Here is a 245,675-nt window from a genome sequence, read left to right on the forward strand (position 1 = left end):
CTCTGCCGCTGCCGTCCGCCACGCCCGCCCCGCGCCTGGGCCGCCTTAGCTTCGCCCACCAGCGGCGCCAGCAGCCAGGGATCGCCCAGCCTGCGCGGCCGCCCTGGAGGCCCGGCCCATCGCCGTGCCGCGACGTGCTCGGCCCATCGCCGGGCCCCGCCTCGTGGCCGGGCTCCGGCGGCTTCGGCTCCTGGCCCGGCTGCGGCTCGTCGCCGGGCTCCGGCGGCTTCGGCTCCTGGCCCGGCTGCGGCTCGTCGCCGGGCTCCGGCGGCTTCGGCTCCTGGCCCGGCTGCGGCTCGTGGCCGGGCTCCGGCGGCTTCGGCTCCTGGCCCGGCTGCGGCTCGTGGCCGGGCTCCGGCGGCTTCGGCTCCTGGCCCGGCTGCGGCTCGTGGCCGGGCTCCGGCGGCTTCGGCTCCTGGCCCGGCTGCGGCTCGTCGCCGGGCTCCGGCGGCTTCGGCTCCTGGCCCGGCTGCGGCTCGTCGCCGGGCTCCGGCGGCTTCGGCTCCTGGCCCGGCTGCGGCTCGTCGCCGGGCTCCGGCGGCTTCGGCTCCTGGCCCGGCTGCGGCTCGTCGCCGGGCTCCGGCGGCTTCGGCTCCTGGCCCGGCTGCGGCTCGTGGCCGGGCTCCGGCGGCTTCGGCTCCTGGCCCGGCTGCGGCTCGTCGCCGGGCTCCGGCGGCTTCGGCTCCTGGCCCGGCTGCGGCGGCTCGATCTCGTCGCCGGGCTCCGGCCCATCTCCGTGCCCCGCCGGGTCCGGCAGGTCTGCTTTTCCCTCCTTCTCCTCAGGAGCAGGTGCCACCTTGCAGTGCCTGCTCCCCATGTTGGAGCCCGCACCGCCCGCTGCTCGGTGACAGCCCGCACTGCCCGCTGCTCGGGTGACACCTGGCTGCCCGGCGTGCCCCACCCAGAGCTCACCTGCAGCTTCCCGGAGACGTTTGTTCCCCGGCGCTGACGGCACAGTGGGCCCTGTCGCTGGGAGACTCCACTTCCCAGCGTGCCCCGCGGCGCGCCCGCGCGCACCCGGCCGGCCCGGCGGGAGGCGGCAGCCCTGGCCGAGCGGGTCCCGCAGAGCGCGGCTCGCAGCCCGGGCCGCCCCGGCGAATGAAGAGACGGGACGCAGCTTGATGCAAGCAAACGTCAATTTATTGTACAGAAGCACGAGTTTTTATACACTTTCAGAAGCTGCGCGTTTTAAACAGATTGGTTCTTGAAGCTAAGCATTGCATACTAGGCAATCCCTGATTGGTGGTTAACTACCAGCAATTAACAGCAAGGTGTTACCTTTACTTGGCGCCATCCGTCTCCCAGTCCCCTGTGCTCTGCAAACATGCCCCATCATGTTAATTGTTGTCTAGACAAGCTCGAGCACATTCCCCTCAGCTAACTGATTGCCACGCGTGGTCCTAGTTTGCAGCCCGCTCCTGCAGGCCGCTCCGGCGAGCCCGCCCGCCCCGCCGCGGCCTGGGCCTGATTTAAAGAACGTAATCAAAATTTCTTATAGACTAAGTATCCTTTATTGGCAGCGCTGGATGCACGGGGGATCCTTCCACCTAAGGTGCATGTCTAAATTAACTAACTATTTTATATTTATACCATAAAACAATGACTATTCAATTAACGTCTATACATAGTCATTACCTAAACCTGCCTTTTCTCGCTTCGTGTGTTAATTAGCTTATCAGTCTTTTGTGCTTTGATGTGAGTAAGCTTTAAATAATATAGTCAAGTTTGTATTCATAAACGAGTATTCATTTTAATGTGAATCAGTGAGCCTGTAATTGTGTAGCAACAAAGGGGTTAAAATGTCTGAAAGATTATATAGACTATTTTGGCGAGGAAATTGCGAAATGTCTGCAAAGCAAGCTGTCCTCCTTATCTGCAAAGCAAGCTGTTCTACCAAGGAGATAACGGGACCTCTTCAAAACAGGATGTCCTTGAGTAGAATTATGAGGGATAATGTAAAAACACTGGGAAAGATTTCAACAAGTCTGCCAACTCATCACTTTTGAGACCTAAGGTGAAAAGTACACCATGAGGAAGACCTTCGGCCTTCCTTCCACAGACCACTGCCCACATTCTAAAGACCCCGGCCCACAATTTTCGGAAGAATCTGCACAAGCGTAAAAGACTGATAAGCTAATTAGCATACGAAGCAAGAGTAGGCGGGTTCAAGTAATGAATATGTATAGGCGTTAATTGTATATTCATTGCTTTATTATATAAATACAAGGTAATCTGCCCCTCCGGGTGTGTACGATCTCCGTACACCCGGCGCTGCCAATAAAGAATATTTAGTCACTACAAATCTGGTTTTGACCTGTGAATCAGCTTGTGCAAATTCTTCCAAGAGTTGTGGGCAGGGGTCCTCGGGACGTGGGAGTTGGTCTTTGGGAGGAAGGCCTTAGCTCTTCCTCAGGGTGTACCTTTCACGTTTTACCAGAAAATGCTGAGCTGGCCCAGTTTGCTGTTTTCCAAACCTGCAGAACCAGTTTCAACCAATTCTCGCTTTATTTGTCTTTCCCCCCACTGGGGTATTTTAGCTTAAGTTTGAACATAACAGAAGGACAACAGATAACAGGTTGTTAGCTTAGGTTTCAACAAAGGTAGAAGGATAACAGGATAGCATTACAAGAATACACTGGAGGATGTCATATATATTATATTCATTACGTTTTAACTACAAGATTTATTCTATCCTACAGCGAATTCATACAATATCAGCACAGGTGTAGGTGAGCTCAACCAGAATGTGAATATGGAGCCTTCTGACAAGGACGTGCTAACTGCAAAACGAAAAATAAACACCAACAAAAAAACCCCACCAAACTGCTGAAGAAGTAAGACTCAAGGGTACTAGGGTATGAGGTAATCGTGGTAGTGGGAGATCGCGACCTCCTACTGAAACGGCCCCCCCCGAGGGAGGCGGATCCCCGCTCGGGGAGCTGTACCTTTAAACCGAAGTGAGAAAGAAACTAACCAGTAACCCGTCAGGAGGTGCAGACTGGGCGGAGCAAACCAGCCGAGCTTTATAAATGTGCGCTGAGAGAGGCGTGCGCGTTAGGAGGGGTGCTGCCCCTTGCACGCGGCGCTGCAGCAAACATCCCTGCTGTGTAACCTTCCACGGGTGGCGAGGTTTGATTCCGTCGCTTTGGCACCTCAGGTGGGACCTTTTCTGTCCGGCTGTGGGACCTGCTGAGCACGGGGCTTTTCTGGGCGCCCCCGAGATTTCTCGGGAGGACTCCCCTGGGCACCCAGATCACCGCAGGGACCATCGGCGGGCCGGGTGTGTTGCAGTTGGGTTGGGGATAGCTGTAAGCCGTGAGGAGATGTCCTAGGCGAGGTAGAGCGCTGGTGCTGGCCCCTGGAGAGGCTGGGGATGGGAGTTTGGGCACTCTCCTCGCTGCGGTAGAGGGAGGGGGCCCGAGGGGTAACGGGTTTTTTCCGGAGCGGTGCGGTTTGGCCATTTTGTCATCCGTTGTAAGACTTGGTCCCATACGTGGCATTCTGATTCACGTTGATCACGTTAAAAGACCTCTGGCGAACGGTTAATGGTTTATGATTTCTGTAAGTGACTCGAAGTCGGTATTTTGGAACGGGTGAATGAATGGCCGAAACGGCCCTTTGTGTGAGTGGCTGAGACGTGCGGCTGCTAGCGACGCGAGTGCGGAGTCGCGATCCGCGGTTGTTACCCCCGCCGGGACAGGGACAAGGTGAGGCTGCTGCGGGCGGTGAGTAGGTGCGGGCGGTGAGTAGGTGAGGCGCAGCCCCGCGGAGCGGGTGTGCAGCTCCGACCCGCCGTCTCGGGTCCTCCACGGGGAGAGCGGCCGAGACGAGCGAAGCGTGTGACAGACCCCGGAACAGCGTTAACGTGAATCAAACACCGCTTTTTGGTGTTCTAGACGTGGTCCTCGAGACTTTTCGTGTAACCCGGTGTTTGCTTTTGGCTGTTTTAATTGTAAACCAAGATGTTTGGGTAGAATTTGGGAAGGATTTTTGGTATATGCGATGTCAGGGAAACTGCTCTGACTGGGATAGCGAGCGCTCGGGCGAGCTTGAGCAGCTGATGTGGGGCATTTAGGAAGTGTAAAGAACCGGTAGGAAAGTGCGGAGGGAGTGCAGGGCAGGCATAGCGCAGCCCCTCCGCTGGAACACACACGGCGCTTGCCCGGTTTGTCACCACTGTTGTCTGTCTGTTCCTGCTAAGTGCGTAAAAATGGTGTAAGTACGTTATTTCTCCAAACGGGAGGCAGGAGTTTTATCTTGGGAATTGTCTCGAATTCAGGTACGTTTGCTGTGGGGCGAGCACGCCACCTCCTGCCTTGGATAAGGCGCTGTGGTCGGTTTAATTGAGCCGTCCCCTTTAATTAGCCAAGGCGACGAAGAAAGGAAGTTTTGCAGGGCACGACAAAGACGGTAATTTCCAAACAACTATTATGGGAGGTAAACAGAGCCGTGGAATAGTGAAAAAGAGCCCTTTGGGCTGCGTTCTAGCACATTGGAAGGAAATAGGAGGACCATCAGATGGGAGTGTGAATAAGAAAACTTTGATAAAGTATTGTAATCATTGGTGGCCTTTATACAAACTGGATGATGGAGAAAAATGGTCCTTTAACGGGACACTGAATTATAATACCTTAGTACAATTAATGTTGTTTTTAAGGAGGGAGGAAAAGTGGGATGAAGTAGCATATGCTGACATGTTCTTTACTGTCCGAAATCACCCTGAATACCAAATAAACTGTGGACTAATAACACCACAGGACCCAATGGTCTTTGCTTCAGAGAAAGAGAGTAAGAAAGGTGGAAAAGAAAAGTTGAGATGTTGTTCGGCTTGTAGCATAGGGCACAGGTGTACAAAGTTGGAGAAAACAAAGAATCCCGGGGTGGAAGACCTGCCAGAGTGTTATAAACTGCCAGTACAGGCACAACAGAGAGAAAGTGATGACTCTGATTTGGGTATCCCTCCGAATAGGCCAGTATCCTCTCACACCAAAAGTAAAAGAGAACATGTGGCGACACAAACACCCTTAGGAGAAGCAGTGGGACCATATAGGCGTCCCATCTTGATAAGGGTTCCCTTATCTTTGTCTGATCTTACAGTATGGGAAAAGATGGCAGAAAACTACCGAAATGATCCTGTAGGTGTGAGTAAATGTTTGAACTTTCTGATAAAACAGCATGATCTTGATTGGAATGATATTCAATTATTACTACACTGTATGACAGAAACTGAGAGGCAGCTAATATTAAAAAAGGCTGAAGACCTGGCCAGTGGTCAACTTAAGAGCAGGGGAGAGGATGTAAAAGAACACTTTCCCTTACAAGATCCACATTGGGACTGCAACAACAGGGACCACAGAGAATTGCTAAATGCCTACAGAGACTGGGTCGTAAAGGGAATGGAGCAGGCTATCCCAAAAACAATTAATTGGTTAGCCTTGCATGCAGTTAAACAAGGTCCGGAGGAAACCCCCTCGGAATTCTTAGACAGATTACGGGATGCTATGAGGAATACTTCTCTAGACCCGTGGTCAGAGATAGGAATTCAACAGCTAGTGTCTCTATTTGTTGCACAGTCAGCAACCGATATCCAGAGAAACTTTAAAAAACTGGGGCCAGCAAAAAGTAGAGATTTGGAAACTTTACTAGAGGAGGCATGGAGAACATTTAACAATAGGGAAAAGCAGGACCAAATAAAAACAGTGCAAATGTGGAGAGCAGTGTTACAGGAAATCAAAGGGGTTAGGGAATTTAGGAAACCTTTGGAAAGGGACCAATGTGCGTGGTGTAAACGGAGGGGACATTGGAAAAACGAGTGTCCAGAGAGATGGAAAGGGAGAGGAAGGATACAGACATAGGTTAAAGAAGATTGATGGAGACCTGGGGAATCTATCCTAGTGGTTCAACTGGTCATATTAGAGCTAGGGAGACAGCAACAACATGTAGAGTTTTTAGTTGACGCTGGAACAATGTTTTTTGTTTTAAATCAAGCAATGACACCTGTAGATGATGACCTTGTAATGGTAAGGGGAGCTACTGGCCACAGTGAAAAGGCATACTTTTTAAAACCTCTTCAGTTTAAACGAGGGAAACAATTGGGGATACACAAATTCTTATATATGCCTAATTTGCCAAGGCCTCTATTGGGACGAGACCTATTAAAGCAATTAGAGACAGAAATACAGTTCAAAAAAGGAAAAGTGGAACTCTGGGTGGGAGATGACCAATTAATTGAAATCTTAAGGCTGGCCCTCATAAATATTCCTGCTAGCTTGGGAGTGCTTGAGGAGGTCCAGAATCAAATATATCCAGGGCTATGGGCCTCAGAAATACTGGGAAAAGCGAAAAATGCCACTCTGATAACAGTTAAACAAGGGACAATACCTGTGAAGATTAAACAATATCCCCTTAGAATGGAACATAGGGAAGTCTGACCAATAATTGAACGGTTCGTTAAATATGGGCTATTAATGGAATGTGAATCGGAATAAAACACTGCCATTTTACCAGTCAAGAAGTTGGATGATAGTTATCGAAATCCTTAAACTTCTGGAAGCAGTGCAGCTGCCGGAAAAGGTAGCTATTATGTGCTGTAAGGCTTACCAGAAAGGGAACACCGCTTAAGAACTGGGCAACACTATGGCAGACTGGGAAGCCAAGAGAGCAGCTGAGAGAAGTAATTTGGAAGTGCAGTCTTTAGTCCTAGATGGTAAAATACAAATTGATTGTGAACCCAGGTATGCTAATGAAGATTGGAAATCAATAGAAGACTTAGGGGGAAAAATACAGGAAGGTAAATTGAGTAAGAACACCACAATGTAAAATAATAATACCATTGACATTGTTATGGGCTGTAGTTACAGCAGAACACAGAAAATCCCACTGGGGAACAGAAGCCTTGTATAAGTATTTGAGCTGGCTAATGGTTGCTAGAAACTTATATACCACTATTAAGCAGGTAACACAGCAACATGGGGTTGTTTACAAAACAGTCCCAAGGCAGGACCTAAAGCCCAGCCTGGACAGACAGGGAAAGGGAATTATCCTGGGCAGCAGTGGCGAACGGATTTTTCAGAACTTCTCAGAAAAGGGTTTTTTTGATACCTGTTGGTCTTGACAGATGCCTTTCCAGAATGGCCACAAGCATTCCCCTGCTGGATGAATAAATCCAGGGAAGTGACATTGGTACAAGAAATTATACCCGTATTTGGGATCCCAGCAGTTGTGTCCTCAGACTGAAGACTGCATTTTGTGGCAAAGGTCAGTCAACAAGTTAGGAGATTTCTGGGAACAGATTGGCCATTACATACTCCTTACAGGCCACAGGCAAGTGGCCAAGTAGAAAAAATGAACCGCTTCCTTAAACTGCAAACTGTAAAATTAGGGCAGGAAGCTGGATTGACCTGGCCTCAGTTGCTACCTCTGGCTCTTCTGAGAACTGGAACTGATATGAAGAAATAGTACAGAATAGGGATAATAAGTTAATTGTAATTATATATATTTACTCAAAGAATATAGGTATAGTAATTAGTCATGTAACCATATAGTTTGAAGGAAATAACTAATGGAAGGAGTCTGTTTTTCTTTCTCTGACAAAGGGCCTATTTAAAAAAGGATGAGAAACATTCCAATGTTATCTAGAGGGAGAGACTATAAGGAACAAGAATGAGAAACAAATGGTCAACAAGGACATAAATTAGCTCAGACCGATAAGAACACTGCAAACTTGCAAGACCATCGCATTCCAGGCAAAGGGTGAAAAGTACACCATGAGGAAGACCTATGGCCTTCCTCCCAGAGACCACTGCCCATGTCCCAGAGACCCCTGCCCACAATTCTTGGAAGGATTTGCACAGATGGAAAGGACTGATAAGCTAATTAGCATATGAAGCGAGAGTAGGTGGGTTTAGGTAATGAATATATATAGGTGTTAATTGAATATTCATTGTTTTATTGTATAAATATGAAATAGTTTGTCACTTTGGGCATGCACGCCTGTGGTGGAGCGATTCCCTGTGCATCTGCGTGCGATAAACATACCTACTTTATAACTTCTGAGTTATAGAGTCTAATTCCGTACGTCAGAACCAAGCCCAAAGCTGAGTCCTTTTGAAATAGTGCATGGAAGACCTTATATGGTGCAGGCAGGGACATCGCAGGTCGGTACAGAGACCTTAACCAACTATGTAATAAGTTTACAAAAACAACTCCAAGAGTTAGAAAAGTTGATCCTAGGTACTTGTGCTCGAGGACTTGATGGACTAGTTTATAATATTGTACTGGGTTATTACGTGTATGTCAGATCTCTTCCAGGCTCACCTCTAGAACCGAAGTGGGAAGGCCTGTTCCAGGTATTGCTGACATTCCGTACAGTGATCAAAATAAAAGAAGTCTCTTCTTGGATTCACCATACAAGAGTTAAAACAGCACCAAGACAGCAATGGGAATCCAGACAGACGGGCCCTCTGAAGTTTCATCTACAACAAAAAGACTGCTGATCATCTATACCCTACTGGGACTTTTATAGCAAAAACTTATTCCTGGAGCCGAAACATATACCTACAGTTAACTTTAATATTTCAAGGCTTTCTAGTTTGTCTGATTTTTAGGTATGTGCAGCTCTTCCCAGAGGTGATTTAATAACACCCCTATATGGGGTAGTGGCCCAAAACTGGAACTATATTAATGAATCAAGTCCAGTCTGGCCGGAATTTTAGAAAAAGCCAGGTAACAAGGGTGGCTATTGCCAGTATGATAATGACACTTCTAGATTGGGACCTAGAGTTGATTTACGAATGCTCAATTCGGATACCGTAGCATTTTTTGGTAAGCAATAACAACTGTAGTTGGAAAGCTCTGAGCAAGACTGTAGGATTCTGTCCTGGTCAACTCTGGCTGTTCATTGTTCCCAAAGTGATGGGTGGAATGATTTTTGGATAGATAAGACTACCAATCCTGTGGAAAAATGGGATTTGACAAATGTGACAATAATAGATTTTTACAATAGCTTATTTACAGAGCTATTGAGGGAAGGGATTAGAGAAATTTTAGTATATCTAATTGCTTAACAATTACCTATATTGTTATTGATAAATAATGCTTTGTTTTACTAACCATTGTGTAAATTAACTGAAGCAAGGAGTCTGCAGTTCCTCCTGAAGGAGAGTTGACAAGAACTAGCCAAAACCAACTCTATAGTTTGGACAAAGACAAAGGAACAACTGAGTCTGTGTGAAGAGAGAAGGTAAAAAGTTCAGAGCGAGGGAGAGTACCAAGCCTTCATCCTCAGGACCACCACCAAGAGGCACCACACCATGCAAGTGCAGTTGGGAGGGACTTATGGAAATGACTTCTCTGAACTAATTTTAACATGAAGGGGGGGGGGGAGAATAGGTCATGAATATGTATAGATGTATTTGGAAACCTTATGTATATGTAACATTTGATTACATTGAGGCAAGTTCGTGCCCCAGGCACACACTGCTTTGGTGGGACTAACACCGGCACCTGCCCTTCCCATGCTGCCCAGCACTGAACAAGTGATAAGATTGTGGGGTCTGATTCTGATTCTGCACGTCAGGTTTGGTGAGCCAGGCAGGAGGATCTCTGCTCAGCTGCAGGTTCAACTGTGGAGTGGATGACCCTGAGCGCACCCTGAGCACTTTCCTTAGAGGAGCCTCAGCTACCAGTTGCTCATCGCGGGGGGGGACAACCTCCTGAAGCTGCAGAAGAAAACAGTATGTTTTAGTAGAGGGGGCCTGTAAGTCACGCATGGCCGGGTCAGCTGGTAAATCGTGCAGAGATGTCTGGCGTGCAGCTCAGCCCCTGTATGGGAGGAGGGTACTCTGCATGGTAAGGAAGGGATTTGCTGACTGATGGGTCGGCTGCTAGTGATCTTGAGGGCAGATCGAGCAAATCTGAGGTTGCTGGTGCATCCCAATGTTGGGAGCCAGGATGGACCTGCTAAAGACTGGTATATAAGAGGCAGGAGAAGGGTAAGCAGACCTCTTGCAACTGCAATAAAATCACTTTGTATTAATCACTGCATTATTTGCAGCTGCTAGATGGACGCTAACTGTATGGTTTGAATACCCAGGAATTTTGTTAATAGTCTTTGTTTTGTATGAGTGTACCATGTTTTTAATACTGTATGTATGAATGAATATCTCTTGGGTTTGTCCTGTCCTGTTATCAACATAAAAACTCCTCCGGTGGTTTGGGTTGGAACGCTGGGAATGTTTAAACGAGGGGGAGGACATTGGATAAATAGGGGAAACAAAAAATATTATTTAAAAGGAGCTGTGATTCCCTGTCTGGTCTGCAGTAATATAAGAAGCTATGATAATAGGTACAGTGGTTGGCACCCAGCCTGGGTCTTACTGAAGTGCTATTTTTGTGAAAGGCCCTGGTATTGTGCTCTAAAAGGCAGACAGCAGAGTGCCTGAAGTGCTCTGGGTATCATCACCCCACCCTACCACCGGTCCTACAAAACTCCAAAATAAGTTAGTGTGTGGAAGAGAAAATTTGATTCTGGAAACTTGGGATGTTTGGGAAAAGGATTGGGAGAAAACTATAAAGAAGTGTAAAAAGCGGTTTGTGTGGAAACTTACTAGAAGAGTAGCTGGAATCACAGTAAAAAATTAATGAAAGGTTACAACATGGGTAACGCTCAAGGGGGAATTCTGAAAAAAAAAAAATAATTGCCTTGCTCATTGGAAAGATATTGTTGGGACTGGAGGTACAGAAAGTAAAAAGTTGTTAAATATTATTGCAATCAGTGGTGGCCCTTATATAAATTGGAAAATGAAACTAAATGGCCACTTAACAGGTCAATGGATTATAATACCCTTTTACAACTAATGCTGTTTTTAAGGAGGGAAGGAAAATGGGATGAAGTCTTGTATGTAGACATGTTTTTCATCCTCTGAAACTATCCAGGGTGGCAGAGGAACTGTGGGATGGTACCACCACAGGACCCCATGGTATTTGCACCTGAACAAGAAAATAAAGATCTTAAGGGTCAACTAAAGCGGTGCTGCTCGGTATGTAGTATTGGGCAAAGGTGCACTAAAGCTGACAAAATTCACCAGGTACCAGAAAAAGATCTAACTGTTTGTTTAAGCCTCCCCCTCAACTACAGGAACAAGATGTGGACTCAGATGGAACTCCTACTTTCCCTGATAGCCCTATATCTTCCCATACTAGGAAGAAATCATTTGGTTTTAATTAAGCCTTGGTGCCCCTGGAGGGTGACTACATCATGGTAAAAGGGGTAACTGGCCAAAATGAAAAGGCTTATTTTTGTAAACCTCTGAAATATAAATTAGGAAAACAACGGGGTATCCATAAATTCCTGTATATGCCCAACTCCCCAAAGGCACTTTTGGGGAAGGATTTGTTGGAACAGTTGGGTGCAAAAATTACATTTGAAAAAGGACAAATTACTCTGGAAGCAAAAGATCAACAGTACATTCAGATATTGAGTATATCTTTAACCAGCTTCTCTGCAGAAAGAAAAATTAGCAAAGAAATTTTAAACCAGATATACTGGTCACCAGTGTACCTGGAAGGGTGAAGAATGCTCTACCTGTTGAAATTGGACTCAAAGAAGGCTGGCATCTGGTAAGAGTTAAGCAGTATCTCCTAAAAAAAGAAGATAGATAAGGGATCTGGCCAGTGATAGAAAATTTCCTACAATTGGGATTATTGAAAGAATGTGAATCAGATTTTAACACTCCCATATCACCTGTTTGCAAACCTGACAGGTCATACTGGGTGGTGCAGGATTTGCGGGCTGTAAACAAAGTAACCAAAGATCTCTATCCAGTAGGAGCAAATCCATTTATCTTGTTGACTGTATTGACTGCCAAATTAACATGATTTACTGTTTTAGACCTGAAGGATGCCTTCTTTTGCCTCCCTCTCCATGAAGCCAGCCAGAAGTTATTTGCATTTGAATGGAAACCCCCCCCAAAAAGGCTGTAAAACCCAGCTCGCTTGGATGGTGTTGCCACAAGGATTTAAGAAGAGCCCTACCATCTTGGGCAATCAGCTTGCAAAGGACTTGGAATCCTGGGAGCTCCCATCTGAAGATGGGAAATTGCTGCAATATGTGGATGATATCCTGATAGCCACCAAGACAGAAGACAGTTGTATGATCTGGATGGTGAGCCTACTGAATTTCCTAGGGCTCCAAGGGTACCGAGTGTCTAAAAAGAAGGCCCAAGTAATGCAGCGAAAAGTGATTTATTTGGGCTATGTAATTAGTGCCGGGCAAAGGACTTTGGGACAGGCCTGCAAAGAGGCAATATGCCAAACTCTGAGACCTCAGACAGTGAAAGAGTTATGAACTTTTTGGGGAATGACTGGCTGGTGTTGACTGTGGATATGTATTTGGACTGTGGATCTATAATTATGGACTGCTTGTTAAACCACTATATGCACTAACAACCACTAAGCAGAAACGCCTTGAATGGAATAAGGAAGCCATGCAGGCTTTGAATAGCTGAAAAAGGCCCTGATGTCAGCCCCGGCTTTAGGGCTATGAGATGTAAGCAGGTTTTCCTCTCCTACCATGAAAAACAGGGAATTGCCTTGGGAATATTAGAACGAGGTCTGGGTCCTTATTGATGAGCAGTTGCCTACTCCAAGCAGCTGGATGCAGCTGCTAAGGGTTGGCCTGGATGCCTGTGAGTGGTTGCAGCTGTAATACTAAATATCCAAGAAGCTTGAAAATTTACCCTGGGCCAGAAAACTACTGATTTGGTGTCCCATACAGTATCCGCGGTGCTGGAAGGAAAAGACGGACACTGGCTTTCTCCACAGAGATTCCTGAGATACCAGGCCATACTGGTAGAATAGGACTATGTGGAAGTTACCGTTACTAACATTGTCAACCCAGCTTCTTTCCTTAGGGGAACACAAGAGAACCAGTACATCATGACTGCCTGTAGACCATTGAAGCAATGTATGTGAGTCACCCAGACTTGAAAGACAGTCCTATGGAGAAAACTGGTTCACCGATGGAAGCAGTTATGTCCTGAGTGGTAAGAGACATGCAGGATATGCCATTAACACCAGTCAAGATATAAGAGTCAGGGTCTTTGCCCATGAACACCTCTGCACAGAAGGCAGAAATAATTGCTCTAACATGCCTTGGAATTGGCCCAAGGCAAAGTTGTGAATGTTCACACAGACTCAAGATAAGCTTTTGGGGTTGTACACGTGCACAGAGCAATCTGGAAAGAAAAAGGATTATTGAACTCTCAAGGGAAAAACATCAAGCATGAGGCAGTCCAGCTTCCCAAGGGAGTGGCAATCATGCACATTAAGGCACACCAGAAAGTGAGCTTGCAATTGGAAAAAGGAAATGAGCTGGTGGACAGAGAGGCAAAATGAATGGCTAAAACAGGGTGCAAACAGAAGGGGCTTTGATCCCTGACGGGCAAATCTCCCTAGAAGGTAAGCCAGAGCATAACAAGGAAGATTAAAAGCCTATTACAGACTTAGAAGGATCATATAATAAAGAAGGGTAGGCTCACACCCCACAGGATAAATTAATTAGTCCCTCCTGCCTAATATGGTATTTAAGAGAGGAACATCAAAAAAGGCACTGGGGGGCAGAGGCTTTGTATAAAGAGTTAATTAGAGAAACTGTGGCCAGAAATTTATATACCACAGTGAGACAGGTGACTCAACAGTGTGATCTTTGCCTCCAGACTAATTCCAAGAATAATCCCAGGCCAGAGATGGGCCAAATTGGAAAAGGCAGTGGACCTGGACAGCAATGGCAGATTGATTTTACAATCTCCCAAGAAAAAGGGCGTTTCTATATTTATTACTATTAACTGATACTTTTTCAGGTTGGCCAGAAGCATTCCTGACCAGAACAGCCAGGGCTCGGGAGGTAACCAAAATATTGGTACAAGAGAGAATACCATGTTTTGGGGTTCCTGCAACCATATCCTCTGACAGGACCATACTTTATCACAAAGGTGGTATAGCAAATTAGCCAACATTTGGGTATAGATTGACAACTTCATACCTCCTATCTCCCTTGTTCCCCATCTTGGGTGTGGCAGACCTTGAGCAGGCTATAGTTAATATTTCTGTCACCAAAATCAGGAATCAAACCTCTAAATACCAACGTAGTATGAAGAAGCAGGCACTCCTTTATTGCAGCGCTGGGTGCTTGGTGGCATCTCCACAAATCGAGCACACCTGTGCACATCTTACCGTTACACTTATACACAAAATGACAAGGTCGTACACTCCCAGTTACAATGATTGGTTAGTAATTTGCATATAACTGTATTATTTGCGGTGTCATCCTTTTCTGTTACTATGCTTGCGCAGGGGAAGGGTCATCTTTACCTGTGGGCATGATTTTTAGTATTACAAAGAAGGTAGTCCACTTCAGGACACCTTAAAAGTAAGTTTTGTATAAATTTTGTTGCCAAGTTGGACAGCTGGATATCAGCCTTGCCAAGCTGTCCAATAACTCATCCTATACACAATAGAATCTGGGTGCTCTGGTTATGGTCTAGAGAATAAGGACTAAGGGTGTTATGGTCTATATAGCATAGGGACTTCAAGTAACAGTCTGGGATAACAAGCAGCACAGCAATTCATATGTCATTTGTTAATAAGTGTGAACATAATTCTATCATGGAGGTTAATTCCTTAAAATCAAAATGCTTTTATAAACACAAAATATAGAAAAAATCAGTTAAATCAAGATAATCTGCAGCATTTCAGCAGAAATGGAATAGTAGCAAACTGTTGATGCCCTCTGTAGTTTAGACCGAGAGGTAAAATGCTTGCAGGAGATAGTCCTTCAGAATAGGATGGCCCTGGATATAATGACGGCTGACATGGGAGGAGTATGTACCATTGATATGGAGAAATAGTGTGAAATAGGGACAATGGACATCGATTGTGATTGTACATGTCTGCTCAAGGAATGTGGGTATGGTGACTGGTCATGGGTGCGGTGTCTGGTCACATAGCCACGCAGCTTTGAGGAGACGCCTGCCCTTCTTCCTCTAACAAAGGGGCTATTTATAAAAAGGATGAGAAAAGGATGAGAGACATTCCAATATTATCTAGAGGGAGTGCTAAGTCTCCTTGCTGGAGAAGATCGGATGATCACAAGGACATGAATCACCTACAAACCTGCAAGACCACCACATTCCAGGCAAAGGACTGATAAGCTAATTAACATACGAAGCAAGAGTAAGCGGGTTTAGGTAACGAATATGTATAGGCGTTAATTGAATATTCATTTGTTTTATTGTATAAATGTGAGATGGTTTGTCACTTCGGGCATGCATGCTTGTGGTGGAGCGATCCCCCGTGCATCTGCGTCAATAAACATACCTACTTTATAACTTTCGAGTTACAGTGATATGGAGAAATAGTGTGAAACGGGGACAATGGACACAGACTGTGATTGTATATGTCTGGCCAGGAATGTGGGTATGGTGACTAGTCATGGGTGCGATATCTGGTCACGTAGGCACACAGCTTTGAGGAGACGCTGCCCTTCTTCCTCTAACAAAGGGGCTATTTAAAAAAAGAATGAGAAAAGGATGAGAGATATTCCAATGCTATCTAGAGGGAGGGAGTGCTAAGTCTCCTTGCTGGAGAAGACAGCTCCTTGCTGGAGACACAAGGAGACGATCGGATGGTCACAAGAACATGAATCACCTACAAACCTGCAAGACCACCACATTCCAGGCAACGGACTGATAAGCTAATTAACATACGAAGCGAGAGTAAGCGGGTTTAGGTAATGAATATGTATAGGCGTTAATTGAATATTAATTTGTTTTATTGTATAAATGTGAGATGGTTCTTCACTTCGGGTATGCACACTTGCAGAGGAGCGATCCCCCGTGCATCTGCGCGCAATAAACATACCTACTTTATAACTTCTGAGTTATAGAGTCTAATTCCATACGTCAACAGAGTTTAATTCCGTACGTCACCTTGATTAATACTAGCTGTTGCACTTATGTGCATGAATCAGGTAAAGTAGAAACTGTCATTCAGAAAATTTGGGATCATGCAAAAGTCTTACATCAGGTATCCCTAGATGATGCTTTGTTTGGGTTTTTTGACCTCTGGGAAAAGCTCACTTCTTGGCTACCTAATTTTACATGGCTGAAACAGCTCTTTGTTCTAGTTATCATGATTATTAGCATAATTGGTTTGGTGTATGTTGCAATAGTTTATTTGGATGTGTAAATAGACTGGGAATACCTATGAGAAATGGAAGAAACATAGGTTACGGCAAAACATCAAAAATGGCAAATATTTTGCCAAACCCCTACCCCTTACAGGAAACGACATCGTGTAACAAAAGAATTTGCAAAGGAGAAGGAAAAGGGGGGACTTGATACAGAAGATAATATAGCAAGAAACCTAAAACTCTGCCGCAGGCTTGAATGACATAGATAATCGGAACCATCAATACGCAAGCAGGAGCGCCATTGTCCAAGCAGGGGGCTGTTAGCACTGATGCAAACGAGCTCAACAGGAACGCAGATGAGGAGCCTTCTGACAAAGACGTGCTAACTGTGAAAAGAAACAAACTGTTGGAAGAGGTAAGACTCATGGATCCTAGAAATTTGAGCAAAAGCAGGTGTAAAGGTAATTGTGGTAGTGGGGGATCGCGAGCTCCTACTCAAACGCCCCCCCCCCCCCCCGAGGGAAGCGGATCCCCGCTCGGGGAGCTGTACCTTTAAACCGAAGTGAGAAAGAAACTAACCAGTAACCCGTCAGGAGGCGCAGACTGGGCGGAACAAACCAGCCGAGCTTTATAAATGTGCGCTGTGGGCTGAGAGAGGCGTGCGCGTTAGGAGGGGTGCTGCCCGTTGGACGGGGCGCTGCAACAAACATCCCTGCTGTGTAACACGGGTTGTGAAATGTCAAGAGCACACCAGGTGCAAAATGAAATACTCCAGCACCTGCATGCCCACAGGTGTGTATACGACCCGCGCAGGTGTGTTTCTGATACGGGCCCCACTGGGGGTAAGTTTCTGTGGCCGATTTCAGCTCAACACTGAGGAGCGGGTGGGGCGAAGGGCTGCGCTCAGGATCGGCGGAACGCAGCCTCGGGGCTGTTTTCCTTTCCCTGTGGAGAGAAGCCAACCCTGCGACCTCAAGTATCTCCCACGCCGTCCTCACTATGTTCTTCACTAGTTAATTTTCTTCTCAGCACGGAAACCAAGGCTGCCCGCCCCACCCCCGGGGCTGTCCCTTCGCAGCCCCCTTCCCTCTCCTCAGGGCGAGCTGCCGCGCCCCCGCCCCGCCGCGCCTGGGCCCCAGGCGGCAGCACGGGAGACGAACGAAACGCGCCCATCACCGCAGAACGGGTTTCCAGAGAGGGTGGGTGTCCCGCGGCGGCCGGAGCTGCCAGGCGCCGGGCGGGCACCCCCGCCGCGGTGCCGGGGGTCCCAGCCCGCCCAGGCTGCCTCAGAGGCCTCCGCCGCCCAATCGCAAGCGCCGGGCGGGCACCGGCCCTGCCGACACCCGCGTCCCGCCTTCCAGCCCGGCCAATGGCAGAGAGGCGTTTGGTACCGCCCTCAGCACCAGGACCAATGGAAACTGGGAGGGGGCGGGGCGTCGTCGTCTATAGGCCGAGGTGAGGGCGGCCGTGAAGGTGACGGGGGGCGGCCGTCGGGAGCATGGCGGCGGCGGTGGTGGCTGTGATGCTGGGCTGGCGGCGCCCGGCCGCGGAGCTGCTGCTGGTGAGGCGGGTGGCGCGGGTCCCGGCCCTTCCCCTCTCCCTCCCTGCGCAGCCGCCGCGGGGCCCGGAAAGTCTTGGCCAAGGTCGCGCCCACCTCTGCGGCGGGGAAGCTGCGCCCCCCTCGCCTCCCCTCTGCGGCGCGGCGGGAGGGAGCGGGCCCCGGCCCGGGAGGGAGCTGAGGGGAGGGAGCGGGCCCCGGCCCGGGAGGGAGCTGAGGGGAGGGAGCTGAGGGGAGGGAGCGGGCCCCGGCCCGGGAGGGAGCTGAGGGGAGGGAGCGGGCCCCGGCCCGGGAGGGAGCTGAGGGGAGGGAGCTGAGGGGAGGGGGGCGGGCCCCGGTCTCTGCCGCGGCCTGCGGGACTGAGCGGGCGGCGCCGTCCCGGAGCCACCCGGTGGGTGACGGGCAGCCCCCCGCGCCGCGGCAGCCCCCGCCAGGTACCGCGCCGAGTCCGGCGGGACCTTCAGCCACGATTTTGCGAGCGGCTTTTTCCGCTGCCTCATGGCCGGCCAGGCGTGCGGCGGGTTGGCACGGGGCCTCGCCCGGCTCTTCAGCTCCTTCCTCCGTAACGCGTTGCCCGACAGAGCCCCTGTAGCCGTCTGTTAGCTGCCTCAGCGATAAGCATGTGTAGCATCTGTGAAGGGCTTTCTCTAGCCAGGGTCAGGAGCAGAATCGGGTAGGCAAATATAGTGCTTTGATCCGCTTGAGGTAGGTTCCTCAGAAGGGCAGCTGGAGGTGAGGCACCGAGTGCTCCTGCCCCAAAAGCCCCTGTGCGTGGTTGTATTGGGGTGCCTGGCATGTCTGGAGTGCTGGGGACCCTGTCACTGGGATGGTGCGCAGCTCTGGGAAGAAAAGGGCAGATAAAGCAACTGCGATGCACTGCATGTGTATTGCCATGTGCAAAACTGAAGGTTGCATTTTACCAGCTGTAGAAGTGTTTTGTTTTTTTAGAAAAAGTCTGTAGTTGACACAGAGCATGAACACTACTCGCAGTTGCCGGTTAATGCTTAGAAGTCTGCTTTGTCAAGTTTACTACAGAGGTAAAGTTCAGGTGGTGTCCTGTAAGGGTGTGTTACTTTGGTAGGGTTTTTTTTGACACTAATTCTTGAAAGCCCTGTTATTAAAGCCCTGCAGGGGCATTGTTAATTTTCAGGGAGAATTTTAATTTAAAACTTTCTGCTGGCTATTATAACCCGAGCTGAAGAAAAAACCCCAAAACCAACCCAAATTGGAAAACAGTAGGGGGAAAAAAAATAAATCTATCTTCTGTTAGTTGAAGGTTGTCAAATGAAAGAAACACTAAACTTTCATATTGTGGTCACAAGAACAGAAGGCATTCTTTGATTTATAAAAGTGATGGTATTTTTGTGGTGTCCTTAAGTAGTTATTTTTAATTAGTATTTATTGAGCTGTAATTCAGTAATGACCAGAAGTCTTCAGTGTGCTGAAATGTTGTCTAAGGAAACAGCTAAGAAAGTGGCTTAAACTACTAATTGAAAGATCATTCTCTTCATATATGAAACAACATCTACCGATGCCTTTTTGTATCTTTACACCACATAACTAGATGAAGCTACTAGCTGGTGAATTAGCCTGCTCAGGACATATCCTTTTTCTTGGTTTTGTTTTGTTATCTTTTGTTGTAGCATTCTGAATTTATTATCTTCATTTTTGTTCATGAAATGAAGCTGTAGGTGCAAACTTCGCACTGTTTAAAAAGCAGTGAAGTTATTGATAGGAATGAATGAACCGAAGTCCAGAGAAGCGGACAGAGGGACTAATAAAATTCTTCAAGATAGCACCACTCCCTCCCTGGTTTAGACATGTTTTATGTATTTACATAATGTTCTTGGCCAAAATGAATTGGTGTTTGTTTTTAAAGGAGTATCTGTGTAACTTTTCAGAAAATATCACAGGTGTTATGCTGAGACTGTGTATAGATTACACTTTTTTTTTAAAAGGCATGTTATAATTTTTAACTTAATACCTAAGAAACACTAGAAAAAACATTAATTTTTAAAGTAATGACATCTATGATGTTTCAGTAACGTACCATTTTCATGGCATTAGCTTTCTTGATATGAAATTCTGAGAGCTTCCTTATTTTCAGGCTTTGAAGTACACAAGCCGTGGCTATGCATCACAGCGTACTTTAAATGTAAGTATAAAGCACTATCTGACTGCAGTAAGTAATTGTTTTAAATTTGTTTCTTAATTACTGAAGGTTTTTAAAATCTGCATTGAAGATTAAGATCACAGAAAATCTGCATTGGAAGATTTAGGCGTTGTGTCCAAGTCACACTTCACTGCAAAATCTGGAATCAAAGTCAGAGTTCCGTCTTTATTTTGGTTTGCTAATTCTTAGGTAGTGTGGGACAAAATGGGTTAGAAGTAATTCAGCTCACTTAAGCTTAATGCAACCATCTACCAAATACAGCTGATGCCAAATAATCCCTTGAGGTTGGTTGTATGTTATCCTGCAACTTGCTGTTACATAGTTGTCCTCCTCTTTTACATAGTTACTTTCACTGAATTCAATCGTGGTGATGCAGGGTTTACAGGAACAGACCTCCTTAGTTTTAAATAGGTATTTGTCGTCTTTTTGTTTAATTTTTTGTAGTGTTTTACTTTTTTGCCTGTCTCTCTAAATAAAGAACTCATGGTGAGACCCTGTAAAGCTTTGTGTCTAACTTCCACTGAAACCAGCGTAGTTGGAGGTGTTCATCACTTCTTTATAGATGTCCAGGGTGGCCAGAGACCTGAAATGTGCATCTCTGGTGTCAGGTCCTCATGCTACTCACAGGGTTAACAGGTAGTCATGTTGATGTAGCACTAAAGCTAAGAGGCAAAATAAGAGTAAATATGCTTTGAGGGGCCACTAGGTATAAAGCTGAATGTCTTACCATGTCTTAAACTACGGCTTACATGTTACACTGAGATCTGGCCTTTTGAATATCTCCAAGGATGGAGTCTTCACAACCTCTCTGGGCAACCTATTCCAGTGTTCAGTCACACTCGCAGTGAAAAAGTCTTTCCTGATGTTAAGAGGAAACCTGTGTATCAAGTTTGTGCCTGTTGCCTCTGATCCTGTTACTGGGTGCCACTGAAAAGACTCTGGCTCTGTCCCCTTTGTGCCTTCCTTTTAGGTACTGATACACATAAATGAGGTATCCCTGAGCCTTCCCTTTTCCAGGCTAAACAGTCACAGCTCTGACTTTTTCTCATGTCAGATGTTCCAGTCCTTTCATAATCTTCATGGCCCCTTCATTGGATTCTCTCCAGTATGTCCATGTCTCTTGTACTGGGGAGCCCAGAACTGGACACAGCACTCCAGGTGGTCTCACCAGTGCTGAGCAGAGGGGAAGTAATTATCCCTTGACCAGCTGGAAATACTAATAATGCAGCCTAGGGTATCCATCAGCCTTCCACCTGCATGTCCTAGTGCCTGGAGTTGTTCCTCCCCAGGTGCAGGACTTTGCACTGCTCCTTGATAAACTCATGAGGTTCCTGTCCCCCTGTTTGTCTAGCCTGTTGAGGTCTCTGGATAGCAGCATGACCCTCCGGTGTATCAGCCACTCCTCTCAGTTTGGTGTCACCAGCAAACCTGCCGAGGGTACAACCTACCTGCCTCATCCCGATCATTAATGAAGATCTTAAACAGGACTGGATCCAGTTTTGATCCATGGAGAACACTGCTTGTTACTGGCCTCCAACCAGACTTTGTACCACTGATCACCACTGTCTGGGCCTGGCCGTTCACCCAGTTTCCAGTCCACCTTACTGTCTGCTTATCCAGACTGTACTTCATGGGCTCCTGTATGAGGATCTTGTGGTTGACACTGATGAAAGCCTTACTGTGGTCTAGACTGACAATGTCCACTGTTGTCCCTTCGTTTACCAAGTCAGTCCTTTTGCTGTAGAAGGTTATCGGGTTGTTTGAGCCTGACTTACCCTTGGTGAATCCATGCTGATGACTCCTGATTATTTTCTTCATGCTCCTGGAAGTGGTTTCCAGAATTAGTTGTTTCATCACCTTCCCAGGGATTGAGGTGGGGCTGACCAGCCTGTAGTTCCCTTGGTCCTCCTTCTTTAAGATAGGAGTGATACTTGCTTTTCGCTACATCTCTGGCACCTCTTACAATTGTGACCGTGCCAGGATTATTGAGAGTGACTTCACAAAGACATCAACCAGCTCCCTCAGCACTTGTGGGTGCATCTGAGCAGCACGCATGTATTCATGTATGTCCAGTTAGCGTAAATATTCCCTGACTTGATCTTCCACCAAGGGTACATCTTCCTTGCTTCAGCCTTCCCCATGGTCTCGGGGGCCCGGGATTCCTGAAAGCTGGTCTTACTAAGTAAGACTGAGACAAAGAAGGTGTTCAGTACCTCAGCCTTTTCCATGTACTGTGTCACCAGGTCCCACTGCCCCATTCAGCAGCAGGCCCGTATTTTACCTGGACTTTCTTTTGCTTCCTGGGTGCTTATGGAAGCCCTTCTTGTTGCTTTTGACATGCCTTGCCAGATACAATTCCAGCTGGCCCTTGGCTTTTGTAACCTTGTCTCTACATGTTCAGGTGGTGTCTGCCAGGTTCCCTGTCCCTCCTTCCAACTTCTGTATGCTTTCTTTTTGTGTATGAGTTTTGGTCATCCATGCAGACCTCCTGGCATTTTTACCTGACTTACTGCTTGTTGAAATGGACTACTCTTCTGCTTGGAGGGGTAATCCTTGAATAGTCCCCAGAGTTCTTTGACCCTCCTTTTGCACCAGGATCTTTGAGTCTTTTGCAAGCATCATCCATCCCAAGGCTGAGCTCAGTGCGCTCCAGCTGTTCTGTCACATAGCACTCTAGCCATGGGAATCACCCCACCATGGGCCTGTGATCCCAAGGTTGTAGTCCTGCAGCTGCACACTGATTTCCTTATGCTTATTCCCCATGCTGCATGCATAAATAAAGATTATTTTAGTGCTCTAAAACACTTGCAGGTTAAAAGGCAAACTGTGACATCAAAGAGTAAAAGTGAATAAATTTTAAAAAATACTGGTATATGTAATAGAGACTGTGACTTTTACTCCATGCTTCTCTTCTTAGGAGGTGGTGATAGCAAGTGCTGTAAGGACACCGATGGGATCTTTCCAAGGATCTCTTTCGTCACTGCCAGCCACTAAACTTGGTTCCGTTGCAATTAAGGGAGCAATTGACAGAGCAGGTATATGTAAATATTTTTTTTCTGTGACAAAGAAAAGAAAACCTTAAGTGGCTCAGAACAGTGTCAGTCTGTGTCTTTTAAATTGCTTGGTAAACAGAAGGTCCTGGGTGTTTTTCTCCTGTGGCACTCTTAAGTCTTTATCCACAAATGGTATTTAAGTAAAGTTGGCTGTTGGGCTTTGTTTCAATTTGAATTAAGTGCTGCTTCTAGGAGCAGAATGTTACTTAGGGGTGTGGGTGCTAACCCAAATCTGATTGAACATGCTAATTGTATTTTTGGTGTGGGCTTTTATGACACATTTAAGTTGATGCAAAGGCTACTTGTTGCTGAAACTAGTGGCACTTCCTTTCCCTGCCCATTTTTTACATAGGCACTTAGGTTTGTAGGACACCCTTGTGAGCCTATTGATGGATCCAAATTAGCAAAAAAGACTTTTTGGGGCAGAGGAGGGTTAATTTTCTACAAATTTGGCTTCATGAAACAGCATATGACAAGAACATGAACACGAGGGCTGTTGCAAGAGATCCAATGGGAGGGCAGGCCTGTTCTGTCTGGTGGCAGCTAGCTGTGCCCTTGGCTCAGCCCTGTTAAGCAAACAAACAAACCTTTCTTCAGACATAGTTGTGGCCGGTAGAAAGTTTTATGCATTGAACCATCCATGGAAGTTGAGCTTCCATGTGATGGTGACTAGTGAGTCTTGGAAGTATTTGCTTTGGTTAGCTAACTGTAGCTTGTTCTGCAGAGTAACAAGGGACTTCTTTTCCGTGGGGGTCACCCATTCACTATGTTCCATGAATATGAGGGTAGAAATCTGGGATGCACCCAACAGGGAGAGGGGTCTGTGTGCTGTTAGCACACGGGTTGGGCATGGCACCTTTCATCAGTCTTGGATAGAAAACTTCAGTGGGAGGGTTGGTAAAAGGGAGTTACATCTTCCATTCAAAAAATCCTGAATCAATTTTATTTTATAGGTATCCCTGCAGCAGAAGTGAAAGAAGTGTATATGGGTAATGTCTTGCAGGCTGGACAAGGACAAGCTCCAGCAAGACAAGCAGTCTTGGGTGCAGGTATTGAACCTGTTGATACTGGGGTTGAAGGTTTTCTCTATGTGGAACAGTCTAGGTTGCTGAGCTATGGGTTGAAGCAGAGTGGTGCGCAGCCTTTTGTCAAGACAGTCTGTGTCTGCTTTTTTCTCCATGGTGGGTGAAAGGTATATGTTGTACTTGTGTTGTGGGCCTAATTGTGCATCCTCAGGAATCAATTTTCATATGCACAATGATGTTACTGCCTATGGTGTTTGCAGAAGCTGGAGAAGATGATATTGGAGACCAGACTGCTGCTCCCAGAGCACTTCACACTAATGGTGGATACTGTTCTTTGAATCTTTCATGAAACAAGACTGTTTTTTTTCTTCCCTGTATCATTACTCTTAAGCCTTACTAGATAAAGGGTCAGTGCGTTTCCTTGAACTGCAGATAAGAGTATGCCATTACACTAATCTTCCCATCGAGTCTGGAGCTGTCGCTGGAAGGATTCACTCTATAATGTTAACTGCAGCACAGATGTTATGGGGTGCAGGAATTATTTTCTTTTCCCTTTTGCTGTGGGGATGGGATGCCATACCTTAGCATGACTCTAGGAAAGTCTGTGGGTCAGGGGAGAACTGGGTGCTTTCTTGGCTCTGGACCTGTACTTTTCTGAAAGATGTTTCCATGTGAGGCAAAGGGATGAATACAGCTTTTTTTCTTTCCCCTGGCTAGCTTCCCTATCTCACTGCTGATATGGAGGTGATGTGCTGGTAGCAGTCTCGTAATGCTAGAGAGCAAGCCTAGGGTAGAGGCAGTGGTGCAACAGTCTTGAGCCAAGCTGCACACAGCAGAGCCCAAAGCTGTTGCAATGAGCACTCGGTAACAATAGTAACTCAGTGATACCAATGTGAATGATGCTGACACCCAGCACTTCTGGTCTCGTTCAGCACTGTGTGTGTTTAGAGTCCCTATATTTCTGGAGTCTGTCTTTTTGCCAGTTGCCAAGTTCTGCAGCTTGCTTATGCCTTTTCAGTCTTGAATGCTTCTTAGAGGCAGGGATTGGCGTTTCAGGAGAAGGAATATTTCTGGAGTCACTTCCTTGATCTTCTGTCTCTGATTCTTCACTTGCTTGCTCCTTTATCGTGAGTCTGTTGTTGGAAGGGGAGAAACAAGAGTCTCCAAGGATAGTAACTAGAAGTGGGGGTAGATAAATTGCCCTGGCAGACTAAAGTCCTGGCAAGCTGGACACCCTGGGCTTAGATAAAAATTGGTCCCATATGAAATATTGCTGAAACACCAATGAAGTATTAGCCTACCCTTTAAATAATGCAGTTGTTTGTGTAATTTCTTTGACTCAGGTCTACCAATCTGCACTCCTACCACAACTGTCAATAAAGTCTGTGCTTCAGGAATGAAATCGATCATGATGGCAGCACAAAGCCTGATGTGTGGGAGTCAGGTATGTGAATTTCGGTGCCGTGCTAAGGAAAAACCACACAACTAATGTTGTAGAACCTGTCCTACTAATGACTGCACATAATTCGGGACTGTGTTTTGGCTTAGGCTAATAAACCTAACTAGCAAGGTTTTGTTTTGCTTATGCAACCTTAATTTTATAGTCATTTAACCGTGTTTTGGCTTAAAACAGAAAAAAGAAAGAGTCAGTATTACAATTAGGAAATTGTCAAATGTATTGTTATAGTTGAGCAAATGAGGTGGATTTGGGGGGGGGGGGGGGGGGGGGGAGGTATTTACATCTTCTCCCTGCTGTTCTTCCCCTAGCCCACATCCCACCTCAATCCCCAAAAAATAATTAAGGGAACCCTCAGGCTTTCTGATTTGAAAAATTGAAGAAATTTTTATAGACTTAAGTTTTTGCCAAAACATTTAATCTTGACTTTCAGGCACTTTTAACAGTTACATAAATTAAATATACAAATTAAAGCCATGTTGTTTCCAAGTACATTAAAGATGTTTCAGGCTTTTTTACTGTTTTAGAAGAAGCGGAATCTATTGTTGCTGTGTAAGTGTTTTCATTGAAGAGCTTGATGGAAGGGATTGCTCATCTCTGTCAACTGTGTTCTAAGATTCTCTATATGATGGGGAGCAACAGTGTCACTTAATGGGAGAATACATCATCTTCAGCAAGCCATTAAATGCTGTGTAGCAAAGAATGTGGGAGAAGTGTGAATATGAAGACAGACACTTCAGTTTTGTTTTTAATTCCATACTCACAGCATTTTGCAACATCTACCTATCTCTGAAGAGAAAGCATTGTCAGCTGAATATAGAGTTTTGGTTTCCAAAGTGGTTCATAAGAGAAATGTACTCACTGTTCTTTTTTTTCTGTTTTGTTTAGAACAAAAGTGCAATATTTAAGCTTTTTTGTTTTTTTCTGTGAAAATAACAGTACAGCTGAGTTAAGCAACTACTTACTGCTTTAGCCTTGCTCTGCAGGGAACGGCACTTTTCCCAGTGCCTAATGAAGCAGGTGGAAGTCTTGTCACTGGACTTTGAATGAGGCCCAGCATGTCTGTATGAACAGCTACATTTGGGTTTAGTAATCCACATCCAATGACTTCTTGAGAGTGGTTGTGCATTTGTTTGGTTTGACAGGTGCAGACCACAAGCTCTGAAGAGAAATGGAGTTTTCAGCTAAGCTAACTGTACATGCTATGTAGCCAGTCTGAGCAAAAGCAGAGACTTGGCCAGTTATTATTCTCTTAGAGCTATAAATTATGGGGGTTGGGGGTGTGTGTTGCTATTTGTCCTGGCTGTGGACTGTGAGCTATCTGTGGTATGAAAGTCAGGATGGTTCCCAGTGGCTTGAGTCAGTGTACATTGTTGTGTAAACAATTGCAGTAACTCTATCTCCCAGGTCTTTCGTTTTATGGAATTGAAATCCTAGGGACTCTCGTTCCTCTGATCTATTGCTGCTTCCATATCTCAGCTGCCTTTTTGATTTAGCTCCCTTTCTGGTTTGCCTTCAGCTGTCTTTTTTTTTTTCTTTATCTCTTCATTTCATAGTTCCTGGATCTAGTTTATAATCTATTCTGAACCAAGCCATTATATCTCTGAGTCTTAATTTAAAGAAACGAAAAAATCTTTTTCTTACTGCTGTTTTGATGTAAAATCTTTCTGAATTTATATTAACAGCACTATTGAACTCTCAAAGACTCACTCTGCTGTGTGTATGTTTTTCTTACATTTATCCGCATTTCAAGTATGCCATTAAGCACAACTGTGTGTATTCTTCACATCCCAAGATCCTAGGGGTTTTGGGGATATAGCCTGATGAACACCAGGTATACTTACAGTCCTGATAGCTTCGCTGTTTGTAGGTTTTCTGCTTGTTTTGTCTCAGCTTGAAAAGTATACTCATTTATAAGTACCCATAATGATTCAGCTTAATTCAAGTTCAGTAATTATTAGCATATTTTTTTTTCTTTCTGGCCTTTTCAGATGATAAGACCATAGCATAAGTCATCTCTCTTTACATAGCGAGATGAAACAATATTGTGTGAAACTGCAGGTACTTGTAAACCTGTGTCTCTTCTTACTTGTCTTATAGGCTCTGACTGTTGGTTGTTTCATAGGGATATGGATCTGTGAATGAAGAAAAAAAATGAGATATTTACAGGAAAAGAAACTGCTTAAAGTTTGTAATTTTATCTTGGAAGCTTTTGAAGTAAAAGTGCAAGAGGCTGACATAGCTCTTGCTGCTTCCTAAAACTGCATATAAGACAAAAGTCCAGTTGTTTTGCCAGGGTGGATTAACTATCTTCAGCTGCTGTTTGGGCTGTTGGCGTTTTAAGTGCATAATTTTTTTCCCCATTTGTCTCAGAAATATAAAGCACCTGTCCTTAAGTTTTTACTTATATTTGTTCCTACAAGAAGTCATAGAGAACACACTGCATGATTAATAATTTTAACTTGTTTCCTTTGAGCAGGATGTAATGGTTGCTGGTGGAATGGAGAGCATGTCTAATGTTCCGTATACAATGAGCAGAGGATCAACGCCTTATGGAGGAGTAAAGCTGGAAGACCTGATAGTAAAAGATGGGCTGACAGATGCTTATAACCATATCCATATGGTAAATATTGCTGCACAGCACTAAAGTATCAACCATAGACCTGATGCAGCTTTGAAGAGCTTGCTTATAATTATTATGAAACTGCTTCATCTAGCAAACCTAGAAATAAGGAATGACATTAACAGAGGAGGAAGTAGTCTTCCATTTCTAGGCTTCCTGTAGTAACTGTAATGGAGGGGCAAGACAGAAGACCAAAACAGAATAGCAAATTGTGTTTTAATGTTTATCTGTCTCTGAAGTCTGAATAGCCTAGAGCAGGGACTTAAAAAAAAAAAAAAAAAAAAAAAAAAAAAGTAAAATTTCTGCTAATGATAGATTGCTGTTGCTGTGTCTGTAGGAGAGAGCAATCAAGTTACTTGATGTCTTTGAGGGTTCGGCAAGCTCTCATGGTTTTTCCCCTCCCCCAATGTACATATTTCCTATCTCCTGTTGGAAGGTTTGAGTCAGCTAATACGCTTGCTCATCAGCATGGCAACTTAAATTTGACAAGACAACTGCAAACATAGGATGGGTTTGGAAAACAACTGATAAGAAGATAGTGAAGAACAAGCACCAGGGAAGAACAGTTTGAAGAGAGAATGACTAGTTTCAGTCCATGAGTATTTCTCACCTTTGCCACAGTAGGCATCACAATTGTAGGGCATTATTGATTGATCAGTGTTCTTGCTGGCGTACCAGGAAGTCGTGTCATGAGTATTCTACTGCGATCCATATATTTGATACAGACTTCACTGCTTCTGTGTGTGATTTATTCTTTTTGCAGTATAGCACATTCTGCTTAGGCTATTGGTTGAAAACCACTTCCACGTTCCAGCTAAAATGGATTTTGATTATGAGGATTTTTATAGGACTGTAAATAGTGAACAGCCAGTTCCTGTATGTGGGCAAAAACTCTAGGAGTTGATAATAATACACAAAGTGTTAATAGATTGGGACAGTATTTCAGAACCTTTTGTCTTCATTATAGCAGCTGTAAGTTGCCTGGAAAACCTTAACAGTCTGTGTGAGAATATACAGGAAGATTATGCAGTTAAGATTTTATGATCAACATCATAGGGATGAGCTGTAAGCAACATGAAATGTTCCAAACAGGGTGTTTTGCTGCTTTTTAATTTTTTTTCAGCCCCTGAAGGCTGAAATATACAGGAAGGCCCATCCAATGGCTTTAGGAACTTACTTATCTGTTTTGGCAATAGAGTAAGTTGCTGGTGCTATGAAGGCTTTAAATTCTTTAACTGTACAGAAGTGAACTTGCTTGTCGGAAGAACTGGAGGAACACAGTACTAAAGGGTTTTGTGTTGATTCATTAAGCTTTTGACAGAAATGAGAGGTGGAACAAAATCTGTTTAAGAACAGATTTTCAGGTTGACTACATGAGTATTTTTTTTTTTTTTTTTGTCACCAGGTATTTAGACAGTGTTGGTAATGAATCATGATTATATAATTATGATTGACCTCTATATAAATTGTTTCATACTACTTATTTCATTCTAGTCGCTACACAAAAGGTATACATACTTCCATTTGTACAGTTTTTAGAGTAGCGGATCCTGAAGGCTAAGCAAGCCCTGTTGACCAGTTCTTGTAAGATTTGGAACAGGCAAGCTAATAATGGAATGAAAATGCTAGTAAGATGACGTGAACATACTGTTCTGTGGCTGCACAATGATCTTGAGTCTCTGAAGATGTCAGCCATAAGCACTTTAAAACTACATCTGCATGCAGTTTTTTAACATAAAAAAAAGCCTTGTAAGGAAAGTTTCTCCGTGGCTTTAATGATCTGAATTCAGAAAACATCTGCTGAATCTGAAGATCATATTCCAAACCCAAAAGATACTGTTTGAGCATGACTCTGTAAATTTGAAACGGACACAAAATATTAGTCACATTTAATTCTGGAAATCTGCGGGTTGAGTGTTTTTCAGTTACATTTCTAGTTTGCATCTCCAGAAATACCAAACCTAACATGCCTTGTTTTCTTCAAGGGCAACTGTGCTGAGAATACTGCGAAGAAGTTCACTATTTCACGAGAGGAACAAGACACTTATGCCATAGGCTCTTACACCAAGAGCAAAACAGCCTGGGATTCAGGAATATTAAAAAATGAAATAGTTCCTGTTACTATTTCAAAAAAAGGTATTATGGAAATGTGTGATAAAATTTAATTGTTTCTCATTGAAAGCCGTAACATTGTCTGTGTTCAGTGCAAATTGTGTTGTTTAAACATGTGGCTCTCAGTAACACTGATTTTAGATTAGCTAAGAATTCCTCTTATGCAGACCTTCTGGTGAAGTCAGTGGTGATCCAGTTTTGGTTTTTAATTTTTCTTCAATGTTATATACAATATCTTCTTCCTTTTTTCCATAAGTGGAAGACTAGGTATTGAATGTAGTTAATATGGCTTAAGGATACCTGTGTTTTAATTTCCTTACTAATTACCTTAAAGATACATTCTTTGTCCCTTTCATTCAGCCACCAGGAAGTATAAATGGATTTCCTGTGAATAAATTGCATTAAGGAATGATTTTTTTTTTCAGTTTTCATACACACATTTCTTGATATGCATTTATGTTTTTCTACTACCAAAACAAGTTGTTTAAATAAGAAAGCATTTAATCAAAGTATTGTGTTAGAATGTCTTAAGAACGGGCTGTTCTATAAAATACTAAACCAAATCTGAATTTCAGGAAAGCCAGATACAGAAGTGAAAGAAGATGAAGAATACAAACGTGTTGATTTTAGTAAAGTTCCAAAGCTGAAAGCTGTTTTCCAAAAAGAAAATGGTAAATATTATTAAATTAGCTGCTTAATTTTCTACCAAGTGCAAGAATACTTTGTTATAGTGAAGAGTACTGTTCACAAGAGCTTGAATGCCCAACAGTAGTTGATTAACTTTTAAATGTCTGCTAAGATAAACATGCTTCACAACAGCATCAACTGGCTTGCATTAAAAGATGGTCCAAGAACCTACACCAGTGAAAACCTCTGTTTTGGACACGTACTTTAAAAAGAGTGAAACAGATTTGGTTTCAGTTTAGCTGTTGCTTTGGCCTCCACAGTTTGTAAGCTCTTGTTTCAGTGGGAGCTTGCAGTGCCTTTATGTAGTTGCTTGTAACTTCCCCGAATCTGTAATGGATAAATCTTTCTGGCTAAATCGAAGTTGCCCCTCATTCACAGCCCTTTTTGAGCTGGAGTTCTGTGTTAATGCTAGCAATGCAGCTGACATGGAAGGCATGATCTAACCTCCTACTTGGATAAAGATACAAATACAGGTGATTGTACTGATTTAAAGAAACAACTAAGTTCTAGTTTATTCGGTGCAGCAGATTCACTAATTGTTGAGCCCTTATGTTCAAGGGCCCAAGGGGGGAAAAAAAAATCTCTTAATGGGATATACATGAGTTACATCATACTTTCCCTTTTATTTAAACTGTGCTTTACCTTTTCTAGGAACAGTTACAGCTGCTAACGCCAGTACTCTGAATGATGGAGCAGCTGCTTTGGTGCTGATGACTACAGAGGCGGCCAAGAGACTGAAAGTCAAGCCATTGGCAAGGATAGTGGGTAAGATTTTTCTTTTCTTATCTTTGAGCGCAGTCCTGGAAAGTATTCCCATAGTGTGCTCTCAGACTGGGAGTCCTGTCTGGCCTGTTATCTGATGTTCATGGGACAGAAAAAGTGAGCCTGTAGGCATTATATGGCTGCATCTTCTCAGTACAGTCCTTGAAATTTCAAGTGTTGCAGCAGCAGGCTTTTGATCCTGAACAGTTTTCTATATGGAATAACATAAAAAATTGGAAAATGTATTATCTGTTTCACTTAAAGCACTGAACTTCAGATGCATCTATTTCATGGATAGTTGTATTCAGTTTTTCTGTCTTGCCCAGGTTTGCTGCTTGCATAAATAAAAATAATGTATGATAAAAGCAAGGTCTTTAAACAGCTTTTGTAATTTTTACAGCTTTTGCAGATGCTGCTGTTGATCCTATTGACTTCCCAATTGCACCTGCATATGCTGTTCCCAAGGTAGGAATAAAACTGAATGTTTCGTTGGTTTTTTTTGAAAAACAACAAATTTCCCTAGCACTGGATCGTTGGTTCATCCCTCAGTGGATCTTCCTGTAATTAGGATCAAAATTGTAATTACGTCATAAATACAAAGAACACGTTTTTCAGAGGATCAAGGCTAGAATGCAGATCGTCAGAGTAATAAATTTCTCATGCCTGTTTTGAAAGAGAATATTGTTTTGTGCTGCTTTCATGAACTTTGGGCTTGTTTACACATTTGAAGCTTTGCAGCTAGTATGGCTAAAGGGCAAAATACATACAGAAGTATAGACTAGTTCAAAAAGGAACTGAAGACAAGCCTATAGCATGAGGCAACACTGTATCAGTTTAAGTGTACTTACTGTGGCAGCAGTCTTAGTATGATGAAAACATATTCTTGCATAGGGTACTCTCCATTTCTTCTTTTGTGAAAACTCAAGTTTGTGCTTCAGTACCTCAGATTTGCATTTTCCCATCTGACAAAGAGGTTCTGAGTTGTGAACCTGATCAGGCTACGGGCAGCCTGAATCACCGAGTTCAAAATAGACCTAATTATTTCTATAACTCGCTTCTTCATTTTTCTCATTAGTAATTCTTTTCATTATTATTTCTAGATTCTAAGTGAGACAGGCCTGAAAAAAGAAGATATTGCAATGTGGGAAATCAATGAAGCATTCAGTGTTGTGGTGCTGGCCAATATTAAAATGCTGGGTATTGATCCACAAAAAGTAAATATTAACGGAGGTGCCGTCTCTCTCGGACATCCAATAGGGTAGGTAAAATAAGCAGTGGTTCTTGTTCTGCACAGGGGCATTGTTTTCTAGACACAGTGCTGACACATTTACTTTTGTTCTCAAATTTAATGGGAGGAGGAAGCGTAACAGAAACTGGCTCTGAAGTACGTAGTGACTTAGGTGTTAAATTTCAGGGTACCTTGAAAAGAGCAGTCCCATTTTTCTCTGTACAGTTAGTTATGAAAAGCTTGTTTGTTACCATAGCTGTATGGATTTATGAAGTACTGAAACCAAATCACCATTAACATGACAGAATAAACAATTAATCAAGTAGTTAAGCTAATAAAATTTACAGGTAAACTTAAGACATTAGCGAAGGATATGATACAGGGGCTTTTATTCTTAAGTGAGGCAAAGTGAAATTCCAGACCTATTCAAAACATTTTTGGTGGTGAATCCAAAAGTCTCCAAGCACCGAATGCCACAGACAGGCATAGTCTGGGGGCTGTTGGTGGGTCTTTTGAAGTTCTGTCATCTGGTTAGAGGAGTCAGATCACCTGTGTGTTCCCCAGCAGCAGTAACTTACTCATGACTTAAGTATAACCCATTAATCCTCCCTAAGAGTGATCATGCTGCATGGTCCAGGTCTATGAGGAAACCTCTTAAGTAAATACAGATGTGAAGTAACCACACTGTACATCAGGAACAAGCAGAAGTACTTCACGGCTCACAAAAAGCTCTAATCAAGGCATAATCCCACAAGACATACTGACATCTCCTTTGCAGTATCAGCTTCCTATTTCAACAGCCTAATGACAGAATTTAAATGTCTGATTTTGCACATTAGCTGGATCAAAGTAACATTCTGGAGTACATCAAGTTGCAAACAAATAAAAACCTGTTTGAAATTATTAGTATTGGTTTGGTTTTTGTGGTAGATTAGTTACCTTCTTTGAAAGAGCTTTGCTACATGTAGAGATACTTTGCAATACACAGACTGACTTAGAGGTGATTTCGAGAAGAAACTTTATACAAACATGGATGTTTTGTTTGTTTACGTATAAGAATCTTTCTCTTCGTTACGTACTGTAGCTAGAGAAAAACCACTTGTATCGCACCTAAATGTAGACGAAAGGGTTTGCTTGGTCTTTTTGTTGGTGGCTTTTTCCCCTCCCGTGAATCAGTACTGTATTCTGCCAGTCATCCTACGCGGGTCAAATTAAAGAAAATTCTTAAACTAATTAATTTTTTTCCTTTCATTTAGAATGTCTGGAGCAAGAATTGTTGTTCACATGGCCCATGCATTAAAACAAGGACAATATGGTCTTGCAGGAATTTGCAATGGAGGAGGAGGTGCTTCTGCAATATTGATAGAGAAGTTGTAGGCCCAAATAGCATCAGGAAGAGCACCTCAAATGCTCTGATCAAAATCATGAGTGGTACTGGTTACATCTTATTTACCAATAAGTAAGTGGATTAATTCCTTAACTGCCATTCTGAAATTTCTTAAAATATCATTGATTATTGATACAGGCAACTGCGCTTTCATTACTTTGACTCAGAGCAAGTTTTTACACAGTACAAATAAAAAATGTCAAATTATGATAATGTCTTCAGACATGACAATAAAGAATGTTTGTTAACTGCGGCTCCTCTGTCTCTGATACATGGTTTTTCAAATGCCACTGAAAAAAACCCTTCCCTTTGTAACACTCACAGTGCTGCCACTAGAAGCTGCTACTTTGTTACAGTTCTGTTTCCTAACTACAAAGTGATTTTTTTTTAATGGAAAAAACTTCACTCGAAGGTTGGTTTCCTACTGTTGTGTACCTTGAAGCCAAGTCAGATGCAAAAAACGAGTCCCTTGTGACAACTGGTATTAGACCTTGGTGTTTAATAGCCGGTTTTGAAGACAAAAAGAGTTCACCATCGTGACTTTTCTATACAACATCTGCAAGGCTGCTTAGTGGACTTGATATTTTTATAAGCAAGACACACAATTTCTTAAAAACAAATATATTTATTCAAGCTGTAAATGCTATGCAGTATTTAGTTATTTGGTGGGTTTAATATAAACATCTACTGCATAATAGTGGTTCCTTAGGAATCCTTGTATAATCTGAAACATTGCCCTGTTGCTGTACAGATCTCTTAAAAGAAAACTTGCATTTTTTAAGACCTTAACAATTTCTGAACAAAGGAGGAATACCTGTAGAGAACATTCAGCACTACTGGAGCAAGGCTTAAGTGTCATTTTCACCCATGCTAATGATTGCTAAAATGTAGGCTTACCTTCTCCTGTGCCTGTTTTGAAGAGTTTGTAGAATAGCTATGACAAATTCTATGTTAAACAAAGATCAGATGCAAATTTTTCCATGTCTGGCTAAAAGCATAAGTGATATTAACAAACACTTATTTTAACTATCATTTGTACTGTTGTGAAATTGACTTCTGTAATAGAACACGCCAAACCTCTTGTCTGGCTATTGCTACAGTTTATTCATACCAGGGCCTAACCCACAGCAAAGGGCATTGTTTGAAAACAGCTTTTGTAGTCGAATGACATCCTGTGCAGCAAATACTGTACACAGATGAGGCCTATCCAAATTAAAAGTTCTTACCTGAATGACTGGTTGGAAAAAACTTCAATAGATGAAAAACAGTTTTGGAGGTTTTATTGGTCTTATGTTTAGTTACTGGTATTTTCATTACCTCATCCAAAGCCTTACAACACAGGTTTGACAGTTAAGAGGGAAGAGAGTGTTAGTATGAGCCAGTTACTTTTGAAGATTAAGTGCCTTTTGGATTCAGCAAGACAATGGGAGTGGCCAAGTAGCTGCCTGTGTCTCAGAACACTGAGCTACAAACACCGCCTTCAAATTCACCTTCTCACACATCGGCTAAGCGGTTCAGATGAGTAAGCAGAGAATGCAGCAGAACACAGACAACGTGGTGTAACAGGAAACGTACAACTTTTTAACATTACATTTATACAAATTTACAATTTTGCAAATTAAATGGCTCTATAATTATGCAAGTGCTTTTTCAAAAATAAACATATACCAACTCAATGATATTTACACTTAGCAACCTGCTTCAGAAACAGAATGATTTTGCTATAAAGTGAAACTTCAGTGCACTGAAAGTGCAACTCACCCTTTAGAATTAACTTCTCTTCCCATGCAAAACCTCAGCACACCACCACCTAGCTTTAGACAGTCACAGTTCAACTTCTTTTTTTTTTCATTCATCATAATGCAAAGACAGCAAGAACTTGTCTACATCCATTCCTGCTGGAAAAGAACTTGGTAGCTTCTTTTTCTGTAGGAGAGGAAAAGAACAGTGGAGTTAAATACTAGGAGCCTCGGGATACTGAAGAACCTGTAAGCATTCTTTTCTTCCTCATCCTTCCATCTACCTTGTAGACATAACAGCACAACGCTAACCCAGAAACCCGACACTGAAATGCACATACACTCAGGTGTACCCCCAGGCCACAAACAGCACGGCCATGGGACAGGGGGAGCTAAGGCCTCTGCTTCAACAGCAGCCCAGCCAGGCTTCAAACAGGCACAGCCTCCCAGCTCTTCTCACATACACAGTACAAAGTATTTTCCAGTTACAGTATTTCAGGAGTATGCTGTAACTAAGTATGGTGAATTATGAAGTTACACTCTGTCTCCTTTTTCCTTACTTACACACGTCACCTTTTCATGTGTTACACCTTTGCTATTTGCCATCAAATCCTCAAGTCAAAGGCTTAGTGCTGGAGACTACAGGGACTGGGAATTCACAAATACGGATTTCTAGTCCTGGTGGTAAACGAGGATGCAGGAATAACTTGAATTCTAGTAAGGCGTAGTTTGAGTGGTGTAATTCCTACATTCCACCTAGAAACCTAGTCTGAGGTTAGAATTTAGAAACTCCTTCATGTTTTAAGAGAAATCATTTGACTTTTGTAGGTATGTGCAGAGAGTCAGTAGGAGTTACTTGTATCTATCTGAAGACTATACTTATGTTCAGAAAACTTTTAGAATACTCTAATAGTATAGTCTTCAGAAGATTACACCAAACTTCAGAAAACTTGAGTAGGCTCATGTAGGACAAGGCCTCAAGGACAAGAGTCCAAGTGCTGATAGCCTGATGAATAGAGACTTGTTAGAACTTGTAGGGCACAAGCCCTGAGAGCAAAGGAACAAGCTAACTGCAGACCCCTGAGCCGTCACAGTTGAGGAGGCAACCAGACGGACAGAGAAACGAGTAGCCAGGTAAGGGAACGGATGGCGCCGATATGTAATCAAGAAAGCCGCGTAGAAAGAAACTCCCTAACCTTGGAATAAAAATTATTGCTAGGTCAAGATAAACTAGTAAGTACCTATTGTTCTAACGGTGTGCCTTAAATATTAACCAATCAGTGTGTAATATGTAGAAGGTAGAAACATATATAATTGTAAGAAAATCACTAATAAAGGGACATTTGCTTGCATCAAGCTGCGTCCCGTCTCTTCATTCGCCGCAAATTGGTGACCCCGACGTGATCCGTTTAAGGATCTAACGTGAAGGGCTCTCGAATCGCCTATCTGAGCGACATGCAGCGAATCCCACAGAACTTTGAATGATCTGCTGAAAGGCAGCAGGAGCCGGCCAGAAATCCCTCCGGAGTTGAGAGGTGAGCTGTGGGAAATCCGTAACGGGGAATCAGGCTTCGTCCCCAGAAAGAGACGTATATGGACTCATGAAGGGTCTTCTAGTCAGATCAGGGAGTCCGTGCCTCAGTCTCCTCAAATGGTGGTGTTCCGAAGCCTTGGAAGAATAAGGACGGAACTGATCGGTAAAAAAAGACAGCTCGTGGAAGAGGGCTGCGTTCCGGAGGAGACGGCTTGGCTGAACGATCGTCTTGCTGTCTGGACCAGGCGGACAACCTAAACCCCGAGGATAACGCCTGTATGCATCGAGACAGGTGAGCAGCCAAGAAACCTTAGAGATTTTAAATATTTGAAGAAATTTTAAGAAGCTTTAGAAACCTGTACTCATTGAGACAGGTGAGCAGTCAAGAAACTAGAGACTTTGAAAGAAATTAAAGTGGTCAGCAGACAATTGTATGATGCTGCCGCAGAGGGGAACTCCGTGTCGGGAATGCATTTAGCACCTTGGTGGCAAATTCTGACTACTCTTTGCCAAGTGTGGGCTAATTCTACTAACAGCGCTAAACCAGGGGAGGCTGTAAATTCCGCCAACAGTGTAAGCACTGAACTAGAGGAAGCTGTAAATTCCACCGACAGCGCGACTTTTCTCAAGACACCGTCAGCGATGGTGATTCCGTCCACACCTCCTCTGCCCCCAAAGCTTCTGTCACTGACTGCAGCGACCCTCACAACACAGGACCAAGCACGGGAACAGGACAACTCGGACAATGATTTTATTGACACTGATAAACCTTTTGATCCAGGTCCTATAGATCTGGAAAAGGAGCTAGACCTTTCCCCCACCCCCTTGTCTCTCCCGATGCATTGATTGTATTTTGGGGGAGGGTGAAAGGGGGTCTGAGGGATTGGTGGCAGGAATGCAAGTGGGAAACACTTCAGTGATGGGTTTTGGGAGTCGCTAGGGCATGTTCAGTATTTTGTCAGCCAAATCAACCTGCAGAGTGGCAGCCTGTGCAATACGAGGCTGTTAAAGAGTTAAGCAAAGCAGTGCGGGAAGGGAGGATTCATAATACATTTGCTGTGTCCCTTCTTGGAGCGATGGCAGAGCCTTATACACTCACACTGCATGATTGGAAGTCACTGCTTTGTATGGTACTAACTGATACAGTATATGATGTGGTTATTTGATTTTTGTGAGCTATGTGTAGTGGCCTTGACTGAAAACCTTAATCGGGGAATTGCTGTTAACTATGAGCAGTTAGCTGGAGCAATTAACTGTGCCGATTCTGTGACTCAGGCAAGGTATCCCAGGGACAACTGTTTGCAAATGAATGAGATGGCTATTAAGGCAGTCAGGATGCGGGAGTCTTGCCACAGTCTTGCAGGGTCCTAGAGAGTCACTAACTTTAATACTAACTTGATTGATTGGCTTCAGAATATTTTGCAACAAGTCAAACATCAGGAAGCTCAAGGGTTGCTTTTAAAACAACTAGCTGTGATAATGTCAATTAAAATTGTAAACGGGCAACTTTCACAATCGCAACCCCAACCTGTGTCAAATGATTGTAACGCAGAACTCACAGCAGACTGTGATTCTCAGGCTGAGTTCTGGAATGCAGAATAACAGATTTTTGCTTCTCTAATCTCTTCTGCAAGAATAGTACACGCTTTTAACTTGCTTAGTAAATTAGGCTGCTAGCTTGCTAAACAAAGTAATACTACAAATACTATTTTTTTTTCTGGCTTATTAACAGATGTTGATTCTGTCCATCATATGTTGCTACAGAACCGAGTTGCTATTGATTTTTATTATTAGCACAGGGACACAAGTGTGAAGACTTTGATAGGATGTGTTACACGAATCTGAGTGACCACTGTGAATTAATTTACAAAAGTATACAAAACTCAAAAGCCTTAAAACAAAGATCTGCAACAGAGGCAGGGGCGGGATGCCTTTGGTCTCTTCTCACGGCTGGGAAACTTTGGGCCATGACTCAAAAGTATTACAGGTTTTATTATAATTATCTTTAACCACCTTATTGATGTTTGCCTTATGTCTCCCATGCTTTTTTTTTTTTCTGTATTCAGTGTTTAGTTGATTGTAACTTAAAGCAGGTCATGGGCACCCAGCTACACACAACCTTTGCCTTGTCGCAATTAACAAGCAAAAAAGAGGAGGATAGAGAATGTCTGAAGAGAGATGTAGGAGAGGAAGCTGGAGAATATTTGACCTAACAAGAGATGAGAGAACAGCTGGGTATTGTGAAGGAGACTAGGAAAGATAAACATGGTTATCTAGTGTTTAATAGGTGTCTGCATGCTTGTAGTGATATATAGCTATGTAACTGCATGAATGATTTCTGCCCTGAGCCTGGTGGAGCATACAGCTGTGGTTTGTGTCCGGGCTCAGAGATGTAAATAGGGGCTTCTCTGTTATGGTAAAAGTGTTTCTCTTTGCATAAAAAAGAGAGGGAATGAAGGGAATGACCCCAGAGGTATGTTCAGAGAAGGCATGCGATGTTTCGAACTTTTTGACTGAACCAGTTCTTGTTTGGTGTGCCCTTCCACCTATGTATAATGTTAATCCAAAAGAAGCTGATATTGTTTACACTTTGAATGTCGATAATTGTCTTTCTGTAGATGCTAATGTAGTAGGAGGCTATGATGGGAACGTGTCGCAGCGGTTCTTCTCTTCTCCAGAGTAACAGCAGGGAAAGCATTTTAGAGTTAAATCACCTTGTTTGGTAGGCAGTTAAGAATGTGAGTCAAAATTGCCACTGCTTTTTGTTGTTGGTTCAGGGACATGGCTGTGAGGATTTTGATGGTATGTGCTGCGTGGATTTTAGGCGCCTCACTGCAGCAACATGTTATCAAAATCTGAGAAAATTTCAGCCTTTTTTGGCATCCATTCACTCAATTGGCAGTATTGTTTGTTTGCTATTACCTTGGTTGCTGTCATGTTTGCAAGGGCCCTGCAGAACATGGCAAACCTGGTACTAGCTGTTCAAAAACAAAAAGGGGAAATTGTAAAATTGTACGGAACAAAGACAGTGGGTTATTTTGACATTGATAATATGTCTTAGTTGGTTTTTTATTTGTTCTATTACTTGTGCCTTGTTTTTGCTCGATTTCAGGGGTTCTTTTTGTGCAACAGGAAGGGGGAGATGTAGGACAAGGCCTCAAGGACAAGAGTCCAAGTGCTGATAGCCTGATGAATAGAGACTTGTTAGAACTTGTAGGGCACAAGCCCTGAGAGCAAAGGAACAAGCTAACTGCAGACCCCTGAGCCGTCACAGTTGAGGAGGCAACCAGACGGACAGAGAAACAAGCAGCCAGATAAGGGAACGGATGGCGCCAATATGTAATCAAGAAAGCCGCGTAGAAAGAAACTCCCTAACCTTGGAATAAAAATTATTGCTAGGTCAAGATAAACTAGTAAGTACCTATTGTTCTAACGGTGTGCCTTAAATATTAACCAATCAGTGTTTTTTACGCTTAAGATTTAACCAATCAGTGTGTAATATGTAGAAGGTAGAAACATATATAATTGTAAGAAAATCACTAATAAAGGGACATTTGCTTGCATCAAGCTGCCTCCCGTCTCTTCATTCGCTGCAGGCTCAAGAGGCAAAGTTAGTAAAACTGACTAATACAAATAGGATGTCATGGCTTTGGACTAGCACCTCTGAACCATCCCATTATAAAGATCTATATATACACACACATGTCTAATATGCGTTTAGAATTTTAAATTAAAAAGTAAATGCCTGTACTTGCCTTTATTTTCTTCTTTCTTGATGGCGTTGGAGGGCTTTGAAGGTCTTTTCTATTTGCAGAACGAGGATTTCTTTCACCCTCATTCAAGTCTTCTAGTTTCCTTTTCTTTACTGTGCTCTTTAAAGATCTGAACTGTTGAGTATTGTCCTTCAGGGGGGTTGCAGTGCTAGTCCTTGCAATAGCTGCCCGTGACAGTATCATCAGCGTGTGAGCAGCCATACTGACGCTATTTTCACTACCTGTTTCACTGGCCGGGCTGCAGGCAGGCAAGTCTGGTGTAGCAGGGGGTACCATTATTCTAGGGGTCGGACTATCCTCGTTGAAGCGCCGACAGGTCGGTGTCCGTACACTATCTGTAGTATCATCTGTATGCCTGTCCCCAAGTCCAGATGGCGTACGGGGTACTGGCAATTCTCCGCTTTCAACCGCTTTACTAGTCGGGCTATGCCACTGAATGTCTTGCAACATTTCCACACATTGTTTAGTGAATGGACTTGACAGGCAAAGGCCTTGGTTGGAAACTTTAGCTGGTTCTCGCTTTGGCTCCTTCGAAGACAAAGAAACAGACACTGAAGATTTGCTGTTCCCATTTGACAGGGACCCTTGCTTTTTGTTCAGCTCTTGCACCGAAGCAACTGTCTTCTCGTTCCATAAACCGACACTTTGTTGGCCATTTGAGAGTTTGGCAGTGTCTTGGTTCTTCTGTTTTTCATCAGTATCCCTTCGTAATTCATTTTCTTTATTTGCTGTAGTCTTGTGGAAGGGATCTAATGGAAGCCCTGCAGCTGCCACCTTCCGCTCAGGCTGTGGCTCCTTTGCAGATGTGCTTCTGTTGCCACCAACTTCTGGCTTACACAGAATTTTAGTCAATGTTTTATCTTTCTCTCTCTTTGCTACCTGTGCCTTAGCAGAGGGTGATGCAGAGTCAGCAGCAAATGAAGTATTTTTGTTTCTTTCTTTTTGAGATAAATTCTTAATGGTCTGATTTTGGGTGTTTCCTCCTGGAGCAGGTAGGACATTATCAAAGCAAAGGACTCTCCTGTGACTTTCACTTTGTCTTGAATTTGAGCTTGTGCTCTCTACTGGTGCCACAGGTAAGTTCTCCTCCACTTTCCTTCCTAGTTCTGCAGCGATAAGCTTGTCCAAATTTCCAGTCCTGAAAAGGCGATGAAACAACTTCAGCAGCATAATTGTTCTTACTAGCCAAGTTCATTTCAGCCGGCTGAAGTCCCCACCCGCCCCGCAAACACCTATTTAAAGCTTTCTCCATTCTCTAAATGAAAATATTTTATCAACACGCCAAGACCAAGGGTAAGGGATGACAACTGCAGAAAGCTCAGAGGTGGCCAAAAAGGATGACAAAAAAGTGCGAAACAGAACAATTAGGTAGACTGGGGCTCTCCAGCCTGGAAAGACATGACTGAGGGGAAACGCAACAGAGCTCTGGGAAAAAAGCCAACCAAAAGGAAATGATTTGCTGTATCTTCCAGCGGATGAAAGGAAACTATTTGCTCCAGCAGACGAACTAGAGGCATCAAATAAAACTAGTAATCAAGTTAAAACAAGGAGATTTCAACACTGCATGTAATTAAGCCCGAGAGCCTTTTTTATCCTGTGGTATCTGTGGATGCTGGTAGTTTGCTTGAGTTCAAAAAGAAACTGAGCATATTGATGACAGGGTAAGTCCATCCCAGAATACTGGTCGTGGCTCTGCAGGTCCTGCCATGCGCGTGCCTTGTACTCTCCCCTATGCGCTTGCTGTAGGTGACAGGATACAGAGCAAGGCAAAAAGCTTTCAGTGGGCATCCGAACAAGAACATACAAACTCGCTAGGGCTTGGTCTCCACCTGACAACCAGCCACATGAGTGTGAAAAAGCCATCACTGCACTGTTGCAATGTCAAAAGAAAAATGCTTCTGCTCTGTTAGCTCATACCACTGTTACGCCTGTGCCCTCTTCCTGGTTATGCTGCATTTCCAAGAGAAGTTTCTCAACATTCATCTATGCCAGTAAGACTCTCCCCATGCAGATTAGCCTTTATGGTGTGTAAGAGGAAAATTCAAATTAACTGTGGGATGGTAAAGAAGGTATGGTAGCAGTGTGTTTTATCTCTGTAAAATTTGAGATGAGACAGAGGGCAGAGAGGAGAAATGAGAAATTACATCTCTCCAGGGAACACTTGCTGTCTTTGCTATGCAAAATATACGTCTGGAGATTGATGAAAATTAACAGAAAGCTGAATTATCAGTAATTTTATTAAAAATCTTGTTTCTGTGGCTTTTGAAAAAAAATACTGATTTTTGCATGCATGTATACTGTATATCTTGGTATCTTTTTTAATAGAAGTTGACTTTGTTATTCCTGTTTTCCTCCACTTTTCCAACACTATAACTGAGTTCTGAATAGGCACTTTTTTAAAAGTATACTTTATTTTCACAATAAAAGAAAGTTCAGTTTAAATATTAGACGTGAAACATATCTCCTCTTACACTCTTTTGCTCAATCCAACATCCCTTTGTTTCTTAAATCCATCAATGGTAAGGACAGCTGCTACTGAAGCCCTGATTTCTTCTCTCTCACTTTCCCAACAGAAAACTAGTACCTATCCCAATTAGCAATTAAATTATATTCATCAGTATAAAGTTAGCAGGCTGTCCTCCTCACCATCTTTCCTTTGACTTTTCACTTTGTAAATGACCAAGCAGCATTCTGAACTGCCAAAACACCCATGCAGAACCCAATCTAACAAGCTTTACTGGATTTGGGCCAGAGCGTGGTAAAGGCAAGGAGACTATACTACAAAACCACGGGTACCGCTCATTCTAACGGGGAAAAAAAAGGGTTTAGTCATTACAATCTTCCAGTAAATGTAACAGGCAACTTTTCCTAGCTTGGGCTCTGCTCAAAGAGTTTTTATATGGCAACTGAGACAGAGGAAAATTAATACAAAGCCATACAAAATTAACACAGGAAAAGTAACAGCAAAATTCTAGCACAGGCTTAACCAGTACTGGCACGCATCTGCATCAATACCCCCAGCAGACAGGAGGAAATAAAGGGCTCCTGCTTATGCCATTGTCAAAAAAAGCTGCTATCCTCTCCACCAATACTGTACCAAGAAATTCATGGCAGGAAAAAGAAAACAAGTTTGAATAACTAGCACTACTGACCTTTGTGTTTGAGAATTTGTATGGTTCAAAGGCTCAGCTACACTTGGTACCAGTTTTCCTGGAACAATAGATGAAGTATTAATAAACTACAATATTCCAAGTAAATCACTTCACAGTTAGTATATCACCTCACATTTCACCTGACAGAGAATCAATAAAGAAAAACCCAGCAACAAAACTCTGCATTTTTTTTGTAATTTTAATGTTTACAGATAAATAGAATAGCACAGCTAGAGTATAAACAAGAAGCTTGCTGCCTACACTGAAGTAATACATAGACCTAGCAAGACAAAACCAACTATGCTGGATTTACAAATGCACAGCAAGGATTTCCAAGTTGAAGGGAAAATAACCACAGGGAACTCTCAGTTACCCATCAGCAAACCAGAATGCAGACTAACTATACAACCCTAGCTTTTTTCTTAATTTTCAACTTCATTCAAAGTAGAAAACACATGTGTAAGCCTATTCTTTTTAAAAAAGGTTGATAAGCTAAAGCACAAGTTTCTTCTAACTTATTTTCCATTTTCAATTATTTTTCTTTACCCCCTTCCAACACTGAAAAATAACTATAACTCCAGTCGTTTCAATGTACTATTTAAAGAAGCAAGGTCTCAATGAAGTGAATATACAGAAGCATATACCTGAAATGTCAAAGAGTAAACAGGTAGCAGAGTGCATTTTTTGTATAAATATGCAACACTTCCATTAATTATTTTCCTTAATAAATGTTTAGAATTGCTGACTCTTCTAATAACTTCTTTGTTACTATGTAGCTTGCTTTCAAACTGTACTTACAACCAAAGAGATGAAAAATAGTCAGAAATACAAAGAAAAGTAAACTTCTAAAACTGCATTAGAGCCTTGAAACATTAAATTTTGGAAATAAGCTTGATCCCAAATCTGGGATATGCTGGGAGTCCTTTGTAAACTGAGCAAATAAGAGTTACTGGCTGCAAGTACAGGCCTGTCACAAAGCCATCCCAGCAGCTACCTGGGAGAGGAGCATTACTATTTATAAAACTTTATTACTCAGAAATGACATGTCTTTAGAATGCCTACTTCTCTTCTGCCCGTTCTCAAGAATGCAAGGCAGGTACCTGTATTAGTCTTGTTTCTTGCTCCAGGAATCTTCTGTGTTTTGGGAGGGATGGGAAGTTTGGGGACACTTCTGTTGCAGACTGGATTAGCCACAGGCATATGCAGAACCTTGAAAGAATCAAAGTATTGCATTACAATTTACCAAAAGACTCCTTATCACTTCAGCTTTAATTTTGAAAAGCTTACTTTGTGATGTGCTACCTGATGGGCAGGTGCTGAGAACATATTTCCATTTTGTCCTACTACTGAGAGAGGTATCATTCCCACCATTCCTTGCAAAACAGGTTGCACCGGAGATGCAATTATAATGGCAGAACCTAAAAGGTATCAAAGTGTTAGAACTGTACAGAAATGAAAAATAACTCCATGAAAAGAAAAGCTTCAAGACAGGATTTCTTAAAATTATGCATGGTCAACCTTGTGGCAAGAAAAGCTCTGACTCTTTAGAAAAACTTCACTGTCCTTAGTTCATCTTACACCACTTACTTCATCTTATTTACATCTTCACATTCACACACTTACATCACTACTAGAAAACAGTTAAGTACCAGTGTTATTTTTAGTTTACATACAATTCTTTAGTTAAAGCCTGTTTTCATGAAATGGTTCAAAATTAAGCTTGAAGTATGAAAAAACTCTGTTAAGGCTTGAACTTTGAATTCAAAGTGATTTATAAAAAAACAGTAGAAGTAACGTCAAATAGCTCATTTTGCTGCTTAGTGAAAACAAGCTATTATTTGCATCCTGTTCTCTACAGTTAGCATGCTCAAACGTCATGAGCAGAATTATTTTTTTTTCTTCCAGTCCACCCATAACACCTTCCCCTTACAAGCACACAACAAGCTGGGAAAAGCTAGCTTTGTATGTATGTATGTATCTATGTATATATGTAATGTATATTTCTGGCTGGTAAGAGGTGTTAAATGTAGTACATGCAAAGATTCTAGTTCATTAGTGAGTTTGAGATTAATTATTTTTAAAAATAAAGCACAGTAAGACTAATACAAAATATTTAAGCCAAAGTTTCCTATTTAACTATTTAAATCATTGTTAAAACTGTTGTTTTAAAACATTTATTCTAACAGGTTGTAAGAGTGTCTGGCTGCCAGACATATGGGAATTATAAACCAGGGAAGCTATCATAGCACATTCATTGAAAAGTGAAAGAAAAATTTATTCTACATAGTTCTTTGGTTACATGAGCACTACCAGAAAAATATCTAATGCAGAAGAATGGGAAAACTTCTACTTTGCTCTCTCTGGGAAAAAAAAAAAAAGAAGAAGATAAAAGTTGCATAAATAAACCCTAACGATGGAAAAGACCAGCTCCTAAGGTCTTGCACATACTGTTGCACTGGCCTCTGACCACAATGAAATGACTACACACAGAAATTCGGAGGTAACTGCAACAGGTTCTTCGTTTTGGAAAGAAATCTAAATGTGTTGATTACAGCTGGTTTATACTTAGGTTTAACATTTTCAAAAGCACTTATTTTTCTTACTGCTGCAGAAATAAAAATGCTTGTACCAAGAGTGATTTTATATTATGGAAAGAAATAACGTTGTACTTTTATATTTGTCTAAATGTATTTCTAGTGTAGAACGGCTTTGTAGAAAATGAAACAAAACAAACCAAGGAAGTAATTTTGGAAGGACTACCTGCATCTAGCCAGTTATCTAAACTATGGATACCTGTAACACATAGTATTGTAGTTATAACAGGCATCTTATTAGAACAAAACCAAAACCCCCTGCTTTATTTAGCCAAAACAATGGAATCTTTTCTAGTGTAAGCCAAAATACGCTTCCTAAATGTATTACTGCTAAAATTATGTAAATTCAGCTTCTGAAATACAGGGCTATTTTTTTCAAAGCAGCCTAGTCAGTGACTCTTTGTAGTTTTTATTTCATTTTTAGTAGCAACTAACATACTCAAAAAATACAAAACCTCCTGGATAGTTTCAAGAGGCAGATAAAAGTAAACAATTTTTAAACACTGCTGTAACGCACTTACAAAAACAAGAATAAAACCACTATATAAACATCACATTTTCAGTCATTTCCTAATAATGAGATTACCTTGTGGGAAGTTTGGGGAGACGGTCTGGTTTGCTGCCAACGTATTGGTGGACCTAGGAGGAGTCCGTAATTGTTGTACAGCTGGAGATTGGGCAGCAAGCGGCATAGAACTGCCAGGCAATACAACCACATTTGATGGTGTTACAGTTGTGCCCAAGGTAGCTGGATCAGTCACACAGGTGGCTATACAAAGGTTGTTTGAATTCCCAAAAGCTGTGCTTGTGGCTGGCATCAGTTGTATAAATCCCCCTTCCTTGGAAAGATTAGTTGTACCTGCGACTGAAAAAACAGTGCAGTCTTCGTTCTGAGTGTTGATTGAGGTGACCACCGGATCTTTAGGTCTAAGCACAAGAAGATTCTGCTCTGCTAAAGCTGAATCCACATTTTTTTCTGTGTCTTCTGAAGTCAGACATTTGGACAGGCCTGAAGTTTTGGCTGGGGATTTGGCTGGAGAAGACAGTATTATAGTTGGCAAATTTTCTCCTGTGATGCTGGAAACAGCATTATTTAACTCCGTGTCTGATGAAATAAATGAATCATCGCTGATGATAATCTTGAGGGACATTATATTAGAAGGATCAACATCCATTGGTTGACTACTAGAAGATACACCGCTTATACTTTTGGCCTCGGTGCCACACTCATCTGTGGAAGATGCAGTTTCTGGGAGAGGAGAGTGGCATATTTCAGATGTATTAAGATTATTTTCAGTGGATACTACAGAAATTTCTGTACACGCATCATCACCAGAAGAGAAATATATATTATCAGCATCTACTTTTGTAGAAGATGAAGGTTCTTGCATTTCCCCTTGTGTTCCCTCTGAGTTTGACAGTCCTGGAGGGACGTTAAAATCTTTCTTACAAGGCTTATCAAGTATATGCTGATCATTTGAGTAAGTTTTGTTAGAAGTATCAACAACTTCAAGCTGCAACTCTGTTTTGTCAAGATCTGAAATCTTCACTGCAGATCTCGCAGTACAGTCTGACTGCGTACTCTGTTCCTGGTGGGTAGAGTGGTGGCCAGAGTTCTGCAAAGCACCAGGTAAGGCAGCTGTATCATCTGTTACAGCCTGTTCTTTTCCTCCATCTGCTGATGGGCTAGAAATTGATGTACTGTTCTTTCTCAGCACTACACTGTGGCCAGGGCTTCCATCAGAAGTGCTTTCAGTAAGTGTTTTTTCAGATAGTGATGTGTCTGGTGATAAGTGACATTTACTTTCAGAACGGGTTTTGTTTTCATTGGCTGTAGTACCTTCCTCCAATGAAATCAAAGAAATGTGTGGACTACCAGAATGGACATATTCTAAATTAGGACTACTTTGAGCACAGTGACTTAGTGGGCCTTTTTCAATTTCCACAGCGTCTTTGCTTTTGGATACTAATGCAGATGACTCTCTTTTATCATAAGAATCTCCACAGTGTTCATTACATATTCTACCAGGACACTCTCTCTTGATAGGTTCAGTCAAACCAGGCACAGAGTCGAAAGTGATTTCAAGGTCTCCAATATGTTCAGGGGTAACAGTCTTAAGCACTTCACTCTGCTTCCTCGGTCTACAATTTCCATGCAGCTGTTCGTTGGATGTACTTTTCTTAGCCATATCATCATCACTAATGCTGGTCTTCAAGGCACGTGATGCTTCTCCTAACTGAAAACCTTTACAGAATAGTGATTCTCTAGAATTATCACCTGTAAAACAGAGAATAAATTAGTTCCATAATTATTAGAACAGATGATCCTTTTACAGAGTTCTAGAAGCAACTTACCACTTCAATGGAAAACTGTTTCACATGAAACTAAGTGGGAATAACAAAGCTGAATGGAAAGTGTATGAAACATGGCTATATACATTAGGCAATCTGGCAAATCAGTTCATAGAAAAACAATAAACATACACATAATAAAGCAAATGGCTCAAGTCACTAAATCAGATTTCCAGAAGCACAAAACCATCTCAGGATAAAGACCTCTTGGCTTTATTTCTCATATACTTTCAATAAATACCTGCTACTGATGGTCTATTGTTAAGAATGGCATAGACATACTACACATACCTTTTGTTCACAGTAAGACTCTTCTTGTGTATTAATGAACCAATACGTTACAGAATGAAAAGATTAATATAGTTAGATGTAAAAACATTATCTTTATGTGTTCCACACTGAATATCGCAAAGTATCTCTGTTTTAAGTGAGAAAACAGATGTGCAGATATTCTGGTTTTACTTAGGAGCTTATCAAGTACAACTTCTAAGTACATTGATGGACTACTGTTAAATTTAATAGACTGAAACTTTCTAACAGACCAGATATATCCAAGCAATATTAATATCAGATTAGATACTACCATTGAAAACAGAAAGATTTTGAAAAGTATAAATTGTCTGAAGTTTTTCAAAATGAAAAGTGAACAGACTAGATGAGATCTTAAGGAAAAAAAACCAACAACCTACATCTACTACTTTCTTCTGTTCCTAAAGAACTTTCAAGTGTTTCCAGGTTATCCTCATCCACAAGGACTGCATTTTCTACTCCACTCTGACCAGAAATACCAGCAGGTAAGTTCTTGTTTACTTTGCTCTTTCCTGTTTTCAAAATAAAACACGATCAAGTATGTCATTTTACACACAAACGTGATTATTATATTTTAAATCAAGCATGGAGATTTCAAATTCAAGAAATGCCAAACTCAAAGAACTATTTGTCTATATTCATTACAATTCCAGAAATAGCATAAAAATGTCCTTATATTTTATGTGAGGATATCCCTGATAAGACATATAGAAAAGTTTTACCACAGCATAGAAAAAAAAAAAAAGAAGTATGAACTATCATCCTTTAGACCAGAAGAGTCTAAAATAATAGCAATAAAACCATCACTGAACCAGCACAAAACCAGGATTTCAGCCACAAGAAAATGCTGTATTTTATCATCATGTATAAATCTATATAAAAATCTAATTCTGAATTGAAGGACACAGATGTCACATAGTCCATTTCTCTTGCAAAAAAGTCCTGCTGAATCACCTTTGCTTCTTCAAGCAATACTTAGGAAAACTCATAATTCATGATGCTTTATAGTAACGATGCAATTCAGTGTAATATGCTTTACCATAATCAAACAAGTCAAAGAGTGCCTGAAAAGCTGGATCTGATTCTGTCTGTTCTAGAATGTCCTGTATAGCCTCTTCTGACATATGAATTTCACCCTGAGAAAAACAAGATATACAGAACTGTTAGACAGTTACTTTCAAAACTCAACAGAAAAACAGGCAAGAATTGTTTTCAGTTCTATTACTTCTGCTCAGCACAGAAATGTAAAGACTAAACATTTCTGCCACAAATTTAACATCTGTTAAAAAGTATTAGTGATTAAAGAAATAAAGTCTCCCAAACATCTTTGTCAGCCATTACATCCTGCAGGTGCATATGGAGGTATTCTTCACATAATGACCAGCGTTGTTTAAGAACTCATCATGGGCTACAGTGGAAGCTTATGCAGATGGTATGAATGCCATGAGCCAACCACTGGTTAAAAAAATACCCAAATTAACCCTAAGTTCTTGGTTTTGTATATATCTAGAAGACAATGCTAAGCAAAGGGAAGTTTTATTTAATTTACCCATTACATGTTCTATAATGTAACTTCCAACTGCTTTTCTGCCGAAGGCAGTTGGAAGGCACAGCTGCATAGGACACTGCTCTAAGGTTCCTGCTTCAAGTTGACTTATTTGGTAGTAGTCAGGAAGAAAATGAGGAGGGCACTCACTCATGTGTGTATTGTACATATTCAAGTGTTTAAGTACAGAGTTTCTCCTGACTTCCTGGAGATCCTCCAAGCACTCTACAACCTTTGATGTGGTGGTTGTAAGGGTGGATATCCAATGTGATATGCTTTGTCTCAGCTACTCTACCTAAACCAAGAAGCTGCTTTGATTTTGTTCTGCTCAGAAAAATGGAATACAGCTTTTCAGCTCTGCATTTGGATAAAAATTAACCTAAAATCACCAAGTGACAGAAGAATAGCTTTTAACAATCAGACGCTTCTACTTCATAACAGGCCGCTGTCTCTACTCTCCTGCCCTCTTCATGAGGGTCACGAAGATTATAATTTCCCTCACTAAAAGCCCTTTATAACTCTGTGATTGCCAGCTCATGGGTTGTACAACGAAGGGAGAACACTAGAAGTTCAGTCTGTAGAAGCAGAACACACATTTCCTCCAAAAGCTAATAGTAAATTTGAAGATAAAGCATCTTTATTCAATCTCCAAAGACAATTTATCTTGCTATACTAGACAATCCATGTTTATCTTCAAGCAGATCAGAAACAGATCACACTAAAACACGTCTGGAGACTGCAAGATATTTTAAATTATTTTTTCTTTATAAGGCTCCCCAGTCAGATCATGGTACCCAATTACTGGTACCAAAGGTCCAGTGGCAAGCAGGCAGCTAGTGACTGTGGGACAGCGTACTTAAATCTCAATCTGAGGATAATGTTAACAGCTAACCACTACTAGAAGTAGTCCCACTCCCTTGGCTTTTAAGCCTGCTGCATGCTTAGGCTGCCTTGTACAGGTACTGGGAACGAATTCAGAGTGCTGAACTAGCTCAAAATTAACTCCCGCAAAATACTAGTATCCTGCCAGTTCAGCTCCTCGAATGCCCACCACCATACAACAAGGTGAGTGGAAGTGAAGCTGTAGAACGGCCCCTGGGCAGAAGCTAGCCATTAGGTAGGCTTAGCTGTATTGTGAAACAAACAAAAAGAAAGAAGAGAAAGTGGAGAGCAAATCTTGACAGTAGACAGAGGTTCAGGATAGTTCCAATAACTGACCATTCTCATGTGGCTGGTCTTAAAAAAAAATGTGAACAGGGCGATCTACACCTACCTGAAGTCCAAGGATTTCATCAATTGAAGTCTCCTGTTCCGTGGGACCACTGTCTATCTGTTTAGGGGTCTGAGCAACACTGCCATCACTGGAACACATTAGTCATTAGTTCAGAACTCAAAAATAAATCAAATAATAGGTATGAGGTTTAAAGGTTCCTTTTATTACCTGCCCAGGATTTTGTTAATGTTCTCAGCAAGCTTCTCCTGAAGAGATTTGTTGCTCAAGATTTTTTCTCTGGCGTTTTCAATAACCAGTTGCTGAAAAACACAGTTCTGAAGTGGTCAGGTTTCTATTTTTATCATCACTAGAAAAGGAGCATGAATTTCTAACTTACTGGAAAAAAAAACAAACCCAACCTAAAAAACCTCAGTTCAACAACTCTTCCTAACAGCCAATCTGTGACTGCATGACATTGCTAGGAAAATCATCCCAAACACTCCTTTACTTCTACTTTTCCTAAAGCACAGCAAGGCTTATTGTGCTTTCCAGTTTTCATTCTCAAAAAAATTACTGTATTCCAACAGCTTAGAGGTATCTTAGCAAAGCCAACAAAGCAAGGACAAAAAAAGTTCTACATAGCCAGGCCATCGTCATTAGTTTAGTACGCAGAAGAGCTACTTCAAATAAAAACCAAAAAAATGTATCTTCTAAAGTTAATTTCTGTAATACCCAAGATCAACAACATGTAAAAGACTAGTCTTTAGTCCGAATTTGTTTCTTAAATGTAAATACCTGCTGTAAGTATATACTCACTGGAAAGTTACCATCTATGAATTCTTCAAGGGGCTCACTTTCTTTTTCCATTATTACTTCATTAGGGTCTTGAGAACTTCTATTTGCTGAAAGAGGTCCAGATGTTGCAATACTCTTCCTCTTCTGAGATTCACTGAAACATTCCAGGAAATTTATGACATATTTTGTGAGAACGTAGAAAACAATAGACCTAAAGGTTAATAAATCAAGCAATCTTCCTTCTTAGCAAATGAGAGATTGCAATCAACAGAAAACTAACTGATTAACTACACGCAGAAAATACAATAAATGCCAATACCTGTTTCATTATGTTGTATACATGTATTGTGTCTGACTTCATAGAAGTTACAAACAAATATACAGACTGTGGGTAAACAGCACAATGGCAAATTGAATTCCATGCCTACTACTTAGAATTTTTCCGCCCTCCAGTACGCATTACTTTAACTGGTAGTACAAGTTCTAATTAACTGCCACTCAAGAAAATAAATTGGGCATCACCACTGAAAATAAAGATCTCTGAAGGAGCAGCTCTTGTCAAAGCATGTTAGGTTGCATAAGAATTTGGATGATGAATAGGAAACGTAATGTTTTTATATGAGAACATGGTGTTGGCTCTCCTGAAGCCATCAATCAGCACTGGCACTAAAATCACTTCTATACAGAAAAAGGCAGGAATAGAAAGGACTTGAAAAAACGTACGAGTAAGGATCCAGAAAAACAATAAGCAAAACCACCAGGTGGGATTTAGTCAGGGATAAAGACAACAAATGGAACACAGAGACCAGTCAACTCATTAAAAACAAAAAGGACACTGGAATAAACGAATAAAAAGTGCAAAACTAGTATAATAAAAGTTTTTTACACCACTTTTAGTGTGAATATGAAAATTTTTGCTGACAAAATTTACTGAAGCAAATAGATTTTCTAAGTTAAAAAAAGACAAAATGCACAATTATATCAGTATTGAGAATTTTCACAATTGATAAGGATATTTTGGAAGGAATACTAAATTTTAGGCTCCAAGATGCCTATGTCTAATACTGGAATAATGTAAAGACTAGCTATATGCAATAGAGAAGCACAACTAGACTCCCATCAGTCTAACATTAAATTCTTCGACTTTCCTTTGCAAAAATCACACACCAGCCACTCTCAGTGGATCTTAAATGTGAAACACTCCAACATGTAGAGAAAATATACAGCAGAGGTTAGAACACCGCATAATCTCTAAACAATCTTTAATAAAAAAACAACACACACAAAAACCTCCCCATGTTTACCTTTTTCGTCTTCCCGGAGGAAGCAAGTTTGAATGAAGCTTTCGTTCTTGTGATGCTGGAACTTGGATGTGTATGAAATCTCCTGCTTCATAAAGGAAAAAAATAATAATATAATGCCAGTACCTTTTCGAGTGATACTGTTAAAGCACTACAGAAATCTACACATTATTTACATTTCAATCAATTCCTGGGAATTCATACAAAATATTTTGGTATTATGAAAACGAGAAAGATTCCTTTTAAATACATCCTGAGAAAAACATCCACTTGATGTGGATCATCCCTATCTGCTAAAACAAGTGTTTTGGTTGAGGGTGAGGACAAAGGATAAAATAATGACAAATGAATGCATTTCTGATCTCTGAACTCACATTAGTAAGCAAGTATGTAAAAGCCATTTCTCTTTTGGGCACTCCTTTTATTTTAATCATCCAAACCAGTTCAGAAGGCTAGGGGAACAAAGCACAAATTTTCTAAAACTTCTTTGTTAGAAGGTGATTAGTCCTGATTTTAGAAAACTTCCATCTACATCCATAGATTTTTCATAGAAAAAAAGGTTTAAATAAGTGGGCAACTTACTGTTGATCTTGTTTTCTTGAGTTTGTGACTGGTGCACAAACAGTGTATTCAGTCTAGCCTGTGACATGCTTTGATTTACTGTTGGCCTGTGAATAACTTGAGGAGATACAACAGAAGAGGAATTTTGCGGCCCTGACTGAGGGATTACTGACAACAGTCCTGGGTTTGCAGGGGCTGATTGCTGAAGCATTCTCTGTCTTTTCATTTCTACAATTCCACTTCTTGTACGTGCTGGAGAAAATAAACACAAGATGAAAATATACGACAAAGGAACTTAAGGTTGCTGATTTTCCAAGACCTAATTAAGGATGCTCCACTAAAACTTCTTTGTGCTTCGACAACGCATTCATGAAACTCAAAATGTAAGCAACACCCATCTTTGTCTTCTGTGCTACAGGTTTCAGGTAAAATAATTTAAGAAGTAGGCAGACGTTGTAACCATGCTTGTATCATTGCTTAAATATTTACAGGAATAAATCATACCAAAATAGTATTTCATTACATAGTATACCACTCATATAACTGACCTTAACTGAAATAGCTAAACCAATGTAAGTTTGCATGTATTTATCAGACTAAATCTGACAAATTTAAACAGAACACCACCTGATTCAGTAAGTCTCAGATCCAAGAACAATCACTACTTATATTTAACATCCACTTGCCTCACACAGGTTACTCAGTAGAAGTACTAGAGAGAGAAAAAATTATTTTTAAGTACAATAACTTTCCTTTTTTGAGAGTTCATTGGGCACTTTTTGTAATTAAAGAAACAGTTCTAGATAGAAGAAGTATCTTTTCATATTTTGCTTAGATCTATGTTTGTATGCATAATAATAATTGTTTCAAGATTGTAATACATTTTTGTATTTCCCTTCTACAGATATGAAACTGCATCGTAAGTAGACTGGTCACGTTTTCAGTTCCTCTGTGAACCACAAATTAAGTCAACAGCTTCAGGACTGAAGCAGCAGTTTTTAAACCTTTTAACCATGTAAGTATCTAAAAAATTTTCAGCAGAGAAGAAAATGCCATATAGAGAACTTAAGCCCCTTGCAAAAAGCTCAGCTTTTCTTACTTTCTTTCGTGACCATTAAAGTAACCCACTGACCACACTGAAGACAACAGACATGCTGAAAAAACCCACTGCAGAAGAGACCTGACAACATTTTAAGAGTAAGGATGTGTTACTGATTGCTGCAGCATTCCCCCTTTTTGCCAAAACAAGTAATTTGAACGTAAAGCCTATTGATCCATGAATTGGCTCAGTTACTTACTCCTTTGATTAGCGGAAAATCCTGTGGAATTCTGCATGCTCCTAAAAAGTGAAGTAGGTGACATAAATAAAAAGGAGCACAATGGAAACCCTCAGCTACACTGTGTGACAATATTTGTATGTTTAATGTCAGTCTAGTCCCAACCACACATTATTTCAGAAAGATTCAATCTACTGATTGTTATTTTCATTCTTGCAATTATCACAGATCCTTCAAACAAAGCCTACTTTTTGATGAAGTAACTACCATCGTATCAGATTCTAAATGAGTCATAGTATATTGTTTTATTACAGGAAGGCCACATACTCAATGCTCTCCCCTTACCTGCTAGTCCCGTCTTAGTATCTTGAAATGTCTACTCAACTATCAACTCTCACACACGTATCTTTTTCACCATCTCTCAAAGGCAATAGAGAGCAAAACCATCCTCATACAATGATAAGGGGAATTGATCAATATAGGGACTCAATCAGAGTGAAATTGTACTTTCTTGATTTCAAAACTGTATTACCTGATCTGAGAAAGTGTATAGTCTAATTTTTTCCACAGAGATGACATCATTGCTGGAACTTCATTTGTTGTTTCTAAAATAAACCATTAAAAAAAAATAGGTGACTATAACAGACATACGGTAAGAAAAAGTAAAATCACAAGCAAAAAGCCCTAGGCATTTCAGACATCATCTAACTTTGGGTGTCTAGTTGCCGCCTTAATATTCTGTTTATTAGAGAGTCCTAACTGCTAATTTAAAAACTTTGATATCAAACACACTCATCAGACACAGTTAACAGTTTTAGAAGCCTAAATGAGACTGAGGCAAGGACATTCACGATGATAATTCTCAATGGAATATGCACATGGTGTTGACTCCTGGGCAAACACATACTAACCTAACTTAATTCACTTCTGGAAATTGTATTTCTATTGCCAAGTCAATCGTATGCTTTTCAAAATTGTAACCTGGCAGACAGGCCTTTAAAAGTAATGTTTTATTTGAAGATGTCACCCGAACAGGTAAAAACACTCTGTATTTTTGAAACACAGTACACTGAAGTATAAATGGAAAGATGTAAACAGACCAATTAATGAAGTTTTTCAAGGTGCCAGGAACAAAGTATTTTGAAGAAAGTATGCTTGTGTCTTAGTTACCATTTCTATTAAACCTAGTGTGAAAAAAAAACCACATTGAGAAATGTTTCAAACATGGTATGTCTTAAATTGCAAATCTTAGAACCAAGCAGCACTAAAATCTGATCATTCATCAACATGTATCAAACCATTCTAAGACTTGGCAACATGCAAAAGCTCAATAACTGCTTTTAAAAACAGAAAATGCTCTAACTTTCTCTCTAATATTCATGTAAAATATTAAGTTATTCTCAAATTATTTTAATTGCTTCTAGTAACAAGACAAGAAACATTTCACACCATAGGACTCTTCCTGGTTATTTCATAGAATCACAGAATATCTCAAGTTGGAAGTGACCCATAAGGATCACCAAGTCCAACCTCCTGCTCCTCACAGGACTACCTAAAACTAAACCATATGACTAAAAGTGCCATCCAGATGCTCCTTGGAATTCTGACAGGCTTGGTGCCATGATCACTTCCCTGGGGACCTTGTTCCAGTGACTGACCACCCCCTCAGTGAACCTTTTCCTAATGTCCAATGTGAACCTCCCCTGATGCAGCCTCATTCCAATTTTGTGTGTCCTCCCTCTCCTATCTGTAGTATAAACAATACACAGTATAAATTTACAGGCATAAACTCATACATTTTTCACACTTCATTATATCTTTGTGCTTTATTACATTAGAAGCTCTGCTCAAATTTGAAGTGAAAATACATGCTGGCAAATCCAAACTAAGATAATAAATTCATTTTGCTCACAAGATGTTGATCTAATTGGCCGTTGTTTGCATAATATGGAAATCTTCGACTTCCAGCACTGATGGAGGATTGCTTTAAGTCTGTACATAGGTGGAGATATTACCTCTTCTTCAAGGAGTTTACAACAGATGAGTAAGAAAAAAAAAAACCCTCATTCTGAAGGCTTACCTTTTGTTTTCATGGCTACATATTCATTAAGAATAGTTGTCAAGTTTTTTCCACACAGGGACTGGAAAAAAAAGCACTGATCTTAGAATTTTTACTAATAACTTACACTTCATCTGCTGTTATCACATTGTATTTAAGCAGCTTTTTAGAAGACTACACCATGCTGACCCTAAACACAAGGAACTGTACTTTATGCTGCTGGTGCCCAGCTGCCTCAAAGCAGGTAGAGAGCAATCTACAGAACAAAATGCCACTATGAACACAAAACCTGAAGTGCTTCATCTCATTGTACAACACTGGTATAGCAGTTAGAGCTGCACGACCCCCACTCACCTTTGTTACTACGGAATAAACCCACAAAAATTACATGATGAACCGCTCTAAGGGAGTAACGAGTATGTAGCATCCTGGAATGCAGCATGCGTTAAGATGCAGACACGAAAAGAACTTCTGTCTAAAGTAAAAGTATTAGCAATTAATCACAGATTTAACTCTGATATCATATTTACTTGTTCTGTTGTTCAGGTGAAACAAAGAGACTATTTTACCACTATCATTTGTTGTTCCTTCTTGTCATCTTTGCTAGCGGGAACTCCACAAGGTATGACAAACGCAGCCCTTTGTTGCAAGTATTTTGAGCTGCAGTGAGAATTTTTTCTTAGACACTACCATATCATCACTTCTGTTATGAAAAACAGGATAAATGTTTCTACTGAGACAAGGAAGATAATTAAAGGCTTTAAGAATTTATTTACATTTGTTTTTTCTAATTTTTGCTGGCCATACCCTGGTTCTCAGTTCCCTATCCCCAAAGTACACATGACCAAATGCTTATAAATGAAGTTCAATGGTCTGTTTTGAATAGATGCATCAAGACCTTGGATCTCAGAAAAGATTTCCACTAATCTTGTATACTGTGGACAAAATCCCAGACCATGTAACTGATATATTAGAAGATGCACATATAAACATTAAAAAGTTTATACATAGCAGTGTCTGAACCCTGTAATTTGCATAGTATATTAAAAATCCCATTTTGTGTATGTAAAAACTGCCTAGTATCTAATTACCCTGTAGCTATATGCACTTATCTACATATGTAGCTACACGCTGCATTTATGCACACCTGAAGTTCCGAATTTCACCTTGGACAAAGTAGATGGTACTGATCAAAGAGGAAGCTAGACTAAACCACAGTTTTTTTTCTGGGGGGGGTGATACCAAACAAGATTTGGCAGCTTTAGATAAAGCTGAGGTACCTTACCTAAATATTTAACATGTACTTGAAACAGAACATCACTGGCTGCCATGCCTAGGATAGGAAAGTGAACTCAAATACATGACAAGAGCAGCCCTGAAATCAATAAAACTCTTGTGACATCCTTCCACAAATCAACCTCAAAGCTATAAAGCAGATCAAATGTAATATGCTGAAAACTATTTGCGTATTTTACACTTAAATGTTTCTTTGTGACATTAAATACTAGAAATGAAATAACTGCTAATACCACAGGATGCAAAATACCAAACAGAAAAAAAACCCCAAAACCCAGAAGGGACAAACTAACTAACATTTTAAGCAGCATTTGAGAAGTAATTGTTACACTGAGAAATCTCAATTTTCTCTTCCATGGATGCAAGACAATTTAACTTTCTGCTTTGCAAATACAAACTCACCAGCAAGCAGGCTGGAATAAACCCATCCTCTGTACAGTGCTCTGCATATTCTTTCAAATCTGAGCTTTCCAAAATAAACTGACGGCAGGTAGCTAGAAGTTTTTCCTGTTGTAAATACCCTGCAACAAATCAGATGGAAAATTTTAGCATTTCATTCATTACTTCTGCTCAATAGGTATCAAAGCATTAACATAAGCAGCTGTATACAGTGTTGAAATAATCAGGTAAAGATTTGTATGTTAGACAAGGAAAGTGAAGTTATTTTGAAAGAATATATATCTTGTGAAGTATTTCTTTAATAGTTAAAACAAGAGCACAAAATATTATTGATATTACATTTACAAACAAGCCAATACTGGAAGTGAGGCAATATGAACAATTTCTGATTGATCTTAGTACAGACAGTACTATACAGACAAGAAAATAAAAGTTCTTGGCTCAGGAGCCTGACAAACTAACTGTCACTGGGACTGAACAACCCCATCTGATAATTAAATGGAATTCTACAATATTTTGTTAATAAAATGCATTGCTATGTAACAATAACTCTCCATGCATCTTCCTGTTTCAAAACATGTAAAACCTGTGCAGCTGTTACAAGTGTGTAAGATTTATTTAAAAAATCGGCATTGTACAAAAATTAGTAACAGAAACATTTTTTTTTTCCCTCTACTTACTGTAATTGTCATTTTGAATAGACATACTAGCTGGAACTTTTGCCCTGTACACACCCCAAGACTCAGCAGTTACCTTAACAGGAAACATACTGAAAAAATTTACTTTTCCAAAATTCCATTCCTCAGCAAATATGTTCAGCTGTAATCAAGCTTTTTAAGCCCTGCTTTAATTTTCAAATACTTTTAAGTATTAAAAGATTGAAATATACCAATCTTAATGAAGGATTCTAGAACAAAGAACCACAAAAGAAAATGTCTCTTCTTTCTTGCTTGTAGCAGAACTGAACATGCAATGTTTTAAAGAAAAGATAAAATATGTGCCTAATTATACAATGCAGGATAGAGATGCATTAGCATATGTATTTCAGTGGACCCCCAAAATGGTCCACCTCGGTTCAGGAATGCCAATGGAAAAACACAGCCTTTAAGTCTGCATGAAGACAAGTATCTTTCATTAGATCGGAACATAGCTGGAGAAAAGAGGTATTTCAGACATATAAGCCCTTGTTCAGGTCTTCAACAAATAAGCAAACTTGAAAGTTAAAAAGAGATTGGGAATAACCACTGTGAGTTTAATAACAATGTATGAGCTGACCTGTTCAAGAGAAAATATTAGTAGTACCTGTGGAAAGGAAAGGGCTGTCCAGTTTGATTTTTCAAATACACAGAAAACTCTCAAGCCACAGGCTGCTGGAAGCTGAAAGTGTGTTTTGGGGAAACACAATCACAGGCCAGTCTTATCCCTATTCATTACACTATCCACTGTTTGCCAGGATGGAAAATGCAGTATTTGATTAGGTGGAGCTTTGATCTGTGCTGATATGGCTGTTCTTACAATAATTTACATTAAAATCTGCAATGTTTCTTTCTTGAACCTACTACTACAGTATTGCAAGGGATGACTGAATGCTTGCATACAGACACACTTGGCACACACACCTATTTTCTGCAAAATAAGGCATTCCAAAGTTTAGAAATGCCTGAAATTAAGGTCTGCCGTGCAACCGAACTACTTACTTGCACATGCAGTATATAATGACATAACAGCCACCAAAACAAAATTAAAGGCACAAAAGGTACGATACATTCTGAACTAGGTATAATTCAATATTTTGTTCTATCTTAAGAAATGTAAAGACACGTCTAACATTCACTCTTACATTAATCAGAAAAAAAAAATTTCTTATGTATTTTCCTATAGGTGAACTCATCATTTTAGTTTTGTTTCTTAAACCAGTATTCATCAACTTTCACAGCACCAGAAAGTTGGGGGAGGCGAGGAGGGGAGATGGAAGAAGAGCTGCACCGAGAAGCCTGTTTATCCACCCAAATTCAGAGATGCCTCGTGGAAGAGGAACCTCTATTAGGACACAGAAATAGCTGCAAGGAATATCCTGTTCTACAACCTTAGGTTGCTCAGAATTAAAGAATATCCTGTTCTACAACCTTAGGTTGCTCAGAATTTTTCTAGACATGATGCATGCACCATGCCACAAGAGACACAAGACAGGACGGTTCATCCTTTGTACACATGACATTGACAAGACTGTATACTACATCTGCAAATCTCTGGTAAGCACATGTGGTAAGCTTTCCACTCAAAAACTTCTAATCTACCCAATATTTTATAGAAAAGTACAGTGAGATATCTCCCTTGCATGATTTTAAATCTTCTTTTACAATGCATGGAATTTCTAAAAATCGTCTGCTACTTCAAAATAATAAAAACATTGCATCTCTTACTAGCCTTGTTTCTCAAGACAGTAACAAGAAACATTTCATGGAGTATTTCAACATAAATTATGCTGGAAGAAAACCGAATAAAAGATTCAGTCTTAACAACTTTGGAATCAAAAACATGTTGGACAACTTGAAAACTGAATCTTACAACTGCCAGGCCATCTTGGCAACCTGTGCCAACAGGTGCTTACGTGTGGGACTTAAACATGTGGGTCATATTTTGACTACCATCCATTCGTTCTTGTCTTCGGTGGTATCCAAAATTCACTGCCTGCTGCCAACGTCCTGAACACACTGCGCTTTCCACAGACACTGAGCAAACCCGAACTCCCGATGCAGCCTCACAGGTGACACAAACAGGGAGAGAAAAAACCCCACCGAAACGGCCGGACCTTAACGTAGCCTCCTCTGGTGTTTTGGATCACCCTTGTGTTCCTCTTGTAATCAAGATACTTTAGTAAACCCCATGCGGCAGGCAGCTGCCCGTGGGCGCGCACCAGGGACCGGCGCACTCCCCTGAGCCCGCGGGGAAGACGAGTTCCAGCGCGGCCCGGCCCGGCCGGCTCCCCCGCGCCCGCGGGGCCTCCACAGGCCCCAAGTCCCTCAAACTCCAGCTGCGCCTGCTTCCCGCCGGAGACCGGGCCGGAGCAGGCGGGGGGGGCAGCCCGGAGACCGCTGGGCCCGGGGCTACGCCTCAGCGACAGAGGCGGCGACAAGCCCAGCCCAGGGGGTTACGAGCGCGACGCGGTCGAGGGTCAACAGCGCGGCCGCTTCGTCCTCCTGCCGCGCCGCAGGCGCTGCCGGCGGCTGCCAGTCCCCAGCAAAGCCTGCCCCGGCAGCCCCCCGCCACGGCAGCCCCCGCCGCACCTCAGGGGCCAGCGGCGACCCCGCCCCGCCCTCACAGGCTCGACTCACCCAGCACCAGCCGGGCCACGTCGGACGGCAGCAGCATAGCCAGAGGCGGCGAGGGGAACGGGCGAAGGAGCGAGTCAGGGGGGCAGCGGCACACAGCTCCCGGAGCCGCAGCGCGACCGCCCCGCCGCTGAGGCGAAGGCGCGGAAACTCCTCCAGCCACGGCCGCGCCCGGCCCTTTCCGCCGGAACCCGCTGTTGCTGCACATCCGCTTCCAGGTCGGCCCCCATCCGCCGCCGAGCGTGCGCGCCGCTCCGCTCCTCTCCGCGCCGCCGGGCGCGCACCGCAGCCGTGAGCGGCACGCGCTCTCCGGTCGGCTCCCGCCGCCCCGCTCGGAGGTGGGCCCGTTCCTGCCCTCCCCTCCCCAGCCGCCGCGGCCCGCCCCTGCTCGAGGCTCCGTGGCCCTAAGGGGCTGCCCGGTTTCCCTTCCTTTCCCTTGGTTCAAGCCCTAGTGGCAGGGCGGGGAGCGGGGCCCTACGCCGCTGCCCCTGGGTGGCTGAGGCGGGCGGCCCCCGAGGGGCTTCAGGCGGGATGTGGGGCGCCAGCGCTGGGGGCGGCCGGGGGCTGCCGGGGGGCAGAGCTCGGCGTGCCGCAGCGGCTGGGGGGCGGCCCTGAGGCGCGGTACCCGGTCCGCTGTGCGGGAGCGCCGCTGCGGCTCCGTAACCAACGCCGCTCCGTGGTTTGCTTCGTGTGTTGGCGTGTGCCTTCCTGGGCCCGTGTAATTTCTATAGGGGGTGAACGTGGTCGTAAGATGGTGGTTGGAGAACTGTGTCGCTAGTGAGAGAAGTAGTAGATGGATTCAGTCTTAGGAATTTTTTGCTTTTGTTACGGCTGTTGAAATACCATGAAGCACAAACGAGAAGGACCGAATTCTTTCCCTTTGATCCCCAGGCCCTACGACATACAACCCATGTTGCCACAGTTCTTGGCCAGCCATTTTTTCGCCCATGGTATATTTTAGACGCTGTTAGCGTCTTTAAAAGTTTGTTCTTCCTGTTTCTTTTTCAGCAAAAGCAGTAAGTTAGTAAAGGTAACACTTCGTTATTTGAATGAGTTCAGTTGTACAGTACAGCCAGCCTTTGTGCTTACAGCATTTTCCTTTTCATACACACCCATCAGTCACTATACCTCTGATCATACTTAGCCCCAGCCTGATCTTGATTGAAGCCAAAGGAAATAAATATACTCTAAGACAGTAGATATGTAAAGTTTTCCTTGTCTAAATGGATGTTTTTATAGTCTCATATAAGGGCTCAAGATGCACTGCAGGACATCGTGAATGCCCATTCACAATTGTTTATTACAACCTCAGAAGCATATGCTCAGATTTTCTTCCTCCTTGTCTGTTTTTTTCCAGTCAGAGTTTCCCATGGGTCTGCTTTAAAGGCATAAAAGGAGAAGCATGGAAGTTGTATACAGTTGCATTGTTGTGATCTGCTTCAGCATAACTTTATGTAAACCAGAAATGCAATATCTAGCTAATTCCAACCTCTGTTGAAGGAAATGAGGAATAATCTTAAGTGGTCACAGATGGAAGAAGTTGTTTCCTCTTATGATTGATACCTGAGCGTTCTTTGACTTGTTGAGTCCAGAGGGATTTGTCAATGTAATAGTGCATACCTATGAAAATGTAGGATGCGAGAGCAGAAGGCAGTTTTGAAAGTGCTGCCTCCTGGCAGCAGCAGGTTAAGACAGCTACTGGTCATAGCTAGCTACTGAAAGTTGGTGGTGTTTGCCTGAATGTGTTCAGCTCTGTCATTTTAATTATATTGTCATTTTATTCCATATTCTCTGACCAGCTCTACTTTGTTGTCAGTCATAAAAAGGGAGGAAATCAGAGTCATATGAAAGAGGTCTCTGCTGTTACACTTTACTACTCTTCCCTGTGGGAATAGGTATATATTCTTGATGTGAGACTTTGCTTCAGTCTTGTGACCAGTAAGACTAACCCAAGACACAAATGAGCTTTTCAGTCAAGTAACGTGGCTTGCTTTGATAGTGAATTTCCAATGTATTGCATTCCCGGTTTTTAGACTGGTTGACTCAGCTCTGTGTTAAATAAAATAATTACAGTTTTATTCTTTTCTTCTGTTTGCAGATACGAATGACTCTTCTGTTAAACTGAACCATGAGTCTTGTGTTACAAGATCTGCTCATTTGTTGTCGTTGCCTTGAAAATGAGAAAGCTGTGGAGCGAAGGGTAACAGTTTTCTTTTGGTGTGTGTGCTTCAATTAGCAATGAAGGGAATCATTAATAATTATTTTTCTTGAAATATATTTTCAGAAGGGAATTGAAAATTTCAAGCGACTTCTTCGTGATTCTGAAACAATTCTCCAGCTGGACCGCAATTCTGATTCCAAACAAGGAAGGCAGCTCAACTGGGATGCTGTATTTAGGTAATTTTTTTTTTTTAATTACTTTGTGAATGGTCACAATTTTCTTACATGGAACATCATTTTTTTATTTATCAGACCTATTTTAATGCTTATCTTTCTGCATATTGATTTAGACTTCTTGTCAGCTTGTAAACAAGAAATTACTTATGTTAGTCTCTAAAGGAAGTAAATTTTAAATAGCTGAAAATGCAACACTTATCATGTACAGAAAACTTAACTGCTAGGAAACTGATTGTTAATTGGGTGGTAGTTTTTCCTTGCAAAAATAATCGTTAATACCTTTATTAAAAATGATCCTCCGCATCTGATTTTCAACATACGGTTCATATGTAGACTACAGATAGTTCATTAGATTTTTTTGTGTTACTGAGTTCTTCAGGACACAATAGAAGGACTGTGGCTTGTGAATTAAAGAAACTGCTGAGGTTTGTAGAGGCCCATCTTTGATAATCTGCTTTAAGTGTACTACAAGATTGGACGGAGTGTGAGTGTGGTGAGTTCTTAGAGCAGCTGGGACCAGCGTTAAGTTTCATGTTAAAAGTGCATCTGAAACATTAGTCTTCATAGGCTGTTGTTTGCTCAGCTTTCCATTATGTTTTTTAATTAGACAACATTGGAACAGCTTTTATTTCATTGCTGTACCGAAAATATTGTAATAAGTATCTGATAAAGTTTTTATGTTGCTTTTGAGATGACAAATAATATATTATACATAGGAGGAATGCAAAAATAGAGACACTAAACTGAATACGGATAGTAGGCCAGAAAATCTATAGTAGTTGCCATTGACAAACCCAGTGAAAAGTTTAATCTATTCTTTGGTCTAAAATCAAATCTATATGTTAATTTTAAATGATGGAGAAATAGGACTTCAAGGTTTCCCACAATAAAACCATGAAGAGTGCTTATTATTTTGTTGTATAATGTTGCAGCATAAATAAAAAGACTTAGCATTGCTTTTTTCCTAATCATAAATTGTATGTTTAACATTATGCAATGTTTAAAGAAAAGTTTGGTGCCAAACCAAGTTGCTTCTGGATTATCTTTACTACCTACAGCTCCTTTTATAGATTATTTCCATCATGCTTAGACTGCAATATACTTCAGTAGGTTTTAGGTTTTGATAATTAGTATTGTGAGAAGAATAAGCACTGACATTCTAGGCAACAACATTTACCTATTTTACTTGGGTCATCAATGTGCATATCCTTGATAAATATCTTTCATTTTTGAAGTGTCTTGCAGAAATATTTCCAGAAAGAAATTAAAAACCTGCAGCAGACAAAACCAAATGCATCTGCTTCAACTCAGACTACCAGACAGAAAAAGATGCAAGAAATTGGAAGTTTGGTCAAGTATTTCATCAGATGTGCTAATAAAAGTCAGTGATACATAATCATATAGAATTATCGTTTTGTTTTGTTTTGGTGCATTGCTTTCAACTTTCAATTTTTACTCTGAATTTACCAGGGTAGGGTTTGTCTTGCTTGCTTCCAAGTGTTTACAATTTAAATATCTTCATGTGAATCAGTCCTTTGTGCTCCTTCTCTGTCCTTGTTGATGTTCACAGTGCCTTTTTCTAATTATTCAATGTGTATTTAACTGATGTATCCTGTCATATGTAATTTCTTCTGTAGAAATGGTTTGTTTAAGAAGATGATTCCTAACAACTGTTTCTGAACTGTAGGTGGTTTTCTTGATCTTTAAGTAAACATTTACAAACAATTAATTTCAGGTTTACTTGGCACACTTTCAGTCTCACATTGTTTCTTCATGTAGGAGGACCCAGACTGAAATGTCAGGAACTCCTGATTTACGTCATGGAAATTATAAGAGATCCAACAATTTGTGCTGCTTACGGATCTGATTGTAGTAGTATACTCCTAAAAGATATCCTTTCAGTAAGGAAATACTGGTGTGAGATATCCCAGCAGCAGTGGTCAGGTAATAATTTTTAAGACTACTTACAATTGTCTTTTCCTATTGTAGAAACATGTTTAGGTGCATTTTAATTTGTTTATGCCCTGGTGTGTGAGGTACTGCACAAAACATGGACTAAAATAGCGTCAGCCTCCAAGGCTTACAATTGTAATAGAACAGCAAAGGTTAGGAATTGGGTTTTTTTCTTTCTGCATACTGTTTGTCATTTTTCTGTTGAAACATACATACTTCTATAGAATCCTGTTATGTGTGCCTGGTCTCCGCAGGATTTAACATGCATGACAAATCCATGGAATGTGTGTACTGGAAATAGCCTCAGCAGAACTGGTGTTGGTGTGCAGTTGTTTGCAAGTTATTAGGTATTGGCTGGTATAGTTATGATACAGTTGTTAATGTATTACTATTAAATTTTATTATCTGAGTTTTCTTGATTTACAAAGTTACTGTTTAATCGCTGTTGTTATATGTACATATTGCATATAAAGAAGAAACTAGAAAGTTTTAATATACAGTATGCAAACGTAATTTTTCAGTTTTCAGAGGATTTGATTTGACTCCAAGACAGTTAACTTACTTAGCATGGGGAGGAACGTTTGTGTATTTTGAATCATCTGACATGTACTAAGCTCTCAACTCATCTGTTTTCATTTGTTGTTGTAATAGAACAGTAGTTTGGAAAAAACCCCCAGTATTACAGGTTTTCGTTTAGTTTGTTGAAGGTTGCATGTGCAATTCTGGAGAAAGTGTAGAAATACTGTCTTTATTTGCATAATGTAGTGCTTTGAAGTCAGAGTTTGGATTTCTGAAAAGCATTTTTTGAGAAAATACTCTGCTTTGTAGCTTGAAGAGAGTTGCTTAACTACAGAATGGAAATAAACCTGCAGAGAACCGAGAAGAGGGGTCCTGGTGATACTGGGAGTGAAAGGGGAGGCAAAAAAACCTGCCAAAGGCTGGCAAAGCAGAATGACTAAAATGGAATGTTTCAGGATGGGAGATGTTATTGGGTAATTAGAGAGCCTGAGGGTAAGATCTCAGAAGTTAAAGAACTTCTGGTTCTTGGTACCGTTTGGCCATGGAGATAGAACTGGAAGTAGAAGATGGAAGGGAAAGCTGGAACTGCATGGGAAGGCTGCCTGAGACTAGGAGCCAGTGAGGGGGACGGAAGCCAAAGAAAGGGCTGTCAGCCTGCAAGTTGGAGCAGAATGCAAAGGCAGGGACTGGCCGGATTGGGAGGCTGGAAGCTGGAGTTCAGAGCAACAAACAGGAAAGGCATCTGAAGAAGAAGTGGGTACTTGGTTAGAACTGTGGGTAGGTGGGTAGGGAATGGGACAAGAAGCCAGGGATGTTGAAGACAGATATTGAAGATGGCAGAGAAGGGAAGCTGAGGCTGGCTGTCACTGGAAGGGTGCTGCATACAGATTGCATGAGGAGCCTATAGGAGTCGCAGTGTGTTCGTTAGGTAGTTTAGGAACATGGAAGTTAGCTGAGTCTGTGTATGGATGGAAGACGGAAGTGTGGCAGAAGAAATTTTGATGCTAGATCATAAGAGTCACAGTGAAATTTAATTACTAAAGTGAGGCAGGACTGAAGGCCATAAATCTAGAGGAAGTCAGACTTAAATCCATTAAATGAAACAAGTTGCTTTTGTTAGATGAGGGATACATAAGTGTTGTAAGGGTTATCACAACCTTTTTTAGCGATTCCACCTTAATGCTTGTTTATAGCATCGAAGTATATATGAAGTACAATGGAGAAGTCTATTTTCTATTTACAAAATCAGTGATCTGCTTGCACGAGTTTAAAGTAGAACATGGATTCCAGCTGTTGCCCCAGAGCAGTTAGATTTGATAGGCAGATGCTGACTCCATGAGGCACTCTTATCTGCTGGAAGTTCTGAGTTTCTGAATGTTAGTAGTCGTACTCTTAAAAATTACGAGGAGCTGTCATATTGGTATATACTGGCTGCATCATCAGAGGAGTCACCTGAGGCTAGTGGAAGCTGTATGTAGTAGAAGCTGAACTCAGTCTTACTAAAGGAAACTGGAAGCCCTTTGAATTGATAATGGGACCATGTGCTTCTTGCATCTTAGGCATTGACTTCTTAATGATTAGATATTTTAGGGACCCATGAGGACATCAGTGGGCATTTTTTGTATTGCCACAGTAGTAATGAATGAGGACACTTCTTTGCTCAACTGCCTGACTCTCTCAAGACGAGGAGGAGTCAAGGCTGCGACAGACTTCACATCAGTTGATTCTGGTTGCAACTCAGTGCACTGGTGACAGTGTTGGACCAGCAGAGATTTATTCTAGTCCTGTACATGGCCTTATCAGAGAACTGGAAAGTTGAGTCATAGTTGCTCAAACTTCACTATTTGACAATCCCATCAGACTTGTGTGAAAATCCATTTGGGGTTGGATATTAATGAGAGGTAATTGGTTTGAATGCGGTAACATCACCCTTGAACAGTGTTCAGTACTAGGTATACTAGAACTACAGTAGGAACTCAAAGCGAAGATACGACCCAGTATATGACCATTCACACAGCTGATGTATTTTTTTTTTCTATTTCCCTGGCCCCTGCGCGTAAACCACAGTTTGTCTTTACCTGGCAAGGAGTACAATATGCCTAGAACTTTCTGCCACAAGGATTGAGGCATAGCCCATCTGTCACGGACTTGTACAGAAGGTTTTGGAAGAGGGCAGTGCCCCAGAACATTCACAGTATATTAATGACATTGTAGTATGGGGAAACACTAAGCGTGAAGTATTTAACAAAAGCAAAGAGATAATTAGAATTTTATTAAATGGAAGATTTGTGCTCAAAAGAGATAAGGTAATAACATGCAAGAAATAGTTTCTTGTTGTCAAATGGCAAGATGGGTGCTGTTGCAGTCCTACTGATGTGATTTGCAGCATCACAGCCATAGCACCACTGATCAATAAAAACAAAGCACAAATTTTTCTTGGAATGGTGAGGTTTTGGCAAATGCACGTCCCTGGATACAGTCTGCTCATGAACTTACTGTACCAAGTCACCAGGAAAATGGGCACACTTGAGCGACAATTTGAGCAATGATAAGATCTGACTGTAAGATACTAGCTATACCCTATCAGAAGAAGAAATAATGGCCATCTATGAAGGAATCTGGGCAGCATTTGAAGTAGTGGCAATGGAATCAAAAATGCTGCTGGCTTCTCATTTGCTGGTACTTCAGTGTTTCCTGAAAGGAGATCTGTCTTTGACTTTCTACACAACAAGTGTGACCTGGAATAAATGGACTCATAAGGGGAAACAGGGATGCCCCAGCATACTGGAGGATCTGATGGATTGGTCCAAAGATTGTGAATTTTGCGGTGTCACCCAAGGTATTACCAGATGCTTAAGAAGCCCTAGAATATGGCAGGCTTTCAAAAAATAAGTAATATGCCCTGTTCACTAATCATTCTTGCCTAATTCTGGGTGGTCTGTGAAGATAGAAAGCTGTCATTTGGAATCCTTACCAGCAGGATTGATGAGGTTGAAGGTGAAGGGCAGCCAAATCAATATGCAGAAATGCAAGTCCTGAGACTGGCCGTTGATGCAGCATTACTGAGGAAACGGCACAGATTTTTTTTTTCCATAAAATGGCATCTTTAGACAAAGCAATTCTCAGTTTCTTGGCCAGAGACAGGTGGAATCTCATCTTAGATGTTTTATGGGTCCATCAGGTTACAAATATGTCCACTCAAGCTGCTGCAATCGGCAAAGTCCTGGACTCGGAATGTAGGGTGATTTGTCTAAAGATGCCATTCTACAAGTAATAAGGGTGTTTGAAATCTGTTCATTAGTGAAAAAAGCTAAACTACAAAAGGTATCAAAGTGTAAAAGCTGTCATTTAAACTATCTCATTGGAGGTGTGTGGTAGCTAGACTACATTGGACCTCTCTGCAGGCCTTGTAGAGACTGTCAGTATGTCCTAGCTGTTTTAAAGAAATGACTGCAAGCTGGCCTGGAGGCTTGCCCAGTAGCTTATGCCACTGCTAAAAGCACTGTATAGGTCTTGAGAAAGAAATTTGTGGAGAAACGGTACACCAGAAATAATTGAGTCTGGTAATGGATCTCACAGTAAAAATGAATGAGATAGTCCATTAGTGCTCCAAGATCTCATCCAGTACTCCCTCAGGCGCTCAAAGCAACAGAAAATTCTTGATCCATCTTGCAGTAAACACCAGCCACCAAAACAAGGAGGAATTCATACTGCTAAGGAAGCCTCTTTCTACTCTTGCTGCTTAATAAATTACACTGCATCTTCCTTAATCTAAATGTCCAAATGTTCTATTTGCTGCACCAACCCCTGGTACTGAAGTGAGCATGTCTTACCGTTTTCAGAGCTGGATTTCACCTTTCTGCTGTAGTAATTAAGGCAGAACTGGATCTATCCTAGTATTAATGCCGCCTGCAGAAACTATCTTGATACCTTAAGAACTGTGGGAAGGATGACAGTAAACAACAGAACCATGCATTGTCGCATATATTCAGGGACCAACAGACTTGCTTTACTGTCTTCTGTATATTCTTCTAAAGAGGAGGATGCCATAGCAGCTTCTTTCCCCTACCTCTTCACTCCTGATCTGATCCCCATGTTGTTGCAGGCATCCCAAAGAGAATGCTGCAGCACCGCCAGGCTGAAGAGGGGGAGGAGATGGAGGGCAGCATGGAAGCTGTGTTTGAAAAGATCATGAGACTTTATAAGCAGGATTAATAGCAAGTCTTAGCTCACTTAGATGAGGCTTAACAGAGACTTGGGAACATGGAAGTCCTGGGGAGGTGCAGGAGTAGCAGTTCCAGCGTGAAAATATAGTAGTAGACCACGTGGTGGTTGGACTTGGAAGCTCAGTCAAGCAGGGGAGGAGTTTTCAACTCTTCCAACAACTTGTGTGTGGGCCTGGTCCACAGAGTCTCTGTTTAGGTGTCTAAATGGAGCATGGAGGATAAGGCGTGACAGCAGGGTTTAGAGACCAGGTTTAGGGCTTTTTTTCTCCATGGAGAAAAGCATTGTGGCTGCTCTTCCGCCAGGTCAACCAGATTTTGTTAGTTTCCAGTAGACCCTGTTGGCCTTCAGAAAAAGGATCATATTGCTGGATGCTATACTTTTCCTATGTTTGGACCCTGGTTTTAAAAAATCATATGCAGTATTTCCCTTTTTCCCTGTTCATCTGTGTATATATTATAGCTGTATTTGTGCTCTCAGGGAATTTGAGACTAGTTCACATTGGAAGGAATCGTCAGGAGATGTCTAGTCCAGTCCCCTGCTTGAAGCAGCCTCAGCTATGAGAGTGGATCAATGGTGTTGTGGGATCAGGTTTTCTTATTTTTTGAATGCTTTTTGTTCACATGCTTGCACTGCTGCTTGTTTTGCTCCTGTTCAGATTCTAGGCTTTGTGTAAAGCTGTGTGCTTTCCTTGCTTGTGTGTTCTTTCAGGGGATGTCAGTGGAGAGCATGGAGAGAGAATGTGAAAAGAGTTCATCCAGTAAGTGCTCTGCAGGTGTGAGCGGGGGTTGTTTCCCAACCTGAGGAGGTCCCAGTATAAGAATCCCCTGCAGGGACAGGGAGCATTGGTTGTGGGCTGTTGCAATTCTGGGCTGCACTGCATTTGCAGTTGTGTGGGGTGCAGTTCTCTGAGGGTGTTGGGAAGTCACTGACGCACATTCCACTTCCAACCTTTATGCAGAACGGACATGGTTAAGCCAGGCTTGGGCACTAGTGTCACAAGGTTAGAGCTTTGTAATACAGGGGGTATGAACTGTCTCTGATTCCCATGACTCAGAGGGTCACATGAGTTCTGCAAATGACCCTATGCCTTATTGGAAAGAAGGTGTGGTATTTCTATTGAATTTGGCACCAGTGTTATGAAAGACTTGGTGAAGGTGGCATTGTGCGTCCTGCTGGAGTCCAAGATGTCCATAAATCTACAAAGGCCTTCACAACAATGAAGCAGTAGCATTTCAACCTATTTATTTATTTATTCATTCATTTATTTATTTATGTATGTATGTATGTATGTATAGTTGTCCTGGGCTGGCTTTTCCACAACACAGGAATCCAGAGCTCAAGGCCCTAGGTGATGCCATCAGTGTCACCTATGCAGAATATTCAAAAGAAGAGAATCTGAGAGAGCGCCTCAGAGGCCTTGATCCTGACTGTCTGTGGAGAGCTTACCCTAAACTGATGAGCTACTGACCATTAGCGTTGAGGGTTGTCAGGCTTTTCTGGGTCATAGTCGCTCTATAGAGCAAAAGTGTAGTATCTGGTCATTCTGCATCCCAAGGACTATACAATACAGCTGCTCTGAGGTCATGTCTGGTTGACTGTGAACAAAGGATTCATAGTGGCTGGGATTCCCAAAAGATCATTCTACCTACATTTTTCCTTAGAAAAAAGAAGGCTTGCGAGGTGGATGTCTAATCATTCAAAGTGTTGTCCCAGAATAGCTGCCGAGGTCATAGGACTGAATCGGTATTTCTTCCCACTGTGGTTCTTTGCAGTGGATATTGTCCATTGGTGGACTGAGGGACAGTATCATGTCACTTGTAGGTGACATAAATGAAATAGCAGCAAGGCTTTTCTGTATGTATTGTGCTAAACTGGTGGTGATGTTTGGGTCAGTAACGTGCTGCCATGATTTCTATGAGGCTGATGAAAGGACAGTGTGGTGATTCCTCAATGGGCCTTCACATAAAGCAAAAGTCTGAGGAAGGGGCATTTCCTTCAGAAAACTTGTGAATGAGTGCAAAGCATGGGCGTGTTGGGCTGCAGGCTGGAGTGAGCTAGCTGAACTGCATGTAATGGAAATAGGGGGAGCATCAGCACCAACTTCCTGATCTGTTTACCTGTTCCTGCTACACCAAATTCTTTGTTAATGTATGTGTGGCTTTTAATTGTTTCTGAGTACTTTTATTCTGTATTCTGCAACAAATGGGGCCCATTGTACTGAGCAATCATTGTAGAGTAGAAGTTGAGTGTGGAAGTAGCTGTGAAAGTTGATCTTGTGGCTATAGCTACTTTGCTCAGTGTAACACAAAGCAGATTGTATCCCAGCTCAGAAAGAATATAACTTTACTTCCAGCGTAGATAAGACCAGATGTTTTATTTTTTTTCCCCAGTTAACTTTGTGAATAATTACATGCAGCTGAATTCAGAATGGTGGTTTCTGTATATTTAATACAGCATTTTGCTTCAAGCATTTTTATGTAATCGTCTGTAGTATATATGTTTTTATATGTATTTGTATATTTGAAACATATATACATACTATATAATTTATTTTTTAATACATTTGCAGAGTTGCTGATCCTGTACAGCCAATTATACCTCGAATCTTCTGGGAAGATTAATAGAGTCTTGGTAGCTAGGATAATTCATACACTTATGAGGGGGTACTGCTTCCAGACTGATGGGTTGAGTTCTGATATGTTTATCTTCTTTTCGAAAGCAATGCAGTGTGCAAGGTATGTTGCAAGTGCTCCTTTTGTATGCTAATACCTACTTTTAAAGAATTCGCTCATTTTAAGTATTTGGGATTAGAATTGAGTAATAGCAGGTAATACTTCTTTAGACGTATTTTGTTCTCTCTTTGAACACCAATTTAATACATTCTTTAAAATATTAATAACTTCTGCATTTGTTAGGCCAATGATATTCTGAATATAGTTACTTGCTAGTATTTACATTTAAACAATTCCTGTGAAAAGACATAGATTATTTCTTCTGGAAGTTTGACTGTTGGGTTTATGTTGCAGGCAGGAGAAGAATACTGCAGGCCTGGATCATATTATTGGGGCAATGAATATCTTCTGCAGTAAGTTTGCTGTCAACTGTCGCATACGGATTTGTAAAATAGGAGAAGAAATTTTGCCTACAGTGCTTTATATATGGACTCAATATAGACCAAAAGATTCCCTGAAGGAATCAATAATTGAATTATTTCGTCTTCAAGTTCGTATTCATCATCCAAAAGGTGCAAAAACTCAAGGAAAAGGTATAATAAAAAGCTCCCTGGTTTTTTTTTTTTCATCACTGTATGTGATGGTTCAAATTATTGTACCAACTTACTGAATTTTGATACTGAGATTTGGGAACATTAATGGGAGTGATGTTTACTTGTCAGTAGTTTTATGCAAGAGGTTAATATGGAGTGAAATGGAAATGAGTTTTCAAGTTACGCTAAGAGGATGTTAATTGTATTAAGTCCTGTGACAGTTGGTTATTTTATTTTTTTTTGTTATCAAAAGGTGACTTTAAAGTACTAAATCAAAACACAAATCTTTGGGGAAGGGAAATAACAGTTTAGAATGAGTTTAGATTGGTACATGTATTCGTATCTTATCAGGTTTTATTTAAGCCCAGAGATTACTGCTATGGTCTAAGCCTGATTTACTGTATAAAACCAGTCAGAGAACATCACTCAGTAGTTGTGTTTGTCTATTTCAGTTATAGTATCATTTTTTTAAAAGTTGTGGGGGTTTTTTTTGGTTGGTGTTTTTACTTTGTCTACAAATGGCAGTTTATAATTAGTCTGAATTTATCTATTGCATTTCATTGTAGTCTTTCCAGTTAGATAAAGAATTGTTTATTAGAAACATTGTTCCTACCCTAATTACTTCTATATGGTGATTAAATTCTCTCATAACTTTTTTCATTTTTTCACTTTAGTCATTCTTTATTATAAGACTAGTTTTGCAGGCTTGCATTTGTTAAGCTTTGTATGCTTTACTCTGATTGTGGCTGTATTTTGCATTGTCTAGGTAGGTTTACATATTATATCAAGTAGGTGGTGCATGTTATCTTTTAATTGTTTTTTGCACTTATAGGTGCATATGACTCAACAAAATGGCAGAGTATCTTACATAACCTATATGATCTGCTGGTGAATGAAATAAATCTCATCAGTAGTAGAGGAAAGTATTCTTCAGGCTCACGTAATATTGCTGTAAAGGAAAACTTGATCGAGTTAATGGCTGATATTTGTCATCAGGTAACATTTTTATTTGAATATAAAGTTGACCTTGTATTTACTATGTGGTATGTTTTGTTTTTTGAATATGGCTTTAGCATTTCCTTAAAATCATGCACTGAAGTATTAGTACCTTTTTTCTGTATTCTGTTGTGTTTAGCTGTTCATTTTTGTGCAGTTTAGAAATGTGTGAACTCCTAACTTATACTATGTTTCACTAGTGTTGCGTATTAGAATATAAACAGAGGTTCTGTTATAGTAAAGAATAATAAATAATAATTCTGATTGACTCTTAAGAGACTTTATGCACAGCAAAAAATGGAACAGTTTAGTTTGACATTTCAGTTTTCCTGTGAATACTACTTTTTTCTATTTGTGTACTTGCTGATTTCTCTTTATAAAAGACTTTTACAGAGGATACCAAAGTTCTGGAAATTACCCAGTCGCATGCTGTTTCACAAAGAGAGTTCAGGGGTGAAACAATACCAGGCAAGCGCAGGAGGATTGAACTAAGTTGGGAGGTAATTCGAGACAACCTGCAAAGATCCCAGAAGGATTTTGATGTCATACCTTGGTAATAACATCTTTACATGAAACAAATATTACTGCAGACATCTTTTTACATTTAGGCGTACTTCTGAATATGTTGTGCTTTCAAAATAGGTGTCTGCACGTGGTGTAATTATATATCTAAGCACTAAGCTTAGATTCTCACAGCATTTGGAAAGTAATGAGCAGTGGTTTTGGCACTCTTGCTTTAAAAGCTTTGTATCTGTGGTTTTCTAAGAAGTAACAAATGAGGTCTGGTAAACTGTGTTGTAGTGTATAAGGTAATACTGACTGATTTTTTTACCTGTCTTTTGTGCTAGATATTACTAGTCTTTGTGTGTTGTGTGTGTGATCCAGTTCATGAGTATTACAGAATCACAGAATGGTCAGGGTTGGAAGGGACTTCTGGAGATCATCTAGTCCAACCCCCTGCTAAAGCAGGTTCTCCTAGGGCAGGCTGTACAGAGTCACATCCAGGTGGGTTTTGAACGTCTCCAGAGAAGGAGACTGCACAGCCTCTGTCTGGGCAACCTATTCCAGTGCTCCATCACCCTCAAAGTAAAGCAGCTCTTCCTCATATTCAGAAGGAACTTCTTGTGTTGCAGTTTGTGCCTGTTGCCCCTTGTCCTGTCATTTGGCAATACAGAAAAGCACCTGGCCCCATCCTCTTGATGCTCACCCTTAAGATATTTATGCATTGATAAGATCCCTCTCAGCCTTCTCTTCCCCAGGCTAACCAGGCCCAGCTCTCTCAGCCTTTCCCCATAAGGGAGATGCTCCAGTCCCCTCATCAGCTTTGTAGCCCTCTGCTGGGCCCTCTCCAGTCCAGAAGAATTAGGAAATTAATGCGAGATTTACTGCTGTCTTAAGCTGGTTGTGTCATAGGACAACAGCCATTAACAGTTTGGCCATTTTGAACTAGTTCACACAGTTTACTGTAATACTTGACCTGGAAACTGTGCCACATCCAACCTAGCCTTGAACGCTGCCAGGGATGGGGCAGCCACAATTTCTTTAGGCAACCTGTACCAGTGCCTCACCACCCTCACAGTAAAGAATTTCTGCCTAATGTATCATCTAAATCTACCCTCTTTCTGTTTAAAGCCATTCCCCCTTGTCCTATCACTACATGCCCGTCCCTCTCCAGCTTTCCTGTAGGCCCCCTTTAGGTACTAGAAGGCAGCTGTAAGGTCTCCCCAGAGCCTCCTCTTCTCCAGGCTGAACAACCCCAACTCTCTCAGCCTGTCTTCATAGGAGAGCTGTTCCAGCCCTTTGATCATCCTCGTGGCCCTTCTCTGGACCTGCTCCAACAGGTCCCATGTCTTTTTTAAGTTGGGAGTCCCAGAGCTGGATGCAGTACTTCAGGTGGGGTCTCAGGAGAGTAGAGGGGGAGAATCACCTTCCTCAACCTGCTGGTCATGCTTCTTTTGATGCAGCCCAGGATTACACTGGATGTTTTTTGCTTTTACTGTTCTGTCTGTCTTCCTGACTTTTCTTGGAAACTGCTGTACAAGATACCAGAACAGTGTAGCTGCTTGTGAACTGAGTCCTGAGCTGAGGCAGCAAGTTTGTGTGTGTGTGTGTGTGTGTTTATCACTTGCAGTATTGAGGCAAAGTGGCTGTTTAGGATCCTGTTGAGAAGTTAATATGCCATTCTGTGTGGAGGTAGCATCTCCAAGAAACACTGCAAGTACTGTTATTTACTAATTTGAGTAGAGTTGCACCCATTGCTATGAGCAAAACCCTTCCAACTTACCATACTTAGCTTAACATCTTGTTCATTAGATAAATTTTATTTGTCTTATCTGCAAAGACGTTGCTGTAATGTTTCCTGCTCATGTAACTTCGCCCTTGAGGTCACTCCATCGGTCAGAGTGAATAACAGGCTAGCCCAGAAGAAGGAGAAAAATAATTTTTTTGCTTGAAATTTTCTTCCCTTGTGGTCAGAAATCAGTGAAGTCAGCTTGTAAATTAGTGATAATAAAGCTAGATGACCAGGCCTCACAAGTAAACCCAGTAGAAATACTGAATCTTTAACCTTTGATAGTAAACAAATAGCTTAATACTGGAAGTAGAAATGTGAAATGACAATCAGAGAACACTTTGTTCATTTACCTATGAAAATGCAGATTTATGTATGTTTGGTATTAATTGCTTCACTTTGTGTTTTCAAGGTTACAGATTACAGCTCGGTTAATATCAAAGTATCCCATGAGTCTTCCAAACAGTGAGCTACCTCCCTTACTTAATGTACTTCACCAGTTACTGCCTCAGCAACGCCGAGGAGAAAGGACCCCGTACGTGCTGAAGTGCCTTACAGAGATAGCTTTGTGTCAAAACCAGAAAACTGATTTGAAGAGCACCCACAAGCTGGAGCTCCAGAGAACCTGGGCAAAGATTTGGTCTCTTACCATTCGTAGCGTAAGTTTCCAGCAAATTGAAGCAGAGAGCTTTGGGCTACTTGGAGCTATGATTCGAGGAAACCTTGTTGTAACAGATAAAGAACTGTGGAAGATATTTTCAGGACCTGCATGCAAGCCTTCAAGGTAAAATGAGAAGCAAGGATAATATTTTTTGTCTGATTCCCATTGCTCTTTACTGTGCAGCCAAACCCACTGTATTATTAAAAATACTGTTATTGTTGTTGCGGCTGTATTTGTAGTTAAAAGCTGCCCACATTCGTGTTTCAAGCATTTGAAATGGACATAATTACCTAAGTCTGAAAGCAGAGGCAGAAGAGGCAAGCATCTTCAAATTTAAAATTGACTAACAGTGTAAAATGGAATAAAAATTAAAATCTGACTGAAAGAGATGTTGATTTTTTGAAGTTAAGAAGTATGTTTCCTTCTAGATTTTGATTCTAAAGTAAGTATTCTGAAACAGTCTTTAAAATAGACTGGGAAAGTCTGTAATAGCCCAAATGTGGCTTTTTGGAAATGCAGATTCTAATAGAGGAGTTTTCTAGTATGTGTGCTTATTAACTTGCTTATGTCCTTGATGCTCCCTGAGCCTGCAGAAATACTGACTTTGCTTTAGAGTGCTGAACAACAAATACCACATTGTTTCTCACAAATGCCCTGTGTTCAATTTTTGTTACAGTTCTGCTGTATGTTGTTTATCATTAGTGATGTCTGCCTATTCAGTGCCAGGAAATTTGGACATAGGAATGGAACAGAATAATTGTGAAAGAAATCTGGATTCTGTGTTAAAGGAGGCAATAATGAAATGGGTACTGTCCTGCTATTTGGAGGAGGAAATGGAAGAATGTGTGGAGTTGCCTCCGGTGCTCTGCAGGTAAAGTCTTTGTGGCATAATTTTATATGTAAGTTCACCCTTTAACATGTGAAATTGCACAGGGGAAAGTGGATTTGCAGAATTGTGTTATGTTAATGCTTTGGTAGAGTTTATAGTGTTTTTAAGTTTACTGTAATTTAGTTATCTGTTCATAAGCATAGCAGATACATGAACTGTGTGTTAGAAATCTTAAGTGAAAACTTAAGCTTCTTTGAAGATAGACTGTTAATCAGGTTGATGTTTGGGTGTGCTTCAGGAATCCTAAGAGCTTGTCTGATTCCAAGAAAATACAAAACAATTCTTTTTTTTACAGCAATTTTCCTCATCTTGTGGTACAAAAAATTCTTGTGAGCCTTACAATGAAGAACTGTAGAGCTGCCATGATTTTTTTCCAAAATGATGCTGAATGGTATGTTTTAAAATCAATTATTACAGATACTTAAGCTTTTATTTGTCATTTTAGCAAGCAGAGATAATGAAATGCGTAATTCCTCAAGCTCTTTCGCATCTTTCTGTAGATCTTTCGGATCCCATAAAAATAATAATGCTTTTTCAAATTGTTAAAGATGCTTTAAGCAGATGTTAAAATAGTCTCTTGCTGACAGAGTCAAAACTTCAGGTCAAAACTTCAGGTAGTGAACAAAATGCTTGTTAAGGAGTATGTGTATCATCTCTGTTCCGCAATACAGCTAAATGTGTGACTCTTTATCCATAAGTACATTAGGTAATTCTAATTCATTACAGTTCTGTTTTTTGAATAATTTGTAACTTTATACAAATACGTATTTGTGCTTTTCAACGTTACCTTCTGTCCTAAGGGAACCATATATCTTAAGAGTTTTCTTGAAGATAGATACTAGGTAGAAGGTTGGCTAGATGCTTACTGTCCATATGTCCTTGTGCCACTCCACCTGTATTTGTGGTTCCAGCCACGTTACTTGAATCTGTTGGAGACACTCTGTGCATACTCTTGCGTCTTTCACTGAGGCATGTATTTAAGCTCTTGGACTATATCCAGTTTCCTCTTAATGAAACTGAAATGTGGATAACTTGTTCTGATGGAAGATAAGACTTCCCTACTAGAAGTTAAAAATACTGGTTTCAGGGATTTTGTGAATTTCTGCTACAATTGTGTAAAGTGGGTTGAGGTCAGCCATCTTAACGCAATACAGATGCGGCCATACAAACTACCGTAGAGCATATGATCTGTGTGCAGGCTTTCCTTGGAGTTTCTTCAGAAAGAGCTAAAATGGTAGTATCCATTCCACAGTGAAAGTCATGCCAGAAATTAAAAGATCGGGCAGGGTTTGGAAGCACAGAAAGATAAAATATTTTATTTTGCTTCTGTTTATTTGTTGTATTTAAATAATAGTTTTAAAGACTTAGAAGTCATATACTGGCTACTCAAGTAAAAATGATGTCTCTTCTTCAAGTGTGCAACACTTGCAAGGGAAAGAAGACGACACTTTCTCTGATGTTGAAGAACTGTACCTGCAGACAACATTTGATGAAATGGATATTTTCATTAACTTCACAGTAAATGTCGCAGATAAAAGTGTGACTACTTCAAGACTTGCCATCAACCAAAATCTTAAGGAAACACTGGAGCACTGTCTTTTAGCAATGTCAGAAAAGCTTTTAAACAGCTATATTTCTAAGGTAAGTTAGAAATTACTGTTACAGCCTTACATTTGTCCTCCCAAACAATGTTTTTTTCAAGGCAAAGCATATAGATTTTCATTCCTTTTGCCACTACAAATGAATCACAAGCATTTTTAAAACTATATTCAATAATACGAAAGAGAAAGATCTGTATTTCTTTATGCAACTGGCAAAATATTCGTAGTTCTCTAAAGTATGTGGGAATGTGTAGAAGCTGCACAGAAGCAGAAGTGTGTGCAAAGTTGCCACGTAAACCACTGTTACCCTGCTTTTTGTGAGTTGGTTTCATCTTCTGTGCCCCTGTAATGCTTTAAGGTCTTGCCGTTTTTCAAGCCAAGACAGCCTGAGACATAGAGATCTCAAATTGTTAGGTTTTATAAAAAGAGGCAGCTGTGTAAAGGAGTAATTGTAAAGAAAGCTGCAAATACAGGCTGTATTAACAAGAGCACAGCCAGTGCTCAAGGGAACTGATTACCTCCCTCTACTTGGTGCCTGCAGACGGCATCTGAAATACTGTATCCTGTTTGGGGCCTCCCGGTACAAGACAGGTATTTAGTGCATTCAGTGGAAGCTACTCAAAATGTGAGGGCTCCAGCACCTGGCCTGTGAGGAGACAGGGGAAACCAGGCTTGTTCAGCCTGGAGCAGAGATGACTTCGGGGGGACCTAACAGGCTTTGGAAAAGCCTGCCAGTGCCTGTAGGTTTGCCTAGAAGACAGAGCCATGCTCTTCACAGTGGTGTATTGCAGGAAGATGAGAGACAGCAGGCAGAGTCAAGAGGAAATCACACTGGATCCAAGAAGAATTTTATCTATGTGAGGACAGTCAGGCAGTGGCACAGCACAGGTTGCCCTACCTGAGAGGTTGTGCAGTCTGCATCCTTGGAGGTTTTCAGGCCCTGATTGGATAAGCCTTGACCTCAGAGTTGGCCCTGCTGTGAGCAGGAGGTTGGACCAGAGACCTGCCAAGATCCCTTCCAGCCTGAATAGTCTTGTGATCCTGTTTGTACCTTTCACTTGTTGAAACACCACAGAATCTCTCCTTTGGAGATAAATCTTGATTTGTAGAGGAAGAGCCACCAGATAATGGTAGAAAGTTTGTGAAAACAAAACCAGCAGGTTTTTTAAACTTTCAGTTCCTTTGACAGGCTAGCTTTGGTTTTAATATAGTGGTGTGCCTTCCTTGCAATTCACTGCTAAGGTGTAATATTTGGTGAGCCAGAAGAGGCAGTACCAAAGTTTGAAACAAAGTACTGGCAACTGGGTGTTATAAAACTTATCCCTGGGTTTGCATCTGTTACAATGGCATGTATGCATAAGTTTTCCCATCTTTTTTTATAGATACCTGCTTTTCAGGAATGTGATAGCAATCCTTTTTGGTCTCCCTTCCTGAGAAAGTAAGACAATTAATTATTTGTCTGCTTTTTTTCTTCCTTTGATCCAAGTAATTTGGACAGGTAAAAAGTGATCTCTGACGTGCTCCTGCACTAAGTACACATGAATTTACAACCGTCTGTGCCATTTGTTGACACAATAGCTGCTAAGGAGCAACTTAATAATTTATTAAGATCAGAAGAGACAGCAGTAGGGATGTGATATAGTCCTGACTAGCTCACACTGTCTCTTGTCCTGGACGGAGGTAAAATGAATAAACAGAGCACTTGGGAAAAGCTGGAAGGATTGCTATGATGGAATCTAAAGGAGAGGGAGAATTTAAAATTTTGTGAAGGAGGGAAACATTAGGGCCATGGAACATACCGGGAATTTTATAACATGGAGTGCCAAAAGGACTTGGTAGGGAGCTGAGGCAACTGCAGTGCAAAACATTAGGATGCAGATCTTTGTTAATTCTGGTGAAACCTGTATATGAAAGTGTTTTTAAAAGACTCTAAAGAATTCTGTATTTTGATGGAAGAGTTTAATGATAAACCACTGGTATTTATACTGTGTATCTGATATAGTCAAAGGTTGTTGCTGCAGAACACCTTGTCCAATGTGTCCGTCTCTTGATTGGTGTTCTTGGTTGCTATTGCTACACTGGTATATTTAAAGAAGAGGATGCCTGTAAATCAGAGTTGTTCCAGAATGCTAAGGTAAGCAGCAATGCATTTGGGAGCTATTAAAAATAAAATAAGTCATTAAATACAAAATAATTTAAAAAAATGTATTCATGTTGACACGTTTTCAGAGCATTAATATTTACTGTGATTTCTGCTTAAAATAAGGCTGTTGGGAGAGGTTTAAATGTGTTACTGCTGCTGACAGAGAAAAGTCCTTGAAATTCTGTCAGTATACCAATGCATCAGTTTTGCAGTGGAGAGAATTCTAAATATTGCTACATTTGAATCACACCTTAAAAAAAATAGTGATGGGTGTGTGGACAAAGGACTACTTAGAGGATAACAAGTCCATTTCAATCCTTTCATGCAGAAATTTGTTAAGATCATTTGATGGTTTAAACCAGTATGAAGACAGCTACTACTATTATTGTTATTGTTATTATTGTTACTACTACTACTACTGCTGCTACTATCTGGGGTGGTTTCTTACTTAAATATGGAAACCCAAAACTTAAAAAATTATGGAGAGAGGCTGTATTTTTCTTTTGCGATGAAAGTATCTGTTTCAGTCAGGTCTAGGCCATCTTTTTATCACCTCTGGAGCAGAATGAGTGAAACAAAAATCAAAGAAAAAAAAAGTCCAAACTTGTTAATGCACACTTTAAGTATCAAAGCTGTATCAATGAGAATGTGCGAATGAGTATGAATGAGAATCATGTCCTTTTGTCTCTGTGTGTGCTGTGTATGTGCCAGTGCATAAAGGAATTTAACTGAGGCATTGTAACTTGCATTTTTACTAGTCTCTCATTCATTATGCCGGAGAAAGCATTTCTCAGTCAAAAAACAAGCTAAATGAAGAGGCCCAGACCAACTCCTTGAGGATCTTGATAATGCAGTGTACAAAATGTTTATGCAATTGTACCAAGGTAAAATTTATAAAGGAATTTTTATTTATTTCTTCATTAATGAGATCACAAAGTTGAATATCATATATATGGTACCTGAAAAAAATGAATTAACCTCTCTGTACATCTTGCTTTCTTACAGAACAGTGCTAATAAGATGCTGTCTAATATATTCCTGCGTTTGTTAACATCAAAATTTATTAATGATCTTGTAGATATTTGCAAAAATCTGGTAAGTATGTTCTATCTGTTTCTAGATGCAGCGCTCCTCTACCAAAGGATTGTTTTTACAGTATAATAATTTGGAGGCACACCAAATGAGATACTTATTACTGAAAAAATAAATCAAAAGACATTGAACTTTGTAAAGAATTCCTAACTGGGAACATTTTTATTTGGCATTTGAATGCAGGTGTAGGGAAAAAATGAGAGCCAATGGATAACATTTGATCAAGGTTAGCATGCCAGCTCACATAAAAAATTCGAGGGTTTTGGAATTTTTGTAATACTGTATTAGAGTAAAAGTATATACAGATTTTATACCACAGAATGTATTTCTGTAACACATAACACTTAACTTTAGTGCACTTGTAAAATTTTTAAAGCTTTTTCTCTTGTAGTTTGATGGGCTTATGTACCTTAAAACACTTTAAAGTTGTTGATTATATGGGTATTAAATCTTCTAGCTGTAAATGACTGTCACTGAGAAAAGTCATAGAGTGCCACATCACTGTGTTTAGCCCAACTCTTAAAACTTCTCTTTTTGGCACAATGTCCTGTAGTCAGGTCAAAGGAGGCAAAATCCTTTATTTTTTCAGGTGAGAAGCAAGAGTCTTACCTTCTGTTGACTTGTAATCTGGTAGGGAAAGCAGTAATTAGTGTGCCCTCAAAAAGATCATATGCCTTCCTTCCATTTCTTTGTAACTATGAAGTATAGCGAGAAGTTTGTGAGTCTTGTAGACAGAATTGTTTTTCAAATACTAACAATCTAAAACACAGAGACTAGCATCTGTCTTAGGAAGCTTGTATCCTAAAGAGAATATTTCAAATCAACAGTTCATGTGTGTAGAAGGCTGGTTTATCACAAAGGAATGGAATTCATCAATTCAATGTAGCCCTTACCGTCTTCACCTGTTCTAGTTCGCTGGGAAACTGTAGTGTCTTTCCTGGTGTTATGCCTGTGGTGTTTCTCCTGTCCTTAAAAACCAACTTGAAAAGGATGTGGTGGTTTCTTTTAGATGACGTTTACTGGAAAACCAAGTGTACTGCGACAAGTGGGTGTAATGGGGAATGATCCTGAGGAGAGTATAATGGAAGTAGATAACCAGGTATCTGATGATCTATTTGATGACCATTCAGTGACTGATGTCAGTGACACAAATGAATCTGGTGAGATGCAAAACGTAACAGGTAAGTCTTCTTTGTGCCCAAAACTACTTGCAATAGCTTGTTTTCACAGATTGCTCTTTGCTTGAAAGACAGATAGAAAGTTGTGCTGCTTTATTAGTATTTGAAGCAGGTAATGGTTGAACCAGGTATTTTCTAAACAGTAATAATTCTTTTGTACCTCATTAGTGTTTTAAAGATGTTAACTGAAGTGTTCTAGCTTATTTGAAAGGATAAATTTGTTTTTTATTTTATAAATAGTAAAATGCAAGCAGAAAAGCTAGCTAACTTGTTCAAAGTCAGTCAGAAGGTTTGGCAAAGAAGGTACTAGAAAAAGTGTCTGTAGCATACCCGTCTCTGTCCTTTGGCTGTGCTTCCTTTTCTTAAAAATAGTCCTATTTAATTTTTCTCCTTTTCCTAATCAGTAATTCTTGACACAGTCAGCTTTCTTATGTCTCTGGACCCGGACAGGAACATGAATCTGTCTGTTTATTCCTATTAGCAGCTATAAGCACTGATGTTCTCTTTTGTTTTAAATTCTTTCTTAAAATTGTGTGTATCTTCATTTTTAACCAGGACTGTGTCTTGTGTTTATTGTTGAATGAAAAGGATATTTATGCCACAAACAGCAGGTGGTCTGTTTTCCCCATCATGTTGAATAAGTGTCTTAAAATAAATAATTCTAATAAAGTTTGCAATCTCAGAAAGTTACAAGGGTTCTAAATGTGACAGGAAAAGGGCATTTGTAACTATTTTGTTTAGGTTGTAATTGAAATTTCAGTGAGGATATTAATATAGTAGTACTGGTCATCATTTCATTTTCTGGAAGTTTTGAATATAGTTTAAAATACATAGCTTAAAATATATTCTTAAGTTATAGTTAACAACACAAAAGAACACAGATGCAGATGGTTCTGGTGAATTCACTGATACCTTGATGGACAAATCAGCCATATGTATGGGCACATAAAATGAAAAGCCTCTGTTTCTGAGAGGGCTGTTGTAGAAGTGGGAAGCACACTCAAGAAGCTGTTACTGATGCAGTAACTGCTCAATAACAAATAAAGGTTGCTAGTACTCTTACCTGTTCTGAGAACCTAAACTAGTTTTGTAAAGACCTAAAATATTAACAACTCTTTATTGTCCTTGGAGAAGGATTTCTTACATGAAGATCTTATTTTCAGGTGCTTTGAGCCCGTTAGCTGAAGAACAGTTGACAAAGCAGGATTTACTTCTCCTTGAAATTCTGAGGTTCCTGTGTATTTGTGTAACTACAGTCCAAATTCAGACAGTGAGCTTCCGAGCCTCTGATGTGCGGAGGAAGCTGTTAATGCTTGCTGATGGCAGTGTCTTTGATAGTGCTAAGCCATTGCATCTGCATGTGGTGAGTGTGAGCTTTTATTACAGCAGACCCACCTCTGTATTTATGCTGGTTTTAAATGTGTATATTCTTGTCTTTTGTCATTGGTCCCCTGAGAAGACATTAAAATGGCTACTTCTAGTGTTTTGAAATGTGCTGTGGTTGGGGTAACAGCAGTTAGAATTTGTAAGCCAGAAACTGAAGAGTTGAGAAGTATAAGCATCTTGCCTTTATCATTAATTATTTGCTAAATAGCTAGAATTAGTCTCTAGTACAATAGGATCTGTGTTTTACTTTAAAAAGGACATGGCTTTAACTGCCCAAACTAAAAATGTCATGAGCTGTATTACAGTGTGATAGTCTTTGCATGAAAAGATGGTCAGTGTAACATGCAGGAGCTAACAATAGGTATCCTTGCTGCATGATTTCATGTAAGAGTTACTGAAAATGTTTTATAGTTTGTAATTTTCTTAAGTATTATTTTCCATTGTTCTTTTTTTTTTTTTTCTTATTTCCCAGTACTTGATCCTGCTGAAAGAGCTCCCTGTTGAAGAACACCTCTTGCCTGAAGATGATGTTCTTATGCTTCTTAGACCTCTTTCGTAAGAGCGAAACTACTCAGCATGTGTTAGAGCTATTTTAGTTCAACAGCTAGAGGATTTGGGGGCTGTTCAGTGTTTCAAGATATTTTTCCTTGCTTTCTTTACAGTGCTGTATGTTCTTTGTACCGTCGAGATCAAGAAGTTTGCAAAGTAATTCTAAATAATTTGCTTCCTATAGCAGTAGGGCTGACCCAGTTCAACACACATGCTGAAGAGACAGGGGATGCCCAAGGACAATTTTTGACAGTTGTTGGAGCCTTTTGGTATGTTTTATCTATTTAATGCAGAAGTCTATTTGGCATAAAGTTTTTAACTTTGCTGTCAGTCTGAAAACTGTAGTGTTGTTGTGTGTCTTGCTGTTGGTATCCTGTGATATCTTTATCCAGCATTTAACTTTCCAGATTTTCTGTCATGTTGTATTTGTAGCAAAGAATCATATCATCCTTAATATAGTATTAGGACAATAAATGCTACATTGTTGTACATTAACAAAGTCTGATTGTACTCCAAATTGCATCAGTAATTCTAAAAAGTGATAACTTCAACAACCAAAAATAAGCATTGCTTACAACTGTAGATTATCAATTCTCCAAAACATGCCTACTGAGCACAAAAGAATGAACTGTGAGCAGCAGAAACTAACTTGTTAGACTTCTTCTCAAAATGGTTGGCAACCTTTTCGTTTATTCAAATCTTCCTTATTTTAGGCATTTAGCTCAAGGAGGGAAATGCACAGCACCAGTAAGAGTGGCCCTTTTAAACTGCATGAAAGCCATGCTTGAGGTAATGCCAGATTTTCTGACATTCATTAGCATGTTAAGTATATACTTAAAGTGTACTTAAAAACAGTATCTGAAGATCTTTTGCTTTCATCAGTGTATATTCCATTGTAGGTCTTCAGTATATTTTAAACCACAATATTAATTTTTTTCAGGCTGATCCTCACTGCAAGTGGGCAATACTTAATGTAATAAATGAAGATCTACCTGTGAATGATGCTTTCCCACGTTTTCTTGCAGATAGTCACCATCAAGTTCGTATGCTTGCTGCAAAGTCAATTACCAGGTGATAATGTAGATCTTCTTTCCATTTGTAAGAATAATGCTTAACTGGGTGTTACTTCTGCTACTGTACAGCTGCTGCTTTCAGTACTTCTGGGGCTTTAATCTTAACAGAAGATAAAAACCTACCAAGTTACTTTGGTTAAGGTGTTCAGACTTTGTCTACATTTTAAGTATTCTGTGATGAGAGAGATATCTGTATCTATATATAGAGAGATAAGCAATATATATTAAAAAACCCTATATGTGATAGCAAATTTTGCACTAAATTTATTATGCAAAACTTGAATAGGAAATAGTTGTTTACCCTCTAGAAATAGGTTAGGTATAATGTGTAGCATAAGAACTTTTTCAATGGATCTTGTGTTTTGAATACTGTGTATAGTTCTTTCTCCATGCATCAAAAAGATGTAATTGAAGTGGAATAGGAGTAGAGGAGGGGTGTTCAAAAGTATGAAACAATTTACACACAGCTATTGGTTGCATAAACTGGAGCCCTTCAGCACAAAAAGTGTTGAATTGCAGGAGGTATAACATAACTCTAGAAAATCTGGTGTGGAACTAAGTGATGATTGGCAGTCTTTTCTTTTTTAAAGACTAGGCAACATCAGGTGAAGCTAACGGGTTCAAAATTCTGATAAAATAGGGTTTGCTTTTTCATAGAACATTCAGTTATCTTGAGTGTTACCCTACTATCTTCAACTGTCTGGATGTTTTCAGGGGTTCAAGAAGCAACAAATTCGTGGAAGAGGAAATCATTGAAGGATACTAAGTACAGTCACCACTTCTAACTCATGATCTGCCTAGGTCACCAGTAGTCAATTGTTAGATTCAAAGAATTATTATGAATACAAGGCAAGCATATGGTGATCTTAGGTGTCTGCTAATAGTCACTTAGAAGTAGCTAGAGTAACATTTGGTCCAATCCACTGTGGTGCTCCCATTTTTATTACAAAGAGCAAAGTGGGTTGGGCCTTTATCTACAAAAAATAAATTCTTTGAGAAACTCTTTTTACATATAATTTGTTCAAGAAATGTATTCCCAAAATGATTTCCAGATATAATTATGCAAATAGTGATATTTTTAGGACAACAACAAAGACTGAGAATCTCATTAAAATTAAGATGCTTATGGCACTAGAATATTTCCATCCTTCACCCTTTATAGGACATGGTATATCTTCCCTATATCATGGTGGATGGTAAGAATGGCTTTTTGTCCGTTCTTCTGGATTCATTTTAGCGATTGATTTGGGTCGTCATGTTGTAACACTTTTCTTAGCAAGTAAGATTCGTCCTGATGGGGTTAGGTAGCAAATTTTGATAAGGTGTGTAGTCCAGTTGTAACTATTGATAGGTTGTAACAGGGGCTGAGTAGTTAAAAGTTGCATCCCATAATTTTGGTAAAATTACAAATACAAATATTAGGGTGATAATGTAACCTCACAGTGGTATTGTCTGCAAGTGTAAAATCACAAAGGGTTCTCATACAGACACATCCATTCCCAGCATATATAAGCACAATTTCAGGGGTTTCATCATAGTGTATTTCAAAATGAGAGAGATTTTGTTCAGTGTCAAGACAAATGTCTTTGGCCTTAATGGTATTACTTTCACAAATAAACGCTTGTTGTTCCCATACAACAGATGCATTAACATCAACAGTTTTGGGGGGGTGACATGAACTACCACAAGAGGAAAGAAAGACTGCTGTACAAGAAAATTAAGAAGAAAATAATGACATTCAGAAAAACCAGAATCTTATTTGATATGCACAATATGCAGTAATTCTGTACCTTAAATGTTATGCTAATAATTATCGTTCTTTTTTTTTGAAGTTTGTTTCAAGATGTGAAACAGAGAGATTCTTCTGGAATGTCAGAACCTCTTCCCTTGAAGCTCCAGCAAAAGGCTTTTGAGAATGTGTATCTCAGAGTTCAGGAAGGAATGAGAAATCTGGTACCAACATCTAGTCATTGTTTTGCCTAGTTTTCATCTTATGACTAAGATGTCTTTTAAAATGATCGTGTTTAGTTTTCAGAGAACATTAATTCTTCTGGGCTTCTGATAATATGCGGTGATGAAACAAGGTGATAGTCAGAAACATCCTTACACATCCAGTTACTGTTTTGTCCACATTAGAAGTTTGTAAACTTTTTCACTGTAGTTCCAGACCACTCTTCTATATCATACTTGTTGTTGTGGGTTTCCATACTGTGATACCTAAGAATCAAAGAAAAATGGAGCCTCAGTATTCTAGACAACATATAAATAGTGAATAAGAGGCAATGTAATTTCAGATTATGTGTTTATTTAAATTTCAGCAAGATCAGGTTTCCAGTGGTATTAGAGCAGTGGTTTTCACAAAACCAAAATTTGCTTAAAAAATAACTATTCAGAAGAAACTTAAAGTGAAGGAAAAGTTTTACTTCAGTGCAGTGACTGGAAATGCAATGATGTATATTGCCATGGAACTTCTTTAACTTAATTTTTCTGTCAGTGTCTTTCACTTTTCCTCCTTCCTTGCTACCACATGAAGTCATCTACATCATCTACATTTTCCACTTTTTTTCTGTCATGCTGTCATCTGTCGGCATGTCATCTATTTTCTCTCTGTTCCCTCTCCCTGCAGTCTTGTGGCTTGGGTTTGCTGCTGAGGCCTCATCTCTGTCATCTTACTGCATCTCTCTGTACTGTCACCTCCAGCTCTTTGTTGTCTTGTCTCATTTCTCTGTTGCCTTGGCTTCCTGTTCTGTCACCGCAGCCTGATGTTGTCTGTTAGCTTCTGACCTTTCATTGCAGTTTCTTGCTACTTTTATCCAAGATTCATCACTTGTCAATGCCATGCTTTAATAGGGGAAGAACTGCATTTGAATTGCATGACAGTTCTTTCCTATATGCGTCAGGGAGGAGCAAAAAGCAGGCTTGTCAATGCTTCCATCATTTCTCTGTTAAGTGCATTGCCTTTTTTTAAACTGCTGATACTATAACATGAACCTGTGGTGTATGAGGTATTGCTGTGTGTGCTGGCATGCTGAGGCAGTAAGGAGTGAGCAGACAGCTGGAAGAAGTAATTTTTAAGCAACCAAAGCAAAATTTTCAGCAGTATTTATGACAATGCCCTTAATTTTAATTATTTATGCTCATTTATTAGTTAGCAGATTGCTTTAACAGAATATTTGTATGAGGAGTTCATTATTTCTTACTGAAGGTCAACGGTGATGCAAGTCCTGAAGATCTTTTGGACAGACAGTGTAATGGAAAAGCAGTTCTGCTGACGCTTATAACCATGGTTCTGTGTTGCAGTCCCATCTGTGAAAAGCAAGCTTTGTTTGCCATTTGCCAGTCTGTGAAAGAGAATGGCTTAGAACCTCACCTTGTGAAAAAGGCAAGTATAAAATTCCATTTTATATTTAGGTTATAAATTAGAATTAGGTTAAAATTGGAACAGTACAAAAGGCTTTTGTCATTATTGAAATTTGTTAAATTTTGTAAAAGTGTGACTAATGTGGCACTTCGATACCTGAATGAATTTGTATTTATATTTAACAACTTCCCTAGAAATGACATCATAAAAGGCAGTTTTAATGGTAAAGCTTGTATGTTAAAAGCACAGATTTGAAATACAAATAAATTTTTGACATTAAAGATTGCAGATCTCAATTAAAAAACCCTTTCTACTCAGTGGAAATAATAAGAGTTTTCCAATGTGGAAAATATGTAAACTAAGTAGTGGAGGATGGTATGTATCTTGTAGACTTTTATGTTGAAGTTCACAAGGGTGTACTGCAATAATTGCTGTTAATACTGCAGCCTTGAATGCCAGTCATTTTTTTAGTGTGCAAGTTCTTTCCTTTTTATCTGTTCTGATTGTTGCCTCTTGTTTTTACACAGTCTCCACCCAGCAAAATGTGTATTGGCTGTCCTTTCTTTGCTTACCCCTCATATGGGGTAGTTTTAGTTCCTTGATTGCAGTCTTTCGAGATAATGGCAATTAAAAAATTGCTTATGCTAAATAGGAGCTGAGTTATATGAATATTGTTTAAAAGGCTGAGGGGTGGGGACATGGAGGTGTAGTACTGTCACTTTGCCATAGTATCATGTAATCTGCATGCTATTTCTACATCTTATTTCATGTACAGGTTTTGAAAAAAGTGTCTGATGTTTTTGGCTATAAAAGTATAGAAGATTTCATGACATCACATTTAGACTATTTGGTGATGGAGTGGCTGAAAATAAAGGACAGTGGATATAGCCTGTCTGCTTTTCCTTATGTTCTTTTGAACTATACTAGCCTTGAGGAATTCTATGGGTAAGTTTGCTGTATGAAAGCAATTTATTTAGGTTTATTTACAATTACGACACAGGTTTTCAAATTTCTAAATGTAGTTATGCATCAGGATTTTGTTGTAAGATAATATATTGACAGCTTGTAAAAATGTGTTCCAGGTATCTTGTCTGTTACATTTATGATGGTGAGATGTTTTTGTATACAGTAGCTAAAAAATAATTGCAAGTTTAGTTAAACAGTAGAGGAGTGATATTTGGTATATTATGCTTGAGATTTTTTAAAAAATCCAATTCAAGGACATTCTGGAAATGTATTTACTATGTGTAGGTCTTGTTACAAAGTTTTGGTTCCACACCTGGTGATAAGAAGTCAATTTGAAGATGTGAAATCACTTGCCAACAAGATTGAAAAAGACTGGAGGCAGGTTCTAGCAGACTGTTTTCCAAAGATACTTGTGAATATCCTCCCATATTTTGCCTATCAAAGCCATGGAAAGGGTGAAGTAGCAGAGCAAAGAGATGTGGCTTCTGAAGTCTACGACATGCTTAAGGATGAAAACTGCTTAGGAAAACAGGTATCGGTTTTAAATCTGTAAATTGAGTTCTATGGCATTTAACAGACCTGGAAGAAACTTTTATATACTCTGTAAAAATGTAAATAGTTTAAGTTTATAGATACAAAATAATTATTTTAATAAAGCCAAACAAGCTAAATTTTTATCCCAAGGTTTTCAGGTATTCAATAGAAACTTTCAGGCAGACAGTTGACTTGAACTATAGCTTTTTTCAGAATGTAATAAAAAATTTTTTTACCATTCAATATACAGCCTGAGTTCCCTGTCATATGTCTAAGTCAGTCATGTTTTCCTCAGTGTTTTGTTAATGCTTTATGAGGAGCCATCTTCTCCAAAAGGCAGTCTGTATTCAGAACTAGTAGTAAAATTAAACAATTTTTTTTTCCTAGGTACTGAGGAAAGTAGATTGTTCTACTGTGACTGCCATAGATAAAACTTAACCAGGCTTAATGTCTGAATGAATTGTATGTCACGGATAACTGAACAAAGAGAGAATCCAGACAGGAAGAAATGGGTTTTCTCATAAGGAAAAGAAATGCTGAATTACTTATGTAAAATATTTTTTTCTTATTAAAACACTATTTCTCTTCTTCTAGCAAATTGACAATCTATCTCATAATAACTTACCAGAGATTGTGGTTGAACTGTTGATGACCTTACATGAACCATCTGATACCATGGTAGAAGAAGAAGCTCATCTAAATAAATATATAAGGTACGTATTTGTAGATATTCTTAATGTTGAGTGCGTTTGTGTAACATTGTGCATTAAAACATACTCCTCAGGCATAAGAAGAGGTGGCCTTGAAATTGAAAATCCAAGGATTTTATTGTCATTAGTAATGATGTATCATAGGCGTGCTTTCTCAGTTATTCCCCAGTATCAGTAAGGAGAACCTCTGTAACGCTTCAGTGAATGAAAGAATGAATGGGTGGGCAAGAGCATGTCTTTGTGTGTTGGTGAGCTGTACTATGGCAATGCCAATTGGAATTAGTTCACATTTGGATGGACTGAGTAAAATTGGTCAGGTTTTAATGTCTAAATTAAAGTGATTGTTTTAAAGATCTTTAAATATTTAGAAGTCATTGAGAAGTGAATTGCACCGTTTCTTAGCAGTTCTTGTAGTGGCAGCTCCTGCCTTTGGTAAGGGGATTGCTTAAGCAATGCCAAATAAACAAATTCCTAACTAATAGAAATATTCTAGCCCCATAAATATCTTAATTTTTATGAGATTTTCAGTCTTTGTTGTTGTCCTAAAAAAAATACTCTTTGCATAATTAGATCTGGAAATAATTCTTCCAGATTTTTGTGCTTAGACGCGGACTATTTGGAAAAACATTACACTTTCCAAAGTTATTGAAGAAGGTATTTTTATTGTAGAAATACAAAGTTGAAAGAAACCAAAGCATTTTTATGAAAATCTGCCAAAAGTTAAATGGCTGAGGATTTCAGAACTTGAAAGAAATTTGTTTCAGCAAGTTTATTAACAAACTGTGGTGTCTGCTTGTAATGAAGGCTTTTCTTTCTAAGAAAGGAATGGTAAGAATAAGAGTGATGAAACTTAGATTTTGCTGTTTTATTACTATCGTGATACATTTCTTTTCTTTTTGAGGTCACAGAAAAGTTGGCTACCCTTTTTTTATAATCGGAAGAGTCATGATTACTTTTTTCTCAACCAAGTTTTCCCCACAATTACAAAATGCAGAAGCTTTACCCATGGCTTGCAATTAGGTTTTCCTGTGTGTTAGTTGAGACAAACGTGTGTGTTTTTAGCAATATGGCCTTTCAAAAAATAATAAAAGAATGTTACGAAAGTACAACTTAGAGAACTGCCATAGAGGGACAACAGACAGTTAAAAGTAAGATTAACGTCATGCCACTGGATGATTTTGCTCCTTCTTACTTACTGAAAGGAGAAGAGATTTCCTAGGAGTTATGTGTTTATTCAGTGAGATTAATTTTAGTTAATAGAGGGGGTTTGATTTTGGGAGGAAAAAACCCAATCTCTTTTTTATTCATTTAGAGAACTGGATCCTGCTCCTAATCCTCCTTATTTTCCTTCTTATGTGATTAAGGCAACGTTGGACTATATTAGCAACTGTCATAAAAGCAAATTAAAAAGTATTGTAGCAGTTCTTTCTAAAAGCCCTGTAAGTATGTAATGATGATTTTATTTTTTTGTAGACTATAATATTTACATTTCTATTAGGGGTACGTTTTGGTTTAATTGGACATTTTTGTCATGTATATATGAGGAAAAAATACAACCTTAGAAACCTTTCTGTTCTTTTGTTTGCCTGCTGAAATTAAAGAAGTCCTAAGTTCAGGGACACAGTAACCTTGCAAAAATTACATGTTTGAACTATTACATGCAAATAACATGTATGAAATAAGATAAGTAGAAAGGATTATTTTAAAGGTTGGGGGAATTTGTATGTACCAGACAGAATTTAGATGCAATTTATTTCTTCGGCATATGTCTAAAGAACATTCTGAAATAATCACTTTTGGACAATTTTATCTAAATACTCTCTACAGTTAAGATACCAAAGTTTCCTTCCCTTACTGACAGTGTGGAATTTTATATTCTGTGATACTTTTAGACATTTTGTTTTCAGTTGTTAAAGGCAAATAAGAAAGCATATAAAAATATGCAGCCCTTGCAATAAATCATAAACATATTGCTATCTTGTAGCATTGTTTCTTAGAAACTTACCTTTTCAAAGGTTATGCTACTTTATTGCATATATTGTCAACAACTTACTTTGCCTATCCATAAACAATTGAAAAATAAGAGAAAAACTTTCTTCTGGATGATGTTTGTCTAAATCTTTTGAGTGTAAAAGTTAATATTGCCAGCCTGTGGAGTAAATTCCTTAAAATGTAATACAACCTGCCTAGAACTTTAAGATAGTTACTTTTTTTTTTTGAAGTTTACAGTTCTAACAGTTACAATCTGTATTGATACATTATATTAAATAATGCCTTTTGTATGTATGAACATTGTGTTTGAAAGGATATAGCTTGAAGCGCTGATATTTTAATGGCTTTTATTTGATGTTTCTCCTGTTGGTGAAAACTGCCACAAATGTTTGCTTTCCTGAAAAATGTATGTAACCTTTCTCATGTGGGTGGGAAAAAAAAAAGAAAATTAGGAGGTATGTGGCTTGTAATCCTGCTTGGAGAATTGGTTTCTATGTAGGTCTTTTGTTTGTTTAGAGTAGTAAAAATAATAAAGGGGTTTTTTTGTCTATGTCCTTTGAAAACAAAAATATATGTCTATCACTTAAGTTTTTTCTTGATATAAAGTATATCTGTATTGGCATTATAAATTTTGGGTTTACTCATAGTTTATTCATTTTTAGGATTCATTCCAGAAAATCCTTCTAGCCCTTTGTAAGCGTGCATCAGGTACAAACAACATTTACAAGAAACACAGAGTTCTTATAATTTATCACTTGTTTGTTGGTCTGTTACTTAAAGAGATAAAAGATGGTTTAGGAGGAGCATGGGCTTTTGTCCTCCGAGATGTGATTTACACCCTGATTCACCACATCAATAGAAGGTAAAGATGGCAATTATCTCTTCATCTTTCTGTCTGTGCTTCCTTGTTCTTGTAACCTTACATTTCAGTATCACTAGATGTTAATTCATTTGTAGAAAGAATTGAAATTTGCTGAAGGAAAAAAATAAATAGCCTTTCTTTGATAATTTCAGAATTTAAATTTAGAACGCTGACTGAAATATGGAATGTTTTGAGCTGTCCCTTGTGTTTAAATGTGTTCTTGTATTCTGCTATACTGCAGAATTTTCTCTATATAATAGGCTATCAAATTGTAGAAATAAGAAATTTTGGGAGATTTTGATGCCAGAAAGGGTGTTTAGGAATTTAAGGATATGAGAGAAAAATTGAAATTGTGGAGTTAAGTGCAAATTAAGTACGTGTCTAATAAAATGTGTTTATTGTGTTAATAGAGAGTATTAATGTTCACATTCTCAACAATAAGGGGCTTAGAAAAATGAGTGAGAATCCGTACATGTCATCTTAGCTGTCTTCCGTTTGAAAATCTGGTACTTCATCGGGCTTAGGATTTAAATAGAGATTCTTGTCTTTCAATCAAGTTTAGAGATACATTCTTACCTGAGGTTTAGCTTTGGGTTTCCAAGACAGTTATTCACCTAAATGTCACTGAGTTTACATGCAAGTTGACAGCTTTCCTTGTTGAAAGTATTTAATACCCTGAAATATCGGAGAGGTGTGGATTCTATGGTAAATACTGTTACTATGAGACTTATTATTGTGATCAACACCGAATGGGGGCAGGGGCAGCTGATGCACTGGAGAGCGATATTGCCATTCAGAGGGACCTCATCTAGTTGTAGGCGTGAGACAAACCGGTACCTTGTGAAGATGAACAAATCCTGAGTCTTTCACTTTGGCTGGAATAACCCCATGCATGAGTACAGGCTTGGGAGCTGACTGGCTAGAAAGTAGCTTTGTAGAGGAGGACCCAGGAGTTTTGGAGGACAGCTGGGTGAGTCAGTAGTGTGCATTTCATCACTGAAGGCTGACTCTACTGAAGTGTGCTGGCAAGAATGTAGCCAGCAAGTTGAGGGAAGCAGTCATTCCCCTCCAAGCTGCAGTAAGACCACTGTGTCCAGTGTGGGGCCGCTCCAGACAGGACATGAGAGATAATGACAAACTGGAATGGTTTGAGTGGAAGACCCCCAAGGGGTAAGAGGAGTTGATCTGTTTTCTGTTCTCCAGTTTCTGGAGGGGCAGATAGCTTGTTGAGACAGTAGAGCAAGATTGTTCCTAGAAGTCCACAGTGAAAGGACAAGAGGTAGCACCTGCCAAGTTGCAACATGGGAAATTCTGGTGAGACATAAAGGAGAATAGTTTTGCAGTGAGAGTAGTCAAATACTGGAGCAGGTTGCTCAGGGAGGCTATTGATTCTCCATCCAAGGAATGTGTCATAATTCAGCTCTAGAAAACCCTGATAATCTGATCTGACTTTGAAGCTGACCTTGCTGCAGGCAGGAAGTTGGACTAGATAATCCTTAGGTGTCCTTTGTAACCTGAATCTTTTTTATTATTATTTAAGGCTGTGTGTGAGAGAGGAGCATTCAGAGAGCGTGTTTTCCATGGATGTTGAGAGCATGTTCTGTTTCCATCAACATTGTTCTGTCAAATAATAATCTAAAAGCCTTTTTGGATTGGGTTTGGATTTTTTTTCCATTTTGGAATATATTTTTCTTTAAGTTTTTTACTCAGTTTTTTAAAGTTATGTATGTGTTTTAGTTTTCCTGTCTCCTGAGCGAAATCCTTCAAGCTGATTGAGTCGATAAATTTTAAAGTTTAGAATCAGTTCCTTCAATGAAGTTTATTTCTGTTTCCCCTTTTCCTCTGTTTCCTGTTGTATAATAGGTTAATACTTGAGACAATGACAATTTGTATTTCTTTAATTTCACTTTTTTGTTTCCTGTGACAGACCTGTTGTTATCAGAGATATATCTATGCGCAGCTTTTCACTCTGTTGTGATCTTCTTCATCATGTTTGCCACACAGCAGTTACGTGTTGCAATGATGCTCTAGAGAGCCACCTTCATGTTATTGTAGGAACTCTAATACCTCTTGCCATGGACCAATCTGAGATTCAGGAACAAGTAGGTGGTTTTGAGTTGCTGCTTATTCTTTACCCGTTAGCTTTTTAGTTCATGTTCACTGTCATTAAAGCTAAATTTGTACTTGTGTTCAGTTTTAATTCCTTTTTTCTATGCTTTGTAGATTTATATAAAAATACATTATTTGGGATGTAACACTGTATCTTTACTTTTTTTTTAAATTAAAGCGTCTTTACTTTTGATACTTCTGTTTTGACAAATACGTCATTCTGTATTCAATTCTTACGGCTTTGATCAGTGATTTAGATGTATTTGTATCATAATTGCTGAGATTACTGTATCATTTACTTTGTAATTGTCTATTTACATTGTCTATAAAAAAAATCAGATTTCTTAAAGAGATTTAATGCTGTTGTAATGTCATTTACCTCTGCTTTGAATTTGTGCACCTTCTTTAGCCAAATCTGAAAGAGGTTTAAAGTGTTCAGGGTAAGTTTCAGAAAAATCATTGCCTTAGTAGAGTAGAAACACCAAATCAGTGGTACCACTAAGGAAAAAGACAGAGAAAACATAGGCATTGTTAAACTGCTGGTAATGGCAAGCTAATTGGTACAAGCACATCAAGTAGCCGAGCAGTTACCTACAAAGCTCTGTGGGTGATTTCACAGGAAATATGATGAAGACCTTTGGAAGAGGAAGGTATCTAGAGGACAAAGAGGAAATAACGTACAAAGAACAGATTTTGGTAGTTCAGCTATTTGTTTAAGAAATTATCTTAAAAAATAAATGCAGCCCATAGGCCTTAAAAGGTAAACGAAGCGCTTTGTTGCGTGACAAGCCTTGTTTTTCTTCTGGTGATTAATGTGTGCATTCTGCTGGGGGTGGAAATAAGATTCAGAGTCTTGCAATTAGTAGCTGAAAGTGGGAAGATTATGCCTGTTACACTGCAGTCCTTATCGTTGCCTCCTGGCTTAATCTGATCCCATGGTACCATATGCACCTTTGTGGTTGCAGTGTAGACCTACATTGTTCTCCTCTTGTACTTCCAGTTCAGCTGGAGGACTATGCTGATGCAGCTGAAAATAACCTGGCATTTGTTTTTCCCAGTTTAATGATCATGATCCTGTTTATAGTGTGTCTGTACAAACAATTGTACATGCACAACTGCAAAGGCAACATGTCAGGGTATCCCTGGGCAAAAATTCCTCTATACTGGAACTAATACCAAATATGAAACCTTCTCATATACTCATGCAAGGAGGTCCTTCCTCTAGTGATCACTGTTCAGTTTCTTCTCATATCTTTCTTCTAGCATTGAGTGAGGCTAGTTAGTAATTTTTAGGTCAATACAAGTGTTTAAATAAAAACCTCATCATTTAGGTTGTAGACTCCTCAAAACTGACTGGATTGAATATCCAATTGCATTGATTTGTAAGTAAAGTATAAAAGCAGTGTTTTTACAAAGAAGGTATGGAGGCCTTTCAGCAAGCATTTATTCAAGTAGATCTGTTGTAAAACAAATTCTGCCAGAGTTCAGTGATTTAGGCAGCAAATTATCGTATTGAGGCATTTGTCTAGGTTTCAAATTACTAGCACTTTAGTTAATAAGAACAATAAAGTCCTAATAACATCAGAAGGACTGCTTGAGTGCAGTTTGTTTCTTAATCATTGCCAATATTGTAATAATTGTATTGGCCAGTATTTGAAATCAGCTTCATCACAAGACAGAATAAAACTGCAGGCTGTGATAATAAAAGTTTTGGTGTCTGTTTGGGAGGGAGAGTAACAGAAGAGCCTCACCATTTTAGAATATATCTGTGATTTCCCCAAGCCTCTAAATATTTTATAGTTTTAATAATTTTATCTTATAATTTTCTAATAGATTTGTCAGTTTAATGGAACTTGGAGAAACACAAACTTTATATTCTCTGTCTTCATTTTTAATTTATGTTTTATATTCAGGTCCTAGGCTTGTTGAAGTATCTGGTGATAGATAATAAGAATAATCAAAGTCTGTACCAAGCAATCAAATGCTTAGATCCTTTTCCTGAATATCCTGCTTTTAAAGATTTGCGAGCAACTCAACAGAAAATAAAATATGGTAAAGGACCATATTCTCTTTTGGAGGTAATTACATTTTAAAACTTAACTCGTGTCATAGTTTTTGTAATGCATACTTTCAAAAGAAAAACAGTTTTCTAGCTATAGAAACAGTTGAGGATTTAAATTAGACATGTGGATTCCTTTTATTGCCAGTTTCAGACACTGAGATATTTGTAGGTCTCCTTTCTTATTTTGCATCTATTAATACCACGTTGTGGACGGCTGAAAGCCACTTCTTTACTTGAAGCCTTTATTTGTATGCTGTACCTGATTAATACAAAATGTTGTTTTGCAGGAAATTACTCACTTTCTCTCAGTTGGTGTTTGTGATTCACTACCCTTAACACGACTTGAAGGACTGTATGATTTACGCAAACAGTTGGGACAATATAAAGATCAGATGAAGGATCTCCTGAAAAATTTCCAAGGTACTGACATCTGATTATGTATTTTATTTCTTTTATATCGGTTTTAGGTGTGTAGTAATGTAACCCTATTCTAATTTGACACTGAATGTTTATTTTGTGTCTCAGATTCTATATGTTTAAGAATGTAACCTTATTATAATTTCACATGCAGAGTAGGATTGCATTTATTATTCATGCAGAATCCGAAGTATCTTTAGCAGAGTGTATTATAAATATTGTATGAGGTGTTTCATGGCAGAGGTGGTAAATTGCCTTTCCAGCTTTTTGCATGGGGTCCTTATGATTGTGAATGACCAGGATAATGTGTAATATGAGTGTATTGCTTTATGGCTGCTTAATGAGTTTTCTTGTATATGAATGTCCCTACTCATGTAAACGTATGAAGCCAGATTTTATTAAAGGCATAGTATGTAGAAAGTGAAGCTCAAAGAAGTTTTAAAATGGAAAATGGTAGGATTTAGTTCAGTTGAACCTTGCCACATCCCAGCATTGTGTTTCAGCCCTCTGTCCAGACCCCGTTCCTTCCTGTTTTGGTTTTCAGATGCTTGTGCCAGACCATTTCACTTTTCTCCTCTACATCAAGTCTTCATCAGCTTGTGTGCGTGACGGGAAGATAAAAAGAGTTGATGTAGTTCATTGTAAATAAGTGCAAAGTAAAATTTGGGGAAGAACAGTAGTCTGTTATAAGGCTGTGGTGTAAGTGCATCATGTCGCCACATCTTGAATATAATTTACAATTTTAGTCTCAAAATTCTACTTGAAAAGAGAGTTAGTATGGACCAACTTTCATCAGAGGAGAGCCTTGTGAGCTTAGAAAAGAGGCTGAACTGGTGAATGGTATGATGAAACTGAGTAGGGAGTACTTAGCACTTCTGTACAGTAGAAGAACAGCTTAAATTATCTGGCAGCAGTTATACAAGAAAAACCAAGTATTTTTTTCCAACAAAATACATACAGCAGAGAACTTACGGGCAGTTGTTGTGGAGATAGAAGTGTAATGGACCTTAAAAGGAGTTAGGCATATCTCGTAGAGATTATTAGGTGTGAGGATCTGCTCAGAAATCCCCAATCTGCTGACTGGCAAAACCTGAGAAGAAATACTCTTGTTCTGTTGGAGGTGTGCTAGCAGGCTTGATGGGCCTCTTGCCTTATACTAGAAGTCTGTTAAGCACTTACAAATAAGTTATTGTTACTATTTTAGGTGTTAAAAAGAAGTACAGTAAAAACCCAGTTATTGATAAAGGCTATAAAACTGTGTGCTGAAAGATAAAATTTAAGAAATAAGTACAGCTGTTCGGCCACATTTGTATTCATCTTTATGAAAATGTCAACAAGCATAAATCCTGATTCCAGGTTTCCATTCCAATCAACAGGGCAGCAGGATATTTTTAAAGAAAATACTGTTTTACTTTTTTTGTATTACACAAATTATCATGTTTTTTCCTAGACTTTGTTCCTGGAAACAGTAAAACCATTTTGTTTGGAATGTTCATTTTAAAAAAAGACCTTAGGCAGGCAGCAAAAAAACATCTTGAGAGTTTATAATTGGGAAAAGTTAATTAGGCAATTGAAAGCTAGTAAAATTGTGTGAAATTCCTGGCAGAAAACCTTATTTTGGGATATTCCTTGGATTCTGATTTAGAACAGAATGATGGTATTAGCTTAAGTGCTGTCAGTGGAGTCACATAGTATGGCTTCACATTTTCAGATAATGTTCTTACACTAACTTATGCTATTAATTAGCATTTCTACATCAAAACACTGAAAATAATAGCATTTGTGTAACTAATTTGGGGAATTCTTTGGCTTAATCAAAGGCATAGAAATTTTTTCAATACATGACAAATAAGAAAAATGAATAATTTTTTGGTACTGTTTAATACCAGCTTGCTTCAGCATTAATAATGCCTGTTGACATTTGTAGATAAAAGATACTAAAGCAGTGTTTTCTTCTAATGTGTTCACATTACAAATACACAATAACATTTTGGGTGTTTTTTTTTAATTTCTGAATGATAGAAAAGCCGGAAGATTCTGTAGTAGTGAAACTGGTGGTGAGCTTATTGCAGCTGTCCAAGATGTCAGTTAACCATACAGGTGAAAAAGCAGTGCTGGGTAAGTTAATTAGTCCCACAGGCATCCTAGGGCTGTCATTGCAAACCCCAGGTTGAAACTGTGGCCGTTCTCAATGTTACTTCTCACTGCTATTTTGCATGTGCTGTCAGAGGTAGCCATCAGGAATGTTAAAATGGGTGATATGTCTTCTTTTCAGACACTGTATTTTACAGCTTTGACTGATAACTTAAATTGTCATCGGTTTAGACCCTGGTCTCTTCTATATTCAATAAAGAGTCGTCTGCTGTTATATGGGTCACTTTATTAACTTGAAAAATAATAAGAAAAATCGAAGAGAACTTACCTGACAGTTTTAAAGGCATGTCTTAGTGGAAATTAAAATAGTTGTTCTCCACCTTAAAGCCTCTTTTATATTGTTAAAATTATTCTCACCATTTACGTTGAGCACCTGATGAATGTTTGATCCAAAGCTAAAATCCAAATCCCCTCTTCCCCAAATGGGGATGAAGTTTACTGAAATTACATGTCTAAACTAGACAGAAACACAATCAATGAGAATATTTGCCTTAATATATTTTTTTGTCTAAAAGACTAATAACTGATAATTACAAATGCTGAGCAATTGAAGCTCACGTTGACTTCAGTATGATATGTTCTTCAGTATCTCTGCAAGCTGTAAGTTTCAGCCTTTTCTGCATTATGTTTCCTTAGATGATTTGTTAAATTCAGTTCAAAACACAACCTGTGTATCTTCAGTCTGTTCTTTATTTGCTCTGGTGGTTAAAACAATGTTGTAGAAAATGGAAACATTTTCAAGACATGTGCAGAGTATGATGGAAAGAGGAGGGAAGCAGGTTTTGTTTTCTTTCTGATGAACATTAACATGAACATTTAAAAAACCCTTTTTAAAAACTATCTTCAAGGTCAGTTTTGTTTTGGTTTTTCTTGTATGTAGTCATGTGCTTTTTATAAAATTTTGTCTGGAAAGCAAATGTGGAACACTGACATAATTTTATGTAAAATGTAGATTAATTTTTACGGAGTTTACTGTTTGTGTTCACAGCCTACTGTTTGTATTTATCATACCCTTAGGGTATGAAAATCAGTGTCTCAGTGGTAGTGATTTTGACCTTTTGCACTTATCTGTTTCTGACACAAGCAAAAATAAAATCCATATCTGATTTAAACTGCAAAATCCAGAGCCATAGGCACTCCTAGAAAATTGAGTTAGAAAGCGTATCACTAATGAGTCTTAAGCTGCAGAGCTTGTTTACATGTAATTTTAATCATAAAGTTCCTCAAGTAATATTTTTATAAATGTTTCAGCTTTTTACCCATAGTAATCTCAGTTCTAGAAGTAGTTTATATTAGTTGCAGCTTTTTTAGGGTGAGACCTTGTTTTAGTGTGAGTAAGACTATAAAATTACGTGCATTTGCAGAGGCTGTTGGAAGCTGCTTGGGAGAAATAGGTCCCATGGATTTCTCCACCATAGCTCTTCAGCGTGCTGAACATGCACTGGATTCTAAAGCAGTGGACTTACTTGAAGATAGAAAACTTCAGTGGGTCTTCATAATGTTATCTCAAATAAATATTGCTTTAACAGATAATTGGTGAGTATACTTACTTAATTTCTTTTGTTCAAAGCTTAATAGGATCCATTAAGTTGTATGTTGTTCAAATCACCTCAGAGCCACACTCTGAAAGTGTTACTAACACCGGTTAATGTCCAGCCATGTACTTGTTCAAGGCTCAGATGACTTACCCAGTCAAGCTTAGATGTTTCCCAGAAATTGTCTAGTTGGAGTTGAGCCAGAGGGTCTCTTCTGTGCTATAGAGGAGCAAATACTGAGGCTTTGCTTTGTAACAAAATATTCAATGGCATATCCTGGTCCAAAATTTTCTGATTTGATGCACATGTTGTTAGACTGTGGAATTTTTTTTTTGGTATGTTTATAAAGGTGATTTTGAAAATAAAGTATCTGAATTAAGTGAGTAATAATGATGTTGTATATATTATTCTTTCAGTATTGATGTTAGAGCTGCAGCTGTCTCCTGTTTGAAAAACATATTAGCCACCAAGTCTGGCAGTGAATTTTGGGAAGTTTATAAAAATAAAGCTGATCCCATGTTAATCTATTTACAGCCGTTCAGAATGTCTAGGAAAAAGGTACTTCTTCTGATATATCTAATTTGTATGGCTTATGGGGTAGAGAAAACATAAAAATACATATTAAAAAAAAAATTAATGTGAAAATATTTTTGAGATTGGCTTTGATGAATGCAGAATTTGGACTTTTCAGCATTCTGATTGCAAATGTGATTGCTTTCATACATCTGTTTCTTCTTTCCTTTCCAGCATTTATAGCTTCTTCAAATCAGAAATGACATTAGAAATCTGTGTACTTAACGTTATTAGACAGGGCCTTTTTGATTACATACTCAGTAAATTAATACATTCATCCTCGGGATTCCAGTATCATTTCATGCAAAAAAATAGTGGAAAATAGGTCAGAAAAGAAAGGTGCATAATCAACCATAGATCAGATATATCCTAATTGTCAAACTTTTGATTTGTAACCTAAACGTGATGTCTAATGTGGCCTTGTTAATGTTATCAGTAAAATTTTTTTTAATACTTTCAGGTTTCCTTGGAAAAAGTTACATTTCCATGAACAAAATTGATATTGTCAATCAATTAAAGCACAGTTAATATTTAATATGTTTTAATCTGCGCATATTGCAGTATGTTTTTTTAACTGTAGAATTTATTTATATTTGCAATATGTGTATTTTCCTTCCAGTTTTTTGTAGTACCTGCTAAAGATACGGAGGCTCCTTTAGACACTTTGGATGACACAAACCTGTGGATTCCTCTGGGCGAAAGTCATGAGACCTGGATCAAGCGCCTAACTAGTTCAATACTGGACAGTGGTGGTGTGCAAAATGAAGTTCTCCAGTTAATGAAGCCGCTATGTGAGGTGAGCTAAATTATATGTATGTATATATATGTATGCACGCTGTGATGCACAGAAATTTGATTACTTGCCTTGGTAGCAAATAGTCATTTCTGCTGTTAGGTTACTACTTCTTCTTAACAGTAATTCAGATCCTTTGTAGTCAGATACTGCAGATACCCATAAAATAAACTCTTGAAATACAAGATTTGAGAGATAATTGTAAACATAGATGAACTTTATATGACTACGTTAACTGAACACCAGCATAGCCCTGTTGAGTGGTTTACTTTTTCCATGCTACATGTTCTTTCTCAAGCATTACTTTGAGTAGTTGTCAGTTTGGTTATAGTGTGAGAAAGAAAAACATGTGGTTTTCTTAAGCAGCTGCTATGCATGATTGTTTTCTAGGTGAAAACAAACTTGTGTCAAACTTTGCTTCCATATCTGATTCATGATATGCTTCTTCATGGCTCGGATGACTCCTGGAGAAATCTTCTGTCAGTTCATATCCAGAAGTTTTTTACAGCCTGTTGCAGATTTGCCTCATCTAGTAGATCTACTACACTTGCAAATTCTGATTCAGGTAACGTTACATATTTTTATTTCAACTGAAAAGTTGTAGAAAAAATGATCTTGTGACATCAAACATGTGACACACACTTGTAGGCAGACAGAATTTTAGAAACTTCTGTCCAATTGTTTGATCTTTTTCAGTGGATATACCAGTAATTTTGAAGGTGTTCATTGGCAGTGTCCAAGTAGTTTCTTCTGTATAGCTTCTTTCCTTATTCACAACTGGATATGTTTATTACTTCCTGAATTTAGATGTGATCCAATGTTGTGTACTGCAAGACCGACTCATGGGCTGTTTCTTAAGATGACGGATAGCAGTTAAATTCCTCTCTTACTCAAACATGAGCAATTAAAGGCAGTTTCCTGGATTTCCCCCTTGGAAAAAAGCCTTGGCCCTTCTGCCTAATGTTGGTAATGGTCTCCCTATACATTCAAAAGACAAAGAAGGAAGGAAAGGAGGAAGGAAGGAAGACGTAGGAAGATGTCTTCCCTGTAGGTTGGCTCTCTGAGGAGAAAAGGCAAAAAGTGTAATTATTAATAGTTCCAACTAAATGGCTCCCAAAGTACACAGGTGACAACAATGCAGAGTACACATACCAGATTAGTTTCATGACCAGCGATTCTATCATATCATAAGCCAGTATTATAAAATACAACACAATGATAACCTTAGCCTAGGCCCACAAGGATGATAAACACCACAGCAGGGAACACATACTGCAAGTAAGGTCTTAGATAATGCAACCGTGATATCATGTGCAGCAACTCTGAGAGCAGATAAATTAACGTTGTGACCAGTGACTATTAAATATAATACATGCTGATAACAAATTCGTTTTAACGTGCTCTGGTCAGATCTGTCATCAAAACCCTTTGAACCCCACACTGGGTGCCAAAACAAGATTGTCATGGTTTAATTCCAGCCAGCAACTAAGTGCCACACAGTTGCTCATTCTCTCTCCGCTGCCCTGTTGGGATAGTGAGGAGAATTGGGAAGAGGTAAAACCCGTAGGCTGAGATAAGAACAGTTTAATAATTGGAATAAAAATAATAAATAATAATAACAACAACAATAATAATTGTAATGAGGAGAGGGAGAGAGAGGAATAAAACCCAAGGGAAAAAACCCAAGTGATGCACAATGCAATTGCTCACCATGCACTGCCCAATGCCCAGCTAGTCCCCAGGGAGCAATCTGCAGCTCCCGGCCAACTTCCCCCAGCATATATACTCAGCATGACATTCTGTGGTATGGAATACCTTTTTGGCTAGTTCATGTCAGCTGTCCTGCTATGCTCCTTCCCAGCTTCTTGTGTACCGCCTCACTGGCAGAGCTTGGGAGACTTGAAAAGCCCTTGACTTAGAGTAAGCACTACTTAGCAGCAACTAAACCATCAGTGTGTTACCGATGTTATTCTCATATTAAATCCAAACCGCAGCACTGTACAGCTACTAAGAAGAAAATTAGCTCCATCCCAGCCAAACCCAGGACATTTCTCCAAGTAATAGAGGAGCCAATGAGGAGAGGTGCTCTGCTGGACCTTGTTCTCATCACCAAGGCAAGGCTTGTGGGGAATGTGAAGCTCAAGGGCAGCCTTGGCTGCAGTGACCATGAAACGGTGCAGTTCAAGATCCTTAGGGCAGCAAGAAGGATGTACAGCAAGCTCACTACCCTTGGCTTCAGGAGAGCACACTTTGGCCTCTTCAGGGACCTGCTTGGTACAGTACCATGGGATAAAGCCCTGGAGGGAAGAAGGGCCTAAGAAACCTTCAATGAGGATCACCTCCTCCAAGCTCAGGAGCAATCCGTCCCAACAAAGAGCAGGTCAGGCAAAAACACCAGGAGGCCTGCATGGATGAACAAGATGCTCCTGGAGAAACTCACACAGAAAGCCTACAGAGGGTGGAAGCAAGGACAGGTAGCCTAGGAGGAATACAGAGAAATTCTCCAAGCAGCCAGGGATCAGGTAAGGAAAGCTAAATCTCTGGTAGAATTAAATCTGGCCAGGGATGTCAAGAGCAAGAAGAAAAGCTTCTATAGGTGCACTGGTGATAAAAGGAAGAGTAGGGAAAACATGGGCCTTCTCTGGAAGGAAATGAGAGACCTGGTTACCTGGGATATGGAGAAGGCTGAGGTACTCAATGACTTTTTTGCCTCAGTCTTCGCTGGCAAGTGCTCCAGCCACACAGACTAAGTTGCAGGAGGCAAAGGCAGGGACTGGGAGAATGGAGAATGACCCACCATAGGAGAAGATCAGGTCTGAGACCATCTAAGGAACCTGAAGGTGTGCAAGTCTGTGACATCTGATGAGATGCATATCTGTGGGTCCTGAGGTAACTGGCAGATGAAGGTTCTAAGCCACTATCCATTGTATTTGAGAAGTCCTGGCAGTCTGGTGAAGTTCCCGCTGACTGGAAAAGGGGAAATGTAACCCCCATTTAAAAAAAGGCAGAAAAGTATGGCTGGCCTGTAGTTCCTGGGTCTGTCTTACCTCTTTGCTTGGCAAGGTCGTGGAGCAGATCCTCCTGGAAACTATGCTAAGGCGTGTTGAGAATACGGAGGTGATTGGTGACAGCCAGCATGGCTTCACTAAGGGCAAATTGTGCTTGACAAGTTTGATGGCCTTCTATGATGGTGTTGTGTTGTTGGATAAGGGAAGAGCAACTGACATCATCTACCTGGACTTGTGCAAAGCATTTGGCACCGTCCCACATGACATTGTGGTCCCAAAACTGAAAAGACATGGATTTGATGGATGGACCACTTGGTGGGTAAGGAATTGGCTGGATGGTCAAACTCAAAGAGTTGAGGTCAATGGCTCAATGTCCAAGTGGAGACTGGTGATGAGCGGCATTCCTCAGGGGTCAGTGTTGGGACTGGTGTTGTTTAACATCTTTGTTGGGGACATGGACAGTGGGATTGAGTGCACCCTCAGCAAGTTTGCTGACAACACCAAGCTCTGTGGTGTAGTTGGCAACATGGTTGGAAGGGGTGGCATCCAGAGGGACCTTAACAGGCTTGAGAGGTGGGCCTGTGTGAACCTCATGAAGTTCAAAAAGACGGAAGTGCAAGGTCCTTCATGTGGGTTGGGGCAATCCCAAGCACAAATACAGGCTGGGCAGAAAATGGATTGAGAGCAGCCCTGAGGGGGAGGAGTTGGGGGTGGTTGTTGACAAGAATCTCAACATGACTTGGCAGTGTGCACTTACAGCCCAGAAAGCCAACTGTATCCTGGGCTGTATCAAAAGAAGCATGGCCAACAGGTCAAGAGAGGTGATTCTCCCCCTCTACTCTGCTCTCCTGAGACCCCACCTGGAGTGCTGCATCCAGCTCTGGGGCTCCCAACTTAAAAAAAGACATGGGACCTGTTGGAGCAGGTCCAGAGAAGAGCCACGAAGATGATCAGAGGGCAGGAGCACCTCTCCTATAAAGACAGGCTGAGAGAGTTGGGGTTGTCCAGCCTGGAGAAGAGGAGGCTCCAGGGAGACCTTACAGCAGCCTGCCAGTACCTAAAGGGACCTACAGGAAAGCTGGAGAGGGACTTTTTACAAGGGCATGTAGTGATAGGACAAGGGGTAATGGCTTTAAACTGAAAGAAGGTAGATTTAGATTAGATATTAGGCAGAAGTTCTTCCCTGTGAGGGCGGTGAGGCACTGGCACAGGCTGCCCAGAGCAGCTGTGGCTGCCCCATCCCTGGCAGTGCTCAAGGCCAGGCTGGATGGGGCTGTGAGCAACCTGGTCTGGTGGGAGGTGCCCCTGCCCGTGGCAGGGGGGTTGGGACTAGATGATATTGAAGTTCCCTTCCAACCCAAACCATTCTATGATTCTATGAACAGCATGCTGACAGTTTATGATTCCAATTATAGTCATTTGGTCTGTTGTTCAACAAGTTGCAAAGAATAACTTTTTTCTTCCAGTTTTCTTGGCCAGTGCCTTTTCTTTCCTGTGATTCGTCAGTATTTTCTGGTACTAAAATATTATTCTTTCAGAAATTTTCAGTTATGCATCTTACCAAATTATGAATGAGGAGGTGGCAATGTCTTTGGGGCATTGACTGTAGAGTGCTAACAGAATGGACCCTGCCTTTGAGACACTGTATCTGCATTTGCAAGTAGTGCAGAGCATGGGGGTGGATCTGGAGAGTAAAACGTCATGGTGCGTTAGGAACTGAGAGTCAGGTGTTCCCACTGTGTGTCTTTTGAAAGTTAAGCACGTGGGAGATGTCTTATAAAGAAGGAGCTGGTGTTCCTCCTGTAAAGTCTTTGGTAGAAGTGGAAATTAAGCAAGCATTATTCATTTCTGTTTGTTGAAACACACAAAATGCCAATATACTTCTTTTTTAAGTGGCTTTTGCTTTAGGGGGAATTTATGGTTCTGCATCTTACTGTAGTGTAGTAGTAATCGAACCTTTGCTTATGCTATCCTTGTGTCTTGCTTCTTGTAATTTATAAAGTAAAAATGTCCAAAAAATGGAAAAAATTATTAACCCAATTACCTGAATACAGCCTGTAGCTATCTGATTTTTTTTTTTAATCCAGAAACAAGGCATAGAAATATAAATCCTTTAAAAGTATGTGTCTGTGTGTGGGTGATAAGTGTTTTTTGTGTAAGCATATGCACTCTATAAAATCTACAATAAAGGTACTAATGAGTATTTCTGTGGCTTTGGAATAACTTTATATGACTCAAGCCTAAGGGAAGAGGTCTGTTGTGGAGCTCTGTGCAACAATATTGGATCATCTCTGAATTCTGTAAGAAGAAATAAAATCCATAAATTATTGCTGCAAAGAAAATTTGATAAAGAAAATTGTGATATAAACTACTGTAATGTCACTAACATCATAGAAGGGGAAGAAATACATTTTGTGACAACTTAATTTTGGAAATGCTGTCCAAGGAAGTTTTTAGTTATTTTATTGAGTACAAAATACACCTTTTTATTTTGTAAATGGATGTGTTATGGTAAAAGTTCATTATATTCTTTCTTTTGAAATACGTATCCCAGAGCAAGAAGCCCATAATTTTAGAAGTTTGGATAAAGTATCTCGACGAGCCATGCTTGCTGTTGTTGATTACTTAAGAAGACAAAAGAGGTGAATTACAGCTTTCCAAAATGTTGCTTTTGTTTAATTATGAATGTTCTAAGATCTGTTGATGCTCTAGGTTAAGGAAGAAGGATGTGGTAGAGAACATGTCAGTTTAACAATGAAGTAGTAGTGACCTTGCATTTGTTACAGAAGTGATACAGGTAGCTTTAAAGTGTTCTATCTATGCTGAAGGAGTTTTCTAAAAATTTGTTGATTAAACTATTTGTGGTATTGGTTTGAGGGGGTCTAAGATAAATTTAGCCTTTGGAAAGCTTTATTGTTAGATTGGATTTATTTTGTTTAATGTTAGAGGGAAGGCCTGTTACAGCAATAATAAAATTCTTATTTAATCAGATCTGTTTCAGGTACGGTTTTTGATGACAGCTTCTGGCTAGATCTGAATTATCTTGAGGTTGCTATAGCAGCACAGTCTTGTGCTGCTCACTTCACAGCCTTGCTCTATGCAGAAATCTACGCAGACAAGATAAATATAGACAAGCAGCAAGAAAGGTACAAGGCTTGAGGAAAGCAGTTTCTTGACATTTTGGGTAAAATGGATCATGTTTTGGGTGTCCCAGTAGTGTTTTGTTACGTGAAAAATCAAGGAAACCTTAAAAGAATTCTTTAGGTGTGTGTATTTACCTGGAAAATATTTCCACCAGTCCTTGAATGTGATCCCAACTTTGCTAATTTGCTAACTGTGACACACTCAAAATAGTGTTGTTTTGACTTCTAACCAGGTTTTCTTAGTAGTGTGTGTTCTGGAGAAACTTCACTAAAGCTAATGCTTCTGGATATTAAACCATAGTGAATCTCCCTTTATAAACTGAACACTTTTCAGATTCTATTTCTCATAATTAATAGTGTGCTAGTGGCTAAATTACAGGCAGAAGTGAATCAAGGGAGGAAAGAAACCAGAGTCATGACCAGAATTGTATGGGTAGAGCTGAACGATCCTTGCAGAAGGAGTTTTCTTCTATAATTGGTACTTAAGCTTGTCTTCTGGTCTAGCAAGATCAAAACATGTAACTAATTTACTAGCTTCATTTTGGCAACAGGTAACTTTAAGGCAGTGAATGTATAGCAAAAGTATGGTTGTAAGCATATATACTATGTAGTTGCTTTTATTCTTTCCCAGAAGAGAGCATTGACCAAAGCAATTTGATTTAATGAAAGATTAGAAATAGACAAGGTGGTTTGGTTTTTTTTCCTCTGAAAAACCACCTTGATGTTGAAATTCCTTGATGCTGATTCTCAGTTCAGCTGATCACTTTGTCATTCTGCGGGAGAGCCGTTTTGAATAATGTGGGGGGGGATACATCCGACCTGATCGTGCATTTGGTGTTTGTGCCCCATACTTCATAAGTGTAGTTTGAGAATTTCTTTACTTCTTTGTATGTAATTTCATTTAACTGTACTGGCTGAAATATTTCCTTTAGGTTGTCTTTTAAAGCAGCCAAGAGTTTGGTGTTTGAAGAAGAAAGTCAAAGAACAATTATTACTACTTTGAATGAAAAAAGTAAAGAAGAAACTGGCATAAGTTTACAGGTACGTGTGTGTGCTTCATAATCCGAAAGCATATATATATATATAATCTCATATAATTGTAGTTAACAGTAGGTTTCATCTGAGCTGAAGGCAGCTATAGTTAGTTGAACTTCAAAAACTGTATTTGAAAGTTCTCCTCATGCTGTGATTCAAAGTGAACTCAATAGCCTTGCTGGACAAGTTAAATTCAGGATCTATTCTCCTGAAACACTAATTAACTGGCAAATTCTAAATTGCAGCAAAGCAGACTTTGTTTCCCTAAAGAACTGACCTCATGGTGGTAACCCGCCAAGTATTTTTCAGTTTGTTTTGTCAGAGCAATATGTTCGAAATCAGCAAATAGTGTAGGAAGTTGTAATAATCCAAACTGAAGTAGTATTATATCCTGCAAGTTTATTTAATACATAAAATCTGATTCAGTAATCTTGTCTAAGTTACTTCTTTCCATAGTTCAGTATTGCAGAACTGTGCTTGCATTGCTTACCTGGTGTGCCTGATACTCATTCAGTACTGCTTACTGCCTTCTGCTTTTCAACCACTTTCAACTTTTCTGCTTTTGTCTGTCTAGGGCCCAGCGCTAGTTTTTTTTAATAATTTGGCAGAGAAGTTAGGTAGTCCTGAACAGTTTTGTTCTAGTACAAAACTTTTCTTCCTGTGATGACAGCAGGTTCAGGTACTGCGTAAAGGAAAACTAAGCAATGATAACATGTTACATGGAAGGACTTGTATTTATAAGCTTACTTGATACATATAAAACTCACTTGAACTGGTTCTGAAAGAGGTACTTCTTCATTTTATGGCTCATGTTCTAGGACCTTCTCATGGACATATATAGAAGCATTGGAGAACCTGACAGTCTCTATGGCTGTGGTGGAGGAAGAATGTTACAGCCATTAGCACGGTATAATTTATTAATGTTCTTATGTTTTTTAAAGTCACTGCTTTCATTTATTAGTAAGGAACTTAAACTGAAAACTTCTTGTTAACTTACAACAGGATAAGAACATACGAGCATGAAGCAGTATGGGAGAAAGCCCTTGTAACATATGACCTTGAAGCAAGCCTCTCTCCATCTACTTGCCAGGCAGGAATAATAGAGGTAATTTTATTTTATAATAGGAAATGACTGTAGGAATTGATATCCGTTGTACTTAGAGTCATTTGTAGTAAATGCAGAATTGTTTTAGGACTAAAAGAGATCTCTTTGGTCAAGTCAAGGCTACTGCCATAAGCATCCAAACTGTATAAGACAACTCAGTATTTGTCATGAAAACATTAAGGCTTCTAGTTCTCTTGTCACTCACCCATAATCCCTGTCTTGGGTAATGAATTTTGTGAAATGCTGCAAAATAAATGTAGTAAATTTTATACAGAATTTGGCCTAAATCCTTAAATGACAGGATATAGAAAGTAATGTAATCAGTTGTTTTTTCCATCTCATTCTTTAAACCTCTCCATTGTGGCAGCTATCTTACTGAAGCTGTGGTATTTCTGATTAAAGAAATAAATAGAATTGATGTCTTATTTTGATCCTGTAAAAATATGTTGCTTTTTTAGCCTAAAAATGTTTACACCAGTTCTGTAATAATAATAGCAGAGGTATATCTGTATTTCCCTTCATTTTCATTTTCCTATGGTACTTTTCCTACCCCAAATTATTTTATATATATAATTTATTCATTTATTTAGATTTAAATATAAATAAAAATATTATATATTTTAATATTTATATGAACACAAATATTAAATAAATATAAATATTTAAATATTTATATGTATATAAATAAATACATATCTATATATAATGGTTAAAATTCCGTTGTGTTTCTCCTTCATAATGCCTGTGCGCATAACCTGGAGACGTTGTCACAACTATAAAGTCATTATGGTCTTCAAACAGATAGGATTTTAGGAGTTGTAGAAAACTTTTTCAAATCCCCACCAAGAAAAACAGGTCAAGAAGTTTAACCAGTTTTGACAGTCTATATAGGAGTGATGGAATGGAGAAATGTGAGCAGATATTTCATTTGTAACACAACATGGAAATTTATTTCAAAGAATGCCAGCCACAGTAGTACTGAAATAATTTTTCTGGGGTTGCAGGTATTGATACTGTGATTAGTAGTTTTACTGAAAAGTTTTTATCTTACATAGTGCTGAGTTTAGAAACACATATGGTTCTGCCTTACCCTCAAAGGCTTTTTTGTTCCTAAAGGTAAAACAAAGCCTTTTAAAATAAACAGTTCAGTTTATTAGAGAAATAATAACCAACTTCAAGTAATTTTGTTAATTCCAGGCTTTGCAGAATTTTGGGCTTTGCCACACCCTTTCCACGTACTTAAAAGGACTGGAACATGAAAACACTGAGTGGTGTGCAGAACTGCAGGAAATACGCTACCAGGCAGCGTGGAGGAATATGCAGTGGGGCCACGTCTCTTCTGTCAAGTAAACCAGCTTACGATTTTCCTAGTTCTTTAAGTGAAAGGCAATGGTTTCAGTTCCAAGCAAAAAGATGACATTAGAATATCATTTCAGTGAAGCAGGTCACCTAATTTATCTTAATCATTGAACTGAAAAAGTTTTTTTTGCTTAGACCTGTCTATTTTGTATGCACAACACTTTTCCTTTTCCTGGGAAACTGTATGCAGTTGATTCTTCTTTTTGATTGTTCATAACTATAAACTGAAATTTTCCATTTTTGAGACAGATAATAGATGTATCTGAAGTACATATGATGGATAGATTTTTTTTAATATTTAGTCTATAATAAAATGGGGAAAATACCACTTGGTAAGCTACAAAAGGTTATCAAGACCTGGATAAGCAGCTACCAGTGCTGATTCATGGCTATTCCCTCAAAAGAAGTAATCTTTTGTGTAATGTCAGATGCCTGGCTTTACTTACTTCATATGACTGGCCAGGATCTAGTGTGAACTCTGTCCCTTTCTAGTACACCTACATCATCACACATTTTAGGAGGAATACAGAATAGATTCACTACATTTTGGTAAAAGCAGAAGTTACATGATGGGGTCTTCAGTAATCCAGTAACTTCAGTAACTTTCAGTAGTCAGGAGGATGGAGGATTTTTCTCCTAAGACTCTTATAGAGAGATGGGTTTGGGGAACATACCCTTGGTGTGTTCATTCTCTTCTCCTGCACTGTCTTAAGATCATTGTTTAGAAGCACCTGGAGGACTTCACAGACAGTATATACCCTTTTGAAGGGCATATGTTGTGCCACAATCAGAACAAACTTCATATGGGTGGGCTTTATTTGTCCCTGGGTTGGGGTCTCTATAAACCTCTTTGGTTGTAAACCTCTTAGGCAACTAGAATATTCAGCTTTAATACAGGAGCAGAAAAGCAACGTGTAAGATGGGAGAGAACTGAGATGGCGGGAAAGAGGAGGGTCAAAGAGAAGCAGAAAGAAAAGTGAAAAGGCAAAGAGAAAATTGGATTGAACACTGTGGGTTTTTTCAGCCTTCCAATTTTCTTTATATTTTCCTTTTTTAAAATATTGCTGAAGTTAAATGTAAAAAAAATGTTAATTCTGAATTGAAGTTGCATATATACTGTAATATGTGTCTTTCAGCATAATACTGAGAAATGGGTTGTATTTAAATTTTTATTGTGCAGTTAGTTCTGTGTTATATTTTTGATAGAAACTGGGATATATTCTCCATGTGCCAAACATTTTGACAATTACTTTTTTTTCTTTGCTTTAAAAGAACAGCATGAATTTATAACATACTCAATTAATTTAAAGCTTACAAAGTTGCATTATTATTTTTTATCATGCAAAACAGCAATCCATCCAACTGCAGAAAGTAAACTACTAAAAAATACTTGTCATAAAGATAAAATTGACTTCTTTGTAGAGAATTATAATTTTCTTTTTATTTTATGTTACTTTTGTTTTATTTGTAAGAGATGAGACAGGAAGACCAGGGTACCATGAATCGTTGTATGATGCTCTTCAGTCTTTACGAGATAAGGAATTCTCTGCTTTCTATGAGAGTCTTAAAGATGCCAGGTAACTGCATGCAAATGCTCATACTCTGCTGTTAGGGAGAAAGAGACCTTGTACTCACAAGTTATGCATGAAAGACTATTATGGGGGTTTATGGGCTTGAATAAAGACTCATGCATAGAATAAAATTAAAAATTATGGACTGCAACTTCATTTCTAAGTTGATTAACTTAAATTTGTCTGTTGTGCATATACAATTTGTTTGCTAATTGAAGATACATTTCCTGTAGTATACATCCCTTACTTTGCAGTTCTTTTAAGTGGATTTAAATGCTGACTGCTCTTCTTTAGCTGAGCCGTCAGATAGGCTTTGGAGTTTATATATGCTTACAGTGTTTTTGATTATTGACAAACTTAATTTTTTGAACTTCAATGGTAATACAAAATATTTCTGAACTGAATAGTGTTGCTGTTTCAATTCTGGTTGCTGTATGGAAATTGTGTTATGGATACTTGGAATTACTTGTGGATATTAAAAAATAATAATTTACTATTTCTCTGTTAAATCCATAGAGTGAATGAAGTAGAAGAGCTGTGTAAAGGCAGTCTGGAGTCTGTTTATTCATTATATCCAACTCTTTGCAGACTACAGCTAATTGGAGAGTTGGAAAATATCGGTCTGCTGTTCTCCAGGTATTTTTTTAAGCTTGTTTCATACTTCTTAGTTTTCAGGATTTTTGGTAATCAAGTCTGGCACAAAAATAAAACCACCTCAACAAATTTTATGCATGAACATCTCAAACTTCATCTTAAAAAATATAACTTAAAAAATAAAAGATTTTAACATTACTATGTGAAGACAAATCTAGATTCCCTATTTCCAGATGGATTTAGTCATGGTCTAGTTTTAATTATTTGATACTGTGCCAATACTGTTTTTTAGATAATTGCTTTCTTTCCTTTGTTTTGAGTTCCCTGCTATAGTCCAAGTTGTCAGTCATATCTCCTAGGCTTTGGTTTACTAAACTGAGTCATTGTCTTCTAGTTTCCATTCTAAAAATGTTTTGCATTTCCTTGATGATACCCATAGATCTATTGAAAATTGTTTCAATTTGAATCACTTTCTTCATGGACCGCTATTACTGTCAGTATTCTACCTCAATTCTTAACATTACTTTTTAATCATAGGAAGGTATTTATCTCTGTGGTGCTATTGATGCTGATTTTTTTCTGCTATAGTTTTATCGGTTTGGTAGCTTATAGCCATCCTACAGCCATCTACCATGCCTGGGATCTATGAACCATTGCTGTTTGCCGATAATGAGTTGCCTAAGAAAATACATGTAACAACATACTACACAGCTACAATATCACAGTTTGGAATTTATTCTTACATTAAGCCATATATGACCTATATAATGGAATAAGAATCTTGGTTTCTAATCTTTTAAGCAGCTCTCTGTTTCAACATGATTCTTTTTGCTGGTGGACCTTTTAACACGACATTGTTGCTAAAAAATGTTTGCAGTGGAGTTGCACACCCTGCTAATGTTGATTTCTAGACCTTCATGTTTGTTAAAACTGGAAGCCTGCCATTTTATTCTGCACATTAGTCATTTTAGAGTTTTATGGACTGTTTCTTGGTTTTGAACTGAACTACCTTGGGAGTTTACTTCTGTTACTTGTCTTGCATTTCACTGATATTTAGTGAGAATTAATAACAGGTCTTTTTTTTTTGGCAACAATTGCAGATCTGTTACTACTCAACAACTGAACGATACTTATTTGAAATGGCAGAGACAGTCCGAGCTTCTCAAGGACAGTGACTTCTGTTTCCAGGAACCTATCATGGCTCTGCGCACTGTAATTTTGGAGATCTTGCTTGAAAAGGAGAATGAAAATAACAAAAGAGAATGTATTAAAGACATCCTGACCAAACACCTAGTGGAGCTCTCTAGACTGGCAAGAACTGCTAAAAATACACAGGTAACAAATTCCAGGAAAGATCAGTGATGGATGTTTAGTTTTTTAGTTCATAAAATAACTTCTTTTTTAACAGTACTAAAGTTAACTGTATTCTAATTTTATTCAATAAATCAATTAGTTGGAGACTTAAACTATGTAGAACCTATTCATAAGTTGTATTTATGGGCACGTGTTCTGAATTTGGTCATAACTAAGCTACTCCGTGAGGTAGATGATATAAAAATGAAATTTTGTTGAAGAATGCTCTTATAACTCTGTTACTTAATTTTGGTGCCCGTTTATATATCCAGCTTTCAATTCCATCATACTGTTGTTAGTATTCCAGACTAAAGAAAGAATGCTGCAAAAAGAACTCCATTGCTCCTGTATATTTAGTGTTTTCAAGGTTTTATACTCTTAAGCATCGTTGCACTGTGGTAAATCCCTGTGAATGAATTAGTGGGATTTGCAGTATCAGTGGTTTCCACAGCTGCTAATGCGTTTAAGGTTCAGAGTCAGCCTTGCCTTGTTCTAGGTAGTGCATCTGAAGGAGCAACTCAACAAGAATTTATAGAGCAACAATATCCTCCAAGAACCTCTGCAGAAAGTAGTTACAGCTAAACATATAACCTGGAAAGATGTTTAAGACTTCTCTTATGAAACTGTATTAAACTTTGATTTCAGGAATGTTCTAACTCTTTTTGTGAATAATTTTGAAATCAGTAGGACAGCTGTCTTTTATGTCATAAATTTGCAAGGTCTACTCAGTGCCTCCAGAATTGTTTGGGAAAATTACTTCAGAATGTTTTTATCTCATGCCTGCTCAGCCACTGCACTGTGGTGATGAGTGTCGTGGAAGAGCCTCAACAGAAGTTAATTTTTTCCCACTTTGATTTTTAGTTACGGAAGAAGATTAAAATTGGGACACCATATTTTGGGAAGATTAGAAGGTTTTGAAAGATTGAGCCAGTGTGTTTCTGAAAAAACTGTTCCAGCCTCTTCAGCGTTGTAGGTCATATGCAACCTTTGGGGCATACTTCTGGGCCTTATCAGTATTTCAAACCATGTGTGGTGGGTTCACTCTGGCTGGACACCAGGTGTCCACCGAGCTGTTTTATCACTCCCCTCCTCAGCAGAACAGGGGGGGGTGGGGAGAAAATAAGATGGAAAAAAAACTTGTGGGTCAAGATAAAGGCAATTTAATGAAACAATAGCAAAAGTTGCATATGTGGAAGCAAAGGAAAACAAAGGTCTACTTCCCATCAGCAGACAATGTTCAGCCACTTCCCGGGAAGCAGGGCTTCAGTACATGAGTGGTTGCTCTGGAAGACAAACGTCACAAATAACAAATACTCCCTCTTCCTCCTCCTTTCTCCTAGCTTTTATATCTGAGCAGACGTTGTGAGGTATGGAACATCCAATTGGTCAGTGTGGGTCAGCTGTCCTGGCTCTGTCCCCTCCCAAGACGTTGCTCACCCCCAGCCTGCTGGTGAGGGGTGGGGGGCAATGTTGGAGAGGCAGCCGTGATGCCGTGCGAGCACTGCTCGGCAGGAGCCAAAACACCGGGGTGTTACCACCACCTTCCCAGCTACCGATACAAGCACAGTAGTACGAGCGCTGCTATGGGGCTCAGCCAGGCCCAGTACACCATGGCATGATAACCCTTTCCTTTTGGCGTGCTGGTAGTTGACAACATTAAGTGTCTGGATGTAGGAAAGATTTTGAGGAAGCACTCTTTACAACTAATAGCTTTTCTTCCTCTTTGGTGCCACTACCATCTGTCAGGAGAAGAAGAGAGTGTCATAGAGAGTCATCACACTGACCACTTATTGAAGTACCCAAACTTACATTGTCATTTACAGGCATTCTTACCTTTTAGTTGTTTACCATGCCTATTTAAAATCTTAATTGATTTGGTTGTTGGTTGGACAGCTTGTGAGAATACACCTTAGCCTCAGTCTTTGCCATTGTTAAAAAGGTAGTTTGCTTTTTGTAGTATCATAGTGATATTAGATTACTAAATAATGAGGACATTACTTCACCAGTGATATGCGTGAAGGGGTGGGCATACAAAAGAATTAGTATATGGTGGTGCCGGTTTCTGTATTATTTTTCTGCCTTCTCTTAGGATATAATATTAATCACTAAGCTAAAATTATAAATCCATTATTTCAGTAGGTACTGATTGTAGAATTTCTGTACTTTATACCTCCAAGTAATTTAAAATGTTAAACATTGATACTTTAGTTTTGAGTTTATGAAGGTTAATTCCATAGTCTATTTTGGTTGCAGATGAGGATTTTCTGCAAGTATATAGAAAAATAACTTCATCTCTTTCCTGCAAATAAATTCTTAGCATTTGATTGGCAGAATATGCCATGGAACTAGAGCAAATGTAGATGGAGTTTAAATACAAAACTTTCTGTGAGATACATATATTTCACTTAAAGAATATTTTATAATGTTTTTTTCAATTTCAGCTTCCAGAAAGAGCTATGTTTCAGATCAAACAACACAATCCAACAGGATACGGAGTTTCTGAATGGCAACTAGAAGAAGCTCAGGTTTTTTGGGCTAAAAAGGAAGAGAGTCTTGCACTGAGTATTCTTAAAAGTCTGATAAAAAAATTAGATGCAGATTGGTTTCAGGTATGTGTTATATATTATATAAACTTATGGGAATTAAATTATTTAAGATCCCATTTCCACTTTCTGAAATTTTCCCTTGGAAGAAAATTAAAAGGCTGTCTGCAATATTATTAAATCTGATTTGTACTCTCAGAATGTCTGAAAGCAGGAAAACCTGTATTAACAAATCTTACCAGGGGTTTTCAAAGTGAGTCTGTAAGAGTAGCAAATGTTAGAATCCATTATTCGTTAATTTGTTTCCAGTGCTACCACTGTGAAATACATAGATTTTTAATATTAGAGGTGATTTCCCTTGATAAAAAAGTAGCTTGTTTTAAACAAAACTGTTACACAGAGATGTATCAACTTATTCTGTGCCAACAGGTAAACAAACTAATAGCCAAGAAGGATTGTTTAGCCATAGAATCATACAGATTGGAAAAGACCTTTAAGATCATCAGGTCCAACCGTTATCCCAGCACTGCCAAATCCACCACTAAACCCTGTCCCTAAGCAGCACATCTCCATGTCTTTTAAATGCCTCCAGGGATGGTGACTCAACCACTTCCCTGGGCAGCCTGTTCCAATGCTTGACCACCCTTTCGGTGAAGAAATTTTTCCTAATATCCAACCTAAACCTCCCCTGGTGCAACTTAAAGCCATTTCCTCCTGTCCTATCACTTGTTGCTTGGAAGAAGAAACCGACCCCCAGCTGCCTACACCCCCCTTTCAGGCAGCTGTAGAGAGCGATAAGGTCTCCCCTCAGCCTCCTCCACTCCAGGCTGAACACCCCCAGCTCCCTCAGCTGCTCCTCATCAGACTTGTGCCCCAGCCCCTTCCCCAGCCCCGCTGCCCTTCCCTGGACACGCTCCAGCCCCTCAACGTCCCTCCTGCAGCGAGGGGCCCAACACTGAACCCAGGGTTCGAGGTGCGGCCTCACCAGTGCCCGGTACAGGGGGCGGTCACTGCCCTGGCCCTGCTGGCCACACCGTTTCTGATACATAGGCTATTAGGAACTGTAATAGCATACATGGCTTTGTTAGGAGAACAGTAGTAATAGTAAAAGATTTTATCTCTGGTCCTTATTGTGTAAAAGAAGACTAATCCAGGGAGACAGTAACAATATATTTTATGCTAAAGGAGCATACCTCTGTTGCAGGCATGCCCGACGTCTGTAGGGAGTCTTTTTGCAAAAGTGGGAGTATGAGTTGAGGCTTCTATTTCAGCAGGCTGAAGCTGTATCACAAAGTGTATAGAAATTCTAGGAAAGTTTTTGACTGATAAATACTCACTACTTCTTTGTCCCTTGAACTAATCCTAAAATGAACTAATAAGGAACACAGATGTGATTTGGGATGCTGTTCCCTGTCTTTGAATCATCCCCTGTGATGTTTTATGTTGTACTCCTGAAAATGGAACCTTACCTCAAACAGTGGAATGTTGTCTCATCAAAATTGACTTCAGCAAGTGCCTCTGGGTCTTAGTTATCTTAGATCTTTTTGTAAACTTTCTGAAAAATTATGTCATTTGATGTGAAGCAAATGCTATATTCCCATCTCCAGTTCAGAATACAAGAACTGAAACAAAAATCCCTCTCTCCCATCTCAGTAATGGGCAATGCGAAGTTCTAAGAAAAAGTGTAAAGAATAGTTGGGCTATATAGCCAGAGTACTCCCCCAGACTGATTCGTAGCACAAGAACTTCCTGAACCAAAGGTAGTTTCTTTGTAGGTAATTCCTTCCAATATATTTTTTTTTATACCATAAATTTGTCCTGTCACTTTTTGAATCTGTAAGCTTTCAATATCCAAAAAATGGCAACAAGGAGTTTCACAGCTTAATTCCCACAGTTTTAAGAGCCGGTTCCTTTTGTTTGTTTTGAACCCCCAACTTCATTTGATGTTAGTTCTGATCTTGGAAAAAAACACTGAATGCATGTTCCCTGTCTCCATTCTCCATAGTGAGGTAACATTTTATAGTTACATTTCCAAACAGGAATATTTTGCAGTCCATCATTGTATACAAGAAGTTTTTTTGCCCCTCTCATACATGACTTAATATTTCATTTTTGCTGGTAATTTCATCAGAATTTTTTTCATTCCATTTATTGTCCTGTATTGTGTGTCTGCAGTTCTTTAGGCTGTCCTTGTTTTTATCATCTTGAATAACTCAAGATCATCACCATATTGCTCATCACCTTCTCAACATTAATGTCTTTTGAACAGGACAATGGCTGGATTTTGGAGGCTTTTCACTAGCGACCGAACTCCACTGGAAAAAGGGGCCTATCTGTTTCTGTTTCTGTTGCATATCTTAGTTATTTATCCCTCCAAGAATCATGGGTTTTATTTCTTGCAACTTAGTTTCTTCAGCAGCCTTTTGTAGAAGAACCATGTCATGTGACTGTTGGAATCTGTTGGAGCAGGCTGAATCAGACATATCTTCTTTTTCTCATTGAGTTCTTCACGAAGTTCAATTGACTTGGGAAACGGGATACATTCGGGGAGGCTAAGAGAGTTGGCTGGCATCATGTCAAAGCCACTTCCATATAATCTCTGAAAGGTCATGGAAATCAGGGGAAGTCCTGATGACTGGAAGAGGACAATCCCACCCATCTACAAAAAGGGCAAAAAGCAAGATCAGAAACTACAGAGCAGTCAGACTCATTTCATTTCCTAGGGAAATTACAGAACAGGTCTTCAGGGAGGCTCTTACCAAGCACATGAAGGAAAACAAGGTGGTTGGGAAAATCCCACAGAAATACACTTATCATGCTTGACCAACCCGATTGTCTTCCTGATGAAACAGTTTGCCCAGTAGACATCAGACATGCTGAAAGTGTCATCTGATGTGATTTTAGCAAGGTATTTGGCCCAGTCTCCCACAGTATCGTTCCTGACAGGCTGGTAAGGTACAGACTGGATAGATGAGACGACAAGACAAGATAGGTGGAAAACTGGCTCAGCTGCTGAGCTCAAAGGGTGGTTGCTGGTGATTCAAAGGCAGCCTGGTAGCCAGTCAGAAGTAGAGTTCCTTATAGTTTGTTATCAGGTCTGACACTACTTTTATGACTGAGGTCTGTAGGACAGGACTGAATTTCCTCACCAATTTTGCAGATAATAGCAAACTGGAAAGAGAGAGATACTAGGGAATGGAAATCCACCAGTCGGAGAGACCTCAATCGTTTGGAAGATTGTACCAACAGGAACTGCATGAGATCAGTAGGAAGTCCTTCACCTGGAATAGAATAATCTTAAGCAGCATTATAGGGAAGAATCTGACTGGCTGGGGTGTAGCTTTGCCAAAAAGGACCTGGGGTCGCAGTGAACAGCAAGCTAAAATGATCAGCAGTGCACTCTTGTAGCAGTGAAGGTGGACCAGGTCCTGGGCTGCACCGCCAAGACTGTAGCCAGTAGATTAAGAAGTGTGATTCTTCTGCTGGTTTTGGCACTTGGCCCACACCTGAAATAACGTGTCCAGTTTTGGTCCACCATTCAGGGGAGACATTGGAAAATTGGAAAGGGTCCCACAGAAGGCCACCACAATGATTAAAGAGTTGAAGAACTTGGCAAAGGAATAGAGGCTGTAGAGACTGGCTTTTTACAGCCTTAAGAAGTGAAGGCTTAGGGGGATTTAGTCACAGTCTTCTGATACCCGAAAGGTAGTTATAGTGCAGATGGAGGCAATTCTGCTTACCAAGATGCACGGTGAAGGGGCAAGAGGCAATGGCACAAGTTTTTTCAAGGGAAATGCCATCTGGATACAGGAAGAAAATTCTTTACCACTAAAGACTGTGAACAGCTTGGCCAAAGAAGTGACGGAATCTCCCTTGCTGGAAATGAGTAGTCAAGACTCAGTTTAGGAGAGTCCTGGAAAACTTAGCCTAAAGCCCTGCTTTCAACAGAAGGTTGGGCCAAATGGTCTGGAGAGGTTCCTTCCAGCTTTGACTTTTCTGTCATTCTGTGATGTCATTTTACAAAAGCTGTTCTGGCATCTCTCCATATTAATCCATCTGTTCTCTTTGTGAGTTGTTTTTTTGGTTTTGGGTTTTTTTTTTCTGATTTGTTCACTTCTGAAAGTCTTACTGACCTGTGCTTCCCTGGAACCTGTTAAAATGTTGGTGTCACACCTGCCACTCCTCTTATATTAAGGCAGTTTTAAGCGAAAGCTTTTATACCTCTTTAAGTAGTTCAGTTATTTAATCTGTGAATTGTAGACCTTTTGGAAAAATACACTTTGATCCTGGTGAACTGAGTTTTCATTTTGTCTGTCTGTTTAGTAGCCTTTGCTGTTGACACTACAGTAGCAGCAACACCTTTGAATTCTTCATAAAGAAAGGCTTTGCAGTGGGACTTTTCATCTCCACAGTGAACACAAATGCAAATAATTTAAAGGTTTTCTGCTTTATCTTCTTAAAGTGCTATTTGTTTTATAACTCTTACTGTCTTTTATCAAAGTGGCCTGTCTGGTCCACTAGTTTACTAGCTAATGGAGCTAGCTGCTCCTAATATGTTCAAAAAAGGCTTTTTTATTATTTGTTGAGTCTTTTTCAAGTTGTTTGGGTTCTTTGGACAGCCTGGTGGGGGTTTTATTTTTTGACAGGATATTTTATGATATCTTTAATATCTTTCACTTGGACAAAAATTCATTTTGTGTAGTTTTGTCCTTACCTTTGTGTTTAGCTATGGTGGCTTTCTTTGAGTATTTTTTGGAGGATAATAAACATCTACTTTGAGTCCATATACGTTATTAAGGTGTATCACACTTCAGAAAAACTGGAGAATTTTGGGCCAAGTTCTCCATGCGTATCAGGGCAAAATCAAGAGTTGCTGCTCCTCTTTTGATTTTCATGATTGCTCCGTGACGAATCAGTTGATGAGGGCCTCTAAAAATTTAGTCCTTCTCTCACCTTCCAGTGTTAAATTTACCCTGTCCACACAAGGAGGTTTTATGTTTTCACATCCTGTGATGTCCTTAGTATTTCACAGTCATCATTGCCATCTTGGTTAGGTGGTCTTTAATATGTACTCTGTACTAAAAGTATTTTGGAAACTTGTCCTACTATACAGTTAAAACTGAGCTTCCAGTCTGGAGGCAAGTCCTTTGGAAACCTTCTCCGTTATCGTCTCAGAGCACTTTTAAACAAGTTTCCATGTAGAGGTCTGTCTGAAAAATGTAATGATCACGCAATTCCTAAACGTTTCCTGTGGAGTGTACTATGATACTTCTAATGGGGATATTAGAAAATACAAGTCTGGAAACATGCCATGAATGTATTTAATTTTTATTACAGTTTGTCATTGTTTTATTCTGTTTCTCATTGTTCAAACTGTTAGGTGTTTAAAAATATGTGCTGTCCTTTAGTCTAAAATAAAATGTGAATGTGATTTATTTAACCTTACTGACTACTGTAGATGTGGATAGCAAATGGCTCTGTAGATATGTGTAATAGGCCTGAGTAATTTAATTATATTTGGGGTTTAAAAGCTTCATAAATTGCCTGCCCGATATGTAAAAGGTATTTTTATTTGATGCCTCCCTCTTACCCTCCTCCCCCTTACTTTCTCAAAGGTTGAGAATGATCCTCATCTGAAATTGATGTATACAGAGTGTCTGAGGCTGTGCGGAACCTGGTTAGCAGAAACATGCTTGGAAAACCCTACAGTCATCATGCAGAAATACTTAGAAAAGGTACATCCAGTCTGTGAGGTAACACTGTGCTAAAATATGGTGTTAAAATGCCAAGTAAATTTTTCAATGCAGGCTTTATTTTTCTGGATCAAAAATACAGCTTCTTATACAATACTATATGAAACTATAATATTTTTATAACACTGTAACCTTATAAAATATTTAGAATACGGCTTTATAGAAGTCACAGTGCAACTTCTGTGTAATACTGGCTTGGACGTGTAGTGATGACAAATACTAGTCCAGTTTCCCTTTCCTATTCCACTCCATCCCCTTCCTTTCCTTCTCAGGACAGATCACCCACTAACCATGTTTTCAGTATGGGCATTGCATTTGTAGCATTCTCTTTCCAAGTGCTGGAAAGTCTTGTTCTAATGTTTCAAAGTACTGTAATTTTTTATAACTCTTAGTCAGTAATACAAACAGTTTTATTAATATTTGTCCACTCTCTATTTCTTTATTCCATACTAATTCATTAAACTCTACATAGCTGCTTTTTTCTGCTACTGTCTATGTGCTTCACTCTGATGATTTTTCTGATGATCTTTCACATATGATTTTCTTTTCTTTTTGGCACTATTTGGACACTCTTCTATTTTTTTCACACCATCTTATGATACAAGGTTGTACAATTATTGTAAAACTTCATGCATAGTTAGTCTGAAAGATAGATAGCTGTAGGAGACTCCTGTATGGTTATTAAAGCTGTTTCATACAGGATAATGTTTTTAACTGTTTGCATTGAAACAGTCCTCAAAGATTAAATTCACTTAGGAGAAAAATATTCAGCCTGGTAGGTTTTATTTTCTATGCGTAGATATTTCATCCCAATCAACACTGAATAACCTGTTGAAGCAGGTGACCCTACTTGAGCAGGGGGGTTGGACAAGATGACCTCCAGAGGTCCCTTCCAACCTCAGCCATTCTATTTTACCGTGGAAGAGTTTAATCAAATATTATGCAGCACTGTTAACCTCATTATCAGTCTTATCATTATTGTAACTTCCCTTTTAGGCTGTGGAAATTGCTGCAAGCCACAGCGGAGACAGCAGTGATGAGCTGAAGAAAGGGAAGATGAAGGCTTTCCTGTCTTTGGCTCGTTTCTCAGATAATCAGTACCAAAGAATTGAGAATTACATGAAATCCTCAGAGTTTGAAAATAAGCAGGCGTTACTGAAGAAGGCCAAGGAGGAGGTTGGCCTCCTTAGGGAGCGCAGAGTTCAGACAAACAGGTGAGCGTGCAAATGGAGAGGCGGTTACTCTGAAGCTATCAAAGGCTCCAGCTTTACTAACTCTTTCGGCGAGTGGTACAGCGTGGGTGGCACCTCTAGAGCTGAATTTTTCTTTCTCCACAAAACAGCGGTGAAATCTGTAGCGCTTGATGTGAATAGTGTGTGAACTGTGCCTGAACAGGGTCTAGGAGTGCTAGATGGGCCAAAAGTGAAGCCCAGGTGTGTTACAGCAGTTAAGCAGTATGGATGATCATGGGCCAGAATTCACATTTATTCCCTGAATCTTTTCAGTTTATTTGGCAGAGAAAATGTTACAGAGTAAAAATAAATGAGTTTGAGATTTTTTTTCCATTACACATCTGGTGAAAAAATAAAATTAATCTAAATACAGAATTCTGAAAGATTTAGTAAGAGCAATCGTAAGTGAGGGGGAAAAATTGAACTTCAGCTGTTGGAAACTGACGTCTTTACACAGATTATTTGTACTGGATATTCACATTTACACCAATATAGAAATTAAATCATTAAAAGGACGCTGACTGAAAATTTACTTACAGTGATGGGTCTGTGTGAACATACACCAAAGGAATAGCTCCCACAGTTTTCAGTTGTTTATTTTACTGTGCTTGTACTTACCAGACAAAGAGAACTAGGGACAGCCTTGCTGTAAGTTCATTAAGAGATAACGTGTTGTTTACAAATAATGTCTGTTTACACAGATACACAGTGAAGGTTCAGCGAGAACTTGAACTGGATGAATTTGCCATACGTGCCCTAACTGAGGATCGTAAACGTTTCTTGGGCAAAGCAGTGGAGAACTATATCAGCTGTTTACTAAGTGGAGAAGAACATGATATGTGGATCTTCCGACTCTGTTCCCTATGGCTTGAAAATTCTGGAGTTGATAGAGTCAATGAAATGATGAAGGTCTGCTGTTGCTTCTCCTTATGGCTTTAACATTAGATTGACCATTTTTCTTCTCCTTCTTCTCCTAGATGAGTTATAGTGCTGTGCAGTATGCTTTCTTATGTATCTCTTTAACTTTTCCCTCAAAACTTGCTTTTTTCAGTCATCATTGCTCATCAGTTGATTTTATATCAGGGAGAGCTGCAATTCTCAGTGCATTTTAATTTCACTTAATTTAGCATTTTGATTTGACAGGTCTGTATGATTAAGCATATCTAATGATCTTTCACTGTTGTCGTCTTGTTCTTTACATACCTTGGATAATCCCATCTTCAGCATCCTTTAGTACATTATTCTCATTTACATTATATATACTTCTAGGTGAAAGGATATGCTTTTAGATTGTCTGTGTAACATCGTAGCCTGGGACCAGTAAATTTCTCATTCCGAGGCTGCTTCTGTCACATCTAGAATCATGCAGGAAATCTGTTAACTCTTACCCGAATGATCTGTTTATAACAGAGATCTGTGTAATTTAAATATTCACTTTGTGTTACAATTAACTTTGAAAAATAGAAGGTGTTGCTTTACTCATATTTTTAACACACAGTTGTTTCTTATCTTAAACTATATTGTAGGGGTTTTTTTATTAGGATTGTCTCTTGCCATTGTCTCTTGCCACAAAGAATCTAGAAATTAATCCTGAATCAATATATTTAAAACTCTGCTGTAATAGACTAGAAAATAGTTGTTTTCTTATGAAGTACTTGTAGCATTTAGGAGACATGGACCAAGATGGTGTGATACTGGATTGCCATTTGATCACATAGCAATGCTTACTCTCAGTTGTGTTTTTTTTTTTAATGCAACATTTCTAGCCTTTACATGATATTATATTTGTTTTACTTTATTTATATATTTGTAATGGCTTTTTTGGTGTTAGTGCAGCTTTGTAATTTAATTTTCTCTGCTACAGAAAAACGCAGAGAAGATCCCTTCATACAAGTTTTTGCCTCTGATGTACCAGCTGGCTGCTCGGATGGGAACCAAGATGATGGGTGGTTTAGGATTTCATGAAGTTCTGAATAATGTAATTTATGCTTTTTTGTCTAACAATATCTTGATTGGCTTAGTAGTACATACTTCTAAACAATATGTAACTTCCATTGAGCAGTTGTAGCTAAATGAGTTATACAGGTGATGAAGGTGTATTGAAAGTGAGTGATGCAAAAATCAGCGTAGTGGGGGGAGAATTTTGGGGACTTTTTTCCTTGCTACTTAATTGCTGTTATTTGTCGTATAAGAGTAGTCTTATGCAGGTATAGGAATATACTTTGAATGTATTTTAGTTGTGGAAATACCATCTAAGAATTACTTTTAATTTCTTACTAGGAGTCTTAGAAGTTCAAAAGAATTAATAATGTTAATTAAGCAAATTTTTTTCATCTGTGCAGTTTTCAATAAGGGGATCTTTTTGGTTTTCTTGACAGTTAATGTCCAGAATTTCACTGGATCATCCACATCATACTTTGTTTGTAATACTCGCTTTGGCAAATGCAAACAAAGATGAACTCCTCACAAAACCAGATGCAATAAGAAGAAATAAGTTAATTAAAAACGCACCAAAAGAAATCTCCCAGCTTGATGTGGTGAGTACATAAAATTCTGTTATATTAATCACATTCAGTCCTTTAATTTTGTTTAAAATTGAAAAAAAAAATTATGTCAAGGGGTATTCTAGTGTAGAGCTCATCAGCTGACATTTGTTAAGAAAGGGTAGGAGGAAAAAAGTACTTTTAATAATTAAAACCCCTTTCTTTTGGTGCATGCATTAGTAGCTATTATGTAAAGAACTAATTATGGGGTTGAACAAAATATGGTTAACATTTCTTGCAACAAATAGACCCAGTTATTGTGAAGAGTTTTGTGATAAATGTCCTTGATGTATGATTCTGTAAAAGGCATTTTAGATGCAACAAAGACTTGAGTGGGCTTATTGTTGAAAGTACATACTGAATTAAGTAATTTTTCTGCTTTGAGTGGTAACATCTGTTCTAAGTATTTAGCCGTTTGCAATATATATTTTGTTCCTTTATATGACCTTTGTACGTTAAAAGCCATGATGATGGGTAATGCTGAACTGCGGCTTCATGTTAATGCTGTTATTGCTTAAATTTTGTTGAAACTTGTCTTTGGAATCATCTCATATTTTATGCCGTTCTCATAGATTAATGCCCCTTCTTTCCCCCATCACTGTAGCCCTGGCATGTTTTTTTGGCATTACCCTCTTAAACCCACACTGATAAAATTTTTCATGACAATTTTATTTGGCCTTTTTTCACCTTTCTGTCATATTTGTAGTTCATCCTACGCTTAGGAGTAGGATTACACTAAACAGCTAGATCTCTTAGTTAGGCACAGAAGGGACAACGTGGTCAGATTTTTGCCTTTTGCATACAGGCTTTTTCTTCAGTTGGGAGGAAATAACACACAGGAAGATGGTGGAAGCACATCCAGAACTGCCTGTCCCTTATTCTATAGAATTTTTCAGGTGTTTTGCTCTTTACCTGGACAGATTTGCTCCCTTTCAACCCGCAATAATATTTTACTTGTTATCTCAGATTGTGCAGCACGGAACTCTTGTTCGGATTAGTTTTGTTCATATCCCAAGGGACTGTCCATTATTGCAACTTTCTCTGTTTTCATAGGATGTATCTCAATTGTACTTACTTAACTGCGTGTTATTCCATTGAGGGTTTTTAGGACAGAATGGAGGCTGCTAGGAATATAGTCAATACTGTAAGAAGAAGGAGAGCGCGTATGGTTCGAGACATTGAAGCACTTTGTGATGCTTACATCACCTTAGCAAATGTAGATGCTACTCCATGGAAATCTCAAAGAAGTAAGTCTTGGAAAAATGATTTTTGTTTTTAATAGTGAAGGTACATTAGGAGATAGTATGGTAGCACTGGGTCCTGTTTTTGATAAACATAGAACTTATTCTGAACTTAAAGTCACAGTAATTACTTGCACTGTAAGGTTCAGACTTTAAGTATGAAACTCTAGAAAACTCCAGTTGTCCTGTAGTCATCTTCATCAGAAGACAGAAGTATGCAGTGAGGTTTTGGGTCCCAAAAGCAGTGTAAGCTCTTTTACTGAACTTTAATCTGTGTTTATAGTTCTGAATTTAAAAGTAAGAATTCTTTTTCATTACAGAAGGAATAAGTATTCCTGCTGACCAGCCAATTCATAAACTGAAGAATTTGGAGGATGTTGTTGTTCCTACCATGGAAGTTAAGGTGACTGAAGTTGAAATAGATACATGCTGTAACATCAGTTTATAGAATCGGCTTCAAATTTTTGTAATAACAATCATGTCATAGATTTCTTCATCGAATTCCCATGTTCTTTCCAGGCCAGCCTACCAGGGGTCCTTTCCTGTCAGGTGGGAGATGCAGGGTGAGATGGTTTCCTTAGGCTGTAGAAGACGTTGACCCCAAGTCTTATATTTGCTAGATAGTGGCTTATTGTGTGAAGACGGCTTTGCCACTGTTACCCCTGACGAGTGTTTCGTTATCAAAAGGGGTGGGTGACGAGCTGCCTGCATCACAGAGAGGACCTGGGAATCTGAATCTCCTGTTTTGTCGGTGCTAGCTTAGAGTTGCAGGAAGAGACTTAATGCCCAGAAAAGTATAAGAATTAATAGGTATGTCTCTTCTGCTGTTCCTAAATGGCCAGCTTGTATTTTTTTTACCATTCAGTGATGGTGAATGATCCATTCCCATTAGCACAAGTTGTTGATTGGATTGATGCATAGGCACCCGTTCTTAGATGCTGCATGCTCTACCTAGGAACCTTGCCAGTTTCAGGAGTGTAGAGCTGCTTTTTGGGCCAGCCACCTAAAATTTAAATGTTTTGAAGCCAAACTTCCCTGTGCTGAAGTCCCTCGGGCTCTGTCTATAAAGCTAAATAAAACAAGCCAAGGGACTGGTTTATGCCATTTGACTTCAGAAGCCAGAAGTTGCCACCATGATAAATAGCCTTTGTTTTTAGGGCTCCTGTTGGCCCCAGGTGTTGCTCCTTTGTACAGCTCAATTGTCCTTTTTGCTTTTCTTCTTCTCCAATGCAAACTGTCTGAAATGGTTGGAGGTCTGTGATGCCAACAGCTTGGTACTTCCTTACAGCTGAGTAGGGTAGCTCTGGGGCACCAGGATATGGAGAATGGCTGAAGATACAGATCCTATAGACGGCAACAGTTTTAGGATTGTAGATTGGGTCCATTTGAGCCTAATGTGAGCCTAATGCTCCCCAGCTGTACCTGAAGGTTTTCTTGCAAGAGTGCTAGTTGGGGCAGGCTAAAGTTGTGTCAGATGTTGTTTAGTGGAAGTCAGCAGCACCACATCCCCTCTACCAATGAGGTGAACAGGGAGGAATCAGACTCACTCCTTTGCTCAGCCTATTTTTGTAGCCTTTGTATTATCCTTGTAGATGATGGAATGCTCATATTAATATTCAGTGTGTATCTGCAACAAGGTCTGCAAACAACTCACTACCACTTTCTCAGAGAGACTTGGAGGTAATACTTGTATTAATTTTAAACTAATTTATAATTTCAGGTGGATCCTACAGGACAATATGAAAATCTAGTGACATTAAGGTCTTTTAAGCCAGAATTTCGCTTAGCAGGAGGCCTGAATCTGCCTAAAATAATAGACTGTGTAGGCTCAGATGGTAAAGAAAGGAGACAGCTGGTTAAGGTAGGTTCTGTCACTTGTAATGACATCGCAGGCTTGGTATGTTGGAATTTTTTTTAATGTCTCTTGTCAGTTTTCTCATGTATCAAGTCTGTTCTGTGAACAGACTTTTCACAGTTCAGTGTCAGTTTTCTCAGTTCAGGAATGCTTTCATAAAGGAAATTACAAAGTAATAATAAGTAATATAACAACAAATAATATAAATAATCATGTAAGTAATAATACTAAGTATTTTTTGTAATTACTTTTCAACAGTGCATGTAAAATACAGTAGCTTACCTGACAACTACCAGACCTGTGACTCGGTCACATCTCAACTAGTGATATGGAGTGTACAGGAAATAAAAGCCATCAGCATTTTGTGTTAAATACCTCCTTTTCTCTTTCTTCCCCATATAAAAAGAATTACAATTCAGAGACAATCAAAAACATACTTATCAAACCCCAAAATCTCTGAAAACAATTTATTTCTCTTTAAACTCTGTTGATTTAATTCCATCTTTGAATGTATGCATTCAGGAGCTGCTGGGAGAATTCTGTTTGGCTGTTAAGTATGGGGTAGTTTTGAAAGTTTTAAAGAGAAGCATGAATCACTAGATCTGCATCCAATAATCAGAACTGCAGTACCAAGTAGTGCTGCTTCAGCTGTGTGCTGGATTGTTAAATATGGTGAACGAAACACCTGCTTTTAGAAAGGATACCGTAAGCCATGTACATTGATTGAAAGCTTAATCAAATAATATTTGCCATAAAAAAGAAGGAAAAGGTGATGATTTAAGTTAGTGATGGTTCTGCTTAAGCAGCTGAGCACTATTAGGAAACCAAATACAGAAAAAAAGCAATCGTTAATTACATTTTATTACAGTTCATTATTGTGGAAAAGTAACTTGTGTTTTATGGAATTATTTTAAATAATTTTTTAAAGCTGCTGAACAAGAAGTTGGATGCTGAAGTGTTCTTGAACTGCCTTTTTCTGTTTATGCTGAAGGGGCGTGATGACCTGAGACAAGATGCTGTTATGCAACAGGTTTTCCAGATGTGCAATTCATTGCTCCAGCAAAACACTGAAACACGAAAGAGAAAATTAACTATCCGAAGGTACAAGGTAATCCTGAACAGCTGCTGCAGCAGAGGAATAAATGCTACCAATACAGCTTATTTCCCCATTCTCCTTTTTTCAATCCAGAGACAATATAAAAGTGTATTTATTTATGTTATTAAAATAGTCACTCCTCCTTAACGAATGGAATAAACAAATAATACAATTTAATTATTACAACAATTATTTTAATTTAATTTTTTCCAAATCCTTAAAAACAAATTCTCATGCCCAAATACTCTTAAAAGCTTTCTTTATATGAACTTAAAATTGAGAAGAAATTAAGACATGGACTGTCCTCGAGTTGTGAATTGCTAGTCATGAAACTTGAGCATACAAGTTTGTTTAATTAATTAATTTAATCTCATTAATTTTAGTCTTGCTATATTCCTTAATTAATTAAAAATTAATTATAGTCTTGCAGTATTCCTTACAATTGAATCCAGAAGTCCCATCTAGTGTTTGTTCTGCAGAACTTGAATTGCAGAACCGTTTTTGTTGAAATAGGGAATACAGCAGTAAATTCTTACTGTGAATGCAGAAAATGTATTTGAACAGAAACTTTCTTTGTCCTCCTCCTCTTTTTCTGTGTGCTTGGGATTATAATTATAGCTGTGAAGGTGACCTCTGAGTAAGTACTCTTTAAATAAAAGTTCTTGTCTTTGACATGAGAAATGCACACTCCAGAATCTCTAGAGGAGCTTACCTGAATTGCTAGCGGAGTTTTAAGAATTCACAGGTGGAGGTAGAGTCACAGTCTTTGAATAATTTTGAATGAAGACTCAGGTTTTTATCTGTGTAAAAATGAATGAGGGCACGGAAAAGAGAATGGAGGTTGCATTATGAGATAAAGCGACTTTCATAAGAAAAGAAAATTGAAGGAAACAGGCAGTAGCTATTTCTCTGCAGACAGATTGTTCATTCTGGCCAGTACTGCCTGCTGCAGCAGCTGAGGTAACTATTACAGCCAGTTAAGAAGTGAGCAATTGTTCCCTGGGGTGGGAGGGAGGCAGACTAAGACAAGCCTAGTATGTTCGTGCAGCTGCCACGTGTTTTCCAGATTTTACTTTTTACGTGCAATTCGCACAAATGCTGCTTTTATCACATTCAAGCATAGCAAGCTGTTGGCAGTCACAGGTCATCTAAGGGTACTGACGCAAGCGTGCAGATTGAGTGGAGTCCTTCGGTTGTACTGAAGTAAGTAGGGGAAGGTTCTTTGGGCTAGGAAAAAAATTGCAAGTATTTGGTAGAAGAACCTTGAGAGCATTTGAGATATGTATACACGTATCTTTAAAACATACATTGTGGTCAGCTGTATGCTTTGGTCTCCTGTCTTTAAGCAAACACAAATAGGCACCCATGCCCTGCAGCATGCGCATTCATGGTTGTGTGTGTGTAACCCTCCCCCTTGCAGCAGTGGTTTTGTTTTTACAGGTGGTTCCCCTTTCTCAGAGAAGCGGGGTTCTTGAGTGGTGCTCAGGAACAACTCCCATCGGGGAGTTTCTTGTGAATGTTGAAGAGGGAGCTCACAAGAGATACAGGCCAAAAGATTACTCCAGTTATGAGTGTCAGAAAATAATGACGGTGAGTCAAAATAACAAAAAAAACCCCAAACAGCTGGCTCATATTCTTTACTGGGAGGGTGGAATTTACGGAGAATTATATACTGTACTTTTATTATATAATAATGAATATGACCGGTGGCATGGAATTAGTAGATATTCAGACTTTTAGTTTAGTTCAGTTTAGTACCATAAACCACCTCACCATACATTTAGAAAATTGCAAATAGGTTTACCTGTTACTTTATATAGCCATGATTGTGCAAGAAATTATTTCCTAAAAAAGTATATTTGATTTTGGTTTTGTGAAGCGTTTGCATGTGAATTGAGTGATAGTGACTTCCTCACAGCGACATGAAGCCATCAGATAAGCAAAGCTACCGGAACAGAGTGCAAGGGGAAGTATCTCCAACAAGATGCATTTACCTGTACATGCGTATAAAATGCCGACACCTGCTGAAGCAAGGAAATAGCAGTGTGTGTTTTTTCCAAGCATCCCATGAGTTGTGTATGAAAATAGAATTGTTTGGTAAAACAGATAGATAGGTGCATTAATGATTGCTGTAAAAAAGACATTAATTCATAGCTCAGAGAGAGAAAGGAGTGAGAACAACATTTGATGGAGGGGAGGGAGTAGAGGAAGGAGGATTGTAGTCAGTCATGTGGAAAATATTTCTGATGTGTTTAAAGGATGCACAGAAGAAACATTCTGAGGAGAAGTGCAGCATCTTCATGGAAGTCTGCAAGAACTTTCAACCTGTGTTTCGTTATTTCTGCATGGAGAAATTCCTGGATCCAGCTGTGTGGTTTGAAAAACGGTTGGCGTACACTCGCAGTGTGGCAACATCCTCTATAGGTATAACTTGCCGTTGGGGTTTTAGACTATATAAACAAAGAGTTTATAGCATTTCAGAGGTAACTGGTAAAATTACATCTGTTCTGCTTTTGTCACGTGTCAGAGTAGGAGGAGTAGGGAGCAAAAAATGCCAGCAAGGACACCAGCATTGCTTTTGTAATTCAGGTTTCTGATTCATACCTCCCTACCCGCTTTCCTGCAGTAGAAAGATAAGAGTAACATTCTTGTTTCTTTGTTTTATATAGCAGTTTGTATTTTGGGGTTCTGGTAGGTTTTTTAAGTTTCTACCTGACTGACTAATCCTGTTACTTTGATTTAACATTTAATCTGTAGCCTCAAATGTTTTAACTTGAGTTGAAAAGCTTGATCTTTTACTTTCTTTGTACTGGCATCAGTAGCCATGGCTGTAATGGTTATTTGAGCTCTGGCATTTTTTCTTTGATTTTTCTGTCTGAATAAGGAAATAGATGTACTTGGATTGTGGATTTTCTTTGGATGACTGAGTTCTTTATTTTATCTCTGTAAGACTTTTGATAGTAGATTGTATACATTGCAGTAGATTCTATTTTAGATGTTAACGTGTTGTTTATATGCTCCCTTTGTGCTGAAAAAAACCCCTGAAGTAAATCTACAGTTTATCAGAATTCAGGTGAAAGATTTTTCTAGGAGATACTACTGCTATCCATGTCCATCAGCTAACAGAAAAACAGTAACAGGTGTAAATTGCAGCAAGGGAGATTTAGTTTGGAGGTTTTCTACATTTAAGGATGGTAAAGCACTGAAATAGGCTTACATGAAAGATCTTACAGTTTTATCACTGGAGATTTTTATAATTGATTTAGACAAGAATCTCTCAGGTGATACATTCAGATATAGTTGAGCTGCCCAATTATAGACTGAATTATGTCTAGTCCTGTTTTCTGGATTATGTGATACTGTGAGTTAAAAGGTTGTCTTAAAGATAGTAATAATAACAAATCCTAATTGTATTATGCACTTGATTTGTATCTTTTTTTTTTTTTTTGAAAGCTGTGAAATAATTTGCCTAACCTATCTATAGAGAGAAATGGGCAAGAATTCTGTGCAGTAGGTAAAAAAATACACATCTGTAGGGGAATAACATTTTTGCAATTGCATTGATAACCTTTTCTTTTTGGATCTGTGGAATGGCATTTGCTCTTTACTGGAATAATATATATACTTGGGGGAAGAATTATTCTCACTTTTAATTTGTCTGCATACACTGAATCTCATAATCTTCTCTGTGTTAATTTGTCCCTGGTTTTTATGGCATACAAATACGGTTTCAGCACTTACCTTTTTGTTTTAGTTGGCTACATTCTTGGACTGGGAGACAGACATGTTCAGAATATCTTGATAGATGAACAAACAGCAGAACTAGTGCATATAGATCTGGGTAAGTGGGACAGGCAAGAGAACCTTACTTTTTTTTTTTTTTTACATTAACATTTTAAAAATCTTTATTTAAAATGTTTATTATCCTTTCATTTAGGGGTGGCTTTTGAGCAAGGTAAAATCCTTCCCACACCAGAGACTGTTCCATTTAGATTAACCAGGGACATTGTGGATGGAATGGGTATTACCGGCGTGGAAGGAGTCTTCAGAAGGTACGTGTTCCTGTATTGGATAGGGGTAAGGAGACAGCAGAGCATTTTCAGCATTTGTGATTGTTACATGTTAAATAGTTTTTCAGACAGTGAAACAGATAACCTCTTTCCTGTAGGGCATATAATCAGTGAACTACCCAGTCTCCTCCTGCTCTTAAATTTCTAAATTTCTCCCTTTCCACCCTCCCCAAAACCAGAAATACCACAGAGATTACTCATATGCTAGAAATTAACTTTTAAGAAAGGTACAAATATCCATCATTTAAATGACAAAAGTACCATTCCATTTAACCAAAAAGAACCTAAAAATACAGTAAAATATTTTCTAGATGCTGTGAGAAGACAATGGCTGTTATGAGAAATTCTCAGGAAGCCTTGCTGACTATTGTAGAGGTAAGCATTCTTCCAGTCTTTCTGACAGCAAGCTGCCAGAATATCTTCGGTTTCTTGTATTTGTTTTCTTAAGCATTACTATACCAAATATTTATGTAGGGATTTTTTGTTGAATTTGAATGTAGTAATGTTGGCCATTATGTGTTAATTCACGTAATCTTCAATGAAATTGTGACCAGTTTGCGTTTTCTGTGGGAACTATTTGTTTCAGGCATACACAGTTTTCCCTCTTCAGTATCTAAAACTAGCCATAGTGCAACATTACTAGCATGAGTAGTGCTGATTGACTTAAATCCTCTTTGCATAAGTCACAAAGAAGAGACGAAGTAATTTTTAAAACCTGTTTATACTACATATTGAAAACTAATTATGATATTTAGTGTCTAGAAGTGTATTAAAAAATGACCTCTTCATTGCTGAGGTGGGACTGAGTCACAAAACCGAGTCAAATATGAACAACACAAACACCTGCAAATGATCGGATGTCGTTTTATTGTTGGATTGTCTACTAAGCAATGTGTAGCCCAGTTCTATTTGATTTAAAAACAACCAACCAAACCACCAGCCTCCTGGTATTGTGGTTAGCATGAGCATTACCAGCTGAGCGTTTCTTTTCCTGCTAGGGCTCTTGACTTAGCTGTAATTAAGTTTTACATTAAATCGAGGTTTATTTACTGTAGGTGCTGCTCTATGACCCTCTTTTCGACTGGACCATGAATCCCTTGAAAGCATTGTATTTGCAGCAGAGACCAGAGGATGAGGCTGACATGAACTCTACACTCAACACTGATCCGGAAGAATGTAAAAGAAAAGCCAGGTGCAAGATCTTTTTCTTAATTCTCTGCCTGTGGCACTGTTGCCTTGCTTTATGGTTTTCTCACTGAATGTTGCTGACGTTCAGGATCCACACCTAGTATACCTGTTTTTCTTTTCTTATTCTGCCAGCAGTGATGACCAGAGTTTTAACAAAGTGGCTGAGCGTGTTCTGATGAGACTTCAGGAGAAGCTGAAAGGTGTTGAGGAGGGAACAGTGCTCAGTGTGGGAGGGCAGGTGAACCTCCTCATCCAGCAGGCCATGGACCCTAAAAATCTGAGCCAGCTCTTTCCTGGATGGAAACCCTGGGTGTGACTTGGAAGGATCCAGCACGTTGTTAGGAGAAACCTATTTTTATGCAGCAAGTGTTCTAACATTTCAAATTGGTATTTCACAATTCAAACTTAGCAGCAGCAACCATGAAGACTTGTATATATTAGTGTTCAGTAGATGTTTTGGGGTTTTTTTCAATAACCTGTTACCAGGAAAACATTTTTTTTTGTCCACTTATGTTCACCATGTGGTATAAAACACCAGCCAGTGTTTTGATGTTCACTGTGACCTGCAAGGACTTTGCTTGGGCAAACTGGGTGCGCTGGAGTCTTAAAGCTTAACGTCCATCACTTTTGTATGTTAAACACCTGGAGTCTTATATCTAGTAATTCTATATGGTAACACGACATGTAGAACGGATGATCCAAAAACCAGGAGTCACAAAATAACTAGCTAAAGTGCATTTCAGAAGGGGGATTATACTTTAGTGATAATGCTACGGTGAATATAAAAGAAGACTAGAGAAACTCATGTTTAATGAACAGAGGGTTCTTGGGGTTGGTGGCTGGTTTTTTTAGCTTAGTTAAATGGACACTGGTTTATATAGCATTACAGACTTTGAGCCAAGTATAATGCAGCTGCTTCTTTTTCCTGTTGTAAATGAAATTATGTTGGTACTTTATAACATTAATAGTTATAAACAATAAAAAAATAGGTAGCGTTTCTAGCTCAGACTTCCTTTATAAAATAGACTGACTATGCAATGAAGCTTAGCATACCAGATACACCTCTAAAGCAAACAGCCATCCGGTATCTGGAAGAAACACCTGTCAGAAACATCAAATTTGTATTCCAAGCACAAAAGTCTCATTCTGATTGCACAGGGTTTTACAGAAGACATTGCTAGTAGGTAAAAAGACCTACTGTAATTGGATAGTCAATGAATATGGACAATAGGAGAATCCACTCAACAGTCTTGCTGGTATATTTAACAAATCTTCTCAAATCATCTTTATATTTAAAAATATGAATAAAATTTGCTGTACTCTCAGATTATCTTAGTTTACTTTATGCATCTTTACAGCGGTTTAAGGGAAGAATTTCTGTCCTAATTAGCATTTCACTGCCTTTTCTTTGTATAGTGTTCCCATAATTTTTGTACTGCATCTTTGTTGTATAAGTCAACATGGAAAGATGAGTCTTTTGTGTTATGCTTTCATGAAGCTACATAAATTTCTGTTGATTCTTGGAACCAAAAGTGCATCCTGGCTTTTCTGTGGGGAAGAATTCTCATCCAGGGACACAGTGATTTGCTCTGAAAATGAAACTTAACTGACAAAGCACGCACTCTGTATGTGAATTTTAAATGACCCTTAGAAAAGGGAGAGGAGTCCTACCAAGCAATTACAGAATGGCAGGTAGGAAAGGACTAAACAAAAAGCACTTAAATAATTTTTATTTTTAAGCACAGACTTAAAAAGATCTGCTGGTATTTCTGGAAATTTTTCTTATGCTTCTTGTAGAGGAAGTTCTTTAGGCATTTGGGAAGTTACTTAATACTAGAATCCTAGCTGTCATATAAATGAATATTGCTTAAAAGCACCTGGCAGATCCTTCAAGAGTTTCTGATGCTTCACTTGAAAAGGTATATTTTCATCATGCTGGGCTGCAGTTGAAGTTTTTTCCTTACAGCAAACAGCAAAACATTAATACAGTTGTCTCAGGAAAGTCAAGCTTCAGAGGAAATCATTATTCCTCTGCAGTGCTGTTAACTTGCAGTTCGGTGCCTAGATTTTGAGCGTCTATGCATTTTCGTTGTTCAAGCTGACTGAAACACAAAAATGCATGTAAATATTGTAAATGTAATTGGAACCTGCTTACATGATTTGTAATGGTAGCAGTGAAATGCCAGTTAACTGACAAACATATGAAAGCTTTGAATTGTTAACAAACTTTAGTCTCCAAAACAGTCAAAATCTATGTGACGCAATCCTGTTACTAAAAGATCTGAGTTCAGCTAATCGAACATACTTGAGATACTTGTCATCTATGTAAAGAAAATCTCATGTAGCCAAACACTAACCATCAGAACTGTGCTTTCTTTTTGTTCCAGTAATGCCTTAATTTTCACAAGTCAAAATTAGAAAGTGAATGGTTTGCAAAAATGTGTCTTCTACAGATACACACTTTCCTTGTGTAAGAACAGAAAAAGAAAACCTGGATGGAAACACTGTTTAATTCTGAAAAATGTTTTTGTCACAAATGCTACTACTGATAGTAAGCTGGATTAGTATTTGAGACCCTCAGATCTGTTTACTGTATTAGTAAGCTAGAAATATGAGACACAAGTCAAGTTGCCCCTTTAGCATTGATTTTTTTTCTTGGAATGCATCTTAGTAAATTAAACATTTCCTTTCAGAAAATATATTGTCTAAGAAAAATGAGCCTGTGATCTGTTACAATGGGGAAAAGGTTTTAAACAGCAACATATTTATTTGAAATTAGCTTTTTCTGGTGAAACATCTGTTAGAGAAATGTCCGTAGGAGTGTGAACTGTGAAGTGTTAGGAGGTGAACCAATTTCAATTACATATACTTTGACTGAACTGTTCCGACAGCAAGGCACTCTGTCCCATGACTAGGAATCAGATTAAACTGGCTACCTGGTGAGGTACATCCAATTTAAATAAAACAAGGATGTCAGTCTTCATGACTTGTTCTTACAGATAAAACCACTATAAAATAATTTTCTCACTAACTGAGTTAATTAGGTCACTATTCTATGTTACTATGAAACTCCAGAGTTTATAAAAAGTATTCACTATTACTAAATGTTTTTGAATGCACTAAAACAGTTAGGCTTCATCTTTCAGGGGATGATGCACACTATTACACATTGTTCTAATTGTGTTCTTCATGAATAAGGTAATTGCATACCAGCACAAAATCTGCCTGGGGAATTTGGCTGCGTGATTGGTGAGTGATGACACCATATGTTTTTACTGCTGTTTTCATCCCTGTGAATTCAAAAGCTAAAGTAAGGCAGTCATGTTGTCTTATGGAACCTGTAGATAGCCTGAAATGGCTCTCGGGGAGAGATTACCTAATACTAGTGTTTAATGATGGCACTGAAATATTAGCATTAAATAAAATTGTTCATTTTGGCAGGTAGGTTGAAGAGTGAAACCACAGTGAAAAAGCTTGGAAGTGTGCAAGGAAGGGTTTAGGTTCTCTTTTCCCACCACATTGCGAAGTCTTGCCTGTATCCTGATTATATGGGAAGACTAATGTGTTGGTCACATAACACATGCTCTCGTCATCTACCCTGCCCATTCGCACCGTAAGTACACCTAGACTTTAGCTTGCAGAGCTGCACAGGGAATAATGTCAGTGCTGTCTTTAAGGGCGCACGCAGCTTCACCCTGCTCCCTCATTCTTTTCTCGCTACTGTGTATCTGTCCACAGAAAATGTGGTGCAAAGTGACTGCACCCTTGCCTACCCTGGAGAGTTCCTGCTGCAGCATCCATAGCTGTTCCTCCCTCTCTCCACACCCTTTTGCCAAACAACACAGCGTACAACAGATTGGAGTTTATTTGCTTGCCTTAGTTGCTGTATACCACCTATGCTGGATGCAAAGCAGAAAGGATTGTAAGAATATGCAACTACCTGTAGAAGATTCCACTTCTTGGATTGATTTGTGAAGAAGTCCTCCACTTTTTTAAAAATGCCTTGGCCATGTTGCACCAAGTCTTCCCCGCAGCTTCGAGGAAGAAGCTGTGTTGCAGTGCGGCTGCTCAGTGGTGACTGCCTGCTTCTTGAAGGCTGTCTGTTAATTGGCACAATTTGACCAAGTACTGTTTTTCTTCACAGACAAGGGCTTTTTTTTCTGTGATTAAAATGGAACTGAAATGGTGCTGGGCATACTCCTCATAGGCTCACACATTGAGAATGGGAGAAGGAAGGGGCGGGAGGAGCGAAGACAGAGACTCCACATGCTTTTCTAACTACTGCAAAATTAAAGTGTTCATGTCTCTAGTCACAGGGCAGATGCTGTTTGACTGTGCCTCGATTATGACTAGCATCCTTAACGGTAGTTATTGCTAAGTCACCTCACTGTTCCCACAGTAGTTCTGCAAGTGCCAGAAAATCTTGCCATAAAGGACACGTATTTGACTTGAAGGAAATTTTTATTACCTTGATCTGTTCACCCAAAGCCTCTGTTTTGCACCCCATGTTTGCTTTCACAAAAGCAGAGACAATTGAGTTTATGGATTAGCAATTTTGTGTTTTGAAAATTAAACAGGTGGCATAGCAGAGATGAGGCACTTTCCTAAAATGTAGTTCTGTACCACAGCTAGAACTTGTTTTATAAGAAGTTGCACAGCTGTAATGCACATAAAGTTCTTCAGCCTGTGATGCCTTGATCAGCATTGTGGAATAGATTTTTCTGGTGGGCAGGATTAATTTCTTAGTATCTGGAAAAATTCCTTCATGCTGTATGAGCTGGCAGCACCTAAAGTGCCAAAATAGCAGTTCCTTAAGCTGAGTGAAGTCCATAGAGTTGTGATTTTGGTGCATCTTTTAACAAGGAATGGGTAAATGTTTTTCCACATCCATCATATAAGCCTATATATGTTATTGACGTATCTACTTAAAATACTTCCATCAGAAAAAAAAGATCTAGTTCCACCAAGAAACTTTAATCTTTTCAGTTCTCACCAGTCCCTCATATGAGCACATAGCATTATGCTTCCCACTTTTTATTAATGATTATAGAAGTTCTAGTGTACAAAAATACAATAAGGGAAGACTAGAGTCCTGCTTTTATGTGGCTTTTTTCCCCCCTTATCTAGATAAGGATCTGTTAGATTCTTACTAAAGGTGTTAAGACTTCCACATGAAAAACAGCCTCCACATGTACTTACCCCAAACTAGCTGCATCCGTGATAGAGTTCTTCAGATTTCCCATAGAGATAGATTTTTATTTCTAGAAGACAAAGTGTTTAGCTAGTTGAAGGTGTTTCTGAGGTCTCTATGGCCACCACAGAGAGAATGATGGCTTTGGAAACTATCCAGAGGTGCTCCACACAGAGTTCAGACTATAGTAAAATAAACAGTTAATATTTAATCTCTCATGACTTACCTGGAATTTCTAGAAACTTTGCAGTCGTTGTACCCCTGAGCTTACCTTTGACTGAACGCTGCTGTTGGATTTTTGCCCATCAATAACTGAATGTGCATACTGTCAGTCAGCCAAAGGACAACCTGAAATTACACAGTTGTACAACGGCCGAAGCTTGTGGTACACACGTTCCACAACATACCTTCCACCCCCACTGCCCTGTTCTTTAAGGGGATTTAACGTCTTACCAGCCAGGTCACAAACCACAGATTTTATCAACACAATCGTTCAATAGGTTGTTACAGTTTCAGTCCTCAAGTCTCCAGCCCTGCTTTCAGCCCCCTAACATGCCACTGAAGTTGTAGATAATGCTTGTCAACAGGAGAGTCTTTGCTTAAATGAGTACTTCCCATGGGCAATTCCCACACCAAATGGTTTTGTGGAGGAGAGACTCTTGGAGTGCTCCTGACCCGTGTCGAAGTGGTTGGCACTTCAGGATAAGACCAGTAGTCCTCTCAAGATTTTCATTCTGTGAAGTTTGCCAAGATATCTGAAATAATTCCTACATTATGCAAATGTTTCATTTTAAAGTAATATTAGCTTACACAATTAAAATGTAAAAATTAAATCAATTACTCTCATCAGACACACACACAAGAAACAAATCTAATCAAACTCATTAGCATCTCTCACTCTGCTTGTCTTCACATGGGGTTGTGTTTCCTTTTTCCAGCAGGAAACTATCTGACTACGCCCACAGACCAAATCCAAGGACGGATCCCTGTCTGGGGCTCTTTTGGGTACCATGTACATTTATTGCCTTAGGAGATTTTTTGGTCAGTTTCTGAAATACCTCTCTGTTGCAGACCAATCTGCAGTTGTTTTTCTAGGATGACGCTGAATCCTGTTGCACAAATGGGGTGTAATGCGAGGTGATCTGGGAGTGTTTGAGGATATAAAGCCTGTTGGGCCAGTGTGTTGTTGGGAGGAGCCAACCTTGTGCAGTGCTATCCATTGTCCCTTTTGGACCCTGCTCCTGGAATAGACTGTTTGCCAAGCTAAAGCCAAGAAATGAGATGATAGTTAAGCAGCAGGGAGAACCAGGGATCCAGCTTGCTTGAGCCATGGCCCTTGAGCATGCTTCCTAGCCTTTTTCTTAATTAGCAGTATAGACAAAGACTTCAGTTAAGCAAAATCCAAGATTAATTTTTTATTTTTGCATACTTTAGGGCTCACAGCTTCAGGGAAGCCCCGTCATTAGGCTTCATCTTCCCTAAATGCAGTACTGACTGCAACAAAATACCCCCTTTTAGCATCCTTCCCTGAGCAGTGCTTTGTGTTCAACCGCCAGAAGTAAAGCAAATGGCCTTGGACAGAGAGAGAGAATAATCACAGTTTACAGGTGGACTACAAAAGGTATTTAAGTAAACGTTTTCATAACAGGTTAAGGATTAAAATTCCTGATGATAAGTGCTAAAAAGAAGTATCGCTTTGTAATAACTTCTCCAGCTTTCAGTTTGTGCATTAATTCAGCAATCTACTGTGCAAAAGGCTTAGGCTGTGCTCTGAAGAAATGCATTCTGAAAAGGGAAATTATTGCAACTGTGATTTAGAGCAGAAGTGGATCACACAGCAGGGTCCACTATAAAGCAGCTGACATTTGCCTTTTCAGTCAGGCAGTGCTTGTTTAGTCAGCTTCACTTGCTGAAATTACAACTTTTACTTCACATCACAATGGACTAGAGCAAAATATAAACAAATATTAGCAAAGTTACCATTTAGGATTTGTATCCATTGGAAAAATGTCTTCCTCAGAGAAAAGGTGAACTTGCTGGTGTTACCTCTGGTCCTGGTATGAGGTCTGATTCTCTTACATGAAAGGGAGTAGGAGTTTCTGTTCTTTCAAGGTTATGGTGTGGAATTGGAGACAATTCATATGGATTGTGCTGTGACTTAAAAAACTGGAAGTCTAAACAAAAGACTGGAAAAGCAAGTAAAGATATAATTTAGATCTTTAAATTCACATTGTCTTTACCAATACCTGCTACAAATTCTTATAACACTAACTTAAAACCAGAAAAAAAAAAAAATCAAAGCCAGATACAGTTCTATTTGTGTTACAGAAATGGAGATAGAATTAACTTTCCCTAAGATTGCATATCTAACAAGCTAGTTTCTGTAATTATGAGATACCTGCTATCAATGCTTTTGTTTTTACTTAGCCATTTCTACTTAATATTGCTCCAGTATTAAAAAAAAATTATTTCTCACAAAATCAATTGGCCAATCTTTTTCCAGACAGCAGTGTAAGTCCTAAATTACATCAAACAATTTCAATTATGTAAGTGTAAATAAGAAGAGAATCTGGCTCTTCATATGATTTTGTTTTGGTTTTTTTGACTTGCCTCACTACTTTAATCTGTCGATAATGTATGTTAACACACCTATACATTGCATAATACATAAGTAGATCACACATGCTAAAAGCCCCTTGGCTATGTCAAAACACAGAAACTGAGGCCTAACTGATGCCCTATCAGCACACAGCAGCCCTACAGGTGTAATTAAAACTAGTTTTATACCAAATTATTTAGGTCTGTGCAAACCTCCATGTGACACACATCTGTTTGTAATTATCTCTTATCTGTTTATCTCAGTTCTGTCATTTACACACAAGGTCTCATAAAGCAATAACAATACATGAGTTATTATGTTAAGGTAGACATTACACACGGAAAGATAAACACAGACCTTTGAGACTGTGGTTCTCCTCAGGATACACAATGATTACTTAAAGCAAAAGTGTCCTGTCATCATGCAGTTCCAAATTACCAGCTTTACTTTACATAAAACATGGAAGTAAGCTCATGGGCTCCCTGTTTGCACTGTTCAGACTGTCCTCAACTTTCCTTCTCACTCCTACACTATTTTTTGAGTCTTGGTTCTAACGGTTTCAAGTATCCTTTTTTTTTTAATTCCAAAAGCTCTTACTGGATGTGGCTTTCAGCCTGTCTCTGTAGCAGGTCACTCATTGTTTCCTGTTTTCATTACAGCATCTGCATTACAGATGTAGCTGAGGGGTCTTTTTATAGATTTGCTGCTGTGAAAGAACTACTCAGCAATTATAGGCATGCTTGAAGCTTTTAAAATTAAATAATGCTTTTAGGAATTGCATGCCTGTAAAATAATTTTAATAAATTAATCTCATGGTACAAAAAGAAAAATTCTTTTTACATTTCTATCCTATTCCATTGTATAATTACTCTTCATTAGAAATGTAAATGTCTCAGTAAGCAAGTGATTCAATTGACTATACATCGAGCAGTTTAATGGATTTCTTAGCTGGAGGAGGAGACTGTTACCACATGTTCTGTATACAAAATAAGTCATTTACTTTAAATGCTGGCTGTCTCAATGCATTTAACATATCCAATTTATGAATAACTAGTTATTTTGATATTGGCCCTCCAAGTCTCTCTAAAAACTAATTAGAATTTACTGACAAATGCTTTATCATCCACCAAAAAGAAAATTAGGGCTTCCTTGTTGCAGAGTGCTCAATTTTTTTATGGTCTGAAAGTTATTTATCCTTGTGGAATAATATGAACCAGCTGTTTTTCTTGAAGAGGAAGATCACTCCCATGTATTGATGCCTGGCCTCTGTCACATTTTATGTGCAAGAAGACACACATTTCCTAATACTGGAATTGCTAAATATAGACAGAAAATGCTGCGAAGAACTGCATTTTCCTTCGAGATAGTCTGTTTCTCTTTAAAAAGTACAGTCAAAACCAAAATAAACTTAATTCTAAAATACATTAAATACACATGAACTTGTATTACAACCTTGATTAATAAAACCATATGCAAACAATAAAACTAGTTAATCCTTAGAGTAATTCAAAAGTATAGATGAAGAATACAGAAATCTTGATGACTGCAACAGTTTTGTATTTCCAACAATGCTTTAATGGACTGTTAAGGCTTTGTGACTCAGCTGACTGATAGCCTTGCTACATATTGCTACAGAGGAGAGATCATGGCAATAATTGCATATGATAAATACTTCACTGTGGAAAGACAGTTTTCTTAGACAATGTCAGCCTACATGGTAAGAATGACTAGTATTTGCTCATTTCCTCAAAGATGAACACCACTTGTGTTGCAGTGATGACCACTGAACTTTAGAAATAAATGCTGAATTGTGATTGACAATGACGAGTCCAGCACAAAATATTGGCCTTTCATAAGTACTTTCACCTGGAGTTCTAACTCACTGCACAGGTGGTACATGTATTTTTTTTCCTCTGAAGAGTTACGAAATGCTTCTCTAATTCCTACATTCATAGTCTTTCCTTACTTCATGCTCTTACTGAAGGGGATCATCTTGTAAAAATAAATTAACTTTTCAGCCTGGCCTCTACACTACAACTTGAACAGAACTCTAAGGAGTGTCTAATGCCTCATTAGCCCAATGTGTAATTAATGTGAGGTATACTAATGATGTTTTGTTCACGAGGCAAAGTTAAAGGAGGTTTGGAACAGAAACCAAATAATTATGGAAGAAAAGCAGAAATTTATGACAGACATAATGACAAAAAATATATGCCAGACAGCCAGGCAATAATTTTGGCAATAAATTAGCTTCCTTCCAGCAATGTCAGGTGTTGTAGCCATAACTCTTAGTTCTTAATTAGATACATTAATAGCATGAGACATTTACATAGAACTATGATACTTCAAGTTATTTAAATACAAAAATAAAAAGGCAAGTATTTTATACATAAATTGAAGCAGATGCATATACCATGGCATTTCAAGTAAAAGAATATTTAAGCATTTTATACCATTTTTCAGATCTCACTGTAGTATTTAAGTCAGAACTCTACACACCATAGGCTCAGTCTGTAGCTACTAGAGCTGGAAAGGTACTTCCCCACAGCAGTTTTACAACAGATATTAGTTGCCATACAGAGATAACAACTTATTCTGTTGACTGCACAAGGACCTTGGAACAGCTGTGCTCTTTTCTGATTTATCTCCACTAAGTGACCAAAGACATAAGTCTGGCCACTAAAAGTCTGCCGCAAAAAACAGGTTCAACTGAAATCAACAGAAAAACTAAGATTGAGATAGAAGCAGCTGTGCTCTTAGTAGGAGCAGATCACCCACAAATCTCCAGGTCAGAAAGACTGACAAGTACTTAGGACTGCAGAGACTGTGGACTTAGGAAGCTAGTTTTATCCACCTTGGCTTGCTTAGCTGAATACATGTAATGTATGCAAATATAATTAATACTTTCATGCAGTAGCAATTTTATGCATCCAGACTGAATACCACAGTGAGTATCACATACTATAAAATGATAGAGGACCTACTCTGAATTTGATGAAAGCGTCTGCTGCAACATGTAGCAACTCCTCCTGCAAGCAGAAAAACAATCAAAAAGAAAAACCTACAAAGCTTCCATCCTAAGTCAGAAACAATATATTACTGTGAAGACTCCATTTAAATTACTTGGTAGTACTTGAAGAAACAGGCTTAGGTCCTTTGCTAGAGAAACTAGAAAACATGCAAAACATAATGAAGTTTCTAGCAAGCAAAGCTGCTTGAAGAATACACCATCTACAGTCTTCAAGGAATAAGAAAAGGAAGTCAACTTGACCTATAAATATTTTTATAATTAACAAACAGCTTTCAAGTGGCTTATAAGAAATGAGTTCCAGTCCAGTATAATTAATTCTAAGAGACAGCTGCCTTCTGTGTGCTTAGTGTCTTCCTTTGTTTCTTCACGTTTGTTTTGTTTGTGTTCACTTTGATGTTCAGCTTTGGTTTCCCTCGAATCATAGTTTCAGTTGTTTTCAACCTCACAGTGCATCCGTAACTGTAGCACCCAGAAAAACTGGGGGCGATCAAAACCAGTTTGATTTATATTACTCTAATGAGCCTTGCTTTAGAGCACTACGCCACAAATAGAAAACAGTGAGACAAGCCACTAGTACAACATAACAAGCCACTAGTAGAACGTTAAGTATCTGACTTTGCACTGTATTGTGTAACTTGTACACCCCTTATCTCCCGAGTGTAAATGCTCTTCACCAGAAAGAGGGAGGATCTGTTCCTCTAAAACTTTTAAGTTCTTTGTTGTATTGCAATTTATGTACATCCTGTAGAAAAGTGCAAATACACCAAAAAAGCCAGAGCCTTTGCATTTTCCAGTTTTGGACAAAAACTGCAAACAGATTTTCCCATGTCCAACCTTACAGAATTTAAGAATCACAGTCTTTGAAATGGTCTAATAAATTATATTGAATACACTGTTAAATAGTTTATTTTGATATTGGAATAAGCTAATAGTGAAAGAGCTTTTAGAGAGAAATACTTACCAGTACAAAGCATAGTCCCACATTCATTATTCAGAAAGGATGTTGCAATAGAGCATCTAGATCCCTCAGTTTATTTGTCCTAAAAAAAAAATATCACTGAGTAAAACTGCTCTTCTTCTCCAGCTTAGATTTACAGACCTACTCCTAAAAATAATGTTTTAAACCTACTCAACTATTTTTTTAAATAAAATCAGATCATCGTATCCAGATCCTTCCTTGAATTCTTTTCCATCCATCAGTAACTAATTGTGACTCCTGAAGAACACTTCCCTCCAACAATACAGCACTGTCCTCCTGATGAGGGCTGTCCCTCTGTACCTGAAGTCCCCATAACAGGTCCTTCACCACACACTATAGACTACAGCAAAAAGAAGGGTATGTGGGTGTAAAGGGTACTGGGGTATAAACCCCACCAATCCATGGGTTGATCTGTGTCTACTGGTAGAAGAGCAGGAATGTTCTGAAACACTGCAGGGCAGCATGTTAAGGTAACTGACCTGAACTTTCAGGTTATATTATTCTCCCCCTTGACACTTGTGAGTTATTAGCAATAGATATGATGCCAAAAACCAATGGTATTTTGTAATTCTGTAAGGACCTTGAGATCTGCCAAGGGAGGGAAAGTAGTTTAAAAACTGAAGCTAAACTCAAAGGTGCTAAGTGAAAGGTAGAGTAGATGATTGCAGACAGTTTTCAGTAGGACATCAGCTCCATGTATTCTGTCTCATAACAACCAATAATCCAAAGACAACAAAGTGAGATTAACACTGCAGACAGAGAATGCAGTTTACTAGGTAATAACAGAGGAATACATGTATAGTTGATGTATTACAGTCACCTGTTGGACAAGCAAGTGTGTAGGACAGGTCCTCCTGAATAACCTCTCCAAGTACATGACCCTGAAGAAAAAACCCAAGGATATACACAAAAATGCACTGAAGGAAGCAAGTAGGGATAATGGAAGGCAAAGCAGGAGCAAGCAGGTCTGTAAGCAGCTTCTCACTAGAGCTGAACCAGAAAACAGACTTAGGTATCATTAGACAGCCAAGAGGAGATGAGAGGTGGACCTGAGGCTGAATAGGATACCCATGGGAGCCGGGAATACTTCTGTGATCATCCTTCAGGTTGGGATACACATGATTTCTTATCCAATGTTAATTCAACCTATTTTATCCTGTATATAATGACATAGTCTTTAATTACATATTACAGACTTCTTTTTTATTTCCACATGAACCCTTATCATCTATAAAATGACAGCACATCTATGTTGTCCTAATGCCTCCTATTCTTGTAACTGTTAGAAGGTGATACAAGGTGAGATAAAAGACCTAATTTTTAAAGGTCAATTGTAATCACAAGCAGATCATTCCCACTGTCATTCACCATGACTACGTGTACAATTAAACTACTTTGGCTGTGCACATGACTTGCAGTTGTAAGTGACTTTGTAAACCACTCCTATGAACCTTTTTTTGGAGATCAAGCTCACACTGAAGAATCCTGCAAGTAAAAAACAACCAAAATATCATGGCTAAAAGAATACAAAATCCTATCACACATTTTCAATGACACTGCAAGCCAGAACCTGGGCAGAATCAAGGAAGACTATAAAGGGGTGCAGGTGAGGTGAGAAATATTGGTGCCTAAGTTATCTTTTCTTCCATTTCACCAGTTAGAGGAAAGGGTGCAGCCAGAAAGAGACATATAACGCAAATCAACTTCTAGCTTTGTGGCTGGTGCTGTTGTGGGGTTTTGGTGTTTATAACAATGGGACATCCTTTGATGACTATAGCCTGTTGGGAGGGATGGGATCCACCTGCCTGGAAGAGGTAAGGGAATCTTTGGCAGCAGGCTGGCCAGCTTGATGCAGCGGACTTAAACAGAAGGACTTGGGAGGTGGGGTCCAAAGCGGCAATGGTCACACCATTGCATCCAACTAGGGAATAAGCCAGGCCATCCAGAGAGAGACACATGTTCCTTAGCTGCCTCGCAAGATGAGAACCGGAAGGCCAGCCACCTCAAGGGTACACATAGCTATGGTGGATCCTCCTGCATCCCTCCTGGGAAACCTGCACACTTGATTCCCTCTCTGAAATGCCCGTACACCAACACACCCAGCGTGGAGAATAAACAGGAAGAATTAGGGATCTGGGTGCAGTCACAGGGCCACGATCTCATCGCAGTTACAGAGATATGGTGGGATAGCTCGCATGACTGAAAGGCTGTCACGGATGGCTATGTACTTTTTAGGAAAGAAAGGCCAGCAAGGCGAGGTGGTGAAGTTACTCTTTATGTGAGGGAGCACCTGGAAGGTATTGAGCCCTGCCTAGGGACAGATGCAGACGGAGTCAAGAGATTATGAGTAAGGATTAAGGGGCAGGCCAATATGAGGGACCCTGTTGTGGGTATTTACTACAGGCCACCTGATCAGGAAAAAGTAGTCAATGAGGCCTTCTACAGATAGCTGGAAGTAGCCTCAAGATCAGAGGCCCTGGTTCTCATGGGGAATTTCAATCACCCTGAAACCTGCTGGAAAGAATACAGCTAGGCACACACAGTCCAGCTGGTTCCTTCAGAGCACTAATGGTAACTATTTTGCATAGGTGGTGGAGGAGCCAACGAAGTGAAGTGTGCTGCTGGACCATGTACTCACAAACAAAGAAGGACGGGTTGGGGATGTGAAGGTTGGGGGCAGCCTTGGCTGCAGTGACCATGAGATGGTGGAGTTCAGGATCCTGTGTGGAGGAAGCAGGGCGGTAAGCAGGATTGCAACCCTGGACTTCAGGAGAGCTAACCTGGCCTCTTCAGGGACCTGCTTGGAGGAATCCCATGGGTCAGGGCTCTAGAAGGTAGTGGGATCCAAGAAAGCTGGTTAATATTCAAGCATCGCTTCCTCCAAGCTCAAGATATGTGCATCCCTATGAGCAAGAAATCCAGCAAAGGGGGCTGAAGGCCTGCATGGATGAGCGAGGAGATTCTGGCAAAATTCAAACAGAAGAAGGAAATTTATGGGGGGTAGAAAAAGGGACAGGCCACGTGAGAGGAACATAGGGGTGTTGTCAAAGTATGCAGGGATGCAATGAGGAAGGCTATGGTCCATTTGGAATTAAATCTGGTGAGGGATGTCAAGGACAACAAGAAGGGCTTCTACAAGTACATCGGCAGCAAAATGAAGAGTAGGAAAAAACATGGGCCTGCTGCTGAATGAGGTGGGTGCCCTGGTGACAAAGGATATAGAGAAGGCAGAATTACTGAATGCCTTCTTTGCTTCAGTCTTTACTGCAAAGGCTGGCCCTCAGGAATCCCAGATCCTGGAGGCAAGACACGAAGTCTGGAGAAAGGAAGACTTTCTCTTGGTTAAGGACAATGAGGTTAGAGATCATTTAGGCAAACCTGACACCCACAGATCCACGGGCCCCAGCGAGGTCCACCTCCAAGTGGTAAGGGAGCTGGCAGATGTTATTGTTAAGCCACCCTTCGTCATCTTTGAAAGGTCATGGAGAACAGGAGAGTTGCCTGAGGACAGAAGAAAAGCCAGTGTCACTCCAGTCTTCAAAAAGGGCAAGTAGGAGGAGCCAGGAAACTACAGGCTGGTCAGCCTCACCTCCATCCCGGGAAAGGTGACAGAACAGCTCACCCTGGAGGTCATCTTGAAGCATGTGGAGGAAAAGAAGGTCATCAGGAACAGTCAACATGGATTCGCCAAGGGGAAGTCATGCCTGACCAACCTGATAGCCTTCTATGATGGAATGACTGGCTGGGTACACGAGGAGAGGGTAGCAGATGTTGTCTATCTTGACCTCAGCAAGGCTTTTGACACTGCCTCCCATAGCATCCTCGTAGGTAAGCTCAGGAAGCATGGACTAGATGAGTGGACAGTGACGCGGATTGAGAACTGGCTGAATAGCAGAGTTCAGAGAGTCGTGATCAATGGCACAGAGTCTCGCTGGAGGCCTGTAGCCAGTGGTGTTCCCCAGGCATCCAGTCCTGTTCATCAGTGACCTGGATGAAGGGACAGAGTGTGCTCTCAGCAAGGTTGCTGATGATGCAGAACTGGGAGGAGTGGCTGATGCACCAGAAGGCTGCGCTGCCATTCAGCGAGACCTGGACAGGCTGGAGAGCTGGGCGGGGAGGGACCTCATGGAGTTCAACAAAGGCAAGTGTAGGGTCCTGCACCCCGGGGGGAACAACCCCATGTACCAGTACAGGCAAGGGGCTGACCTGCTGGAAAACAGTTCTGAAGAGAAGGACCAGGGAGTTCTGGTGGGCAGCAAGTTGCTCATGAGCCAGCATGGGTCCATGTGGCCAAGAAGGCCAATGGGATCCTGCATCAGGAGGAGCATGGCCAGCAGGTGGAGGGAGGTGATCCTCCCCTCTGCTCTGCCCTGGTGAGGCCCCATCTGGAGTGCTGTGCCCAGTGCTGGGCTCCCCAGTTCAAGGGAGACAGAGAACTACTGGAGAGGGCCCAGCGGAGGGCTACAAAGCTGATGAGGGGACTGGAGCATCTCCCTTATGGGGAAAGGCTGAGAGAGCTGGGCCTGGTTAGCCTGGGGAGGAGAAGACTGAAAAGGGATCTTATCCCTGTCTACAAACACTTTAAGAGTGAGTGTCAGGAGGACGGGGCCAGGCTCTCCACAGTGGTACCCAGCGACAGGACAAGGGGTAATGGGCCCAAACTGCAACATGGGCAGTTCCATCTGAATATGAGGAAAAAATTTACTTTGAGGGTGACAGAGTACTGCAACTGGTTGCCCAGAGAGGCTGTGGTGCCTCCTTCCCTGGTGATGTTCAAAGCTTGCCTGGACTTGACTCTGTGCAACCTGCTCCAGGTGACCTTGCTTTAGCAGGGGGCTGGACTAGATGATCACCAGATGTCCCCTCCAATCCTGACCATTCTGTGATTTTTATCAAATCTGACTCGGGACAGAGCTGGACATAGTGCTGCTCCTGCCGGTGGCCTCATTTGATGACTGAGGCCTGTATCACATAAACTAATTAGAGCAGAGTGCACCTTTTCCAAAAAGCAGCAGAAAGTATTCAAATCAACAGAAAGATTTGCAGAATAAAATCTTGGTCTCTTGAAAAGATAAATAGGATACACAATTTTAGTGTAGGGAGGAAAAGACAAAAACTATTGCTGCAAGCAGCAATAAAATTAAGAAGCACAAACAAAACCCACTTAAATTGAAAATAAAGAATAGTTCCTGGAAATACTTAGCACTAGACTGGGGGAAGTATCTAGTAATGAACAAATCTGCATTATCAGTGGCAGAAAAAACATGAGCTAAAGGGACTTTTAGATGTCCAAATACTGTGATTCTGATCCTCATCAAACAGAAAATACTTTCCATTATCTCTGGAGCAATACAAAAGATACACCCTCTGGTTAAAACAAAAAGTTATCAATGTTTCTGCTTCAGCAGGATTAACCACATGCAGCGATTAAATTACTAATCATCTTTTCTCTTTTTGAAGCACAAACTCAATTTCCATTATTGCTCATGAGTTACACATTTTCAGCAAGCAGAGAACAGCCCTGTCAGTGATGATACCTACACAAACCTCATTATTAGAGGGAGGGAAAAAAGAACACGGGTTTATGTGAGGAAAGACAAGATTTTCGACTATGTGTAAACATCTCTGCCACAAACAACCAGAAAATTAAATGCAGAAAATTATCCAAAATGCTAATGACACAGCATGCATGCTGAGTCAATATTTCTTATTGTCCATTACCTATGCTTCAACTTTCTGGCTAAAGACATTGCCTGTCACCATCCACCCAAGTATCCAGCTTTGGGGAATATTTCTAGCCAACAAATTTATTTTACCTTCATACTAATTTTTCTTGTTTCTTTCTTAAAATGTGATCAGAACTCCACCATATAAAAAGATAAAGCCACCTAAAAAACAGCTTACTCTCCAAAACTTGGCTTAAGAAAGCCCTAAGGGGAAAACCGATTGTTTAAGACCCATGGCTCCCACCTCTCCTTTTGGTCTGTTGTTTTCAGTATACAAAAAAGCAGTGCTTTTTAAAGTGGTTGTACTGTATTAAAAGCTCAAAATGTACTGAAAAAATCCCAGGGTTGTCCACTCACTCACCCTTGCTCATCAAGCACGGTACTTCTTCAAAAATCTTAATGGCTTCCACAAAGACCACAGAAAACTGCCTGAAACGATGGTACAACCTCCCTTTGACATTAGAGGATTAATTTCTCTTTCCACAGCGCTCATTTCGCCCCTCAGTCCGACAGACGTGTATTTTCACGAGCAGAAATTAATGCCACTACACGACAAACGTGCTTCCCGCCAGCGCGGTCCTCCGGAGGCCTGTGCCCGCCTCAGGCGCCTCAGCGCGGCGGGGGAAGGCGGGAAGGCGGCCCGGGCGGCAGCGGGGCGAGGGTTGCCCGCAGGCGGAGGCGCCGACAGCCGCGCCGAGCGGGCCGAACCGGGCGTTCTCCGCCGGCGGGGGAGCGCTCCTTGAGGGCTCGCCGCCCCCGGGCCCGCCGGCTCTCGGGAACCGTAGCGGCCCTCCGCTGGTGAGAGGAACGCCGACAGCCTCTCCAGGAAAGGGATGGCTTAAGCAAGTGTTGAAACCCACGGTAAACAAGGCGTGCTGGAGCCACCAGCCCCACTCTCCCGCCGCTGACCGGCAGCCTGTAGGAACAGCTGTTTCCAGCAGAGGAGGTAAGAGCTTTGTTAGTGGGCTCCCAACTGAAGGTCGAGCTTGCTGTAAGGCGGCGGCAGGAGTGGTGTCCCACGGAGCATATGCAGGGAATGTAAGGAGAAGCCTGCCTTTTAAACCCTTGAGGAGCAAGAGCGGAGGAGGGGACGTCTCACTGGGAGCTGCGGCTGCCCCACGGCGCACCCGGCCTGGGCGGCGGGAAGGGGCTGGTGCCGGCCGGCGCGGGGGCCGTGGGCAGGCGAGGGGCGCGGGCAGGCGGGCCCGGCCCGGCCCTGTGGCGGCGACCCCCGCCGGGGCTGCTGCAGGGAGCTCGGCCCCCGCACGCTGCGGCAGCCAGAGGTAGAGGCCGCAGCAGGCTTCTCAAGAGGAGGAAAATTAAAAGACTCGAGAAATTTCTTCACCAAAGACAGCCGCGAGGGCACGGACACAACTGTTTCAGATAACGAATCGCTGTGAAACGCGACCGCTGTGTGTTTGCACCCTTGAAAAGGCAGGCTGCAAAGGCGTGGGTGTCCTGCTGAACGAAGCTGGGTGCAGCAGGGGCAGAACAGACCATTCCCCCTCCCTTGCTGGTGTTTAAACACGTACCAGAGTGAGATCATAGTGTTTAGGGCCTTCAATTACTCTGCTGACTTCTGTCAACAGAAGCAGCAAACAGCTGGTTTTTGTTTGGTTTGTTGTTTACTATTTTCTAATTGGTAATTTTTTAGTATGATACTGCTATTACTGATCAATTTAAGAGTTTATCATTGAATCATGAGCATTCCTTCATTCAGGAGGACTTTGGCAAGTATCCTCCCTGTCAGAATATCTCATTTCTTAAAGAATAACCTAAGAGGAAGGAAATAATACCCACTTTTCAACATGGTAACTATCACTGATTTCAGTGACAGTTGAAGACATGCAATTGAATCTCTCAATCAGTCTCTTTTTAAATGGATATGTAGGTCCGTTTGTATTTTTATGGATGTTGATCACTTTGGTAAGTAAGCAGAATCTCAGTTTCTTCATTTAGAGATCACTAGATAACCTAATCAATCCCTTTATTTCTGGATAGCCTAAATTGTCCCTGGATCAGTAAGATATTGTAGCAGCATGTGTACTGCTTTGATTTTCGTTGTCAATAATGTGAAGACCTAATAGATCACTTTCATATTCACACTGTAGGTCCAGTCTGAGGTAATAGGAGTTTTTAAATTAATCAGAGAAAGAAGACACTTTTATTTCATTTTGATTTATGAATCCTTCTTGTCATGTACCATGTTGCCCTTTATTATTTATCAAGGGCCCAAAATAACTAAAATATTTTAAAATAAGTCTTTTAAGTACAGTTAATGCTGTTAGATCTGCTAGATAGATAAAATCAGATGGATAAATGAGAACAAAAGAATGTCTGTACTGATTAAGCCATGAGATACTGTTTCACCAAAACTTTAGGCTTGTGTGTAACAAGATTCAAAATCCTTGAAGAGCAAGACATAAAAGCTAATGAAGAAACATTTACTGATGGCATTGCAACTTGGTTTCAAAGACAAAGACTTTGAAACAGTGATCAAAAAGCTGTTTAAGTAACATAAATTCTGTTTGAAAATAGGCCCAACTATGCTAACTCACAAGATAGCTTTTAAAAGGTGCTCAGGCCAGTTTTAAGAGCCAGATCTTGCCAGAGGCCTTCATCTTCATCAGTACTCCAAATTAAAATTTATTACAGAAAGTAATTACATGTAATTTCATACTAAATTAAAATGCAAAGCTAAATCCAGACAAGTATTTGTTTGACAATATAGGAAGAATACAAATGTATGTATATTATTATACAAATAGGTAGCTATGAAGATAAATACATGACATTGTTCATTGGAAGAACGGAGAAGACCCTGTAATAAGTGCTAACCTAACTGAAAATACAGGGGTTAGTTTCTCTACTGTAAGTGAATTCTGCTTGGTAACAGGGAAATGCCAGAAGAGGTGTCATGGCTCTCAGATCTTGAGACATTAACCAAGGGAGTATCTATCAGCTCCATGCCAGGAGCAAGTGCTCCTGAGGAGCCGGAGTGCTAATTTTTGCCACTCAGGTTTTGTTTTCTTTGCTTGTTTTCTTTCCCAAAGGAAAGTCAGTCTCAGCAGTCAGTGAACAGTTAATTCTTCATGAATTGATTTTTCAAGAAGGGAAAGAGGAAAAACTTTATAGGTTTTGATTCAATCTACTATACAATGTCTCTTGTGTGAAAAAGAGCTTTAGCTTAGTTCTTTCTGTCCTCTTTTTCAAGTTACTTTAACTCTTTGGAGCTACTAGAATATATTTATTTAATCAGAAAATATTTATTTCCCATTAAATTGCTTACTTAAAGGAAGGGATTTTAACCATGTATTAACTTGGGACAATGTAGCATAGTGATCCACTTCAAAAGGTCCAAAATTAATAAAATGGTTAATTAATAAAGTTTTGCAGTAAAAGCCAAACCATTTTAAGCGAGAAGCCCCAGAAAATGTCTGAATTTATTTACTTACTTATTAAATTGGATTACTTAAGTGACCAGTATCATTACATATTTTCTCTTTTTCTATAGAACTGAGAATTCCTTAGGAACAGACCATTTTGTTCTCAGAAACATGTAGGATACTACAATCTGACAGGAAGTAATTTTCAAGAGCTGATTTTATAAGTTCAGTGAGAGTTGATGTTGTTCCTATTGCCCTGAAAATTAGATAGTTTATCAGCCACATTCATTAGGCTTTTCATATCTGGGCATAGATTGTTAAAATTGTACTTGATGGTGTAACAGTAAGAAATAAACCTAACTGGCAAGCAACAAGAGTTTCTTCTCCATAACTTTGCCAGTTCTGTGTATCATTTCTTACTTGCTTCAGGTTTTTGGCTAGTCTTGACAAATGGAGTGATTCAAGGGAACTGATTTAGGGGACAAGGTGTCAAGCAAGGTATTAAATCCATAGAAATAGGAAACTGCTTGGCTAGTCTTAGAAGATGTCCTGTGTCTCAAACCCAAAGATATTCAAGCTAATTTTTCATTTGCCTACAAACAGTAGGTGCTTTTCCTTTACTTAATTTTTTCACTCGATCAGGTAACCTTCTAGACCTTATCTTTTATTACAAATATGAATGCAATCAGCAAAAATCCTATGCCATTTACTCTAATGGGACCAGAATTTGGCCTTTTTATGTGAATAGAATTTGTATTCCCCATCAGAAGTGATTTTATAATGGCTTCCTCAACAAGATAATCCATCAAGGAGCTGATGACAACTGCACCTAGTAACCTACTTAACAGATCCAGTTTGACAACTATTACACATTAGTGCATGTCATCAAAGCAGGGTGTAACTTAATATTAAATTAATATAGCAACACATTTGATAGTGGACCATAGTTGCTTGAGAAGGTTGAAGGTTTAGAGGCAGAATAATTGGCTTTGAAGTAATACTGTCTTGTAACTGGAATGGAGAAAATACCTGCTGCTTGGGAGGGGAGTTCACTCATCAGATTCAAGTAAATCCTTGAATTTGCTAATGGTACTTTAAAAAAAGAGCTGTATGTTCATGAAGGACTTCCCCAAGATTTCATTTGGTTCATGAACAGGCATATGATAGTATCTGTCCCTAGAGCAGATGTCATGCAAATTGGCATCTTCCAGTGTACAGATTGCCTGTTTTGAGTTGATCTGTTGAAGTTTTACAGGTAAAAGCCAACTTTTCTGTGTCTCAGTTAATTTTGAAATAAAAGATCCAATTGCTAGTGTGTGTTTCTGTGACTGGAATGGAACTGTGATGAGTGAAATATCTTGCAAAAGAGTATATAGCAATAGTCGTGGTCTTAATTCCAGTGAACTATTCACTATACACATAGTATCATTAATAGTCGGGAAAAGTTGTGGTTTTGCTGGGTCCTTGGGAATATTTTTTATTTGATACAACATTTTATCACAGGAAAATTTCTTTTCCTGCAGGTAATCAGAATTTTAAAACTATTTCATAAGACATGCTCGCGATTATTCTGCATCTTATATATGTACTACTTGCATTTAAGAATTGCTGAACATTTACAATATGTTGCAAACAATATGATCTGTACCACCTTTAAATGCCTGGGTTTTTTTAAGAGTTAAAAGATTATTAGGTACAAATCAGGTATTCCAAATTTACACCTGCTTTTCAGGGTCAGTTACAGGAAGTTTTGGATCCGTGTGACTGCTGATTACCTTACAGGTACAGGTCAGTCTTTCAGGGAATAGAGGAAATTCCAAAGTCTATAAATAAGATGAAATGGTTGTAGTGTGAAAAGGCATGCTGGAGTTGGTCAGTAGGGGTTAGTCCACATTAAAGTAGTTTTGTTCATAGGGCAGAAGAAAGCATTTATTGGCAGCAATGCAGCTTCTGAGAGCCACATACATGCCTGATATTCTTTAAATAACTTACCTTATCAAACAGCATAATTAAACTATCGTAAGGACACCTGCCAGAATGAGTAGCGTCTCTGGACAGGATTTTGCTTGATTGGTTATGTCAGACATACAATGTTTTCTTGATTCATCTGTCTCTTATATTTTAGCAGATAAAATCTTACTGTATGATCTTGACTCTTAATTTCACTGCTGTGAATTAGCTAATCTTGGAGTTCACTATTAGCATACAATAATACAGTATAGACTATTCCTCAAGTATTCCTTTAAACTTACTTTGCTTACAAAGTTCATGTTTTGCCTTCACTACAAAGAATACATGAAAGTATCTGTAACAGCTGTCTTCCTGTAAACAAGTAATAACATTTACCAACAGAATGCTTTTTTGGTTTGGTTTGGGATATTATTGTTTGTATTTTTAAAAAAATTCATTAAATGGAATGAACTGTACTGATAAAATTACCTTCTTTCTGAGGTAACAGCTGATGGCTTTGAGCGTAAAAGCAATAACATCATGACTTGGAAGCAAACCCAATTTTTGCTCTAAAACATTTCCACTCTGTCAGCAGATTTCCATGTTAAAATTAATAAAATACTCAAATCTCTTCCTGTTGCAACACTGAAAAATTTGGTGAGAGTAACATGCAAAATAAAATTAAGTGTCAGACCTGCAGGGTGGCAACTTGGTAGGAAGCATTTTGGTTTATCCTGGCTATCAGTCATAAGGTGACGTATCTCTACAGTTGGAATGGTTTAACAGCTTGACTGGACATTTTGGGAGAAAAGGAGTAGCTGGAAGTGTGGTTACTATTGTCCCAAAGCAACAACATCTGCTAATGCTAAACAACCTCTCTGAGTCACATCAGCTCTAGTGGAAATTACAGTCTCACAAGTATAGTTTGAACTGATCAGCTTTTAGACAGGTTCCATTCAGAATAATGTATTCCATGGATTTTCAGCAGGAAGGTAACCATGTGAAGCTCTGTCTTATTTCAGGTGGGTCCTTCTGGTGTTCTGCTGAGCTGTCCTGAGTACCCCTTTGCTACATTACAAATCTGTGGTACAGAGTATGCTGGCATTTAAATGTGTGTATAACTTCTAAAGTATATTCATATTCCCATTGATGCTTAAAATTAATTACTTTGATGGTTCATAACTGTACTCATAATCTTTTGAAATTGTCTCATACATGTAAAGTGTGTATTCAGCTTCTTGAAAGAGTAGGTCTTGGACTTCCAATCAGCATGCAATGCCAAATCAATGTATTCTATTTCTGTTGACTCCTCTGTGTACTTCATGATTATGATTTATTATGATAATATATAGAAATAATCGATAATTTAATAAATAATTTTATAGCACTGTAAGCCAACATTAAAATATCTGCAAAACTTAGCATTATCAAGGGAGACATAAACATGAATAGTGTGAATTGTCAGCACAGAGAGGCTACATGGCCTCTTGGAGACACTCTAGAGCTGGCTGTTTTTATCTTCCTGCTGTGTGGCTAGGTAAGTGCTTGTTGTCTGACCAAAATGTAGTTCATAGAATAATGAACATCTGCAGGTCATGTAGGCCAAGCTTCATCTCCTTGGGGATATCACTGAAGATTTTTTTCCCCTTATCTAATGGGAATTTTGCATGTTGCAGCTTGTGCCTGTTGTTTTGTAGGCCTTCTGCTGTGTAACTGAGAAATCTGGCTTCATCTTTTCTATACCCTCCCTTTAGAGTTCACCAAAGTAATCTTTCCCTTGCCTTCTCTTTTTAAGGCTGACCTAACTCTGCTCCCTCAGCTTCTCCTCATGCTTCATGTGCCCCAACCCCTTTATCATCTTGGTGGTCCTTGGCTGGATCTGCTCCACTATGTCAATGGGAGTCCAAAATTGAACACAGTACTCCAGCTGCAGTCTCACAACTGCCAAACAGAAGGGAAGAAATATATCCCTCAACCTGTTGGCCACACTCCTGGTAATACACCTCTTGCTTATCACCACTCATGTGACAGGACTTAATTACGGTATATGCTACAGATGTCTCAAATATCTTCAGACAGCCATGCAAAATAATCCTTCTCCCCTTATTCTTACAGCAAAATACAAAATTAGTGCCATTAGCTCTCTACAGTATAGATTTTCTTACATTATTAATGACTCAAAAGCCCAGCATTAGTATTCATATAGCCTCATTGAAATGCTATAAAATTTTTCACAGACAAGAAGATTCTAGTGGCTGAATCCTGTGAACTTAAATAATAATACATTTACATAAAATTTTGCACTTCATCACTGTCCTTACAGACAACACTTTTGGAAAACTTAACAGTAAGGGAGCTGATAATGTCCTAGGTTTCTGTAATGCTTCTTTTCCTCATTATCATTTCTTTGCAAGCTTCTCAAACGTGCTCAAACAGGTGATGGAAGTTTTCCCTGTCAGCTCTCCTCCCTAACTAAATAATTTACTTTCTAATGTAATAAATGTCGGGCGTATGCTTCCTAGGATGGATGCTTAAATCTAACATTCCATCAGACAAGCTTTGATTATAGGGTTTTTTTAATTATGAATCTACAAGGCAGACCTGGCACAACACTGTCATGAAACTAGTATATTAGTTAGCTTGAGGTAAATCTCAAAAAATACAGTCTAAAAATGTACTGATTTTATATCTCCTTTATGTTCAACAGATCATGATTTACTAGTTTTCATTTGAAGATTAAATTGAGGTTGGCCAAGTATTTCCAAATGTGAGTGCCTAAATATATTTGGACATATATATGACATAACATAAAAGGGCTAATTTTCTGGAGTGTTCAGTGTAAGAAACTACTGTTAAGGTTAAAGGCATGTGAAAATAAGGACCCTTAAGTAAAGGGTCTGTATGACCAACATTTTTGGAAGTCAGACCACTTCTGTGTAGATTCCTACATTTGAAAATATTGGCCCTGGACTTCAGGACATACTATTTCAAACAAACAAACTTGTCTTCATCATCGGTGGTAAGCTCTACAGTATGTTAAAAATTATCACCGTTGATGAAAACAGGACAGATTTTGTTCTTTATATTAAATCCTATGTTGTGCATTAATAGCTGAAATTACTGTAGCAAAATTCAGTAGTGTGGGAATAGTAACTATTTTTTAAAATTACCACCAAGTGCTAGGTGTACAAGAGACTTAGTTGCTGTTCAGGAACTACTACAGAATAATAGAAACTCTAGTGTATGTATGTTGTTTGAAAATACTGTGTAATGTATGTATTATACTTTACTTGTACAAACAAGTTTTACTGAATATTTAGCAATTCCTGTAACACACCAGGCCAATAAGTGTCATCCTGTCATCAAACTGAAATAGATCTGATGTCTTTTCTGGCCTGGTGGGGCAATTGTTACGATTGCTCTTCATTACAATTTCAATTGCATATAGTACCACCAATGGAAACAAGAGAGGCTTTGCCTTACCTTCTTTTATCTTTGGAAAATCTGTAGTTATAAATTGAACCAGATTTTCTGAAATGACTCAGCGCTTTCAGTGAAACTTCTACCATGTCTCTACTGTTTTTTAATTTTGGCAGGAAGATGCATGTATTCATATTTTTCAGAGTATATCTTGCCTCTGAGCTATAAAAGCATCTGTAAAACACCCTGTGACAAACTAGTCTTTGTTTTGAAGGGATGCTTATTACAAAAGCAAGAAGGGTTTTTTGGCAGATAATTTAGAATAGTTTTTTTCCCTTTTTATGAGGGGAGAAAGGAGGGATGAAATATTCACATTTATTTATTCATGACCATTTAAATTTTATCTGATTCTTCTTCCAGTTTGAAAGACTTCTGTTTCAAGCCAGGCAAGTTTTTTCTACACAGGTATTTCCAAAGAACCCTGAAGTATGCATCATGACTCCCCTCATTCCCTCCTATTTTTTAAAAAATAAACTGATCATTGTTGGACTTTTGGTTTGAAATACATGTGTGAGAGGTGGAAAACTTTGTTGCTTCAACCATCTGGTACACTTAATTGCCTTTGCTGAGCACGCCACTTCCATAAATACTGGTGAATATAAAATGCACATGGTATAATGGATAGTATCACAAAATAACATTATATCATAAAAATGACACTGCACAGAGAATGAAAGAGGAGCACATACTCAGCTTTAAGTGTCAGCTTCAGCAACTGGAACCCTGTTCCTCAATTTTGATGTAGAAAATTTTATGTCAGATGAGCTGAATATGTATTTATAGTCTAAAGTTCTAGGACTGATTATCATGCTAAATAAAAATACAACCAATATTAGTGTTAGAACCAGAACAAAGAGGATGACGGGCAGAGCACTGTGTTCCAGGTTTTTTCTTAACTGGCATAATGTGACTGGCAGACAGTTGCATTAACCTCTTTGAAAACCTGAAGTTCTTTCCATATTTGGCACACCGAAAAATCTGGTTTTTCTCCCTGTTCTGGTGCAGAAATTTTGTCTTATATATTTTATGAGTAACTTGCAGTGTAGAACCAAGAATGAAGCCCGCATGAGGTGTAGAGCACTACACTTTGGGTACCTAAGCAATGAGATGAGTCCACAGTCTTAAAGACGTTTCCATTCCTTTTTTTGTAGGGACAATTTACTATCCATGAAAGATACTGTATGAGTGTAGCTGAGTAGGAAGCTACTCAGACAGGCTATATTAGCCAAGACAACAATGCAGAGGGCAGAAATGGGTGCCTGTGGGCATTGATCTTGGTATTGGCATTGGTGTCTCATTCCAGGACTGTTTATGCATTTCGAAGTAGCCAAACTCAGGTAAAAATCAACCAAGGTACTGGGATACACATCCAGGACTAGGATTTTTCCTCTGCCCCACCCAAAGGCACACTTTGCTGCAATGGTATGACCAGCTCCTTCTGGCCCTGTGAATTTTGTATTGTTAGCTTCATGGCTGCACAATTTCAGTGGAAAACCTCTTCTCCAGCCTGGAGCTAAGGGAGGCCCTGGAAAAAATGGCTTTGAATCAAACCAAGGAGGACAACTGGCTTCCCAATTGCTTAGTATGGTCTCTAAGCCCTGGACTACTACATAGAAAGTGCAGGACAGGTTTTTCTGTCATATGTTTGAACCAAAACAATAAAGTCTGATCTCAGTATAAGGTTAGGTATGATCTAAATTTGGAAAATGGATAAGGTCCTTCTGGGAACTCAGGCACAGGCAAAAGTAGTTCATGAACCCAAGTGAAAAAGGTGGTGGCATCCTTAGCTCTACATAGAAGTTAAACCTAGGCGGTCTTAACACTCTACTAACAAATTTCAGATGTGTGAATACTCAAGTAGCCTAGAATACTGTAGACTGTACTGTTGAACTAGACACTGGTATGTCACCTGGCCTCACCTGAAGTTCCTAAGTCCTTCTGTGGACCTGTTACTATATTCAGAGATACAGTCATAGGCAGGGAGCAGGTCTTCAGAGTGGTGTCTTGGCACTCAAGGCACTGTGTGATAGCTATACAATCTGCTTTAAAGCAGCATTTAATTTTGGTGATTCACAGCCAAGGATGGTGCTTATAAAAATATTATTCTGATCTCTCCCCCTCCTCTCCATTTTCCTCTGAAATTGATAAATATTAGATCATGTTCCCTATTCTGTCATCTGTCATAGACCACAAAATAATCTCAAAGCAACACCAGATCCGATATCTGTAAATCTCAAATATTCATTTTCTTTGTCTAGTTAGAAAATTGTTTTGTATACAAGAAACAATCTAACACTGACGTAAACTTTATGAAGAAATCATAACACTGCTTTAGTATGTTGCAAATGCTTCTTTAGAATAACTTGCACTGACTCATGGAAGATCTTTTGTGGATGACTGGTTCCTCATAAAACTTTGGTAACTAGGTCCCAGCTGGAACACGAGCAGCACTGCACTCTTCTTCCTGATGGTGCAGTACATCAAAAAAAACCCCTAGATGCTCCCCATTACAGGGTCAGTATCTGTCTGGTGGTGGTCACGGAGACAAAATTGTGGGAACCAACGTTGTAGATCAAAGTCAGTGTGTAAAAGGATATGTAAATACAACATGAATACATAACTAAGAATGTTTGCTAGTCCCTAAGTGTCTTAGATTTCACAGCTTAATTCCTATTTAAATTCTTGCATTGTTAAGTGGGTGATTTTCTCCATCCGGTACAGTTATAGATCTTCCCTTAAAGGCTTTTTCCTGTGGCAACTGCATACTGAGTCTCTGTCATCAGGCTGAGGTACAAGTTCCATTCCATCTCGTATTTCAGGTTTGCTGGCTTGGCGTTTGGCATATTGCTGAAATATGTAAACAACACTTAAGAATGCCGTAAGCACTAACATATAATTCATGAAACAGAATTTTCTTCCTCCCTTCCACTCACAAGCTTGCCTTTATCCAGGCTCCTTTTGTCACTGTTTACAACCTGTTTACAAGGTGTTTTTATAACACACCTACTAATAGGCTACACTGCCTCTGAAAACCTCTTTTAATGTTTTCCCCTGACCTATTATTAATGGTAATTTGAATATTGTCATTATTTGTGTCTCTAACCACTTTATGCAGATAATGCTGTCATTTTAGTACAGTTCCAAATTTTGTGTCAACCTATGGCTGCTAAAGCTGAGATCTAACTCTGTACAGCAAAACAGGAAAAATAAATTAGTACTTTCAGAGAACAGAAACTTCTTTCACTAGAGATTTGCAACTCCTAGGGAGGCAATGACTACTTGGCCTGCTTCACCCCGTATCACTCTACTAGCCATACTTCTGGAATTTCTTTTCCATGTATTTATTGTTCTGTAATACAGTGGAGTAACTCATGAGGGGATAAATATGAATGAAAAAAGGAAGAAAACTGTGTACAGATTATCTCCTGTATCTGTTAGAAACTACATACCAAGTGACACTAAACACAGGTCTGACTGTGGGGACGGGGGCAAAAAAAATATCTCTCTCATTCTGTAAAAAAACTATTATGTCAGGTTGCCTCTTTAATGATGAAGCAAGTTTTAGCAAGCTCTTCACACTGATCTCACGTGAATGATATGAACCATGTCTGCTACTGATATAAGTAGGGACTGAATATGAAATTTGTAATGTCAGTAGTAGTTAGGCAAAGTAATACAGTGATCTATTGTACTAACCTGGAGCACTTTGTAGTAGTAGCAGTAAAGCCTGTGAGGCTGAAGTACTTCTCTTGCCATTAATTGTCCTTCTTTAGCAATTTTTCTTGCTTCTTCATCATTTTCCTGGAAAATTGAGACAAAATGAATGAATAATAGAGCAATCAGGTGAGTTACTCAAAGGCTGGCTGGCATTAGAAGTTTTATTAAAGGGGCTATTCAAATCTGCAACTTCATGTGTGACTGCAAAAGCACACTTTGAATTACAGATTTTTTTAAAATACTGAATTGCTTTTATGGTCACAACTGGTACCTTAGGGCTATTAATAAGAACTTTCATGGATAATTATACAATTTTGAAAACTTAGTTGATTACTGCTGTATTGTTCTGTCCAAGCCACAAGCCTCTTCAAAATCAGGTCCGACATCTCCCAGACGTACTCAGCTTTACAGAAGACAAAGCCACAGCTATTGTCCTCTCCTGTGCAATGCAATTCAGTGTCTTCCTTTTAAAAATAACTCTGAATTCATGTACTTACTTTCAAGTTTTTTAGGTCTGTATTTCAAAGCTGTTAGTATTCTCATCTGATTCTTTATGAAGAAGTACAGTACTCTCAGAACAGAACTTTTCTTATGTTTTTTAACATAGTAGCTAAACTTAAAGCACAAATGGCGTTTTCAGTCACATCATTATATCAGTCTGTTTGGTTACAGAATCTCATTCTGACCGTGCTACAGAGCAGCGATTTTTTGTACATTCAAACAGAACATGCAATGACTTCTGTTCTAGTCAGGACCTAAAAAAAGCAATAAATTAATTAATTATCAGTTAGGATTCTGCGTGTTTCTTTGGAAATTACCTGCATTAATCAGTATACTAAGACACTGACTCATTAAACACTTCTGCACATACCTAAAATTAATTCTAAAGTATTTACCTGAATAGAGATGGTTATTTGAATTAAGGCCTTCCCATCTCATACTAACAACAAAATGTACTTCCTTTATTCCAGGATCTCAGTTCATGCAAAGTATGTATGTGGAAATACCAAAAAGAAGAGTGTATTAAGATAAATCGTTTACATGTTTGTTTATCACTTTGAACTTGAATTATTAATGGAACTTACCTTAGCCCATTTTATTTTCTCTAGCAAGTCCTCTAAGTTTCTCTTAACTGGAACATAATGTTTCCAAGGTTTTAATCCAATATAAAAATGTTCATAGTACTGGGAATCTTGCTTCAATACTAGGCTGTCACCCAGCAAGAGGTATGGAAACCTGTAAGCTGCTACAGTGCCATCTACGTTCACTTGGTATTTGTACTACAGTATGAAGACAGAGAAAAAAAGGGGAAACATTTTGAATCAGAACAGGAACACTGACTGTATAAAAGACTATCTTCACAGGCAAGACATAATTGTGTTTATTAATTCTCATCATGCTGTTTTAGTGTTAAGCAGGTGTAGTTTCATGGTATTCTGGGTAACATAATAGAAAAAGGATTTGTTTTCAACCCAAAGCTGACAGTCAAGAACCTTTGTGTCACATGAACTGCCTGATGGGTATTTTATTAAAGTGTCCTGCGACAGAGCAAGGGGTAGAGCTGGGAAGGAAATAAAACTAATCTATACTTAAATTCAAAACAAGTACATTTATTCTGATTTAAAATTATAGTATTATGTAGAATAATCTGAAGCATATATTATTATATAAAATAATCTGAAACATCATACTAAAAGTAACCATGAATGTACTGCTCTGGCAGATGCTCATGGCTTCACAGCATTTCTGATAATATTAATCCTTGGAACAGAACTCCAGTTGCCACACACTATAATGGCTTTTTACAGGCCTCTGTCCCCTTTACTCATTATACCACTGTGCATGTATTTTTTTAACTTGTTACTACAAGGACTTTCTGACATCCATAATGTACTTGCATTGGACACAAGTTCTGCCCATTATTTTCATATTTACTCCAAGTAAAAGAAACCCTGACGGTGAGAAATCAATTTCTCAATCACCTATTAAATTTTTTTTCCCAAGAACTCTCTCTAAGGGACTCCAATGAAAAAAGTATAGGGGCTTTTTTCAGAAGTGTGTATGACGCTTGATTACAGATGGTCTATCTACCCCACGTGGATCAGTGTTCCCAGTGTAGCATGATTGTTCTGTTTACTGAATGGAATTAGCAAAAGTAAGCCTTGTCTTTTCAGTTGGTAAGACCTTGACAGCAAAATTAATCCAAGACTGTAATTTGCTTGCTACCTTAAAGAAGTCAAAGAAGCCCATCAGCTGAACCTTTCCCAGCTCTTTTTCTTTTTCTCTGAAGAAGAAATATCCTGTTATTCCAGCATCTAGAAGTTCTGGATTTTCCTTGGATAACTTGACAAGATGGAGACGTTCTTCTCGGCTGTCTCGACCTCTAAATAAAGCTCGCTCAGTTTTGTTTTCCCAGAGTGGACCTACGAGCATTGCATGATAAGGAAAAAAGCAAACAGTAATGAAACGTTCATGATACGTGTACTGCAAATAAGGAACTTACTATGACAGTGGCATTATACTCAAGAGATGTAGTAAAACAGGCATGATTTCTTATAGTGAATCCATAATCACTTATTAATCACAGAGTTTAAACTCCCAGTTCTGGCTTGAATTTTGTGATGAGAAACTGAACCACTTACAAAAGGAAAAATCAGAGAACTGCTTTTCCACTCAACAATTTTATATTTAAACAACTTGAAAGATTTTGAAAGCTACATAAGGAATTATAATCAAATTATGTAAGTAAATACTGATAATTAAAGTAATTCATCTATAAAGCCTGCCACAATAACCAAAATTTCTTTAGCAAAACCCACTTCTGTTACCCAGCAGTTTAGTTAAGTCTTTGAGGAATCACTGAATGATGACTTAAAAAGGAAAAAAAATGGCTATACTATGTTATCAAGATACTTAGCAAGAGCTTGAAAGACTTCATCACTGCTTACTGTCTGCTTTTAAAAACATTACATACATACTTCCTCATCCTCTGCTGGGAATGTCCTTAAAGGACCTACTGAAGTAGAGTAGGCTCTTATTGTCTCCTAATTGGAAAAGCAGCTGTACTAGATCACTGAACACAGAGTGCTTCAAACTGATCACTTAATTACAATATTTAATTTAGAAACTAATGAAGAAAAGAGAAACTGTGAACTAATCAAATAAAAAGAAATGCCTCTTCACTCAAGTTTTAATCCTTAGGCATTGTTCACGCCATCTGTCTGGCCCTAAGTATTCATTAATTTCCTAGGAGAGGAAGATATCTGTCAGTAAAACTGACTCTTCCTTCAAAGCTAGAAAAACAATTCAGAAGATCCCACTTTGAGGTATTTTTTTGTACAGAGAGTATTTTCTCATTTGAAAGAGGCTGCAGCATAGTACCAGTTTACTTCTTTCAGGATTCAAATTAATTTTTATGTAAACAGAACATTGGGCCACATCACTGTCAGGAAAAGGATTACTGTTTGATTAGAAGGAACATACTCAAGTCCTTCACGGATGAAAAAGGCCTTCTGATTATATTTACTTTTCTTTTGACAAGTCACAGTATCTTCTGGATACCTTTTAAGCTAAAAATCACCATTATTGTAACCTGGACTTCTTAACATCTGTCTCTATTGAAAATTGGCTCATATTAAGCACATGCTTAGTAGCAGTGTTGAAAGCGTTTACGATCTGTGAAGACTAACCTGCTTTTATTAAGAGACCTCCTAAGGCACTTGTGAACTAAGACTTCAACACATTATTTGAATGTAACTTGCTTCTTCGATGGAATTTACAAATTCTTTTTTTAAGTCCATGATCTCTAATTTACCTGTATTTCCTTGAATAGAAAGGAGATCATTTGTGACTCCACGTAGGGTTTCAAGGGTCGAGTGGGTTACATCATATGTTGGAAGGACTATATCTCTTGAATCCACAGAGCCACACCATGAAATGACAGGTATAGGACCAGGTGTATCATTGGCTTTCCGATACTCAACTGGCCAATCTCCAACATTAAGGTAAAACTCCACATCAGGAAGACGAACCTAAATGTGTACCGGAGAAAGGGTAATAACACAAAGATAGAAGCTGTTCGTCACTCCTACATATATTCCTCAGTTCTCTCATGTCATGCAGAAACAATAAACCTACCTAGACAGTTAATAGCTTTAGCTGAGCTTATGGTGTGAATTTCAAGTTTCTGCCCTGCAAGAACATACGAGAGAAACACTCACAGAGACTAGGAAAAAACTTGCAGAATCGGACCTTAGCCCCTGCAGCTTTCCTAGCAATTTCATTACTGTCAATCTCAACCCCCCCACATTATCCCTAAGCTACTCTGTTACCTTAATGAAAAAACAAAAGTCAAATCTTACTTCAGGAATTATAGATCTGAAAATACACCAAAAAATGCAGTATTGCCATACTTAACAGTCTTATATGATAAAACCTGATACCTTTCTTGCCAGTGACAGGAACATTTCATCAGAGAACATTTTGAAGTCTGTATACTTCCCTAAGGAGCGACGGTAGATGTGATTATTGAGAATAGTGTAATGAACAATAGCACCTCTTGTTTGACTGAACTTTGTTGGGATTTCCTTAAGCATTCGCTGAAGGTCAATGGTGGGAAAAGAAATGAAGTCTTTTGTAATCTGAGGTTCTTGGGATGGACAAGACATAATGTCCTGCCAGATCTCAGGGTCTTCTTCAGGACAGTCACAATATTCATGATAAACTGGTCCTACAGAAAACAAAGCACTGAGAGTCTGTATTGCTGATTCTACACCAATCATAATTCAAACACATGGGCATATAAATGCGGACATTACAGTGGCTTCACATTTTTTTGTTCCAAGTATTCTGAAGTTTTCCTGGGAATCATCCTCCCCATAACATTTCTGGGGTTTGGCAGTATAACTGAGAAAACATTCTTCTCTTTTCACAAATCAAAATACTAGACTTTTTGTTATCAGGGTAAAATTCATCTGCAAAATGACATTCCATTATTGTGCTACCTGCCAACCACGTAGGGTATTCAGCATTGTTCTAACTGTCCATAACTACCAAAGCCCAGGTATTACAGCTTCAATTTTAGCCTAGTTCAGAACTTTGATACAGTAGTCTAACTCTGGCATAAGGCATTTTCTTTTATGTATAATCAACTATTCTTTCTGTCCTCTTGAAGCAGAGAGCTTCAGAAGGTATAAGGAAGAGCCTCAGAGTGGGAAAAAAAAGCCCTTATTTCATGGACTTCTAATCAAAACGGGTTCTGTCCTGTGTCATAGTTTCATAGCTGCTGGCAAATGTGCACCAGTAAAAAGAAGGCACACTACTACCTTGAGGAGTCATGACAGTTTCATTTCAGTTTCAAGACATTTCTAAGTTTGTATTGAGGACATTTTTTTTTTTTAAATGACCAAAATCTGGTTAAAAGTAGCAGTGAACTGAAACAAGACTGCAGAGAAGTAACTTTGTATTATCTTTTTCTTTGCTAAACAGCTGTCCATTTGAAAGCAAGAGAAGGAAGTTAACAGAAGCAGATGTGGAATGAGAGAATAATTTGCCTTGTTCTCCCTGCTTTTAAATATTTGTTCCATAGTATAGACCTGCACTCAATTAAACGGGACTAATGGAAAGAAATTTAATATTGTCTGGTTAAAGAAATATTTGTTTTACTGTTAGGAAGGATCACACGTTTTAGAAATCACATACATTTGAATTACAGGGTTGGGAACAACAGAAACTCCTTGTTTTTGCAAGTAGTATTTTCTACTTTAGATAAAAATAACACAATCTTTAAGGGAATACCTGCTTGAAAACAGTAAAAATACAAGCATTGCTCTCTTACTCCCTACAGATCTGAACAGATCCATTTCCTTATGCAAGAGGGAAGAGGAGATGTCCAGACACATCACTTCAATGTTACAAGCCACAATCTACATGCTTTTGCATCTACGTCCTGTAACTTGGCAATGTATAGACTGTCACTGCTCACTTCTCTGTATAAGGAGACTGTTTGTGAGACTATACCAACAAGGGCAAACAAACCTCTAATTTCCCATCTCTTCCTCTAGCACTAAATTAGTGCATAGCATTTCTGTAGCAACCAGCATACATTATGTTAAATCAAAAAAATACCTTTACCTTTCAAAATATAAGGAGATTGAGCTACATGCTGATCACCATAAAGTATCTCAATTTTTAACCCCTTTCTGACACTCCCATACATCCGATACCGCATAAGAAATGTGCCATCATTTCTATCCAAAGGGCGAGGGGTGTGAATTCTGGTGCCTTCTTTTGGAGAAAGTGCTTTAATTACCACTTTAAACTGTGTTCTTCCTGAAAAAAGGGAAATAAAAACAGATAAAAGCACTTTTAAGCTATTAGAATCACATACATGAAATAAAGGTGAGAGCAAACTCTACTGGATTAAGTCCATGGAATTTAATTTAACTGCACTAGAAATTTGTGTATTATACCAAGTTGGTAACATTAATTTCCAGTGATGGAAGCTCATCCTACTAAATTTTCTTGATCATCACATACCTAATAAAGGGAAAACCTGTAGATGGAGATAAAAAGTTAAAAAATGATTACAAGTTAGAAGGAAAGGCTAACAGTATTTTGAAGCAAAGATTAGGTTTAATACTAAGTATTCAAGTTAGTGCTCTGAGGAACAATCATTTCCTCTAGATTAAGAAAGACAGGAAACCAAGTTAAAATAACAGGAGAAAAGAATACTTGCCAGCTTGTGGAAAGGCAGTTGCAGCATGCAGGAGTCAGATACAAATTGTTCACGTTTGGGCTGCAGCTGACTGTCTTGCAAATTTAGAGTCCCAGCTACTGAAAAGCAGGGATAAGAGAATGATAGTAGAGATGTTTCCTGGACATCTGTCTGACCTGTGGCTTAAAGATCACCAGTATTTCATCATTAATGCACCGTGACGTTTTAAGTGGGCATGGAATATTTTGTGGACAATATGAGTATGCATAAACAAATCTGTTCTATTCCCTTGTTTCTGTCACAAATGGTAATCGCCATCTTTATTCTTCAAAATAGAGCGGGACAGATTATTCACAACATGTCTAAGAATCGCAAACCAAAAATGAACATTACCACAAAGTAGTATACAGAAAGAAATTAAACTGAAAAAAACCAGATAAAATTACAACGTTACTAAAATTTGAACGTGTCCCAACAGTACTAAATGACTGAGATGTTACAGTTAATTCTATACAATCCGTATTTTAACATATTTTGTATCCACAAATAAATGCACTGACATGGTAAGTACATCAGTCATTTAATCATCAATCATGTCTCCTTTACTGGATCTTGAAATTGGATTCAACTACTGTGCAAAAGTCTCCAGATTAAATTAGGCAGAACCCTTGTGATTTCAGACATGTGCTTCCTGACATGTCATGCCTCTTCACAGAGAGAACAGTTACCCTGAGTAGCTCAGATTCTTCCAGACATTGTTGTCAAGAGTCAATCCCTCAATCAATAAGCATACGGTCAGTGCGTGTGAGCAGCAGAATCTCTCATGGCTTCAATACACACCCCCTCCTGTGCTTTGTGTTCCAATGTAAGAATATAAAATGTGGATTATTTGTAATCATCCCTCAAATTTTCTTACTATTCAAAGCCCATGCCAGCCAAAGACGCCACAAAGCAAGTCAGAGTACTTTCATTTGCCGACATATTGAAGAAACAAAATGAAGCAAGCATTCATTCCTTCTTGAAATGCCAGTGTGGCAAGCAGCACTCCCACCGCTAAGGAATGCAGAATATTGTTTCCAGTAGCTACCAGATCGACCATGAGAAGCCCTCATTTGATTAAGCGTCAGTCCAAAATGATTTCCAGAAGTGCCCTTCTGACTTTTGAGGAGTCGAGGAATGTTAAGGTTGCTCCAGATATGTGGTACCTCCTTTTCAAAGGAATGATAAGTGGACACCTCCCTGCTTGCTTACATGGTAGGCTGAGGACACACTGGCAGTACAGCTACGCAGTGTTAAATTTCCTTGTGCAAGTATAGGTAGAGCTCAAGCAATGCTAATAGACTTAAAACTCCAAAACAATTTCTATGAATGGTACATTGGTTTAGATCTAAGACTGTCACAGCTTGGGATCTCTACAGTTTGGATCTATGTGGGTAGAACTGATTCAGACTGGCTCCCAGTTTTGAAGCTCCTCAGCTTGTTTTGGTGTATCTGCAAGCACAGTCACCATCACAGAAGAGGCAGGATACAGTTTTGCCCCCTTCATATATTTTTGACATCTAGCTACTGATTACCTTTCAAGATGCCATGAAGTAGAAATAAAATGATAATGTAAGAATGTCTCTATGATCATAGCACTTTAAATTGACTTTTAAACTAAAGGTCCGCTCAGCATCTTGCACCTTACAGTCACTAGCAGAGATGCGCAAGATAGTAAGAGCAAAGAAATTAAAGGACTACCTTTGAAGTTACTGTCCTCTCTGTCTACAAATTTGCAACAAAAAGACTTGAAAAACAACTTGTATGCACATAATTTCAATAGCCTTCAGCGAAGGTTTCCCACACCTGCTTAATCCCCATTTAAACATTCTGGTATTTGTTGCATCAAAAACATCCTAAGGCAGTTCTTTTTCCAAAATGTGATTACACATTTACAGAGAAAAAGTGTGTTTTAAAACTTCTGTCTGATAACACAAGAATTAGAGGCATCAAAGGAAGTTCTGGGAAACAATGAGTTTTAGTTCCTCATTTGTTTTCTTCTCCTTGAATTAGTCTGAATCCTGTAGGCAGTTTCAAAACTGTCCATGAGTCAGATATCCAGAACTATTCAGAGTAGTCAGGTTCCTTCTAAATATATCCTTCAGCTCTTCTTTGCTCTGTGCAAGATTATGTTGTACCACGCAACACTTGGTAATACAAGCATAATGGAGAAACAGGGAATAACGACAATCACAGAACTGTTGCATTTGGAAGTGACCTTGAGACCATCTAGTCCAACCCACCTGCTTGGGTCAGCCAGAGCAAGCTCCCCAGGACCGTGTCCTGTTGAGTTTTGAATACCCCCACAAATGGAGACTCCACAATCTCTCTGGGTATTCTGCTCCAGTGTTGGACCACCTCCACAGTAAAAATAAGTCATCTTGTGTTCAGCCTGAACTTCATGTGACTTCTACCAGTCTTCAGGAACGTCTCCTATTTGCTGTGATCTTTCAAAGATCAAAAGTGGCCTCACAATGATGTCAGCCAGCTCCCTGAGCACTCATGGGTGCATGCCATCAGGCACCCATAGACTTTGGCACATCTAGATTTTAAAGTGTTCCCTAACTTGATCTTCCTCCACCAAGGGCAAGTCTTCCTTGTGCCAGACTTTCCCTCTGGTCTCAGGGACCTGGGATTCCTGAAGGCTGGTCTTAGCCAGCAAAGACTAAGGCAAAGGCAGCACTTCACTACTTTGACCTTTCCTGTGTCATTTGTCACCAGGTCCCCTGCCCCATTCAGCAGCAGGCTCACATTTTCCCTAGGCTCCTATGGCTGTTGAGGTACTTCTAGAATCCTTTCTTGTTGCCCTTCACATCCCTCACCAGATTCAACTCCAGATCAGCTCTGGTTTTCCTAACCCTACACCTGCCCAATCAGACAGCATCTCTGTATTCCTCCCGGGTCACCTGCCCCTGCTTACACCCATCGTATGCTTGCTGCTTCTGTGTTTAGTCAGAAGCTCCTTGTTCATCCCTACATCCCACCATCTTTGATTTCCTGCTGGTAGGGATGGACCATTCTCGAGCTCAGAGAGGCAACCCTTGAATATCAGTCTGCTGAGAAGGCAACAGGGAAAGACCTCCTCTTCAGAAGAAAGTGACTGCTTTAATTTCTGTTCTTCATGATTCTGATGGAACTGGACTTCTGTTGGATTTGGATTACAGAGAAAATGAACAAATGCCAACTAGGATGACACTTCAAATGCTTGAGCCCCTGTGGTTAGGGCTTGGGAAATTTTATTAAACAAGAAGGACAACAAAAGTCTAAGACAGTTGGGACAGCATTTTATTAATTCCCTCTTGTGTGATCCATACTTCTATGACCAAACTATCTGCTTTTCACTTTGTCAGACTGAAGAGACTTCAGAGACTCTGAATCTAGTGCCAGCACAAACACGAGTTTGTAAGGAAGGGCTGAGAAGAAAATATCAAGGAGCTGGTTTCCTCATGAATGGTCTTCTTCATAAGGACAGTGCAGAGCTGTAGTCCAAATAAGAGGAAAACCACATTTCTCCAAAGGTAACAGTTTCTGTTCCTCACTCAACTAAATACCGCCAGAGGTCTTAATGCAGGAGTGAGTCCCCTCCTTTTGAATCTGGCAAAGGATTCCATGCATGACTCTCCCGAAGGAATAAACATCTCTGCTTCTAAATGTCACTCTTGTCACAACCATCTTTTTCAACTCTCTTAAAAGCAGCTGACTTCAGCCAAGCATCCTCTCCCTATGAGTGTCACCTAGTAGTATTTGGAGTAAGAACCCTTTGAATCCAGAGCATGTCATGAGGTAGGATCACAGAGAAAAGAGTTTTCTGTTGGTATTACATCTTTAGCATTTTAACTGGCTATAGAGATTTCCTACCAGAGAAAAAAAAGCTTTCAGTTATCACAAAAATGAGTGAATATTGAGAAATCACAAGTCAAATACTACTGAACTCGATCTCTTTGTCTTCACCCACAGGAAATAACTAAGCAGGTCTTCGTTCCTCGCTGGTTATATACTTACCGCTCTAGAGACATGAGGAGCTCTGGATCTACCCAAAGGATGTGTTAGTTTTAGTTGGTGGCAGTTTAGATGCAGGAAGCGTTTGATAAGGGAGGAGTGACCTGGTAACAAAGCTCTCTGGGAAAAGCTAACCCCACTGAAAGGGAGGGGGAAGAAAAAGGAGACTGAATATTTAACGTAAGTACAAATTATTCACTGGAGGTGACAAGATTTTTGTTTATGATTTACAACGTTCATTCTGTAATGGAGCCAAGGCCTTTAAGCATTTAGTTATAACAGCTTTTTGCTGATTTCTTTTTTAAAAATTGGAGGAAGGTTACCATGGTACTTTCATTCACATTTCTCTGTTTCTCTCAATGCAGAGAAACCATACAAGAAAAATGTGTCCCTGTTGAATCATCACCACTAGTACTTCTGTATTACCCTGAAAACCTGTCTGGGACAGCATTTTAAGTACAAAATAATTTTCCAGTCCTGAAGAGAGACTCAAATTCAGACACAGTCAAAATGGGATACTTTAAGTAATCCAGATGATGAAACTTGCTTTATGCCTTTTTTTTTTTCCCTCTTGCTTACAGAAAAGGGTATTCCATGCATGGATGAAGGACTGAAGAAATGCAGGGATGGAAAGAGAAAAGGCAACAAGGTATTGATTTATGCAAATTGTTAGAGAAGAACAAAAAACTCAGCCACCCTATTTCTAACATGTATACAGAAGAGAAATTAAAATGTCTGAAAAGTTTTTTTTCCCTCAACTGTTTTTTACTGAAATCATTGCTGGTTACTTTTGCAGATGGAAATTGTGAAATCAATAGTGTCAATAACGAGGCAGCTGAACAAAAGAGGTTCACTTAGCAAACTGGACTCCTTTGAATAGTATATACTTCACAACAGGGTCGGCTGCAAGGGCATATATCCAGGAACAAAGAAATACAGGTTGTGTAGGAAGATCTGTGTGACTATCACAAAAGCCCAGGCATCGTGGCCAACAAAAGACCTGAAGGAAGGTCCTACGGTGCTGCAGATATGAAGGTGAGCATAACTGAGAGGCACTCTGTTTAGCTGCACTGAAATGAGGGCTGGCAGAAATGTACCTCTTCTCTTTGGAAGTATTTCGTAAAACCTGCAAGGATACCTGGGAGGCCTTCAAAATAATTCATTAGCAGAGTACATAGATCATCTGAAGAACAGTTAACAGCTGACTTTGTCATGGTCAACTGTGCATAAAGACATGGTGGGCAGTTGTTAAACCTAGGTGAAAACCTAGCAGAAAAGAAGGGTAAGGTGATCCAAGTATCCACAAAAAAAAAATCTATGCAGTTTATATTAAAAGTAAGATCTATATTTTCAGCAGTGATTTTTTATTCTTTGGAATATTTTTTTCTAGGGAACAAGTGAATTCCACATCATTTGTCATCTTCCTAAGATGGGTCAAAGAGTTACAGCCTGTGGTCAAAATTACTGTGTGATGTGCAATACTACACATTAATTCTGCTGATTAGACTTAACACTCAGAAAACTCACCTGGATGTAAAATCTACCAATTATCCTATGTAAGTTTCATACTGGATGCCAGTAAGGACTGACCTACTTGACTGAAATTCTAATGCACACAAAATATGTAACAGATTTGGACAAATTTTACAAACGGGAAGCCTTAACTGCAGCTCTCCCACTCTGATTGCAATATTCTTGTTTGTGCAATGGAGGTGATAATGCGGATTTATTTAACTACCCAGCAGGGATAGTCTGAGATGCGTTTAGTTTATATTGGAAAGGAGAACCTTAATAAATATTAATTGCAATTCGTAAAGACATTTTACAAATAGAATTTGAACATTTGAAATTGTTTGAGAACTGAAATTTATATCCCGTGTCTCTACGAGTACATTAAACAGTGCTCATGCACTGGAATATGATCAATTGTACCGCTAAATTGTTAAAGGATCCTTGGCACTCTCCTAAAGAAGTCTGGGCACGGCTCAGCAATTAGCGCAGGACGAGCCAACAGCTCTTCCCTGCTGGCAGCACGCATGCACCGCCTTGGTTTGGAGGCTGCAGAATGTCATGGAGCACTCCATGCCAGGTGGCATCAGGACCTGGAAACATTCCAAAGACATTGAATTTATTAATATAAATACTAACACACATGAACACACTGAGGTCAAAACGAGGTTCTCAGTAAACCATGTCCTATCAGTTTATCTTGGAGGATTTAAACCAGCACAAGAATCCAGTTGATCTTCACACCTTTTTACCTTTAGCAACCTGTCTGAAGCCAAGGCTCTCCCCGTGGGGCAGACGTCAGCCTCCGCCTCGCTGGCAGCGAGCGTGCAGTTGCATTCTTCAGTGCAATTACAAAACTGCGCTATGATCCAGCACTAAGTTACAACAGCAGCTGGAGACAGGCCAGACCTGAAGTATCTGGGGTTCTGTCAGACTGAAGATAGAACCTGTACGATATAGGCCTACTCTTTAATTTCACAGGCCTCAGCCTTCTAAAGGCAAGACGCGAAGAGGCCATGCCTACTTGGCAGACACCCTCTCGGTACCATCTATGTGAACAGCAAATAATACGGAACCAAGTAAACTAGTTCTGCCCTATATAAATCAGCAATATAGGAGTTCCACTGAGTGGTTATCTCAGGGTTATCATCGTTATGAAATCCACGATGCAAAAGTTACTTTTATTATAAATTAAAATCATTAGTGTCAAGCCTGCGGAAGTAACTTGCAGCAGCGAAGAGCTGACTGGCAGCACAGGGGGACCAGGAGGGCAAACCCCAACTCCCACCCTCAGGAGAAGGGCCATGGGGCGGCCTGTGCCGAGCAAACCGGAGATGAAAACGACAACTCCTTCACGGAGCAGCAGCAGGGTCACGGAGCCCAGCGCCGTGCTTACCCGACAGGCATTTTAAGCAACTGGTGTGTGTGCGGCGTTAAAGAAACCACGTTCGTGCTTCCGAGCAGGGCACGGGGGCTCCCTCACGCCCGCCGCCCCAGCGGCCCCGCTGCCTTCGGAGCGGCCCGGGCTGGCGCTGCGAGCCCCGCGGCGGGCAGGGGCGGGCTGGGCACCGCGCTGCGCCGGGGGGGGCGGGGGGCTGCGGCCGGGCGCTGCGCTCGGGGCCCGGCCCGGGGCACGGCAAGTGCTGCGGAGCGGGGAGCAAGGAAGGGGAAGGAGGGGAAGGAGGGGAAGGGGCCGGGGCGGGCAGCTGCAGCCCCGGGCGGGGTCTCCCTCCCGCCCGCCCGGGCACTCGCACGGTACCTGGCGGGGAGCGGGAGAAGTTGCGTCCGGCCGCGCTGACCGCCTGGATGTAGAAGTACCCGACGGGCAGGGCGAGCCCCGCCTCCAGCCCGGGGCCCCACGCCAGGCTCCGCTCGGCGCTAACGGGCTCCGCCGGCCGCAGCGGGGGCAGCGCGGCGCCCAGCAGCAGCGGCAGCAGCGGCAGCAGCCCGCGGCTCCCCATCGCCCCGCCGCGCTGGCCGCGCCCGCTCGGGGCGGGGGGCCGGGGCCGCCTCTGGGCCTGCGCGGCCCCGCGCCCGCCCCCCGCCCCGCCGCCGCGGCGCCCGCGGGAGGCGAGGGAAGGGCCGGGCTGGCCCCGGGCGGCTGGGACCGGCACCGCCCCTTCCCCCCGCCGGCCGCCACGCCGCGAGTGGCCGGGGCCCGGCTGCCCCGCGGGGCCGGGGCCATGGGGGCTGGGGGCGGGCGCCCCCCGCGGGGCCGGGCTCCCACGGGGCCGGGGCGACGCGGCGGGGCTGGTGTGAGGTGGGGGCGCCCAGCCCGGCCGCCTCAGCCCCTGCGAGGCCCGGCTGCCCCCCGCCCCCCGCAGGCCCGGCCGCGGAGCCGATCCCTCTCCGTGCCCTCCCGCCGGAGCGGTCACCGGTGTGGGGGGACACGGCGCGGCCCGCAGCCGCACAGCTGGCCCGGCATTGACCGAGGGAAAGCCCCGTTTCTTAACTGTGACTGCCGGTGCCGGCTTATGTACAAGCAGAGATTGCTGTAAAAGAAAAAAAAATACATATCATTTACAATTCCTCCTCGCAGTTTTAGGTGTTCCCACCCTCCGTGACTGCTTGAAGCGGAGGACAGAGCCGGTCCCCTGGGACGCAGCAGCACGCGGCTCCCTGCGGCTGGGCTCGCCTCCCAGCACGGGCTCCCACTGCGTTCCCGGGCTGGAGATGTGCTTGGGGCCTGCGGGTGAGGTCCTGCCGGTGGCCCTCATCCCTGCGGGATGCTTGGTGATGGGGAAAGAGGGGCCGTGGTAATGTTCTTGAGAAAGTGTAACAAGAAAGTCATTTAGTGGACTTAAAATGATGGAACGCAAGTCAACAGGGAAAGCCTCCAATGATTTGCCTCCTAAAGTTGCATAATTTTTACCAGAAGTGTTTGCTGCTACTAGGAAATATTTCAGGGTGTTGGTCGGTGGGGTGTGTGCGCGCGCTTACAAGGCTGTAGGAGAATTAACTCGATTTTCTGTGCGAGCCTGGATTTTCACATGCAACACAATGAGAGCCCGACTGAATGCTGCGTGTTTTTGAATAACACGAACTTCAAGTCTCGGTGCATACAGACCATGAAAAACAGGTTCCTTGGAAGTGGAATTATCAAGTCTGGTTTCCTCCTTGCTTTTGTCTGTAGTCTCCTAAACTCCCTCGCTTCATATAACCACAGATCTCCGCTGGCATGCCATGTGTGATACTCCCAACGGGCAAGAGAAAACACGTATGGTCTTAACCTGGAGTTCCAGGCGTGCTTCTTGGGCAGGCTGTAGAGCCCTGGCTGCCGCTCTCAGGGCCCGGATCAGCGAGGGTGGCTTCCCTCGCCCCCTGCGCCGCCTGGGAGGACGTTGGGATTTCCAGTCACCCGCGCAGTCAGCGTGGATAGACCAAGGGCCAGCCGCGCCTGGCCGACCCAGGCGATAAACTGGCTCTGCAGAGGAGGGGAGAGCAGAGAATGTTATTTACCTTGAATTTATCAAGGACGTCAGTGTCTCCCACAACACCCTTGTGTCCAAGTTAGGGTGTTGCGGTCTGGACGGGGAACAACCGGACGGGTAAAAAGCCATCAGGATGGTCGGTTGGGCTTGGAGGGGGGCTGGTGAGTGGGTCGTCTCCACTGGCAGCTGGTAACGAGGGGAGCGCTGCAGGGACCTGGCCTGAGGAGAGGCGAAGGACAGCTCCATCGCCGGATTTGCAGATGATGCCGAACGGGGGGGCTAGTTGGTGTGCGTGAGGGCAGGGCTGCCATCCTGAAGGACCTGGACAGGGTGGAGGAATGGTTCAGCCAAAATTCAGCAAAAAGTCCTGCACTTGGGTGGCCAGTGAGCCACGCGGGCAGGCTGCTCCCTGGGCAATGGGGCTGAGGAGCGCAGCACCACGGCTCGCAGCAGGGCTGCACCCCGCACGTGGCAAACGGCATCTGGGGCAGCCGAGAGGCCACATCGCCCAGCAGGCCTGTGGGGACAGGGCAGGGCTGAGGCCAGGCAGGGACGTCAACCTGCAGATCAGGATCAGGCCCTGTGAGGGGAACCGGGGTCAGGCACAGCTCTAGGATGGCTGCAGGGCCCTGGGGACATCGTGGGGGCCTGTGGCTGGGTGGGCAGGGCTGTGGGGAGATGGAGACCATGTCCTGCAGCATCGCTGGGGCAGGGACTGGTGGCTCCAGTCTGGGCTGAAATGGTGCCCTGGGCCATGTGCAGGGTGGGGAGAGCCCTGGGAAGGGGGTGGGTCAGGCCTGTTGGTGCTTTTGGGGCCCTGTCCCTGGGAAGGAGCCACATCTGCACTGGTGTGGGCTGGACCAGCTGCCAGGAGCAGCTCTGAGGGAATAGCCCTGTGGGTCCCAGTGGACAGCGAGGGGGACGTGGATCATCAGCGAGTCCTGGCAGCAACGACAGCCAACAGCAGCCTGGGCTGTATGAGCAAGAGCTTCTTTTTTTTTTTTTTTCCTTTTAAATTCAAAAATTCCCTCCTTCTCAGAGGTCAAGGGGGTCATCATCTCCCTCCACTCAGTACTTGTTAGACCACATCTAGATACTGCATTCAGCTTTGGGCTCCCCAATACAAGACATCAATAAACCGGACCAGTTCCGGGGAGGCTGCTGAGGTGGCCCTGTGAGGAGAGGCTGGGGCAGCTGGGCTTGCTCAGCCTGGAGCAGAGGTGGCTTCAGGGAGGGGATGGACCCTACAGAAGCCCCCAGGGTCCCTGGGGAGATCATTGAGGAGACGGTGCAGGGTGGAAGGACGAGGGATAACTGGCATAAGTTGAAAGAAGAGAGGCTCAGCCTATAACATGTTTCTCCCGTGAGGACAGTTGGGCAGAGGCACGGGCTGCCCAGAGGGGATGCCCCGTCTCCATCCTCAGATTTTCAAGTCCCAGCTGGATAAAGCCCTGAGCAGCTTGGCCTGACCTCAGAGCCAACCTACCGTGAGCAGGAGGTTGGAGCAGAGACCTCTTGAGGTCCCTTCCCAGCCTGAGTTACCCTGGGATGAAACCATGAGATTTCTGTCCCTTCTTTCAAACGTCACTGAGATATTAGAAAGGTCAAAGGTCATCTGGGGACATGAGTTACCTAATGGGTGGACAGAGATCTAGACAGAAACAACATCTTAGGTCATAAACTGTGTTTCCTTCTGAAACCAGGCTGAGGGACTGCACCACCGAGCTCAGGTACCACATATGCTGGCTGTAGTAATTAAGGTAGAAAGACAGCAGTGAGTCTCACACTGCACGTGGCACTCAAGCTCCACTCGGGCATAATTCCAGCTGAAGTGATTTTCACATGGAGCTCATCACCTTGTAAAACTACTCATCAAATACTACCCTTGGCCCCTACATGGTGTATCAGCTCCTCAAGGCAAGTTGTAGGCATATGGCACACTAAGGTCTTAATACGTCCACTGTAAAGACACCACCACTGATGGAAAACTGTTTATGTACTGGAGACGCATCAGCTGGCAGGAAAGCAGAGGGCAGCACATGGACATTGCTCATCCTTCCTCTGCATGAGGCAAGCCCCAGCCACGCAGCTGGCGTGACCGCTGCCTACAGCTGCGTGAGGGACCGAGGCTGGGTGCCCCATTTTAAATCTATGGCATCATCTGCCATCAGCACCCTGGCAACAACACTAAGATGCTGGACTTGATTATTTTTTTAAATAAACTGTCTACAGTATTCACAGTAAGTGAAAAATAAACACAATGCAAATACAATTTTTCATTTGAATGCAGAATTTATTTCAAACAGATTTTAAATATGAAAATCCTATAAATTATGAACATTTATAGAATATACTTTTGCCAAAGAAAAATCTTGGAAGAGTGACGGTGTCAAAATCTGGCTCTGCTAAACTGAATGAAGCTGATCACTACTCAAAGGGTATTTCTCCTTACGTTTTCATGCAACTGGCTGTTTTACAGAATACCATTATTCAATGCCAGTATTACTTTACAGATCCTCAGTAGGCTTCACTCTTCCACAACTGATTCATGACCAAAAGCAGCTTTTACTTGTTTACATTAAATCAAGCCACCTGGTTTCCTGTACATACATAGCATAGCAAATGAAAAAAAATTCATGCCAACAAGGTGAGAACTTAATCCAACATCTGTTGAACAGGCAGAAAATATTTACAAATAAAAACATTCTAAACCATCCACTTCAAGTCAAGAAAAACTGTATGACCATTTACTTCCCCTGTAAATGGTAATTTTATCATTCTTTACCTTATGTAGGCTGATATTCCCGATTTTTAGATTAACACACTTTGCAGAAATGTACAGCAGCAGAAATTCCTCACCGATACTTAGTTGGTTTTATTGTCTTACTCTACAGAATCCTGTATGTATAGAATACAGCCATTTACAGAAAAACATAACAGCTCCTTAGAATACCACATTTTACAAGATTGCAATTACATGGTAGTCATTTCCTTCCAGCATTGCATATGACAGCGTATGCTTATATCCTTCCAAAACAGGCATGTTGTAGAGAGCAATTCTGACTATAAATACACAGTTTATATTAGTCCTTCTATGTACAACAAAAGACAAATTACCCCAGTATACAGTAATAACACTTCTATATCGCTGCAGATTTGAACGACAGAGCCACTTCTTTAACGAAGTTTACAGTATAAAAAAATAAGGATACCAGTTACCTATTACAACATTTTCATCTTTTAGTTTCTTGCGGAGTAGTCAGTGATACAAGCATTGCTTGCTTTGTGTAAAATATATTATTTTAAAATAGCAGTATAGTGTCCTTCCAGTTACAAAAATATAATTATGTCCTACAGAAATTTTGTTGAATTAAAAAGTATATAAAAATATGGATCATAATTTTAGACCATGTGTGAAATTAGAAATAAAGTAGAAGTAAATCTGTAAGTATTTTTAAATACTATCTCCTGGCTCAGTGAGCCACTTCTGATTTTTCATAAAAAGAGATCAAAGCTTAGTTAGGAATTTAATGGGCAAGGACCAGTTTTGGCTACTGAGTATATAATACTACATTATTAGTGCGGCCAAAGAAGAGCCACTGGAAAATATTTAGGGCTTCAGTTTGAAAGATAAAAAATATTGTGGTGACAGCAGGAACGGTTGAAAAATACCAAAAAGGGATGGTAATTTAGCAAAAGGCAAAGAGCATTTCTTACTGGTTTTATTTACTTTCTATGTAAAAACCTGCCAGACTGTAGGGTACAGTCAAGACCCAGCCAAGTGCCCTCTCAGGCCGCTGCGGGTGGTGCTGCCTTGGAGGAGCCCAGCGGCTGCAGGTGCCTCACCCCGAGACCGGTCGAGCACAGAGGCAGCAGAAGAACTTGGGGACATACCAAGCTCTACTGGTTGTCTTCCCACTATTAGGACAGCTTAGGATTCAATGTATGAGGTTTATATAGGAAATAAATAGGGTAAATCTTTTCACCTTTTGCATGGTTTTAAGGTGTCGGGTTATTAAAGCAAATTAACCTGTTCCTAAGTCCAAGGCAGAAATCTTGCTGTTCGCTCATCTGTGACCAAAGCTGTGCTGGTTATGAACCTCCCATGTCTGAAAAGCAGATTTCCATCCTCAGCCATGTTCCTCAGCATCCTGGGGAATTCTGGTGAGTTTTCCAGTGCTGTGCCCTTGGCTGAGCTGTTTCCCATGCGCTAGCAGCACTTCCCTAACTCACATTGCTCACCGCTCTTACAATGCTCAGGAGAAAAATCCCAGTGTGGAATCCACCTCAACTGCACAGCAGAACAAATGCTACTGGAAACATTGCTGCTACGCTTCCCAGGAATGCAGAAAAAGAACTTTCATACAGAATACGCTATAAAAACTGAACAGGTTTCATTTTTGGGGGCGGTGGGGGGGTGGTGTTTGTTGCATGGGATAGATTGGCTTTATCATGCTTCATCTTGTAAACAAGGAAAACTGGAGAAACAGCAAGTTATTAGCAAAGCAACCCCTTGTTTTTCTGTTCAGTCTTGTACGAAAAAGTAGCTCAAGCTAGAATTTATCCATTCCAGCACTGTGTAGCTGGCAGGAGCCTAAGCCACTGCTTGCTGACTCAGAGGAAAGCCATCTCTGGAGTTACACACTGCCCAAAGCTCCACAGTTGTTTACCTTCTGTTATTCTGGGAAAGGATTTTTTAACACTCTTCCTTCCCTGCTAGGAGAAACAATGCTGAAGCCACACATTTACTATGAAAGTCAAACGCTCAGCTAATGTAACATACTAACTTCTTTAAAACTAATGAAGTTGTACCAATTTATAGCAGCACAAGAACTGGCTCAAAGTATTTGACATGTTTTTGCCTGCCCAGAAACTACCAAGCTATCGTGCTGTCTTAGCACCACAGGCCCTTCATAGCTCCGATTCTTTATCTATCTCATCTAGGTAGTATTCATCATCGGTGGTGGTATCACTGTCTGAGTCCGAATAAGCTGCTGGGTATTCCCGATGGGTATCAGTCAGCTCTTGGGGGGATGAAGCAGCCGATGACATTTTGCTCCCAGCAGAACTTGAGCTCAAAAGCTCAGCCCTATTTATAGAAGGGGTCTCTCCATCTCTGAGAGCACCAGGGTTGTTAAGAAGACATGGTCTCCACAATCGCCCTTCTGTGAGTGACCTTTTGATATTTTCCAGGAAAGCCAACTGCTGTTCTTTGCCAAATATACCAAACTCAATGGAAGGATACATCAAATTTCTTGTGCTGTAACACCTTTCATCATCCGATGCCCAGTTTTCATTTTCATCACAAGGCAACAGCTCTGAGTAAGACTTAAACCTCTTCCCATCTGTACCAACTTCTGGCAGAATATTGCTTCCCGAGGCAAAGGTCTCAGGGGAATCTTGAGCACAAATACTCTCAGAAAGGTGACGCTCACGCTGACTTTTGGCATGACTCTTGCGCAACTGATAGCTATGCAAGTTAGCATTTTTTAAGCTAGCAGACTGAGAGGTATTTTGACACTGACCACGCACTGTCTGGGGAGTCAAGTTTTGCTCTGGACATATGCCTGCCTGCAAGCAGCTATTTACGTATGTGTTCGAGTTTTTGTCAGTTAGAAGTGTCAGGGGAGGACTGCAGGCACGACTGCTAGCTCTTCTTTTCTCATCATCCACTGGGTCCGATGTAGTAGCACTGGGAGAGATGGGCTGGTTTTTGCTTTCTAACCTGAGATCGAGGCTATGGGAATTCTTATTTCTTGTGGTTACTGCTTTATCTGGAAATAGGGTTGTAAGACTTGGTGGATTTTCCACTTTCCCTGTAGATTTTTGGGGACTGATGGCTTCTTTCTGGATGTATGAGCTTGTAAAAGACCTCCACTTGGTGTTATTAACAAGCAAGGAAGGATCATTCTGATTTTCAGTCTTCTTATTCTCAGCTGTTCTTGGTCTGGGCATATTCTTATCAGGGTCCAGACTGTGATTCTGACTTTCATTGTCCAACTGCAGGAATGGCTCACGGCAATCTGTTGAAATCTGTGAGTCAAGGGACACGTCGACCTCTAAAGAAGTGGCACTTCCATCGTTCTGTGAAAAAATGTTACTTATATGTGGTTTGGGGGGTAAATTTTTACTTGAAAATTTTCGACTTGTTTTGTAAACAGCTGCCAGTTTATTTTTAATTGAAGGTCTGTTTTTCCTTTTTTCTATATCTTTGACTTTGTCTCTCGTGCAGTCAGAGAGAAGCTTGTTCTCGTATTCTGCACTCCGTGTTATTTTCTGATCTTGTGTAACCCTGAGGACTTTATCTTTACAGTTAATGTTCAGGCGGCCTTCACTGTCCCTCTCCAATTCCTGCAAACCACTATAATCTTTACCGATTTGAGTACTCTGTGATTTTTGCTCTTTTTTAATTTTTGAATTCTTTAATTCATCTGCATCTGTGCTAACCCCTTCATCTAGCTGAAGTAATGGGTCAGCACTGGAAGCTGTGCTTACCTCAGGTACTTTGTTCCGAGACTCTGAAAGAACTTTGCTACAACACTTTAAATCATTTGCATTTTTTCTTGAACTGTCAGCCCTTAATTGCAGTCCACTACTTTTATTATTACACAGAGGTGTGCTCTGGTGTAGGAAATTTACTTTCTGTTTGACTTCGGTACTACCCCTGTACTTGTCTTCCACAGGAGGAAGCAGCACATCAGCACGCTCTGTGTTACCACTCCTTCCAAGGAAACTCTTCCCTCCTGGGTGGAGGAGTAAATTGTTCAGATTTTTATTGGTGTTCACCTTAGGGGGCTGACAGCAGTTTTCAGAGTTTCCCTTCTGTATAGTATTTTTATTTGTTGAAGTAGAATACAAAGGCTTTTCTAAACACCTGCCTGGCTTGGGAGGGGTTGATAAAGTGGACATTAGTGGTGAAGTTGTTTGTAAAATTTCCTTCTTTTCTTTTAGACTTATTTCTGTATTTTGGCTACTTGCGGGATCAGAAATAGTCTTACCTGACTTAGCCACTACTGCAGTGGATTGTGGACCACCTAAAGAAATTTCTTTTGTCACCATGTCAGAAAGCACATTTTCTGCTAATGGAAGATCTGTTGAACTATCTTTCCTGCTGTGTATCATACTCATTGACTTTGAAGTACTTATCTTCTCAGAGCTAGGAGATAAGTGGGAATTCTCTCCTTCACTATCAACAGCAGTTCCTAAGTTTTGAGGTGTGACCACAGCTGAAGATACTGGGTCGGAAGAATACGAAGGCACCTCTTTTTCCGAAGGGCTGGGGAAAAAAACATTTGCTAAACTCACATAGCCTTCATTTTTCTTGTTTTGTATTCTTGGTGACTGAACATTTTCTTTGGGACAAGGTAAATCTGCATCCTCTGGATTATCTCTAAAGAGGTTACAAAATGTTCTTGAATGCCTCCGTGGTAACGTGTAATAAATTGAAACTAGTTCATGATACTTGACATGATCTTCATCAACACAAACTGTAAATGTGCTTGTAGTTTTATATTTCTGCAAAAAGTTTCCTCTCTCCTTACAATCTGAAAACACAGAGGATTCTCTTCTGCTTAGATGTTTACATCTGTCTGTCAGTTCAACTGATGTACTACTACTTACTGAATCATTAGGACTTTTGGTTAAAGGGCTGGGGCAATCTTTTTCTTTGTTACTTGTAGCAGCACTTAATGATGCTGATGTCAAAAAGGAATGGTTTGAGTCTAAACAAGACACATCTCTTCGATTAGAACAAAAGGCATCAGCTCTACGTGGAGTTTCAGACCTTAAGCGATCATATATTGTTCTACTTTCTCTAGGTAAGGAGATGGGCTTATCTGACATAATACTACCAGCAATGCTAGCTGATTTTCTAGGCAAAGTGTAATAAATAACAAGTGGGTCAGGAGATTTGAGGCTGTTTCGGCTAGGGGAGCCAGTAACGCTGCAGCTACTGGTGTGTCTCAGTAAGCTGTCTTGCTTGTGAAGTCTTTCAGTACAAGGTGAATTACTCCTTTTTTTTCTGCTTTCTTTTTCAAGGCAAAAATAACTTAAACTCTGTTCAGAGGGCTTGGGGTCTCCATCAAAGCTACGCACGTAAGTATTTCCAGAATTTGCGTTTTGTGGAGAACTAGTAGTGCATTGTCCATTACAGTCCTTAGTAACTAAAGTGCTTGTCTTTTGCAGTGTTTTCTCTTTGGTAACACTTATTCTGCTCACTTGACTTGGTTTTCCATCTTCTGCTTGAGATTCAGGAACTGTGCAATTTACTGAAGAGCTAGTTCGTGTTCCTAAGCATTTAGAGTTGTCTTTATGACAAAGTGCTTGTGGAGAGCTTTGTGAGGAGCTAGATGAGCATTCAGGAGGACAGGAGAACATGCCTTGACAGTTTGCTAATTTTTCAGCGGATGGAGCAGAAGCAACATTCAGCAGTGACGACTGTCTCTTCGGAGTAGCTTGGTTCATGGCTTCTGCACTCCAATTATCCTGTGTGATGCTCTCTCTTTTTGCTGCATAATGCAGATTATGTTCCTGTTCTTTCTGACTTGGAAGAAGAAGTTCCTTTCTGCTGTCATCAGCTGGCAAATTACAGGGAGGCTGATTGAACACACTGTTGGGTGGGCAGTAATTTTCCTTCATTTGTATATTTCTTTTATCACCATTTGATGTATATATTTTTGCAATATCTTCTCTGGCAGCGACTTCGGTTTGTCTCTTTGATCTCATTGTATTAAAGAGAGATGCACTGCGTTGCAACGTGGCAGAAGCAGGGCTCTTACAGGGAAAACTCTGGGTGTTGATGCAGCTTGTATCTCCTTGTTGAGAAACTGACTGTAACGGCATGTCTTTGTCTGGCAGTTTCATACCTTCAACTTTTTCTAGTTGTGTGAAGTCTGCCTTAGTACCTCTTTGGGCAACAACAGCTGAATTCCTGTTCAGTCCTATAGGTTTTGTTTGGTCCTTCAAATTAAGGAAGACTGGCTCATCGGTTCTACTATTAGATGAAGAAACTGAAGAGTTACAACCTAGCCAGGGCTGACAGCCCTCTGTGAATTCTGAAAAAGTTCTATTTGCACTTCTTGTTGTCCTTTTGATATTTGTAGTTTCTGGAGGATACATGTGAAAATCGTTCTGGAGGCGCTGTGAACCAAACTTGGCATTCTTTGTGTGTGCCCACTGCTGGTCATTTAAATTAGCCATAATCATTTCAAAACTGGCATCAGGGGAAATAAATGTTTCATCATTGTAGTACTGAGGAATATCAGCCCAAGAAGGATAGCTGTCTTTTTTTCCATATGAAGAATTTTGCTTTGCATACAACTTGCCGTGAGAAGAAGTATCTCTATAGTAGGATCTAGAGAGATTATTTTCTGATTTGTATAATGGATAGTTTTCCCAGTTATCAAAGGGCAATGGAGAAGTAGCCTTGTCAGGGCAACTAACTCTACTAAAGCAATTACTGCTTGAAATCGATCTTCTGTAATGGTGTTTTGAGTGGTAATATGCATATTTCTTGGTTTCTTGCAAACAGCTAGGATATCTACCATGGTCTGTAGCATGAAACTCCATCAGTGATTGGGTTCTAAACATTTTTTCTTGAGCTGATGTTTGTCCAGGAGAGTCTGGTGTGTTGTTCCATACAATAGAAGACAGAGGAATTCTCTTTGGGTTCTGTCGACCAAACCTTGGTAGAAAACCATTGTTGCTCTCCCTTGCCAATGGATGTTGTAAACTAGATGATGATAGTTGGTCAGAAGATACTGATGATGGACATCTCCGAAGGGAACACACAGAGTAACTTCTGCCAGCTGCATCCCTGTTCATGCAGCTCTTGTGCCTAAATCCACTGTTCTGTGTTATGGAAGGAGGATATAAGCTACCTTCTGAAGACCGTCCAAAAGAAACAGAAGACAGCCTGCTGCTCAGCCGATGAGGATTTCCATCAGCTGGATCACCATATTTGTAATCTTCTTGAAAGGCTGCCTGGTGCCAGTTTATATATGCACTGTGTAATTTCCTTGGTCTGATGAAAATTTTGTGTTCATCTTTGGCTCTTATTGTTCTCAGTCCATCTGGGAAAAATGTGCTAGGCATGTCACTCCAGTCATTTCTGTGTTGCCCTCTACTAGCAGTCTGTCTCTTTGAAGTAGGGAATGCATTAATGTATTGGACACTTGATGCACTGCTAGTAGACACTGTCCTGTCCAACGGGTCTTGGGCTTGTTCCTGGGCCAGCTGGTCATCCAGATCATTTAGAACTGCACAGGGAAAAAGATAATTGAGTTTGTTTTCTTTAATAATTTATGACTATTTATGTTAAAAGCTTTCGTGTATTACATTAATAATCAGAACTGGTTTTGAAAGGAGTCAGCTTCTCAGCATTCAAAACCCTTCCCGAACCGCACGTTCTTCATCCATAGGACCTTTCAGCAGTTACCCATTAATGACTGCAAGGAAAAAAACGCACTGCTTTATGACTGATCTTAAAACTGCTCTTTATGTAAATGTTAGTCTTTATGCTATTTAAAAGAAAAACAAAACAATTTGAAGTCTAAATCCTTACTCATGCCCTCTATACATATATGTCTGTGTCTATGTGTGTGTAAACTTTCCAAATCTAGTTTGTAAGCAAAAAATTCCTGAAAAGAATTCACTAGGAAAACATGGACCTTTCTGTGTGTATACAAAGCACAGTTATGATGTGACTGTAAAGAACACAGAATCCTGCAAACCATCAAACAAGCATATTCAGTGGTCTGGCATGTCCACTGTTTGTTTCATTCAGAAAAGAAGTTCTCCACTAAATTGTAGCTTTTAACTTTAAAATGAGCACTGAAAATGGCATTTTCTGGATAAAAAATGGTAATTAAATAGTTAGGAACCTATGATTCATCATGGCAACATAGACAGTCTCAGTCTCATGAACTGGAATTAAACACTGTAACAGCTCAGTTAACCAACATATTCAGTCATAAGACTAAGCCACAGCTATGTATTTAAAATATTTTTATTGGCAAAAACAATTATGCCTTTGCTAATTGTATTATTTTTGTATTTTGAAATATTATGTGTATTAGTACACATAAGATAGAAACACAAATGGGTATGGCTGTTTTGTTACAGCATTTCCTAACCATTTAAATAAAAAAGACTGATCGGTCATTACAGATCTGTGCAAATAGTACAGACTGATTAAGAAAGCATTGCTAGGTACGTATAGGTGGGGTAAAAGGCAGTAACAAAAGTACTAAAATTTTCCATTTTTCTAAGTTTCTTTTCAGCACAGAGGAGATAAGGCTCCTGAGAGAGTCAACTTAGAACAAGGAAAACGATGTGTTGATTCTGAGTCTTCCATTTGGAGGACATCAGCCAAGCTGTGTATAGTCTTTCTCTGTTAGTGGGCAAGTGTGCAGTTACGACTGACACCCAAAAGCAGTGCCAGGCCTGTGAGTTGCAGAAGAACTACCGTCCACCATGCAGGGGTCTCCTCTTCCAGCACTGCTGACTGACCCACTGCCTCCTGATCATGCTTTCAACCTGTGATCACTTGTAATTTTGGGTGGTATAAAGTAATATTCATGGACATATTTTTTTTTTGCATATATCTGAGAAAGTTTATGGAAGAACACCTCTGTAGTCCCATAGGCTGGGTCTGACCTTGCCTCATTTCCCAGCAGTGACAGGAAAAAAAAGGAAGCAGCAGCTTTTGACTGGTGCTATAAGGGCTGCCAGAAAGCTAACTGAATGCCATAATGGCTCTTGCTTCTGTGGTTTGAGGCTTTACAATTCATAAAACCAGGCCCAGTAATTCATCATTATCAAAATTATGCATGCAGGAAACTGGGACGAAATTCTTTCACGTAACTGTATGACTGCACCTAAAGGATGCAATATGGGCTCCTGTCAGAATCAGCAGAGAGCAATGTACGCTTTTAAGGTGCGATTCTTCTGAACTGTATCAGTATGAGATGAAATGCACTCTAAGAGTAATCAATGACACATCTTGAAGTCAATGTCAAGCAGACATTTTGCTGGCAGACAAAGCCTGCAAAAAGTAGCCACTGTGCTAGAAAGTGATGACCCATATTTTTACAGCCTCTCTTTTGCAGAAAATTCTCTGAAATCAGTCACACAGTCACTTCTGGCAAAATAATATTAGAATAAAGTAAGGACACACACTTACCACTGAAAAACTCTTTCTCCAGCTGTTCATTCCATTCCTGTGTACTTTTCTCCATCATTTCATTTTCATTTGCACCAAAAGAATGATCACTTGTTTCAGTCGACATTGGGGAATTACACATTTCAGCCTGTAAAAAATGTGAAGGCAACATGATATTAGCTGTACATGTTGGTTCAAATCATGTTTCACATGTCACACCACAAATAGTGTCACAAGTCACAGAGGTCGGTAAACTCTTTGTGGGTCCGTTAAATGCTGCATTATTAAAATATACAACTGAGGACTGTAAGGTTGCATACATTTTAGAGACTTTTACATATGTAATAAGGAGATTTCCTCATCTTGTCCTCATACCATAGCCTATTTTGGATACATGAGTTATAATGACCTTATAATATAGGGCATCATTTACCTATTTCCTCCATATGCATCCTTACTGCATTGTAGCTCTTAATTTAGTTTTTCCTAATACTTCTTCCTTGACCAGCACATTTTAAAATTCCCACACTGACCTCCCAACAGAGATTCACTGAATCAGTTTTCATATTGCAATACAGTACTTTAGGGGGCTGTGATAGATTACCTTAGCAGTGGGGGAAATGTCATCCTGTTCCCCATCTGTTAAGCTTTAGTTTTAGTTAAGCTGGAGAGGTTCCTACCACATCCATATTTCTCTCAGTTCACAGTTTCAGCTGGTAGAACTGCACACAACTGCTGAACTGCTGATGCATTTTAGCTGAGACTCTTCCTCCCTTTTTAAAATAAAAACTCTTACTACTTTCTAGTTCTCAATATTTGTAATATTTCACTTGTCTAGCTACAATAGTCTACTTATAGGCGGGATTCTCTGATAAGATCTTGGTTCAGTCATGTATTAATATAGATTATCCCTTTGTTTTTGAAATATGAGAGAAGAGAGGTGGCCAATTTACCTCCTCTATACCTTTGATTATATACTGTCTACCTTCTTAGTCCCCTCTGTGGTTATACCACACAATTGAAGAGGAGGAAAGATGTGTTAGTAATACAGGGCAATAAACTAATTCAAATAGCAAATATCATCCTTGGAGAAAATCTGTTTATTTCAACAGCATGCACCTGAATTACATCAGAAATAAATCTTGTTTCATCCTTAAACTGAGCTTATGCTTCTAAGGTGGCACATTCAGCCAAAAAATAATTTCCTACTGTCAACATTTACATAGTAATTCTGTACATGGAAATGCTGCAGGAGAGGCTCTAGCTTTCTGCCTGCCCAAGTCAGTTACTCTTTTCCACCCTTGTACAAATGAAAAGAAAAAGTAAATACACGAGATTATTCATTCAGTGTGAGTTTTGCAGGTTGATTACAGTTGCCAAAATACATGAGGGTTTTGGCCTAGAAAATTATCCATGCAATTATTCCGTCATTGAAAGAGAATTGAAACCTGATCAGAGCTTACTTAGGAAAGCTTTGGACTTCTATAGTTTACAGGGCAAGTTCATTCCACTGTGTTCAATAGGTTCACAACACAGATATTTTACTCAGCGTTTAAAACAGGAACTGCAAGAATACTATTTAAACAGGTGTTATATCAACAGCCTAAACAAAGGGGACTAGCTTTTGAAAAATCTGTGGTTTAAACATTGCTGACAAGAGAGTTGATAAGCTACTCACCGCTGCCATTTCTTCCCCTTCTGAAGATGGACTAGCAGAACTGTCATATCTGTAGGCAGAAGGATTTAAATGTCGGCTTTGAAAAGGAACGTGATGTAATTCTACCAGGTAGTAAATATGCAGCAGTTTCTCTTCCACAACTATTGAGAAGCATCTGAAAAAAGACTGCTCTATGAAGAATCCACACTTTCCCACAAAAAAGTCCTGCTAACGAAAAAATGCTGGGGAAGCATACCATTCAGTTTGGCCTTGTCAGCTTGCAAATGTAGCTGCACAGCCAAGAATGAGCTCAGCCTACTGATATCTCACTGTCTGCAATAGCCATAAAGTAATTGTTTCAATCCAGCCTTACTTCGTTGGTAGGTACTACTAATAGCCAAAGTTAAATCTGTAAGTGGTTTGCATCTGCAGCTCTGTTGTTTTCTTCTACCATTTCACCCTGCACAGACAGAGCTGTGCTCTGCCCCTGCAAAGGAGGACAGACAGACTGCAGATTGTTTTCCGTGTGAACTTTGGAACTTGCTGCTACTCCCCTGAAATGGCTTTTACTTAGCGATTTTTAACACATGGTAGAAAGCTCATCTGGTTTCCTAAGCTATATAGAACTGCAAGGGCTTGGCAGAGAACTGGCTAGAGCGTCTGTGAGTAATGCAGTGGTTAGAACAAGCTAAGAAGCCCTGAACATAAAAGGTATTCTGTTCTATGGGGTGACTTGCAGACATACAAACTAAAATAAAAAACCAAGAACAGGACTTGTCTTCACTGAGTCTATTTGAGTCTGCAGATGCTTATTTTACAACTAAGCAAACCCAGTCCCTTAAAAAGCCCTGAAGGAAATGTTGCTCTGCTCGTGCTTATTGCTAGCTCTTCCTTGTCTCAGAAACTGTTTTTTCCCAGGAAGTTAATTCTTGAGAGAAAGTGAAGTAGGGTAAGACGGTTCTGCTCAGTCCTGTTTGTCTCAAAGTCTTTTTGAATGACCTTGTTCTTAGGCTCTTAAAACCTTCTTGTGCTCCGGTAAACTACTTTATTGTGCTTCAACAGCAAGTATAAACCGGCTTGTTGGCAGGTTCTTTGTGGCCCAGCCTTTCCTCCTGAAGTGCTTTGTCATTTGTTTGTAATGTGCTTGCAGGCAGGGAAGAACAGTTGAAAGGTGCAATTTGTTTTTGCTTCTGTAATTGTGAACTGTAAAACCAGGATTCCTCTCTGACATGGGGTCCAACTGAAACCAAAGGAAACAAGCCTGTTGACCTCAGTGGGCTTAGGATCTGGCCAGACAATCTGAATCTGAAATTCCTAATTTTTCCTCATAGAACCCAGTATGAACAGCCATTAGTTCAGTGGGCTGCTGCCCCCGGGAATGGAATTTACAAAACCAGGACTCAGAGATGCATGTAGCTCTTCCTTTAAACTAAAATAATGTTGAATATGTTTTAACACTTCTACAGCGAATTAAGAATGAAACTTAGGTTTCAGAGTTTTTACGGTGATTTCCTGCAAACCAAGTTCAATGAAAGCCCATGGCTTAGCAAGTTACCTTAATTTTAATTATATGCATAACAAAAAGGTAAAAGCTTTGTTAGAAGCTTTCTTCTTCAGCTTTACTGTGCAAAGCCGCTCTACAGTTCTTCCCACTTGGTGCTGTGCTTGGTGTTGTGTTAATTGCTCTTTGCAACGAAGCTACACAAAGCAGATATGTTAGTCAGAAATGTCTTCTGATAGTCTAGGCAAAAATTAACTTTTCATTTGAACCTCTGGCACTATTCTAAATTTTTCCATGTCTTTGTTGTCACTGTTCTTTCAGAAATAACTGGTCATTGCATCCTGCTTTATTTTCCTCCCTGCCAACTTACACAGACAAGGGTATTTTAATCTTTTCCCTATGCCAATCCCTCCACTTCTCAAACTGTTTCATTATTTCTTCTTAACTCTTTTAAGTTTTGCAGCATTTCAAAATTAAAGTTTTGCTTACTTACAGAGAAATGTTGCTTAATTTTAGGAAAAAAGTAATTCAGTTTCTTTTTTGGTTAAGAACATTGAACAATGTTTACATTATTTTGCACACACATGCACACGCACATACACACTTGTAAACATTATCTATTACTCATAAACAGAAAAGAATTCATAAGTATTTCCCATCGGAAAAATACTACTTGCTATGGAAAATAAGAAATTATATTTTATACTTTTTCGTTTATATACATATGTATCTTTTTATGACAACCAAATGTTAAGATTAAAAGATGACTCCACTTACTTCTATCAATACTGGTAACAATAATATAAATCCACAAACCAAAATCTGCTGCAAACTAGTATTTTCACCGAGGCACCTGTCTTCCGTAGGCCACCTCCCAATTGTCTAATGTCAGAGTGTAATCCATTTTCTTCTATACTACTCTTATCAGTACTACGTAAAAAGCCAGCTAAGCAACAAACATATAACTCAAATATGCTGAAAACACAATTAAAACAGCATTTCTTTTCCAGCATGAAACACACTTACATATTAGAAAAGAATAAGTATGAATTCAAGAACACCAAACACCTTTGAACCAAGTCATCAAACATTAACTACCTTCAGACTACAGTTACAAAGTTACCTTTTACTAGCATCTTCTGTATCTCCACATAAGCATTCTCTTTTTTGCAGCATCCATAATTTATTCTTACAGCAAAACACCACCGCAGCTGATGAAACTGTCTCTCCAGTACAGAAAGGACCCTCTAAACAGCCATTAATATTTAGCTATTTCAAAGCTTCTGCCGGTCAAGCTTACTTACAGGATTTACAGTGCTGCCTCCTATTGTATTTCACTAGCTCTCCAAAATAACTCTACCTGTGAGAGGCAGATTATTTTAGTGCTTTGTCTATGCATAAAGCAAACCACATGCCACGGCAACACCTAGAAGAGGGTGGGGGAAGTTTTCGACAGAGAGGCGTGACTAGAAAATGTAGCAATCAGCTCAGTTACACGTCAGGATTGACTTGTTTATTTTTCAAGCTGTGCTTGGTAAGAAATCAAAGGCATCTGAGCCTGAGACAAGATAGATTTTTTTGTAGAAAAGCCAGATAAACACATACTAGAAAAGCTGATGCAATGAGTAGGCACGGTTTATTTTTTTGCCTTCTTAAATTAAGAAATCGTTTCAATGCTTAGATTCTACAGCAAAGCCTAGACCTTCACTTGTGCATGGGCTACCTTAAAGTGCACCAGGATAAAGCGCTCTTGAAACCTGATTCTCAGTCACACAAGCCCCCCTTTATTCTGCACGGAGGCCTGTGGTCTGGTGTTGGTGTGTCCCAGTGTGAAGGGCTTTACCATAGAATCATAGAATCGTTCAGGCTGGAAAAGATCTTGAAGATCATCGAGTCCAACGGCTAACCTAGTCCACCACTAAACCCTGTCACAGGAAAGAGGAGGGAGCAGATGACATGTACAGAGCAGTGTTAAAACTTCGCAAATTTTTTTTGTATGCTGCGATGCTACGTAGGAGAACTGTTACCAGTAAACATCCGCAAAGCTAACCTCATGGCCTCTATTCAAACCTCTCCTTAAATCTCCTGCTGCTTTGACAGAAACACAATGGCAAGCTTCTGTGTTACAAAATCTATGGTATCAGACTAACCATCATTTCTTTAGAGGCTTGCTGTCATTGTTTATTATAGCTGTTCCTTGTCTCAGCATCATGCCACCTAGGAGCCCCAGGCATGGCCCAGAATACCAGCCGGAGACTCTCTAAACAGAGTGAAAATCAGCTGTTTGTGCCAAAGATCTTGCAGCTTCCTACTCTGATTTCACAGCACTTAGATTGCACAATGCACCTTTACCTATGATTGTCAGTCCCAAGCATTACCCCAAGATGCACATAAAAATACTACTACTTCACTCAGGTGTTGCCAACATACAGGACCATACCAGGACCAAAGTTAGAAGAGTCAGCCTAACTAGCTAAGTGTAGCCCCTGCTGCCCAGTTCCCTCTGAACAGCAGCTTTAACCCTGTGGATGTCAAGAGAGAAGGATGCTCTTCAAACAGCAGCTCCAGTGCTGCATATAAGACCATCTTTAGTTCAGATCCAGTTGAAACCAAAGCCCTGTTGAAGTACAGAAGACAAAAGCATTGCAGAACCACCCTCTTTGCCCAACTACAGCTAAAGCTGCAGGCCTGACTCTAAGCTGCCTCAGGGCTAGAAATGGTGGGAACTGATGCAGCAGAGCTGCCTGGGGCTGGTACTCTCTGCCATGGCCTGCGAAGACTATGCTCTCCTGTTATATCACAGCCATAGGGCACTAGATCCCCATGCACCTTACACTTTGTCCTCTTGAGAAGGAATTAAATAGGATGCAGCCGCTGCGAAGTCTAGGGGCTCTCATATACTTAAAACCTTTATGCAAAACCTGAGCAAAATATATTTAGCCAAAAGACTTTACCTATTACTTGCCACTTATCTTCTGACACAGAACAGATAATCTTTCATTACATGACCAAGTAAAATCTCAGCGAGGTGAAAGGCAAGAGACTGGAAAAATAATTTAAACAAATTTTTCTAAGCAAAACACAACAATTCATAGACTTTTTAAAAGCTGGACATAATGTATGTTCTGGTTATAGCTCACCGTGGTTGCTGCTGAGTCTGGGTTTTCCTTGATTTTCTAAAGGAGAAAAGCCAAGCAAAAGGTGATCTGAAGCCCAGAAAGGAAGCTGAAGTGTTCTTTTGTGCTTGAGGATTTGTACGGGATGACATTTTCAATTCTTTATGATCTAAAAATAGTGTAAAAATTGTATTTGTTTCAATTTCTTACTAAATACAGCATTAAAATATATAGTAAAAGTTACATCTTCATAAACAATTGTCTTTTGCTTACCTTTTACACCAGGAAAATCCAGTTTTATTGACATTTTTGGATAGACTGTGTGACATAGTGGTTTATAATGACTAACTAGAACACTAAGAGAAAGATAAACAGGTTTAAAGTTTCCAAAAGTATTATTGGTTTTGGGTGATGTGAGATAAATGACGCTTATTTTCAGAAAGTAAGCCGCATTCAACCATTTGAAAACCTGAACCATTTTAAAATACAATCAAATTAGATATTTGAAAATTCAGGCACCCACAATCATTAGTCACTTTTTTTCACCTTTGTAAGAAATATAAATATGACAACCCCGACTATACAATGGTGTAATAGACTGTAATGTAACTACATAACAGTAGTTCAGACTACGATATCTTCTGTATCATACAGCTCTATGATGGGATTTCCATGGCCACTGGAGTACATTTTTTCTGCTACAAACTGCATATCAGAATTGTGTTGTAAATGTACTATATCATGAACGATTTCTTCATTATGGATAAGATTTGATTTCTTCAGATGGAACATAAACCCAGCCTGCCTGTAAAAGCAGCTGACAACCGGTGTGAAGGAAAGGATAAGTATTGCTCACAGATTAGGGAAAGAAACTGCAGGGTCTGCTATTAAAACATGCCACAGGAAACTGGAGGACATAAGGAAATAAGACTTCTTCACTCAGGAATAAGGCACTGTATCTTTTTTTCCATTGAAAACATTACATGCCTGAAACAATACAACAGCCTGAAAATGGCTCAACCAACGCCTGTAGGGAGAAAGCAAAACCAGAAATGACAGCAAAGTGTCACAGATAACAACAGCAAGGGGCAGCATTTTGGACTAGTGAATGATTCATGTAATGTGATTTTAAATCTTGTGTGTAAGGCTTTCACTTCGGTGACAATCATTGTGTATTACAAAATGCTGCATTCTTTACCCCTTTCAGAGCCTAACCCCTTGGTGGCATTGTTTTCACTTGACAATGAAGGTGACATCAGGAGAGTCCTAATAGCCTGGATGGTCAAGGGATGTAGACAGGGCAAGGCTTGCAGGTAGAAGTACCACCTTTTGTTAAACCAACTTACACAGTTGGAAATATCAGACAAGCCTCTGAGGCATGTAACCCCTTCTTCAGATCTGAAATAGAAACAGCAGCTTTCAAAGTTAAATACCAGAGAACAATTACGCAGACTTTATTTAGCTACTATATCAATTAGATCATTTCTGAAAGAGAAAAATAGTTGATGGCTGTGGACTGGAGGGGATGTTTGGGAAAAACAGTCAGGACAGACAGAGATCTGTTCTGTATAGGTCTGTAGTATCAGGAAAATTTTTAGGGTTTCACTTTTCTTTCGAAATACATGACTCTGCTTCGAGGTGCTATGAAGCACAAATAGAAGGTGCTCAATGAAGAACATGCAAAAATGTGAATGGAATAAAAGCACGTATTATCCATGAAAACTATCTGGATGGAAGATAAAAAAAGACAGTACAGAATGCCGTGCTTCATATAGAGACACCATGTTTCTTGTGCATGTCCATTTTGGATGGGCAACAGAACCTGTGAAGGGAGATCTCCGGAAGTTGCTTCCCAGTCAGCCCAACTTGCCAGGCTTTGTCACCCACCCCGATAATCAGCACTGGCATGCCTTTAGCCCAGTGTTACTAGGAAAAGTCTTCCACTGGTACAGTCAAATCTCTTTCACCACATCCAGATTACCTATGTATTCCAAATGTCATTTAGGTGCCTGTAGTTTCTTTAAGAAAACTAGGTAAGACTGAAACAGGTTTTTGTGCTGGTTTTGTCTGGGATAGAGTTAATTCTTTCCATAGTAGCTTGTACGGGACCATGTTTTGGATTTTTGCTGAGAAAAGTGTTGATAATGCAGAGATGCTTTTGTTACTGCTGAGCAGCGCTTGCACAGAGCCAAGGCCTTTCCTGCCTCTCACCTCATGCCCACAGCAAGTGGGCTGGGGGGGCACAAGGAGCTGGGAGGGGACCCAGCTGGGAAGCTGACCCCAACCAAACAAAGGGATGTTCCAAACCGTATGATGTCATGCTCAGCAATAAAAAGCTGGGGGAATAAGAAGGAAGGGAATGATGGTGTTTGTCTTCCCAAGTAACTGTTACGCCTGACAAAGCCCTGCCCTGCTGGGGATGGCTGAACACCAGCCTGCTGATGGGGAGTGGTGAACAAATCCCTTGTTTTGCTTTGCTTGCACACACGGCTTTTGTTTTACCTATGAAACTGTCTTTATCTCAGCCCATGAGTTTTCTCACTTTTACCCTTCTAATTCTCTCTCCCATCCCATCGGGGGGCCGGCAGTGGGGGGTGGGGTAGGGGAGTAAGCAAGCAGCCATGTGGTACTTAGCTGCCAGCTGGGGTTATACCATGACATTTTTGTACAAAGTAAACATCACTGCTTTGACTGGGAAACCACCACTAAATTTGCTGTAATTACAGCAACTTCATCTTGATTAAGAAACAATTTTTTTCTACAGTGAGGACAATCAATCACTGCAACAAGCTCCCTGGGGATGTGGTGGAGCGCCCATCACTGGAGGTTTACAAGATGTGACTGGACAGGTGCTAGGCAATCTCATCCAGGCTCCCTTTCCCACCAAAGGTTGGACTAGGTGATCTTCTGATGTCCTTCCAACCCGGGCTGTTCTATGATTCTAACTATGGGATAAGAACACCAGGGATTTTGCGTTGTGGCTCCCAGCTGTGCTTTTAACAAAATCTGCTTAAAGAAACATAATCTTTTTGAAAATATATGTTTGGTAAAACTTTGACATGAGAAGAAACTCAATGCAATTTCAGAAACTCCTTAGCTATCACATTCTGAAATGCTCTAAGACATTGGTTTGGTGACCATTGTCATGTATATAAAGAAATGGAAAAATGCAACTCACTGGTGGTTTTGCTCTTCCTTAGCTGATGTTCTAATGGTGGTTTTAGCATTCTATTGACATCAACGTAATTCTGAAACTTTTTTCTTTGTATTTCTTCAAACCATTCTCCAGTCACTCCCTGCAGCCCTGTTTCAGACTTCTTTCTTTTCAAAAGTTTGCTAGAATGGAAACAAACAAAGAACAATTTATTTTTAAGCCATTTTAGATATTACAGGCACATCATTAGGAACTCTCCCTGTTGTTCATTTAAGCATTTACAGTATATTTCTACATATAATGACTTTGTGAACGATACAGTGTAACATGATACATTCACAGCAATCACATGAAAGTTTTAGTGACAGCAGAATTTCTCCAACTTAACAATAAGATTATGTGTCCAGGTTAAGTGGACGACTCATATGTTTGCATTATTCTCTGCCTTGAAGAAGTGCATCCTTCTTCCTTGCAAAAAATGAGGTAATAATTCATAAGCATTAATAAACTAAGAAAGTAAGATTAAGTTCAGCCAATAATTGAATTAGAATAAATAATACTCTAACAAAGCAGTTCTTGAAATATTTATTCACTCGTTTAAGCAGAAGCAATAACAAGATTATTCTGATTTTCAAGAGGAAGCTCACTGAGGCCCAGACGGTGAGGTGCCCACCACACATTTTCTATGTAAAGGAGGATAATAAATTGTGAATTCAGCTAATAGGTATTCACGCAACGTGTTCAACGAGTTTATCACATATTCCTCTTTCCCTGCTGTATAGTGATTCTGCCTGTCTTTAATATGTATGGAAGCAACTAATAATGAACGTGAATGTTCTGCCACACAGAGGCGAAGCCTGAACAAACTATACACATGTGGCTGCAACTGAAGAAGCAGTTTAGTAGCAAGTTAGGTTTTAGACCAAGAAGTCACAGGAATGCATTGCTTATCTGGACATAACAGGGTACAGTCGCAAAGGAGTTGGAATGACACACCGAGTTACTAGTTTTCAAATTACATTGCAGAAGTGCCTAAAGTAGAGATACAAATGCAACAGATCCACACCCCAACTGATTGTGACGGCAACAGAACTAGACTTTGTGCATCTGGAGATGTAGTGCCAATGTTTTAGCACAGCTTTGAAGTAAATTTTCTACCTTAATCAGTGGTAGAAGCCATGTCTAGGAATACAGATGTTCTCAGAGAACATGCATTAGTTCATTAAAACCTCATATTCTCTGAGACAACATTACTTCACAAAACAAGATTAATTATCTAGGCTGGAAACAATGCTTTTCCACCTGGAACTGATACAGTTACATTGTCCATACTAGCACCTACTGTTCACCTGGTGGCATGTGAAGAACAGGAGGACAGGAGAGAGACATTTTTGGTAAATGAGTAATTCCCTTGAAGTAGATTACGCAGAGACAGGCACAAGTACTAACCATTTGAAATAAACTCATTACAAAGGCAAACATGTTACTCATCGCAGATATTACCGCACCACGGGCCTGACTAAACACGGTGGAGGCCACCTGCAGCGGGCAAGGCTGCCGAGCAGTGACAGGGCCAGGAGGAGATGCACGAAGCGCTCCCAGCAGCGCCAAGTTCATACCTCACTGCTGGGGCCTGGGCAAGGGGCGCCGCGGCACCAGGCGCAGCGAGAGCACAGCGGTATGTCGGGAGAGGCTGCCGCCACGGCGACTGCCCGGAAAGCAAGGCCACAGCAGCTCAGCTGGCGTCCCCAGCGTGGAGACCGGCTCCCACGAGGCTCCCCGGCGGCCTTTCTCAGCGCGGGGAGGCCGGGTGGGTTCGGCCCGCAGAGGGGCAGGCGGGGCCGGGCGCACCCGCCCGGGATGGGGCACAGGCGCCCCCTAGCGACCGCCGCCGCCCCCGCGCTGCTCCCGGGGCACCACCGGCCGGCCGCGGGCGGGCTGACTCGGGTGGCGTTAAACATCCCTGTCCTATACGTTGATGCGTTCCAAAGAGGAGGAAAAAAAAAAATACACAAACGCCACAGTTACTCTAACATCGACCCTATCGGGCATTGCACGAACATGCCTTTCACTGAAAATTCCATTAAAAATCTTGCACAAACACAGACATGAATATTTAAACACTGTGAGGTCTTTACGGGCACATGCCTGGTGCTACCTGCAGTCATTATCTGTGAGCGTGCCGCTTTGGAACTGCGCTGTCACCCCCTACTCGGGAAGTAAATCCTTTAAATCGCTTGTGCGTATTTATACTTGCACACATGCAGGCCCATATACTGAACCCTAGATACATCGTTATGTGAGCGCCAAATAATACTAATACAATACGTAATATGTAATTGCAGTATTGCATGACTATTAAATATTTCTCATTTGCAGTGACTCCCTGCCAAACCACATCATTTCCCTGTATACCTGCTCTGTCAAGTCTACAAGTCCCTTCATGATACTAATGAATGACAGTTGTGAACCAGAAGGAAAGCCCGTCTCAAGAAACAATTACAGCAGAAGATGGTATCTGCAGTCAGTATTGCAATGAACTTGCCTTTGAGGCAGCGCTATTGTTACTTGGATTGCAAATTATATATTGAGACACTGCTCCGTAGGAGTGTCAAAACACCTAATGCCCTCTAAACCAAATGTACTAATCCAGCTTCCCTGTCTGCTCCATCCATCCTGCCGCCTCATTTCTCCACAGCCACTTTGGACGCACGGAGCTGCTTCCTTTTGAGAGGAGACACCACCACTGTGGGTGGGAAAAGTAACCATAAGCTGTTACAGGATCAAAGGCAACTCCATTCCCCGGATAACTTACAGGAGACTGCTCCACAAACTGGAGCAGGCAACAAGCCTAAATGACCTCACAGGCTACACCTTGTGTTACCTTTTCCCATCTATTATCCTACACAGCATCTAAACTAATGAATCATTCGGGAGCAATTCCTCTGCGCTGTTTTTAAAAACATCTCTTCCTTATTGGCACAACGATGTCCCAGTATTTTATACAGACATCTCCAGGGAAAAGTTAACCTAAATGTTTGGATGTACTTTCATGTGGGTTATCATAAATATTGTGAAAAGAGCTATAGCCTGCCCCTGCCACTTCCTGTTAGGGTAATAAGGAGCCTTAACTGCTACTGTAAGAGGAAAGGTATTTTCTCCACCATCTTCATCCTGAATATAAAGCAGACGACAGATATGTAAGGTAGTAGAAACTGGGTTGCCAAATAGGACGTCTGAGGACACCTCTGCTGTTTGCAGGGGACAGAGGACTCAATTCCACTTTTGCCAAAGCAGAAATTATGATTCCTATTGATTTCAGGAGAAGCAGGATCTGGCCCTAAAGGACTCTTACCACACGGCTCATGAGAGAACAGATACACAGCAACCACCAAGCACAAGGAATTGCACCGGGTAAAGGTGCAGCTCACTGGATCACAGCTTTCATGTCTGGGAATACAAGGCTGGAAGGACTGCAGATAAAAATAGTGCCAAAAGCATTAGATAAAAATGATGGCAGGGCAGATAATCTGCAAAACCAGTTACCTAAAACAAGCTTATGCCTTTAGTCTGTTTATATTCCTTACTTTGTCAGTGAGAAAAGGCTAGAAATGTTAAAAAATAGTGCCTGAAGAACCAGTTCTTTCCCTTTTTTTTTTTTTTTACTTCATCTTACTGCCTTCCCACTGCTTTATATGTTATGCCGCACTGGTGAACCATGCATCTCTATCATTTCTATGGCCAGTTAAATTTCTAGAAAACTCTAGCTGTTATCACAGCCATGGGTAGCTCTAAAATGCATATGCAAGAATATTTTCTTACTTATAGTTCCTTATAATTTTATAAAGATAATTTAAAGACATACTTTCAAGTTATCATTTGAAAAAAAAAAAAAGAGGGGGGGAGAAATACTACTGATAACGGCAAAGACTACAACAGCTGAAGTGATTAAAAAAATTCTTATCCACCATTTAATCTAAACATGTAACAGCAATAACAACATTCTGGTTTCCAAGGTGCCAGAGATGCTTCTGTGGCAGGTTAATCCTACCAGGGAGAAAAATAATGATATGCAGAGCCAAGATACTCTTTCCTAGCACATCAGACACACAATAGATCTATTTTTTAAGGCAGTCTTTATTCTTAGTAGCTGGTATATTTTTACTCACATTAAAGCAATCTTTTGTTTATTTTTCTTTCTTACCCTTTTCTGTTTGTCTAATGTCAATAAACCAAGTCAGCTTCAGTAAAACATTACACAGAAGTAGATGAATCAGAGACAAAACCTGACTAATGTTTTGGTTGCGCACACTACAAGACAATGTAAAAAGATATAACTGAAAATGTGCTGATTTTTTCTTTGGCTTTTATATGTGTAAAATTAAGCACTTCTGCAGTAATTCTCTGAAAAATCAAGGCCTCCTCTATTTTGATGAACAAAATGTTGTGTTAGCAATAATGCTTGAATCTAACCTGCCAGGTCATTGCTAAGCAACCACTCAGATTTGATTTTCTCTTCCCTCAAAACACCAGTTTTCTACTTAAGTCTACATCCTTTCAATTATTGCTACTGCTGCTGTCATTTTTGTTATTTTGTTGATTTTATAGTGCCCATTAACCTATTAAGTTGCCTACAGAAGATATATTTGTCTGAGTATGTCACCAATAAAACTAAAGATGTGTCTGGGCAAAGTGAAAGTGCCACAACAAGGAAAATCAAAAAGTGTGTTGGTTCAGTGCTCCTTTCTGACCACGACCTAAATACCAATAAATGTAACGGAAGGACTTTCCACTGTCCTGAGCAGGCACGAGATCAGGCTGCTGGAGAGTCACCTAGTGGTGACACTCCTGGGTGGAAAGAAGTAACGTAAGTACCAAGAAAGGTTCACCTCAAGGACAGGGGAAACACTTCACAGCCCAGAATTAAACTGTATGGCATATGTTTTCAATCCCACATTGATGGGTGCATTAAGTTGCCAGCTCACAATTATCCATCCCTACATATTTAGATCGCAGAAATGTGCAAAACCAGGAGATGGAAGTGGGGAGAAAGTGAAAAGGGAATGAATCTTCCCTAGTTATCCCTCCCAGGCTGTTCGTTTAATAGGCAGAAGTACTTTAAACACAAAGATACCACTTCTGCACATGATTTTGATACCCATCCTGTAGCACCCTTCCAAGCAGCAGCAGAAGCAGATAGCTGCAGACAGTAAATGTCAATAGGTATCAGATTCACACATTAACTCATGTCATGTGTGTCAGGGATACAGGTGGGGAATATGTGCGTTAATGGGAAGACATCTTTTCCACCCTTACTGAAGTTTCACCTTGTCTGCTCATGGGGAAAATCCTTCCATTTCCACGTCTTTTCTTTTTAATTAAAAAGTAGAAAATGCACAAAATGTGACATTATTACACTACCTTTATTCAGCAGATTTAACTCTTTTAAATTAAAGCTTATCACTTGCTTTGAGATAGCCTAATACAGTGGCAATGTGTACATTCATTACACACAATCCACAAAGACAACGAAACTATCAGGATACATGAAATGTTCTCATCAGACTCCCACTATGTGTTGAATACTTCCTTCCACTCTATAACTCACAGTGACTTTTGTGTCTACTATTTTTTAACTTAAGCACCATCTGTAGAGTGGCTAAAAGTTATCTCTGTTTTTTTCGCAAAGCATTAACTTCTCATATTAAACTATATGAAATTAATATACTGCAGATTATTTACTCTAGCTGCTCTTTTCCTTCACCAAGTCCAACACTCCATTTCTGCCTGAAACTTTTGTCTGTTCCCCTGGGCAAGAGCACAGACTGACATTTTCCTTTGAAACAGAAAACTAGGGCAGGGACGAGGTTCATGCTCATGCTGACCACATAACTCCTCTCTGCTCTGGCAGCTCATGAATCAGAAGTTCTCAGTCTAAACCTCAGAAATCAGCTCAGTGACTGTCTTCATGAAGTTTAGTTTTTAAAGCACAGAGCATTGAAAACTGAGATCACGGGAGCTGAGGGTGATTAATCACCCATGTCAAGCTGTAACAATGCCTCAAAACATTACTTGTAACATGAAACTATTTCTTGAGCTGCTACCCCGGGGTTTACAGTGAAAACATTATTTCAGCCCTGCTGGAACAAACAGAAAAGACTAATAAGTATCTATCTTTTAATTGAGTTTCTACATACTCAGAATACGAAAGCTTTTAGTCCTCTGGGCAGCTAGTAAACAGGAGTGTATGAGTTGAAATGCCACTAGTAATGTCACAATTGTCAGTGACTCTCCAGCTCGGGCAAATTCTGTCATTTCCTCTACAGTGAGTGTGAAACAGGGGAAAGGTCCACTCAAATGTTTTACTGATGATTTACAATCTCTCTGTACAGGCTGCAAATGACAGGTCAAAAACAAGAGAGTGTTACTTTATTATGCTGTCAATGCTCACAAGCTACCTACCAATATTATATGATAATAACAAAACAAATCTATGATGCAATGGAAAGGAAGGCTACCTATCATTTTTAAAGTGTGTCACATAGCTTCTGAATGGTAGTAATTAATATTTCTAATGAAGATGACTTCATTAATAGGAATTTCCATTAGCATTATTACATGCTAATAGGTGCAATGGACATAATTATCCATGTAAAGATTCTGATTAGCTTGCAGGGATAGATGTAGTCTCAATCCAAAAGCATCGCATGACAGGAGTAAGTTTTGGGTTCCTGAATTTCTGTCCTGGAAATCTTACAAGGAAATGCAGATGTATACCATGTGTGTGACACACGATGGGTTGGAAGGCTGGGGATCAGGTCGTCTTAGGCCTTTCAGTAAATCTGAAGCTAATGATTAACAGCAGACATGCTCACTCTTCCAGGGTAAAGCTGCTAGTTGATTGTGAGACCTTTTATAAATATTGACAGCATGCAAATAGACAACCATCTATGCAAGTAATTTACAGCTCAGCCATGCATTATAAATTCACTGCCTTACAAATACATACAATGCAGATGCTATTCCTCCTGTTATTGTATGACTTTCTTTATGCAAAACATTTCCTAGGTAACAATATAAGGGGAGAAACAAGAAAATGGACACAGGCCAGATGGGAACTCTGAATGAGGGGAACTGGTTTCAAATGAAGACCAAGGTCTCACCTCTGCAAGCAGGTTTGTGTATGATACCCCATGGGTCTGAATAGAACTCTAAAATTGAGAGGCTCCAGACAGGCTTGGACTTTTGTTTATAAAGAGCTAAGCTTGAAGCCTAGGGCTCTCAAAATACACCTTTGCAATCTCAGGTGATTGTGCAGAGCCTTACACAGAGCTGAGTTAACAGTCCTGGTCAACAGAAATACGACAGAAGGTCAGAGTGCACCTGCACACAATTTATGTGTTACTGTAACACAAAAGCCCTGTTTACATTGCTTTAAATTAAGGGAAGCAGTCATAAGAATGAATGTAAGCTCTAAAAGTTGTCACAGTGGATGTTTCTCATTTGGAAATATAAAGCTTATATACATGTATGTAATGAATACTTACACAGATCCTCTGCTCTAGTAGCTTAGAATGTCATAATTTATCACAACTCTTCCACTGGAAATAGAAAATATTATAGTATAATAATACTTTAAATATAATAATAATAATATATATTATTATTATATATAAACATATATTTAAAAGCATGCAATATAAACATATATTTAAAAGCATGCAAATCTATAATGCAGGAAGAAACAGACTGCAGAGCGTCCCAGCCACACTGAAGCAGCTTTGCTTGACTGCAAGCTCTCTCCCCCTATACCTAGAAATCCAAAGACAGGGCAAGCAGAAGTATTGCAGTTCCTTGATTATTCCAACCACAAATTGAACTGTATAATTTATGTGCAATAAAGTGTAAACAGACTGTACTTTTCATCATGTACTCTTAGCTTTTGTTTTGTGGTTTTGGTGTTTTAGTTTGGTCCTGGTTAGTATGGTACCGGTACATATACCTATATATTTCTGAGGTAAGACTGATAAAAAGAATATAGTTTCTGGTAGGAATTCAAAATGCAGGCATTGAAATATAGCTTATTACATTTAACAGTGTTAATATAATAATCTAGCTCCAAAGAAGGATTAGAAATATGTTTCCTGTGAACATTTAGATACACACATCCTCAGGAAAAAGTCCCAATTTTTCCCTACCTGCTTTAATGCATTTTTTACATGAAATATGTAAGCTTTGAAACTTTTCAGGCTGCCAGCTTTAGGGCACTAAGTCACTTTTCAATTTAAAACAAGTACAGGAAAGACTGAACTGAAGTCAGTCTAGTCTATATAGTCCCGCGTGCAAGTTAGGGAACACAGAAGAAAATGGGGTCTCTGTGCCCAAAGCTTAAAACTCCATTGGGCCAAACTTGAAAACTAGATTCAGAGAGAAAAGAGATTTTAAAGGATGATTAAATTCAGTGTATGTAAAACACTGACAAAAACTAAATTTTAAAGACGAAAAGGAGATGGATGCATGCAACATTATTCAGAATGGTTTCTGATACAAACAAATGAATGTCAGCTGAGGCCTCGACACACAGCCCAACAAGCTTTGCTCTCAGCCATTGGTGAGGTCTCTCCAAGAGCCACGTCCAGAGATGGTGCAAGTGGTGGATGTCTAGAGGGACCCAAGAATCTGAAGTATCTCAGGGACCAAACCCAGCAAAACTCCAGGGCCCCAGGCTTCACCACAGAAAGCACGTGCTGCAGACTTCGGCAGGACTACAGGACACACGTAACCTGAACACACCACCGGAGCACAGCACTGCCAGTGCCAGGGGAGGTATCCAGCCACTCAACATGAATCTGACACATTTCTATGCAACATTTTTTTGACTTTCTGGCATAACCAATTTAGTATTTCTGAAATATGTGTGAGGACTTGAAGGTGTTGGGACACAGACAGTGTGTAGAACCTGTCAGTACCTGAAAACATTTCTGGGGTCCTTTCAAGGCAGCTCACTGCAGACTGATACTCATTCCTTTCCTTACAGCAATGACAGGCAGTGCATGTTACACTTCACTGGCATTACCCTCCAGAAGCCCAGTGACTCTGCTGCACGTGCCACTGGCATTACAAACTTCTGACATCTTTGAGAAAGCTGAGCTAAAGTGAGAGTGACCATACTTTGTTGATGTTTTCAGCATTTCAGACAGTTCTCCATGCACCTCCATGACTCTCTGCTTGCTTAGTATGGAAAGCTGTTTTCTACCTGATGTTCCCACTGATGTCAATTATTAACTTCTGCACTTGAATTGCAGAGGAGACAGAGGGTGTTGAGAACACAGAGACATTATTATCGGAAAGGTCAAACCTAGGAAGTGCACAGACTTCTTGCAAGGTGTACAAGTCCTTAACTGGGTCACAACTCCATCGAAAACCTAACAGATCAGACTGTTCTGCATTAGCTGTTCCAGAATAACTCCCCATATTGACTGCCTACTCGGTAGTTAATGCTAGCTTGTACTGCTGTCTGACCATTTATTCTTGAAGTCTGTTCAATTTATCCATATAGACAAAGCTCAATTAATTCTCCTTTCACCATTAAGCCTGGATTTAGAAAATGTCTAACTGTGGGCTTAAGAGTAAGCCTTGGCTTAGACCTCATCAGTTGCAACAAGTGTCTTCCTTTTGGCAGCCCTAGTGACATCAGAAAGTTGGCTAGGTAATAATAATAGGAATTATTATGATGATTTTCACTTTTACAGTATTTTGTCACTTGAAAATGCTAACATTAGTAGTTTGAACCCTGGCATAAGCCTATGTTTGAATGACCATGAGTGAAAATGCCCTGAGCATGTCCTTCCCGCTCCTGTGGGTTTGGCCGCCTGGACCCAGGGCCAGCTTGGAAAGAGCAGAGCTGGTGGCCTTGGAGAAAGCTGTTGGGAAGACAGCCAGAAGCCTCGCAAGGGCCACCCCTACTTGCCCCAGGAGTTGCTTTTAAACGGGGAGGCTGCCTCACTGGGCCTTGCCGCAACTACAGCCCCAGACACGTCCTAGCCTTGATCCCTGGACTGACATCCCAACCTAGCCTCAGCCCAGCCATCACAGGGCCATGGATGACCCTGGTCACCATCGTCACCAGGCCTGACCCTGACTCAGCCCCACAGCCTGGCCTGGGCCCTGCCACACCACCATGGCGGTTGGGCCACGGCTGCCCTGTCTCGCGGGGTGGGACAGGCCCTGGCGGCATGGTCCTGCCCTGCCAGCCCTGTGGGGAGCCCCCATGGCCCCCGTAACATGAAGAAAGAAGAAAAGTAACGTGAAGAAAGAAGAAACACATTAAGTGCACTACCAGACAGGCTCTTCCAAACGTAACACACCTGAAAAGGTGCTTCTGGGTCTCGTTCTGCTGCCACACACACTGTAGAAACCCCCTTGCTCTCAAACATAAAGTGCAAAGCTTTGGAGGAAGGGATTGACCTTTGTTAGCACTGAAAGTAGTTTACTATGAAAAGACAAGACCAACAAGCTAGCAGCAATGCCAGTCCAGACCCTGTTCTATAGATGTAAAACTGGAGTTACACCTCAGACTTCATATTAGTTAGCCCAGATGCACAGGACTAAAAATCAAAACAGAAAATGGCACATGCCGTGCCCACCTGCCCCTGGCTGTGACTGCCCAGTCTTCCTCAGCTCACATGGAGCCCCAGTCCTCGACCCCAGGCCCCACCGCAACACAGGATTATTAAAAAACAGCAATGAGGAAGCAACTTGATAGGCAACTTAATTGCCTTTGGTTTCAGTACCCCCGCTCAAACAAGGGGAGTCCCAAAGTGGGATTATTTATGTCAGTAATTGTTTACCAAACTGAGTAAAGGTTTTTAAACTACAGTCTTCCCTGCCATTCTTGCTTCCATTTACACTTCTTTAGCATATTAGAACTTCAGGGCTTCAAGGACCTGTTTACATAAGTGTTCTCAAACCACTAAACATGCCAGTGGCACAGTATCAGCAATAAATAATAATAGTAACTCCTCCACAAACAAGACACAATAGAACACTTGTGCCCTGAAACATCCCGGGGCGGAGTATCTCTTAGGAAAGAATTTCTTTATTAATGCTTTGTTCAGATAGGGAGCTCCACCGGAACAACAATACACCCAAATGGTGCTGTCCTGGTATCCTGCCTGCTGTCCTCACCCATGGAGCTTATGGGTGTTTTGGGGATGATTCTAAAAATTCTTTGTAACTATTTTCAGTAGTGCCCAGCAACAGGACAAGGGGCAATGGGCACAAACTACAACACAAGAAGTTCCATCTGAATATGAGGAAGAACTTCTTTACTTCAAGGGTGACAGAACCCTGGCACAGGCTGCCCAGAGAGGCTGTGGAGTCTCCTTCTCTGGAGACATTCAAAACCCACCTGGACGTGACTCTGTGCAGCCTGCTCCAGGTGAACCTGCTTTAGCAGGGGTTGGACTAGATGATCTCCAGAGGTCCCCATACCATTCTGTGATTCTGTGATAAGGAGTTGGGCCCCTAATCTAGACCTCTAACACCCAAGAAGTTATTCTTAAGTCTTTGAGAGGCTGCAAGAAGGTCAGGAGTACTTCTGTGACCAAGCCAAAAAAAAAAAGCTGCAATGTCAGACCCCTAAAACTGTACGCAAGACAAAAGAGTTGAAGCACCAAGAGGGTGCTGAGTATGTCTGCACCTCTGCCACAAATGCCTTCCAAGGCTATGAGTATGGAAAAAGGTGAAAAAATACATTCCCCATGCAGCGTTATATTCCCAGCCTCTATTGCCAGACTCGTGAGAGCAAACGTCAGTCAAGAGAGTACAATATGGAATTACTTGCAACAAACTATGAACTCAGTAAATGATCTGCTGTAAGGCAGTAAGAACAGTTGTGTTCCTGTAAGCAGTAACTACATCCAAATGATTTGTTGTGGAGACTGTCTAGAACAAAGGAAGGAGGGGATTAATCTTTCACATAAGAATCTTATGTTGTTAATGGGTCACCAAGAGAGGAGCAGCAAGTGGTGCTGACTGTACCTCCTAATTAATTTCTCTTGCTTTTCATCTTTAAATTTGAGGATAAATTAAAAAAAAAACAAACTCTGCTTTGCTGCCATCTATTTGCATTGTCATAGTTCTGTAAGAATAAATCTACTAAATAAAAAAAGCAAAAGCATAAACCAACCTGGAAATAAGCAAAACAAATGAAAGCAGAGGGAACAAGTACTCTTCTTTCTCAAAAGCTCCGTTTCCCTTTCCTCTTTTTTTCAGTTCCTATTCATAGACAGTGGCTGATGCCTAAGATATGTTCTAGAGCTGGTAATTAAGTTTTTTCCATTCCTCCTACTGAAAAAAAGAAAAAATTCTTTACACAATACAAACATGGTTACTTCTCGAAACATGATCTATCAGGTAAACTGCTATTCAGGCAGGCAGGTTCATTTCCATGGTCAGTGGCTCAGTCTCTGGTATTTTCAGTGTCTCATTTGAAAGTGAAGATAACAGTATTTCCCTTTTTCTCAAGGATTAATAAACTAAAACAGCACAAGGCTACTGTATGTAGTCACAATAGAAGCATTATATAAACCAGACAAATCTCCTAAATAGAAGTCAGTAATTAAAGAAATCTGAGCTCTTCTGCCCTTTTAAATAGATTCTCTATTTATCCGTAGCTCTTCTGCTGTAGCTCCCAACTGCTCTTTTTTTGAACAACCTGCAAATGTACCAGCCACCTGTTCCCATGCCACAACCCCCTACCTGCTGCCTCTTTTGAGTAGCTGGCTCCATGTCTCCTAGCTGCTGTCATCTCAGCTGCTCTCTGAACCTTGGTGCCATTTCACAGTGGAGGTGCATCTCTGCACCCAGTGCTCAGACAATCTGAGGCAACAGAGCCCCAAAGCTGACTGGAAAGACACCTGCTTGGGTGCTGTCCACCTCTCCACGATCTGCAGAGGGAGGAGCTGAGCTTCCTCAGAAAATAAAAGGCAGCAGCTCCACCTCTGTATCCCATAGCTTCATGCCCTATTGCTCCTGAGCCTCCCCACAGGGATTGCCAGTCCCTCTGCTACCTGCCAGGCTCTGAACTGCTGTCCCGAAGAGATGGGAAGCAGCCAGCCTCCCTTGTCACCCTCCCCATCAGCTTCTGGGAGAAAGGACAGAAAAGAGAAGCACCTATATGTTTGTTAAGTCTTTGGGACCTGGGGCTCTGCATGCAAGTTATTAACTGTCAATTCTTCCTTAATTTCTGTCCTCAGCAGCTGCAGTACAAAGCTTGAGAAGAGAAGCCAGGTGTAGGCTGAAGCCTTGAAACCAGAAGTTAAATAAGAGACCTGGAATGTTTTTATGTCGTGATTTTCAGGCCTATTTCATTATGTATGGCAAGTTGACCTGTGGTATTAATAACTGTGCCTACAGAAAGCATTCATTGTGTTTTACGGAAACTGAATTGTCAGGGAGCCATCTGAACATGATACTGCTCTCTGAACATGCTGGATTCCTCCTTATCTCCTCCTGGGCATCTAACTGTGATTGAAATATTTGGGAGAAGGAACCTTTTTCCACAAGCATCTGCAAAATCATCAGTTTCATTAATCAGGCTTATTAAAATAGCATTTTGTGACATGGAGTTCTGTCTTTACAATGCGTGTATATCGATATACAGACCCATATTCCATTTTTTCTCCCATGCTAACATTTATGATAAATGAGGTTTTCTTCCAGGTGGTATTATGAATGAGACTTGATTTGATGAACAACAAATAACAGCTGGGTGTTACCCAAGTCAAAATTAATGTGTATTTATATATTTAAAATTATTAAATACTTGATTACTAAGTTTCTAAATTATTTTCAGTGTATATAGCAGTGAACAGCCATGTGAGATATACCAAAGCTGACTGCTGCTGCTTCTCTGAACCTGTTTCGTGGGGGAAGCAGTCAGGTATGGCTGGTTTGCTGTTGCTGTTCAAAGGTACTGCTGAGAGGAGCCACGAGAGGGCACTGGAAAAGAGAAAACCGGCCAAAAAAAAAAAAAGCAGTCCTGGGAACAAACAGCCCAGGGCACATGAGAAGCTCAGCTCCCTGTCAGTAACAAGAATAAGTAAAGGCCCAACGGGTCACACAGTTCATTTCTTCATAAAAGGGAAAGTAATACTGAGAAGTCTTCCAAACAAGGCTTAGAGATCTGAAGCCTGCCAAGGGAGCTGAGAAAGGGCCAACGGTTCTCAGAGGGTGTGCTGGGGCACCAGGAGGAACTGGGAAGGCCAGCACGAAGCGGGGCCCACACCTACACAAATGTGCACAATTGGCCAGGTAGGTCACGCATTCCTGCTCTAAAGGCTACAGAGAGAAAAGGAAGGGAGATGAAAAGGGGTTGTATAAAGCAAATAGCCTTTTCCCAGAAAACACCCCCAGGTATGTGTTTAATTTCATGAAGGCATGGGCTGTCTGGGTGAAGAGAGATCCAGAGGTTCTATAAAGCAGTGTAGGTAAGCAATAAGAAAAGAAAAAAAAGTATATATTCGTCTGGGAACAGTTACGGTTACATAGCTGAGGAGGAGTTTGAGAAGGTCAGTATTTCATGCTGTACTGCAATACATTTGCATTTATGTGATAATCGACTCCGCTGAACCATGGTTGCCATTTGTTGGACATCACAAGCCATGCACAATGTCAGAATTCATCTTTTGATCTTATTTCTTATTTTGCCTTTCAAAATTAACTGGTGTTAACATTTTTTTTATATACAAACTGCAGCTTGTAAAAAGAAAAAAAACACGTTCCTGTTTGGTTTTTTTTTATTCCAGAGTTGTATCTGGGAATGGATTTCCATTTTTCATTGATCTTTTAGGAGATCTGCAGACAGCTATGTGCTTGTTCATATGACATCAAATAGCACACACAGTGTCAGAGAAATCATTAGAACCTGACTTGTGGTCTGCCAGGAAATGCTTTATTCCCTCTGTCAATCCAGTCTGGAGTGGTCTATACAGGGACATAATATATTTTAAATAAAGATGGTCACCAAACAAACTTGACCAATGAGTCCACTGGTGATTACTGACTTGCTCCCTGGCCCTGCCCAGCTCCAACTAGATCTTTCCAAAACCATGCTCAGGAGCACTCTGCGGGATAACTCACTTCAGTGACTTCATGCAAAAAAGTAGTATTGATGAAACTGCTCCCTGCTCCTTCCATTCCATAGCATCTCCCTGTATGCCTCATTTGACTGATGGTGTGAATCAAATAGTTTCAAAATCACGCTCTGAAAGCATCCCAGGAGGGGGCTGCCACAGTGCTCATGCATCACTTTAAAACTTTCGAACTGAAAAAAATTTGTATGAAGTTAATTACCAAAATAATAGTAATAAGAATGACATAGAGCCAAGGGGCCAGGCATATGGGACCAAGAGAAGCAAATGAAATTTTTGTTAGAGCCTCTGAAGCTCACTGAGGTCATATAGGAACTGCAGGATTTGGCCCTCCAGGGTGATCGCTGTTATTACTTAGATTATAGTAGCACAGGGCAACATCACACAGACTGGAATCTGCCTGCTCCTGATGGAAGTCCCCTGGCCTGAAGAGCTTACAGTCTGAATAAGACCAGTAGATGAGTGGAGTGAGCAAGAGAGTACTTTTATTATGCCCAAGAGAAATTATGAAACTTGCCAAAGGACACATACAAAGCCTCTGAGAGATTCTGTGTTTAACCTAGATTTCAGTGTGGCACCTTGATCATAAACACCTGTCTTCTGCTCAACTTCTGAATGCCTCTTCAACTGAGATTTAAAGTTGACTCCATCTCAGCAAAGCATCACCAGAAACGTCCTCTTATACCATGTTTATTTTGACAGCTTTTGCATAAAGGGAGACCACTTCCTACTGACAAAGTTCTAAGTCCATAGATGGAGAAACAAACAGAAATCTGGGGGCAGGTGAGAGCCCCAAATTCCAAGAGCAGGCTATCACTTCACGAGCCTTTCTACACCACAGGCAGCCTCACTGCACTTGCTCCTGCTTTAGTGTCACCCTATTAAAATTAAAGAGTTTTAAACTTAGAGCTATCCAGCCATGTAATTCTCCATATCCAGCAAAATATTCATTCTTTTTTGCAGGGGGGCTTATAATGGGACACATGGCATAGAAATTAATCAAAGAAACAAAGGTAATGCCAAATTACAGAAGAAAGAAATCACTAAATTTAACTCAGTCCTGGGTCACATGCTGCAGAGAACTAAGACAAGCTTTGGATGCAAGTCAGCATTGACACATGTTTAACCATGCCCATCATAAAATCAACTTGACTGAAACAAAAAAAATGCACAGTACTAAAATCCACTCGATGGAAGTGTTACTCATTAACATTCCGCCTACATCCTAGATGAAAGCATTACTCGTGAAAAGTGGCCACTTGTGAATCTGAGAGGACACTACCTCTCAGCTGCAAACTGCCCACAAGGTACCTCCTGTCTCATCCAGAGGAAGAAATGATAACCTTTAATAACACACAGCTCATTTCCCAGCATAGATTATATTACTCCTTGACCTGTGCTTTCATTATCAACGCAAATTGCTTGGGTGACTGTGCACAGGGGAGATGGGAGCTAGAAACAAAGTCGTGGCTGTTCTATTTCTTCATACGGCTCAGGTAAGATGGTATAATTTGCGCACCTGAAGGCGGAGGGGATTCAGTTAAGTCACTTGAAAGGGTCTTGCGAACAACCTTTCAGGCTGGCGAGTGCCGGGCTTGGTTGCCAAAAGCTGTCTGGATCGGCTCCGGGATCGGCCCGGGAGCCGCCACGTTTCCCTGCACGGAGCCGCCAAACCTCGGCACCGCTGCCCGCCCGGGTGCCAGTGCCCGGCCCGCGCCCCGGCCAGCCCCGCGGCGACAGGCTGGGGTAGCCTGGGCCCCCCCCGGGGCGGGAGGCGAGCCGCGGGCAGCGGCAGCAGCACCCGCCGTGACTCAGAGCCGGCTTCGCCACAACACGCGTTTCCCAGACGTCCCGATGCCGCCGATGCCCGGGACGGGCGGCTCCGCGGCCCGGCAGCAGCCGCCGCTGGCGGAGGGCAGCCCTCCCCGCAGGTGCCCGGCAGCCCCGCTGCCCCGGCCGGCGCACAGCCCTCCCAGGGGCGGCCACCCGCCCCTCTTCCCGCTCTACTCGGCGGGGCGAGGCAGCTGCGGGTCCCGCCGCCACCCGGGCCGGGGCCGTGCGCGCCCCGCTCCCCGCCGCCCCCCGCCGCCCAGCTCCGCGCCTCCCAGCCCCCTCAGGCGCGGCGGGCAGCGGCGGGCCGGTGTGAAGCCTGGTACCTGACTCTGTCCTTCTCAGCCCGCCGAAGCTCCGAGTCCCTCTGCAGCACCTGAAAAATCGCCCTGGCTTCCTCCTCGTTTAAAAAACTGAGATCCAGCCCCCCAGGCGCTGCGGTCATGGCTTTGCTTGTTTGCGGGCGGGCGGGCGGAGGCAGGCGGGCAGCGCTGACCCCCTCGGAGCCTGGAGCGACACCAGCATGGCCGAGCCCCGGCAGGACGGCGCACGCCGGTACCCGCTGCCCTCTGCACGGCGGGAGCCAGGGCCGGAGCCGGAGCCGCGGCCGCCCCGTACCGCACCGCACCGCACCGGCGCGCGTCGGGCAACACCCTCCGCAGGGAGCGCGGCCCGGCGGGGCGGGGCGGGGGCCAGGGCCGGGGCCGGGCGGGCCGGCGCTTGAGTCAGGTGTTTGCGCCGAGCCTTTGGCGCGGTGTTTGCCCTTGGCGCTGCCAGGCGGAGCACACGCCTGCCCAGGGGGACCGGCTGCTGGACGGTGCGGAGCTCCCCCCCTCCCGCCGCCGGGCAGCCCCGTCACGCCTGTGCCTGGCTGGCGGCGCCCGGCTGCGGCCGTGAGGCGGGGCCGCCGTCGAGGCGCTCCCCGCGGCCCCGCAGCGCGGCCCCCCGCTCCGCCCGGGCGCCGCTCGGCCCCTCGCCCGCCCCTGCGGGGCCGCCGCCGCGCCGCTGCAGAGGGACTTGCCGGCAGCCTCGCGGAGCGGGTGCGGAGCGGTGTCTTCCCCGTGGGGGAAGAACGGGACAGTGCTTCTATTTACCCTCCGTTGAGGTTTTCCCGAGGAAACGGTAGAGAACAGTTGTTCTTGCTTGACCTGGGCGTTACAACCACATCTCAGGAGTAATTTCATCCTGATTCCATTCTAACGGCCCTAACGCAACTCAGCTCTGTGCTGGTGGGAGCAGCACCAACAGGCATGTCTCTGTGAAGTACGTGTGTCTAGTCCGCTGTACTAGTTGAATAGTTAAGTGAAATTTTTCCATCAAAGAAAGGCTTTACTCAGGACCGAACTGCAGATGGGGGGCACAGCTGTATGGAGAAAGAAAACTGAATGCAATTTTTAGTACAGAAAAGCAAATCTGTGGAAATGTCAGGGTGGCAGTGTGCAGGGGGAGCGGGGCTGAGCGGTGCGCAGCCACCTTCCCACCCCACAGCAGGCTGATGTGGGGCCAGGGAAGAATGCTTCCCCGCTAGGAAGTCGTGTGGAGCAAGTGGAAATAAGGACCTTAGAGCACAGCGGGAATAACAAGTTGCAGGAGGCTCCTTGTTTCAGTGTAGCTTCTGGCATCACTAGTCTGTCCCAAAGAGGAACTTACCAGATTCCTGGTGACCAAACAACATAAACAAGGCTGTGAGACAACTGACGAAACGTAATGAAAGCTGTGAAGGATTGTGATGTTTAGAAAACGTCAGGAGGAAATGTCTCTCACAGAAAAAAAGACAGTGATTTTTTAATAGGGTATAGGAGATGCTTCTGGGTGAAGTCCAAGTGTGTTGTTTCTAAAGGTGCAAGAGCCGCAGCCATCACTGGTGCATTAGGAGCTTACAGAACTTCTGTCTTCCTGAATCTGTTGCATTAAGCATACTGGGGTGACTGTTTTGCCAGCAGAAGCTAGGCGTATGGATTTCTCCCTGGGACTCTCCCAGGCAGTGAATTAGGTGGATGGGACATCACTCTCCCTTTCTGCCTGGCACCTGCAGGATATGGGAAGCAATTGCTCATGGTAGTTGCGTCACACTGGATCTACTCCCAGAGCTGAGGGGGAATGTGATAATTTTTTTCTGTACATCCATTGTAATGAACCTCATCAATGCCCACTCTTGCCTTAAAAACTCCCCACAGTGCCTCACCAATGCCCACTCTTGCCTTAAAAACATTTTATCTTATGGGTCAAGTGTTTTTTTAACTTCACGCAAACATCTAAAGTCAGGTTGGATGGGGCTCTGAGCAACCTGATCTAGCTGAAGACATCCCTGCTTATTGCAGGGGCGTTGGACTAGATGACCGTTAAAGGTCCCTTCCAACGCAAAACCTTCTGTGATTCTATGACAAAAAAATAAATAAAACATACATACAGAATACATAGAAAGGATGTGCATGTTCTTACGAGTTTGTAAAGGAAGTTATGTGCTACAGGCCTTACAAAGCAAGGGTGACATTCCCCCATGAATTTGGTGACTTCATCTATAATTGTATTTATCCTGCATGTAAGTCCAGAGTGGAACTGTATTTCTAAGTTTCTGCCATCCTTTTTCTTCATATCGATCTGGTTTTTTTCCCATCATCAAAATGTATGTTAGCATATTTTCAGTGCTAAGAGAAGCAGGGGCAAGTTGTTCATTTGGCAGATGAGCAACACATAGTCTTTCAGAAAACAACAAAGAAATAAGTTTTTCATTCTGTGGAAAGCGATGGAATTATTTAGAAGAGTAACAAGTATGTGCACTAGTGGCTTTTAGAGAGATGCTACCAGACACCACAGTGGTTATTATTTCAATGGCTTTTATCCAGAATATTTAGTGATTTGGGCATAGCCATCTTATATGGTAAGAAGACCTTCATTTTACACAGCATCTTTGGTATGTCATACGAGCATTACCAAATGTGTGTTGGATCAGGACAAGAAACAGCTATCTATGGAGTCTTCTGTCAGAAATTTATTTTGTGAAAAATAACCACTTTTCCATATGTCTCTTCGTTACTCCACCTCACTTTAAACTTCATGTCTTTTTCATATATGGATCATGATGCAAGGAAACACTGCCTTATTCCAGTATTTAGAGCCTCCAGCCCCTTATGTGCTTTAATTTCTGCTGCATAAACCTAAGACAGGATACACACTCTAAATTTTATTCCAGGTCTTTTAACTAACAGCTGTTCCAGGAAGATACAGAAGTGTTTTCTTGTAAATAAATAGCATTTTTTCTGTTTATCAACCTGAAACAGAGGGCCAAAATAGTATATGAGAGGCTGCAGACATGAGAAGTCTATTAGTAATGTTAATTGCCAATGCCACTAAAGAGGATGCTGACACACATACCTTAATTATAGGGCAAATTCTTCAAAAACTGTATTTCACAAATACTGTTGTACTAATGGGTGGTGTTAACTCCACTTAATCTCAGCAGAGGATTTCAAAGTGTAGGGCTCCAGAAAGCCAGAGGGGCTGTTTCTGACAGTTGATCTGTAGCTAAGGAATTGAGGGGAATGTGCAGGAAGGTTGGTTGAATCTTGTAGCAATTGGCCTTGAGGCTCATGTCAGCCTCAAGGCCTGGAAGAACTGTAAGGTCTTGTCTATTCCTGTTGAACTAATTACTGTGTAAATTGTCACACAGATTAGTGAAGGCTAGTTTAATTAACTCCCCGCATTAAGTGAAAAAGGCTTCATGGCAAGGCAAAGAATAAATATGAAGAGTCTTTCCCTTAAAATGTATTAAATCTGCTTATTGTGTTTGAAATAAATATTTCTAACACTAACCTATGTCAAAAATAGTTTGATCACGCTACTTGTAAGAACAAAAGCAGTGTCTCTCCCTCTGTTTAACAAGCCCATCATTTATATCTCAGTTTAGTCGAATAGTCATTATTGATTCACGTATATTAAGTTAACAGCTAGAGGTCCAGCTGCGTTTCAGGGGACGTGGTGGCTTGCAGTGCATGGTTCCCCCTGCCACAGGTAGACATTTCCACTGAGCAGTGAGTGTTCTCCAGGATCTGTCACTGGGCCCTCAGCTCCCACTTCAAAAGAGCTTTGGACTTTCATTTAGGCGTTTTCACTGTGAAGTAGTATGCTTTGAAGATTGCCTGGACGTTGACATCCAAACACTGCTGGTGTTATTATAGCTGTTTGCGTGCTACGCGGCCTCTTGTGAGGCAGGGAGGGAGCCAGGACCAGGCTGAGCAGGTTGCCGAGTGCAGGCCGCTGTTGTCCAGCCTGAAACCACCACAGGCGCTAGGCCTGCTGCCACAGGGAATGCCAGTCTTCAAGGGACACCCACATTCACAAGTCACATCTTGCAGCCTGTGTGGCTGCAGACTGCTCCTTTTCACAATTTCCTCAAGCGCTTCCTCTCGATGAGTCTCTCATTCACCTGGTTTTCTTTTCCTCCCAATCCCTTCCCCCAGTTTTAGACTCTGCCCTACCACCATGGCAGATTTCCTCACCTTACAAGTACTGCTTGCTGCTACTGCTACCTCTCATCCTAATGCCTTCCCACCTTCCTACCCCATACATTGTCTATAGGAGCTCCTCAATTTTTTCCAGTACAGAGGTTTTTTTTCTGCTGAAGTAGACTTGTGGATCCCTTAGAATGGCAGAAGGGCATCATGGCAAAATATGGATTTTGCCTACCAGAAGAAAGGTAAGAGTGATATCCCAAAAGCATATTAACACCATATGGCAGCAAGGAAAAGTGGTCATGAGAGAGACCTCTGAAGCAGCAGCTGCAGCCTGACCCTCACACTTTGTGACAATACTGATGGTGTATTTGGTGCTGCTTTGGACACTGACTCCGTGACACCCCTTTGTTTTGCTTTTTGCTTATGACTAGCTTGTCTGTCCTCCTTCCTCCCTTACTTTTAGGATTCAGTTAATCACTAATATAACTTTGAATACTCATTGGGACTCCACTTCCTCCAGACTGGTGAGAAGATTTTGAGCAGAATTCCTCACAGGGATTTTAGGGGGGTTGCTGCAGAGGGCTGTGGCCTGGAGAGGCATATGAAGAAGGTGGTTACAAGTACATCTCTGGAGTGCAAGAGCACTGCTTGGAATTGGAGGAGCAGCATGTGTTGTTGAAATGATGCAGGATTTCTGCTTTATTGTAGGTCTGATGTCTTGACTGTCAGGGCGATTGGTTGGCTAGTACTGCATATAACATCTGCTCTCTTGGCAGAAACTATGTAACCTTCTCTTCCTCCTTAACTAATATGTGCATAAACATAATCACCAGAGGCCATTACCTGGGACACGGCAGAATTATGCATTTAATATATTAAGCTTATATGCCAGTGCATGCAACCTATTAAGTCAGGCTTGAGTAAAGGTAAAAAGAACCAGGCATGACTAAACAATAAGGAAAAGATGTTATTAGAAGCAAGAAAGCAACCTTCAAAACGCTGAAGTCATATTCAAATGAAGCAAATAGAAAAATTAATAAATCCTGGCTGATAACATGTAAAAATAAAATTAAACAGAGGGAAAAAAAAAAAAGAGCTGGGAGAAGAAACTTACTAAAGGACCCAGCATGAAATCCTTCTTGAAATACATCAAGAAGCTCATCAGGGAGTCTGTAGGGCTGATCAAGGGTATATTAAAAAAAAGGGTATAAAAGAAGCACTACAGAGAGCAGACCTTTTCAGAGAAGAAATGGATATTCACTGTGGAAGAAATTGCAAAAAACCACATGCCATAATACTTTTCCAGGAGAGATCTGACTGAAATGGAAATGACTGTGAAAGAGATTATGTAACAAATAGGCAACATGAACATTAAAAAATCATCAATACTAGAACTTATTTCATCCAGTGGTTCTAAGAAGACTTACCATAGCCTGTAACTGCTCACTGTAGTCCTTGATACCTGAGAACTGGAATGTGGCAAATAGATACCAGCTGTAAAACAGTTTTCAGGGCAAATCAAGGGAACTATGGGATTGTAAGCTCTCTCTATCAAGTGACCTAGAAGAACAACAATTTCAAATGGGGCCCAGAACAAGCCTTTGAACAAATTAAACAGGAAATAGTTCATGCATTAGCCCTTGGGCCAGTCTGGACAGGACAACATGTTAAAAAAGTGCTCTACACCACAGCTGGGGAGAATAGCCTTACCTGGAGCCTCTGGCAGAAAGCACCAGGGGAGACTCAAGGTCAACCCTTAGGCATTGGGTGTTGGGGATACAAAGGATCCAAAGCCTACTATACTCCAACTGAAAAAGAGGTATTGGCAGCATATGAAGGAATTAGAGCTGAGAGTCTCCTCTACACATCGTGTAACTGATGCTGCGTAGAGCAAGTGGGTCACACTGGCCATGCAACAGGCTTAAATAGGAAATCCCAATTGCCCAATTTTGGAAGCGATTATGGGCTGGCCAGAAGGCAAAGATTATGGAATATTGCCAGAGGAGGAGGTGGCATGTGCTGAAGAGGCCCCACTGTATAGCAAATTGCCAGAACATGAGAAGCAATATGCCCTGTTCACTGACAGATCCCGTCGTATTATGGGAAAGCATCAGAGGTAGAAGGCAGCTGTATGGAGTTCTATATGGCAAGTCACAGAAACTGCTGAAGGAGAAGGCGGTCAAAGTCAATTTGCAGGAGTGAAAGCCATCCAGCTAGCTTTAGGTATTGCTGACCGAGAAAAACAGCCAGTACTTTATCTTGATACTGGCTCATCGGTGGTGGCAAATCCCCTGTGTGGGTGGTTACAGCAATGGAAGCAGAGCAGCTGGCAGTGCAGAGGCAAACCCATCTGGGCTGCCACATTGTGGCATGATACTACTGCCTGGGTGGGGAACATGGTTGTAAAAGTCCATGCATCATGTAGGTGCTCACATACCCAGGATTTGTGCCGCTGAAGAATGTCAGAACAACCAAGAGGTAAATCAGGCTGCTCAGACTGAAGTGGCTCAAGTGGATCTGGACTGGCATCATAGGGGTGAATTATGTATAGCTCAGTGGACCTATGATGTCGCAGCACTCTCAAAACTAACCAGCTGCAACAAGGTCTTTTACCATCCAATACCAACATACTTTTCAGGCCAGTCCCTCTGGTGCTTTCTCCTCGTCTCTCCTCACTCAGGGTCCATGTTCTCTCTCCCTCTTTCTCCTCTTTCTTGGCTGCCCAACCACTTAACAGAAGCAGCCACACCTGCACTTTATCTACCTCAGCCAACCACCCCCCAAGCCAGCCCACAGCTGTATATTATCAATGTTAATTAACCCAGCTTCATCCCTCTACACTATGACACATCAGGCCATCAAGGAAGAGATGCAACATGTAGAGGGGCTTGTGATCAAGAGGTGGACTTCAGCATGGACACTATTGCACAAGTTTTCCCTAAGTGTGAAATATGTGCTGCAACCAAGCAAGCCAAATGGTTAAAACCTCTCTGGTATGGAGGATGACAGCTGAAATATAAATATGAGGAGGCTTAGCAGGCTGAATGTATCACACACAAACCCTCCAAGGCAAGCACCATGTGCTTACAATGGTGGAAGCAATCAACTGATGGCTGGAAACACACCCTGTGTCCCATGCCACCACCTGGAACACTGTCCTGGACCTTGAAAAACAAGTCTTATGGTGACATGGCACCCCAGAAAGAATCGAGTTAGACAGTAGGACTCATTTCCAAAACAACCTTGTAGATGCCTGGGTCACAGAGCATGGCATTGAGTGGGTATACCACATTCCCTATCATGCATCAGCCTCTGGGCATATTGAACAAACCAATGAACTGTTAAAAGACAACGCTGTGAGCAATGGGTGCTGGGACATTCAGACATTGGGATACACATTTAGCAAATGTGTACAAATGTCAACGCTAGAGGATCTACCAGACAAGCTGGCCCTACCCAATCAAAACTTGTGTGCTGTAGAAGGGAATAAAGTCCCTGCAGTGCATATAAAAAGTATGCTGGGGAAGACAGTCTGGGTTATTCCTGTCCCAAGAAAAGGCAAACACATTCATGGCATTGCTTTTGCTCAGGGGCCTGAGTGCATTTGGTGGGTAATACGACAGGATGGGGAAGTCCAATGTGTAGCTCAAGAGGATTTGATTCTGGGCGAGAATAGCTGATATTTGACTTGTATGGTGTGAATTGCTATATAACACTGTATGTCATCACTACTGTGCTTGCTATATGCCATATCAACAGTATTATAGTAGAATTGCCCAGGTTAATAAAGAATGAATTTTGATGATAGAACCAGACAAGTGCAGCAGTGATGGAACTAGAACTGGCTTGAGCATGCAACAGTCCAACACCACACACTCTCTCTTTCCTGCCCTGAAGGACTACTATGACAGATGGAGTCCGAAGTAATGGACTAAAGTAACTCCACAGATACTGTGTAGGCATGGCCCATAGACTAAGGGTCTGTGTGTAGATCTGTGTATATATATCAAAAGACAAGAAAATGATGGTGCTTAATTGGGATGTATTGGAAAGTGTGGGACCGGGGCATGGTGTAAATGGTATAGAATAAGGGGTGGGTACTGTCCCAATTTCAGCCGGAATAGTTAGTTTTCTTCCAAGCAGCTGGCATAATGTGTTTTGAGTTTAGTATGAGAATAATGTTGATTACACACTGATGGTTTTGGTTGTTGCTAAGTAGTGTTTATACTAAGTCACAAACTTTTTGGCTTCTCATGCCCTGCCAGCAAGTAAGCTGGGGGGCATAAGAAGCTGCAGGACACAGCCAGGACAGCTGACCCAAACTGGCCAAAGGGATATTCCATACCATATGATGTCATGCTGAGTATATAAACTGGGGGGGAAAGCTGGCCAGGGACTGCTGCTCGGGAACTGGCTGGGCATCGGTCGGATAGTGGTGAGCAATTGCACTGTGCATCACTTGTTTTATATACACCAATTTCATTATTATTACAATTATTATTATTTTCTTCCTTTTCTGTCCCATTAAACTGTCTTTATCTCAACACATGACTTTCCCACTTATACTCTTCTAACTCTTTCTCCCATTCCACTGGGGGCAGGGGAAGTGAGTAAGTGGCTGTGTGGTGCTTAGTTGCTGGCTGGGGTTAAACTAGAACAGCATCATAAAGCCATCTGTAGCCCCTGGAATTGCTATAGCTGTGTAGGGTGATATATCTGGTTTTTCTGCACAAAACCCTAATAATATTTAAGCAGCCAGCATGCCTTTACCACAGATACCTGGCTGCCTTCAATGATGAGATGACTGCTTTGGGTATGAGAGGCAAGCAACGGATAGTGGTTATTTTGACTTTGGCAAGACTATCAAGACCATCTTTGCTTGTATCCTTGTGACCACACTTGAGAGAGGTGGACAGGATGGGTGGACTCTAAAGTTGATGAAAAAATGACTGGTCCATCAGGCTCAAAGGGTTCTGGTTAGCAGCTGAAAGTGTAACTGGCAGCCAGTTAGGAGTGGTATTCCTCTGAGTTAGATACTGTGTTCTGGTACTATTTAACTTCTTCACCAAAGATGTGAATGAGGAGGAGGAATGCATCCTCACTACATTAGCAGGTGACATTAAATTGTGGGGAGAAGATGGTGTGCTGGAGAGTGGGCCAGCTATTCAGAGGCATCCCAACTGGCTAGAGCCCAACAGAAACTTCTTGAGGATCAAAAAGGCGAGTAATCCCAAAAAAGCAAGTAAAAAAAGGCAAGTAAAGCTCATCTAAAGCTCTATCTGGACATGTAAAGTACTATGCCGCTGTACAATTCGGGAACTGGCAGGCTGGAAGGCAGCCTTTCAGGAAAGGACCCTGGGGGTCATGGTGAACCACACGAACATGAGCCAGCAATGTGCTCTTGCAGCAACAAAAGCTAACTGCATATTGGGCTGCATTAATAAGAGTATAGCCAGTAGGCAGGGGAAAGTGGTTATTCCCTGTGAACTCAAGAGGCTGCATCTGGAATATTGAGTCCAGTTTCAGACTATTTCAGACTATAAAAAAAATCAGCATACTGGAACAAGTCCAGTGGAGGAGCACAAAGCTAACTGGGAGGCTGCAGCCTGTTACACAAGTAGAGGCTGACAGAAATGGGTTTGTTCAGTCTGAGGAAAAGGTTAAAGGGATATAATTGTTGCATGCAACTTTCTAGTGGGTGGTTACAGAAAGACCTTCTTGGAGGTCCCCCACAAAAGGGCAAGGAACAATAGATATAAATTGCATCAAAAAATTCTTATTCACTGTTATGAAAAAAATAATAATCATAGAATCATGGAATGGTTTGGGTTGGAAGAGACCTTTATGGATCATCTGATCCAAACCCCTTGCCATGGACAGGGACATCTTCAACTAGACCAGGTTGCTCAAAGCCCCATCCAGCCTGACCTTGAACACTGCCAGGGATGAAATTGTGGTTGATCCAACATTGTAACAGGTTGTCTAGGGAGGCTGCAGGTACACAAAAGTGACTGGAGAAGGCACTGAGCATTTAACCCTGAAGTTAGCCCTGCTTTGAGCAGGGGATTCAACCTGATGACCTCCCAAAGTCAGTCTAGATTATTTTATGCTTCTGTGATTCCAAGTGTTTTATAGCATATATGTCACACTTAAATCTTCAAAACAGAGATTGGCAGAGATGCATAATTCTTCTGTGTACTGACTGCAAGATGTACATGTAAGCCATCATGATGAAGTTTGTTTCATTGTATCCATCAGCTCATCTTTTACCAGAGAGTAATAACCAGTTTATCAGAGATAGTAACTATCAGCAACAGTGACTGGTGTCCTTGGAATCTCATCATTTCCAGTGCTGGGTGAGGAGGGAAGGTAGAAAATCTTACAAAAAATATTACTTCAATTTTAATTTAACTAAGAAAGATAATTAAACACAACGAAAATTTCACAATCTAAAATAAAGTTGCATAACAGAAAAACTTAATAATACTTTGGTTGTTTGAGCTAAAAGCATATCATGCTTTGTTTAAACCCTGAAGCAAGTACAGTTATTAATGTCCCAGAGAAAACTCTGGTTTTATGAATGCAGACTGTTATGGAGGACAAAGTAGAGCTACTGTGATACAGTAAAATCAGAATACCTCTGTGAATACACCAGGGGAAATGAATATAAATTGTGGTGTGAAAATGCCTTCCATTCCAGCTAAGAAGCAGATGGTCTATAACTTAATTATATCACAGATAACTCTGTGATCTTTCTTAGCACTTAACTCCAAGGATGCTTTTATTGCAGGAGGATCACTAGAATCAGGCAAAATCCTTACTCTATTTGATTTGCATGAATACCCCTAACAGTGGAAGTTGGAGGAGTAGCCCATTCACATCCTTTTAAATATCAGTGGCTATTGATTTTGGTCAGCTATGAATATAGTACATCGGAAGAACAAACATAAAAGCGAACTATTGACTAGAAAAATATTTTACCATTGCTTTGTTTATGGCAAGCAAGTTTCACATGGAAGATCAGGTAAAAGACACATTTGTGCTTCAGTTCAACTCACTAGCTAATCCTCTTCTACATACATTGATGAGTCTAAATGCCTTCAGCTGCCAGTGAAAGTATTAATTTTACTAAATGTAAACACTTGTAGTGCAGACAGCTCTCCTTAAATGAGTTTGCCTAATTATCTTTATTCTCAATGAAGAAAAGCAGATGCTTATAGTACACAATTTATCTCATTCTAAAGTAGACATCTAAAATAGGTCAGATGAATCATGCCTTAAAAGAAGCACTTTCCATTGAATATAAAGGGAGTCTGGCATGACTAGCTCTGAATTGTACACTGTATATGTCTAAAGTTAGGTGAGAGGAATCCCATCCCACCTGTTTGTACACTTAATAAAAGAAGTATACCAATACAGTATAAAAATGAACAAACTGTCCCCAGGCTTTAAAACAAGTTGTTTTAATCTTGAGCAATTCAGCTGTTAATTTAGGGTTTGAGTCAACTCCCATTGAAGTCAATAGCTGTATGTTTTAAGAGGAATTTAATGAGGCTTGTCAATTATTTTTGTTTACTCTCTCATCAAGGATACTTAACTAAATTCAGTGAGAAATGGATAGTCAATGCCTAATGAGAAATTATATTCTATAAATACAGGTTATACTTTGAACAGGATTTTTTTGTAAATTTGTTTTTTTTTCCTTCCATCTTTTAAATTAAATATGTGAGCAGTATAGATAAATCCTTAGTGATAACTGTCTTTAATATTTCTAATTCAAGCAAGACCAGCAAGTACAGCTGTTATTTCCTTCCACAGGATGATTAGCTCTTTAATTAATATGTGTAATATATTAAACAAAGTCCAGCAGGATGTTATTGCTTTGTTTAAGTGATGACTCTGAAACTTGCTTTGCACTGTCAGTTTTGCAGAGCTCAGCAGACCCCAGATAACGATAGGCATATAGTACTGGCTTCACCGCCAGGCCGGATGGGGCTTTGAGCAACCTGGTCTAGTGGGAGGTGTCCCTGCCAACGGCAGGGGGGTTGGGACTAGGTGATCTTGAAGGTCCCTTCCAACCCAAACCATTCTGTGACTACTTAAAACACGGAGTAAATGGAGTTGTAATTTAAAAGTCTGATAGAAACTTTAGGGGCCTAATATAGGTGATGAAAATGAATGGCTATGTAAATGAAACCACTGAAGATTTACTCTGTAGCCTGAGTGTGATCCGGTCCCGATCTCAATGTGGGGAATTGAGGAGACAGTGGGCACGTGCTCACATGACTATGACCATGACATATAACACAGGAGCCTCTGCTGGCACTAATGGGAGAGATGAAGCCAAATGATTTGTGTTCTCTTTTCTCTGTGCTGAATTCATGCTAAACATCTAACTGGCTTCACAATGCATTAATTTGAATATGCAACTGGTACGGAGATCTCCAAGGAGAGGAGAGAGGGAATTCTGCCACAGAAAGGATTTAGCATCTGAGTGAGATTTACAAATTGTAGAGTTAAACTTGAAACTTCTGTTCTCTAATTCAGTTTCTATTTCTACCTGTAAATCTGCTTCAGCGTAACACAGGTTTGAGATCCTGAAGCCAGAGCATTCCCAGGAGCTGTGTGAGCAGTGTGAGAGAGAAGGCTGGCTCTCCTTGGCTCTGCGCTGAGAGCTGTGCATTACAGGTTCCCCAGCCAAGCCCTGCCTGACAGCCCTGGTGCAAGGGTAAAAGTGGTCAGCTGGAAGGGTTTTTTTAAAATGTATTAAAAACCAAAGTAGAAACTCTGCGTATTAATAACAGGATTAAATTAAAAGCACTGGATCAGTATGGGAGTGGCTGAAGGCAATGGACTCCCTCCAGTGCACCTGGTAGTAAAAGAAGAGGATTTAACTAGATAGGGAAATATAAGCAGCACCTGATGCTAGAAATGAAATCAAATGCTTTTATTTTTGTTCTCCCTACCCCATTCTTGTGGCATGAGATTTTTGCTAAACAAGCAGTTCTCCTGTAGAATAGCTCTGCTGTGCCATTCCAAGCTTTCATCCACTCAGTGTCCTGGCTGCCTTTGATTGCAGCACAAATCCAGCCTCTTATGAATACTCGATCTGTATAAGCGTGTAAGGGAGACCTGTGTGTTCTGCAGAGCTCTTTAATGGGGAGTCCTGAAGATGATAGCATGTAATGCTAGTAGGGTAACTTCAGCACCTTTGGTGCTGTCATCCCAGGTATATCTGTGCTTGAATTGTTCCAATTGTGTCAAGCTGTAGTTAAGAAAATTTAGTGCAGTTTAACTGAAACTCTGGGTCCTGAAGGGATACAGAATTAAGAAGTCTTTCCTGTTCCAATTGAATTAACTACGTTAGTAGTTTTCCTGCAGATTATCACTCTGTTAATGAACCTTGCAGACTTTGTATTTCATGCTGAAGTTTGAGCGTTAAAAGTGACAGTGCTATGTAATCCATTACTTACTTTTTTTAAAAGCAATAATGAAAAACAGTTAAATTGTACTAATAGTCCACAGGAAGGTGTTAGAGGATGCATATGTATTTATTGATAGAACTGCAGCATTTTCTGGTACTTTTGGTACAGTGACATGCTGAAGAATTTGTATGTGATTTCATTTTCCTGTAATACCATCCATAGATTTTTTCTTATACAGCTTTTATTTCATCAGATGAAAGAATTTCACACAAGTTTTCTAACACTTTAAAGGTAGGAAGAATTTCACTTTCTTAATTACTAGCACAAAAATGCTAGTAAAAGCATTTTGATGTCACAAGAGCTGTCAAAATAACTTAGTGTTAGTTTCTTCTTTTATTTACCAGCTCACATGCACCATCAGAAAGTTCCTTTCTTACATGAAAAATACAGAATTAAGATTGCAAAGCCTTAGTAACGGCTGGGCTTTAAAGGCAAGAGTATTTATCTGAGATGTGTATGTTCAGTAAACAATCATGTTCATCTGCTGTGCTAAATTTGAAGGTGGAAATGTTGCCACATGATCAGCATGGCAACAGCCATTACCAAATCAGTAAAATTGCACAATAATGATTTTATGCCATATACAGCATAGATATTTTATGTAATATCACAGGCTAATTTGCCAGGACTTGCCTACCCTGCAGGTCCTTTGAACACCAGTCCTATTGCATTATAGAGATCCTTATATAGTGGTACTGGTATACCTGACAGCCTGTTTTTGAGATTGGTTGCTGCCCCGGGAAATGGAAAATGGCACTGGTAGGATTGACTACCTTAATCTGGCAGGATTGACTACCTAAGTGTTTTAGCACGTTAAAAAGCAACATGTTGCATTACCTGGATGACACACTATTACTCAGCAACAGCAGCAGCTTACAGCAGCAGTGTAAGTAGTTGTATGGATCCTAGCTGGACAAATAATTAATCTGAAGGAAGTTAGGAGCTGCCTATCACCCTTAACTTCTCTCACCTGTATGGGCAGCCTCTGGTGGTGGTAGCTACTTTTTGGATGGTCTTAGAAATCACGGTGGTGTTAGCAGTTGGACGTGCTGTCCTGGGGATGGGGGTGGGAAGCATAGTAATGAAAAAACAGTCTGTTTCTAAGGAGGAACTGCTACCCAGAACAGCAATTTTTTCCCCTTGCTTTTTAATTTCCTTGGCACTGTGATGCTCAGAAGATGCTCAAAATGGAGGCAGAAATAATTCTGTGCCTTTGCAATTAACCTTTTTCATGGATGAGTAGGTCACAGTAGCAAAAATAATTTTTCAATCAAGTACCTCCTCATTCAAGATGAGAAGCAAAACCAGTTCTTCCTCCATGCCCTGATGGTGACACTTGTACCTGTTTGCCACCAGCCCTGCTGACAAAGAACAGATGTGTATTCAGGACAACCAGAAGACTTTCATCAGCCAAGGCCAAGGTAGTTTGAATGCTGTGGTGGGCTGACTCTGGCCAGCAGCTGAGCCCCCCCACCCAGTCTCTTGCTCACTCCCCCCAAGAGGGATGGGGCAGAGACGTGGAACCGCAAAAGCTGAAAACTCACGGGTCAAGATAAAGACAGTTTAATAGCTAAAGAAAAGCTGCATTTGCAAGCAAAGCAAATAAGGGATTAATTCACCGCTTCCCATCAGCAGGCAAATGTCCAGCCACTTCCTGGGAATTAGGACCTCAGTGTGCATAGCAGTTCCTCGGAAAGGCAAATGCTTTAACCACAAACAACACCCTTTCCTCCTCCTTTCCCTAAGATTTTATTGCTGAGCACAATGTCGTATGGGATGGAATATCCCTTCGGACAGTCTGGGTCAGCTGTCCTGGTTCTGCCCCCTCCCAGCTTCTTGCACAGCCCCAGCCTACTTGCTGGTGGGATAGAGTAAGGAAAAAAACAACCAAAAAACCCCACCCAATCCTGGGAGCTGTGCAAACACTGCTGAGCAACATCCAAAACACTGCTGTGTTTTCAACACTGTTGTCATCACAAATGCAAACCACAGCAGGCTATTGGCTGCTATGGAGAAAGTTAACTTCATCCCAGCCAGACCCAATACAAGTGCTGATCATGTCCTCCTGCTGCTGCAGCAAAAGTCATCACAAGAGAAGAGGAATGCCTGTGCTGGAAGATGCACCTATAGAGGAGCCTGATGTGTCTGGGGATGGTGTATCACTATGTCAACCCGCAAATCAATTAAAAATCCATGTGTTAGATGTCTTATTGATGCTTCCCTGGGAGAAAAGCGTGCTGTTACAGTCCACGTTCTCTCCTTTTCTCAAGCAGAATAGATTATCATTGCACCTACGTTTATGTTTTGTCTGCATTCAAAATTCCAATCATCAAGCACTACAGTTTGATGGACCCAGGCTGGGCTCCACTGCTGGGTAAACACGTGGAGGAAGCCAGGAGGGAAGCACAAGGCCAAGGGTGTGTGGAGGAGCCCAGCCCCGGGCATGGCTTCGCAGGTGGGGCCAATGGAGAGGTGTTGGGGCCAGGACCAGGAGTGGCTCCACTGCAGGGGTGTAGTGAGGGGTGCGGCCCCAGGCACCGCTCCAGAGGTGAGGTAGGCACGAAGAGATGAGGTTCAGGGTGGGGTGTGAGAGCAGCATGTGCGCTGGCAAAATGCCCAGATCCTGGCTCTGTGCCCAGAAAATTATAAAAGAGGAAACTAGGAAAGGACCTACCAAATGACCTTGTTACCTGGGAAATGTAACTTCAGTTCCAGCGTGGACTGTGGTGATACCTTACTGGTGCGTGAGATGGTAGAAGCAATAGGAAGGGCCGAGGGTGGAATAAAATAGGCTCTGAGGAAGGCAACAGTGTGAAGAGATTGAGTAAAAGATTAGGAAAATTCCAACTAAGCTTAGAGTCTGAAGATAAAGCAAAATACTAAATTGGAACCTGCAGTATCCAGACCCAACAATCACCAGCATCGATGACTAGTAGGGAGGGTAGGAGAAACTGGTGAAAAGGACGGTGAGAGCTGCGGAGAGTCTCACCAGTCATTTGCAGAGAGAGGCAATGCCTAATCTGACAAAGCCTGCTAGTGTGTAGTTGACCTAGCAACATCTTTGGAATAATTTTGAACTGGGGGAATATTTCTGACTAGGTCATTAATTTGTGTCACGAAAGTGAAGTATTATTGACCTAGTTGTAGGAGGTTTCACCTCCGCTCTGGTAGATGATCAAACCACAATGACTCCTAGAGTCGGGAGGGGGAAGGATGCTGATTTGACTGCATTTGACCAGGAGGTTAGGAAGAGCATTGAAGACTGCTAGTACTGTGGCCTGAAGGGAAGCCCAAAGGAAGGAGTAACTCTTAGTCACTGGCTTACAGCCTTCTCCTATTCGATTTTTAATTCACATTACTTAATAACATATAATTCTCTATTATCACTGTCATAGAATTATATAATGCTCATTTAACAGAAAAATGGTAAACATCAAATTCATGTTCATGCCTGTATGCCACTACAGGAATAAAACAAACAGTAAAATACAGTACTTGTAGTTTTACATGGATCAGAAATTCTGAACTCAGACCTATCTAGAAATAGAGCTAGGCTTCTGAATGTGGAAGTTACCATCCTGCTGTTTTGTGTTCTTACTGTAGTTAGGAAACAGGACTTTGGATAGATGATTTGCACAACCAGGATATGCAGAAAGAGAGCAGATATTTTTCTTCCAGTGAAAACAGTCCAACAAAATAGACCTGAATACTGTCTAACTGCTGGGGTTAAGGGTAGATGCATTTAATATATATACTGAGGTATTTGCAAACTGGCTGAGTAACTTTGTTAAATGGGTATCCACTTAACCGTACACTTAATATCAATAATGTGTTAGTAACTTTATGAAATAAGATCTTATTCCAGTGCAAAGTGACTACAAACTGGAGGCATTGTTAATAACAATACTAGTATATTATGTTCATGTAGTGATAACATAAACTGTTGTTCAAAGCACAAGGCAATGGAGTCATTGAGGATTTTTCTTATCTTTTGTCTGTTCTTCAGTCCCCTGAATATTATGGTTATTTTCCACCCAAGTTATTTTCCAACCTAAGTTGTCTTTCTGATAACAAGATAAAGCCTGTATTTCCAGTGCAACTGCATATGATTTTACTGTAATGCTAGATTTCTGGATGATTTGAATCTCTTTATTCAGTGTCCTTTGAGTCAAATTGATGGTGAGGTTTGGTTTTTTTTTTTTGTAATGTTTATGTGCATCTGTAGGACGAGTTTGTTTCTCTGTCACCATCACGTGTAGAAGCCTGCCTTTGAAGAAGCCTTTGAAGGAGACTAATGACGTCAATTCATCTCATTAAATGCGATGTCAATGCAGGCATACATTTAAACATTTGTGAATCATGTCACTTCAACAGCTGTAGGGCTTCTATATAACAATCTACATGTCCTTGTATGTAGCTATGCTATCAATATTCTAAACAGCAATGAGGCAAAAACTACAGTGGTGTCTTAGACATTACAGTGCAACTTCATTGCTCCAATTGGATGCTCTTGGAAGACCAAAATGACAAATTACTAAATATGTGCATAAATACTTGTAAACTAATTTTAAACCAAACCAGCATATGTCACTGGTTTTGAAGGACCTGTTTTCTAAGAAAGCAAAAGTTGGTTTTGTTTCTTTTGAAACTCAGAAGAGAGGAACTCATATGTCACCAGTTCTCATCTCCTTATACATCCCAAAATCAGACCCTGAGTCAGAAGAAAGTCTCTAAAGTCATACGGACATATATGATACAAACAAATGCAGCTTCTACTCTGCACTGAAAAACTGTTAATGTTGAATTCTATATGAAAAACAACTTTGATACTGATATCTTGATAACTGTTGATATGAGCCTTCTATTTCTTGGAGACTATCCACCTCGTACTTTCCTGACTTACTTTTAAAGGCTGCATTATGGTAGTAAAATGAAAGTCTCAGATGCTTT

General features: G+C 40.5%; 5 protein-coding genes and 4 long non-coding RNA genes across 25 annotated transcripts in view; 2 read left to right on the forward strand and 7 right to left on the reverse strand.

Moving 5' to 3' along the window:
• Nucleotides 1–130, reverse strand: part of LOC130145158 (uncharacterized) — a 2,189-nt gene extending 2,059 nt beyond the window's left edge. Inside the window, exon 1 of one of the 2 annotated variants that reach the window (XR_008820391.1) lies at nt 1–130. This exon is cut by the window's left edge and continues 25 nt beyond it. This is a non-coding gene — a long non-coding RNA (uncharacterized LOC130145158). The other variant, XR_008820390.1, reaches the window with a different exon arrangement.
• A 15,681-nt stretch (nt 131–15,811) lies between these two features.
• Nucleotides 15,812–17,589, reverse strand: LOC130144597 (uncharacterized). Its single transcript, XR_008820179.1, has 2 exons — nt 16,769–17,589; nt 15,812–16,575 (listed from the first exon to the last, which is right to left on the reverse strand). It is a non-coding gene; the product is annotated as an uncharacterized LOC130144597 (long non-coding RNA).
• Nucleotides 17,590–17,630: 41 nt separating this feature from the next.
• On the forward strand, nt 17,631–34,506 carry ACAT1 (acetyl-CoA acetyltransferase 1). Its single transcript, XM_056328560.1, has 12 exons — nt 17,631–17,750; nt 19,855–19,902; nt 22,838–22,955; nt 23,927–24,022; nt 25,342–25,442; nt 27,934–28,077; nt 30,063–30,213; nt 30,765–30,860; nt 31,528–31,641; nt 32,039–32,103; nt 32,739–32,896; nt 34,123–34,506. The coding sequence occupies exons 1-12, from the start codon at nt 17,688–17,690 to the stop codon at nt 34,241–34,243; spliced, it is 1,275 nt and encodes a 424-aa protein (XP_056184535.1). The 5' UTR covers nt 17,631–17,687; the 3' UTR covers nt 34,244–34,506.
• LOC130144598 (uncharacterized) lies at nt 25,851–27,432 on the reverse strand. The gene is made up of 2 exons (XR_008820180.1): nt 27,299–27,432; nt 25,851–26,142 (listed from the first exon to the last, which is right to left on the reverse strand). It is a non-coding gene; the product is annotated as an uncharacterized LOC130144598 (long non-coding RNA).
• Nucleotides 27,478–63,668, reverse strand: LOC130144594 (protein NPAT). Of its 6 annotated transcripts, none has more exons than XR_008820176.1 (20): nt 63,489–63,668; nt 60,157–60,275; nt 58,480–58,540; nt 56,932–57,004; nt 56,421–56,461; nt 55,144–55,374; nt 54,565–54,649; nt 53,282–53,414; nt 52,694–52,785; nt 52,526–52,613; nt 50,746–50,842; nt 50,087–50,218; nt 47,632–49,323; nt 45,739–45,869; nt 45,552–45,660; nt 44,452–44,509; nt 41,282–42,437; nt 36,015–36,179; nt 30,517–30,574; nt 27,478–27,589 (listed from the first exon to the last, which is right to left on the reverse strand). XR_008820176.1 is itself a non-coding variant. In XM_056328557.1 (18 exons), the coding sequence occupies exons 1-18, from the start codon at nt 63,523–63,525 to the stop codon at nt 36,102–36,104; spliced, it is 4,410 nt and encodes a 1,469-aa protein (XP_056184532.1). In that variant the 5' UTR covers nt 63,526–63,668; the 3' UTR covers nt 35,517–36,101. The 6 variants fall into 6 exon arrangements, 3 of the variants coding, with proteins under 3 accessions (XP_056184532.1, XP_056184534.1, XP_056184531.1); XR_008820177.1 differs by lacking the exon at nt 27,478–27,589 and adding an exon at nt 29,915–29,929; XR_008820175.1 differs by lacking the exon at nt 27,478–27,589 and having other exon boundaries at nt 30,233–30,574.
• A 24-nt stretch (nt 63,669–63,692) lies between these two features.
• On the forward strand, nt 63,693–143,786 carry ATM (ATM serine/threonine kinase). Of its 6 annotated transcripts, none has more exons than XM_056328550.1 (63): nt 63,693–63,823; nt 65,584–65,685; nt 65,770–65,882; nt 67,118–67,263; nt 67,662–67,826; nt 75,151–75,316; nt 75,608–75,846; nt 76,679–76,842; nt 77,226–77,395; nt 79,545–79,916; nt 80,470–80,664; nt 80,978–81,073; nt 82,098–82,323; nt 84,286–84,417; nt 85,185–85,310; nt 85,432–85,521; nt 86,528–86,699; nt 87,860–88,059; nt 88,555–88,637; nt 88,745–88,900; nt 89,345–89,420; nt 89,572–89,702; nt 91,537–91,657; nt 92,910–93,086; nt 93,841–94,010; nt 94,317–94,563; nt 95,160–95,278; nt 96,588–96,714; nt 97,930–98,129; nt 100,057–100,231; nt 102,152–102,316; nt 102,588–102,720; nt 104,740–104,835; nt 106,236–106,407; nt 106,823–106,964; nt 107,599–107,775; nt 108,163–108,337; nt 113,335–113,422; nt 113,771–113,926; nt 114,856–114,964; nt 115,777–115,865; nt 115,961–116,063; nt 117,261–117,409; nt 118,895–118,999; nt 119,510–119,629; nt 120,688–120,922; nt 123,382–123,549; nt 129,099–129,218; nt 130,233–130,450; nt 131,170–131,377; nt 132,333–132,446; nt 132,847–133,005; nt 134,120–134,258; nt 134,573–134,655; nt 135,973–136,113; nt 137,099–137,215; nt 138,644–138,793; nt 139,462–139,627; nt 140,958–141,044; nt 141,141–141,255; nt 141,585–141,648; nt 142,329–142,465; nt 142,594–143,786. In XM_056328550.1, exons 2-63 carry the CDS (start codon nt 65,614–65,616, stop codon nt 142,775–142,777), a joined length of 9,210 nt encoding a protein of 3,069 aa, XP_056184525.1. In that variant the 5' UTR covers nt 63,693–63,823; nt 65,584–65,613; the 3' UTR covers nt 142,778–143,786. The 6 variants fall into 6 exon arrangements, with proteins under 6 accessions (XP_056184525.1, XP_056184526.1, XP_056184527.1 ...); XM_056328551.1 differs by having other exon boundaries at nt 142,597–143,786; XM_056328552.1 differs by having other exon boundaries at nt 75,608–75,666.
• A 491-nt stretch (nt 143,787–144,277) lies between these two features.
• Nucleotides 144,278–154,324, reverse strand: LOC130144596 (uncharacterized). Its single transcript, XR_008820178.1, has 5 exons — nt 154,244–154,324; nt 149,633–149,838; nt 147,924–148,000; nt 147,661–147,834; nt 144,278–144,563 (listed from the first exon to the last, which is right to left on the reverse strand). It is a non-coding gene; the product is annotated as an uncharacterized LOC130144596 (long non-coding RNA).
• Nucleotides 154,325–169,104: 14,780 nt separating this feature from the next.
• POGLUT3 (protein O-glucosyltransferase 3) lies at nt 169,105–186,788 on the reverse strand. Of its 4 annotated transcripts, none has more exons than XM_056328586.1 (9): nt 186,542–186,674; nt 179,257–179,351; nt 178,653–178,850; nt 176,963–177,249; nt 176,335–176,551; nt 174,747–174,943; nt 173,606–173,800; nt 172,500–172,604; nt 169,105–171,650 (listed from the first exon to the last, which is right to left on the reverse strand). In XM_056328586.1, the coding sequence occupies exons 3-9, from the start codon at nt 178,747–178,749 to the stop codon at nt 171,525–171,527; spliced, it is 1,224 nt and encodes a 407-aa protein (XP_056184561.1). In that variant the 5' UTR covers nt 178,750–178,850; nt 179,257–179,351; nt 186,542–186,674; the 3' UTR covers nt 169,105–171,524. The 4 variants fall into 4 exon arrangements, with proteins under 4 accessions (XP_056184561.1, XP_056184562.1, XP_056184559.1 ...); XM_056328587.1 differs by having other exon boundaries at nt 179,257–179,354; nt 186,542–186,620; XM_056328584.1 differs by lacking the exon at nt 179,257–179,351 and having other exon boundaries at nt 186,542–186,788.
• A 3,692-nt stretch (nt 186,789–190,480) lies between these two features.
• On the reverse strand, nt 190,481–227,427 carry EXPH5 (exophilin 5). Of its 3 annotated transcripts, XM_056329184.1 has the most exons (6): nt 227,113–227,427; nt 209,826–209,983; nt 206,672–206,816; nt 202,052–202,100; nt 200,395–200,521; nt 190,481–198,469 (listed from the first exon to the last, which is right to left on the reverse strand). In XM_056329184.1, exons 1-6 carry the CDS (start codon nt 227,229–227,231, stop codon nt 193,125–193,127), a joined length of 5,943 nt encoding a protein of 1,980 aa, XP_056185159.1. In that variant the 5' UTR covers nt 227,232–227,427; the 3' UTR covers nt 190,481–193,124. The 3 variants fall into 3 exon arrangements, with proteins under 3 accessions (XP_056185159.1, XP_056185160.1, XP_056185161.1); XM_056329185.1 differs by lacking the exons at nt 206,672–206,816; nt 209,826–209,983; nt 227,113–227,427 and adding an exon at nt 204,655–205,734; XM_056329186.1 differs by lacking the exons at nt 206,672–206,816; nt 209,826–209,983; nt 227,113–227,427 and adding an exon at nt 204,309–204,608.
• Between the last annotated feature and the right edge of the window lie 18,248 nt (nt 227,428–245,675).

Source organism: Falco biarmicus, chromosome 2 (genome assembly GCF_023638135.1).
Source record: "Falco biarmicus isolate bFalBia1 chromosome 2, bFalBia1.pri, whole genome shotgun sequence".
Taxonomy (NCBI): Eukaryota; Metazoa; Chordata; class Aves; order Falconiformes; family Falconidae; genus Falco; species Falco biarmicus.

Bases quoted from the DNA above. Each gene is read 5' to 3' on its own strand.
- EXPH5 (XM_056329184.1), bottom strand. From the start codon at position 227,231: ATGACCGCAGCGCCTGGGGGGCTGGATCTCAGTTTTTTAAACGAGGAG. The intron at 209,984-227,112 runs GTACCAGGCTTC...TTTCCATTCTAG, and splicing joins GCTGAGAAGGACAGAGTCAG to CAAACTTTTGAAAAGAAAGA. The intron at 200,522-202,051 runs GTGAGTAGCTTA...CATTTTTTACAG, and splicing joins AAGGGGAAGAAATGGCAGCG to GCTGAAATGTGTAATTCCCC.
- ACAT1 (XM_056328560.1), top strand. From the start codon at position 17,688: ATGGCGGCGGCGGTGGTGGCTGTGATGCTGGGCTGGCGGCGCCCGGCC. The intron at 28,078-30,062 runs GTAAATATTGCT...GTTTTCTTCAAG, and splicing joins CTTATAACCATATCCATATG to GGCAACTGTGCTGAGAATAC. The intron at 32,104-32,738 runs GTAGGAATAAAA...TATTATTTCTAG, and splicing joins CTGCATATGCTGTTCCCAAG to ATTCTAAGTGAGACAGGCCT.
- POGLUT3 (XM_056328584.1), bottom strand. From the start codon at position 186,743: ATGGGGAGCCGCGGGCTGCTGCCGCTGCTGCCGCTGCTGCTGGGCGCC. The intron at 176,552-176,962 runs GTATCAGGTTTT...GTACACATTTAG, and splicing joins TCCTGTCACTGGCAAGAAAG to GTTCGTCTTCCTGATGTGGA. The intron at 173,801-174,746 runs GTAGCAAGCAAA...TTCATACTGTAG, and splicing joins GCTTCTTTGACTTCTTTAAG to TACAAATACCAAGTGAACGT.
- LOC130144594 (XM_056328556.1), bottom strand. From the start codon at position 63,525: ATGCTGCTGCCGTCCGACGTGGCCCGGCTGGTGCTGG. The intron at 56,462-56,931 runs GTAATACAGTTT...TTCACTTTTTAG, and splicing joins TATACACTTTCTCAGATCAG to GAGCATGCAGAATTCCACAG. The intron at 54,650-55,143 runs GTAAGTTGCCCA...TCCTTTATGAAG, and splicing joins TCAAGAAAACAAGATCAACA to CAGGAGATTTCATACACATC.
- ATM (XM_056328550.1), top strand. From the start codon at position 65,614: ATGAGTCTTGTGTTACAAGATCTGCTCATTTGTTGTCGTTGCCTTGAA. The intron at 123,550-129,098 runs GTATGTGTTATA...ACTTTCTCAAAG, and splicing joins TAGATGCAGATTGGTTTCAG to GTTGAGAATGATCCTCATCT. The intron at 129,219-130,232 runs GTACATCCAGTC...CTTCCCTTTTAG, and splicing joins TGCAGAAATACTTAGAAAAG to GCTGTGGAAATTGCTGCAAG.